The sequence below is a fragment of the Pan troglodytes genome, chromosome 9, assembly GCF_028858775.2.
Source record: "Pan troglodytes isolate AG18354 chromosome 9, NHGRI_mPanTro3-v2.0_pri, whole genome shotgun sequence".
NCBI lineage: Eukaryota > Metazoa > Chordata > Mammalia > Primates > Hominidae > Pan > Pan troglodytes.
In genome coordinates, this window is record NC_072407.2 from 84802630 (window position 1) to 85006159 (window position 203530).

Genomic DNA, 203530 nt, shown 5'->3' on the forward strand with positions numbered 1-203530 from the left:
TTCCCCTCTGTGTCCATGTGTTTCCATCATTTAGCTTCTACTTACAAGTGAGAGCATGTGGTGGTTCATTTCCTGTTCCTGCATTAGTTTGCTAAGGATAATGGCCTCCAGCTTCGTCCATGTCACTGCAAAGGACATGATCTCATTCTTTTTTATGGCTTCATAGTATTCCATGATGTATATGTACCACATTTTCCTTATCCAGTCTATTATTGATGGGCATTTAGGTTGATGCCATGTCTTTGCTATTGTGGGTAGTGCTGCAATGAACATACACGTACATGTGTCTTAATAATAGAACAATTTATATTTTGGGGGTATGTACCTAGTAATGGGATTGTTGGGTCGAATGGTATTTCTGTCTTTAGGACTTTGAGGAATTGCCCCACTGTCTTCCACAATGGTTGAACTAATTTACGCTGCCACCAACAATGTATAAGTGATCCTTTTTTTCCACAACCTCACCAGCATCTGTTATTTTTTTTACTTTTTCATAATGGCCATTCTGACTCGTGTGAGATAGTATCTCATTGTGGTTTTGATTTGCATTTCTCTAATGATCAGTGATGTTGAGCTTTTTTTCATATGATTTTTGGTCACGTGTATGTCTTCTTTTGAAAAGTGTCTGTTCATGTCCTTTGCCTGTGTTTTAATATAGGTGATAAATATTAGACCTTTGTCAGATGCATAGTTTGCAAAAAATTTCCCCCATTCTGTAGGTTGTCTGTTTAATAGTTTATTTTGCTGTGCAGAAGCTCTTTAGTTTAATTAGATCCCATCTGTCAATTTTGCTTTTTTGGCAATTGCTTTTGGTGTCTTCATCATGAAAGCTTTGCCTGTGCCTGTATCCTGAATTGTATTGCCTACGTTGTCATCCAGAGTTTTTATAGGTTTGGGTTTTACATTTAAGTATTTAATCCATCTGGAGTTAATTTTGTATATGGTGTAAGGAAGGTAGACCAGCCACATTTTAAGTGCTCAAAAACCACATGTCACTACCATATTGGAGAGTACAGGTATATCTTCAAAACCTAGTAATTCTGGCACATCGAATTTTTAAATTCTTTTTTTTTTATGAATAGGAAGTAGAAAACTTTAAACTTCTATATAAGGACATGAGATGAGAATTAGCTATAATTAAAATAATTTTATGATAAAACTGGTTTTAACTACAATAATAAATGAAACATACTGAATTGGAAAGCAATCATGAAAAATTCATCCATGGATTTGATCCACTGTAGCTTGAAAATTTTGGCAGCCTCAGCACACATTCCAATTGCATTTAAAGCAATCAGCATCACATACCTATATAATGTAATGTCTACTTCATTAGCCGTTCAGAGGAGCTTTTCTTTTCTCTAATTGATACAACCCTAGGTATTAGTTTTTAGAATGGTTAAAAAGAATTTCTTACATTTAAATGTATTTTTTAAAGACTTGTTTGGCATTGGTATTTTTTACCAACCTCTCACTTTGCTTTGTTTCCAGACTCCTCTCAAAGGCAATATACTTTTTAAATAATCAGATAAAAGGTATAATCATTAGAGAAAAATTGTCAGTATTCCCACCGCCTCACTCTATGACAAAGATTCAGGACAAATTTGAATGCTGAGAGAAGTTGCTTGCAAAGGGGCCAGCTTCCAAAAGAATGCATGCACTGAATAAAAACTATAGCAATATTTACAGACAAAAAGAACAAAGTTAGTGTTGTTTGTCCATTATTGTCATTGAAAGAAAAACAGTAGCTTCTCATGTGATTATTGTATATGCAAGGGGTGCTACACAACTTCTAAGGTCAGCATTGCAAGCAGTGAGCCATGTAGTTGTTTTCTAAGTGGAAGTCAATAACTTAGAAGAAATAAACCAAATCCTTCATCCTTCATCTATGATAGGAATTAATGCTAAGCAAAACTATTAATTAGTTTAAGAAAAGATAAAGTGTTGTTTCATGGTTTATCTCAAATTACAAAGTGTTTTCTGGACTGTGGGTCATTACATAGTTGTTTGTTCTTATTTGTGAAAAGTGTTAGGGTAAGGTCAGGATATCACTTTTCTTTTCTCATCTGCCTGAATTCAGCATACGTTAACAGAATCTGTAAAGTACCAGAAGAGCAGTTGGACACACAGGCACATTCTTAAGCAGATGTATTTTAGGACTCCAAAATTTAAAATATGAAGCTAAGGATCTGAAAAATCATTTCCCTTAAAATTATCCATGATTACAAATACTTATTCTTGTTTCTAAGAGTTTTCTAGTTTTGACTCTTATATTTGGAGTTGTTCTCCAGTTGAGTTAATTTTTGTATATGGTGTGAGTTCAGGGCTCAACTTCATTCTTTTGCCTGTGGATATCCAGTTATCCCACACCATTTATTTTTCTTTTTCAATTGAATTGTCTTGGCACTTTTTACAAATACCAATTGACCATAAGCATAATGGTTTATTTCTGGACTTTCAATTCTATTCTATTAATCTGTATGTCTATCTTTAGATACGACACCAAAAGCACAAGAGATAGAAAAAAATAGAATGAGCTTCATTAAAATTTAAAACATGTTACTGCAAAGAATAGTATCAATAAAGTAGAAAGACAACCCACGAATGGGAAAAAAAAATTTGAAAAATCACATATCTGAAAAGATATTTGTATCCAGAATATATACTAACTCTTACAATTCAAAATAAAAAGGCAACACAGTTTTAAAATGGGCAAGTGATTTGAATAGGCAGTTCTCCAAAGAATATATACAAATGGCCAATAAGCATAGGAAAAGATATTCAACTTCATTGGTACAAATAAAACAGCAATGAGTTGTGACTTTATATTCTCTGGGATAGCTAAAATAAAAAAGAAAGACAATAACAAGTGTCAGTAAGAATGTGGAGAATTGAAACACTCACACATTTCTGGTGAGAATACAAAATGGTGCAGCCACTTCAGAAAACAGTTTGGCAGTTTCTAAAAATATTGAACATGAAAGTATTAGAGGAGCAAGATTACGGACTAGAAGTCTCCACCAATCATCCTCCCCATAAGGACACTAATTTAACAGCTATCTATACAAAACAAGCACCTTCATAAGAACCAAAAATCAGGTGGGCACTCACAGTACCTGGTTTCAACTTCATATCACTGAAAGAGGCACTGAAGAGTCAGAAAAAAAAAAAAAAAAAAAAAACAGTCTTGAATCATCAATACCAACCCCTCACCCATCACCCAGCAGCAGTGGTATGATGTGGAACACATCTCTGGGCACTAGGGGGAGGGAGAGAGCAGCAATTCTGAGACATTGAACTCAGAGCTGCCCTATTATAACAGAAAATAAAACAAGAACAAATTCAGCTGATGCCCACCCACAGAGGGAGCAATAAACCAGCCCTAGCCAGAGGGAAATCTTGGCTCTTGGATGGCATTTCTGGACCTGCCCTGGGCCAGAAGGGAGCCCACTGACCTGAAGAGTGAGTCCTAGGCCAGGCAGCGTTCACCACAAGCTGACTGAAGCACCCTCAGGTCTTAAGAGAACATCAGTGGTAGTCTGGCCGTACTCCCCATGCACCTGTGATGGTAGTGGCTACAGGTGAGGCTCCTCTGCCTTTGGGAAGAAAAGGGAAGAGTGGGAAGGACTGTGTCTTGTAGTTTGAGTGCCAGCTCAACTGCAATACAATAAAACACCAGGTAGACTTCTAAGGCTTTTGACTCTAATCACTTCCAGACTGCACTTCTCTCTCTCACTCCCAGACATCACCTCTGGACCCACCTGGAGCCTCGCAGAGCTCACCACCCTGAAGGGAAGAACACAGGCCTGGCTGGCTTTGCCACCTGTTGATTGTAGAGCCCCAGGGCCTTGAGCAAACATAGGCCATAGCTAGGGAATGATTACAGCAGGCCTTGGGAAAGACCCAGTATTGTGCTGGCTTTAGGTCTAATCCAGCACAGTCCCATTAGTGGTGACCACAGAGGTGCTTGAGTCACTCCACTCCCATTTCCATGTGGCTCAAAATAGACAGAGAGACAGACTCTGTTTGTTTGGGGAAAGTAATAGAAGAGAACAAGAGTCTCTGTCTGGTAATCCAGAGAATTCTGGATCTTATCCAAGAGCATCAAGGCAGTACTTCTGCAAGTCTGCAAGAACCACAGTGTTACTGGACTTGTGGTGCCCCCTAAAGCAGTCACAGGTTGGATCACAACAACCAAATCCTTTTGAATATCTGGAAAACCTTACCAAGAAGGATGGGTACAAACAAGCCCAGACCGAGAAAACTACAATAAATACTTGACTCTTCAATGTCCAGCACAGATGAACATCTAAAGATATCAATAACTGATAAACAGAAAAACATGACCTCTCCATGTGAACTAAATAAGGCAGCAGGGATCAATCCTGGAGAAACAGAGATATGTGACCCTTCAGACAGAGAATTCAAAATCTGTTTTGAGTGAACTCAAAAGAAATTCAAGAAAACACAGAGAAGGAATTCAGAATTCAATCAGGCAAATTTAACAGAGACTGAAGTAATTAAAAAGAATCAAGCAGATATTCTGGAGCTGAAAAATGCAATTGACATATTGAAGAATGTATGAGAGCCTTTTAATAGCAGAACTGATCAAGCAGAAGAATTAGTGAGCTTGAAGACAGGCTATTTGAAAATACACAGTCAGAGAAGACAAAAAGAAAAAGAATAAAAACCAATGAAGCACACCTACGGGATCTAGAAAATAGTCTCAAAAGGGCAAATCTAAGAGTTATTGGCCTTAAAGAGGAGATAGAAAAAGAGTTAGTGGTAGAAAGTTATTTAAAGGGATAATAACAGAGAACTTCCCAAACCTTGAGAAAGATATTAACATCCAAATACAGGAAGGTTATAGAACACCAAGCAGATTTAACCCAAAGAAGACTACCGCAAGGCATTTAATAATCAAACTCCCAAAGGTCAAAGATAAAGAAAGAATCCTAAAAGAAGCAAGAGAAAGGAAACAAATAACATACAATAGAGTGCCAAAACATGTGGCAGCAGACTTTCAGTGGAAACTCTACAGACCAGGAGAGAGTGGCATGACATATTTAAAGTGCTGAAGGATGAAAACTTTTACCCTACAATAGTATATCCGGTGAAAATATTCTCCAAACATGAAGGGAAAATAAAGATTTTCCCAGACAAACAAAAGCTGAGGGATTTCATTAACACTAGGCCTGTCCTACAAAAAATGCTAATAAGAGTACCTCAATCAGAAAGAAAATGACATTAATGAAAAATAAGAAATCATCTGAAGATACAAAACTCACTGGTAATAGTAAGTACACAGAAACACAGAATATTATCACACTGTAGTTGTGGTGTGTAAACTAATCTTAAATAGAAGTACTAAATGATGAACCAATCAAAAATAATACAACAACTTTCAAGACATAGACAGTACAATAAGATGTAGATAGAAACAACAAATATTTAAAAAGTAGGGCAACAAAATTAAGACACAGAATTTTTATTAGCTTCCTTTTTGCTTGTTTGTTTATGAAAATAGTATTAAGTTGTTATCAGCTTACAATAATGGGTTATGAGATAGTATTTGCAAGCCTCATGGTAATCTCAAACCAAAAAACATACAACAAATACACAAAAAATAAAAAGCGAGCAATTAAATCATATCACCAGAGAAAACTGTCTTCACTAAAAGGAAAACAGGATGGAAAGAAAGAAGGAAGAGAAGGCCACAAAACAACCAGAAAACAAATAACAAAATGACAAAAGTACATTTTTACTTATCAATAATAACATTGAATGGAATTGACTAAACTTTTCAGTCAAAAGACATAGAGAACCTGAATGGATTAAAAACAAACAAGACCCAATAATCTGTTGCCTACAAAATAGACACTTCACATATAAAGAAATACACAGACTGAAAACAAAAGGATGGAAAAGTATATTCCATGCCAATAGAAACCAAAAAAGAGCAGAAGTAGCTATACTTATATCAAACAAAATAAATTTCAAGACAAAAACTATAATAAGAGACAAAGGAGGTCACTATATAATGATAAAGGGGTCTGAATTGCTAAGAAGGATATAACAATTTTATATATATGCATCCAACACTGAAGCACCCATATATATAAAACAAATATTATTAGAGCTCAAGAGAGAGATAGACTCCAATATAATAATAGCTGGAGACTCTAACACCCCACTTTCAGTATTGGAAAGGTCTTCCAGACAGAAAATCAACAAAGAAACATTGGACTTAATCTGCACTATATACCAAGTGGACCTAATAGATATTTACACAACATTTCATCCAACAGCTGCAGAATATCTTTTCCTGGGCACAAAGATTATCCTCAAGGATAGACCATATGTTAGGTCATAAAACAAGTCTTAAAACATTCAAACAATTGAAATAATATTAAGCATTTTCTCTGACCATGATGGAATAAAGCTATAATAACAAGAGGAATTTTGGAAACTATAAAAATACATGGAAATTAAACCATATGCTCCTGAATGACCAGTGAGCCAATGAAGTAATAAAAAAGGAAGTGGAAAATTTTCTTGAAACAAATGATAGTGGAAACACAACAGACCAAAACCTGTGGGATACAGCAAAAGCAGTACTGAAAGGGATATTTACAGCTATAAGTGCCCACATCAAAAAAGAAGAAAAACTGCAAATAAACAACCTAACAATACATCTTAAATAACTAGAAAAGCAAGAGCAAACCAAACACAAAATTAGTAGAAGAAAAGAAATAATAAAGATCCGAGAAGAAATAAGTGAAATTGAAATGAAGAAAACAATACAAAAAAATCAATCAAACAAAAATGGTTTTCTTGAAAAGTTAAGCAAAATTGACAAAGCATTGGCCAGACTAAGAAGAGGGAAGGTCAAAATAAATAAAATCAGAGATGAAAAAGGAGACATTATAACTGATACTGAAGAAATTCAAAGGATCATTAGTGGTTACTATGACTAATTCTATGTCGTTACATTGGGAAATCTAGAAAAAATGGGCATATCCTAGACATATACAACACACCAAGATTAAACCATGAAGAAATCCAAAACCTGAACAGATCAATAACAAGTAATGACGTCAAAGCTATAATAAGAAGTCTCCCAGTAAAGAAAAGCCCAGGACCCAATGGTTTTACTGCTGAATTCTACCAAACATTTAAAGAAGAACTAACACCAATCCTACTCAAACTCTTCTGAAAAATAGAGGAGGAGGGACTACTTCCAAACTCATTCTGCAAGGCCAATATGACTTTGTTATTAAAGCCAAACAAAAACACATTAAAAGGCCAAGTGCAGTGGCTCACACCTGTAATTCCAGCATTTGGGGAGGCTGAAGTGGGTGGATCACCTGAGATCAGGAGTTCAAGACCAGGCTGACCAACATGGCAAAATCCAGTCTCTACTAAAAATACACAAATTAGCTGTCATGGTGGTGCGTGCCTGTAGTCCTGGCTACTCAGGAAGCTGAGGCAACAGAATTACTTGAACCTGGGAGATGGAGGTTGCAGTGAGCCAAGATTGTGCCACCACACTCCAGCCTGGGCAACAGAGCAAGACTCCCTCTCAAAAAATACGTAAAAAATAAAAAACACGTTAAAAAAGGAAAACTAGAGGCCAATATCTCTGATGACTTTTTGTTTGTTTGTTTGTTTGTTTTGTTTTTTGTTTTTTGTTTTGAAACTGGGTCTTCCTCTGTCACCCAGGCTGGAGTGCAGTGGCGTGATGATCTCGGCTCACTACAGCCTCGACCTCCCAGGCTCAAGCAATTCTCCCAGGAGCCTCCCAAATAGCTGGGACTACAGGCACATGCGGCCAAAATGTGATTTCTCACCTGATCTCCCTAGTCCCCACTCTGACTGGTGTTCCATAATGGCATTCTTGTTCCTCATGGGGAAACATAGACTGATGGTTGCAAATCCCATGTCTGCCAGGGCCAACACATTAGCCATCACCATCATAGATGATTGGCCTCCACCTTCCAAGTCTTAAGTAAATGCATCTTATTGTCAGAACTTAAATCATACCTAGAACCCTATGGCAAGAAAGTTCAGTAAATGTATAGTTTCTAGCCTCTGTAGTACAGGGAGTGAAGATGGTGCCTTGTACTCAGTTGGGAAAGACTGGAGTAAGAATGAACTTCAGGAAAATGTTCCCTTTTGGCCATGTTAATTTTAAATTTTAAATTTTAATTAAATTTTAAATTTTAATTTTAATTAAATTTTAAATTTTAATTTTAATTAAATTTTAAATTTTAATTTTAATTAAATTTTAAATTTTAATTTTAATTAAATTTTAAATTTTAATTTTAATTTTAAAATACCGAATTTAAGGATGATGTGTTGCACAACTCTAGGGGATTCAATGGAGTGTCATCTGCATTTATATATATATTTATATAGAGAGAGACTTATATATAGATATAGATAAAGATATATCTTATATATATCTATATATAGATTATATATAGATACATAAATATATATATATATTTAAATTTTTGTACAGACAGAGTCTCACTATGTTGCCTAGGCTTGTCTTGAACTCCTGGCCTCAAGCAATCCTCCTGCTTTGGCATCCCTAAGTTATATATATTTTTTCATGTTGAGATGTATATTGATTCTGAGACATATATATGTATATATGTGTGTAAGTGTATATGTGTGTGTGTGCACATAAAATTATATGTGATGGACCTGCCTCTTAGAATCAAAGTGAAGATTGTTGGGTTCATGAGTTTAGAGCTCAGAGAAGAGGTCAGGGCCAGAGATAAAACCCAGGACATCAATACGTAAAAGTTATGTAAAGAAAGCCATGATACTAAATGAGATCATATAGGGAAGAAAGAGTCTAATAGCACCTCAACATTTAGAATTCAGAATGAAGAGAAAGAGCCAGCAAAAGAAGCTGGTCATGAGTAGCCAATGAGGTAGGAGAAAATGAGAAGAATGTAGTGTCATGGAGACAAAACTGTTGCATTCTGTTGAGAGATCAAGAAAGATGCTCACTGAGATCAACCATTCGGTTTTTGACACAGGACAGCAATTGTTACTGGTAAACAAGAGTGGTTTCATTATGATCGTGAAGAATTAGGATAGACTAGAAGATGAGAAAGTGGAGTGAGTATAGCCAACACTTTCAGGAAATTTTATAGTAAAGAGGAGAGAAGAAATGATAGAGTAATTGTTGACTGGTGGCTAAAGATAGGTAGAATTTGTCACATTCAAAACGTAACCTTTCATTGATAAAACAAAGACACTTAAACAGGAATAGATATTGAATTTTATTAATAACGATTTTTAATAGACTTTATTTTTTAGAGTTGTTTTAGGCTTACAGAAAAATTGTACAGAAACTGAGATTTCCCATGAAAACCCTCCCCCATGCACACATGGTTTCTCTTATGATTAATATCTTGCATTTGTGCTATTTGTTACAACTGATAAGCCAATATTGATTCATTATTATTAACTAAGGTTTATAGTTTACCATAGGGTTCATTTTTTGGGTTGTACAGTTTTATTAATTTTGACAAATGCTTAATGCCATGTATCCACCGTTCCAGTGTCACACAAAATAGTTTCACTGACCTAAAAATGCCCTGTATTACAATTATTTGTCCCTTTTCTCCAAACCTCTACCAACTGAGGCAGGAGAATAGGGTCTGGAGGCAGGGAACCTAAGGCCGATTCATGCTGATTGGACATCAGAGGCTACTTCCTTTTCAACCCCTCCTTTTTCTGGGTGGCAGATGAAAAATGACAATATCTCTAAATGGTCCCTTCCCATAACCAATCAGACTGGTCATGGGCCTACTCTTCACTCTGATTGGTCCCCTCCTACAACCAATCAGACTGGTGACGGGCCACTACTGCGTTTGCATAGAGTGAACCAATGGGAAACCTCTAGATGGTGTTTAAATCCCAGAAAAATCTGTAACCGACACTCTTGAGCCACTTGCTTGAGCCCACCGCCACCCTGAGGAGTGTACTTTCTTTTAGAATAAATCTCTGCTTTTGCTGCCTTGCTTTGTTTGCGCATTTTGTCCAATTCTTTGTTCAAAATGCCAAGAACCTGAACAACTACCTTCAACCGGTAACACAACCATTGATCCTTTTACTGTCTCTATAATTTTGTCTTTGCCAGAATGTCAAATAGTTGGAATCATATAGTAAGTAGGTTTTCAGATTGGTTTCTCTCACTTAGCAATATACATATAAGTTTCCTCCATGTCTTTTTACAGTTTTATAGTTCATTTCTTTTATCACTGAATAATATTCCATTCTACACAATATGTTTATCCATTCACCCATTGAAGGATATCTTAGTTGCTTCCAATTTTTGACAATCAAGAATAAAACTGCTATAAGCATTCATGTGCAAATTTCTGTGTGGATAAATTTTCAACTCATCTGGGTAAATACCAAGAAGTGAAATTGCTGAATCATATGGTAAGCCTATGTTTAACTTTGTTAGAAACTGATAGACTATCTTCCAAAATAGCTCTACTATTTTGCATTTCCACCAGCAATGAATGAGGATTCCTGTTGTTACATATTTTCACCACTTCTTGTTGTCAGTGTTTTGGATTTTAGCCATTCTAATAGGTGTGTATTGGTGTCTTAATTTGCAATTACGTAATAACATATGATGTTGGGCATTTGTTCATATGCTTATTTGCAAACTGTATATTCTCTTTGGAGGTGCTTCAGTTCAGATCTTTTGCTCACTTTGTAATTGGGTTGTTTTAACACAATTGGGTTGGTTGTTTATTGTTAAGTTTTAAGGGTGTTTTGTATATTTTGGGTGTAAGTCCTTTATCAGATATGTGTTCTGCAAATATCTTCTCCCAGTCTGTGGCTTTTCTTTAAATTTTCTTAATATTATCTTCCACAGAGAAGTCTTTAATTTTAATGAAGTCTAAATTATCAACTTTTTCTTTCATGGATCATACTTTTGGTACTATATCTAAAAAGTCATCATCAAACCCAAGGTCACCTAGATTTTCTCCCATGTTGTCTTCTGGAAGTTGTATAGTTTTTTGTGTCATGTTTAGGTCTATGATTCATTTTGAGTTCATTTTTGTGAAAGGTATAAAATCTGTGTCTAAGTTTTGTTTTGTTTACTTTGGTTTTTGGCATGGTGATGTCCAGTTGTTCCAGCACTATTTATTGAAAAGCCTTTTCTCCATTGAATTGCCTTTGCTCCTTTGTCAAAGTCCAGTTGAACTATATTTGCATGGGTCTATTTCTGGGCTCTCCATTATGTCCCACTGATCTATTTGTCTATTAGTTTGTCAATGTTTTCATCACTATGGCTCAATAGTAAGTCTTGAAGCCATAGAGTGCCAATCCTCTGACTTTATTTTTTTTTCCATATTGTGTTGGATATTCTGGTTCTTTTTCCTTTCTATATAAACTTCAGAATCTGTTTACCAATATCCATGAAATAAATTACTGTGATTTTGATTGGGATTATGTTAAATCTATATGGGAAGAACTGACATTTTAATAATATTTTCTTGCTGTCCATGAACATGGAATACCTTTTCATTTTTGTTTTCTTTGATTTTTTAACAGTTGTATAGTTTTCCTCATATAAGTATTATACATATTTTGTTAAGTTTATAACTATGTCATTTTTAGTGATAATATAAAAGAAGTCGTGTTTTTAATTTAAAATGTTAATTGCTCATTGCCATTAGATAGAAAAGCAATTGAGTTTTTTATACTAATCTTTTTTCCTGCAAACTCACTATAATCACTTAGTGGTTCCAGGATTTTTTGTTGGTTCTTTAGAATTTTCCAAATAGATAATTATATCATCCACAAGCATAGTTATACTTCTTCCTTTTCAATCCATATCCCTTTTAAATCCTTTTCTTATTTTATTGCATTAGCTAGGACTTCCAATGTGAAGTTGAATAGGAATGGTGAGGGAGATATCCTTATTTTGTTCTCAGACTTGAAGTTTCTGTCTATTCCTAGTTTTCTGAGAATGTATATAATGAATGGGTGTTGGATTTTGTCAAATGCTTTCTCTACATTTGAAAAATTCTGTAATTTTTCTTCTCTAGTCTGTTGATGTGAAAAATTACATTAATTGATTTTTTAAATGTTGAATCAGTTTTGAATACCTGGAATAAATTCCAGTTAACCATGGTATATAATTCATTTCAAATTACTTTTTAACTTTTATCAAGATGATTTATATGTGATGATTTTATTATTATATTTACTAATATTGCATTTTCCTAGTATTTCTGCAATTGAACTACATGTTTTATGATGTATTCGCTTTTTAATATGTTCATAAATTAAACCTGTATTATTTCATTGAGGATGTTTCTACCTAGTGGTGGTAGTGTGGAAGCATTAGATGCTTCATACTGGAAAAGAGCAATGGCTTTCAAATCACATTATCCTGGATCTGAATCCTAACTCCACAACTTAGTGATGGTCTGTGCTTGGACTAGTTATTTAATTTCCCTAGGACCTTAATACTGTCCATATAAGACTGTAGGATTAAATAAATTAGTACAACCTCTATGGAAAACAATATGGAGATTTCTAAAAGAACTAAAAATAGAACTACCATTTGATCTGGCAATACTACTACTGGGTATCTACCCAAGGGAAAATAAATCATTATATTAAAAAGATGCCTGCATAGGTATGTTTATCTTAGTACTATTCACAATCGCAAAGATATGGAATCAACCCAAGTATCCATCAGTGGATGATTGGATTTTTAAAATGTGGTGTATATATATATATGCAATGGAATACTACTCAAGCATAAGAAGAACAAAATCATGTCTTTTGCAGCAACATGGATGGAACTGGAAGCAATTATCTTAAGTGAAATAACTCAGAAACAGAAAATGAAACACTGCATGTTCTTAGTTATAAGTGGGAGTGAAATAATTCATATACATAGGCATAGACACTGGAGTTATAAGCAGGAGTGAAATAATTCATACACGTGGAATAATGGACACTGGAGACTGAGAAGAGTGGGAGGGGGGTGAGGGATGAGAAATTACTTGAGGAGTGTGCACTATTCAGGTAATGGCTATACTAAGAGCCCAGATTTCACCACTATGCAATATATCCATGTAACAAAACTGCACTTGTATCCCCAAAATCTATATACGTTTTAAAAAAAAAATTGTCTCATGGCATATGTAAGCACTCAATTAATTCGAGTTATTAATGTTAATATTTTAGGTGAGATTATATAAATACTTTTTTTGCACTCCTTTGCCAAATTTTATCAGTTTTTAGCAGATAAGAATTTCAATGTATAAACAACAACAGAGACCCTCCTCCTCTACCCTCTCCACACTCCTCTCATACTCCTTTCGAAAAAAAATTGCCCATAAAATTTTCTGGATGAGAGAATTTTCTGGATGGGAGCACTTTCTGGAGGCAAATTTCTTACATTTAATAGACAAAAAACAAGCTAACATCTGCCTTTTGATCTACATCAAAAACAAACTACCCCATGTCATGGATTTCACATGTGCTAGAAGCAGTTAGTGTAAAATCCATTGATCCAGGAAGTCTGGTGCCTGAATGATACCATCTCTTCATTAATTATTAAGAAATATGAGAGAAGGAAGATTACAAAGAAACAAGAAGCAAAAATAGGCCAGGCACAGTGGCTCACGCATGTAATCCCAGCACTTTGGGAGGCCGAGGCAGGCAGATCATGAGGTCAGGAGTTCGAGACCAGCATGGCCAACATGGTGAAACCCCATCTCTACTAAAAATACAAAAACTTAGCCGGGTGTGGTGGTGGGCACCTGTAATTCCAGCTACTTGGGAGGCTGAGGCAGGAGAATTGCTTGAACCCAGGAGGCGAAGTTTGCAGTGAGCCGAGATCTCGCCACTGCACTCCAGCCTGGGTGACAGAGCAAGACACCGTCTCAAAAAAAAAAAAAAAAAAAAGAAGTAAAAATAAATCCAACGAGCACTTAATACATGCCTCTTTCCTTGTTAGGCCTTTTATATATCATTTGCATGTTTGTATATGAGAAGGAAAATAGCAAGGTAAGTCTGTCGTTCCCATTTTATGGATGAGAAAACAGGATTATTGAGGTCATACCACCAGTAGATGGTGGAGCAAATATTTAAATCTAGTTGATTGATGCCTAAACCTATCCTTTCTACTGCATCTCCACTACTTTATAGCGAATTAATGACAAATATGTGAATCTTCCTCCCAAACTTCATTGTTGCAAAGTAAGATTTCTAATGGGTCTAGTTCTTTGATAAGCTGTAAGCTGAGAGAAGACCTGTAAAAACTAATATATATTCATTAACATCAGAATAAATTTCACTGCAGAATACAGGCCTCCTAAACATTTCTCTTGAAAAACCTGCATCCCAGATGAAGATCTTCTACCTTATGAGGGAACCTTTATTAAAGCCATTTTGGGAAGGGGATGGTTGGGCTGAACATTTGGGTCTTTAAGGCCTTTTTAAAAAAAGGCTCACTTATATGTAGATTTGGGATTTTTTTCCAAATCCCCTATATGTGGATAGCCCCCCAAGTAAGAGACTGAGCCTTATTAATGGGAAAGGAATATCACCCGCTTCTATTTTCATGCAAATTGTCCCAGCAGAATAAAAAAGGGGGACAGTGAAAGTGATGACACTGATCTAATTATCTGCAGGCCAATATCACCAACTTCCTGAAAGGAGCCCACAGAATGGCCTAACACAGACACACAAAACGCAGCCAGGAAACAATCGGGACCTTAGCAACAAGGCAAAAACTGGCTCCTCTCTGCATAAAGAGCTGTTTTATGAGCATTTCTTGTTACTTTCAATTAAGCCCCACCACCCCCTACCTTAAGAAGGTCCATTTTTAATCGATGCCCCTGTTGCCCTACAATCACTGACGTGTACCATTCCACCAGCTCTGCCTTCAAAACCAGCATCCACTCACACAGTTTCAAGCCCTGGTTCTGTGAGAGACATAGAACATAAGAATACGACTTCAGTGGTTATAAAGCCTCAGCATCCTGACAGTGTGCTACTTCACAAACTCTCTCATATGATCCTCAGAACCACAGAGTGAAGCAAGTGTCAAAATCCTCACACTTAAGATGGGGAAAATGAAATCCAGGGAGATTAAGTCACCTGAAGAAACCTTCAGAGCCAGCAACTGTGGGTAAAGGTGACTGAAGTCCAAAACTCTTCATACCGCACCACACAGCAGCTATGTTGTTAATACATCGGCAAAAGGATTAAAATGAGAGCTGTCCCCTTAAAAGCAACTTTTAATTTAGTTCAGCAATGTCCTGGTTTACTTTAGTTCTTTGAACCCAGCCTGCTTGATCTGGGTCCTAAGGCCCTCCCAGCTTTGCTGAGGAGTCTCTGCCCCATCCCAATTCTCTCACCACCACCTCCCAACCTGATGCTAGCTCTAATCCTACTTCAAATCCTGTCCCTGCCTTACCCCCATTCCCTATTGTCTAAGTATCATCACTGCCAAGAACCCTTGCTGCTGTATCATGAGTGGTTCTGGTTCCCAGGTAAAAATTCTGGCCACCTGATACCAGTCTGGATTAAATCAAATTCTTGGCTATCCCCCTCAGAGGTCAGAGGTCAGGTCTCCCCTACAGAGAGCTTCATTCCTCCAACCTGAGCCCTCCCTGAGTCCAGCTCCAGTCACTTCTCCAGGGCCTGACTTTAAAGTTTCATACCCCGTGGCAGAGGTAGAGTAGAGTAGGGAATGATCCTGCCTGACTCCAAGGGAATGACTTGGAGTCGGGCAGAGACTTCGGTTTGCATCCCATTATATGAGCTGGGTAAGTTATGTCAGCTGTGTAAACTTTTTCAGTCTGCATTAGAAATAGAATACTATTCCCCTTATGAGAAACCTGGCACACTATCTTTCTGCAATAAAGGGTAGGTGTTTTCATTACTTGTCAGCTATTCCCTAAGGTTTGTCCAAGGCCATTACTTTTTTACTTGTATTTAATCAAAATTCCCCCTACTATTATTTGAATATAACTTTATATTCAAATTAAATGATAATAAGTTGCTTACTACCTATGAATAGCTAATACTATTTAAGGAGTGAATAAATGACTAAATAAATCAATGAATAATCACAGCAATGAGTCAAACCATTTGATATACCTGGAGTAAATGAATCAATTCCATTTAACAAATACATATAAATAGCTATTACATCCCAGGCACCCTGCGAGGTCCTAGGTAAATAGTAGTGAATAAGATAGACAGGATGTTTACCTTCATGAAGCCTACCATTCAGCAATTACTCTCTCCTTCCTATGGATTTTGATATGCGATCTATTACAACACTGAGCAAACTGTATTGGAACTATTTGCTTTGGAAGTTGCCTTCTCTTCCATGAAGAGCACCTGGCCTGTGAGCACCATGAAGGCAAAGACTGGGTCTTGATCACCTCTGGGTTCCAGCTCTTGGCCCAGTGCCTGCTAATAATTCTATGTATAGCCCAATCTCTCAATCCTAATAGAGATTTTACTATTTTCTCTGGGCTTTCCTTAAGTGTTCACATTCCTGTTTATCTCCTCCTAACAAGAATTCAGGCAGGAAACTTCCTAGAATTTGCCCATCAAGATCTAGCAAGGGGCCAGGCATGGTGGCTCATGCCTGTAATACCAACATTTTGTGGGGCAGAGGCAAAAGGATCACTTGAGACCGGGAGTTCAAGACCAGCCTGGGCAACATCGCTAGACTCTGTGTCTGCAAATAATAAAATGCTAGCCAGGTGTAGTGGTGCAAGCCTGTAGTCCCATCTACTCAGGAGGCTGAGGCAGGAGGACATGAGACACTAGGCTGATCAAGAAAAGGCAGCTAGTTACGTTTCAGACACCGGAACACACAGGATGTGCCAGGGCTTCCTCACCTTCCTTCTTGTGTCACAGTTGGAGGGAAAAACATATGGTAAGCACCAACAATTATTTGTGCCTACTTATACAGTAAATGGAGAGCAGGAAGCCTGAATCCACCCACCTCACCCTCTTCCCCAACCCTTTCTGTTGTAGCTAAAGATGGTGAACATCTGACAGCAGGCAGTTGTCACCTTTACACAGAGGAAACCTTAGGAGTAAATGGTGCCCAGTAGGTCATTTCATAAAGCAGATGAGAGCAGAGCTCTTCTGGTGGAAGTGAAGGTGTGAGGTCCAGAATGCCACCTGCTCAGCCCCCTACTTGTCCCTTGCACTTGGTAGGGGTGGGGGTGCAAGCAGATGGGGAGAACTGGGAAAAGGATGAGGAGGTTATGGTTCATAAAGAGAAGCCACGATGCTGCAGAGCGCTGGGGATTTTATATTCTTTAGGGTTTTATTATGCCAAAACAATGGTGGGATAACACAGTTAGGAATGAATAATAACTGGCTTCCAGGATCCTCACTAACCATGGTGATTATCTCTCAGCCAAAGTCTACAGGCAGCAGACTGATAAGAGACACATCAGTTCTTCTGTTTACAATTCATTTAGAGCTTTTTGTTTTTTCATTTATGTGGAAGCCAGTTTATTCAGGCCTCCAAGATAGGTCTCTAGTCACCAGGGAAACAATTGTCCTTTATCCCTTAACTACCTCTTGACTCCTCAAAACCAGAGAGGAAAAGATACCTAACCAGATGGTGAGACAGGTCTGAGTTCACGCAAGACCTTCTTTCAAAGGCTGTGGAGGCAGGAGCCTGTGTAACCGCATCAGCCTGTAGCCAGGCATCCTCCGGAGGCCCCTCTCCCACCACACCCCAGCTCTGGGCAGCTGCTTCCCAGCTGCAGTGCTTGCCAACCCTCAGACTGGAGGGAGGGAAATGAAACCATAGCCATTTATCACCTGTCAAAAATTCAGACTCCACTTGTCCTGAACAGCACAGCCAGACACACTAAGACAAGCACCAGTCAGAGGACAAGAAGGGGAATGTGAGGGAGAGCCAAGGGGCCTGTAGCCCACTTGCAGAGAATAAGATAGTAACATAACAGAACATTTTGCCAGTATCTTCCTGTCCTTGACCTAAATAGGGCAGCAGAGTCTGTGGATGTGCGTTTCTCTAGGAGTAAAAGGATCTGGCTGAGGGTTTCTGTTCCACTCCTTCACTGTGCCTTTCAGAAACTTACCTGGGCCTCCTAAGAGCTGGCTTCTTCTTCTGTGGAGAGAGAGTAATAGGAACATCTGCTTCAAGATTTTCATAAAGGTCGACTAAGAAATGTGACAAGGTTTGTGAACTATAAAGTACTAAACATAAGTGAGTATTAAGAGCATCTAAGGGCTCTCTAGAGTCTGGTTTTGAGTGTATTTATCAAATTATCATCTGCCTGCTTTCTGTTTTGTCCTATGTATGACCTAGGACAAAGCAAAGGAATCAGTGACTGCCAATTGTCATGTTGCCTGGGACAATAGCCTAATTAGATCACCGAAGAAGACTGCAAGGTGGAGAGGAAATCACATAGGCCTGAAGGCAGATAAGCAATTACCAGCTACCGGGCCTTGGGCACATTACTTTATGTTTTTGTTTGTGCACTCTTATCGGTGATATCAGGCCAATGGCACATACCTTCTGAGTTGGGGTGATCGGTAAGCTGTCTAAACTTCCCAGTTGGTAGGTGGAGGTAAGCATGATCATGCTTGTCCAGGTCACTAAGACAAAATATCTTGAAATTAGTACTCCTGTAACGAGGGTGCAATTTAACAAACTACTATTTCATATTTTCTTTAATTGCTCCAATTATCCTCAAAACTTACAGGAGAGAGAAGACAAATTTTTCAATTCATGGTATCTCTTTCTTTTCATGTTTAACAGTCTCTTTTGTGTATGTTGGTGTCTTTGGGGTCAATGCTCTTTTGACTTTCTCTCCCTTCCTCTGATCCACCTAGAAATGGCATTTGGGTCAGTGAGGAGGAGCTTACCTGGACTTGCCACAGTTGAAGAGCAGGGTCCTCACATTTCTCCAGAAAGTTCCTTATGTTGTACTCTCATTTGGCCTCTAGACTGGCACACGATGAGGTGTTGCTGATTCCATCATATCTTTTATGGTTATCATACTGTATCTACTGCTTTCGAAATTCTTCGTACTAGTCATTTGGCTGGGTTGCAAAACTCCCATGTGATATTTATTTCCTTCTTTTTTTTTTTTTTTTTTTTGAGACAGCATCTTGCTCTGTCTCCCAGACTGGAGTGCAGTGGCGCAGTCTCAGCTCACTGCAGCCTCTGCCTCCTGGGTTCAAGTGGTACTCCTGCCTCAGCCACCCGAGTAGCTGGGATTATAGACATGTGCCACCATGCCTGGCTAATGTTTGTATTTTTAGTAGAGACAGGGTTTTGCCATGTTGGCCAGGCTGGTCTTGAACTCCTAGCCTCAAGTGATCCACTTGCCTCTGCCTCCCAAAGTGCTGGGGTTACAGGTGTGTGCCACTGCACCTGGCCTCTATGTGATCTTTTCTTTATCTCAAGCCCAGCTCGGCTAGTCCATTAATCTCCTTGGCACATCTGAGCCCCATCACCAAACCAAGCAGAAACTTTGGAATTCCCTGTGCGTCCTGCACAGACCAGGGCAATCAGCAGTACTATCTTACACTATCTATCTAGGCCACTTCTCAGCCACTGCTGCACTGTACAGCTTCTGCCTCAGCTTAGGCTCAGTGCTAACCAGAATGCACAACTTCTTCTAGAGGCTTGCTGCGTCCCTAAGCCCTGGACCCAGGTCAGTATTTCTAATGCCTTCAGTTGTCTTATGCCTCTCTGAAGACTTCCACGGTGCACACACATAAACACATACACACATACACATCCCTCACACAAACACATACACACACACACCTCAAAGTTATACCCTAAAAAGAGGGGGAAATGAGGACGCTGGTGTTCATCTGTCTTACGCTACCATGCTCTCTCTTCTCCTTCTAAGATTAACAATGCCAGAAGAGGTGGGATTTCTTTAGTTATTTCTCATGAGTCAGAGCCTTTTCCTATGTACCCTGAGAATTCCTTGTATTATGGTTTATAGTAATTTTTAAAATTATACGTTACTAATGTGTCAGAAAATCAATTTAGCGGGCCAAGACCAGATTTTTAGAAATAAAATCTAGAACACAATAAAAAGTGTCAATCAGAGGGCATCTGAAATTTTTATTACAATTTTACATGAATGTGTGTATGTGTGTCTGTGTGTGTGTGTGTGTGTGTGTGTGTGTGTTGAGTGATAACAAAAAATATATTTGTTACCATAGATTATAATCAAAAAGTCCAGGCCAGTGCAGTGACTCATGCCTGTAATCCCACCACTTTGGGAAGCCAAGGCAGGAGGATTGCTTGAGCCCAGGAGTTCCAGACCAGCCAGGACAACATAGTGAGACTTGTCTCCACAAAAAATAAAAAATTAGCTGTGCATGGTAGTACATGCCTGTAGTCCCAACTACTCAGGAGGCTGAGGTAGGAGGATCTCCTGAGCCCAGGAGGTCAAGCCTGCAGTGAACTGTGATTGCATCGCTGCACTCCAGCCTGGGTGACAGAGCTAGATCCTGTCTCAAAACAAAACAAAACAAAACAGAACAAAACAAAAACTAAAAATCACTAGCTACATTTAAATGAACATGTTGAAAAATTCAAAAATAAATAAATAGAAATTCAAGCAATGCTTTTGGTATGTAAAGATAGCTTAAGACTTAAAAAATCAATCTTGGCCAGGCAGAATGGTGCATCCCTGTCACTACTTGGTAGGCTGAGGCAGGAAGACTGCTAGAATACAGGACTTTGAGACCAGCATTGGCAACAGAGCAATAACACCATCTCAAAAAAATTTAAAAAAAAAAGGAAAAAAAATCAATCTTTTCTGTCAAAAATGTCTAATCTCAAAACAGTTGTTTTACTAGAAATTCATGGAAGAATTCAGGGGTGAAGCTGAATTCTGAGTAATGGACATTTTGCTGTGGTGGTATCTACTCTTGCAGTGACAGATGATGACATTGAGTCATTGAGTGAAGAGCTACAAAGCAGCAAGATTTATAATATATTAAAAATAATCTGAATAGTCCAAAAAGTATGATGCCCAGCACACTTTTAGAAAGGTGTATAGTATACACCACTAGCAGACCTGGCCCAAACAGCACACTAAGATTCAATGACCTCTTACTCCCAGCGCTTTGCCAGACATCCCAGAATCAAGGATATCCTGACTGACTTACATCCTGCCACGAATGATCTATTAGTAATCCTGTGATTATCTTCAACCAAACTGAGTTATTCACAATTTTAAAGGCCAAATTTAGGAGTGAGCCTGCCAGGCTACTTTCCAACATCCTGGTTCATAAGGGGAGCCAAAGCAGGTCTGGAATAAATGTCAACAGATGGTTTTAAACAAGTAACTGCAGCCCAGTTTCACCAGAAACATCCACCAATCGAGTCAGGAGAAAGCCTCAGAGCACCTTGTGCCATATAAGTAAGAAGAGTGCCTCAGAGTTTGGGTTGATCCAGAAAAGACCACCACTCTTTTGAGTTCTGTGCTCCTGACAGGACCCTCACTCTCCCTTCTCCCTGTCCCTCCAGCACTCACAGCCTACACCCCTCCTGCCTGGAGACCATCAGGGTTAATCTCATATGCCCTTTACATCTGCTTAAGTCAGACACCGAAAAGAGTGTGGAGCTTCCTTGTCCTCTGGGCTCTTATCCCCATTTGGCTTGCTATATCCACTTTCCTGATGCCATCTACCTGGGGAGATGTCTGAGGAAACCCTTCCACTATATCCCCCTGGAAATCAGAGCCAGTCATCAGCAAATCCCATACATCTTCAATCTTGTACTCTCCCTTGGCCTTCTTGGTCTAACAGAAATCTGACTCTCCCAGGAGGACATTGCTTCTCCAGAAACCCTCTCAAGTGGTTGCTGTTTTATCTCCACACTCCTTGTACCACACAGATCCCTGGTGGGGATAAAAGTTTTCCTTGCCCATCTTGATGCCTGTTGACCACTTCACCCCTCTGCCCTAATACTCTGCTTTTAATCACATCACCAGGGTATACAATCCCCTATTCCCACTTCATTGCTGTCATCTACTGACCTCTAAGTCATGCTCCTTCATTTCTTGAAGATTATATCTCACTTTTGCTCTCATTTAGTTTAAATCAATAATTTCACTGAGACATAATTTAAATAATCATGCAGCTCTTCCTCCCTGTATCCTGGCTTATGTATTCATTGACCTCATCTCCTCCATTGTCTCACACCCTCGTCTAGCCATCATTCCCATGGTCATGTCCTGCACCTTATTATTCGCAATACTTGCAAATTTTACCTAATTTGAGTTTCAAGCAACCCACTCTCTGATCTTCCCCCTTCTTTTAGTGTCCCAATTCCAGGACGTTTTTGACCCCACAGAGACCTCCAATCTACAGATACCACTCCTTTTCACCACCCCCCGCCCAGCTATCAGTACCTGTGGAGGCTTCACTCCCCTCCCCTCCATATCTAGCTTAGAGCGTATTCTCATCTTCATAATTTCTCTCTTCAACTATATTTTCCCTTTCTTGCTTTATTATACTCTTCTTGAAAAGCTCCAACCTCAGTGAGATTCACCTCTTCACTCCCAGCCTACACCTAAGCAGCTGAACCTGGCTGAAGATCAACACACAACCATGCTGACCAGTCTGACTTTAAGTCCATTACTTTAAGCTCAAGCAGGCCCTTGTAACTGCTCAGGAATCATCTTCCAGATCCATTCACTCTTCCACTTTCTTCACTGAGGAAATAGAAACAGTCACATAGAACTTTCAGAAGTTGCATCACTACATTTGACCTAATGCATTTTTCTGTGCCCACATTCGCCTCCTTCCTTCTCGTTACTGTGAATGGATTATCTTTACTCCTACTTCAGGCCAACTTGTCCACTTGTATATGAGATGCCGTCCCCACTCCCTTAGTTAAAAAGGCATCATTCCAGAAAATCTCTTCTCCTTTTCAGTAATTCCAAAGCAGTTGCACCATTTTATTAATATATTCTCACCAGTCATCTATGAAAGTTTTGATTTTCCCCCACCTTTGCTAGCATATGCTATTTTCCACTTTTTGTCATTTTTTTATCATAGCCATCTTATGTGTTTGAAGTAGTATCATGTGATTTTGATTTGCATTTTCCTAATGGCTAATGATACTGAATATCTTTTCATGCATTTGTTAACCATTTGTGTATATATGTTTTTTCTAGAAAAATCTATTTTAGTTTTTTGTCCATTTTTTTTTTAAGGTTTTTATGCTTTGCAAATACTTTCTAGCACCAGACATGTAGGAGAAATTTACCCACAACCTTACTACCCCCAGTAATGTAGCAAGTGTTTTTTGTGTTTCCAAGTTTATCTACACACATAATTTTTTAATTCTTTTTTTTAATTGTGATAAACTACACATAACATAAAATATGCCTAGTACATAGTGGCTGCCAGGTAAATGTATATTTAATGAATGAATAAATGCACAAGTAATGAAATAAAAGTCCCACACCTTAGGCTGACTAGTCCCAGATGCCAACCCCATCTCCAGAACAGTTTCCTGTACTTTTCTGAGAGAAGACTAGAGCTGTTAACTTCTTTCAGCAGTGCTGAGTTGGCAGAGAGAAATTGCTAGCCTTGTTTCCTGGGCTCAGCTGGCTGGGCTCCAAGCTCCATGGCTGGCCCTGGGTTCTGGGGAAAAAGAGAAGGGCAGCTATAGATCACTGCTTGTGTGAAGTAAGCAACACTTGCTTCCGCAAAGAAAATGTCTTCTTTATTCACCTTCACCTCAGCCAGAAGAGCTCCGGATCAGCCAGCTTTGTCCCCAGACCCTTTCTCCTCCATCTCAGGAAGCCGAGAGTCAGAGCCCATTCCCTCAGTTCTGGTGTGTGGTCTGAGTCTCAATTCTGTCTAGCAGACGGCATGGAGGACCCAGGTCAGCAAGGTCATCAGAATGCTAAGAGGAAATCTGATTGATGAGCAAGTGTCAGCAGGAATGAATGGGAACCTTAATTAATGACTTCTGCCCTGTTTCAAAGAAAGGTTCTCTTATACCCAGTTCTCTCTTTTCTCTGAAAAAAAAAATTGGGGTGGGTGAGGAACTGAGGAAAAAAAGGAGGAAAAAACACCCCTATAATCCAAAGTTTTCTAAATGACATAAAGGAGACTTCAAAGACAGGCATGGTAGGTTTTTTATGTGCAAGACTGGTTCAGTGATTCTCTCCTCTCTTTGTTTCCAGGGACAGCTAGGCTCCATTCCAAAGCTAAAAAATAAAAGGCCACTTTGTTCTGAGGGGAGCTAGCTTTTACAAGATATTTCCTCCTCACCAATGGGGCAAATTAACTGCCTCAGTCCTGGGTACTCTGGGAGCATCTCTCCAGAGCCAGCTCAGCAGTCCAGCTTCCCACTCCTGCCAGAAGATACATATATGCAAAATCCATATAGTCCACTCCACACAGTTAGAAAACTGACTTGATAAAAGTCAGTGGGAGAAGTGTGATAATAGAGGACTCTTCCAGGTTCGTGTGCAACAAAGAGGAGGCAATATCAGCAAAAATAGGCTACAGAGGATTCCTAGAATAGATGGTGTCTGCACTGAGGTTTACCTTCATAATATTAGTTGTAACTCAGCATTGAACATCTGCCACATGCCTGATCCCGAGGCTGGCTGATGCAGAATATAAAGAGGTAAACGTTCGACTCACAACTCAGCAAGTCACTTCAAATCTGTGCTGTCTGAATCCTCACCTCTAAAGTGGAGATCATAATACCTATTTCCAGATGTTGCTGAAGAAGCGATGAAATGAGATTCCTTAGGTTAAATTCTTATGCAGTACCTGGGACATAGAAGACAATCAATAAATAATAGTTTAGAAAGGCAGAGGGGGGGTCAGTATCCCTGCCCAGTGAAAACAACAAACATAAAAAACACATAATCGCATTGTGATGTTACAAAGCCTACAAGAGGTGTGCACAAAGTATAGGGGAAAAAAAGGATTCAACTGTGAACCTGCCTGGTCTTGGGCTTTTTTTTTTGTTATTGGAAGATTTTTAATTTTCCAATCAAGATTTGATTCTTCCAATTAATATTGTTAAATAGGTCAAAATTTTTAAAGGCTGAAAGGGGAAGAATGGAGATACTCAAAATAGGAAGGTTTCTCTCCTTTGTATTCTGTCAAAAAGGAAGAAGAGAAATCGGGAAAAATAGTTTGGAGGAGATCATCCATAAGCTTGGGATGTTTTTCCATTTGTTTTTGTCACATATGACTTCTTTCATCAGTGTTTTGTAGTTCTCCTTGTACAGATCTTTCAACTCCTTGGTTAAATGTATTCCTACATATTTTTCATAGCTATTGTAAATGGGATTACATTCTTGATTTGGTTCTCAGCTTTATCATCATTGATGTATAGAAATGCTACTAATTTCTGTAGTTTGATTTTTGTATCCTCAAACTTCAGCGAAGTTACTTATAAAATCTAGGAATCTTTTGGAGGAGTCTTTAAGATTTTATAGGTGTAAGAGTATATCATCATGTAACCGTGATAATTTGACACCCTCTTTTCCAATTTGGATGCTTTTCATTTCTTTCTCTTGCCTGATGGCTCTAGCTAGGATTTCTAGTACTATGTTGAATACAAGTGGTGAAAGTAGGCATCTTTGTCTTCTTCCAGTTCTTAGGGGGAATGCTTTCAAGTTTTCTCTGTTCAGTAGGATGTTGCTTGTGGGTTTGTCATATATGGCCTTTATTATTTTGACGTATATTTCTTCTATGCTTAGTTTGGTAATCGTTTTTATCATGAAAGGATGCTGGTTTTTTTAATGCTTTTTCTGCATCTATCAGTGTGATCATATGGTTTTTGTTTTTAATTCTGTTTATGTGGTGAATCACATTTATTGATTTATGTATGTTGAACCAACCTTGCATCCCTGGAATAAAACCCACTTGACCATAGTGTATTATCTTTTTGATCTGCTGTTGGATAAAATGTGCTAGTGTTTTGCTGAGGATTTTGACATCTATGTTCATCAGGGATATTGGTCTCTAGTTTTCTTTTTTGATATGTCCTTGCCTGGCTTTGGTATCAGGATGATGCTAGCTTCATATAATAAGTTAGGGAGGATTCCCTCCTCCTTGATGTTTTTGGAACAGTTTTAGTAGGATTAGTATCAGTTCTTCCTTGTACATCTGGTATAACTGGCCTGTGTAGTCATTTGTTTGGGCCAAATAGGAAAAAAAAAAAAAAAGGATTCAACTGTGAACCTGTCTGGTCTTGGGCCTTTTTTGTTGTTTTTGGAAGATTTTTTATTACCGATTCATTTACGCTACTTATTATTGGTGGGTTCAGGTTTTCTGTTTCTTCCTGGTTCAATCTTGGGAGGTTTCTGTTTCCAGGAAGGTATCCATTTCCTCTAGATTTTCTAGTTTGCACACATAGAGATGCTCAGAGTAGTCTCTCATGATCTTTTCTATTTCTATTGTACCAATTATAATGACATCTTTGTCATTTCTGATTGTGCTTATTTGAATCTTCCCTTTTTTAATAAGTTAACCTAGTAGTGGTCTATCACTTTTGTTTAACTTTTGTTCTGTTTTTTTGTTTGTGTGTTTGTTTGCTTGCTTTTTAAAGACAGGGTCTTTCTCTGTCACCCAGGCTGGAGTTCAGTGACACAATCATGGCTCACTGCAGCCTTAACCTCCCAGACACAAGTGATCTTCCCACCTCAGCCCCCCAAGAAGCGAGAGTCCAGGGGTGTGCCACCATATCCAACTTTTTATTTTTTAAAAATTTTTTGTAGAGACAGGGTCTCAGTATGTTGCCCAGACTGATATCAAGCTCCTGGGCTCAAGTGGATCTCCTGCCTCATCATCCCAAAGTGCTGGGATTACAGGTGTTAGCCCCCACACTCAGCCTTTCAAAAAACCAAGTTTTCATTTTATTGATCCTTTGTATCATTTTTTGGTCTCAGTTACATTTAGTTCTGCTCTCATCTTTGTTATTTCTTTTCTTCTACTAAATGTGTGTGCGGTTTGTTCTTGTTTTTCTATTTCCTTGAGGTGCAATATTAAGTTGTTAATTTAAGATCTTTCTACCTTTTTGAGGTAGGCATTTAATGCTATAAACTTTGCTCTTAGCACTACTTTTGCTGTATCCCCGAGGTTTTGATAGGTTGTGTCTCTATTTTAATTTGTTTCAAAAAATATTTTTATTTCTGCCTTAATTTCATCATTGACCCAACAATCAATCAGGAGCTGATTATTTAATTTCCATGTATTTTTATAGTTTTCACTGTTCCTCTTTGTGTTGATTTCTAGTTTTATTCTACTGTGACCTGAGAAACTACTTGATATAATTCCAATTTCTTAAAATTTGTTGAAACTAGCCTTGTGGCCTAGCATATGTTCAGTCTTTGAGAATGTTCCATGTGCAGATGAGAAGAATGTATATTCTGTGTTTGTAGGGTAGAATGTTCTACAAATGTCTGTTAAAACCGTACAGTCTAGAATCCAGTTTAAGTCCAGAGTTTCTGTATTGATTTTCTGTCTCAATGATCTGTCTAGTTCTGTCAGAGGGATATTGAATCCTCCAGTATTATTGTACTGGTGTCTATATCTTTTCTTATACCTAGTAGTATTTGTTTCTTAGATCTAGTGGTATCTGGGTACTCTGGTGTTGGGTGCATATATACTTAGAATTGTTATATATTCTTGTTGGATTGATCTTTTTGTCTTTATATAATGACCTCCTTTGTCTTTTTTATGGTTGTTGATTTAAAGTCTGTTTTATGGTTGTTGATTTAAAGTCCGTTTAATCTTATATAATTATAGCTACTTCTGCTCATTTTTTGTTTCTGCTTGCATGGAATATCTTTTTCTACCCCTTTAGTTTGAGTCTGTAAATGTCTTTACCAGTTAGGTTGGTTTCTTGTATGCAGAATATGGTTGGATTTTGCTTTTTTAAATCCATTTCCCTAGCATATATCTTTTAAGTGGAGAATTTTGTCCATTTACATTTGGGTTAGTATTGATATGTAAGGTTTTGTTCCTGTTATAGTGTTCATTGTTACTCTGTTGGTTTGCAGTCTTCATTGTGTAACTGCTTTATAAGACCTAGGAGTTTTATATTTTCCTGTGCTTTTATGATGACAAGTATCACCTTTTCATTTCTATGTTTAGAACTCCCTTGAGCATTTCTTGAAGGGTTGGTCTGGTGGTGAGAAATTCCCTTAGTGTTTGTCTGGGAAAGACTTTTTATTTTTCCTTCATTTATGAATCTTAGTTTAGCAAGATAAAAAATTTCTTGGCTGGCATTTCTTTTCTTTACAAAGACTGAAAATAGGATTCCAGTCTCTTATAGCTGAGAAGTCCACTGTTAGTCTGATGGGATTTCCCTTATAGGTGATTAGATGCTTCTGTCTTTCCTCTTTTAGGGTTTTTTCCTTCATGTTAACTTTAATAGTCTGATGAGTATGTGCTTTTGTGAGGTTCTTCTTGCAATGTATCTTCAAGAGATTTGAGCTTCTTGTATTTGGCTCTATATATCTCTAGCAAGACCAGAGAAGTGTTCCTGAATTATTCCCTCCAATAGGCCTTTCCATACTTGTAATTTTTCCCCTTCTCCTTCTGAAATATCTATAACTTGCAGGTTTGAGCCATATGCATAGTCTCATATTTCTTGAAGGCTCTGTTCATATTTTAAAATTTGTTTTTCTTTATATTTGTCTGACTGGGTTGATTTGAAAGACCTGTCTTCCAGCTCTGAAATCCTTTCTTCTGCTTGGCCAAGCCTATTGTTGCAGCTTTCAACAGTATTTCACACAGGAAAATATAAAACTCCTAGGTTAGCCCCTGTAATCCAGAACTTCTGTTTGGTTTTCTTAATAATATCTGTCTCTTCTTTCATATTCTGAATTGTTTTTCTGATTTTGTGTGTGCGTGTGTGTGTGTGTGTGTCTCTGTGTGTGTGTGTTTTCAACTTTCTCTTCACTGGATGTTTACAAAATCAATATTTTGAATTCTTTATCTGGCATCTCAAAAATTTTATTTTGATTAAGATCCATTGCTAAAGAGTTAGTGTGGTCCTTTGCGGGGGGTTATAACACTATCTTTAAATACTTTCAGAACTGTTCTTCTGGTTCCTTCTCATCTGGGTAAGCTATCTCTTCTGCTTATTTTTGAATTTACTTTCATTGGGATGAGATATTTTTCTCTCTCTCAAGGATTTGACTACAATTTTTATGGTATTGAGTCCTTTGGCTTTGGTTCTGGGTGCTTCCAGTGGCAAAGACTTTGTGTAGTTTCCTTAGTTATAGATAGCTTTTGTACAGTAGCTTTCTTAAATGCTGGCTGTACTAGCAATGTACTGGGCAGATGAGCAGGCTCTCTGCCTCCTGCATGGCTCGTGTAGCAGAGGCCTCAGGAAGCTAATCTAGTTCCCCGCTGCTGTGTGCTTATGTCAGCAAATTATATTTTGGCTTGTGCAGTTCATCCTCAGTCTGTGGGTGATGCTTATGGGTAACAGCCAGGTGCAGCTGAGGTAAATGGGTATATGCTTGATCTTTGTTTGCCATAAGATGCTCCCTGTTGCCTGACCATCCTGTGGAATAGACCATCCTGTGGAATGCACAGTGGTCTATGCCCCCTGCCCAGTTCCAGGAGAGACCAAGCTTGGCCCGCCAAATTGGGCAGGCCCACCTATTCATCCCCCAGTGGCAGGTGTAAGCACTGGCTCCAAAGTAAAGTTCAGAAGGCAGCCACCAAGCACCTAGAGTTGTGCCTGAGTATGGAGTGGAGAAACTTCTGATTCCCCAAGTGTTCCACCCAGGAAAGGAGGGGTGGCCTAAACACCTAAACAGCGGGTGTGCTGATTGCCTGGAGATAAATCCAGGCATGGAGTAGAGGGGGTGTCACTGCACAAAGATCTCTGTACCTGAAGGAAGAGGTAGCTCAGGTTCCTAATCCAGGTAAGTGAGTATACCAAATTATGCCCCAGCATGGAGCAGAAAGGGCTCCACTGCACCAAGGGACCTCTGAACAGAAAGGAATATTTGACCCACTTGACCCAGGAGGCCAACAGGGGAAGAATGGAGCTACTCAGAATGAGAGGATTTCTCCCTTTGTATTCTGCAAGAAAGGAAGAAGAGAAATTGGAAACATTAATTTAGAGGAGATCATACTTGTTGCCATTTCTCCTAGCCAGTGAATTCAGAGGTCCTGAGCCATTTGGATGTGTCTTTGAGCCCCTTGGGGAGTGTTGATTTACTCATCAGTTCGCAGCAATTGCAGGAGAGAGGGAACATTTTAAATCACACCAAAGAGATTCAAACAGCAAAATCTGGAGTATGGGAAACTATAGGGGAAAAAATGTCAACATTTCTTCAACAAATAATTTGTGAAGGGTAGAAGTATATTTATTAAATTATACTTGCAAGACTTTGCAACCAAATCAATAAAAAGAAATCACTTGAATCATAGTTTAGTTTTAAAAATAAACTAATTTTTTAGCCAGGCGCGGTGGCTCATGTCTGTAATCCCAGCACTTTGGGAGGCCAAGGTGGGTGGATCACCTGAGGTCAGGAGTTCGAGACCAGCCTGACCAACATAGTGAAACCCCATCTCTACTAAAAAATACAATAAAATTAGCTGGGTACGGTGGCACATGCCTGTAATCCCAGCTACTTGGGAGGCTGAGGCAGGAGAATTGCTTGAATCAGGAGGCAGAGGTTGCAGTGAGCCGAGATCACACCATTGCACTACAGCCTGGGCAACAAGAGTGAAACTCCATCTCAAAAAAATAACATAAAATAATTTTTTAAATTTATGAGACAACTGGGAAAATGTGGAAAATCATTCTATATTTGATGATATTGAGGAATTATGGTTACTTGCTTAGATATAATAGGAGTGTTGTGGTTGCATTGTTTTTTAAACACTCCTTATCTCTTAGAGATATATACTGAAATAGTAATGATGAAAAGTATGATATCAGAAATTTTCTTACTAGTAATTCAGTTTGAGTTAAGGAAAGTGGGTGAGGAGAATATATCTAACAATATTGGCCATGATAATTATCAAAGCAGAGTGATGGGTTCTTGGGGGCTCATCATACTATTATATTTTTACATATGTTTGAAACTTATAAAAATTAACCTTAACCCCCACCTCACAGCACATAAATGAATAATTAAATCTGTGTCACAGACCTAAATGTGAAAGCTAAAACTATAAAGATCCTAGAAGAAAACGTAGAGAGTATTTTCATGACCTTGGAGTAGGCAAAAGTGTTTTAGTTAAGACACAAAAGTCACTTTCTTTCTCACACAAAAAATAACAAATCGAACTTCATAAAAACTAAAAACATATGCTTTTCAAAAAAAATAAAAATAAAACCAAAATGAGATGCCATTACACACCCACCAGAATGGCCAAATTTTAAAAAAAGATTGGCCACAAAAAGTAATCAAGGAGATAGAGTAATTTGAACCTTCATGCATTGTGAGTGGAACTCTACAATTTTAAGCCAATTTTAGAAATTGGTCTAACAATTATCATAAACATAAACATATATCTACCAAGCAATTCCACTCTTAGGTATACGCTTAAAATAAACATGTACAAATATTCACAAAAAGTTTTGTAATGTAATACTCATAAGAGCTTTATTTATAATAGCTGAAACTTTAAATAACCCAGATGTCCAGCTACAGAAGAATAGACAAAGAAGAAATTGTTTTTGTTGTGCAGTAGTGCTAGCGACTTCAAGGTTCGGTCCTCGGACCGGGCAGCCACCACTGGTGCTGAGCTGCTCGGAAGCCCCTGTCTGCAAGCTTGTTGAAGCTTGAACCCATTGTCACCCCTCTGACTCACCAGCAAACAAAAACAAACAAACAAAAAATGGTTGAAGTAGATCGCCCAGGAAAGCTCTTCATTTGTGGGCTTAATTCGGAAACAAGTGAGAAAAGTCTTGAAGTAGTATTTGGCAAATATGGACGAATAGTGGAAGTACTCTTGATGAAACGAACAGATAAAGAGGATTTGCTTTTGTCACCTTTGGTAGCCCAGGAGACGATAAGGATGCAGCCAGAGACAGGTATGGAAAGTCACTAGATGGAAAAGGTATCAAGGTGGAACAAACCACCAAACCATCATTTGAAAGTGGTAGACGTGGACCCCTACACCTCCAAGAACTAGAGGCCCTCCAAGAGGTCTTAGAGGTGGAAGAGGAGGAAGTGGAGGAACCAGGAGACCTCCCTCACGGGGAGGACACATGGATGATGTTGGATAGTCCATGAATTTTAACATGAGTTCTTCCAGGGGATTACTCCCAGTAAAAAGAGGACCCCCATTAAGAAGTGGGGGTCCTCCTCCTAAGAGATCTGCACTTTCAGGACCAATTTGCAGCAGTAGTGGAATGGGAGGAAGAGCTCCTGTATCACGTGGAAGAGATAGTTAAGGAGGTCCACCTCGAAGGGAACTGCTGCCCTCTCACAGAGATATTTATTTGTCCCTAAGAGATGATGTGTATTCTACTAAAGACAGCTGTTCCAGCAAAGATTACCCAAGTTCTCGTGATACAAGAGATTATACACCACCACCACAAGATTATACTTACTGTGACTATGGTCATTCCAGTTCATGTGATGACTATCCATCAAGAGGCTATGGCAAGAGAGAGGGATATGGTCGTGATCGTGACTATTCAGATCATCCAAATGGAAGTTCCTACAGAGATTCATATGAGAGTTATGGTAACTCAAGTAGTGCTGGACCTACACGAGGGCCCCTGCCAGCTTACGGTGGAAGCAGTCGCTATGATGATTACAGCAGCTCACGTGATGGATATGGTGGAAGTCAGACAGTTACTCAGCAGCTGAAGTGATCTCTACTCAAGTGGTCGTGATCGGGTTGGCAGACAAGAAAGAGGGCTTCCTCCTTCTAGGGAAAGGGGGTACCCTCCTCCAAGTGATTCCTACAGCAGTTCAAGCCACAGAGCACCAAGGTGGTGGCCATGGAGGAAGCCAGTCTGATAGAGGGGGAGGCAGAAGCAGATACTAGAAACAAACAAAACTTTGGAACAAAATCCCAGTTCAAAGAAACAAACAAAAAGTAGAAACTATTCTGTCATAACTACCCAAGGACTACTAAAAGGAAAAATTGTGTTACCTTTTTTAAATTCCCTGTTAAGTTTCCTTCCATAATTTTTATGTTCTTGTGAGGAAAAAAGTAAAACATTGTTTAATTTTATTTGACTTTATGACATTGCTTTTCAACAAGCAAATGTTAAATGTGTTAAGACTTGTTGTACTAGTGTTGTAACTTTCCAAGTAAAAGTGTCCCTAAAGGCCACTTCTTATCGGATTTTTCCCAGTAAACGAGGCAAGCAATTCTTAAGATCTCCACAAAACATCTAGCCATCTAAAATATGGAGAGATGAATCGTTCTGCCCATACAAACAAGCTAGCTATTAGATGGTGGTTGGGGTATGCTGCTTATAATATATGATATATATTTCCAACTGAAATCTCAATGTTCTCAATATAAAAAACCTGAAATCAGGTGCCTATTACGGAAAGTGCTGTTCACCCAGTAAACCCAAAAAAGCAAATGGATAATGCTGGCCATTTTACCTTTCTGACATTTCCTTGGGTATCTGCAAGAACCTCCCCTTTTGCCTCCCCCAAATAAGATCTTTTAAGTGTGTGTTAAACAGCTACGGAATACTAAAAAAAAGTTTGGCAAACCAAAAAGGAAGAAGAAGAGGAAGAGGAAGCAGAAGCAGAAGCAGAAGAAGAAGGAGGAGGAGGAGGAGAAGGAGGAGGAGGAGGAGGAGGAGAAGGAGGAGAAGGAGGAGGAGGAGGAGGAAATTGTTTTGTGTTTATACAATGAATTATACCTACTCAATAATATGAACTACTAACAAGTGAAAACAAGAATGGATCTCAAAACTGTTGTTGAGCAAAATAAACTAGAAACAAAAGTGCATTTTGTATAATTCCATTTATGTGAAGTTCAATAACAGGCAAAACAGATCTATAGTAATAGAAATCAATATAGTGGTTACGTCTGGAAAGGGGTGGCATCACCCAGAAAGAGACATAAGGAAACTTTCTGGAGTCATGAAAATGTTCTAATCTTTTTCTGGATGATGGTCACGTAAGTTTTTATCTATGTAAAAAAATGTACTGATCTATTCCCTTCAGATTGTGCGTTTTACTGACTGTAATGCGTAACTCCATAAAGCAATATTGTAAGAACATAAGAGACAAAAACAGAGACATAAATTACTGACAGCATGATAGACTATGTACTTTAAGAAATATCTAGATGCTGAATAAACTACAACAATTACACATTTAAATGCAAGTCATGGCAGAAAGGAGAACGTAAAAATACAGAGAGAATTGAATAACTGTGTGTAAGTAGCAGGAATGTACAAGAAGGAGGCTAGAAGCTAGGAGGTTAGGGGGAAAGTTGAAGAGAAATGATGCCAGAAAGCATGACGGTGAGCTGGAAAATACTTCTAGCCAGAAATCCATAGAGCAAGAAATGGTCCGTTGATATTTACATCAATGAAAGCTGTCAGTTGTTACACGCACATGCTGTAACCCCTTTTGTTACACAAACCTTTATGAAAGTATGCCAGACATAACTTTTCTTAATGATGCTTTGAGGGAAATTAAAGGGAAAACTAAATATGTAGCACACCTAGGATGATATAGGCAAGAAGGAAGGAAAGCAACCATAAGGTCTGTGTGATAGTAGGGAAAGAAGAAAACAACCATCCATCTTATACCATCTGAGGACACAGCCAAAAGGCACCATTTATTAATGAAAAGGCTGGGTCCTGACCAGTCACTGGATTTTTCAGTCACTAGTACTGTGTGAAATAAATTTTTGTTGTTTATTAGCTACTCAGTCTATGCATTTTGTTACAGCAGCCCAAAGACAGGAGGCTTCCACCCAAGTAGAGTGAGAAGTAATACATGCTAAGAAAGGTTGGTGTCATTGATGGAAGACTGGTTACATGTGGGGAGATTGATCAAATAAGTAAATATATTAAGTATATTGAGAGCTGGTTCCTCATTGTTAGAAAAGAGAATTATAATTATGAAAAGGAATAAAACTAGCAGGAACCCTGTGATACTGGACTGAAATTGGAAGCATCATGGTTTTCAATATATAGTGATAGATGTAGAAATAAATATATATGTATAATTATGGAAAGATATATATCATTCCTAACTCTATCCCCTGAGAGGGTCTGAGATCAGCAACACTTCACTAGCTATGAGTACAATTTGTACCAATGTGTGGTTTCTAAAATACCACTCTCTAGTGAAAGAAACCAGGGCTCCTTGGAGAAATGGCTGATTTCAGGGCTGGGGTGGAGAAATTACAAGATAAGCCTAGAATATCTTGTGCTAAAAGACACAGGAGGACTCAGAGAACGATGGGACCACGTCAAAAGGACAGAGAATTCAGCTTAAAGGGGTTCCTACTGACCAAATCAAAGAAAATTTGAGCAGCAAAATAAAAATAGTAACAAAGTATAATCCACTGAATAAAATAAATAAATGAATAAATGAGAAGTTCAAAGGGAAACACATTATTTACATATTTTCAAAGTCCCTACCCATAAAATACTTATTTATTACAAAGTTAAAAATGAGTAAATTTAACTGGACAATCCTGGCAGAGATAATCAAATGATTAAAGTAAACATCATCGGTAGCAGGACAAATTGAAATCATGCATCATTTAATAAGATGCTGTGAAAACACAGCATCATTCCTGCTAGATATGCATAACCTGAATCTAACCATGAGGAAACTTGATGCAGACCCAAACAGAAAGATATTCTACAAAATAACTGGCCAGTAATTATCAAGAGTTTCAAGGTCATGAAAATTAAGGAAAGTCTGAGAAACTGGTCCACATTGAAGAAGTGATAACAACTAAATTCGAGGCTTGATTCTGAATTATAACTTCTGGCTATAAAGCATATTATTGGAGCAACTGGGGTAACTAATGGGATCTGAGGATTGGATGGTAATAATATGCCAATATTAATTTCCTGATTTTGATGATATATTGTTGTTATGGAGAATTGTCAGAATTGGCACTAAAGTATTTGGAGGCAACGGGACATTATGTCAGCAGCTTACTCTCAAGTGTTTAAGTTTAAAAAATCTGCATATGTAACTTTTTTGGAAGTTTGCAGGTGTTTCAAACTTTTTTAATGAAGCTTTACAGTGAGCCGTAATGGCACCACTGCACTCCAGCCTGGGCTACAGAGTGAGACCTTGTCTCAAAACAAATGGTAATCATGAGGGATTATTATTTAAAAAGAAAAGAAAAGAGATATTTTAAAGATAATAATGTTAAGAGTTCAATTAAAACACAAGCCATAGAGACACAATGTTTGGCAGTCTTTCTCAGTAATGGTCTCTTGAGAAAATTAAATTCTATAAAAAATATCATGAATGACTTCTTAAAAAATTCTCATAACAATGGTATATAGCTAATACCATTTCTAGATGCAATGGTGAGATGTTAATCCATTACACACACAATGGTGTAAAGTAATGGTAACTTTACACCATTGGGTATATTTTACACAATGGATACTTCACACCATTGGATACTTTTACACAATGGATGCTTTACACCATTGGGGCATAATTCCTTTGTGGTATTCAGAATAGAAAGCTTAGGAAAGAGAAAAGGGTTAAGAAGAAAACATGGGTTCCTGGCTTGGAAACTGAAGCTGGGAGTTCTATTTACTGAAATTAGAAACACACATGTTCCCCCTCTTTTTGGTGTAGAAAGTTCTTCCACATCTAATGTACTGGTTCTTGTCCTTTCTGCCCAATCTACCTGAATGGCCCACCACCAAACTAGCTCCTCATGTCCTAAAACAAAGTTCTTATTTTTCATTCTTCTATACCGCATCTCTACCCTCAGTTGATTGGACTTTACCCTGGAGATGACAGGAAGCCAGTGTTTTGTAACCATCTCTTCAAGGTCGGGGTCTATATAGATGGACTTGTGCAATCTCACACCATAACACAGTGCCTGCCACAGAACAGGTGCTCTGTATTGAGTAAATAATTTGGAATGCATTATTTATGATAACTAAACCACTGGGGTTTTTTTAAGCAAGCAAATGACAAGATTTGTATTTACAGGGATTACTCAGGCTACAATGTACAGAATCTTCTAGAGTAGGATTTCTCAACCTCAGCACTATTGATATTTGGACTTGATAATTCTTTGTTGTGGAGGGTTGCTCTGTGCATTGTAGGATTTTTAGCAGCATCCCTGGCCTCTTCCACCAAATGCCAGCAATGTCCCACTGCCCCTAGTTGTGACAATGAAAATAGTCTCCAGTCATTGCAATGTCACCTATGAAGCAAAATTGCTCCTGGTTGAGAACTACTGTCCTAGAGGGAAAAGATGAAAGATCAGTCAGATAGAGGTCGTTTACTGGATAATGTTATAGGGGAAAGAGGGCAGTGCACTTACATTGATTGAAAATGTCTACTATGCACTGGGCACTTTACATATGTTTTCGTATTTTAAAGTGGGGTATGAGACAAGAGAACCCCACCTCCATCCCCACTGGCCCCTGAAATCCCTTCGGGGTAACCTAAGGTCAATCTCCTAAATTATTAAACCCTAAAACAAACACCATAACCTTCCCTGGCCCCATTTGAGTGCAGTGAAGTCTAATTCCCACGCCATGTCAAAGAGGAGGGTTTGACATTACTCCATGGGTATTAAGTTATTCTGGGTAGGCTTCAAAATCACTTTCCAGTCAGCTCCAAGGGGGAAACAGGCAGAGGTTCTTTGACACAAGCTGGTCAAACTCCATGACTTGGGTGACTTCTTCCTCTGCCCAAGCTCTCGGCCATCCTTGGAGAGCCTCTCCCTGGGGCCCATGCAGTGGCTGAGCCGAGAGCTGAATGCTGGCGCTGGGTCAGTTTTCCTGGTGAGGTCCAACTCAGAGGGACCAGGCAGGTGCCTCTGCATTCGCTCAGCAGTCTAACAACTCGGTCTGCTCCTCTGCTCCCACCAACGCCCGCTGGTTGCTGCTGGTATTAATAACATGAGCAGCAGGAGGCTTCGCACCAGGATCAGGGCTGTCTGGATAATTAGCCAGTGGCCTAGGACCAGTGAGTAAATTACTCTGTGACCTGAGAATCCAGCTGGCTACCACCATCACTCAGGCCTGCTCACTTTATTGCTCTCCCCTCCTGCTGCACTCTGTCTAGTTTACATTCAGAGCATTGATTTCATGCCTTTTTGTTTTCCATCTTAGGGTGAGAAGTAGTCACTTTGGGGAGACTGGTTCTCAGGTCAGTGGGATGGCTGTAGTGACATGGGAAAGAGGAATATTGGAGTTTTTGTTTTGTGCAATCATTTAGTGAGTCCCAGCATGTCAGCACCTGCTCTCTGTGGCATTCCCAAATGCATTTCAATCTTTTTTATCAGAGTTGTGATGTTCTCTAATAAACTGCATATATATATTTGCATATTGGAGAAGGAAAGGGTAGAGAAAAAACTCTCATGTCACTCCCAACTTACACACTCCATGCCAAGATTATCAAATGGGAAAGTGCATTCAAGTTAATTTTCCCAAATGCTGTGGTCTTCTTGGAGCATTTGCACAAACTATTTCCTTTGCCTAGAGCACTATTTGTTCTCCCTTTTACCCCACTTTCACTCACCTTTCAAGTCTTTCTTTAGACATTACTCTCCCCAGGAAGCTTTTCCTAACCCATTTGGTTGCTCACTCCTCTGGGCTCCCAAAGCATCCTATTCCATATTACATGACTAATCCCAGTTTGTTGCAATTACCTGTTTTCTTGTCTGTTACGTCTTTCAGATCATGAGCTTGGTGAGAACAAGAACCAGGCCACATCTGTACCAGGCCCCCATTTAAGTAGCCAATGAAAATTAATAAACTGACATAGAAAGATATCAATAAATTCTACTTTCCAGGCAGACCTGATTCCCAGCTTTAACCCAGCCAAGGCACCCACTTAGACACCCAGCAGCGTTCTCCACAGAGTTGTCACAAGCATTCTCAATGGGAAGCCTACAGCTTCAGCAGAACTTCCTTCTCATTTCATGGAATTACCAACTGCATCTCTCCCTCTTTTCAACTCACCAATTTCTATAAATGCATCTGAAGATAATTCTGTAATTCTCATTTAATGTTTACTTTCACTCCATAATTCATCTAAAAAACGCAAATATTCTGGTTTGGCTGGTTAAACTCCTTTGAAACCTTGTCTGAGACATTTACATGCCTTCAGTTTTGATTTCCTCTTGCATAGAATGAATTTGATCTTTTAAGTGCCTTCCATCCTTAAAGTTTTCTGATTCTAAAATTTGAAGTATATTTTGTAACCCTGTACCATTACAACAGTTCCCACTTTGCTGCAAAATCTTTTTGACAAACAGGATATATAAACAAAATAATTAATTAAAATAGAAATACTTTTTTTTTCACAAAGGGGCCATAAAGGAGATCATAGTCGGGCCCCTGCTTATTCCTCTAACCTGTCCCCACTCCACTGCTAACTACAAACTGCTTCCAGTTCCTCTCTGCACAAATGCTTTCCTGGCCAAAATGCTTTTACTTGTGCCATTCCCTCTGCTCAGAATGCCCTTTCTCCTCTGTGTACCTAGCAAACTTCCAATTCTGTGTTGAAACCCACCTGTGGCCACATCTTTTAGGATGTCTCTTTTAACTTGGGATAGAGCACCAAGCAATGGGGAAGAGTTTGGACTGGGAAGTCAAGCAGACCCAGGACTCTAATTTGGCCCACCAAGTGCCAGCTGTGATACTATGGGAACGTGACTTACTTGATCTGACTGAGCCTCAGCCTCCTCATCTGTGAATGGGATGATAGCAGTTCCTACCTCCTGGGGCTGTTGGGATTGAATGAGGTAACTCAAGCAAAGCATTTGGCTCACCTCCAAGCAAATAATATGCACAATATGAGTCTTAGCTATTATTATTAATTTTCCCAAGTTAGAATTAATCATTTCTAATACACATTTTTTTAGCTGCACCTTACATTTCTGCCTCCCTATAACCTTGTGACCTTCTTAGAAGTCAGAGACTGACTTACTCCTATCTGTATCTCCAGAACTGTGCATAACGCCCAGCACGTAAGTAGTCAATTACACATCTAGAAGAGTATTCTTCAAAGAACAAGATTTAGAACTTTAAAATAAAAATAAAAAGTGTGCAACATGTTATGTGATAATATTCTAGATTGGCTGGGGCACTTTTGTATTCATGTTCCCATTTTTATTTTGATTCTCACATGAATTAATATGTCAAGTATTATTATTTCTAGTTCACAAATGAGAGAGCAGAGGACCAGAAGAATTTGGTTTTGGGCCAAAGTTACAGAGGAGGTTGCAGAACTCAAACCTGTATCACTTTTATCCCCTCTTATGTTTCTCTTGCCCCCAAAGAGGAATAGCTAAACCACTCTTTTTTTTTTTTTTTTTTTTTTTTTTTGAGATGGAGTTTCACTCTTGTTGCCCAGGCTGGAGTGCAATGGCACAATCTCGGCTCACTGCAACCTCCACCTCCCAGGTTCAAGCAATTCTCCTGCCTCAGCCTCCCAAGTAGCTGGGATTATAGGCATGCACCACCATGCCCAGCTAATTTTGTAATTTTTAGTAGAAACAGGGTTTCACCATGTTGATCAGGCTGGTCACTCTTAAAACTCAGGTGTAAGATTTTAAACATCGATAAGTGATCTGACACCCAGCACCTAATGAAAGCAGGTGCCCGGAAGGGGGACCCTTCTCTGAGATGCCATGCCCAATGGTGACCACAGTCCTCGCTTCTCAGGATGCCCTGGAGATAGCATGCCATGTGCTGTACATTTAGCCCTCAGCATTCAGAGGGGACATTGCTTTCTGTCAGTGCTTCAGACTCCTTCAGCTTTTCCTGTGCTTTTGTGCAGCTGAGAAGGTGAAGCATACGGGTATCAAAAGCTGCAAACAGTCCCTACCTCTGCGGGCAGGCCTTTACTAGGAGAAAGAACGGACCAATGGCTTCCCAGAGCATTGTTCAGCCACATTAGAGAAAGGATTAAGCAGATACATTCAGCTATTCTAACAGATTTTCTTTAAGCCTTGAATACGCCTCTCACACTCACTCAGATAATCACATTAGTTTTGTCATTAAAAGATCCCTTTTATAGAAAGTACCTAAACCGCTTAAACCACCCAGAGAGGTTGCATACATTATCAAACACCAAGACAAACAAAAGGGATTTTCTGTCCCACATCTCAGTTTTCCTTTTTCCCCCCAAAATTTGGGAAATTAAGGTAGAAATGATTTTGCCAAATGGTCAGTGGCTGCACAGCAACCCTCACTCCTTCCTTCCCTGGATAGTCCCTCTGCAATCAGAACTGGGAAGACTGGAAAACAACTTCAGCATTGAGGCTGGCAGAAAACAGTTTAGAATGAGATGAAGACAGCAAGGGCAAGGAGTGGGTAGAAAGGAGTTTCTTGCCTCTCTGCCACAGGAAATTGCATTTGGAACTGAAAAAGAGTAGAAAAGCACAGGACTTGGAATCAGGCAACTACCACTTACTAGATCTGTGGTCATGGTTGGGGAGAGAAAGGAGTCACTTCATTTATCTTGCCTCATGGTCCTCATTTATAAAATTGAGACAATATGTATTTCTCCTCTCACTCAGGGTGTTTGTGGGACTAAAATGAGAAAAGGTAAGCAGAAGAGTTCTGAGGTCTATAAAGTATGATTCAAGCATTAAAGGGGAGATTTTATTTGTTTCTTTTTTAAATAGGCCTCATGATAGAAGCTACGTGTTTTGAGGTTTGTTTTGCTTTGATTTTTCACAGTAATGTGTGGTGCCTAACTACTGGCATATAATGAGTGCTTAGCAACTTTTTCTCAATGAATAGTGCTTTTACTGTCTTTCCCTCAAGTCCCCAACCATACTGCAAACTCTCATCCCTCAAATCGCAGTTTGAATGTTGCTTCTCCTTTAAAGCCTTCCTCAGAACTTTAGGAGGAGTTCATCACATCTGCATTCACACTCCCACAGCATCCTGAATGCAACACAGATTCTTAGCCCAATGTGTGTAATCATCTGACATTGTGACTGTCTTTCCCCATGAGCCTTGAGCTCCTTGAGAACACTGAGCTTTACCTTTAAACAGTTAAACTCCTTAACACTATACCTTCACAAAGTTGCCGTTGAATAAATGTTTGAGTGAATGAATTATAAGTAAACAAACAATCCAAAGAATTGGGGTTATTTGGCCTAGAAAAGAGGAAGTATCTCAAGAATCAGTCCCCAAAATTAAGTTTATTAAATTTGCAGATTAATGTCTACACTAGACATTGTGCTATTGTGCTGTTTAGAGGATAAAGTGTAAGGCTATTGAGTTAACAATCAGTTTTTCATTTCGTATGCAGGGTAAAACTTGAGGAAAGGGTCTCAAATTATGATGGGAAAAATTTAGGTTCGACTTAGTTAACATCGACACTATTGTCACTTGGGGCCAGTTAATTCTTTGTTACGGGGGAGCCGTCCTGTGCATTGTAAGATGTTCAGCATCATCCCTGGTCTGTATCAGGGATGTCGCTGGCACGCCCCCACCCCAGCTGTGACAACTAGAACCATCTCCAGCATTACCAGCTGTCCTCTAGGAGGCAAAATTGCTACAAATTGAGAACCACCGTTTTAGATCTAAAGAACAAACTCAGGTGAGGTTTCTGTGGCATCAGAAAAGGAGACGGAAGAGATGGTATATCTGAATGTAAGCTCCTTGAAGATAAAGCAGATGGGTGTTTTACTGATTTATATTTTACCTTCCATTTTGAAGGGAGGTAGATTGACCAAATGAACTGACATCATATGGTAACATATGAAATGTCTTCTGTTAACCGTAAAGGAGACTTCTGAAATAGGAATAATCTGATAGTTCTTTGATGATGAGAGGCCATTTATCAAATCATCTGGCTTCTTCCACTTCTGTAAATTTATTCAAGGACACTTACTGTACATTATCAGTGTCATGGCACTTCCTATTTTTTTTTTATTATACTTTAAGTTCTAGGGTACATGTGCACAACATGCAGTTCGTTACATATGTATACATGTGCGTGTCATGGCACTTTCTATATCTCCTTAGCACACAGCTTCATTTAGAGTTTAGTATCTTGGAGTTATTGATTGACAGTTTTTTTTTTAACCTTTCTTTCTTTAGCTATGCACCTCTACATTTTAGAAGTTACAAAACAAAGAAAAACAGTTAACACCACTCCGCCAAATGAATAGAGGAAATTTAGTAAAGATGTCAACCTCTCTGTATTGGAAGAAGCTCCTGGTTGCTTGTCTTGACCCTGCCTCCCATCGCTGAGGAGTCTAGTTCACCTCTAAGCCAAGTAGGATGAGAGTATATTTGGTGTCTGAGCTCATTTTTGAATCTACTTCATTTGTGTTACCACACATTATTCCTTCCCCCTGTTCAACTATCTACTAAGACATTTAAACTGGCCAAGAAACATCTATCTAGCAAAATTTTGGCTGAGAGTGTTCCTCCAAATAGTATAGTCTATTTCTAAATTAAACCAGATTAGCAAAAATGTGTATACCTGTAATATAGTTCCTTTGTTCACTGTAAAATCATTGTTATACTCTGGTGTTATGACTTTCGTTTATACTGAAAGATTGTACAAGTATGAATACAATGAAATCTATAAATATGTGAAGAGAGATTAGAGCTCTCACTCATACTTTTCCCATTTCTGAGGTTCTTCCAGTAAGTTCTCGCATGGGCTTCTCCAGATTAATTGGTCTGTTTTTAATCTGCTGCACAGAGTAAACTGTTTAACTGCTTTTATTTTTGTTTTCTGCTAGAAAGCTTAGAGCCAGATTTTCTTAGCCCTCATCTTCAGAAAATATGTAGACTTCTATGGCAGTATTTCCCAACAGGTGTTCAGCAGAGCACTAGTTTCTCAAATGTTGCATTTAAAGAGTTTCAGATCAAATAAATTTGAGAAATGTCACATTCTTGTTAATTCACAATGAATGAAATGTTACATGAAAAAGGGTTCTGGATCAAATAAGTTTTGGGAAAAAAAACCTTAGTTTTGGAAAGTTTTTTTATTGTTTCACAATGTTTATAGCGTATTAAAGGTTTGAGAGATTTGGTAATAAAGTTAATCTGTTTAAACTTGTTTCAACCATTGCCCATGCTCAAATACTTTTGCTCATGGTATCCCTTTTTTATGTAACACCTGCTAACATCTGGCCTTAACAGCATTCTGCAGAATCCAGTTGATAAATCCCACCTTATGGTTTCCATTCCTAGATCCATTTTACATCTCTAACCCTTGTAAATCTCTTATGTCCCACTTGTGCTGTGTTCAATGTGTATCTGGGTTTTTTTTGTTTTTTTGTGTGTGTGTGTGTTTTTTGAGATGGAGTCTTGCTCTGTCACCCAGGCTGGAGTGCAGTGGCGCGATCTAGGCTCACTGCAACCTCTGCCTCCCAGGTTCAAGCAATTCTCCTGCCTCAGCCTCCTGAGTAGCTGGGACTACAGGCGCGTGCCACCATGCCTGGTTAATTTTTTGTATTTTTAGTAGAGATGAGGCTTCACCATGTTAGCCAGAATGGTCTCGATCTCCTGACCTCGTGATCCTCCGGCCTCAGCCTCCCAAAGTGCTGGGATTACAGGCATGAGCCACCATGCTCAGCCTCAGTGTGTATCTTTAGATCATCTGAAATCCTTTCAGAACAAAGTGTGACAAAAATACATGAATAACTAATAAACATGTTGAGCTGTATGACTTTGCATTGGGATTCACTCAGGATGGTGGCAGAAATATTAAAGGGAAATATTAGGGAAAGTTATAGGGAATAGTCACGAACCTTTTTGGAAGGCCGAAAGGTTACATAGCTTCTAATAGTTGAACAGGCTGAAGGCAGCCAGTTCTTACCTTACAGCATTAGGTCATAGGGTAAATAGTAGGGACAATAGAGGCTTCCCCATTTAAGTCTGTTTACCTTACCTCCATTAACTAACCTTTGAACCAGATGGCCCTCTCCAAGGCGGTGTGGAGGTCTACCAGGAATATTGCCCCCTAATGGTATTTATTTTAAACCGCAGTACCTGAGCTTTAATCATTCGTGGAACTACTCTGTTAACCATGTTAATTATCCACAAGTGTGTGGACTCAAAGCTTCTGTTGTTAATTGTATACTAAATAAATGCCTGAAGTGCAAGCTGCTCAGGGCCGGCCACAGTAACAAACCTCTCTTGGTGTGTAGGCAGTCGGGCACTCAGCAGGACTGGCAAAACAGAATATCTGTGTGTCAGTGTACGTTTTATTCATCTGTCATTTAGGCCAGGGTCTGCAGGCAGAACCCCACAGCTAATGCCCTCTCATGAGAAGCAATACCTCAAACTTAGGCAAGTAACTTTGAGTTCCTTGTTAAAGATGTTAGCCACATTAAACAAACACAAAGAGATAAATGATCCCAAGATTGCTTTCCAGGTCTGCTGTTGGAAGATTATATCTTTCCATTCCCATTACTAAAGATAGCAAAGTTTATTGGCACCAACCCCCCACCCCACCACATCCCTTTTTTTTTTTTTTTTTTTTTTTTTAAGACAGGGTCTCTCTCTGTTGCCCAGGCTGGAGTGCAGTGGCATGATCATGGCCCACAGCAGCCTTGACCTCCCAGGTTCAAGTGATCCTCCCACTTCAGCCTCTTGGGTAGCTGGGACTACAGGCATGCACCACCATGCTCAACTAATCTTTTTAAAGAAATTTTTTGCAAGGCAATACATGATATGGCCCAGGCTGGTTTGGAACTCCTGGGCTCAAGTGATCCTCCTGCCTTGGCCTTCCAAAGTGCTGGGGTTATAGGTGTACGCTACCACACCCAGCCCCAACCCATTCTTTGACTCCTTGAATGGCTGTGTTCAATGTTCTGTTCCCACCTAACATCAAGGCAAAATTACATTCAACTACCTTGACAGAGAATTCCAGCCTGATAGAGTGGAAGAGGGAGCCCGGCACATGCAGTTCAAGTGAAGGTAAATCAGAAAGTCCAAGTTTCAGAGGTACTGAGTACTGGAGATCCCCTTTCCAAAATCCAGGGAAGCCAAGGGCACAAGGTTACATGGGCACATCAGAGCTCTGAAAGGTACATGGCTATAGAAAGAGATCAATAGAAATCTTGATCTTTCTGCCCTAAAATGTATTCATTAAATATAAATGTATGGAGGGCCTACTGAGTCCTGCCTGCCAGGACCTGTGCTAGACGCTGATCATTAGAAGGAATAAGATATAGTCCTTGTCTTCAGAGAGCTTGGTTTTCCTAAAAACAGGTTGAGAACACTAAGCAAAATATTATAACTTAGGATATGTATACCAACTTAGAGGTGGTCAGGTACTGTTTACAGTGCTAGAAAAGAAGACAGACAATCCCCACCTTGGTGGAGTTTACATTCTAGCAGACACACTAAGTGTAAGCCTGGTTCTGTGAGAGCACAGACAAGGAATTACTTCCTTTAGGAAAGCTGGGAGAAGACTTCAGAGGGAAGGTAGTCAAATTGTTCCAGGCTTTAAATGATGCACAGCAGTTTACCAGTAAAAAAAATATTGGAGGTTGGTGCTGAGAAAGGAATTTTAGACAGAAGAGCAGTATTTCAGAATTATGAGAAGTTTGGTATACCTGAAGTGCAGGGTTATTAGGAAAGTGAAGGGTGGCAGTAAAAATGGGAAATGAGTCCAGACAGGTAATTTAAGGAAAGGCTGTAGTGGGGCTCAAGTGGTGTCTTGGATCAGTCGAGTCCTATGCAGAGGAATTAGGATGTTTCAGTATTTCTTTAAAAAGTATCAGGTTAAGGACAGTACACTATGAGCTCCTGAAGTATGTTTCTCAAACATTAGCTCCTTGAGCTCATGCTCTGATTGCCATCTACTCACCATGACTCTCCAACACACACTAAGTCAAATTCCATTGACTTTCCTTACTAAATCTTTCTCCAATTTTTCCATTCTCCTCATCTCCATCTCTACCACTCTAGTCAAACCTACCTTCTTCTCTTAACTTGACAACTGTGACTGGGGTCTCCTACCTTACTTGCTTGTCCCCTACAATGCCTACTCTACTCTATAGCCAGAGTAGTCCTTTTAAATGAAAATCTGTTCGTGTCACTCCCCCGATTAAAGCCAATCAAAGGTTTTTCATCCGTATAATTCTACTTGAATGAGCATTCCCCCTGCCCATGTCTCCATATTCATCTTATGTCACATTCTCTGTGGTTGTTTGCCTTCCCATTGCAGGGGCCTTCTTTCAGTTCCTTGAATATGCTACACTCAGGGCTTTTGCACGTGTCATTTACTCCACTCCTCTTCCTAGTATAGTTCCCATTCATCGTTTAGATCACAGCTAAAATGTAACATCTCAAAAAGGCACTGCTATTCCCCCAGACTACCTTACATTGTCTAAATGCTAAACATTTAACATTTAGTGTTATGAAGAGTTGGGGCCATTAGATTAGAACATTTAGCAATTAATCTCTATTTTCCTGTTAGATTGCAATTAATGTCCTAATAACCTCAACTCTTCGTAACATTTATAATTGTACCAATTCATTGTATAACTTGACATTTCGTGTCTTTCTCCCAGCAGAACACAAACCTTATTAAATTAGGTGCTGTGTTTGCTTTTTCGCCATTGCATTTTTCAGGTTTTAGACCAATGCCTTATGCCTAGGAGATGCTCTGTGAAGAATAGAAAAAGCTGGCCAGGTGCGGTGGCTCACGCCTGTAATTCCAACACTTTGGGAGGCCGAGGCGGGCGGATCACGAGGTCAGGAAATCGAGATCATCCCTGCTAACACGGTGAAACCCCGTCTCTACTAAAAAAAAAAAACAAAAAACAAAAAATTAGCCGGGTGTGGTGGTGGGCACCTGTAGTCCCAGCTACTCCGGGGGCTGAGGCAGGAGAATGGCGTGAACCTGGGAGGCGGAGCTTGCAGTGAGCCGAGATCGCGCCACTGCACTCCAGCCTGGGCAACAGAGCGAGAATCCGTCTCCAAAAAAAAAAGTTGTATTCTCAATCACCATTTCAGAGAGTCACATACTATTTACAGATAAACAAAGCAACTATTTAACTTCATTTGTCCCATTATTTTCCACACTTGCTCAACTATAGGTTTAAGTCTTTCTACTACACAAGTTATTGGCATTTTGTTGGATACCTGTGCTCCAAGAAACACTGTGTGATAGATGTCGTGTGATTGAGTTGCCTGAACTGCTTCCCCAATCCTAAGAAGTACACCTTTGTAACCATGTTTTCATGGCCCTGTTCTTTCCTAACCACCTGAGAGTTGTGCATTTGTGAGGTATTGCTCCCTCAGAGGGTCGAGGACACCATTCTAAGAAGTCATTATGGGCCTTGTGCGAGTAGAGAAAAGTAAGCTGGTCTGTAGAGGGAGAATAAAGCAGTCACGGGAAGAGATGCATTAGGCAGGGCTCCCACACTCAAATGAGTCAGGCAGGATGACAGAAGTAAGATAACTGAATTCAAATTCAAATTCCAGATTCTTTCAACTAGGGGCTCTCAAAAGTGTGATGCTCCAGCATCACCTGGGAACTTGTTAGAAATGCACCTTCCCAAGATCCACCCCAAGACATGTTAGAAACTCTGGGATGGGGCTCAGCAATCGGCATTTTTACAAGCCCTTTTGGGTAATTCTGATGCACGCTTTAGACTGCCTATCGAACTGTAGACATCTGACGAACAAATCCAAACCACAGTCTGACAATGGGTCACCTCTGTTGAAAGTGAAACAGAACACAGCAGTACTGATTTTTAACGACTTTCCAGACCCTAGTTCTAGTTCCCCATGATTCCTGGTAACCCAAGTCCTGGAGCTGATCTGGCAGTTTCAAAACACTTCTTTTCCTTAAGCTGGTTTTGTGGGCTTTTGTTGCTTGAATCCAAACAAAAATAAAACTGTACCAGTAAAATGAAGCAAACAAAATCTGCCAAAAAGGAGCCCAAGTTCTGCCCCAGTTTTGCCAAAAAGGAGCTGTGAGGCCTTAGATAAGTTCCTTCTCTCTAAGCTACAATTCTATCCCTTACAAAATGATGCAGTTGAACTGGATATCTCAGGGGCCTTCGCCCTCTACTATGCTGGCTTAGACACTGGCTCCTCTGGATAACCTCTTGGCGCTACAGATTCCTTATGAAGGTTCTCCTAAGTTTCTTTAGTTCTACCCATTGACTCCAGGCAGTTAAAGTAAAAAAACAGAAAATAAAAAGCACCCAATTCTTTCTAAGCTCTTGGGAGCTGAAAAAAATAAAAATAGAAAGCACTCAAGTCTCCATGTCTCTCTTTCCCTGTCAGTAAAAAGTGCAGTTTTATTAGAGGGATGCTTTAAATCATAAGGCTTATCTGACACTCCAATTCTTTTTCATGTTAAAATTAAGCCTTAGCATATTATAATTATACTCACTTCAATTAAGGCTGCTATCTATATTCCTAAAATGCATACAGTAATAGGATACAATTATGCTTGCCAAAAAATTCTATTTTTTTGCAGTTTGTTTCTTCAGAATAATGTAACTCATCCAAATAATCAACATCAAATAAAATGGCAAAGTATTTTAAAGATTCTACACAAGGGAAAAACCCTAAAATCGTAAAATAAATTGTAAGAATATCCTCTATTAAGCCCATAAACCCTGCATTATATAATTTCTTAGTTGACAAAGAATAAAAACTAGTATTGTTTTGGCCCTTAAATTCCCACCCAAATTGATTGTTCTCTGATGCTGAAACAAAATAGTTACCAAATGCTTTGATAAGCAACTCATTACAATGAGAACTGAAGGCTCCCAAAATAAGACAAAGATTTTCCTGTATCTCCCAGATGCCAGGGAAAGTAAAGGAAATATTTCAGCTTTCCATCCCAAGAATGAACTCTATATATGCCCTTAAAAAAAAAATGCCATAAAAATGATCAAGCTCAAGGTACAGTTTTTTAAAAGCAGAAAATGTTCCCAAGGCAGGGTGAAGAAAAAAAAAATTATTGAGAGAAAATGAAAAGAAACAAGGAGGAAGAAATCTTTCAACAGAGTAGAAACTGTTAGTCTCTCTCTGTCTCTCTGTGTCCCTGAAAGGTTTTGATCCAACCCTATTTGTTATCCTAGAAAAGCTCTCTGAAGAAAGGTCTCAGTGTAAGAACTGCTTGAAAGAAGCCAACCCCTTGGAAATAGGAACGGCTTGGCCATTTATTAATGTCAAATATGCTGCCTGCATGAATTAGTCAGCTTGTCTTTTGGAAGTCATACAGAAAAGTTCTTGTGCACCTGCCTGTTAGTGTCTAACACTTCTGGTTTTAATGACAGCAGTAACAACTATCAGAAAATAAAATTTTAAAAATTTAAAAGCTGAATATTACTATATTCTACTTTTGGAATAGCTGATTCATCAATTTTTAAAGGCTTCTTACTGAAATATAATTAGTGACTACAGCATAAAGCTTGCTCAGATTTAAAAAGACAAAACAGAGTCATTTTCCTAAACTGGCAGAATTCAACCAAATTAAAACTGACCTTAGAAACAAAGAGAAATGGAGCAGAAAAAGGCCAGATTTCTTACTGGCAGTACCACAGTGGCCAACATCCCAGAACTAAGAAAAGCTGCCAAGTGGAAGAGAAAAAATTAAAGGACTTTCCAAAAACAGCTAAGCCCAGTGCACACAGCATTCCCATCAGCCGGAGTCGAAGTGAGCTTCAGAAGCAACACACAGGTATAAGGTCCAGCTGTATTATTTATTTACAGCACAGTTCAAAGTCATTAAATCCAGTACAAAAGAAATGGCTCTCACTTCCTGGATTGGCACCAGACATCCTACCAGCTGCAATTACATCATTTTTTATCTATCTTCTGCTTTTACTTTGTGTAGGGTAGGGATGGGGACTTACAAATGGGCCAAAGACACTTCAACCTCAAAACCAAAGAGAAATCTCTGCTTGCAGAGATACAAAGAAAGTAACTCTCCCTCTTATGAAAAGCAATCAGGAACTCTACTCCAGTTATGAGGGCCACTGATGGTGTGGGAGAGCTATCAAGAAGATTCTTCCTAGACGTGGTGCAAAGACAGTGAGAACCCAGGAAATCACATTCATGGGACACTTGCTCTTACCGTCATCACCCTCTATTCTATCTCAACCTTGGCCCCATCAAATCTAATGATAAACAAAAGAAGGTAATTACATGTAGAAAATCAAAGTGAATGGGAATGTGGTGGTGTGAACATAAAAGAAGAAATTGAAAACAATCAAAAGTTTCTCAGTGCTGCTTTCCCGCACTGTCATAGAAATCTCTAATCCAATTCTTCATATGTCTAACTTCCAAGGAGCGGGCTAACAGCACAGACGTAGGATCTAAGGCATTCTTGGTGCGGAGATCTAAGTGGTGGGCCCCCTCTGAGATGGTGACTGCAACCAGAGTGTCTGTGATATCCTTAGTTACTCCACCTCCTGACCAGGGGTCTAGTTCACCATTGCTGCAAGTGAAAAAAAGAAGAAAAAATAAAGTTGTTAGTTTTTCATGTTAACACTCAGATAAGCTAGAAGAAACCTATTATATGTTTAACACCTAAAATTATAAACTTGTAACCTGGGGGATTTGATCTAATTTATCATATGGAGAGATACTTCATACTGGAGTTTTGCAATATTCATGCAACCAGGTGCAAAAAAAGAACCAGAGATAATTGAAGGAGGTGTTCCCACAAATCAACCTAGACTGTACTGGGATATGAAATTTAGAAACCTGAATTTCAATCCTGATTTCATTATTCAAAAGTTATATAATGCAAGTTACCTGACTCAGTTTCCTCATCTGTAAAATGGAGATAACATGCCAGGCGCAGTGGCTCATGCCTGTAATCTTTGCTCTTTGGGAGGCCAAGATGGTGAATCGCTTAAGCCCAGGAGTTCAAAACAAGCCTGGGCAACATGGTGAAACTCCGTCTTCTCGAGGGAGGGAAGAAGGGAGAAAGGGAGAAAGAAGAAAGGGAAGAAAGAAGAAAGGGAGGGAGGGAGGGAGGAAAGGAGAAGGCTGCATTTTTTATCCAATACAGTACAGTACTTTGGGAAACAGGATGGTAGATCTAAAAAATGTCACCAGGATCTGGAATCCGAAAATTTGGGCATTACACGAAAATCTTCATTTTACATTAGCTTTAAAGTTAAGGAAATGCTACTAGGTTTTTAGTCTCAGCTGGTTCACACAACACAATTCAGAATAATGTAAAGAGAATCAGTCACTGAAACTGAGTATCTAGTTTCACTGAGTAAAAAATCCAATACAACCACAGACAGCATCCCTAATAATATTTCTGAACAGTTTTGTTGAGATATAATTCATCTACCACAGAATTCGTCCATCTAAAACACATAATTCAATGGTGTTTAGTATACTCAGAGTTGTGCAACCAGCACCACAATCCATTTTAGAACATTTTCATCACCCCAAATAGAAACCCATACTCATTAGCAGTCACTCCCCATCTTCCTGCCTTGCTCTCAGCCTCAGGAAACCATGAATCTATTTTCTGAATCTATAGATTTGCCTATTCTGGACATTTCATGCAAATGGAATTAAATAGTAGGCGGTCTTTTGTAACTGGTCTCTTTCACTCAGCGTAATGTTTTCAAGTTTCACCCATGTTGTGGCATGAATAAGTACATGTTCCTTTTTATTGCCAAATAATATTTCATTTATGGATACATCATATTTTAGTTATCTCTTCATCATTTGATGCACGTTTGTATTGTTTCCAATTTTTGGCTAATGAGTATTGCTCCTTTGAACATTCACATACAAGTTTTTGTGTGGATGCATGATTTCACTTCTCTTAGGCATATACTTAGGAATTTCTAGGATATACAGTAACAACCTATTGATTAGCTACCAGACTACTTTCCAAAGGGACTACACCATTTTATATTCCCAGTAGCAACATTTGAGGGTTCCACTTTCTCTACATCTTCAACACTTATTATTATCTGTCTATTTTAGACATCCTAGGCTAGTAAGTATTAAATGGTATTTCACTGTGGTTTTAATTTGCATTTCCCAAGAGACTGATGGTATTTAAACATCTTATGTGCTGATTGGCCATTTTTATATCTTCTTTGGGAAAATGCCTAGTCATATCTTTGTTCATTTTTTAACTAGGGTTATATATCTTTTTATTTTTGAGTGAGAGCTCACACTCTCTTAACTTGTGTGTTGTAGAGTAACAAAGGCATGAGCTTTGGGATCAGACACACTTTGGTTCCAATTTCAGGTCTGCCTCTCATCTGCCTAATCTCATGGAAACAGATTCCTTAGCGAAAAAACTGGCACTGAAATACCTGGATCTAAATACTCAGCCCATTGCAAGCATTAGATCATTTTCCCCTTGCATGGCACTCTTGGCATATCTTTACCCACATACCACTTGAAATTACTTATAGAACATTTTTATGTGTGTCCTAATATTTGTTTAATGCAAACTCCATTTTGCTGGTATTGTTTACAAAGCCTTATCTATTCTAGATACAAGTCCCTTATCAAATATATGACTTACAAATATTTTCTCCCATCCTGTGGACTATCTTCTAACTTTCTTGATAGTATCATTTGCAGCACAAGTTTTTCATTTTCATGAAGTCGATTTATCTATTTTTTCTCATTGTTTATGTTTTTGGTATGGTATCCAAGAAACTGGTGTCTAACCCACGGTCATGAAGATTTATTCCTATGTTTTCCTCTATGAGATTTATCATTTTAGCTCTTATACTTAAGCCTTTGATCTATTCTGAGTTCATTTTTTTGTTATAGTATGAAATAGGGAGCCAACCTCATTCTTCTGCATGCGGATCTCCAGTTTTCCCAGCATCATTTGTTGAAAAAACTATTCTTTTCTCAATGAATTGTCTTGCTACTTTTGTTAAAAATCAATATGCCATACATATAAGGTTTGACTTCTGGACACTCGATTCTCTTCCACTTGTCTATATGTCTATCCTTAGGCCAGTATCACACTGTATTGACTGTAGCTTTGTAATAAGTTTGAAATCAGGAAGTGTGAGTTCTTCAAGTTCGTTCTTCCTTTTCAAGATTGTTTTGGCTATTCTGGGTCCCATATATTCCTATATGAATTTCAGGATCAGTTTGTCAATTTCTATTTTTTTAAAAAAAAGTCCAGCTGGAAATTTGACAGAGATCACATTGAATCTGTGGATCAACTTGAGGAGTATAGTCATCTTAATAGTATTAATTCTTTTAATACATAAACATGAGATGTCTTTCCATTTAAAGGAAGCAATTTTTAATGTCTTTGTTTCCAATGTATATATCTTGCACTTCTTTTGTTAAATTTATTCCAAAGCATTTTATTCTTGATGCTATTTAAATCAAATTTTTCCCTAGTATAACATATTATGCATAGATTGCATTCGTGTTTACAAAGCCTTTCACATTTGTTCATTGTAACAACCCTATAAAGTAGGTTTAATTACAATTCTTTTATAAAAGAGAAAACTAATGCCCAAAGAGGTTAAAAGGCTTGCCAAAATCATTTGATTTGGCAAATCTGAGATTCAAACACAGTTCTAAAAACCCTAGTCCAATGCTTAATTTTACACTATGTTGCATTTCAGTGGAACCATGACTGCTTTTGGAAGTCGACAGCTTACACTCTCTTGTGTGCTGCAAAGTAAGAAAAGCTTAGCTTTGGGATCAGACACACTTTGGTTCCAGTCCCAGGTCTGCCTCTCATCTACCTAATCTCATTGAAACAGATTCCTTAGGAAAAAAACTCACTGAAATACCTGGATCTGAGTATTCCACCCATGGCATGTATTAGATCACTTTCCCCTTGAATGGTACCTCTCTGCATATCTATACCCACCACTTGAAATCACTTCTAGAACATTTTATGTGTGTCCTGATATTTGTTTAATGCAAACTCCATTTTGCTGGTATTGGTTACAAAGCCTGAAATAAAAAGTCTTCAAGCCCACATTATCAAATACATGAAAATAATTCCCATAATTTGCAAAATCATCAAAAAATTTCTCAGCTATAAGTACAACCTATATACAGATGACTACCAAATAATGTATCTAGCCAGGATTGTTCCCCTAAACTTCAGAACCAAAGTTCAATGGTGTACTTGACATTTTTACATGGAAGTCAAATTAGACACTTGGCAGTTCCTGATGCTCCCCAAATGCCAACCAGCTCCTCCTGCCATCTTCTCCAATCTCTGTCAATGGGAAGTCTATCCTTTTCATTGTTCAGGCCAAAAAGTTTGATGTCACTCTTTAATCTTTTTGGTTTCACTCTTTAATTTTCTCATTGTTTAACACACAGTCTGTCAACAAATCCTGTCATCTATATCTTCAAATATATCCATAATCTGACCATTTTGTATTACCTCCACTGCACAACCCTGATCCAAGTCACCATTATCTCTAGCCTGAGTTACCATAATAGCCTTTTAACTGATCTTCCTGCCTCTACTCTTGTCTCCCTACAATTTAATATCAATAGAGCAGGCAACTTGATCCTGTTAAAACCTGAACCAGATAATGTCATTCCTTTTCTCAAAATGCTCCAAGTTTTCCCATCTCATTCACAGTAAAAACCTAAGTCCTCACTAGAACCAACAAGTTTCTACATGATTCAGGCCCTCTGCTCCCTCCCTGATTTCACCTTCTATTACTCTCTCACTTACTAACTCCACTCCAGCCACACTGACCTTACTCCACGTGAAGAAGAACATGCTGGGGACACTTCTCTTTCAAGGCCTTTGCCTTTGGTTAATCCTCTTACCCACCAACCTCATGGCTAGCTCCTTTACTTCCTCTATATCATTTTTTAAAAGTCACCCCTTGATGAAGTCTTCCCTGGTCACTCTAATAAAAAGTTTCAACTGTTTTCCCTCCCTATGACATTTTACAGTCCCCTTCCCCGGTTTACTTTTTTCTCCTTGTCACTCACACCCTTCTAACATATTTATAAGTTCTATCTTGTTTCATTTCCTATCTCTCAAACTAGAACTCCATGAGAGCCGAGATTTTTGTCCATATTGTTTATTTCTACATCTCCAAGTTCCTAGAAGCAGACCTGGCTTAGAAAAGGAGGCCCAAAAAATTTACTGAATGAACTTAAAAAGTGTCTAGTTGTCTGTGGCCTCATACTGGATGCCCATCATAGACATCTATAAATACACGTATGCAAGTTCATAAACATGTTGTAAATCACTTTGGTACTTTTTACGTGGGAAAGAAAAGTTGATATAAATGATTAATAGAAATATAAAGAGACTAACCTTCAGCTGTGTGTTAATAGTGGAAAGAACAATGAATTAATTCAGTAGATCTACGTTGTACATTTTTACTAGCTGCATGACTTTGGGTAAGTTACTGACCCCTGTGAACCTCAATTCTCACTGGATTATAGAAAAAAAATGTTTTTTAAGAAAGATAATACCCTTCTCTCAGAGAACTACTGTGAGGCCCAAGTCAAATAATATATGTGAAAATAAATAAACTATAAATACTACACAAATGAGTGATGTCATTATAGTTATTACCATACTCTGTAAGCATAATAAGTATTACCACCACCAAGAGGTAAATGAATCATGAAAATGTAAATGTACAAATTATATGAGAAAAAAACATTTAGGTACATTAAGTATATGTGTGTTTGTAATACAATCTAAAATTGCCTGCCCTGGCCAGGCACGGTGGCTCACATCTATAATCCCAGCACTTTGGGAGGCCGAGGTGGATGGATCACTTGAGGTAAGGAGTTCGAGACCAGCCTGCCCAATATGGTGAAACCCTGCCTCTACTAAAAATACAACAATTAGCCGGGCCTGGTGGGGCATGCATGTAGTCCCAGCTACTTGGGAGGCTAAGGCAGGAGAATGGCTTGAACCCAGGAAGTAGAGGTTGCAGTGAGCCCAGATCATGCCACTGCAATCCAGCCTGGGTGACAGAGCAAGACTCAATCTCAAAAAAAAAAAAAAAAAACTACACTCCAGAAGTGTACTTTTTTGGTTTTATTAAAAACAAAAAGGAACACTCACGTAAAATAGAAGCCTTAGTTTTCAACTACCAGGTAAACTTTTAAAGTAAACTACATAAGGAGTTGGATTCTCTTAAATTAACAAATCGCCTTTATCATTATTCCAAATTGACAAGCCCAACCCAGATAGGAAACTCTCCATTATTTGCAAAACAAAGAAGCTATCCCAACAGCCACATAATAAGCAAACTGCATTTGATTTAAAAGGTCATCTGAAATAGCCTAGTGGCTTAGCAACAGTGTTTGGAGTTGCTGAGAGACCTAAGATGCACATGGACTTGAATTTCTTGGTCCTAGACATGTGAAAGCTAAACCAGTCATTGGAAAATCTACAAAAAAAAAAAAAAAAAAAAAAATCCTGGCTTTCATGAGAGGATCTAGATGCCTGGGTAAAATTCCCCCAACAGGGAGCTTCACTTAGTCACTGGCAACAATTAATTTGCCTGAGAAATTATGTTAAACTAACCAGCTCCTCAGGGACTCCCTTTTGGATTTATACTAAAATAACTGAGAATGACTATTGGTAAAATAATGCCTACAAGTTGGGAAAGACAATAAAACTCCCCCCAAAAAACAATTGTGGAATAAAAAAAGAATTGCTGTAATGAGACTATTAACAGGTAAACAAATGTTTACTGAGTGCCTATTATATATCAGGCACTGATTGGGCATGGGACTCCACAGTCAACAAAACAGACAAAATCTCTGTTGCTTACTTCCACAATAATTTGTTCCTTGAAATAACCCTGTTAGGTACACATTATTATTCCTAACTAATATGAATTGGCAATTTGCCCAAGGCCATGCAGCTAATTCAGGGAAGAAGAAAAATGGCATCAAGGTCTACCTGACTTCAAAGCCTTAACAGAAAAATCTCCAGTCCAACAGTTAAAGATTAAACTTCCCAACCGGAAAAGCAATCACACTTGGATTCATGTGAGGCAGCCTAAGGAGAGGCCTGGAAACAAAGATTAAGATACCTTCCACAGGGCTCCTTGGACACTTTCTTTTTTTTAAATTATACTTTAAGTTCTGAGATACATGTGCAGAATGTGCAAGTTTGTTACATAGGTATACACGTGCCATGGTGGTTTGCTGCACGCATCAACCCGTCATCTACATTAGGTATTTCTCCTAATGCTATCCCTCCCCAACCCTCACCCCCCGACAGGCCCCAGTGTGTTATGTTCCCCTCCCTGAGTCCATGTGTTCTCATTGTTCAACTCACACTTATGAGTGAGAACATATGGTGTTTGATTTTCTGTTCCTGTGTTAGTTTGCTGAGAATGATGGTTTCCAGCTTCATCCATGGTCATGCAAAGGACATGAACTCATCCTTTTTACGGCTACATAGTATTCCATGGTGTATATGTGTCACATTTTCTTTATCTAGTCAATCATTGATGGGTATTTGGGTTAGTTCCAAGTCTCTGCTATTGTGAATAGTGCTGAAATAAACATACGTGTGCATGTGTCTTTTTAGAATGATTTTTAATCCTTTGAATATATACCCAGGAATGGGATTGCTGGGTCAAATGGCTCTAGATCCTGGAGGAATTGCCACAGTCTTCCACAGTAGTTGAACTAATTTACACTCCCACCAACAGTATAAAAATCTTCCTATTTCCCCACACCCTCTCCAGTATCTGTTGTTTCCTGACTTTTTAATAATCGCCATTCTAACTGGCGTGAAATGGTGTCTCATTGTGGTTTTGAGTTGCATTTCTCTAATGATCAGTGATGATGAGCTTTTTTTCATATGTCTGTTGGCCGCATAAATATCTTCTTTTGAGAAGTGTCCGTTCATATCCTTTGCCCACTTTCTGATGGGGTTATTTTTTTTTTCTTGTACATTTGTTTAAGTTCCTTGTAGATTGTAGATATTAGCCCTTTGTTAGATGGACAGATTGCAAAAATTTTCTCCTATTCTGTAGGTTGCCTGTTCACTCTGATGATAATTTATTTTGCTGTGCAGAAGTCTTTAGTTTAATTAGATCCCATTTGTCAATTTTGGCTTTTGTTGCCATTGCTTTTGGTGTTTTAGTCATGAAGTCTTTGCCCATGTTTATGCTTGGACACCTTCTTACTCAGCAACCAGAAATGTTTCACAGCTAGTGGTCATGAAGTACACAGAACAGACACACCTATGGCTGTTCTTTTACTTTGGGAGTGCTCTTTCTTCAGAAAAGAAGGAGAATTTTGAATTTTTTAATTACTTAATTTTTGCATTGTATTTCTCATACCTACCAAAGTATAGAAAAAGATTTCTTTGTAGAAGTAGACTTGCCACTGCTAAAAGATAAACCAGCATCTTTACACAGTCTTGCCTTTAAACTTTCACATGCTTCTGAAGCCTTCCTGAGCTGTGTATTTCATTCATCATCCTTATCAACAACAGGCACATTTATTGAGCATTCATTATGCGCCAGTCACTGTAGCAGATGCTAAAGATACAGAGATGATTAAGATGAAGTCCCTGCCAGTGATAAATTCACAATCTCATGGGGCAGATAGAAACGCAAACAGATAACTACCACATGGAGTGATAAGCGGTATTTACAGGTGCTACTAGAAGTAAGGGGAAAGTGGAAACCTATCCTCCCTCATGGAATATTTCTTGGAGAAGGTATGAATCTTAAGGAAAAAGGAAAAAGAGGATGAGAAAGGACATTCAGGGACCATTTCATGCCAGTTAGAATGGCGATTATTAAAAAGTCAGGAAACAACAGATACTGGAGAGGGTGTGGGGAAATAGGAACATTTTTACACTGTTGGTGGGAGTGTAAATTAGTTCAATCATTGTGGAAGACAGTGTGGCAATTCCTCCAGGATCTAGAGCCATTTGACTCAGCAATCCCATTCCTGGGTATATACTCCCTTTATGTTCTGTGGCTAGAACATAAAGGGCAAGGTGAAGAGTGTACTTTCATTTATTCATTCAACAAATATTTTTTGAGCATAGATATTTGCCAGATCTGGGCCAAGTACTTTGATGTGCTAACTCTTTTAATGCATCACAACAACTTTATGGGGTGAGTGGTATTATTATTCTCACTTCACAAAGGATAAAACTGAGAATCAAAAAAGCTTAAGTAATTTTACTCAAGACAGCTCATTCTACCTTTGTATAGCTCTTCTTGAAAGTCCTTTCTTACACTGAGCTAAAAGTTTCTTACATGGAGCTCTAATTCCTACCCACTTACTTTTCTCACAAAATATGCCCCCTTCTCCAATGATGATGATAATAGTGATGATGATGATGATCATCATCATCGCTTTGACAATCTGAGAAAGATAACATAAAAAAGCAAATGGATAACTAATATACTTGTAAAAGGACTGGAGGAAAGGAGCTTCTTGCCCTTCCACCTCCGGCCATGTAAGGGTGCTGCCTTAAGGTGCCATCTTGAAAGCAGAGACTGGGCCGTCACCAGACACCAAACCTGCCAGCATCCTCATCTTGGGCTTCCCAGCCTCCGTAACTGTGAGCGATACATTTGTGCTGTTTATATATTACCCAGTCTCAGGTGTTTTGCTATAGCAGTGCTAGTGGACTAAGACAAACCCAAAGGCTTATATTTAGGTCTTTTTCAACCCTCTCAGTTCTTTCAAGTTTTCCTATTTCAAATACCATAAATTTGGCACAATTTCCTTAAACATCCTAAGCAGACTTATTTGCTTAACTGTCACTTTATGAGACTGAGCTGAAGAGTATAGTTTTGAAGAATCCTGTTGAGAACAAGGAATACAACGTAAGGAAATTAAACAAAAAGCAGTTTTACGTTTTCCATTAAAGTGTCTTGCCTTTTATTTGGGGACAGGTATCCTGCTGGGTGGAATACTATGCAGACATAAAAAGGAATGAGATCATGTCCTTTGTAGGGACATGGATGGAGCTGGAAGCCATTATCCTCAGCAAACTAATGCAGGAACAGAAAACCAAACACTGCATGTTCTCATTTATAAGTGGGAGCTGAACAATGAGAACACATGGATACAGGGAGGGGAACAACACACACTGGGGTCTGTCAGTGGGTGGAGTGGGGGGAAAGAGAGCATTAAGAAAAACAGCTAAGGCCAGGCACAGTGGCTCATGCCTGTAATCCCAGCACTTTGGGAGGCCGAGGCAGGCAGATCGCCTGAGGTCAGGAGTTTGGGACCAGCCTGGCCAGCGTGGTGAAACCCCATCTCTACTAAAAATACAAAAATTAGCCAGGTGAGCTGTAGTCCCAGCTACTTGGGAAGCTGAGGCAAGAGAATGGCTTGAATCCAGGAGGCGGAGGTTGCAGTGAGCCAAGATCATGCCATTGCACTCCAGCCTGGGCGACAAGAGCAAAACTCTATCTCAAAAGAAAAAGAAAAATAGCTAATGCGTGCTGGATTTAACATCTAGGTGATGGGTTGATAGGTGCAGCAAACCACCATGGTGCACGTTTACCTATGTAACAAACCCGCACATCCTACACATGTACCCCAGAATTTAAAAATTAAAATTAAAAATTAAAAAAGAAAATAGAATGAGTCTAATAAGTCTAATAAGAGTCTAATATGAGGCCTTTTTTTGCAAAGTGGGCAGTGCCACTAGCCTAAACTCAGAGTCAACTTCCAGGCAAACAGCTCTCCTCATCCCTAAAAGCTTTTGGCTATGTACCAAAGGCCAAATTTGACTTATTTAAAAGAATTTGTAGAGCACAGTGGTCGGAGAGGTACTGGCAGGAGCAGCAATGCTGCCAGGGGCCTGGGGCTGGGCTGTCCGAGTTCCCATGTGCTGAGCCCACTTGAGCCACAGCCACGTCCGGGGATGAGACAGTTTTTGATCCTACTATGAGCAAGAAGAAAAAGAAGAATCCCTTTATGTTAGATGAGGAAGGGGATACACAAACAGAGAAAAACCAGCCCAAGAAGTGGAACCAGAACCAGCTGAGGACAATGATGTAGAAGCCAATGAAGACGACGGTAGGAAAAAAGACATTTCTGATGTTCTAGATGACTTGAACTTCTTTAATCAGAAGAAAAAGGAGAAAAAAAAGACATTTGATACTGATAAAGCTGAAGAAGTTGTAAAGGATCTTAAGATTGAAAGTGATGTTCAAGAACCAGATGAACCAGAGGAGGCCCTTGACATTATGCTTGGCAATAAAAAGAAGAATGTCAAGTTCCCAGATGAGGATGGAATACTAAAGACACAGCTCTAGCCGGGCATGGTGGCTCATGCCTGTAATCCCAGCATTTTGGGAGGCCGAGTCAGGTGGATCACAAGGTCAGGAAATCGAGACCATCCTGGCTAACATGGTTGAAACCCCATCTCTACTAAAAATACAAAAAATTAGCTGGGCGTGGTGGTGGGAGCCTGTAGTCCCAGCTACTTGGGAGGCTGAGGCAGGAGAATGGTGTGAACCCAGGAGGCGGAGGTTGCAGTGAGCAGAGATTGTGCCACTGCACTCCAGCCTGGGTGACAGGGTGAGACTCCATCTCAAAAAAAAAAAAAAAAAAAAAAGACACAGCTCTAGAAGATGAAGACAGCAAAAAAGACGATGCTGTCTCATTCAGCAATCAGATAGGCCCTGAGAGGTAGGTCAGAAAGAGACTGCACATATGAGGAGCTACTGGATCATGTGTTCAACATTATAAGGGGAAAGAATCCAGACACAGTTGCTTGAAAGAAAAGGAAATTCACCATGAAACCTCTACAGGTCGTCCAAGTAGGAACCAAGAAAACTCCTTTCATCAACTTTATGGATATCTGTAAACTATTACATCAACATCCCAAATGTCTCCTTGCATTTTTTTCATTTTTTTTTTGTTTTGTTTTTATGGTTTTTGGGGGGTTTTTGTTTGTTTGCTTTTTGAGACAAGATCTGGCTCTATTGCCCAGGCTAGAGTGTAGTGGTGCAATCTCAGCTCACTATAACCTCCACCTCCTGGGCTCAAGCCGTCCTGCCACCTCAGCCTCCTGAGTAGCTGAGACTGCAGGCACATGCCACCATGCCAACTAATTTTTGTATATTTTGTAGAGATGGGGTTTCACCATGTTTCCCAGAATGGTCTCAAACTCCTAGGCTCAAGCAAGCCATTTGCCCTGGCCTCCCAAAGTGCTGGGATTACAGGAGTGAGCCACTGCATCCAGCCTCCTTGCATTTTTGTTGGCTGAATTGGGTACAAGTGGTTCTACAGATGGTAATAACCAACTTGTAATCAAAGGAAAATTCCCATAGAAACAGAAAATGTCTTGAGGAGATATATCAAGGAATATGTCATTTAAATTATGGGGCTCCACCCTTATGAACAGAGTAGTGCCTCATAAAAGGGCTGGAGGAAACTAGCCCTTGATACATCAAGGAATTGTCAAGGTGATGTCACACATGCCAATCACCAGACACAATCCTGCAGAAGGGCATCCGACTCTATTTCTTACAGTGTGAAAGTTGTCCTTCTCAATGTTCTGTTGCCAGTATCAACACCAGGCTGTCACGGGCAAATAAGCACAGCTCCATGCCAAAGCTAACCAATTTGCTAATCACTAATTTTGCAAATTGTGTTGTGGAGATTTGGCTGGATAAGTTTGCCATCAGAGTGGATCTACCATTGTATTAAAAATGAGATTAAAAAGCTGCCAAGTTCTTTGGTGAGTAGTTGGTTGGTCTGAAATCCTTGCAAGATGGCGATGCTCAAGCTGGTGATATATCCATTGCCTACTTTAACAACTGTCAGAGAAATGCGACATGGGGTAAGGAGGTGCCTTTTAAAAATCATTCATAGACTTCTGTAAAATGCAAGATAAAGTTTTAACAGATTTTTTTTTCAAAAAATAAAAACTAAAACAAATAAAGAACTTCTAAAAGAATGACATTTACAATTTTAAAAATAGCTCTGGTTAACAGGTATGTAGTGGTATCTCCTATTTCTATACAGACTTGGGGAAATTCTTGATTAACTCGTTGCTATTTTAATAGCTGACAACCTAATGTTCAACTCAAAACACGGAAATTTTGAAGTCCCAGTCAGATACACATAGAGTCTGCTCAATTAACTCTAATGTGAACCAGTGGCAACTGTGTGACTTCTTAAGGAACAGTGTAATGTAGAAAAACAAACATGGGATTTGTAGTCAGGCCATGATAGAAAGCTGGCTTTATCACTTAGTAACTAAAACAAAGCTGGATGAGCTTTGGCAAGTGATTGAACACAGTGACCTTCAGTTTCCTTCACAGTAAAAAAGGGGCTATAAAAACTACTTCACAGGGTTGTTGTGAGGATTTAACCAGGTAATTTATTTAAAGTGCCTCATTTAGTACTTGGAACAGAATGAAGTGGGCACTTCAAAAGTGATGAATACTGAAAATTTTTTATTACCATCAACAACAACATAACAATAATAAGACAAATTAAGAACAACAGATGATGCTTTATTTTGTGCTGGAGAGTTTTTTTAATATTTAAAAAATTTTGTTGCTGTTGATTTTTAAGACTTTCATAAAGCACATTGGTAATAGAGCAAAAAATCCTATCTCTTCTCAGCATCCTATCTTTCAAGGCATAGGAAAACACGACAGGTAGCACTGTTGTATTCTATGTTGTTATATTGTCCAGCATTACCCTGGTTCTGTTTTTTCAGATATTCTACAAATGTTCCACCAACTGAAGTTTATCTTTGGACAGCAAAAACTCACCTGAAAACAATGTTTGTGTGTGAACTAATGTTTTTGCCTCCATACATAGTAGTGATCCAGGAGGGCCTTGGTCTCACACCCCACTGTTGAAAACAGTCATCAGAAAGTTCCTTTAAGTTCCATGAGTGAGGTTCAAACATGTCATCGACACCATTAGTACAAAAGGGCATGACTACTTCTGTGCAGGCCTAAGAAGCAAACCAAGAGAGAATCCAACTAGAAAAATGAGGCAAAAAGAGGTTAAATAAATTACACAAAGTCATAATGCTGGTAAGTAGTGAAGGCAGGGTTTGAACTCAGGCAAGGCAGCTTCGACGCCCTGTTCTTTACTTCTGCGCCATATAATCTCTCATTAGTCTTAAAAAGACTTGGCCAAGAAGTCACGGAAGTCAGGATTATATCCCTTCATAGCAAACTGCTTGATTTCACATTTATTATCACATTTAACCCTCAAAACAACTCTGCAAGGAAAGTTTATTATTATTAGTCTCATTGTGCAGATGAAGGACAAATTAGACTCCCTTTCTTTTATATGTCTATAAAATGCTTCCTTTGTAGGACTTATCAAGATCTATTGAAATACTGATTACTTACTTTTTTACTACACTAGATTTGATCATGTACTATTTATCTTTGTATCTTTGAAACCTAGAGGAGTGCCTGACACATATAAGAACTCAATATATATTTGGTGATTATTAAATGAACAAATGAATGAACAAGAAAACTTGTCCATAGTATCACAGCATAAGGTAACAGAGCCCAAAACTGGATTCAGGGTAGGTGACAAAATCTTGTGTAGCCTGATTTTTTTTTACAGCACAACTGTATCAGTGAAAAGTAAGTTCCACTTGGGGAAATTATACATATTTACCTGATAGCTCCAACCCAGTGTTCCCAGACTGCTAGTTGCTGTCTCTGAAATATTCAGGCATTTCACCTGGCCCGAATAATTGTAATATACATTCAGAGCTTGGAAAATATTCTGCAGCAGCAGTGAATCAGATACATTGGGATTTTTCAAATACTGGCACACTACCTGTCATTTTAGAAAGATAAATGGGGAAAGAGTCAGAATATGAATATAAAATGACAGTTTAATAACACAAAGAAGAAATATGATTTTGATCTGATCATAAAATATTCTTAAGCTACTAACCGCAGTGTTTAATTTCTCTCTTGGGTTTAATCCCCTCCATAAATGAATAAACCTCTTCAATTACTCCTTAGGCTATAGAAATAAACCGAAGCCATTTGCATGGTAGGCAAAGTCCTCTCCATCTACCATCTTAGCTTCCTCTTTGCTGCCTTTGCTCCAGCCTAGGAAAACCATTCCCCACCACACCAGGCTCCTTCCCCTTTGCCCTTTCTCACCCTGAAACACTGTTTTCCAACTCCTCTCCCACTCCACTAATGCCTTTGAACACCAACTCCTCTTTTACAACACTCAACTCAAATATTACCTCCTCTTCAAGGCCATCCTTGCCTATGTTTCCAAGTTGGGAAGAATTAAACCTCTCCCTTCTTGGTGCCTCCATTATACCCTGTACCTATTTTTATCACAGCCCCTGTAATGCTCTACTTCACTCACTTGATTTCAGAATGTCTCCCTCAGTACTTAGTAAGGTATCTGGTAAGTAAATGTTTGCTGAATGAATTACTATACTTTTATAAAAATGCAAAATTTATAAAATCTCATATGGAAAAACTATACCAAGTTCCAGCATCTGTCGTGTGATAAAAAGCATATGCTGCAACTCCCCAGCTCCCAAATATTCCTATCACTATCCTATAAAAAATGCCTGGAATCCTAGCTATAAAAATCAGACAATATTCAGGGTTAGGAGTAAAGGTGAGGACTGACTAAACAGAACCAGTGCAAACTTTCTTGGGTACAGAAATATTCTATATCTTAATAGGGTTACATGAAAAATGATATAATTTGTGTATTTCATGGTATCTAGATTTCACCCCTCCACCACCAGAAGAAGAACCATACACAAATATTGAACTCTTGTTAATGATAATAAAGCTGAAGTATTTAAGAGGAAGATGTCTGCAATTTACTTTAAAATTCATTTTAAAATAGGATAAATTAAAAGATAGATGAAGTGATGGATAGGTGAATACATATGTGACAAATCAAATATAATAAAATATTATTTATTGAATTTAGATGTTAGGTTCATGAGTGTTCATTGTCCAATTATTTTAACTTTTCCATATGTTTCAAATTTTTCATAATAAAATGTTGGAGAAAAATAACAGGCAATGGAATCATAGCTGAATAATACTAACAACAACAACAGCTAGTAATTATTAAGCCCTGGGTTTCCAACCAATACACCATGTAATATTCAAAGAACCCAATCAGATAGATGATTGTCCATTATTTTACATGAAAAAAAACCCTGATTCTTAGGTTAAGTCGTCTTCAAGGTCACTCAGTTGGTAAATAATAGGGCCTAGATTTGTTCCCAGCTGTCTCTGGTTATGAAATATACATCTTATCCATTATGACACACAGCTTAGGAAGTGTCCACCTGTAAAACTACAAATAGTCCCAGTGGCAAGGCAAACCCAGTAAGCTTGAATCTCTATTGACTCTGACATGAATTCAGTAATCTGGTCCTTTCCCATTTCATACGGAAAAGATTATATATATAATAGACTAGACCTGACAAAAAAAAGACTAGTCCAGAGAAGAAGCCAGGAAAGGAGCCCAGTCACCCCACCTCAGGGAGAGAGATTCTGGGCAGCAGGAATAACAAGGCCTGGGCTGGGGACATGTTCCCAGTCAGGAAAGGAGGGTACTGAGAAAGGATGCAACCAAACCCAGCCCCTCATCACAGTTCTGCCTGGCACCAGCTGCCAGCGGGAAAAAAAAAAAAAAAAAAAGGAAAACTGTAAAAGAGAAAATGAATTTTCAGGAAAATTCAATGCCTCTCCCCAAATATATTCTACACCACAATATTTCCATGGAATGTTTATTGGTACTTTGCGGAAAAATGTTTCCTAGCCAGATAGTTTTGAGAAACTGTATATTAGCAAATGTGAACAGTTTTCCTGACTGGTTGTTATTATTATATAATCTCAGATGATTTCTCAGAACCTTTAACATGCTCAAATGTAATATGACTTTCCAAAGGAAGATGGAGTGTGCATCATTGCCAAAAGTTTTCAGAACTGCTGAATGTGAGAAAAGTCAGAAATTAAGATGTTCAAATAATTGGATATATCTTTCAAAAGTAACTGTGAGATCATAAGAATAAGGAATACCAGGATTTAGGATGTACATGAAGAGAGAATTGAGCTAAACCGAGAGCTAATTAAAAGTCAAAATAGTGTTTATTTTGGAAACTCTCGATTTTTCATGGTAAGTCAAAAAAATACCTAACATTTGCATGGCACTTTTCTCAGAAAACATTCCTAGGAAATATGTCAATAAAAAATAACTCAAGACAATATGGAAATCAAGAAACAATCATGAGATATATTAAACCATCTATTGCCAACAGTTGATCAGCATTCTTTCCTGAACCTGGACACCAATTCAGCTCTTTCAAAATGCAGCACACAACTACAAAGTAGACACACGGAATGCAGAGAAGCGCCTTATGTTCAAGCACAGCATGGTAGATGGGGAAGGGCGACAATGCAAGCTGGGCAGGGGGAGAGGAGGTAGTGATGTGCAGCAACAAGTGGCCCAAAACTCTGGAAAAGAACAGTAGCAAGTGAGTGTGACTCACATGCTGGCATCAGAGCCCCTCTTAGAGCTTAGAACACTGGGCCTCTGTCAGGCAAAGAAAAGGAGTCCCTGTGAATAGCCATCTCCACAAATAGCAGTTACTGTCACTTCTTAAAAGACACAAGCATGGCTGGAGACCGGCACTGGCTGACAATACTTGGGTTTCAGCAGCCCCAGTTACACAGAGAGAACATCATGGTCAGAGACTTGGCCTCTGTATGATGGAATTCCAAGTCCAGATTAAGGGCACTCCCCAGGCACTGTGCTCTGTGAGGTCAGATCACCCTTGGAGTACTGGATCCTGCTTTGTACACAACTTACGAAGGGCACCGACCAACATTAGAAAATCTAGAAGAGAGCAATCGGGATGGGGAGCTGAAAAACAGCTGAAGCAACCCTAAAATTGGGTCATTCCCCACCTTTCATCATTACAAATAAGGCTACAATAAATACCCTTGGGGCTAAATCTTTCCTATATTCTTAATTGTTTTCTTGAGATAAATTCTTAAATTACTGGCTCAAAAGAGATCAACATGTTTAAGGCCCTTGGTACATCCTGTTAAACTGCCTTATAGAAAGGAAGTGCTGATTTTTAATTCTACTACTATGCTAGATAGAAAGCCTGAAAAATGTCACTTAAAATTTTTTTGCAAAATATTTGCAAATTTACTATGGAAATTTTATTTTAGGTAATTCTAAATTTCCTTTCTAACTCAAAGATTTTGTGAGTCCAAGCATCATCCTCTACCATTAAAAAACAGAATCTCTAATATCTCTTTGCACTTCCTTAACAATTTTGGTAGCAGAGTGAATGAAGTTTCAAAAAAATACTGAAGTCATATTAGCCAGACCTCGGCACTATTCCCATGCTTATTTAAAGACTAGAGTAACTCAATGCCAGGCACAGTGGTTCATGCCTGTAATCCCAGCACTTTGGGAGGCCCGGGCAGTAGGACCACTTGAGGCCAGGAGTGCAAGACCAGCCTGGGCAATATATCAAGACCTCATCTTTACAAAACATTAAAACTTAACCAGGTGTGATGGCACGTGCCTATAGTCTCAGCTACTCAGGAAGCTGAGGTGGGAGGATTGATTGCTTCAGTCAGGAGTTCTAGGCTCCAGTGCTATGATCACACCACTGCACTCTAGCTTGGGTGACAGAGTGAGACTCCATCTCTTAAAAAAAAAAAAAAAGATGAGTAGTTTAAAAGGAGATATTCACATACTTTTATCAAATAACTGTAGGATGCATAAAATATATAAATATTAAATTGAACCATATGAAATTCTCACATTTATAAGTCAAAAACAGTCAAATATCAACAATTTTGTCTTAACCTCATATAATACTTTAGCTTAACCCTGACAATGTGCAGATATTACTGACGTGATAAAAGCAAGCACTTGGCCTGTTGATTGTTTACATAGAGGCTGTGATATAATCAGACAACAAGGAAAGAGTCTTGGCCAACCATCTCTGTCCAAAATACTCAACACCCAGGTATCCCTGAACTTACTTTCTATTTATTTTGTGAGCCCTAGCAAACGGCTTCTTCTAAACAATTTCTACATAAGGCGTGTCATTCCTACACATGCTGTAAATGCGCTGAAATGTGAATAGCTGGGACTGAGGTTGCTAGTACAACTACTGAATATTCTTTGATGGCAGGGCAGGTTCTTTCCTCACAATAACCAAGAGAGCACCATATAATGATCATTCCCATTTCACAGAAGAGAAAACAAGCTCAGAGGTCTGGCTACAGATACACAATTTAAAAACCATGAATGCAAGAAGCGTATGATTGGGTTTTCATGCTCACGTGTGAAATGGACCACCTTCAAACCTGGTTATGCTATCAGCACATTACCCGTCTGATGTGGGGAAAAAAAAAAAAAAGCACTATGAATATAGGTCTCAACCCAGACGTCAACCACAAAGTCCTGGTATAATCATCTGGTTTCCCAATATTACATAATAATAATAGCTATTATTATTTATAACTAGCATCAATTTAGTGCTTTTACTTTATACCAGATGCTATGAAATACTCATAACAACCCTAATAAGCATTACAATTGTTATTATACACATTTTGCAAATGAGGAAACTACAGCACAGAGAGGTTAAGAAACTTGCCCAAAACCACACAGCAAGGAAGTGGCAGAACTGGGATTCAAATACAGACTCTAGTAATCCCAGTTACTCAGGAGGCTTAAGCAGGAGGATCCCTTGAGCCCAGGAGTTCAAGGCTGCAGTGAGCTATAATCATGCCATTGCACTCCAGCCTGGGTGACAGAATGAGACCTTCTCTCTTAAAAAAATAAAAGAAAGAAAGAAAGAAAGAGGCTGGGCATGGTGGCTCATGCCTGTAATCCCAGCACTTTGGGAGGCCGAGGCGGGTGGATCACCTGAGATCAGGAGTTCAAAACCAGGTTAAGAAACTTGCCCAAAACCACACAGCAAGGAAGTGGCAGAACTGGGATTCGAATATAGACTCTAGTAATCCCAGTTACTCAGGAGGCTTAAGCGGGAGGATCCCTTGAGCCCAGGAGTTCGAGGCTGCAGTGAGCTATAATCATGCCATTGCACTCCAGCCTGGGTGACTGAATGAGACCTTCTCTCTTAAAAAAATAAATAAAAGAAGGAAAGAAAGAGGCCGGGCACAGTGGCTCACGCCTGTAATCCCAGCACTTTGGGAGGCTGAGGCGGGTGGATCACCTGAGATCAGGAGTTCGAAACCAGCCTGGCCAACATGGTGAAACCCCATCTCTACTAAAAATACAAAAATTAGGCACAGTGGTGGGCGCCTGTGATCCCAGCTACTTGGGAGGCAAAGGCAGGAGAATCGCTTGAACCCAGGAGGCAGAGGTTGCAGTGAGCCGAGATCATGCCATTGCACTCCAGCCTGGGAGACAGAGCAAGGCTCCGTCTCAAAAAAAAAAAAAAGAAAGAAAGAAAAGAAAAGAAAAAAACACAAATGCAGACTCTCTGGAGCTTCCAACCAATGTAACCATATTGCATGTATTCAACTAAAAGCTAAAAGAAAAATAACAACACAAACAATGCTTAAATACACCTGCTGTCTCATGCTTAATTTTTTAAAACAATTTTTCTAATTCTTAGATCATCTTTATATTTTTCTAGGTTTATTTGTTTTGGCAAAAACTTAGAATGAATTTTGTGGCAATATGAAATCATAAAACGTTAAAAGTATGTAATAGTAAAAAAAAAAACAACTGTAAAATAGTAGAGTGATACGGCATTTCCTAGAATAAAGATGAACATTCAGGAAACAGAAAGAGCATTAGAAAGTCCATTTTACTCATTCCAGTTTTAAAGTGTATAGAAATAGTTGAGAAAATAGAACATTCATGCAACCTTACTACCAAACTAATCAGATCTGCAACCAAGTATTTCAGTTCTGCCCTTTAATCCCACATGCACCAGACAAAGTAAAGATAATGATTTGTTTAAAAGTTTTAAGTGCTCCTACCTATGAGAGTACACATTTAAATAAGAGAAGGAAAAGGGGGTCAAAGAAAATTTTTTAACAGAGGAAGGAAAGAAGATATGTTGGGGGAAAAAAAAAGACCAATCTCCTCTCAGAGCATGGTCCATCCACATTAGAGAAAGGATTAAGCAGATACATTCAGCTTTTCTAACAGATTTTCTTTCTCTAAGGCTTCAATACCCCTCTCACACTCACTCAGATAATCACATTAGTTTTGTCATTAAAAGCTCCCTTTTCATAGAATGCACCTAAACCGCTTAAACCACCCAGAGAGGTCGCATACATTACCAAACACCAAGACAAACGGAAGAGATTTTTCCATCTTATGTCATTATTTCACTACATCTATCTACATGCACAGAAGCCTATGCTGAAATATTTGAGAAGTTATCAGCTGAAATGTGATTCCAAAATTAACAAATTACAGCATCCTTTAAAGTTGCTCTTTAAGCTGGGAAGAAACCTAGTAGTTTTCATGCTGACAGAACAGTCAAATGACAGAGGGGTTTTCTGTTTCCCTTTTCTCTTCTTCCTTGTGTTCTACCAGCCAAGTCCATGATTATTTCTGCATGAATGTTGCAGCTTCTGTTAACAGTAAACAAAAGCAAATGGAGTCTGAGTGTGCAAAGCCCAAAGACAAATTAAAAGGAACGATACTTGAATTGACACGGAAAATGGCATTTAGTCGCTGCCCATGGATCCTTCAGAACTGTACAAGGTCCCAGACAGAATTGGAAATCACCTGTTTTTTTCATAACCTAACTGTTACATATTATCTCACCATCCTAAGCCTGAGTTACAGACTCAGAAAAGGACGCCTGTTTGTCAGCCCTTTAAAAAGGAGGAAGTGTATCAGAGGGAGGAGGAGTTCTGGTTAAATGGAACTATCCAAGTGAAAGAGCAGTCCCCAACTGGGTAGTGTTCCAGGGATTAGTGGGTTGGGAGAACACAGAGGGGGGTCAAAAAAGGAGAAATAGAATGAACAGTGAAAGAAAGTGATCTGAAGCTACAAGTTTGGGAGGGAGACGTAGTGGAAAAATTCTGACAATCAGATGGGTAACTAACTATAGGATGAAATTGGAAACAGAGGCAATGCAATTTCTCAAGCAAGGGGCAAGAGATAAGATTACTTCTGGTGGGGTGCAGGCTGGAAACAGAATCATAAATACAAGCAATCAAGAATTCCTTGATCTGTCAAAAGAAAGGATAATGTCAGTAAGAAATAACTGAAGAGAATGACAAGAATTAATCCTGGATAAAAGAAGTAAAGGGTGACTGTGAGGGAAAGACCTAAAGATATCTTACCTTAAAAATAAACTTTTATAATGCATATATATAAAGCATAAAAGGATTGCAGTAAATCAAAAATAGATGACAAAATATTTGAGGTATACTCTGCTGGTTTTGAGTAATTATTTAGAAGAACAAAGGATAAAATATTTATTCACATGTAAGACTGAACAGCAAAATATCCCAAAATGAACATTAAAGAGGTAGGGAGAAAACCAGTTAGACTGCTCACTACTCCAAATTGTGGTACACCAACTAACATTAAACAGCTATATTTCTCCAGCCGTTTTCTAGATAAGTGGTTAGCAAAGTACAAACCCCAGGCCAAATCCAGCCCACTGCCTATTTTTACAAATAAGTTATTATTGGAGACAGCCATCCTCATTTGTTTATGTATTACCTATGGCTACTTTCATGCTACAACTGCAGAGTTGAGTAATTGTGACAGAAACCATATGGCTCGCAAAGCCTAAAAGTATAGCCCTTTGAATGGAGAAAGTTTCTCAACCTCTGTTCTAAATAATGAGAGAATTCCCCATATGTTTTTATCATCTGACAACTCATTCATTCTTCAAGTGAGAATAAAGATAGAAATGTAATTCTCACCTTGTACACAGATAGATATAGAGTTAAATCTGATAGATGTCACCCTGTGAGCAATGGTCCCCTCAACCCTCAGTCAAGTTTCCTCCTAACCCAGTGCAATGCAGTAGATGATCAGAGGCTCTGAACAGTGAAGACCCAAGTTCAAATCCTACTTCTACCACCTCTTAGTTGAGCTTTAATTTCTTCTCCATAAATCTTGGATTATACCTCTTTTTCTACACAGTACTTTGAAAAGAATTTAGTGAGACAGCAAACATGAAAGCGCTTTGTAAATAGTAAAGTAATATGGACAGATAAAGCATTATTAGCACATAGATGTTTATGGAGATGAACTAGTTTAGATTTAGTTTTTCCCTATCATTTTGATCCAGGTTTTCTTTTCTTTACTTTTCTTTTTTTGAGGCAGGATCTAGCTCTGTTGCCCAGGCTGGAGTACAGTGGCATGATCACAGCTCACTGCAGCCCCAAGCAATCATCCCACCTCAGCCTCCCAAGCAGCTGGAACTACAGGCAGGCACCCCTATGCCCTGCTAATTTTTTTGATTTTTTGTAGAGATGAGGTCTCACTATGTTGCCCAGGTGGGTCTCAAACTTCTAGCCTCAAGCAATCCTCCCACCTCGGCCTCCCAAAGTGCAGGGATTACAGGGATGAGCGACCATGCCAGGCCTATTGATTTAGGTTTTCTAACATAAAACATGATCTGCTCTTTTCAACAACTTTGTATTGTTGAAATTCATTCTAATTCAATATATACTTACCTCTGGCCTGCTATATGCAATACACTCACTGGTCATTCTACTTTTTAAATGAAGAAAAATAATAGCAAATGAACTTAAGTTACAAATTTTTAAGCAAGGTATACACGTAATAATTCAAAGGGGTGGTTAAATTAAAGGTGCATTTGAAACCCGGCTCTATATCGCCAATTCTATTTTCACTTCCAACACTCATTCTAGCTGAAGAGTTGGTTATATTCTCTAAATTTAACCATCAAGTTGGCCAGCCTTTGTTTTTAAAACTAAAAGGAAAGCTCTTTACAAAGAAATGCTTAAAATGAACATACACAATAAATAATTTTGACATGAAAAGAACCTTAAAATTTATACTGTAATGTGTCCTTATACTTTCCAAAGTGTTTCACATCCAACATTTTATTAGGTTCTCAGCACAATCCTATTTGGTATGTAAGTACTGTTATTCCCTTCTACAGAGGAAGACAGGGGATGGGGAAAGAAAAGCACCTTGCCTAAGATCAATCACACAGTTGGTAAGTGAAGCAGCAGTTCTGGACCAAAACCTCACTTTCAGAATCTAATTTGATGTTCTTTCCACTCTACTGTGCTGCATGGGGTCACTCTTCACACTGAGGGTAGCACCTACAGTGCTTTCGCAGCTGACTAGATCATGGTGCTATGATAATGACTGCCATTTATTAAGCATCAACCATGTATTACATAGATGGAAGTTACACATATATCACAAAGATTAAATACATTATACATGCAAAGTACACAGCCCAGGATTTGGCACATAGTAATTATTCCATTAACAGCAACTTTAGGTATTATTTCTAATTCATACAACTCTATAATCAATGAATTCTATCTCCATTTTTCAAATGAGGAAACTGAGGCTCAGAAAAGCTAGGTAACATGTCCAAGCCCACATAATCAGAAAGTAGCAGAACCCAGGATTCCAACTCAAGTTTGACAAACTCCAGAGCCCCTTTGTCACTGGGACTTTCTCTGAGGCAGAAAGTCAGAGTATGCACATTAAAAAAAAAGAGAAGTGTGTTATTAAAAAATGATGACAGGACATTTTCCTATTACCTTGATAGGCCAAGCAGGCAAAGGCTGTAAAAAGTTAGAGGCATAAGGATAGTCCACCATTGCCAGATTCACCCAGGTTTCAGAGATCCAGTCTTTCAAATGTTGGATGTCCTGAGAAGTTAATGGGCTGCATAAGTGAAGGGCTCCAGTAAGCCACTGCAAACCACTGCCTGGGAATAGAATCACATTGTTGGAATCTAAAAAGTACTGGTCAACAGATGGCTTTACAGATCATTTATTCTTCACATAGTATTTTAGAAAACTCAATCTTTTATACCCCTTCTCCCAGGATATTTTCAGAGCAACTGGAGAATCCCATGACAGACAAGTTGCCTATCCTCATAGAGTTTACCAGAATTAGTATTCAGAATTATTCTCCCTTTTTAATATACTATTAAAATGAATAAATAGGAACACTATAGAACAACAAGAATACATAAACTACAACTTAGTAAAACAAATGGATGTATCTATCAAACAGTGCTAAGCAAAAGACAGTAGACACAAAAAAGACATGCTATGTAATTCCAATTACTAAAACAGTTAAGAACAAGTAAAAATTAATCTATGGTTCTAGAAGTGAGGATGTTTTTGCTGGGTAGGTATGGAGGTAGTGACTGAAAAGGCACGAGGAGATTTCTGAGATGCTGACAATGCCCTTTACTGATTTAAATGCTAATTATACTGTGTCCTTGCTTTGTGAAAATTCATCAAGGTATGCATTTTGATTTGATTTTGATTTGTATAATTTTCTGTATGTACATTATGCTTTAACAAAATGTTTACTTAAAAAGTGACAACTACTGAATTTAACAAATGAAAGGTTAAAAAAACACACAATTCCATTCTCTTAATTAAAGCTTACCAGTATTTGAGAGTCGATTAATGGCCTCCCAGGACCTGCGGATGCTCTCTGAACAATGTGGACCGCTTTTCCTAAAATCTGTAGTTACGATCTTCATAAATACACCACAAGGTACTAAATCCTCAAACTGCCAGATAGGGGCAGAAGCTGCAAGAGCTCTAAATGGCAAGAAAATCAAAGAAAGAAAAAAGAAAAGAAAATATATATATATATATTATATATATGTCATCTAAATCAAGTTTTAAAGTTGAAACATAATAAAAATATTGAGAAAAATAACACAGCTGTTAATGAGACAGAAGCCAGAAACCTCAGGGTAATGGAATGGAACATGTTTTACCCAAAATGAATCTCTAAGTTTCCCTTGATAATCATTAAGAAACGTTCATGTCCAGTACAAATGCACTTACCCAACTACCATATGAGGATATTTCATCCTAAACCAGGCGGCAAGCATGCCACCATAGGAGCCTCCTATGGCAATGACAGGTTGATTTTCAGCTCCTGGGATTGTTCTTTTCAAGTGTTTGATTAACTCTGCAAAATCAGCCAGAGCTTGTTCTGATGTCAGGAAATTCAAGTGTCTGGAATCCTAAAGAAATATAACAAAGAACACGGGTATAAATGTGCACATAACAGCAGCTTAGGAATAGCATAGATCCAGAAGAGAGCCAGTGTCAGATAAGCTTTTCTCTAAATAGAATTTCTAGGCAATTGAGCTAAAATGCCTAGTCAAAGCAATAGCTGTGTGGATTCAAACTCATGAAAATGATTTTAAGTTTGTGGAAGAACATAATGTATTTTGTATGCAAGTAGGTTGTAGAAACAATAGAAACAAATTGTAGGTAAAATTTAATAGCAAATGTGATCGAATATAAACTAAGCTTAATAGATAACCATTATAACATTTGTTTTAAATCTTGGCACATTTAAAATGTCTGCCACACAGGCAAATATAAACTAAATCTAGTGGACAATTGAGGTAAGAATCACCAGTAAAAATAAAACTCACCCTTCTTCATCAGAAAGATTATATATGACCTCGGCCATATCAACAACTGAAACAAAGTAGCCTGCCTATTTTAAACAATTATAAAATTGGAAAGAAAAAAAACTATTTTCAGGTATTGGAAAACAGGCAACATGAGACATTGATCTTTGAGAAAAGGAAAACTCATAATGTTAAGTTTCATAAACATCCTGCTCTCTACATGAAGACAATTTCCCTACTGCAGAAGGTGAAGCCCAGTGTCCTGCTGAGCTGAGAAGGCTAAGAAGGTCTTTTAAAATATGTCTGCAAATTCTTGACACTCATTCCTTTAAAAGGTGAAGCTTAATTCCACTCCCTTTGAACTTGGATGGGATTTAATGACTTGGTTCTAATGAATAGAATGGGGCAGAAATAATGATATGTGACTACCAAGGTTAGGTCATTAAAAAAACACTGCAGCTTCCACCTTGCTCTCCCGCACTGCCAACTTTGAGGGAAATTAGCTGCCTTGTAATGAACTCAAGTAGACCCTTAACTGCAGCCTCTTGTCAACATCCAGCACCAGTTTTATCTCGTATGTGAGTAATCCTCCATATGAGAGGCTCTCCAGCCCCAGTCAAGACTTCAGATGACTGCAGCACCAGCTGACATCCTAACCTCATGAGACCCCCTGAAACAGAACCACCTAGCTAAACCACTCCTAATTCTTCACCCATGGAAACTATAAAGTAATAGATGTTTATTGCTGTTTTAAGCCATAAGGTTTGAAGTACATCTTTACTAGACAACGAATACAGCTACATACCTCTATTAGGCTACCCTGTTTGACTTTTATGCTTTGGTCTCACCATCCTGATTTCTTCCATCATCTGGCATATTACTGAATCACATAGATCCCATCTTTCCTATCTCCTATGCATGCCACCTACTCCTTTAGCTTTCCCCCCTCTTCCAAAATGTATGCCTTCTTACCTCCTCTCTCCCTGTCTGTCACTATCCTTTACTTCCAGTTTTTATGGCACTCTGTACAGTTGAGTGCATTTTTTTTCTAATCCTTGCATAATATCTATAATATCCCTCATGCTACTGACATATTCTGTGAGCACACAAAGGGAAAGAAGTATATCAAAAAGAGCCCCTGGCTCCATTTTGCTAACACAGTATCATTTATAGAAACCTAGGAGAGGAAGTTATGTTCTATCTACAACAAGCTAACTGCTTCACAATGGTTTCAGGACTTGTCAAGTCCCTTAATCAGATATTTACGCAAAATACCAAGCTAAAGAATAGAATTTCCCATACAGCTCAACAAATATCAGCAAATCATCCCACTTTCTATTTATAACACAACATTTTTACTTATTTTTACTCATGTATTTATTTATAATATGAGATAGTAAAATATCCTTTTTAAAAATAAAAACTCCTTTCAAAACAGGCAGCCTAGTAAAGGACTGGCCCCAAGTCCTTCTAGCTGAGAGTTCCCAAAAGCATATGTATACACTGGTGGTATTAGGAAGCACACAAACATTTTTAATGGAACATTTATTGCTTCATTTTAGTGTAATTTGTAAAGAATAACCAGTACACAGAGCCCTTGGTTAAGATAATGCTAAGTTTAAAAAGTGAGCTGATTAAAGAAAAATAGTAAGTAAATAATAGTACATGTGGCAAATTAATATAGCCAAAGTCACAAGTGTAGTAGTACATGAATGACTCAGTTGAAGAAAAAGTGTCCTGGTTTATTAGGTAGAGTCTGTGACAAAGGCCAAAGCTCCTGTGAGAACAGGAAAGGCTGAAAGGGAATCCAAGGGGCCAGTTGGCCTTAATGCATCATACAGCTTATTTGTCCTTATTTTATTGATTTTATTTTATTAAAAACATCTTATCAGATGAATTTGTTATGCTCATTATATTTTTTCCAGTGGCAGGCTCAATAATTTAAGTGTACGATTTATAAAGCGGAATTGTTTACTGATATTTTTGAAATAAAAAGCTCCCTGTACTGTCTCTGCAGCCACAGAGTAAAATTTAACTTTCTGAGGCACACAGAGTTAAAAACTGATTAACATTAAGAATTATAATAAAATGGCTAAAAAAACTCAGTCTGTTCAAATTGTATCTAAAAAGAAACTATTAAATATAAACTATTGAGCTTTTAGGCATTTCAAATTTAAGTTATCTCACAGTGGGGCATGTAATTTAGAAACTATTCTAAATTGAAAAGAAAAAGCTTGTAACTTTTAAGTAAAAAGTATCTTTACCTTGAATGAGTTGTCACCAAAGGGGAGAGACTCTCCATAGTATCGATGTTCAGCAAACACCAACATAGCTTTCAGTTCCTCAGCCACATCCCACATGAACCCCTAAGAAGAGTTTACAAAATCACAGGATAAAATCAGGATGTGAAAAAAAGTCACTGAACCTTTTGGCAAACCATATGGAATAGATGTTAAGCCAGACCAAAAAGAGCACTCTACAAAGTTGCACAATTTATGTTTGTTCCACAAATAAATGACATAATTGATGTCTTATTGTTGCACATCAATCTCACACTTTATGAGTGAAACAATTAAAAATAATTCCAGGTTGCTCATCCATTAGTCATCCCTGTCTTTTTATCCTGACACTCTAGCCCTAGCATCAACATTATGTCTAAAATGGTCTTCATGTTCAAAGAGCCAGTACAAATCCTACTGAAATTATTTTTAAATAAGGACGAGGGCCTCTTCCCTAACTCATTCTATGAAGCTAGCATCATTATGATACAAAACCTGGCAGGGACACAATGAAACAAGAAAACTTCAGGCCAATATCCCTGACGAAAATAGATGCAAAAACCCTTAACAAAGCTAGCAAACCAAAATCCACCAGCATCAAGAAGTTAATTTACCAGAATCATATAGGCTTTATTCCTGGATGCAAGGATGGTTCAACATACACAAATCAATAAACAGAATTCACCACATAAACAGAACCAAAAAATAAAACCACATGATCATCTCAATAGATGCAGAAAACGTCTTTGACAAAATTCAACATCCCTTCATGGTAAAAATTCTCAATAAAGTAGGTATTGAAGGAACATACCGCAACATAATAAAAGCCATCTATGACAAACCCATAGCCAACATCATACTGCATGGGCAAAAGCTGTAAGCATTCCCCTTGAGAACTAAGACAAGGCAAGCATGCTCTGTCTCAGCACTCTTATTCAACACAGCACTGGAAGTTATAGCCAGTGCAATCAGGCAAGAGAAAGAAATAAAAGGCATCCAAACAGGAAGAGAGGATGTCAAACTATCTCTTTTCACAAATGATATGATGCTATACCTAGAAACCCCACAGCCTCCACCAAAAGACTTCTAGAAGTGACAAAACAACTTCAGTAAAGTTTCATTATCAAATTTAATGTATAAAAATCAGTAGCATGTCTATACACCAATAACAATCAAGCTAACAGCCAGATCAAAAACACAATCCCATTTACAATAGCCACAAAAAGAATGAAATATCCAGGAATACAGGTAACCAAGGAAGTGAATCATCTCTACAATGAGAATTACAAACCACTGCTGAAAGGCATCAGAAACAACACATGGAAAGACATTCCATGTTCATACATAGGAAGAATCAATATTGTTAAAATGGCCATACTCCCCAAAGCAATTTACAGATTCAATACTATTGCTATCAAATTACCAACATCATTTTTCACAGTTAGGAAAAAAAACTCTTTTCAAATCCATATAAAACAACAACAAAAAAACAAACAAACAAACAAACAAAAAAGACTTGAATCACCAAAGCAATCCTAAGCAAGAAAAACAAAGCCAGAGGCATCACACTACCTGACTTCAAACTATACTGCAAGGCCACAATAACCAAAACATCAGGTACTGGTACAAAAATAGGCATGCAGACCAATGTAACAGGATAGAGAATCCAAAAATAAAGCCACACGCTTGCAACAACCTGATCTTAAATAAAGTCAACAATAACAAGCAATGGGAAAAGGACTCCGTATTCAATAAATGGTGCTGGGATAACTGGCTAGCCATATGCAGAAGATTGAAACTGGACCCCTTCCTTTCACCATATACAAAAATCAACTCAAAATGGATAAAAGACTTAAATGTAAAACTGAAAACTATAAAAAGCCCAAAAACCCCAGAAGAAAACCGAGGAAATACCATTCTGGACATCAGCCTTGGCAAAGAATTTATGACTAAGTCCCAAAAAGCAATTGCAACAAAAACAAAAGCTGACAAGTGGGACCTAATTAAACTAAAGAGCTTCTGCACAGCAAAAGAAACTATCAACAGAGTAAACAGACCACCTACAGAATGAGAGAAAATATTTGCAAACTATGCATCTGACAAAGGTCTAATATCTAGAATCTATAAGGAACTTAAATTTACAAGAAAAGGGCCAGGCATGTTGGCTCACGCCTGTAATCCCAGCACTTTGGGAGGCTGAGGTGGGCGGATCACAAGGTCAGGAGATCGAGACCATCCTGGCTAACACGGTGAAACCCCGTCTCTACTAAAAATGCAAAAAACTTAGCCGGGCGTGGTGGCGGGCACCTGTAGTCCCAGCTACTCGGGAGACTGAGGCAGTAGAATGGCGTGAACCCGGGAGGCGGAGCTTGCAGCGAGCCCAGATCACGCCACTGCACTCGAGCCTGGGCAACAGAGCGAGACTCTGTTCAAAAAATAATAACAATAAAATAAATAAGTAAATAAATTTACAAGAAAAAACAAACAACCCCATTAAAAAGTGGGCAAAAGACATGAACAGATACTTTTCAAAAGAAGACATACACAAGGCCAACAAACATGAACAAATGCTCAACATCATTATCATCAGAGAAATGCAAATGAAAACCACAATGAGATACCATCTCATACCAGTTAGGATGACTATTATTAAAAAACAGTCAAAAAATAACAGATGTTGGTGAGGTTGTGGAGAAAGGGGAATGCTTATAAACTGTTAGTAGGATATAAATTAGTTCAGCCACTACGGAAAGCAGTTTGGAGATTTCCCAAAGAACTTGAAATAGAACTACTATTCAACCCACCAATCCTCACTACTGGGTATATACCTAAAGAAAAATAGGCCAGGTGTGGCGGCTCATGCCTGTAATCCCAGCACTTTGGGAGGCCAAGACAGGTTGATTACTTGAGTCCAGGAGTTTGAGACCAGCCTGGGCAACATAGTGAAACCCTTTTCTCTACAAAAAATAAAATTAAAAACTAAATAAAAATTTAAAATAAAAATAAACCATTCTACTAAAAAGACACATGCACTCATATGTTCATCTTAGCACTGTTTGCAATTATCAAAGACACAGAATCAACCTAGATACCCTTCAACAGTGGACTGGATAAAGACAATGTGGTCTATATACACCATAGAATACTACATAGCCATTAAAAAGAACAAAATAATATCCTTTGCAGTAACATGGATGTAGCTGGAGGCCATTATCCTAAGTGACCTAATAGAGCAACAGGAAACCAAACACTGCATGTTCTCACTTATAAGCAGGAGCTAAACACTGAATACACATGGACACAAAGAGGGGAACAATAGACACTGCATGACTACTAGACGGGCTAATAGTGCAGGGAGTGTGGGTGTGGGGCATGAGTTCAACAACTACGTATCAGGTACTATGCTTACTACCTAGGTGATGGGATCATTCATACACCAAATCTCAGCAACACACAATTTACCCAAGTTAACAAACCTGCACATGTACCCCCGAACCTAAAATAAAAGTCAAGAAAAAAAACACAATGGAGAGAAAACAAATTAAATAAAAATAAAAGGTAATTTCAACTTTAAAAAAAATGGGCCAGGCGCAGTCGCTCACGCCTGTAATCCCAACACTTTGGGAGGCCGAGGCGGGCGGATCACGAGGTCAGGAGATCGAGATCACGGTGAAACCCTGTCTCTATTAAAAATACAAAAAATTAGCCGGGCGTGGTACCGGGCGCCTGTAGTCCCAGCTACTCGGGAGGCTCAGGCAGGAAAATGGCGTGAACCTGGGAGGCGGAGCTTGCAGTGAGCCGAGATAGCGCCACTGCACTCCAGCCTGGGCGACACAGCGAGCCTCCGTCTCAAAAAAAAAAAAAAAAAAAAAAAAAAAAAGTCTTCAAATTGCACTGTTTGCCAAATCTTCTAGGAAAGAGCTAAAGATATCTAAAGAAGCTGTCTACTCATACGCATTGACAACATAAAAGAGAAAACAAAACAAACAAGCATACTAAACTCCCTAGGGGTTTTCAATTAATCTTCTTTATTGGAAAATAAATAGTAGCTCACAATGGCTAATAATAACTGAGTGTTTATAATGTGTCAGGCACTGTTCTAAGCATTTCATATGAATTAATTCACTTAATTATCACAGCAATCTATGAAATAGGCACTTTGATTACCCCCATTTTATAGACAAGAACATTGAGGCACAAGAGTTTAAATAACTTTCAACATTCACACAGCTAGTAAGCGGCATTGCCAAGATTCAAACAGGTGTCTGGCTCCAGAGCACCATCATCAAGAGCTGTTAGATCTCCTTGCTAGAACCATCTATATCTGGTCATTAGCCAATCACTTCATTTTTTCACTTACTCAGTTGTGGCCTCAGAATCTTTTCTCAACAAAGCATTCTAGGTAGTCAACATCAATCGATTAGATTTAGATTTAGCACAGATTAAAACTATTTGTCATTCCTAGTGCACATTGTTGCTTTTTAGTGAGTTCCTGCTCCCTAACAAAGACTAAGAACCTCAAGTGTTTTTGTTTTGATCGATAAATGAACAATTAGAAGAGTTATATGCATGTAAGGATAGAGAATTTAGCCAGATATTTGTGATGGTTTCAATAACCCCCACTTTCTCTCTTAAGGATCTACTCATTCCCTGCCATTTATCTACAGATCTTGCAAACACCCAGCTCAAGCATGCCCACCTCTGCCTGCCCCACCTTGGCAGTGCTGATCACTCCCCCTTCTCAACACCACTGTGCTAAGTATAGGTCCCTGGTACTGTGCCACAAAATTTGCTTACATGTATGTCACACACACCAGACCGTGAGTATCTTAAGAGTAAAGATCATCCATTACAACGTCCAGAGCTCTGTGCAGTTGATTTCAGGCTTTGAGAGGAGGCAATTTCATTGAACTAGTTCACAAAGTAATAAGTGATGTATTTCAGGAGTATTCTTATTTTTCAAAAGAGGTCCGTGTAATATATCAACATCTTTTAACATAATGTGCTTGCAAGTCTCTTAATCTTCTTTAAGTCTTTACACAACTCTATGAACCATTATTACTGTATCCATTTAACAGATGAGAAAGCTGAGGCACAGAACAAGAAACTTACCTAAAGTCACACAGCAAAGTGGCAAAATCAGCATTCAAACCTTGTCTATCTGACTGAAGCCTTCACTCTCGACCACTGTGTGATGCTGCCTCTCAATAAATTAATGTCCAGCAGTGAATGTGCATTGGAACATTTTGGTATGTAAAGGAAGGTCTCTGGGGCTGGGGATGGGCCAGGATCTGCTCTTCTATGATCTGCCTCTAGTCAGTTCTTCAGAACTGTTCCTACACTGAATATCTCTTCCTTTCCACCACTTTCGAGAACAGAGATACCCCAGCAAACCTTAAGTTCTGCCACAGTGCCTGTCAGAGTAGTGCCTAGTGGAGGCAGGAACAGCTACCTGCCTATAATACAAGAGAATGGAAACTGGAAAAATCACTGGACAGGATAAGTTACCCTGTGGCCTTCACATAAAATGAAAGTCACACCAAAAGGAGAAAAGACACAAGGCAGCCTCTGCTGTTTCACAGAATAACAGAACGGGAACCTAATGGAAAGGAGGTCCTGATTTCTCTTGTCACTGACCTAAAAGAAAAAGGCATCCTAGGATCTCATTTCTCTGGGAAGTATTTTATTTCAACTAAATTACTTAGATTCTTAACATTCCTAAGGAAATAATCAGAAATGAGAAATGCAATAACAATGTAATTGGGTTCATATCTTTACTTTAAATTCATATACCAGTTAAACAAACATTTACTGAGACCTCCTGACTACCAGGCATTGTGCCAGACATTGGCATTAGGGATAGTACATAATTCATTCCCCACTTTAAGGTAGTTCACAACTAGCTTTTTGGTAGAAAGTTGACATTTTCTAGTCACAGCACTGACACATTGAAAAGGAGCATTTCTTCCTTTCACATATCTTTCCAAATTAAGTTTTGTTAATGGATTTCGGCATTATAAAAGGTGATAGAAAATATAGTCAGGGAAGCAAGCTAACAGGCTATATACTACTTTTAACCCTCACAAATAAAAGAAAATGGTAGAACAGGAAAGCTAAACTAAAATGTATCTACAACTTTACCTTTTCCCATTCCTATTTGTATATTTTTTTCTCATTTGCATTGGCTTTGTTTAGGTTTTATTCATTCATTCATTTAACAGATGTTTATCACCTTCTATATGTCCTGGACACTGACAATATAACACTAAACATACAAAAATTCCTGCCCTTGTTATTACCTTCTAGAGACCATAATCAAAATAAACTATACACAGTAACATTCTTATCCGTTTCCCTTATATGCTTGTTCACTCTAGAAACAAGCTGAGATTTTAAAAACAAAACAAAGCAAAACAAAAACAAAAAACTTGCAAAATTCAATTCTCTGGGATGTTCAGGCAGTCCATGAAAAATACAATACAATAAAATAATTCAATTCTCCAAAAATTGTACATTATTCTTTTCATTTGTAATTCTTTAAAGCTGAATATGCAGACTTATTGGATATCTGTATTTAATTCTTTTATGAACTTCCTATTCATGTGCTTTTGCTATTTTTCTATTATTAGTGTGTTAATTTTTTTGTTATTTTTTTACAGAACTTTACAATTAAGAACAGTAATGTTTGGTCACACATATTGCAAAACATTTCTTCCAGGTTATCATAATAAAAGTCAAATTGAGCACTGGAATTTCATGAATCTGCACATACCGTGTTATTACAAAACCAGATAATGTCCCCTTCATTACCAGTGTAGAAAAGTATTGATCCACCATTTTTCTTCCAGTATTTATCAGCTACTAGGTACCGCTGATTAAAAGTTTTCACAGTATTAAATCCAAAATGATCAACCTGTGATCAAAACAAAACAAACAAAACATATTTCAAAGGAAAGTAATAAAATGAGATCAACATAAAGGTAATTAATTCTTCCATTAAAATCAATCTCTACTACAAAAATAATCACAAGAAATTTTAAACTTCACTGTTTTATTATTAACAGTAATATCGATATTATTATTTTGAAATCATTTCCTTATATTATAAAATAAAATAATATTTGCTATTGGTGGTCAAGATTTTCAATGTAAAAGAAAAAATACAATTATAAAATCAAATAGCTACTTAAAAACATAATGTTAAAATTGAATTGTAAATACAATGTGAACGCTTTTTAAATTTTTAATAAATTTTTAATTGGCAAATAAAATTTTACGTATGGTGTATATAACACGATGTTCTGAAATATGTATACGCTGTAGAATGGCTAAATTGAGCTAATTAACATAAGCATTACCTCACATATTTACCATTTTTTGTGATAAGACCACTTAAAATCTACTCCCTTAGCAATTTTTAAGTATATAATACATCCCATTATTTTTCAAAATACAGTTTTCCATTACTATCTGAATTTTCATTCTACAAACTTTCAATATTAAAAATTCATGAACTAAATAGACTACTGAAAAGGTCCATAAACCTTGTCACCCCAGCACACCATAGATATTCTAAGTTACAAGAATTTCATGTCTATATCATTCCCACCAAAAGAAATTAGGGCTTATTAGTGAAGTGGCTGATTGACATTTGGGACAAGGAAGCTGCAAGATAAGCTTATGCATTTTGCTGCGCAAGGAAGCAAGAAAGTGCTCACAATTAATGGAGAGTTATATTTAAAGAAGATAGGAACCAACCACAAGGAACTATCACTGGCAATCATTTTAATAAATTGAATGTAAAACAAAAACAAATTAAACATAAAAAGAATAATGACTGTAGTTAATTGAAACATTCAATTCATGAAACTCCATTAGTCCACAAAAATATTTCTAAAAAGGAAAGAAAGGAAAAGTTCATTTGCCACCATTTAAGTTGTTTATTAAATCAACTCCTTACTCTGAAATTGGGAATTAAAAAGTAAAAAATTCAACATTTAACCTGCCTGTCCAACAGAACTGTGTTTGATGGCTGCGAATAGTCCCAGTTAATAAAGAAGAGCTGTGTTTAGTCAAATGTCAGCTAATGTAGAAGGAATGACAGAATTAGAATATGACAGTTCTGTAAAGTTACTGATTCAGGCAAGAATTATCAATTGGTGTTAAAAGCATTAGGAAAATGAATAATATGAAAATGAACATTCATATAGTATCAAAGTAATACGATAGAGAATACTCTCTTGTCACAAGGGGAAAACATAACTACAATGGAAGGATCAGGCTGCCATCACTTTAATCTAGTAATCAATTTTGTTAGTATCATCAATGGTAGAGCACGCAGGGATTATGTATCTCCTCATGTGGCACAACATGAAGCACATATCACCTATGATGTATTCCTACCGAAAATGTTTCATTTTATCTTAATCCAGCCTTTAGATCTAATTTCCAGGTTCCAGGAAATATAAAGGTAAAAGAGCAAGTTGAAGATATTTCAAAGGGACAACAGATACTGAAGGTAGAACATTTTACAAGACAATTGACAAGGCAATATCATGAGAAAGGACTATTTTAGATTAAATGAATTTTAAGGAACATAATAACCAGACATAATACATGACCCTGGATTGGATCCTAGTTTGAACAAACAAGATATACACAATGATGTTGGGACAAATGTGTAATTTTAATATGGACTAGTTATTAAATGATACAGGTTGAGCATCCCTAATCCAAAAATCCAAAATCCAAATGCTCCAAATCTGAAACTTTTGAGCACCAACATGATACTCAAGGGAAAGGCTCATTAGAGTATTTCAAATTTTGGATTTTCAGATTAGGTATATTCAGTCAGTAACCATAATATGACTATTACAAAATCAAAAAAAAAATCCAAAATCTGAAATGCTTCTGGTCCTAAGCATTTCAGAAAAGGAATACTCAATTTGACCTAAAGACTTGTTCATTTTGTCAAAAGTGTTCATATTGTTTTGGCTACATAAGAAAATGATTTCTTAAACTGAATTTTAAATATATTTTTGAGATTTTTTTTACCCTTTGAGATTTTTTAACTTACTATTTAAAATGTAATTTTCAAATACTATAACATGGTAAGATTCATGTACAACAATCTGAATTTACAGATTTACCCTGCAGTACAGAGTCTCACTGAGCCTTTAGCATCATGGGGGCTAAATTCCTCAGTGCTTTGGAAAGACAGAAATGAGAATGCAGCACCCAGTCTGGATCAGACATAGGCTGTTCCGGTGCTGCTCCAGTCTCCCAGGAACAGTGCTTAGTTCTGACCTAAACCAGACCCTGTAAGACTTGCCTAGGTCATTCTAAAACAGATGGGACTTCCTGCACCCAGCTCTATCTACACACACAGTTCCCATTCATACCACAGGTCCCAAAACACAAGTGTCTCAAAACTTTACCTAACTGCAAACTTCCTGGTATCTATGATCATCACCATATGTAGTCCTAAAATATGATATTCTAATCTAAAGACTGTCTACTTTTCAGGAAAATAAGCAGTTTCTATGGACGATGTATGTAATAATGATGTCCATGTGCTATAAACCCTTCCATTATACATGTTAATTTACTCAATCATTCACTCAACAAGAATCTATTGAACTCCTATTCTGGGCCAAGTACTAAGCTAAGCAATGGGATAAAGAGTTGGCTGAGCTGCAATCCCTGAATTTAACTTAAGCTAATTCAACTATATCCACTCAGCCTAAAAACAAAAGGGCAAGAAAGGCAGACAGACAGTGAAAGGAAGACGGATAAGTGATTCCACCTGCTTCCATTCAATTAGTACAGTGGTTCTCCATGTGAGGTCCCCAGACCAGCAGTATCAGCTTCACCTGGGAACTTGTTGAAAATGCAATCCCCTTGGCTGAATCCCAGACCTACAGAATCAGAAACCATGAGGGTAAAACCCAGTAAACTGTGCTTTAACAAGCCGTACAGGTGATTCTGTAAAGTTTTGAAAACCACTGAGTTAGAATAAGCACCAAAATACACATTAATTTGTTATTCCTTCTCTTGTTCTAGGTTTCAGAATACCTGAAATACTGTAAGTATCTCATCATGCTGAATGAGACTCTGGTGTCTAAAGATTTGAATTACCACTGAACATACCCCCAAATATAAGCTAACTGTATCATTTGAAACTCAACATGAGAAACCACCACAGGAACACCTTTCGAAGCTCAGCAGGTTTCAACAAGGGAGGAAAGACTGACTGTGTTGGACTTAAAGAAAGGAAGCTCATGGCTCTCTAACAAGATGCCTTCCCATGAGATTCTTGAAGATAATTTTGCCCTAATGATTTTCACCTCACCCACTGACTACAGAACTGAGTCTTCATGTAAACTGAGATATTGCCGTAGCCTTTAAAAGCATCCCACAAAGAAAAACATTAATAATCCAGTCTAAAATTTTCAAATTTGAAAACATGGGTATGTGTTTGTATATGTCATGCTAAATATAACTGATATAAAGTTATTGCCAGACAAACACTTCCATCTAGAATCACAAGGGCCACAAGAACTTCAGAACCAGAGAAAGCCAAATTCCCTTGTGTGGCCATGCCCAAGGTACTCCTGCTCCTAGCAATCAGCCTTGATTGTTAAGATTGGGGAAAAGAGAGAGGAACCCTGGCAAGAAAGCAGACTTCGGAGTTAAAAGACCTGAACTTGAATCTCTTCTAACTGTGAAGCCTCGGGCAAATTACTTAACCTCTCTGAACCTTAGTATCTTCCTGTATAAAATAAGGATAACCACATACAATTCAAAGGATTTCTGTGAGGATAGGGAAAAATGCACCTAATGTACCAGGCATAGTTCCAGATATATACGTGCTTAAAAGATGTTAGTTCTCCTCTCTATCCCATTTGCACACCAATCCTAAGCACGGAGTACTTAGATGGGAGACAGATTAAGTTCTTCACAGAATTACAGGACCTTAGAATGTCAAAATCTCCTATTTTCTGAGTGCTTCACCTAGGTGCTAAACAACTGGAAATATGTAGTGAAATGTTCTTTGCACAACATGAATTTACACAATTTCCTTGGCTCCTTCCTATCATCAAGGATATCAACTTCTGGCTAGATAACTAGATAGTTTTCAACACCTAAAGGCCAGGCACACTAGGGGCAGCATGCCCTCTGCTGTTGAGAAGTGGGACCCACGTGCCACTCCCTGTTCTGGGCTCCTGAATAAAGATTTTATGAATTACAACACGAAAAGCTCACAAGGGCCTTAGAAACCATTCCGTCTGTGTTGCTCAACTGAAGAAATTAGGCTCAAAGAGGTCACATGACTTAGCCATGGTCACAAGGCAGAGGCAGAGCTAGAACTTTATTTTTGCAGTTTGGTTTATTGAACCAATTAAAATAAATAATAGCATGGTAAAGACAACACAGTATGACCTCGGAAAGGAAACAAACCTCTCTAGTCATGCACAGCAGTTCTTTCTAGCACGTGGTCCTAGAAACTTCATTTTTTCTTTTTTATAATTTTTTTTATGGTCCAAGAAATTTCAAAACATGCTTCCCCACTTTACCATGTGGAGGAGAAAGAGATCTGTGAGAATGGGTAGGCAAGAAGAAAAGAGACCATCCTTTAAATGATGTTTATTGTATGAAAGTAATTATTTGGACTTTAAAACCACTCAAGAATAAAGTTCGCATCCAGAAAAATCAGTAGCAACATTACATCTGTTAGTTTTGATGGCAACTTGGGGACAGCAGGGGTGGGAGAGGTGGGGATGGGAGGGAATAACACAGAGCACCTACCACGTGTCTGCCACAGTGCTGTTGCTTTACACAGATCCCTTCACCATCTCGGCAGTTACCCTCTGGGGCCACTTTCATCACCCAGTTTTAAAATAAGAAGGCTGATGCTCAGAGAGGTCAGATAGCTTGCCCAAGGTAATGTAACTAATAATTAGGAATCAAATGTAATTCTTTTCATGTGCTTTTAACCCCTACCCAATCCCGCCTCCAAGAAAACCCAGATCTTTATACTCCTTGCATTATAACACGCTCATGCAGATAAAGCTGACTATAAACTTCAACCCTCGGTAGGCGACACTTGGAGTGAGTATCTTTCTTCTAAATTTGCAAAATGAAGGACAAATCTCCCAGCCATTTACTAACAGTTACACTGCAGAATATGTGGAATGTTGGTCTTTTCACTGACCTGACAATAATTGTTACTACACTACTATTGCTAACTCCATTAGGCCACTGATAAAACCAAAATCACATTGGCTCCTTCTTGGCAGCCTTCGGTTTTAGAAAATTCAGTATGCAGTCGGATTTATTCAGGCACCCAGACATCTAATAACAGTTAACTAAAATTTTACTAAAGATACAAAAAGTATACCCAGAGATATACATGACCAAAAAAATTAACTTACGCCTCCAATAAATCAAAGCACCTTAAAGGAGTTTTTCATGTGCTCTGGTTTCCAACTCTAATGCAGAGATCTAAAATAAAATAAGACCCTCTTTCTCCCATTTGATGTGTGTGTCTTATATTAATTTGGGGATTGTGGGGTTACATTCCATTAGAGTTCTTAAATGGAGACTGACAGCTTTCTGGGCAAGCTTGATATGCCCTGAAAGGATGGACACCTTTATGTGAGAAGAACACGGGTTCCCAAAGAAGGACTAAAACGTGGAAGGAAGGTGGAGTTTAGACAAGCCCTAGATCTACAGTTGGAGAAGGATGGATGTCTAGGAGTGGATTCCTACTAAGTTGTCCCTCACACATGGGCACCCTAGAGCTAGGACAAGATCAGAGAGCAAGCCACATCTTATGAGTCAGATCTCTGGCTCTTGGATGACTCCTGGTTTATTTCTTCTTTATTATGTCAAGGCCTTTCAAAAACCCTGCTTAAATGTTCTACCTTTACTCATCCATACAATGAAGATACCAGAAAGTATTGGAGATTAAATTTGACTTAAAGAATTAAAGGGGAAACGGTATCCCCCAGTGAGTGTGGTGGTAGCAAAGGAAATGTTTACAAGTCCCTCCAAGACGAAGGTGAGTCCAAGAAGGTACTGTCCTCCCTTCCCACGAAGATGCTCTCGTCATTGCCAACCTTAGAGGGTCGAGCTTCCATCTTAACAAAAAGGGTGGAAGTCCTCTCAGAGATATGCTTCAAAGGCAATCATCTTCGTATGTAATAAGACACTGCTCCTCTTTACACATACTTCTATAAGTGTTAACCAGGAGACAGAACTGCATTCCCTAACTCCTATGCTTTTTTTTTCCTAACACGCCCCTAATCTTAAAAATGAGACTCTTAGAAATAAATTTATTTAAAGAGAAAATGGTAAATGAGAAAGGGAAGCAAATAAGTGATAATGGGAGAGTCCATCATGGGGAAAATTTAGTGCCCCAGCCTCCTATACTCAGATGGTTTGAAAGGCAAGAACACAATAGCTACCACAGTGCCCTTGTACATGGCAGATACTTTATAGATAATTGTTTTTAATTTTTTTTTTTTTTTGAGCTGGAGTCTTGCTCTGTCACCCAGGCTGGAGTGCAGGGGTGTGATCTCGGCTCACTGCAACCTCCACCTCCCGAGTTCAAGCAACTCTCCTGCCTCAGCCTCCCAAGTGGCTGGGATTACAGGTGCCCACCACCACACCCGGATAATTTTTGTATTTTTAGTAGAGACAGGGTTTCACCATGTTGGCCAGGCTGGTCTCAAACTCCTGACCTCAAGTGATCCACCTGCCTCGGCCTCCCAAAGTGCTGGGATTACAGGCATGAGCCACCGCGCCCGGCCATAGATAATTGTTCAACTGATGCAGTTTAAATCTTCTAAGTAAGTGGTTCTTGTGTTTCTGATTATGAGGTTCCCTTCTTAATGTTAAAACTATCACAGATGTGTTATATATTAGTAGCCAGTGCTTAAGAAAATATGAGAAGCTATTATAAATTCAATAATGGTATAAATAAATATCACAACAGCATCTATCCATGTGGAAAAAAAAATTGTGCTTAGTAACCAAATGGGGAGAGAAAACACCCTCTCGAAAAATTCTGCAGTGCTTAATAACCTTTCTTTCCTCAAACCAAGAACTCTTGGGCCCAGAGGGGGAATTGCTAAGTTATCAAAATGCTGTGAAACCAAAACACTCTTTGCTTTACTGCTAAAACAGAGGTGAAAATATCCTGCTGTTGAGAATACCTAAAATGCTCCAGTAAATCAAGAAATAACATGTTTTGACAAATAACAGTTAAGTGTTTCATTAGAGGAGATTCTATCTGTTGGTCAAACAGCTCTGCGAAAGCACCACATAATCAATGCCTTCCCATGGCTTCAGGAAGCTTTGTACTAAAAGAATTACCCGGCCACAGCTCAAGCTCCCAAATTAGAGATAAAGTGCTGCTGTAATCAAGCACTGCATATAAATTTTAGGAAATGATACACCACCAGAGGGCGCCCTTATATAAGTAGTAAAGTCGGAAAGACCATTACTTTTGTTTGTTTGTTTGTTCTCTAAGAGACGGGGTCTCCCCTCTGTAGCCCAGGCAAAGTAGAGTAGCCAGATCATAGCTCACTGCAGCCTCGAACTCCTGGGCTCAGGAGATCCTCCTTCCTAAGCTCGAGAGTAGCTGTAACTAAAGGTGCACACCACCACACCCGGTTTGTTAAGTTTTAAATTAAGTTTCATAAAATCTTAGGACAGAAAGGGAACTTAGATCTCAAGTCCAAACTCTTGGATAAAAAACAGACACAGAGGCCAATAATTTTAAATCTTTCTTTTCTAAATAAATATATTATATGTTCACATGATTGAAACAGCAATCATCCCCATTCTTTTTAAAGTCAGGATTCAAAATCTGTGCTGTCAGAAACCAGGATATTGGTTACCAGTGCAGGGGAAAACTGACTGTAAAAGAGAATGAGGGGATTCTGGAGTTAGGATAATGCATTGTTCTGTATGTATAATAAGATAATTCAAAAGCAGATTGATAAACATTTAAAATCTCATTGAAGATATATATTATTTTACAAGATACATGTTTATATTTCTATTTCACTATACAGGCATATGTAAATTACATTGCACTAAATCACATTAATATTAAATTTTTCTTTCATTTAAAAATACTTATTGAGTGCTCACTAAAAGGCAGGTATTAAGAAAAAAACTAAGATACAATTCCATTTCTCAAGTTCTGGAGAATCTAACAGAAATGATTAATGTGCTAGTAAACAACCAAGCAGTGGTGTGGTTAAGTTCTGTATACAAAGCACTGTGGGAGCTCAGAAGCTAAAGCCACCACCCTGCCTGAGGAAATTACAGAGGGCTGCACCAAGGAGGTAATATCTGAGCTGAAACACAGAGAAGAATTTTTTTTTTCAGGTACAAAAGAGCATTTCAAGCAAAGGAAGAAAAACATGTGCAAGGCTATGATGAGCTATACAGAATGAGCATAAATTCAGGAACTGTTGTTTTATGGCAAGAGGTTTATGAGGGGAAGACATGGGAGATGAGATTAGACTCACTGGGCTGCCACAGTGGCTCACACCTTTAATCCCAGCGCTTTGGGAGGCTGAGGCGGGAGGATCAAATTGAGGCCAGGAGTTTGAGACCAGCCTGGCCAACATGGCAAAACCTCTTCTCCACAAAAATACAAAAAATTAGCCAGGCATGGTGATACACGCCTATAATCTCAGCTACTTGGGAGGCTGAGGCCCGAGAAGCACTTGAACCTGGGAGGCAGAGGTTGCGGTAAGCCAAGATCACACCACTGCATTCCCACCTGGGTGACAGAGCAAGATTCTGTCTCAAAAAATAAATAAATAAGGAAAAAGAAAAACCTAGGCCAGGTGCACTGGCTCACACCTGTAATTCCAACACTTCAGGAGGCCAAGGTGGTAGGATCACTTGAGCCCAGGAGTTCAAGACCAGCCTGGGCAACATAGCAAGACCCTGTCTCTATAAAAAATAAAAATATTAGCTGGGTGTGGTGGTACATGCCTATAGTCCTAGCTACTCAGGACGCTGAGATCAGAGGATCTCTTGAGCCCAGAAGTTCAAGGTTACAGTGAACTATGATCATGCCACTGCACTCCAGCCTGGGCGACAGAGCGAGACTCCATCTCAAAAAAAAAAAAAAAGAAGAAGAAGAAAAGAAGAAAAGAAAGAAGGAAGAAAGGAAGGAAGGAAAGAAAGAAAGCGGTATAGAGAGACAGAAGAAAGGGAAGGAAGGGAAGGGAAAGGAGGAAGGAAAGAAGGAAGAGAGGGAGAAAGGGAGGAAAGAAACCTAGCTGAAATCCAAGATTGTTTCTCTAAACCAACAGTGAATGAAAAACATCCACTGGAAATAGACTCAAATAGGCAGGGACTTTTTTCTGTTTTGTCCACTTCTGAGTACACAGTGACTGGAATAAGGCCTGGCATGTAGTAGAAGACCAATGAATGTATAGAGAGTAAATGAATGCATGCATGCATCATGGCTGTGCAGTTGGTATAAAAACAAAAATGAGAATGGAAAGCAAAGTTCCCAAGAAGGTCAAGTTTGTGCAGGTTCATTTATTGGGTGGGTCTGTTCCCAGCTTTGGAAGAGTTGCACAACACTGTAGTTGGATGTGCCTTTTGCCCAGTGACAAATCACATGCCTAATGGAGAACCCAAGCCTTAAATCTAAGAGCACCACATAACATCTGGACTGCTGAGGAAGCAGGAAATGCATGCCTTCTGCTGGGTGAAGAAACAGTTCTATATAACTACAAATAATACGGACAGAAGGCCAACATTGCAGGGAGTGCAGGAGAAGGACTAATCAGCATTTTACCAAAGCATATTACCTAAAATATAATTGATCTTGGTGACAAGGTTATAAGTCAAAGTTTTTAAGACTGGAAAGGACTTTAAAGTCATGGCTGTCAGCCAGGACACAATAACTTTACCTGAGAAACAGCTTTCTGTAAAATGTACCACATAGCAGCTCGTTCAGCAGCATACTAGTGTTTGGTGAATCCACATGTGCTGCAAAATGTTGATTTGATCAATGTGTAAAATATGTGTTTCCAACAACAGAGTTTTAAGAAGGAAGAAACAGGGAAGAGGTATAATACCCTAGGACAAAAAGTAATTGGAGGGAATAGTTGAGACTCTAGGTAAGTGAGGGATATGTGATGCTGCGAGATCCTGGGAAGGAAGGAGGGAATGGGGTCAATAGCACCAACAGAAGGATCTGACTTGGGAACCCCTTCTCCACTGGGAAACAGATGGATGCAAGAGTTATCTTTCTAATTACCGAGGGAGGAAACTAAAAGGATTCTAGTTAAAATGCCTCTCATATAACACCTTAGTTTTTAGTCAATGAAGTAAAGGGACAAAGTAATCTATTAAAAGAGATAGTAAAAGAGAGCCCAGGATGGCAATGATTTAAAGACAGAGGTAAAAGTTCAGCATGGAAGAAAAAACTGATGCCTAGGCCTCCATAAAGCTCCTGAGGTTGGAGACTGAATTGGTATGCACAATAATCTGCCGCTTAGCAGATATTTACAACCCAGGAGCAGGAGCAGAGAAGTTCAATGGTTGGATAAAACTAGGATGAGAATGTCATAAAGGGGTTGTGAGAGGACAGGGGGCAAGAGAATTAAGGTCATTCCTACCTTCATGCAGCCTCAATATACCCAGAGCTATGAGGTCCTGTCCACCACAGACAAATGCTGCCATAATCTGTTTGCTGATTTGCAAGGTAATCTAAACTATGCTGTATTTATTCTATTTTAAGGAGTAAATAATCTTGCCAGAACTCATATATATGATATATAAGCATTTCAATAATAATCTCATAAAAATAATGTAAGGCTGCATATCATCAAGGCCTTGAAAGTTTATATTCTTTTGCTTTGTTAAACATAAGATGATGTGTTACTGATTTTCTTCCTTCATAGTCTATTGTTCTAAATGTTTCTCTTTTTTTTTTTTTTTTTTTTTTGAAACAGAATCTGACTCTGTCGCCCAGGCTGGAGTGCAGTGGCATGATCTTGGCTCGTGCAAACTTCGTCTCCTGGGTTCAAGCAATTCTCCTGCCTCAGCCTCTGAGTAGCTGCGACTATGGGCGTGCCCCACCATTCCCTGCTACTTTTTGTATTTTTAGTAGAGACGGGGTTTTGCCATGTTGCTCAGGCTGGTCTCGAACTCCTGAACTCAAGTGATCCACCCGCCTTGCCCTCCCAAAGTGCTGGGATTATAGGCATAAGCCATCGCAACTGGCCTGTTCTGAATGTTTCTTCTATACATGCAAAATATTCTCCTGATACCACTGTTATAACTACATCACATCTTCTGAGAGATAGAGGCTGGTATCTGGTGGTATAATGTAAAAGGACAAAGACCCCTCAACCTCCAAAAAAGGCAAAAACCACGTTTCTCACGAACAGGAGTTCAGACCTGTGATCTATGTAACTCACAATCCAATCTTGCATACTACCACACCTCCTGCAAAGAACTGTGATGACCTCATAAATCTTCTGTTCTCCAACTGAGCCACCCCAGTTCTTACTATTTCCCATATAACACTATATTCTAAAGTCCTCCTAACCCTGCTCACACTGGATTAATTAACATTCCCTCTTACAGATGGTGTGCCCAGAGCTGAGTACAATATGTAACATGGTCTAATAAAGTGCCTTGCTCATCACTGGCCAGGAATAAATAACCGATGAGTATGCTTATGGACCTTATCCATGGTTTTGCTTTCTGCAGTTTCAGTTACCCATGGTCAACCATGGTCAGAAAATAGGTGAGTACAGTACAACAAGATATTTTGAGAGAGAGAAAGAGACTACACGTTCACATAATGTGTCATAGTTGTTTATTATTCATTATTGTTGTTAATCTCTTATTGTGCCTAATTTATAAATAAAACTTTATCACAGGTATGTATGTATAGGAAAAAACATACTATATATAGGGTTCAGTACTAACCGACATCTCTGGCATCTACTGGGGGTCTTGAAACGTATCCCCCACGAAGAAGGGAGGACTACTGTATAGCTCCAATAACACAGCCTACTTTAAATTGAAAGTCATGTAGGTATACTGGGTTGAATAGCATCCCCCCAAAATTTATGTCCTTCCTAGAACCTCAGAATGTGACTTTATTTAGAAATACGATCATTGCAGATGTCATTAGTTAAGATGAGGACATGCTGGAGAGGGGTGGGCCCTTAATCCAATATGACTGGTGTTCTTATAAGAAAAGAAGAGACAAAGAGGCACAGAGAGAAGAATGCCATGTTAAGACACAGATGCACAAAAGCAAAATGGCCATGTGACAATGGAAGCAGAGACTGGAGTCAAGCAGCTTCCAGCAAAAGAACACGAAGGATTGCCAACAGCCAGCAGAAGCTTAGCGAGGGACACAGACCAGACTCTTCCCCGGAGCCCGGACCAGCCTCTCCCTAGGAGTCCCCAAGAAGTAACCAATCCTGCTGACACCCTGACTTTGGACTTCTGGCCTCGGGAAGTGAGAGGATAAACTTCTATTGTTTTAAGCCTCCTAGTTTGTGATACTCTGCAGCCCTAAGAAACTAATACAGAAGGCCTCTCTATGGAGGTGGCAATGGAACCGAAGCCTGAAGGAGCCAGACAAAGAAAGAACTCTAGAAAGAAGAAACAGAAAATACAAAGAGCCAGAGGCCAGAAAGAGCTTAATGTAGAAAGAGAGATAAGATCAGTGGTGAACAAGAGAGAGAATGGTACTGGATGAGGCTTAGCGCTAAGTGGACTATGATAGGGAGTCTGAACTTAATTTAAAGGCAATAGGAAGCCTTCAAGAGTTTTAAAACTTATTCTGATCTGTTTTTTTAAAAAAAAAAAAAAAAGTGAGAAGAATAAGTAGAAGGCTATTGAAAGGTTCACATGGCACATGATTATGAGAACAAGCCAGGCTTCAAGCCAAGGTATGTCTCTCTTAAATTGCTACATATTTAACATATATGACAATGTTTAATCTCCAAAGTCATAATATACCCCAGAAAGATCTCAATGAAGAAGGACTCAATATATGACATCAGCAGTATTCGTTTAACAACAATCAACAAAAGGAAGTCTTTTGAACAGTTGTAGTCACCACTATAGCCCATTTATAACAGATTCTGCAGTGGCCCTGACTGTGGGCATTTTAAACACGAAATGCCCCACTAAATTGGCAAAAGAGTTCCAAGGCCATCAGGCTCCCCCCAGCATTTAATAGAAGTCAATAAAGCATATTCTATTGCTACCCTTTTCTCCAAAACCTATTAAAGAAATTGATAGAAGGTAATAAACTAATTGTTCTCAAATGTTTAGGTCCCGTTCCACCCTGGTGAGATAAAAGACATCAGCAGCCACAATCTTCACTGGTTACCTCTGATGAATTAATAAACTACATGTTTAAAAAAGAAAAAGTACATATAAACATAGTATTACAACATAATGCTAAAATACAACTCTTCTTCTTCCATGGAGAATCTTCTGTGAATGATACCATGAGAACCACTGAAACAGAAAACCTACAACCTCTTTTCAGAGACTGCTTTAAAATAAATTTTTTTATCACATTGAAAAATACATGATGTTAAAGCACTCTGGAAAATTAAACTTTACAAAATCCCCACATGAATAGCATCCACCAAAGGAAGCAGCTGAGGAAAGTAATGTCTAAGTTTTTTCCTCCCTGGAAACTCCAACATCAAATTTGCAGTCCTGATTTCACTATAAAATGTCCTCCAGGGACTTTTTATCATTATCTTAAAGATACACTCTACAGACTACTCATTGTTTTGCACATTCATCCGGTCTAAATGATAATGGCGCTGTAAAAAAGATAAAGGAAGGGAAAAGGATATCCTCAGCAGAAACCAAAAAGCTCAGAACAATAACAACAAGTTCAAATGTAACCAAGTGGCTTCCTTTGATTACTTTCAGGTGGTTTTGCCACCACAACACCAGATAATCAACAACTTCCCAGAGTTAGTGGGATGTGTAAGTATTTCTTGAGTGCCTACCATGGGATAAGTACTAGAGTATAACAACAGTGAACAAGCTAGATATGGTCACTGCCCACACAGGGCTTATAGTCTGGTGACAGACAACAGGAAACAAAAAACAAACAAGCAAATACACAAATAAGAACTTAGAACTAATTGTACAAGTTTTACCTGGGTGCGGTGGCTCACACCCATGATCCCAGGACTTTGGGAGGCCAAGGCTGGCAGATCACTTGAGCCAAGGAGTTCGAGACCAGCCTGGGCAACATGGCAAAACCCCGTCTCTTCAAAAAATACAAAAATTAGCATGGCATAATGGCATGCACCTGTAGTACCAGCCACTCAGGAGGATGAAGTGGGAGGATCACCTGAGCCCAGGAGTTCAAGGCTGCAATGAACTGTGATCACACCACTGGACTCCAGCCTGGGCAACAAAGGGAGACCCTGTCTCAAAAAAAAAAAAAAAAAAAAAAAAAAAAAGGAAACTAGTTGTACAGGTTTTATTCTGATAGAGAATAAAAGAGGCAGATCGACTTCTAATAGGGTGGTCAGAAAAGAAGTCCTGGAGCAGGCAATAGTTAAGCCTTTAATCCACACAGCCGTCTACCCTGTGAAATGTCCTGGGGGTTCTATTCAACGCCACTCCCTTCATGAAGCATTCCTGCCTTCTTTGTGCTTTCATGGTATTTTAGCTATATTATAATCTTTTCAAATGTATCCTTGCACAGTAGTTATTTATACATACATGTCTTATAACCACCATACTGTTATAAACTGTAAAACTGTAAAAAAAAAAACCTGTATAAAAAAAGTTAGAATCTGTTGAACACACCATGTGTGTTATTTCTTCCTGCCCCTGTGAATAGTGTAAGGGCTGAACTAGGACTACATGTAAATAATCTCAATTGTTCTTCAGAGGAACCCCATGGAGTAGAGAGGCTGTGTTTTCCCCACCATGCCTTACTGCCTCTCCCTTTCTGGCTAATCTCTGTATCCACAAAGTGCAAAACACAATGTGCACAGGCCTTACTACATCAATGACTCCTGAGTTGAACTGGAAGAACTGAGAAGTATGATGTGACATCTGAAGACCAAGTGACCTCACCCGAACTTAGACTACACCAGTTAACTCTGCTTTAGGCCTGTGGGGCTACCAGCAAGACTGTTTTCTTTCTATCAGAGGTGTGTTAGCCTCAGGAAATGTGAACAGATCCTACAATTACTCAGTTAAAATCCAACTCAACCTTGAAAGGTAGAAAAGCTGTAAACACATAGGTGACTATAATTAATACTGAGCCTCCTCAGCAAAGACAAGGCTCTTTCATCGTTCCACCATTTCCTGAGTACTTACTCTGTGTGCCTGGCTATACTGGATACAAGGATAAAAAGCCTTATTTTTTGCTCTGAAAGAGGCCACAGTCTACCAGAGGAGACAAGCAAGCAAAGAAATTATTTCTATATAAGGAATGCACATTATGAATGTGGGTGAGAACAGGGTGATTGTTATTGCAGCAAAGAGGAGGCACAACCCAACTAACCAGTGGTACACAAGGCCGTAGCAAAGGCAAACTCAAGAGAAGCTGATAATGTCTGTCCTGGCACCCTGCTCACCTCTTTTCCAGCCTCGTCTTCTACCACATGGCCCTCTCCCACTTCATATTCCAGAAATGCTCTGGACATACGCTTTCTGAAGTCTCCAGCCTTCTCTACATGGATTTCCTCCTGCCTGGAATGCATTCCTCTCTCGCATCATTACAAAAAAAAATTACTACCTCATCCTCAAAATGTTCATTCAAGTGCTGTCCCCTCTACAAAGTTTTCTAGGACAACCCCAGGCCCAAAGGAGAATGCTCCTTCTCTGATCCTATGACAGCTTCCAGAACAGTCACCACCACACTGTGCTGTCACTGTTTTGAAGGTTGGCTCAGCACAGTGAAAAGAGCCCAGCTCTATAGCCTGAAAGTCCCACGTTGAAATGCTGATTGTGCCACTTTCTAGCTAGGTGTACCTCAGTTACTTCATCTATAAAAGGGAAAACTAATAACTTCCTTACAAGGTTGCAAGGATTCAAAGTGGTGTGTGTACAAGTCCCTGACCACAGCAAAGGCTCAAAAAGTACTCCCAATGACTGATAACCATCAATAACTTTATACTGTGGTATTAAACAAAACACACAAAAGTATGTGTGTTTTATTAAACAAAACACACAACCATATGTGTATTTTTGCATTTGGCACGTGATATAGTTTTGCTGTGTCCCCACCCAAATCTCAACTTGAATTGTATCCCCCAGAACTCCCACGTGTTGTGGGAGAGACCGGGGGGAGGTTATTGAATCATGGGAGTCAGTCTTTCCTGTGCAAGTCTCGTGATAGTGAATAAGTCTTACAAGATCTGATAGGTTTATCAGGGGTTTCCGCTTTTGCTTCTTCATTTTCTCTTGCCGCCACCATGTAAGAAGCGCCTTTCCCCTCCTGCCATGATTCTGAGGCCTCCCCAGCCCTGTGGAACTGTAAGTCAAATTAAACCTCATTTTCTTCCCAGTCCCGGGTATGTCTTTGTCAGCTGCATGAAAACGAACTAATACAGTAAATTGGTACCAGTAGAGTGGGGCATTGCTGAAAGGATACCCGAAAATGTGGAAGCAAATTTGGAACTGGGTAACAGGCAGAGGTTGGAACAGTTTGGAGGGCTGAGAATAAGATAGGAAAATGTGGGAAAGTTTGGAACCTCCTAGAGACTTGTTGAATGGCTTTGACAAAAATGCTGATGGTGATATGAACAACAAGGTCCAGGCTGAGGTGGTCTCAGATGGAGATGAGGAACTTGTTGGGAACTGAAACAAAGGTGACTCTTGTTATGTTTTAGTAAAGAGACTGGTGGCATTTTGCCCCACCCTAGAGATTTGTGGAGCTTTGAACTTGAAAGAGATGATTTAGGGTATCTGGCAGAAGAAATTTCTAAGCAGCAAAGCATTCAAAATGTGACTTGGGTGCTGTTAAAAGCATTCCATTTTAAAAGGGAAACAGCATAAAAGTTCAGAAAATTTGTAGCCTGACGATGCAGTAGAAAAGAAAAACCTATTTTCTGAGGAGAAATTCAAGCCAGCTGCAGAAATTGCATAAGTAGCAAGGAGCCTAATGTTAATCCCCAAGACCATGGGGAAAATGTCTCCAGGCCATGTCAGAGACCACACGGCAGCCCCTCCCATCACAGGCCTGGAGCCCCAGGAGGAAAAAGTGGTTTCGTGGGCTGAGCCCAGGGTCCCCATGCTGTGTGCAGCCTAGGGACTGGGTGCCCTGTGTCCTAGCCACTCCATCCATGGCTTAAAGGGGCCAACATAGAGCTTAGGCTGTGACTTCAGAGGGTGGGAGCCCTAAGCCTTACCAGCTTCCACATGGTGTTGAGCCTGCAGGTGCACAGAAGTCAAGAATTGAGGTTTGGGATCCTCTGCCTAGATTTCAGAAGATGCATGGAAATGCCTGGATGCCCAGGCAAAAGTTTGCTGCAGGGGTGGAGCCCTTATGGAGAACCTCTGCTAGGACAGGGTAGAAGGGAATGTGGAGTCAGAGCCCCCACACAGAGTCTCTACTGGGGCAATGCCTAGTGGAGCTGTGAGAAGAGGGCCACCATCCTCCAGATCCCAGAATGGTAGACCCACTGACAGCTTGTACCGTGAGCCTGGAAAAGCCACAGACACTCAATGCCAGCCAGTGAAAGCAACTGAGAGGGAGGCTGTACCCTGCAAAGCCACAGGGGTGGAGCTGCCCAAGACCATGGGAACCCACCTCTTGCATCAGTGTGACCTGGATGTGAGACCTGGAGTCAAAGGAGATCATTCTGGAGCTTTAAAATTTGACTGCCCACTGGATTTCAGACTTGCATGGGGCCTGTAACCCCTTTGTTTTGGCCAATCTCTCCCATTTGGAATGGCTGTATTTACCCAATACCTGTACCCACATTGTATCTAGGAAGTAACTAACTTGCTTTTGATTTTCTAGGCTCATAAGCAGAAGGGTCTTGCCTTGTCTCAGGTGAGACTTTGGACTGTGGACTTTTGGGTTAATGCTGAAATGAGTTAAGACTTTGGGGGATTGCTAGGAAGGCATGATTGGTTTTGAAATGTGAGGACATGAAATTTGGTGGGGCCAGGAGTGGTATGATATGGTTTGGCTGTGTCCCCACCCAAATCTCAACTTGAATTGTATCTCCCAGAATTCCCACATGTTGTGGGAGGGACAAATGGGGAGGTAATTGAATCATGGGGGTCGTTCCCATGCTATTCTCATGAGAGTGAATAAGTCTCATGAGATCTGATGGGTTTATCAGGGTTTCCACTTTTGCTTCTTCCCCATTGTCATTATGATGTTAGCTGGTTATTTTGCTCATTAGTTGATGCAGTTTCTTCCTAGCACTGAGGGTCTTTATAATTCAGCATGTTTTTGCAGTGGCTAGTACCGATTGTTCCTTTCCAAGTTTAGTGCTTCCTTCAGGAACTCTTGTAGGGCAGGCCTGGTGGTGACAAAATCTCTCAGCATTTGCTTGTCTATAAAGGATTTTATTTCTCCTTCACTTATGAAGTTTAGTTTGGCTGGATATGAAATTCTGGGTTGAAAATTCTTTTCTTTAAGAAGGTTGAGTGTTGGCCCCCACTCTTGTAGAGTTTCTGCCAAGAGATCCGCTGTTAGTCTGATGGGCCTCCCTTTGTGGGTTACCCAACCTTTCTCTCCGGCTGCCCTTAATATTTTTTCCTTCATTTCAACTTTGGTGAATCTGACAATTATGTGTCTTGGAGTTGCTCTTCTCGAGGAGTATCTTTGTGGTATTCTCTGTATTTCCTGAATTTGAATGTTGGCCTGCCTTGCTAGGTTTGGGAAGTTCTCCTGGATAATATCCTGAAGAGTGTTTTCCAACTTGGTTCCATTCTCCCAGTCACTTTCAGGTACACCAATCAGACATAGATTTGGTCTTTTCACATAGTCCCATATTTCTTGAAGGCTTTGTTTGTTTCTTTTTACTCTTTTTTCTCTAAACTTCTCTTCTCACTTCATTTCATTCATTTGATCTTCCATCACTGATACCCTTTCTTCCACTTGATTGAATCAGCTGCTGAAGCTTGTGCATGCATCACGTAGTTCTCGTGCCATGGTTTTCAGCTCCATCACGTCATTTAAGGTCTTCTCTATGCTGTTTATTCTAGTTAGCCATTCGTCTAATCTTTTTTCCAGGTTGTTAGCTTCTTTGCGATGGGTTCAAACATCCTCCTTTAGCTCAGAGAAGTTTGTTATTGCCAATCATCTGAAGCCTTCTTCTCTCAACTCATCAAAATCATTCTCCATCCAACTTTGTTCTGTTGCTGGTGAGGAGCTGCATTCCTTTGGAGGAGAAGAGGCACTCTGATTTTTAGAATTTTCAGCTTTTCTGCTCTGGTTTCTCCCCATCTTTGTGGTTTTATCTACCTTTGGTCTTTGATGATGGTGACGTACAGATGGGGTTTTGGTGTGGATGTCCTTTCTGTTTGTTAGTTTTCCTTCTAACAGTCGGGATCCTCAGCTGCAGGTCTGCTGGAGTTTGCTGGAGGTCCCTTCCAGACCCTGTTTGCCTGGTATCACCAGCGGAGGCTGCAAAACAGCAAATATTGCAGAATGGCAAATGTTGCTGCCTGATCCTTCCTCTGGAAGCTTTGTCTCAGAGGGGCACCCAGTTGTATGAGATGTCAGTCGACCCTTACTGGGAAGTGTCTCCCAGTTAGGCTACTCAGGGGTCAGGGACCCACTTAAGGAGGCAGTCTGTCCATTCTCAGATCTCAAACTCCATGCTGGGAGAACCACTACTCTCTTCAAAGCTGTCAGACAGGGAACAATTAAGTCTGCAGAAGTTTCTGCTGCCTTTTGTTCAGCTATGCCCTGCCCCCAGAGGTGGAGTCTACAGAGGCAGGCAGGCAGGCCTCCTTGAGCTGCAGTGGGCTCCACCCAGCTCGAGCTTCCCGGCCACTTTGTTTACCTACTCAAAGCTCAGCAATGGCAGACGCCTCTCCCCCAGCCTCTTTGCCACCTTGCAGTTGGATCTCAGACTGCTGTGCTAGCAGTGAGCGAGGCTCTGTGGGTGTGGGACCCTCTGAGCCAGGCACAGGATATAATCTCCTGGTGTGCCATTTGCTAAGACCATTGGAAAAGCGCAGTATTAGGGTGGGAGTGTCCCAATTTTCCAGGTACCGTCTGTCATGGCTTTCCTTGGCTAGGAAAGGGAATTCCCTGACCCCTTGCACTTCCCAGGTGAGGCAGTGGCCTGCCCTGCTCCATGGGCTGCAACCACTGTCTGACAAGCTCCAGTGAGATGAACCCAGTACCTCAGTTGGAAATGCAGAAATCACCCATCTTCTGCATCATTCATGCTGGGAGCTGTAGACTGGAGCTGTTCCTATTCGGCCATCTTGGAACCTCCTCACTTTGCTCATTTTAGTGTTTAGAAACACAGTCCAAATCAGAAAAGCTCAACAAGCCCTGCTATTATGCAAGAGCAAAAATATTGAGAAGGAAAACAAAATGGTGAATAAATAAAAGCCTAACGAAAACTAGAGAGGAGGAAATGTGTGTTTTTCCCATCTGCCCTTATGGAGGAAAAAAAAAAAAAAAAACCCTCTGCAAGGAATGACTTAATTTTCAAGGGAAAACCTATAAACTGCTAAGCCACTGCCAAGTGCCTGCTCCCACAAACAGAATCATCTTCCTACAATAGGAAGTCATTTTCACTGTGCAATTTTCCCTCCTCTAGACTTGCATGCTTTATGCCTCTCTTGCAACACTTTATACTCATAGTAAAGGCTTTTGCTTCCAGGTCTTACCTTTCCATTATGAGAGAAACATTCTTCTTTTTAAGGCCTTTGTGGTCTAGATCAGGGTTATATAAAATGGAGGTTGTGATCCATTTGTAGGTTAGGAATTCATTTAGTGGGTCATAGTGTTTTTCTTTAACAAAATTTCATGCTATTCAGCAACCAAGTTACAGAATTTGAAATTATTTCTATGAAGAAATCTTAAAAATCTAAGTGACCTGAACCATTATGCCCCGGTGAGTGTATTAATTCTCACTTAATGGCCGTGTGTGCTCTCTACTTGAGGGACAACCACCCGTTCAATGTCATCTGAAGATGTAATTACAGTTCAGGCAGCCTCACAAAGTAGAGCACAGGTAACATCCAAATGCTACAGACAGTAAGGACTAGGGCACCTGGGGGTAGGACAGCCCCCGCTGGGCTGAGTCAGCGGGGAATGTTTCTCTGAAGATGTGGGGTTTAAGCAGGGCCCTATAAAGCCTGGATTGGACAAAAGGAGAGGAGAAAAAAAACATGGTGCCAGCTGGCCTGGGCTGAAGCTAAAAGAACAGAGGGACTGAAGGGGGTATTATAATAAGTTAGCCTGGAATTATATGGTACAAACTGGTAACCCTGGGAAAGCAAAGAAGGGGCAGAAACGAGGATGGAATCTTGGAAAGGTCTTGGTGATTGACTGGATTTTGGTTTGGATGTGAAGGTGAGAGAATCAGAAAATTCCAAAGTTTTCTATCCCATGTGAACAGGAGAGTGCAACTGACCCTTGAACAACAGGGTGATTAGGGGCACCGACCCACCCTCCACAACCCACAAACGGTCAAAAATCTGCCTATAACTTTTGACTCCCCAAAACTTAATAGAACATACTATTGACCAGAAGCCTTACTGATAACATAAAGTCAATTAACACATATTTTGTATATGTATTATATTCTGTACTCCTACAGTAAAATAAGCTAGGTAAAAATGTTATTAAGTAAATCTTAAGGAAGAGAAAATATATTTATTATTCATTAAGTGAAAGTAGATCATCACAAAGGTCTTTATCCTCATCTTCACTTTGAGAAGGCTGAACAGGAGGAGGAGAAAGAGGAGGGGTTGGTCTTGCTGTCTCAGGGGTGGCAGAGGCAGAAGAAGTGGAGGAGGTGAAAGGGGAGACAGAAGAGATGTATTGAAAAAAAATGTTTATAAGTGGACACGTGCAGTTCAAACCCATGTTGTTCCAGGGTCAACTGCAGTACTATTAACAGTAATGTGAAAAATTCAGAGAAGTTTTAAAAAGAAGTGTTATGTAATAACATTAACATTTGCTGTAGAAGTTAAACCTGTTTTAGACACCTGAGTTGCACTGAGATATCCATATTAGGGACACTAAGCAGTACAGACAGAATCCCATTCTGTAGGCACTCACTACCTGGGAGGACCAAAGCTGATATTGAACCAGTTCTTAAAATACTGAAATATTTCCATATGAGTTGGAGAAAAACTACCTGTGCAACACACACACACACACACACACTGCCACAGACCCTTTTTTAGATCTCCAGACCTAAAGAACCATGATACTTCAAAAGGCCTCAACTCCATGACTAGCTTCTGTTCCTACTGGCCAGTGTCTATGCCATATTGGTAGTACAATACTGGCAGACTGTTGACAAAACCAAGTACTAATGGTAGAAGAATAACTTCAGCTTGAGCCAGTTATTTGTCTGAAGAGCTGATGAAGGCACACACTGAGATACACTGATGGGTGGAGTCCTAGCACTCAGGCTGCTCACAGTCCAACAGGATACCAACATATAAGTAAATAAAGCAATGCGATCCAGAGTAGCAGCATCGAAGTAGCTATAAAGTGCAATAAGAGGCACAAAGAATATAGTAGTCAGTTACCCAGCCCATGGGAGGGAGGCAAAGCAGTTCCTAACAAGAGGTGATACAAGACCTGAGCAGTGAAAGATGAACAGGAGTTTGCTAGGGAGAGAAAGGAGGAAGACAAACCATTCCAAGCTGACAGACAGCAGCACTATGTAAGCCACAACCCAATATACTGTGTACAAAATAATGAAATGACAAATGTGTAATGTCTGGCACAGAGTGTCAATAATAAATAACAATAAATAATAAATATTAGAGTTTTTCTGGCAGATTTATTTCTCTGATTATGTTTTTAAAGGTTGATCCTAAAATATATTTGCATTGTCTAAGCCTACACTAGCTAAGCAAGGGATGGGCATTCAAGATATCCTGAGAGGCAGGGGTCAGTCAGTTTGGAATTTAAAAATAAAGCACGTAAAAATAAATTCACAACATCAATTAGTGTTGACTGCACTTGTTAGATGTGTGTAAGCAAAGATGAGACTTGGTGCTGCTGCAGGCCTCTCAGATGCACAGATGAGTGTGACCCAAGGTTGCTTAATGAAATCACAGAAGGGTGGTTGGTAAGTGTAAATTCCCATCTCTTTTAAAGGGTTGTTGTTTTTTTAGAAATTAGACTACATAAAAAGGCAAACCACAGCCTGTTTTAGTCTGCACTGGTCACTGTCATCTAGAGCCAATTGTTCAAGAGGAAGGAAACACTCAACGCCAAGGAGAAGAGAGTCATCACCGCTACTTTCCAAAATTGTTGTATGAGCTGCTCCCTCAAAGGAAGAGGCCATCAGTGCTCAGGAAGAGGCAGAGATTTCCGACAGTTTTAAAGGACAGTGTCTGCAGTGTGACCCACAGTTCAAGCTGCATAAAAATATAAATTCACTGACAAATGATAACAAGTACTTCCTTACTTTCCTATCTGCTGAATCACAGCCATTGTTTGGGTTGTAGTTCCTGGTTTAAATTAGATTATTCAATCACAATGATGCTGGCCAAACATGCTGGTCATATGCCATCAGGAAAACTTATCAAAAATATCATTTGTGCTGGGCACAGTGGCTCAGGCCTGTAATCCCAGAACTTTGGGAGGCTGAGTAGGAGGATCACTTGAGCCCAGGAATTCGAGACCAACCTGGGCAACCTGTAGAAACCCCATCTCTACAAAAAAATACAAAAATTAGCCAGGCATAATGGTCATACCTGTAGTCAAGCTACTCAGGAAGCTGAGATGGGAGAATTGATTGAGCCCGGGATGTCGAGGCTGCAGTGAGCCATGATCACACCACTGCACTCCCACCTGGGAGTGAGACCCTGTCTCAACAACTACAAAAAATCCAGTTGTGTCAAGTCTTAAACATATAAACACACATACTTTTGTACTAATAAAATTTAATCTGTACCAAGGCACCTTTTAAAACCCTTTTTTCCCTCCTTCTGAAGACCACAAATGTTCTGATGTAGTGGAAAAAGAAGGGAATTTGCAGACAGACCTGACTTTCAGTGCCATCTTGGCCATTTATTAGCTACTTAACCAAGTTCATGGCTTTCAGCTTGTTTTCTCAAATGCAGAATGAAAAAAATAACACCTACCAGAGGAGTCTTGTAATGATTTAGTTGGATAATACATATGTGCAACTGCCCAGCAGCAAGGGCCTGCAGGAAGTAAGGGCTTGATTTATTACTAATATATTTTGCAAGGTATTACTAGCACACACCTCCCAGCTCAAACAATATATGTCATCAGTGCTCAATATTGTCATGTGAAAGAAAAAATATGATATAAAACTTCAGCAATTTGTTCTGAGTGGTCACTTAAGAAACCATGACTTGCAAAGTAAAATTACTTTTTTAATGGCAGCTATCTTGGAACAGATAACAGAAACAGGGTAGTGTCTTGGTGACAGTAAGAACCTCTTATACACCAAATATGATGTGGCCTGGTATATGACATGTTTTTCTTTTTCCTTTCTGTTCAGTTATAGTCACCAATGCTGTGACATGTGTAATATATATTTAATATACATTCCTCATTGTATAAATAACTGAGCTATGAGGAATGGTACATATTGCAGAAATATAACATGAGTGCTTTGGATATTTTATTTTTTAAATAACCTGTGACATCACTTTCATTGTTCCACATGCTGAAGATTATAAACCCACATCTCAAGGGACTATTTATTTCCCCTTAGATGGCAGAATAATACAACTACAATCATGGTCCAAACAGCCAGGCTTCTCATAAATGTGGTTAAGGAGACTAGCTTAAATTTTCAGTCTAATATCCTTTTAAATTATACACTTTATTAAATAGAAGAACGTATTTTTATTCTAAACAACATGTTAAAAATAAGACCAGTCTCCAGGCTTTTAAAGAAAACAAAATACTTAGGTACAGTTAATCAGATTTGACTCCCTAGTCTAAGAGCTGGTAGACTTTCAAAAGCAGAATGCAAGAGAGGGACATGCAAGGACCTTTCACTCTTCCAAGAGTGAAAGATGAATACATGGCAGTGACCAGTCCATGCAGCATGGATTAGAGACTTTTACACAAACTCTATAACTTATTCCAAGCTAAATTTTATACTCAAGCTGTTGGGAAAGCTTAAAATGGATAATTTGCTCATGGACTGAGCACCAAGCTTCAGGAGAGAAAGTTCTATAGTAGTGACTTAACTCCTGCCTCACCAAAGATGTATCTTCCTTTATTCCCTTGGATAGGACCTTTTTGTGATAGTCAATGGAGGTCTCTTAACATCCTTCACTCAATGAATATATAGAGCTATCCAAAATAACTCATAGAGTTATTTTAGAAGTTTTCATAGTCCCCTTCTGATGCTAACATAGTTCCCATTAATTTAAATCTCTTCTTTCTGTAACACAAAGTCAAAGTCAGAAGAAAGTTCTGTATAATTGAAATCTCCATTATATTTTTGCTGTCCAAAATTACCCAACCTGGTGTTAGGAGCATTAAAATTCTGCTTATTCTTCAACTTTATTACTGTCTAATATGGGTTAATATCTCTAAATCAGCCATGAAATTCCTGAATTTTTTTAATTCTTAAATTTTTTGACAGGGTCTCATTCTGTCGCCCATGCTGGAGTACAGTGGTGCAATCATAGCTCTCTGCAGCCTTGACCTCCTAGGCTCAAGTGATCCTCCTGCCTCAGCCTCCCAAGTAGCTGAGACCACAGGTGCACACCACCACGCCTGGCTAATTTTTGTATTTTTTTAAAGACAGGGTCTTGCTTTCTTGCTCATGCTAGTCTCAAACTCCTGGTCTCAAGTGATCCTCCTACCTCAGCCTCTCAAAGTGCTGGAATTACAGGTGTGAACCAACATGCTTGGTTGAACTACATGAATTAAATATAAGCCACAAATTGTAAAACCTTCTGTCTATTTCTGAAATATGAAGCAACATGGTACAAGGGCTGTGATGTTGACAGAGCCAGGTTTAAATCCTGGCTCTATCACTTATCAGCTGTGCAATCATGCATAAAGCACTTCAGCCTCTGAGCCCTTTTTCCTTTATAAAATTGTAGTAACTCCCTACAGCGTAAAAGATAAATATGCATTTATTCAGTGCCATCACAAGATGAATACAAAACAACCATACTCTGATCAACTGTGTTCTGTCCCACACCATCTCAACACCAAGCTATGCTCTTAAAGTCAATGAAAGCTACAGAGAAGGAATATCCACACCATGTGTACGTAAATGGAAATAATGACAATACTGACCTCACAGTGTTGGAAGCCCACCTCCAAGGTCATCATCTTTGACCCTCCCATCTCAGTCTTACTGACCTCTTTTCAGTTCCTCCAACACAGCCTGGTCTTTCCTACCTTAGGATCTTGTACATGATATACCTTCTACCTTGACAGAAATCTTTATCACCTCCCTTCTTCTAGTTCACTCCTAATCATCTTTCTGGTCTCTCCTTTAACATCATTGCCATCTATAGGATTCCCTAATACTCCAGACTTAGGACCCCATTATAGACATCTCATACTTCCTTAAAGCATACATCACACCTATAATTACTTGTGACTATCTTCTTTCTCACTAAACTGTAAGCTGCACGAGGCCTATGTTTGCTCTCCATTTATCCCCAGCTATTAACTCGGAGTATGGCACAAAGGAAGAGTTCAACAAATATTTTTAAATGAATGTATGACTGTGCTGTTTTACTGTGTAACTGTTAGATATTATATCAACTATCATAGAGTAATACTTCATTGTTATCTGTTGGAGCTCAGAAAACAATACCCCAAAGTATTGATACTATGTCAACTATCATAGAGGGATACTTGCTGTTATCAAAGTATTGTTCCTTGGGAGTACTTTGAACTGAAGAACACTGGAAGAGTCTCAGAAGCAAAGTCTCTTTCCCTCTTCTGTCTTTCTCTCTCCTGCTCCTCTTTCTCCCCCAAGGCAGGTCATAGAAACTAGGACCCTTCTTCTCGAAAGCCAGCCATGAAGCCTAAAAATATTAAATCTAACCTTCCCCTTCCTTTCTGTATAGGAGCTGGCTACAAAGAAATTATCTGACCTACCTTGTCCCATAGCTGAGCTTAAGATCTTCATTCCAAAAGGGGTCTGACACTACATCCAGGAGGAAGGAATGCCACACAGAGACCAAGAAGAATCAGAACAGATAGACCTTGCTGAGTTTCCCCATTCAGACTATTACCACTAGGATCTTTCCCTTTTTGTTCCATCACTTTTCTACAGGACTGTCCATTCTTCATCAAACGTAAGCCTAAAAATGAAGAGTTTCCCCTGAGTTTTTTGGGTCTTCATTTCTGAAGACTCCCATATCACATAAAACTGTGCTTAAATATACTTGTTATGCTTTTCTCTTGTTAAACTGTATTTTATTATAGGAGCATTGACCATGACCCTTATGATGGGTGAGAAAAAGTATCGCACCTTTCTGCCCATACATACTGTACAACCAAATTGCAGGGCTGCTCAGAGAAAGCTTCTAAGGAAATCTGCCTTTAACAAATCTGTTTTCTCCTAACCCGTGTGGTCAATCTGCACCATATGAGCAGCAGGAAAGACAGCATCATGGGCTTGACAGAGACACAGCTGCTGCTTCTCTCCAGCCGCAGCACCACAGGGCAACCTGAACTAACATGTATGCCATAGAAAGTAAGGATTTACAAATATACACAGTTAACTGGCTTCCACTTGCAAATGAAAAACCGAAATCATAAAAAGCTTACTTTAACACTGTAATAATAAATACAGGTGGTACACAATTACCACAGAAGTAGCCTGTAAGGAGACATTCCTCTTGTTGTGTTCATTCTCCATCCCAGCCCTCGCCCATACACAAAACAAAGAAAAAACAAGAAATGCAGCATTCCCTCCCTTAATCCTTTCTCTGTAGATATGTTGGGAGAAGGAAAAGCACAAACTTCTAGCCACAGCTTCCAGACCCCAAAATAAGAAAATTAAAACAGGTAGGTCTGCCTTTATCTGACATTCTATCGTGCTCTCCAAAGGATGTGAGACAGCTAGGATCCAAGTTTCCTTAACCTTCCCCTCCTCCATATACACACACCTTCCTTACCTCAGTGTGTAGAAAAATGGGAGAGAAGGAGGGAGAAAGATACAGATTCATCAGATTTGTGAAAACAATACTCTAGGAAAAACAATGTCACAAGTGCTATGGAGGAGTATGGATGTTTACAAGACAGGATTCCTGCTTTAAATGTAGAATAAGAGAGGAGTATAAAAGATTATATATAATACAAGGCTAGAATAAGACATGTGCCATAAACGTACAAAAAAAGATTTGACCAATCACACACTGTCCAGGAGATTTAAAAATGGGCTGGGTGCAGTGGCTCCCACCTGTAATCCCAACACTTTGTGAGGTACAGGTGGAAAGATCACTTGAGGCCAGAAGTTCAAGACCAGCCTGGGCAACATAGCAAGACTCCATTTCTTTTTTTAAAAAAAAATAGCCAGGCATGGTGGCACATGCCTTTAGTCTCAGCTACTCAAGAGCCTGAGGCAGGAGGTTCACCTGAGCCCAGGAGTTTGAGGCCACGTCTGCAGTGAGCTATGATCACAGCACTGCACTCCAGCCTGGGTGACAGAGCAAGACTCTGTCTCAAAAAAAAACCAACAAAATAAAAAAGAGGAAGAAGAAAAAGGAGAAGGAGGAGGGAGGGAGGAAGGAGGGGGAGGAAGAGAAAGAAAGAAGAGGAAGAGGAAGCGAGAAGGAGAAGGATGACAGCTCCTGGAGGAGGCAGACGCAGAAGCAGCAGCAGAAGACGCAGCAGCAGGAGCAGCAGAAGCAGAAGAAAAAAAACAGCTCCTGGAGGAGGCAGTGTTAGAGGCAGGGGTTAAAAAATGGAATGGGATTGATAAAAGAGGTAAGGCCCATGGGAGAGAGAGATTCCAGGCAAAGGGAACAATGTGGATTAACGCATAGACAGGAAAGGAATGGGCATATGTGGTGAATAGATAAGCAAAATGGAAAGGCAGTTAGGGCCATAGATTGAAAGGCCTTAAATGCTACAGGATTTTGTTCTTAATAAAGCAAACAATAAAGAGTTGCAGTTTCTGAAAAGAACAGTGATTCAACTGGAGGAGAGGTGATTTATGTGACAACCCATGGGAGCTGTACCGGAGGGGGAAACTGCAGGAAGCTAGGAAGACCAACTGGTTTACTCTTCTAGTAGTCAGGGGAGGCGGTAATAGGGGCTGCAAAAAGGGGCTGTAATCACTCCCTTGCATGCAATTCTCACTACCCAGGCCTCTCTCACCTTTTTGTTCTCACTTGGCAAAAGTGCAATTCACCAACTCCACAGCCATACCCAAGAAACTGAATGTAGCTAGAGAAACATACAGCCACATCAAACGGCCTTACTAACTTACGTAACAGTTACATCAAATGGCCTTACAAAGTTAGAAAAGCTGCCCTGCAATCAAACCATATGCCCCTAGTGCATTTACTTTCCTTCTCTGCTAGAGGAGCATTTCTGTTCTCTCCCTTTCTCACTCTCGGCTGATGACCTTCCATCTTATTTTGCTGGGAAAAGAGAAGCGTTCTGAAAAACAGCACACAAGCTCTCACTACCATACCACCTTCTTACCTTCATCTGTGCCTATATGATGTGCCTAACCCAGTTTGACTATGGTCAAACTGTTCATGCTCTTGTTTTTTCATTAGATCCCATTTCCTCTTGCCTAAGATATCCCACTACCAATTCTATTTCTTTCTTGTTCCGTCACTTTCTCACTCTCTCGGCTCATTTCCCTTAGCATACATTCGATTATTTCTCCCATCTTAAAAATGGGAACCCTCTTCCCCTCCATCTACCACACCATATTTCTGCTCCCCTTCACAGCAAAATTCCCCAAAAGATTACCACACTCGTGGTCTCAATTCAGCTTCTCCCATTCTCTCTTGCATCCACTCCAGTGAGGCTTTCGCCTCCACTCACCCTCTGAGGAAATTGCTGTCAAGGTCACCATAACCTCCACATTGCTAAATCAAGTGGCCAATTCCCAGTCATTTATTTAGGCACTACTGGTTACCTTCTTATGGAAATGCTTTTTTCATTAAGTAATCAGGGTATCACACCCTCCTGGTTTTCCTCCTCCAACTGTTCCTTCTCAGTCTCCTTAACTGGTTCCCCATTTCCCTGACTCCTAAATATGCAGTGTTGAGAAGATCATCTTTAAAAGAAAAGATCATCTTCACTAACTCCTTTGTTGCTCTCTTCCAATCTCATGGTTTTACATACCATCTGTATACTAACAGCTTCAAATTTGTATTACTTGCCCCACCTTTCTTCTAAATTCTTGACACAATACCATTTCTGAAACCAAGTTCCTCTTCTCCTTCCTTCCCCAAACCTACTCCTTCTGCAGCTTTCCCCTTCTTGATAAATGACAACTCCTACCTTCTAACTGCTCAGGCCAAAAACCTTGGAGTCATCTTCAATTCTTTATCTCACAACCTACATCTAATTCATCAACTATACCTCTCAGCTACACCTTCAAAAATATCCAGAATCTGAGCACTTCTCAGCCTCCACCACTACCACACTAATCCAAGCCACCATCGTCTCTAATCTGAAATTTTGCAACAACCTGGTCTTTCTGTTTTCCCCCTTTCCCCTACATAGTCTATTCTCAACACAATAGCCAAAGTGTTTCTTAAGATTTATTAATCAGAGTCATTCTTCTGCCCCTAAAGCTCCAAAGGCTTCTCATCTCATTCTGATTTACGGCCAAATTCCTTACAATGGCCCAGATGTCCCCGCATTATCTGGCTCCCTGAACCTCCTTTCTGTCCTCCTCTAGTACTCTCTCCCTGGGGCATGTCCCTCCAGACATACCATCCTCCCTACAGTTCCTCCCACTGAGCACACACCTACCTCAGGGTTTTTGCACTTGACCTTCCCTGCCTAGACATTCCCTGTGCCTAGAATGTTTTTCCCCATGCCTAGAATGCTCTTTCCCCAGTGCCTCGAATATAGTAGGCACCTAATAAAAAATTAGGTAAATGAATTTAGACAGACATTGAACATTCGTTTTCTATTTTGCTTTTTTCATTTATTATTAATGCATAAACATTTTATCACATTGTCAGAATACTTTAAGACCATAATTTTTCGGGCTAACAATATTCCATTTTATAGACATACCACAAGTTATTTACAATTTGGGACTGAAAAACCAGGATATTTACAAATGGGATATTTTGGATGTTTCTTCCTTTGATATTTCTGAACTTCACTTCACTTTTAGAAGTGAATCTACTAGTGAGAATATGTACCTCACAGGATTGTTGTAAAGCTGAATATGAACTAATAAGTGGACACAGAGACATCAGTTTTGTTACTACTGCTTAGATTACAGAGACATCATGATGTCAATGAAAGATCATAGATCTTGAAAGAAACAGATAAAAAACATGACTCACAATATTGTCCTTTAATAGCTTAAGACACTTAACCTCTATGAGTTTCCATTAAACCATCTATTTCAAAAAGCGATTATATTAATAATAATTAAAAAGAGATGTAAAAGAGTTTAGCATAATATTGAGCTCAGAGTAGATAATCAATAAATGTTCATTCACTCACTTCTCATAAACAATACCTAGGGTTTTTAAAATTGTGAACCAGAAAGAAAAAAATATTTTTATAAATTATCCCATTACATACATATTGTTAAATAGATAATAAAAATTTTCAATACAGAATTATTCTTTTTAATTAACAATTACTCAACACTTACCAAAGCACACTTAAGATTACAAAAATCTATATATCAATTTTGTTTCTTTTATTATAATAAAGCTAGGAAAAACAATTATTTTTAATTACTGAATGATGGTATCAATAAATAAGTTCCTTTTTATCATGTGCTTTAATGTACACACACAACAGGTCAGTAAACTATTATAATGATGACAAGTTAAGCAAGAAAACATTTTAAAAATTCGCCTCACTTCAGGGCTATTTCTTGAAGCAATCTGTGTGTTGGAGTCAGATGAATGCCAAGACATTACAAAATTTTCAGTGTTTTCCATGTTGTTTCGATATAAGTTTGAGTATATGCAATTGGAATGGTCAACAAGTACAATTTGAACTCCTTCAGGATATAGTCATCTATGCCTGGCCAGGACCTAGCCCAGTGCCTGACATACAAAAGACACCAGATCAGCACTGAGTAGGTAGGTAGGTGGGTGGGTAAGTGACTGATTGAGTATGGTAGTCATTAGTGCTGTCTGTCTAGGCACTACAAAGCCAATACTTTTTGTCTCCCTACCCTGTGATTGGGTACAGTCATTTAACCAGTTCTAGCCAAGGAATTGTGAGAAGAAGTGACATAAGTAATTTCCATTTTGGAGCATTCATATGAGATCTTCCATGTTCTTTTTCCACTGCTAAGTGTTCATGAAAGCATATGCTAAAAAGGAAACCCCGATCAGCCACTTAGTCTCTGAGTGAAAGCAGGAGCACAGCCCCCTGCTCATTCAATTGGAAGTTTATGACAGTAAGGGTCATACATTTTGTTAGGTTAAGTGACCGAAATTCATAAATTTTACTATAGCAGCAAAACCTAACTTATCCTGAATAATACAAGCAAGGTAATGGCATTCATTTCAGCACTAGAAATTAATCAGAGTTTAATTTCAGAAAAAAAAAATGGTACAGATAAGTAGTATAGCTCAGTATAATAATTTAACCTGTCTATATGATAGTTCTCTTGCTCGCCGAGTTTGATGGCTCCTGCCTGTAATCCTAGCACTTTGGGAGACCAAGGTAAGAGGATTGCTTGAGGACAAGAGTTCAAGACCAGCCTGGGCAACATAACGAGATCCCATCTCTACAAAAAGATTAAAAAATTAGCCAGGCATTGTGGTGTACACCTGTAGTCCCAGCTACCCGGGATGCTGAGGTGGGAGGATCACTTGAGCCCATAGGTTCAAGGCTCTAGTGAGCTATGATCACATGGCTTCACTCCAGCCTGAGTGACAGAGCAAGATCCTGTCTAAAAACAAACAAACAAAAAGGATAGTTCTCTTGCCTACAAAATGGAATAATAGCATCTACCTCATAGAACAGTAATAGGGATTAATTAAGTGAATGTCTATTAAGTACTTAGGATAATATTTACGGTATTTGAAGCTTTCAATAAATGGTAGTAAATTACTATCATTAATAATGCATTAGACACATTTACACTACATATGTAATTTTACTTTCATCTCTTACTCCTTATTCATTTTAATTTATGGTCAATTTTTTCAATTCATAATATCTTTATTAAGAAGTACCATATCCTGTCAGAACCATATAAAAAAATAAAAAGAAGTACCATCCAAGGCACTAGGAATGAAGACAAGTAAGATCTACCATCAAGGTATTCTCCTTACCTATGATTCTCCTTTCTTCTCCAATAGACCCACAACCAAGCAAACTTTAAAATCATAAACACAATGTTTTATTATAATATAAATCAACTATGCAATATTATAAATATTGTACCAATTGAAGAGGTGATTACTTTTTAATTTAAAAACTCTTTATATGTTATGGGTCTGTGTCTTATTCAAAGTCAAGATAGTAAAGTTGTTTAGGTCCAATTCATCAAAGGCAATTAATGTTATGGCAAAAAACAAAACTTGTACCCACATTCCCACTGTTCCTAACGCAGTGCCCTATAAACAGGAGGCACTCAGTGAACAGAATTATAGGTAAATCAGAGGTCAGCAGATCCAATCCATTTATCTTACAAATTAGTAAAATGAGATCTAGAGGGTTAGGCAACTTGCCCAAAAGTATGATGTGATTTAGTGGCAAGGCTGATCCTAGAACCCAAACTTTGAAAATGTTTTAAAAGTCTAAATTCTCTAAAGCACAAAGTTCCTGCAGTATGCTGACAGAGGAATATAAACAAGTCAGTGAAAAACCTAAAGTTAATTTTTATTGAAATTAGATTTTAGCATTAGCTAGTAAGAAATTTAAAACTCAGCTATCAGAAAGACAGTGTTAGATTTACTATTGTTATCAAGAGAAGAAGGTACTTCCAAAAACCTAAAAGGGTAAATTCATTACCATATTTCCCCCCAACACTTTATCAACACTTAAAATAGCATAGAAAGAAAAATAGAAATAGTTTCATATGCTTCTTTTTATGTACAGAATCTTGTGTGAAAAGAATGATTTTAAGCAAGAAAAAAGGTTAATTCCTAGGCCACAAGTCTATTAAAGTATTGATTATTTTAATCCTATTGATTTTTAAAAAGTGAAGGGGTTAATTAAAGCCATGCACATTAGGAAACTGCAAGATAAAAATAATGTTTATCATTTATTGTTTACTAACTGTTATGCACTGTGCTAAATATGCACTTTACACATACCACCTCTTTTTACAACAAACTTATGGGATAGGTAATATAATTATCTCCATTTTGCTGATTATGAAAATAGGGGCTGCCTCTGAGTAACTTACTCAGGTAGTGGCAGAAACAGAACTTGCTCTCAAACCTGTTTGCCTCTAAATGGTATGCTTTAGGTTTTGTTGTAGTTGTTTTTTATTTTTTGTAGAGACAGGGTCTCACTATGTTGCCCAACCTGGTCTCTAGCTCCTGCCCTCAAGTGATCCTCCTAGCCTCTCAAAATGCTAGGATTACAGGTGTGAGCCACCACACCCAGCACTAAAAGCTGTGCTTTTAACCACCCTCCTGTTCAAGCTCTATCAAGTTTCTGACCCTCTATAATTTAGATCAAGGTCAATCCATCATATCTAAGGGGAAGGCTACATGATCTCTAAGGCCCCTTCTAAAAATGATTCTGTGTCACCAAACACATAAATCAGTTCTGAATTCACACAATATTTCTGACAGGACACTCCAGGCCTAAGGGAAAGTCCATCAATAGATGAACAGATAAGAAGAGGAGAAAGGGGAAGAAAAATTTAAAGGAGGAGGAGAAAGATCTTTATCAACATGCCCTACAAGGTGCCTAACATAGCTAGACATAACATTTTACTAGACATCAGGGCCACTGTGACAAAGGTGGGAAAGGGGAACCTAGAACAGGAATTGAAAGTGGAACTATAAAGGATGTACATAAATTTAAATAGCTTAGCCCACTGATGTGATCCCCTCACAGCAAATGAGGAAGGAGCTGCAGAAGTCAGTGACCATGAGCTCAATGCTGGGCCAACACACAGACTTGTAACAGAAACAATGATCAGCAGTTAAATAGGAATAGCTGGGTACTAAGTTTTCAGAAGAGGCATTACCACTATTGTCATGCATTTGGATGAGAGTGTATTTTCAGGACAGAGTTGTGAAGGAACTAGCACTTGTTCCATCAAGTTGTTTAAATTCCTACCATGTTTTATGCACCATCCATGTGGCTTTCATTTGTTACGACACTGAACTCTGACAACAACCTTGGTGGATGTGATGATTAATTTTATATGCCAACTTTATAGGCCATGGTGCCCGGCTATTTAGTCAAATATCATTCTAGATGTTTTTGTGAAGGTATTTTTTGGATGAGATTAACATTTATATCAGCGGACTTTAAATCAGTGGACTTTACCCTCCATAATTTGGGTGGGCCTTATCTAATCAGTTTAAGGCCTTAATAGAACAAAGTTTGACTTCCCCTCACTTTGGGAGGCCAAGGCGGGTGGATCACTTGAGGTCAGGAATTCAAGACCAGCCTGGCCAACATGGTAAAACCCTGTCTGTATTTTAAAAACTGCAAAAATTAGCCAGGCATGGTGGCGGGCACCTGTAATCCTAGCTACTCGGGAGGCTAAGGCAGGGGAATCACTTGAACCCAGGAGGCAGACGTTGCAGTGAGCCGAGATCTCACCACTGCACCCCAGCCTGGGCAACAGAGCGAGACTCCAACTCAAAAAAAAAAAGACTGACTTCCCCTAAGCAAGAAGAAATTCTGCCAGCAGAATGCCTGTGCATCCAAACTGCAACTCTTCCCTGGGTTTCCAGCCTCCAACCTACCCTGAAGATTTTGGACTTACTAAGCTTCCACAATTACATGAGCCAATTCCTTAATAAAAATCTCTCTTGTAGAGAGAGAAACACACAGACACACACCCTAATACAATAGATATTGCTCCCAATTTTACCACTGAGAAAAATGATGGCCTGACAGGACCCATTCTCCCTCTTCACTACATCACACACTAAAATGTGTGATTCGGGACTCGCATTCTAGCCTGAGGGGCTCAGGTGGGAGGTACAAGGTAATAAGCATGCAACATTGTAACCACAAGCCACATATTCCAGAGAGCCCTTTATGACACTGATACCACACATACTACACATGTACCCAGAGCCTTGATGTGCCCAAGTGATGTACTATCCTCTCTCTGGTCTTCTAATTCAGTTATTTCAGGTAAAAGAAATCAAATAGTCCTATCTAACTCAATATTTGAAGACCTTGAAAAAGGAGGAAAAAATAATTAGTAAAGAATTAAAGTAAAAGATAAAAAGAAAAAGAAAAAATGATTTGTGACAATTAAATGATGGTAGCCTTTGCTTTGTTTAGGTTCTTTTTGAATAATCATGCATTCACTCTTTCAACAACTATTTATTTTGTGCTTTATACTTTTTTATAGGCTCTTCTAGGTATTGTAGAGTACTAACGAGCTGGAGGGACACATACAATATAGTAAATGTGCAGGATGAAAAAAGACCAACTAAATTTCCTTAAAGAAGTCAAAGATTCGCAGAAGAGGTGAGGCATTTCTGCTGGAATAGAATTATGAGTTTAAATAGTGGAGAAGAGGGATGGTATTCCAGACAGAATTTCTGACACAGTAAAAGTCACTTGAGTCTGTTAGGTTGCTAAAAGTGGGAGCTGGGATGGGGAATTATGGCAGAATATAAAGTTGGAACGACCAGCTAGGGTTACATAGTAAGGAACAATGGATTCCCATGCCAAGGTGTTTGGCCTTTATCCTGCAATCAGAGTTATGAAGAATTTCTAAGCAGGGGAGGGATAAGACCATGGGCTAAGCCTTTTTAGAGACCACTCCATAAAACCACATCCTTTATATACATAGAAGGACAGCTGGGTCCAGCTTGGTCACTGGGGCAGATATAACCACAGGTAAATCATTATAAAGTTTAATAAAAATTAAACCTTGAATAAAAAACTAAGCCTTACAGTTTTAATAAGTTTATTACTAGAAGGCATCAAAGTATTTCATGTGCTCTAACTTAAAAAATTAAAGTTGAGTTCACACATAGTCCTAACTAAAAATCAATGGTTCAGAAATTGGCAACTAGTATAATTATGCAATAAATACATATGTAAAAGTTTTCCTCAGAAAATGAAATAAAACTCAATTGGAATTGACAGAAGAAAAATTATTATTATGGTAATAAATACATACGTGGAATCTGTATCCTAAAATATAAATTAAATATAAGCCAGTGGACAAAATGTGGCTGAGTAAAGCTGGACTTTGCATATCATCAAAAATGGAAAAAGAAACAGTGTTGAATTATATTTCTAAGGAGTGTAGTGGCCAAGAAAAGAATCTACAATCAAGGAACATAAATTAGGAACTAAGGTACTAACAACTCATTTGTTCCCTTCCACCCTTTCATTCTTTCACTCTCTTCTTTTCTGCTGATAGTTCTCTTTTTCATCAATCCCAATGGGATTTTAGAGATCTTCCATTCCAATAGTCCTCCCCCCCGTTTTACTTTAGCAGTTGAGTTCTGCAAATAGTTGTATATAAAATCCCAGCATATAAAACAGGTAAAAGCTGAAAGAGATCCAAGAGAGGGTACTAGAGCACCTAATTTGGCCTCCACTTCAGCCTTCATCCACTTTCCCTCTGAAACAGCTCCCCAAAGAGCCCTTAATTTTCCTCAGTAAAGTGTAAAACACATTGGTCCTTGTCCCAACCCTCCTAATTTACAAATGAGGGAATTATGCCCTACAGAATTAATTTAAGGGAGTTGCCTGAGAAAAAAGATTATTTCCTAGTACCCCTGCTAAAATTAAAATGTTTTCTCTTCCTCATAAACTTGAACTCAAATGTCTGGGTTAAAAATTGTTTCTTGGCTGGGGACACAGTGGCACACGCCTGCAATCCCAGCCCTTTGGGAGGCCAAGACAGGGGCATCGCTTGAGCCCAGGAGTTCAAGACCAGCCTAGGCAAGATGACAAAATCCCATCTCTATTTTTAAAAATAAAAAAATTTTTAAATTATTTCTAAGTTATTCTGGAAGTCTATGACATCCCTCTACCACAAATTCCCATTCCAAATTCACATAAGGGCTGGGCTCGGTGGCTCACGCCTGTAATCCCAACACTTTGGGAGGCTGATGCAGAAGGATTATTAAGCCCACAAGTTCAAGACTAGCCTGGGCAACATAGTGAGCCTTGTCTCTACACAATTAACAACAACAAAATTTCACATAGGTCTATAACCACATATTATATGAGTGCCTACTTGAAGCCAGATACTCTGCTAAGAGTACGTTATCTGCTCTCATTCAACCATCACCACAAACCCCAAGAGATCAAGGAACTAGGCTCACAGAAGTACTGTAACCTGCCCAAGGTCACAGAGCTAGCAGGGTGGAATCCGGTTCTATCTGACTCCTAAAGCCAAGCTTCAGACCCTTGCACTCTTTCTAATCCCAACCTTTTCCAAATCTTTTCCTATTTTTACACAGGCTTTCAGAAATGCTGAACTGTAAGGATTACTTGTCATTTCACAGAGGATGTACTTTTCCATCAAGACCTGTGGGGGAATGCCTCATGCTGCAGCCAAGCACAAAGGCATCAAGCCCAAAAACCTCTAATTTCACGTTACAGACCATAGAAAGGCGAATCCCCACCCCCACCACAAACTCCTACAACTCCTTTTACAAGCATAGGCTACATACATTCAGTCTTATGGGGAATAGGGACTGTCAACAATTCTTAATAATAGGGCTACAAAATCAGCTCTGAGCTGACCCCTTATGAGAGGCTGGCTTTTAGGATGGATAATTATCCAATATTTTCTAATAGGTAAAGATATTAAAATTTGTATTTAGGGCTGCCTTGGGGCAAAGGATGACTATCACCGCAGACTAGGTACCAGAGCTGGCATTTAATAATTTGAATTTGAGGGAAGGTCAAGGGAGTTCGGATTGGGGCACCCTCTGGGAGCAGAGGGAGTTGAAGTGACTGTCGTGTCCAATTACAGAAAAGCCTGAATCAAGAGTATGCAGCCAAAACTACTACCAAATTATTGGTAATGGGAGGAGAAAATTTAAACAGAACTGGGATTTGGGACCACCTTCTGGAAGATGTTAGCCAAAAACCGAACAGATCCTAGGCATCAAGGGGTGTGAATTTCGAGGTAGGCTCCGTTGCCCGGGCTCTGAGGGTCAGGGTTCCCGGCGGTTGGGCCTGGGACGGCGAAGCCCCCGCGCCCCCTTACCTTCTGTTGGAAGTAGAGAACCGAATAGTTCTTGGCTACAGCCGGGAGGGATGTGGGGTTGGTTGGCAAGTGTAGGCTGCCGAGGGCCCTTAAGGCCGGCCGGAGGGCTATGGTGGCCCAGGGCGCCAGAAAAGACAGAAGCAGGAGCAGGAGGGCTCGGCGGCCCATGGCTCAGGCTGGAGACTGCAGTGCGGGTGGGAGGGCGAAAAGGAGGCCAGCAGAAGCGCACAGGCTAAGCCCTGCCCAGCCTGCAGCTCCGCCCGCCGCAAAACAGCTCCTCCCAGGGGAAACCCAAAGCCAGCCAGCTCCTCAGAGACGCCGCCCAAGCCAGGTCACCACAGCCACTCCGCCCCCATCCCCGAGGACACCGCCTCCACTCCACTTTCCTCTCGTGCCATCTGCTCCTTAGCACTCACCTTCATTGCAGTCACACCCCAAGTCTGCCCTTATCATGCTAGGGCCTTTTCCTACCTCATCGCTGTAGCCCATGCTTTATCTATAGCGCCCCCGAAGCCCACCTGTCCTTCAGGTCACCCAATATCCCTACCATTATTATCACCACCAAACCCTGCCCTGGCCGCCCCAATTCCATTGCGACACCTCCTGCCTTCCGCAAATCCTACATAATGGCAATAACAGCTACCATGACAATTTATTGAAGGTTCACTACAGGCCAGTGTATCACGAGGCAGGAAGGCACACGCATCATCTCCTCTAACTAAATCGTCACAGCAATCTTGTGCGTCGTATATGATTGTTATTCCCATCTACAGATGTGGAAACTGAGGCTCAGAGAGGTGCGGGAACTTGCACTAGATCACTCAGCAGTGAGCGGAGCACGTCGTCGCAGACCGCTGGGTCCAGGTCCAAAGACTGTGCTCCTTGCACCCACCTCCATCATGGAGCCTAACCACTCCCTATGATACTCCGTTCTTGGGTCACCCCAAAACTGTGTTGCTCGCACAACCCATCCATTACACAGGTCGCCCCGGGTCCACATCGCCCCTAAATCCCGCCAGGTCCCGGTCCCTTCTTTCAAATAACGCCCCCTTTCTTCTCCGGCACCCGAAAACCCACTCCGCGCTCCACCCCCCTCCTGCCTCCTGCCACCGCCCCCTTCCTCCCTCCGCCCGTGGGTAGTGCTAGCCCCTAGGACAGCGCCGGGTCTGGCTTCCAAAGCTCCCTCAACCCTCTTCACCCAGCTTCCATTCCCTCTTTCAGTCACCCCGCCAGACCCCAGGGCGCTGCGGCTCACTCCACACTTCCCCGGGATCCCTACGCCCAGGAGGCTCAGCGAAGCTCCAAATCCAATTTTACGGACTGTACTACTGATCCACCTGTCGGGGAGAAAGACTCTACCCGCAGTTTGACGAAAATGGTCGTTCCCAGATGCTTGTAGGATTTCCTCGCTAAGCTCCACCCTCTGCGGCGCCTTCTTCTGATTGCCTCTGAGTAATCAGAGCCAAAGCGTTACTTCCGGCGGAAAAGGACGCGGGAGATTCGATTGGAAGGCTGCCGGCGTGCTACTGAGTTCGGCCGGTCCGAGTCACTGTGCGTCGCCTGGGCCCGTTCCTGGTCTTCTCCCCCAGGTGAGCTGGGTAAAGGGGTTCTCGGGAAGCCCAAGAGCCGGAGACTCCTAAGGAGGCTCTTAACTTCATTATGAATGAGACCCACCCAGAGCCCGGCGCTTGTTTTTTCACAAGTGGTTCTCTGTAAACGGGCAGCCATGAGGGTAACAGAATATAAACGTCAGTTATTTTATTTTAGACTCAGTGCTTTTGCAATCACCTAACGAACGTTTATTGAACACTTACAGTGCCATCGAGCTAGACTCGGAGTGAGCTTTTAGAATCGGAAATAGGAAAAGGCGCGACTCTTGTTTCTGTAATGTGCAAATACGTATTCAGCGGGCCACTGTGCAGAGTAGTACGTGCTGAAAGGGGATCTTCCAAAATGCTGTGATGGCTTAGAAGGAACATACTTTAACTGAGCCATGTGCTTAAACCAGAGCTTGAAAGTTTTCTTCCTTTTCACATCCTGCCAGTCCCTACCAGCCTCTTGAATATCTCATCTGTTCACTTCTCTCCGTTTTTTACTGACGTTATTTTGGTTCGACCCTATGACTGCTACATAGCTGTGATAGTAACCCCCCCTCCCCCCCCCGCCCCAGCTGGTTCTCCTGCTTTCAATCTTGCTACCTTCCAGTCCAGTCTCCGCATTGCTGGGCTGATAAAGTTCATATTTGACCGAGGCACTCCCCATTGAAAACCTTTCAGTCGCTCCTATTTGCCCTCAGGTTTAAGCCCAAAGTCTTTAACATGACTTGCAGACTCTTTCCTATCTGACTTTTGCCTGGCTCTTCAGCCCTAGTGGTTTTCCACCGCTCCAGCCATATAGAATGTCTTTTGTGTTCCTGAAGTGCACTATCCTTCTCACCCCAAACCGTCTTCTGACCCTGTCCCTGACCTGGCTAATTCTTAGTCAGTTTGCAAAGCCTTTTAAATCAGAAACCCTTTCCTGACCCCACAGGACTGGATCACAGAGCACCAAGTAATTATTTGTTTATTCTGCAGATAGTTAAATGCTTCTTTCGTCTGTGCCAAGAACTGCTAGGTACTGAGATCCAATGATGAACAAGGTAGATTCCTGTTCTAATGGAACTTACCTTTTATGGATGGAATTAAGGAGAATTTACAAGGAAACTATGTGAATTAGACTGGTCTAAGAAGACCTTTCCAAGGAGTTGATACTGATGCCTAAAAGATGAGCGTGATCCAACCATGCAAAAGAGGGAAAGAAAAACATTCTAAACAGAGTGAACAGGTTGTGCAAACGTCCTGAGGCAGGAAAGAGCTTGACATGTTAATGTTCAAGAATCTAAGGAAAGACCAGTATTGCTGGAATATATTTAGAAAGGACAGTTGTATGAGATGAGTCTGGAAAGATGGGCAGAGACCAGATCATGGTTAGGAGGTTAATCCAGCACCATAAACAGGAGATAATGGTGATTTGGATTAAGATGATGGCAGAATATATGAGGGAAAAGTGAATGATGGTTTCTAGGTATGGAAGTAGATTCAAGTACCTTCTGATGAGTGTGATGTGGGATATGAAGGAAAGGGAGGAATGACAAATGACTCCTAGGTATCTAGTCTGAGTTACTGGTTAGTGAGTAGTACCATTTACTGAGATGTTACCTTCTCCATCCCTGTAATAAATGTCTCATAAATGATATCAATGGAAAAACTGTATTGTACTAAGATTTTCCTGGTTCATGTTTTTAAAGCATTTTTCATCAGTATTTCTCCTTTCACTGAAGATTTTGTCTCTTTGTTTTTTTGCTTACTTAATTTTCACTCTCCTGCCTGCCTCTCTTACTTTTCTAGAATTTTCGTGTCAATGTTACTAAATTATTTTTTAGGGACTTATTATGACTGCCTTTAGAAAAATTAAACAAGTATGTGCCCTTGGAGGAGACCATTAGACAGTGTTAAGAAAACAATTCAAAACAGCCACCCTTCCCATAGCTGAGGCCTCTTGGCCTGTAAAATATGAAACAGAAAATTGGAGAATTACAAGGTGACAAAGATTTTCATGCAAGGCAAGAATGGTTTGGAGAGGAACGAAGAAAGGGAGAAAAGTTAGTCATACTTTCTTTTCTTTATGCCATTAGAAGTGGAACTAGTTTTTTAAAGGAGTAATTTCATCCTTTGGGCACAGTCTTGAAGCAAATACACATAGTTTCTTTCAAGTGTGAAGCTTGAGCAAAGAGAGTAATGGACTAGAAAGACTGGTAAGCTACTCATCAGAAGGCATGAGTTCCAGACCTGATTAACTTCTCTGAGTGGATCAGATAATGTTGCAAAAGCACTTTGCAAACTGTAAAGCAGTCAAATGAACTCAAACTGGATTATGAACTTTAAGATAGGATTCACATCTTATACTTTTATGTTCTCTTCAGCCCCATCCCCAGATGCCAGTTTACACTAAATACTTAATTGAACTTTTTCTCTAGGATCTAACATAGAATAAGAATTAGTTTAGATTTTCTAATCTAACCCAGTTTTTCTAGATCTTCTAGTCTAGCCCGAAGAAGAAAAAAAGATGTGTTGGTATGTGCATGTATGGGCACGGTTTTTCATAAATGATTTAAGTTGCCTTCTGAGAACTTGATTATGAGGTAGTTAAGCTGAAAGATCACCAAATAATGGATTAGAGCAAAGAATTGCAAAATCATCCAAATGAGACTAAGATGCTGTCGGGCCTTGGGGATTTAACTATAACCATGTTTATCACAAGTGTTACACACCATGAGATAGTCTCAATGACTAGGCTACTGGTTTTCAAGTGTGGGCAATTTGGCCATTACCTGGGAACTTAAAATGCAGATTCTCAGGCCCTTATCCCAGACTTACTGAATCAAACTTTGGAGTTGGAGCCCAGCAATCTGTTTTATCAAGCCTTCTGGGTGATTTTGATGTATGATAAAGTTTGAGAAATACTTGTCTAGTATGAAAATGGGATGCAGAGGTTGTAATCAATGAGTTTATATATCTGGTACCACTGACAAAACCATCTCTAGAATGAAAAATGCATCAGGCATTAGCTTGATTCCATTAAATAGTTGATTCACCAAACAGCTCTTCTTCAAGCAACTTTCTGTTTATAATTTTAGTATAATATGTAGTTATACCAAATATACAAATATGGGCTTCTGATATGTCCCTTCCCTGTGATGGTAATTTTTCATGGTAAATTAGTAGAACATCTTTGGATTACAGTTCAGCTCCCCATATGGCTTGTCTAAAAGGAGAGAAAGCAAGTATTCCAGAATATCCCGTGGTAAATTAGATATGTACTATAGTGTGTCCACATGGACCCCACATATTTTAATAAGCATAAGTCTATTGGAGCCTTCATTCCTGGACATTGACCTAGGTAATCCCTGGTATGTGCCCTTTGAAAAATCAAAGGCCAACTGAGGCCTTAATTAGTTTTGCTCCAACACTTACACTTTTGTCCCTCTTTCTACCCTCCTTATTTCTACTTTTATGTGTGAGAGATTTAAAGAAAGCAAGATTTTCTTTGTATATTATTGCTAATGTCCCTATCCAGCATTTTTATTGTATTTACTGATTTTTTTCTAATTATAAAAGCAATACACTTAGATTGTATTTATTGATTTTTTCTAATTATAAAAGCAATACACTTAGAAAATATCTTAAATAAAGAAAATAAAAATCGCCCTTAACACTACCACCCTGAGAAAATACTTTTTAAAAATAAGATTATATACTTTCCTAACTATCCTCTTCTTTTTCCCCATTCCTCCCATCAAAAACTAAATTAGTCCCCCTATTATATTTTCTCATGGCACTATGCATTTCCAAAATAGAATTTGCCAGAATTGCAGTTAAATTTTTTGTGTGATTATTTTAATGTCTGTCTCTTACACTACACTGTAAGTCTAGTGACTAGGTAGGGACCTTGTCTGTTTGTCCATCAATCACACTATCCCCACCTAGCATTTAGCAGCTGCACAACTAATAACTGATGAATAAATAAATATGTTCGCATATTAAATTGGGATATGGTTTGCTGTGATGGAGCTGAAAGAAATGTAATACTATATCATCATCCTTCCCAACAAATGTGAAAAGAAAGATAAACTGCAAAAGATACCACATATGAAATTGTTCCCAAGTGTATCATCATATCTTCCTAATTTTAGTATTTACTTATTCCTGATGTTTCATTCAATTATTCATCAGACATGCATCCACTATACTGCAAGTCAAGCAGTAGAGAGAGACAGAGAAATAAAACAAAGTATAAAAACACCCCCAGAGCCTAGGTAAATAAATAAATAAATACAAAAATAAACTAGGTGGCAAGTATGAAGGAAATATTATGAAAACACCAAAGGAAATTAATTAACAGTAACTGTCTGAAACGATCTTATTCTATTATTGTCCAACAGACAATAAATGGGAAGCCTTTTTGCCATTTTCTGGGGTTCACCAGGTGAAATACAAATAGTAAAACTACTAATGATCCCTTTCATTACAGTTCTCAAATTTGCTGTTTTTATAGATTTTTAGACTTACTTATTTGATCCACTAGAGGGCAATAAACCCTTAAATAAAGACAATGTAACCAACCTTCCTTTAAAAGTATAGTAATAAGTGCTGGCACAATTAATTTAGAAATGAACCCAAAATTTCCTGCTTATTTAAGTTTTTCACTTATTAGTGAGTTGTCTGCCCAATTAGCAATTTTTTTTAGGACAAACAGTATCTTATTTTCACTTAGCCCAGTGTACGAGTCATGTTACAAGTTTATTACATTTCCTAAAGTTTGAATAACAATTGTGTAAAGAACATGATTTGATGAATGCCCATATTGTTGTGGTACAATATAAAATTCTGTTTTAGAGCCCTAAAGAAAATAGTCTCTGCTCACAATATGAACAGAAGTAAAAAAATTAGAAGTGAGGATAAGATGTAAGTAATGATTAAAATAAGTATGAAATAAGGTACTATATATGAAACTAGGCTGTGTACTTCGTATACAAATAGAAGATAATTTTATGATTTGGTAAAATTGTGTTTTATATTTAACGCTATGTGACAAAATTGTGGCTTGGGAAGAGGAAATGCAAATCATGAAGATTAATATCTGAAGTTCAGATTGACAATTTCTGAGCTTGGCACTGAAGATATAAACAGATAGTCCTTCTACGATCTTACTCTGAGTCCAGGAAAAACAAGCCATATTGAACAGATAAATTTAATATAATGTGGCATGTGATGAATTAAAGAGTAATTTAACTTCTGGGAAAACGTCCTAGAAAAGAAGACTTCTAAGAAGGATCTTAAAGAAGAATAAGCATTACCAAGAGAATGAAAGAGCATTTTAGAGAGAAGAATGGAAAAAAGCAAAGGCATAGAAATGTGAAACATATTGTGGGGGTGGGGAAGCAAGGAACACAACTCAGATTGTTTCCCTTGGCATAAATTACTAGCACATAAAGAGCAAAAAGAAAGTTAAGAGAATAGGCATCAGGGAGAATAAAACCAAATAGACAATACACTACAATAGACAAAACAAATGGTAGGACTACAGAGGTACAATAGTATATGGTGTAGAAAAAAAGAAACGCCATTGTCTTTGTTAATAAAGAAAGACTTTTTAGGGGAACTTCAAATGAAATAGGAAGAAAATTCTGGTATCGTATGGCGTATGCCTACTCTGTTGTAAAAATGTTCTTGAATTGCAAAATTCTGCTTATAGTTCTTCATTCATGCAATAAATTTTGTTTTGAGACTAGTCTTTGTTGCCCAGGCTGGAGTGCAGTGGCGCAATACCGCGCACTGCAGCCTCAATCTCCCAGACTCAAGTGACCCTCCCACCTCAGCCTCCTGAGTAGCTGGAACTACAAGCATGCACCACTATGCCCAGCTAATATTTTTTATTATTTGTAGAGATGAGTTCTTGCTGTGTTGCCCTTGCTGGTCTCAAACTGGTGGGCTCAAGCAATCCTCCCACCTTGGCCTCCCAAAGTGCTGGGATTATAGGCCTGATCCACCACACCTGGCCCCATTCAATAAATATTTATTGTGAACTTACTTTGTACTGAGCACTGTTCTAAGCACTGGGGTTACAGTAGAGAACAGGGTGGACTAGGTCCCCGTCTTTATGAAACTTAGGCTAGTGATGGGTAGATGAACAAAAATAAGTAAGCAAAGACATACATAGGATGACTATCCAGCAGGGTTAGTACCATGAAGGATAAAACAGGTGATGCCATAGAAACTAAGAGGAAGGAGGATTCTACTTGAGCTAAAGGGGGGCTCTCTGAAGGGATAACATTAGAGTTACAGATTGAAGGACGATAAAGAACCGACTATTCCAAGACCTAAGGGAAGAATATCCTAGCCAAAGAGAACAGTAAGCACAAAAGCCTGAGAAGGGAAATCGTTTGGTGTGCTTGAGGAGCAGAAAGAAGGCCAGCATGGCTTGAAATACAGTGATTGAGGAGGAGAGTGGTACAAAGTGAGGTCAGGGATTGGCAAGATCTACATGACCCAGGGCTGCACAGACCATTGTGAGATATTGAGGCTTCATTCTAAATAGCAGGATTTTAAGCAGGTAAGAGACAGCATGTTCAGGATGAGCTTTATGCTCTTTTAGCTCCCCTAACTCACAGGTAGATGTACCTCCATACTAAACCCTACACTAAATTGGATTTTAGAATGTGGAGGACAATGCCTTTGTTGACATAACATCATTTGTTATGTTAACTAAAAGTTATAGGAGGCCTTTGTTTTGGACTAAGCTCCTGCACTAGGCCCCAGTGGACCAGACTAAAAATCAAAATAGAGTCATTTATACTTAAAGTTCCACCTCACCAAATCAAAACTACATTGTTATCTGACCTTCCTAGAACTCAGAAGAGAGAAATAACAAATTTCCCACATGTGCCAGTTTCAATTGTCATAACAACGAACTTCGCTCTGCCTTTGATGCTTACAACAAAAAGTAGCCTTATGTTAACCAGTTATTCCTGTATTTTTCTGTTCCTCTGTTCACACTTTAGGAGGAAAGTAACTTTGAAATGACCAAGCTGCTTTTTGTTCTTTGTTTCTACTTTCTTCAGCCCTTCTCTTTCTGTAAAACTGAACTTCTCTGCTCAGCCCCTTAGGTCACTTACTCTATTTTATGGAATAAAGTATTTCCCGATTCTAGAATTGTTACAGGAAAGAGGTCCCAATTCAGACCCCTAGAGAGGCTTCTTCGATCTCGCACAAGAAAGAATTCAGGGCAAGTCCATAAACTGAGAGCAAGTTTATTAGGAAAGTAAAGGAATAAAAGACATAGAACAGCCCCGAGGGCTGCTGGCTGCCCATTTTTATGGTTATTTCTTGATGATGTGCTAAACAAGGGGTGGATTATTTGTGCCTCCCCCTTTTAGACCATATAGGGTAACTTCCTAACATTGCCATGGCGTTTGTAAACTGTCATGGCGCTGGTGGCAGTGTAGCAGTGAGGACAACCAGAGGTCACTCTCATCACCATCTTAGTTTTGGTGGGTTTTAGCAGGCTTCTTTACTGCAACCTGTTTTATCAGCGAGGTCTTTATAACCTGTATTTTGTGCCGACCTCATATCTTATCCTATGACTTAGAATGCCTTAACCGTCTGGGAATTCAGCCCAGTATGTCTCAGCTTTATTTTACCCAGCCTCTAGACAAGATGGAGTTGCTTTTTTGTTCAAACACATCTGACAGAATCATAAATAAAGCCAATTAAGATCTTTCATAAAATTGTTGTAATTTTGTCTTTTGACAGTTGCAATGGCAAGGAATTTGAGGTTTTAGCACTTATAATGGCAATTTTCTTTGACCCTTCTTTCTGCCTTTCCTTTGTATCCTGTATTACCTACCCTACCATGTCCTTTGAGATTGCCATGTAGCCTAAGGTGACAACCAAATCTAGCAATACATAATCGGCTTTGGCAGAACCTTACTAATGTATATATAAGAGTCCCAACAAGGATAGCAAAAAATTAGGATTAGCATTCTCTTTTCTGTGCTCCCTTCAATAATACAGATTAGTGATTTATGTAAATTATTTATCTTTCATCTGTAAGTTTCCATCTTATTACCTTGAGTGGCAAGATTTTATTTTTATAGAAATGTTATTTTGATTGACTATCAGAATTAGTATCACTTTAACATCTCCCTTCCATAGTCACCACATTTCTATGTTTGTCATCATCTTTACAGAGTACTATACCGAAAATATTTTATTATTTTAAAACCAGTGACCTCCACTTTGTCACAGTTTGCTGATGCCAGTGTCAAAAACAGCATCACCCATTTCAGAATTGAAAGTTTTTGCCATGTGTTTAAAAATGAAAGTTTCTTAATACAGCTTTATCTCAAACAGTTACAAAGACCTTTGTTGTAAGGCATGTTTTTTATGTTATATGTTTTATGTTATGCTAATCCATTTAAAAAATTAGTAAACAAACCAACCTTTTTTTTTTTTTTTTTTTTGAGACAGAGCCTCACTCTGTGGCCCAGGCTGGAGTGCAGTGGCATGATCTCGGCTCACTGCAACCTCCGCCTCCCAGGTTCAAGCAATTCTGCCTCAGCATCCTGAGTAGCTGGGATTACAGGTGCACACCAGGCTAATTTTTTATATTTTTGATAGAGATGGGGTTTCACCATTTTGGTGAGACTGATCTCAAACTCTTGACCTCAGGTGATGTGCCTACCTCGGCCTCCCAAAGTGCTGGGATTATAGGCGTAAGCTACCACACCCTGCCACAGATCAAGCTTTTAATTTTTTCTCTCTCTCTCTTTTTTTTTTTTTTTTTTTTTTTTTGAGAACAAGTCTCACTCTTTCACCCAGGCTGGAGTGCAGTGCCATGAATACAGCTCACTGCAGTCTTTACCTCCTGGGCTCAAGTGATCCTCCCACCTCAGCCTCCCAAGTAGCTGGGACCACAAGCTCATACTACCACGCCTGACTAATTTTTTTTTGTTTTTTGGGGAGATGAGGTCTCACCGTGTTGCCCAGGCTGAATTTTTAAAAAGAAAGTATAAAGAGGAGAACATTGCTACAGGCATACCTTGGAGATATTGTGGGTTGTGTTTCTGACCACTGCAATAAAGCAAATATTGCAGTAAAGCAAGTCACACAAATTTTTTGGTTTCCCAGTGCATATATTAATAAAATGTTTACACTATACTGTAGTCTAAGTATGCAATAGCATTATGTCTAAAACATACATCTTAATTAAAAAACACTTTATTATTAAAAAATGTTAATGATCATCTGAGCCTTCAATGAGTCATAATTTTTTGTGCTGGAGGGTCTTGCCTCAGTGTTGATGGTTGCTGACTGCTTGGGGTGGTGGTTGCTGAAGGTTGGGGTTGCAGTGGCAATTTCTTAAAATAAGACAACATTGAAGTTTGCTGCATTGATTATTCCTTTCACAAAAGATTTTTCTGTACCATGTAATGCTGTTTGATAGCGTTTTACTCACAGTAGAACTTCTTTCAGAATTGGAGTCAATCTTCTCAAACCCTGCCACTGCTTATCAACTAAGCTTATGGAATATTCTAAATTCTTTGTTGTAATTTCAACAATGTTCACAGCATCCTCACCAGGAGTAGATTCCGTATCAAGAAACTACTCTCTTTGTTTATCCATAAAAAGCAACTCGTCATAAGTTCATGCCTTATCATGAGATTGCAGCAATTGAGTCACATCTTCAGGCTCCACTTTTTAATTCTAGATCTCTTGCTATTCCACCACATCTGCAGTCACTTCCTCCACTGAAGGCTTGAACCCCTCAAAGTCATCCATGAGGACTGGAATCAGCTTCTTCCAAACTCCAATTAGTGTGGATATTTTGACTTCCTCCCATAAATCATGAATGTTCTTATTAGCTTCTAGCATGGTGAAACCTTTCCAGAAGATTTTCAACTTACTTTGCCCAGATCCATCAGAATAAGCATTATCTATGGCAGCTATGGCCTTAGGAAATGTGTTTCTGAAATAATAAGACTTGAAAGTCAAAGTGACTCATTGATCCATGGGTAGAGAATGGATGTGTTAACAGGTATGAAAACAGTATCAATCTCCTTGTGCATCTCATCAGAACTCTTGGGTGACCAGGTGCGTTGTCAATGAGCATTAATATTTTGAAAGGAATCTTTTTTTCTGAGCAGTAGGTCTCAACAGTGGGCTTAAAATATTCAGTAAATCATGCTATAAACAGATGTGCTGTCATCCAGGCATTCTTCTTCCATTTCTAGAGCACAAGCAGAGTAGATTCAGCATAATCCTTAAGGGCCGCAGGATTTTTGGAATGGCAAATGAGCACTGGTGTCAGTATCAAGACACCAGCTGCATTCGCCCCTAACAAGAGAGTTAGCCTGTTCTTTGAAGCCTTGAAGCCAGGCGCTGACTTCTCTAGCTATGAAAGTCCTAGATGTCATTTTCCTCCCATATAAGTCTGTTGTGTCTACATTTAAAATCTGTTGTTTAGTGTAGCCACCATCATCAACTAGTTAAGGTCTACTTAAGTAGATCTTTTGGATAACTTTCTGCAGCTTCTACATCAGCGCTTGCTGCTTTACCTTGCAGCAAGTTATGTTTTATGTTTTAGAGGTGGCTTCTTTTCCTAAACTTCAAGAACCAGCCTCTGCTAGCTTCAAGCATTTTTTTCTGCAGCTTCCTCAACTCTCAGCCTTCATAGAATTGAAGAGCATTAGGGTATTACTCTGGATTAGGCTTCGATTTAAGGGAATGTTGTGGCTCGTTTGATCTTCTATCCAGACCACTAAAATTTTCTCCATATCAACAAAAAGGCTGTTTTACATTCTTACTTATGTGTTCACTGGAGTAGCACTTTTAATTTCCTTCAATAACATTTCCTTTACATTCACAACTTGGCTATTTAGCACAAGAAACCTAACTTTTGGTCTGTCTCGGCTATCAACATGCTTTCCTCACTAACCTTAATTTTTGTTTCTGTCTTTTATTTTAAAGTGAGAGACATGTGACTCTTCCTTTCACCTGAGCACTTAGAGGTCATTGTAGGGTTAATAACTGGCCTAATTTTAATATTGTTGTGTCTCAGAATAGGGAGACCCAACAAGAGGGAGAGAGATGGTGGGGCAGTCAGACACACATTTATAGATTAAATTCATCTTATATAGGTACAGTTTGTGGCACCCCAAAACAATTATAATAGTAACATCAAACATCACTGATCACAAGTCACCATCAGATATAATAAAAATGAAAACTTTTGAAATATTGTGAGAATTACCCAAATGTGAGATGGAAGGTGAGCACATGCCGCTGAAAAAGTGGACTTGCTTGAGACAGGGTTGCTATAAACCTTCAATTTGTAAAAAAAATGTAATATCTGTGAAGCATAATAAAGTGAAGCATAATAAAATGAGGTGTGTCTGTATTTTATTATTTGACTTCTCTGATTTTGTTTATTTGGAGATAGGGTCTTGCTCTGTCACCCAGGCTGGAGTGCCATGGCATCATCATAGCTCACTATGGCCTTGATCCTCCTGCCTTAGCCTCCCAAGCAGCTGGTATTACAGGTACGTGCCACCACACTCAGCTAATTCTCTTATATTTTTTGTAGAGACAGTGTCTCCCTATGTTTCCCAGGCTGGTCTTGAACTCCTGGGCTCAAGCAATCCCCCCACCTCAGTCTCTGAAAGTGCTGAGATTACAGACATAAGCCACCACACTTAGCCTTCCTGATGTGTTTTATACAAGGATATTAAAACACTTTGAGCTGTCATTTGACATGTAACATTTTGCTTTTTCTGTTTACAAAATCTGAAGTCTTTTTTTTCTCTTCAAGATGTATCAAATGAGCACACTGAAATCTAATAAAGTGATATTTCAGCTAAAAAAGAACAATTTCCACCAATTTAGGTTCTTTAAAAGATTCATGTAAGTTCATGTACACATTGAATATACCTTATCTGAAATGTTTGGGTCCAGAAGTCTTGTGAATTTTGGATTTTTGAATATTTGCACATAATTAATGAGATGCAGGAATGGGACCCAAGTCTAAACATAAAATTTGTTTATGTTTTATATACATCTTATACACATAGCCTGAAGGTAATTTTATACAATACTTTTTTTTTTCTTTTTTAGATGGAGTTTTGCTCTTGTTGCCCAGGCTGAAGTGCCATGGTGCAATCTCGGCTCACTGCAACCTCTGCCTCCTGGGTTCAAGCAATTCTCCTGCCGCAGCCTCCTGAGTAGCTGGGATTACAGGCACCCCCCACCATGCTTGGCTACTTTTTGTATTTAGTAGAGATGGGGTTTCACCATGTTGGCCAGGCTGGTCTCGAACTCCCGACCTCAGGTGATCCACCTGCCTCGGCCTCCCAAAGTGCTGGGATTATAGGCATGAGCCACCGCGCCCGGCCACAATACTTTTAATAATTTAGTGCATGAAACAAAGTTTGTGTTAAGTACTTACGTGTGGAATTTTGATTTGTGCCATCATGGTGGCACTCAAAACATTTCAGATTTTGGGTTTTGGACTTTCAGATTCAAGATGCTCAACCTGTAGTTTCCTTTTTATTGATGGCAGACACAAGTTGTGTATCTTCTTGTAAAGGTGTGAAGAAGCTAAATGACATCTTTCCTGAATTACTGGGATAGAGCATTTATTAAGAAACAGGATACAAGAATTTTCTTAAACTACTCTGTTTTAAATGTGATTTTCTTCCTATTAATATTTTAAGGAGAAAAAGAATTAATTTTCCAATACATTGATACCACCTTCACTTTGAAAGTGAAACAAATGACATCTATTAGCTTTGCAGTAGACGTTAAGTGGTTTTCCTAAGAAAAGAATATGCACTGCAATGAAAGATTTGCCAGTCATCCCAATGGCTATTTTGTTTTGCAGACCACAGTGTGAACACATGAATAGAAGACGAAAATTTCTTCTAGCCTCAGTACTTGCTCTCCAGAATTCAAGTTTTATATATCCATCATGTCAGAAGTGCTTCTCTAGGATAATCCTGGTCTCCAAAAGGTAAAAGTAAAGTCTGTAAGTGTGAGAGAGGAAATACAAATGCACACTGTAGATTTCCTGTGGCTCAAGGGCAAGGACCAGATTTACCAAACAAGGACATTAGATTCTCTCAGGGGTTGGTTCTTCTGTAAATCCCAGAACAGATTTCACTGCTAATCCTCTATTACTAGAGAAAAGTTTTAAGTTACTGTCAAGTCCTTTGCTAAATACTTGCCTCACTGAAGAAAAATAACTTCTCAGAGAGTAAGTTCCAATACTGGGTACAAAACTTAGCCCATTTCTGGGATATCCCTGGGAATAATATAGGAGACTTGTGTTTATTGTTTGTTTATTTTTGCATGATCAGTAGAATAGTTTTTAATATAAATAAATAAATTCCTTGAGACCAGGGACTATGTTATAGTAATTTCTATCCTTTAGCAACTAGAAAGATGTTTGGCGTATAATTCTTTATCATGGTGCTCAGGTGCAAGCCAACTATACCTGAGAGCCTAAGGTCTTCCTCTGATCTTTATAGAGTAGAAACGAGAGGTTAGGTTTGAAGTTTCTCCAGAACACTGTCTCTCTGCATCGAAGAGAGGACAAGAATACCTAGTAAGTAACTAGAACTATGTAAGAAAGAGTAGTGTGCCAGCAATATTCTTAACTAGTCTTTTTGTCTAGTTAGCATTGAATGGGGAGGCAGAAAAGGATTGGCAGTTCTAACTCATATCTAGACTCTAAGTAATCCTTAAAGTAGTTATCACACTGTTCCTTTATTAAGCCACTCTCTCAAGTACTCATTTGTTAGCTCTAAGAGAAAGACCCTGTTTGTGTTATTCATCATTAAATCCTTGGCATCCATCCTAGGGCTTAGTTCATAGAAAGTGTTCAACAAATGTTGGTTAAATGAATGAATAAGTGATAGCATGATAGTGTTTAGACTGTCTTAGGTTCACCCCTTTTCAGGTTCTTGCCTGTCATCTGAAACAACTAAAACCCATGGGCTATTTGCCTTTCATCAAAATCTGTACTTAGAAGCAGTGTGGTATACAGTCCTTACTTAATGTTGTTGGATTCTTAGACACCGCAACTTTACACAAAATGATGTATAATGAAACAAATTTTTTTCTCATCAACGTTATAATGATGTTGTTTGAGAATCTGCTATAAGTAGTTTTGCTTGAAGTCACAGTATCCAAGAACCTATCACTAACATTAAATGAGGACTTACTGTAATGGAACAATTTCAAGCTTCAGAGAACATAACAGAGTTTCATGCAGGCTCTGGCTCTCATTAACTATGTGACCTAGGGCAAGATAGTTAACTTCTGTGAGTCTAATTACTCATTTGTAAGGTGGGATCATGGTACCCACAATATGGGATCATTGTAAAGTTAGAGAAAATGCACAGAAATGTTCTAGTAGAATACATAACATATATTAGAATTTCCAAAGTGGTAGCTATTATTATTATAATCTATTATAAGTATACTTTACCTTATTGCAGTATGTTATCATGATTAAAAGCATAATTCTCTGGAGCTGACTGCCTGGATTCAAATTGCAACCCTGCCATTATAGCTGTGTGGCCTTGGGCAAGTCACTTTAATTATCTGAGCCTCAAAATGGGGAAAGTAGTATCTGCCTAATAAGGTTCTTGTAAGGATCAAATAGGTTAATATACATAACATGCCTAGAACATTGTCTGATACATTATCAGTAATATATAGATATAAAATATTTTTAAAACTCTTTCTTTCCAGTCATTTATTTTAAAGATAATCTGCAACAAAAATTTAGGTTGAACAATAATGCCATTGTTACTTATTTAGACGGGTAATACCAGTAGATAACATTAGTGAGTGTTTGCTATACAGTAGGCACTGTGCTAGGAACTTTGTGGGCATTATATCTTTTAATACAATAGCCCTATGAAGTGAATGCTATTGTTAATGCCAACCTTTAAAGGAGACAACTGAAGCTTGGGAAAGTTAAGTAACTTACCGCAAATCATCACACAGCCAGCTAGTTAGGGGCAGAAACATATTCAAGCCTAAACAATCTGAATTCTGTCTACCTTCATAGTCACCATATTACTTCCAAATTAGCAGCGAAGTTTGTATTCAGAATGACATCTTCCCCTCTCTTTCTTAGAACTTAAAATGCCCTGGGAAAGGACTTGTGACTGGACCCTTTTGGAATATAAAACCCATGGCACATAGTCCTTGCCTGTGGAAACATAGTCCATGGAAATATAACCTGTTTTCTGCATATACTACATTGACACAAAAATTTTTTTAAACTATTTCCATAATTTCTGGTGCTTACCTTTTTTTTCCCATAGGTTATTGGGGTACAAGTGGTATTTGGCTACATGAGTAAGTTCTTCAGTGGTGCTTTGTGAGATTTTGCTGCACCCATCACCCGAGCAGTATACACTGCACCCTATTTGTAGTCTTTTATCTCTCACCCCCTCCCACCCTTCCCCCCAAGTCCCCAAAGTCCATTGTATCATTCTTATGCTTTTGCGTCCTCATAGCTTAGCTCTCACATATCACTGAGAACATATGGTGTTTGGTTTTCCATTCCTGAGTTACTTCACTTAGAATAACAGTCTCCAGTCTCATCCAGGTCACTGCAAATGCCATTAATTCATTCCTTTTTATGGCTGAGTAGTAGTTCATCGTGTATATATACCACAGTTTCTTTATCCACTCATTGATTGATGGACATTTGGGTTGGCTCCACGATTTTGCAATTGTGAACTGGGCTGCTATAAACATGAGTGTGCAAGTATCTTTTGCATATAATGACTTATTTTCCTCTGAGTAGATACCCAGCAGTGGGATTGCTGGATCAAATGGTAGTTCTACTTTTAGTTCTTTAAGGAATCTCCACACTGTTTTCCATAGTGGCTGTACTAGTTCACATTTCTACCAGCAATGTAGAAGTGTTCTCTGATTGCTGCATCCACACCAACATCTACTGGTTTTTGATTTTTTGATTATGGCCGTTCTTGCAGGAAGAAGGTGGTATCGCATTGTGATTTTGATTTGTATTTCCCTGGTCATTAGTGATGTTGAGCATTTTTTCATGTGTTTTCTTGGCCATTTGAGAATTGTCTATTCATGTCCTTAGCCTACTGTTTGATGGGATTGCTTGTTTTTTTCTTACTGATTTGTTTGAGTTCATTGTAGATTCTGGATGTTAGTCCTTTGTCAGATGTATAGATTGTGAAGATTTTCTTCCACTCTGTGGGTTGTCTGTTCACTCTGCTGACTGTTCTTTGGCCATGCAAAAGCTCTTTAGTTTAATTAAGTCCCAGCTATTTGTTTTTATTGCATTTGCTTTGGGGTACGCCAATGTCTAGAAGGGTTTTTCCAATGTTATCTTCTAGAATTTTTATAGTTTCAGGTCTTAGATTTAAGTCCTTAATCCATCTTGAGTTGCTTTTATATAAGATTCATTCTCCTACATGTGGCTAGCCAATGATCCCAGCACCATTTGTTGAAAAGGGTGTCCTTTCCCCACTATTGTTCACTTTGTCAAAGATCAGTTGGCTGTAAGTATTTGAGTTTATTTCTGGGTTCTCTATTCTGTTCCATTGGCCTATATGCCTATTTTTATACCAGTACCATGGTGTTTTGGTGACGATGGCCTTATAGTATAGTTTGAAATCAGGTAATGCGATGCCTCCAGGTTTGTTCTTTTTGCTTAGTCTTGCTTTGGCTGTGCAGGCCATGTTTTGGTTCCATATGCATTTTAAAATTGTTTTTTCTAATTCTGTGAAGAATGATGGTGGTAGGGATTGCACTGAATTTGTAGATTGCTTTTGGCAGCATGGTCATTTTCACAATATTGATTCTACCTATCCACGAGCATGGGATGTGTTTCCATTCATTGTGTTGTCTATGATTTCTTTCAGCAATGTTTTGTAGTTTTTCTTGTAGAGGTCTTTTGCCTCCTTGGTTAGGTATCTTCCTAAATTTGTTTTTTTGTGTGTGTTTTTTTTGTTGTTGTTTTTGTGTTTTTGTAGCTGTTGTAAAAGGAGTTAAATTCTTGATTTGACTCTCCACTTGGTTGCTGTTAGTGTATAGAAGAGCTACTGATTTGTGTACATTAATCTTGTATCCAGAAACTTGGCTGAATTCTTTTATCAGTTCTAGCAGCTTTCTGGAGGAGTCTTTAGGGTTTTCGAGGTAAACAATCATATTGTCAGCAAACAGTGACAGTTTGACTTCCTCTTTACTGATTTAGATGCCCTTTCTTTCTTTCTCTTGTCTGATTGCATTGTCTAGGACTTCCAGTAGTGTGTTGAAGAAGAACGGTGAGAGTGGGCATCCTTGTCTTGTTCCAATTCTCAGAGGGAATGCTTTCAACTTTTCTCCATTCATTGTTATGTTGGCTGTGGGTTTGTCATAGATGGCTTTTATTACATTGAGGTATGTCCCTTGTATGCCACTTTTGCTGAGAGTTTTAATCATAAATGGATGCTGGATTTTGTTGAATGTTTTTTCTGCCTCCATTGAGATGATCATGTGATTTTTGGTTTTAAAATTCTGTTTATATGGTATATCACATTTATTGACTTATGTATGTTAAACTGTCCCTACATCCCTGGTATGAAACCCACTTAATCATGGTGGATTATCTTTTTGATATGTTGTTGGATTCAGTTAGCTAGTATTTTGTTAAGGATTTTAGCATCTATGTTCATCAAGGATATCGGGCAGTAGTTTTCTTTTTTGCTTATGTCCTTTCCTGATTTGGGTATTAGGGTGATGTCGCCTTCATAGAATGAATTAGGGAGGGTTCCCTCTTTATCTCATAGAATAGCATCAAAAGGATTGGTACCAATTCTTCTTTGAATGTCTGGTAGAATTCTGCTGTGAATCCATCTGGTCCCAGACTTTTTTTCGTTGGTTTTTTTTGAGACGGAGTCTCACTCTGTCGCCCAGGCTGGAGTGCAGTGGCGCAATCTCAGCGCACTGCAAGCTCTACCTCTCTTCACGCCATTCTGCCTCAGCCTCCTGAGTAGCTGGGACTACTGGTGCCCACCACCATGCCCAACTAATCTTTTGTATTTTTAGTAGACAGGGTTTCACGGTGTTAGCCAGGATGGTCTCGATCTCCTGACCTCGTGATCCGCCCACCTCAGCCTCCCAAAGCGCTGGGATTACAGGCGTGAGGCACCACGCCCGGCCTTTTGTTGGTAATTTTTTAATTCCCATTTCAATCTTGCTGCTTATTATTGGTCTGTTCAGGGTATCTAATTCTTCCTGATTTAAGCTAGGAGGGTTGTATTTTTCCAGGAATTTATCCATCTCTTCTAGGTTTTCTAGCTTGTGTAAAGGTGTTTGTAGTAGTCTTGAATGATCTTTTGTGTCTCAGTGGTGTCAGTTGTAATATGTCCCGTTTTGTTTCTTAATGAGGTTATTTGGATTTTCTCTCTTCTTGGTTAATCTTGCTAACGGTCTATCAATTTTATTTATCTTTTCAAAGAGCCAGCTTTTGGTTTCATGTATCTTTTGTATTTGTTTTTGTTTCAATTACATTTAGTTCTGCTTTGATCTTGGTTATTTCCTTTCTTCTGCTGGGTTTCAGTTTGGTTTGTTCTTGTTTCTCTAGTTCCTTGAGGTGTGACCTTAGAATGTCAGTTTGTGTTCTTTCAGTCTTTTTGATGTAGGCATTTAGGACTATGACCTTTCCTTTTAGCACTGCCTTTGCTGCATCCCAGAGGTTTTGATAGGTTGTGTCATTATTGCCATTCAGTTTGAAGAATTTTTAAATTTCCATCTTGATTTCATTTTTGATCCAAGGATCATTCAGGAGCATGGAATTATTTAATTTCCATGTATTGGCATGGTTTTGAAGGTTCCTTTTGGAGTTGATTTCCAGTTTTTTCCACTGTGGCCTGAGAGAGTGCTTGATATGATTTCAATTTTCTTAAATTTATTAAGGCTTGTTTTCTGGCTTATCACATGGTCTATCTTGGAGAAAGTTCCATGTGCTGTTGAATAGAATGTGTAGTCTGCGGTTGTTGGATGAAATGCTCTGTATAGTATCTGTTAAGTTCATTTGTTCCAAGGCATAGTTTAAATCCATTTTTTCTTTGTTGACTTTCTGTCTTGATGACCTGTCTAGTGCTGTCAGTGTAGTATTAAAGTCCTCCACTATTATTGTGTTGCTGTCTATCTCATTTCTTAGGTCTATTAGTAATTGTTTTATAAATTTGGGAGCTCCAGTGTTAGGTGCATAAATGTTTAGGATTGTGATATTTCTCTGTTGGACAAGGCCTTTTATCATTATATAATGTCCTTTGTCTCTTTTAACTGCTTTTGCTTTAAAGTTTGTTTTTGTCTAATTTAAAAATAGCTACCCCTGCTTGCTCTTGGTGTCCATTTGCACAAACTGCCTTTTTCCACTCCTTTACTTGATGTTTATGTGAGTCCTTATGTGTTAGGTGAGTCTCCTGAAGGCAGCAGATGGTTGGTGAGTTCTTATCCATTCTGCTATTCTGTATCTTTTAAGTGGAACATTTATGCCATTTACATTCGATGTTAGTATTGAGATTTGAGGTACCATCGCATTCATTGTGGTATTTGTTGCCTGTGTACCTTGTTTTTTTTGTTTTTGCTTTTTAAATTGTTTTTGTTTTATAAGTCCTTCATGATTTATGCTTTTAAGAGATTCTGTTTTTGATGTGTTTCCAGGATTTGTTTCAAGATTTAGAGCTCCTTTTCACAGTTTTTTTCTTTCTTTTTTTTTTTTTTTGAGACGGAGTTTCGCTTTTTCGCCCAGGCTGGAGTGAAGTGGTGCAATCTCGTCTCACTGCACCCTCCGCCCCCCCAGGTTCAAGCAATTCTCCTGCCTCAGCCTCCCGAGTAGCTGGGATTACAGGCACCCACCACCACGTCCAGCTAATTTTTGTATTTTTAGTAGAGACAGGGTTTCACCATGTTGGCCAGGCTAGTCTCAAACTCCTGACCTCAGGTGATCCACCCGCCTCAGCCTCCCAAAGGGCTAGGATTACAGGCGTGAGCCACTGCGCCCGACCTAGCAGTTCTTGTAATGGTGGTTTGGTAGTAGCAGATTCTCTCAGCATTTGTTTGTCTGAGAAAGACTGTATCTTTCCTTCATATATGATGTTTAGTTTCACTGGGTACAAAATTCTTGGCTGATAATTGCTTTGTATGAGGAGGCTTAAGATAGGGCCCTAATCCCTTCTAGCTTGTAGGGTTTCTGCAAAGAAATCTGCTGTTAATCTGATAGGTTTTCCTTTATAGATTACCTAGTGCTTCTGTCTCACAACTCTTAAGATTCTTTCCTTTGTCTTAACTTTAGATAACCTGATGACAATGTGCCTAGGTGATGATCTTTTTGTGATGAATTTCCCAGATGCTCTTTATGCTTCTTGTATTTAGATGCCTAGGTCTCTAGCAAGGCCGGGGAAGGTTTCCTCAATTATTCACCCAAATATGTTTTCCAAACTTTTAGATTTCTCTTATTCCTCAGGAACACCGATTATTCTTAGGTTTGGCTGTTTAACATAATCCCAGACTTTTTGGATGCTTGGTTCATAATTTCTTATTCTTTTTTCTTTGTGTTTGTTGGATTGGGTTAATTTGAAGACCTTGTCTTCAAGCTGTGAATTTCTTTCTTCTATTTGTTCAATTCTATTGCTGAGACTTTCCAGAGCATTTTGCATTTCTGTAAGTGTGTCCAGTGTTTCCTGAAGTTTTGATTGTTTTTCTTTATGCTATTTCCTTGAATGTTTCTCCATTCACTTCTCGTATTGTTTTTTGGATTTCCTTGCGTTAGGCTTCGCTTTTCTCTGGTGCCTCGCTGAATTCTTTTTCAGGTAAATCAGGGATTTCTTGTTGGTTTGGATCCATTGCTGGTGAGCTAGTGTGATTTTTTTTGGAGGTGTTAAAGAGCCTTGTTTTGTCATATTACCAGAGTTGGTTTTCTGGTTCCTTCTTATTTGGGTAGGCTCTGTCAGAGAGGCAAGGTCTAGGGCTGAAGGCTGTTGTTCAGATTCTTTTGTCCCACAGGATGTTCCCTTGATGTGATACTCTCCCCCCTTTTCCTATGGATGTAGCTTCCTATGAGCCGAGCTGCAGTGATTGTTATCTCTCTTCTGGGTCTAGCCATCCAGCCAGTCTGTCTGGCTCCGGGGTGGTATTCAGGGTTTGTCTGCACAGAGTCCTGTGATGTGAATCGTTTATGGGTGTCTCGGCCCTGAATACCACACAGTATTTGGGGTGTCTCCCAGGTCCTGCAGGAGCAGTCCACTTCCTTCAGAGGGTCTGTGGGTCCTCTTGGGATTCCTGGTTGGTTCTTGCAGTTGTTCTGGAGCTAAAATTCATAGTGCGAGCCCCAACATGCTGCTTTGTCCATCCGAGTTGGAGCTGCAATCTAATCCTGCCTCCCATCCGCCATGATGATCTAAATCCTGGTGCTTATCTTTTCTACTGTTGTTTTTGCTTTCCCTTTTTCTTACTTGGAATCAGTTGTAAGCCAACATAGGAAACAGAAATTCCTCATGTTCATTTCCCCATTGCTATAGCACTGCAAGCTTATGACAGAGGAGTTCCATGCTCTTGCCTTTGCAGAAGATCTTAGAGATGCTGAAGAACAGAGAGATGTCCCTAAATATTTTCTTTGAACCTGAAATTTTTAGTGACTATAATCATAATAAGTATTTTGTGCTTTATGGAATTAACTTTCTTAACCTCCAAGATCAGATCAGTAGATTGAATGTAGTTTTCAATCTATAGGTATTCTGCAGAGCCTTGGGGCTCCATGGAAGTGCTTATGGAGGGAGATGGGATTAGAGTAGTAATAGTACCTAGTGCTGAGTAGTAGGTAAGACTCCAGGGCCCCCACGTTAGTTTCAGCAAGATCTCTATTCTCATCCTTATATTAGTGTTCCAAGTTAAATTTCATTTGAACGGAGGTTTCATTATGTAAATATACAAACATAGACATACATCTATAAAAAAAAATGTGTACAAAGTTAGTTCGGTCCTTCATATGAAGCAGTAACTACACATACACACACAATAGTGTATGTCTGTACTCTCCCCAGATTATAAGCTGGAGAAGGGATTTATTTATCCAGACAAGATATCTACATAGAAATTGCCCTTCTGGGTGACTAATGGGACCCATAATTCCTTTTAGCCTAGAAATCCATCTCTAACACTAATAACTTTCTTTTCCTATCTTAAAATAGGACTCATCGCTCAGAGGCTACCTATCCTCTCCCCCATTCCCAACTACCCAAAAAGTTTATATCATTTACTTAAGCAAGTCAAATTTAATTTCACACATATAGGTCATAGTTTTCTTATTTTGTGGGGGAAGTGATATGTGGAAGCATTAAGAGATATGTTTTTTAAAATATGTCTCATTACTTTGTGCGTATTTAATCTGGGTCTATAAACTTGGAAAGGGATGTTATATAATCATATAGTCAGGATATTCTGAAGCTGGAATCTGTGGATACATTATAGGTATGTATGACTCCTCCAGTCCCTAAGATATGTAGAATATTGTGTTCATATCTGTTTTTTGTGGGGAGAGAGTGAGTCCATTGCTTTCATCAGATTTTTTAAGGTTTTCAAGACTAAGAAAACATTAAGGATTACTTATCTCACCAGTTCTTCTACATCTGGGCTAAATATAAGTACACTAGAAAAATAAACAAATGAGGCTGGGCATAGTAGCTCATGCCTGCAATCCCAGCATTTGGGAGGCCAAGATGGGAGGATTGCTTGAGTCCAGGATTTTGAGACCAGCCTGGGCAACATGGTGAAACCTATCCTCTACCAAAAATAAACAAAATTAGGCAGGCATCGTGGCATGTGCCTGTAGTCCCAGCTGCTCAGGAGTCTGAGGTGGGAGGATCACTTGAGCCCCTCGCGGTCAAGGCTTCAGTGAGCCAAGATCATACCGTTGCACTCCAGCCTGGGCAACAAAGCAAGACCTTGTCTCAAAAAAATAAATGAATAAAAATAAAAAAAAAAATAAATGAAACTTGGTGTTTGTTTAAGTGGGATCAAACAAAAAAGATAGCAAATTACAGCTATTATTTCAGATAGATCCTTTCAGAGGCTCCTTGAACTCAAATCTATTTTCATAATTCTAAGGCATTATTTGCCTTTTCACTTTCAGTCTCTCATGAGTGCATAATGGAGTTTCCCAGAGGCTACATAACACGTACTATCACAACAGATTGAGCAGAGAAGCAGATATGAGAATCCAGCTGTCTTTTTATGAAACCAGACATTAAAGAGATTTGCAAAATGTAAAACAATGCTGGTCTCTTCTTACTAATTTTTAAAATTTGAAAAACATAACTATTTTTCATAAAAGTATGTTTTTTGTGTCAACCATGTAAAGGGTCTGTTTTTAATGAATTAATATTTTTTTGATTTCTCAGTTTTAATTTCTCACTTTCATTTAATTTCTCGTTTTATGAGAAATATAGATAGAAGCCAGGTGTGATGGCTCACGCCTGTAATCCCAACACTCTGGGAGGCCGAGACAAGAGAATCACTTAAGCCTAAGAGTTCAAGCCTAGTCTGGGCAACACAGTGAGACCCCCATCTCTACAAAAAAATTTAAAATTAGCCACATATGGTGGCATGTGCCTGTGGTCCCCGCTACTCAGAAGGCTGAGGCAGGAGGATTTCTTGAGCCCAGGAGTTTGAAGTTACAGTAAGCTATGATAGCACCACTGTCCTCCAGCCTGGGCAGCAGAGTGAGACCCTGTCTGAAAACAAACCAAAAAAGAAATATAGACAGATATAAGATGAACAAGTTCTATGGATCTAATGTACAGCTTGAGTGGTAATGGATGATGTGTTAAATAATTCGACTATGGTAGCCAGGTGCAGTGGCTCACACCTGTAATCCCAGCACTTTGGGAGGCCGAGGTGGGCGGATCATGAGGTCAGGAGATCGAGACCATCCTGGCTAACACAGTGAAACCCTGCCTCTACTAAAAATACAAAAAATTAGCTGGGTGTGGTGGCGGGCACCTGTAGTCCCAGCTAATCGGGAGGCTGAGGCAGGAGAATTGCCTGAACCCAAGAGGTGGAGGTTGCAGTGAGCCAAGATTGCACCACTGCACTCCAGCCTGGCCAATAGTGAGACACTGTCTCAAAAAAAAAAAAAAATTTGACTATGGTAATCATTATACAGTGTAGACGTATTTCAAATCACCATGTTGTATACCTTGAATATATTCAATCTTTGGCAAGTAAATTTTTTTTTTTTTTTTTTTTTGAGACAGGGTCTGGCTCTGTCACCTCCAGACTGGAGTTCAATGGCACAATCTCAGCTCACCACAACCTCTGCCGCCTGAGCTCAAGCAATCCTCCCATCTCAGCTTCCTAAGTAGCTGGGACTACAGGCGCATGCCACCACGTTCGTTAATTTTTGTATTTTGTAGAGACACAGTTTTGCCATGTTTCCCAGGCTGGACTCGAACTCCTGAGCTTGAGTGGTCTGCCCGCCACAGCCTCCCAAAGTGCTGGGATTACAGGTGTGAGCCATCATGCCTGGCCCAAGTAAATATTTTTGAATTAAAAAAATAGATACTATTCACATAAACAAAACTCTTTGATATTCTCAATAATTTTTTAAGAGTATTAAAGGAGTGTGAAACCAAAAAGTTTGAAAACTGCTATTCTGTAACAAATGACATTTTAGAAATATGGGTGCCTCTAGAAGTTAAATCGGGACGGTGATGTGAATATGTTGTCTATATCCTTGTTTCTCAAAGTATGGCCTAAGGTACATCTGCATCAGTATTACCTGGGAGCTTATTAAAAATGCAGGATCTTGGGCCTCATCCCAGACTTCCTGAATCAGAATCTTCATTTTAACAAGATCTCTGGATGATTTGTATACATATTAATGTTTGAGAAGCTCTAATCTGTATTACACCACACTAACATTTATTTTAATCCAGCATCGTTCCTAAAAGGATTAAAGAAAACTATATAAATAAATATCTTCATTATACATATGTACTTTATAAAAATATATATAGTTTAATATGTAAATGCATGAACACTAATAGACATAGTTTTTTGAGGCTATTATTGATACTGTCATTGCAAGCAGTTCTTTATTTTAACCATTTGGTCCCACTGTTATCATATCATAATATCAGAACTTCATGATATGAGTTCGCAGTCTTGGGTTTGGGTCATATATTTATCAACTTTGTCATCTCAGATAAAAATTCAAACTAATTTCCCCATTTGTAAATTTTACCTATAAAAATGAAATAATGTATGTTGAAAACATTTGTAAACTGAATGCTAATGCATATTAGTCTAAGTTCTGCTAGGAATTTTACATTAAACCTGTATGCATTATTATTGCATAGCCTTTAAAGAAATTCCAATATATATTTTAAACAGTTCATTTCCCTAGAGTTTGGTACTAATGGAGTTTTATCCCCTAGTGAGTCAATTACCTTTAATTCATTCTATGGCTAACCTACAGCACAAACTCTAGCAGATTTGTATAGGATTATATGAATGGGTTGGTATAGATCTATCCTCAGTATGGCAGAAGAATAACAGCACAGATCTAATAAAGGTGAGTCACTTTGAGAGCTACAGATTTTAGACTCCCCCTAGTGGCTATCTGGCAGCAATCAAATTTATACAACCATCTTTCACCTTGCTTTCTGTTTGCCTTTTGCCACTCTTTTTTAAGATCTTTAGCAATCTGAAGAAAAAACAAAATTCTAATATTAGCCATTACCATAAAATGTTTTTAGGTGCTTGTTGTATTTCAAAAAATTTTTTAGACTATTCTGTCTGTTAAATAAAGTTAACCTAACTGAGGGGTGGACATTAAGAACATGAAAGATAGAAATCAGAGTTATAATACATTGCAAACTAGAAGAGAAGTTAACAGTACAAGTGACAGTAATTATCACAATACTTGATATAATTATGAGGGAGAAGCAGACTAACACTAATTTCACAGTATTTGCACTAGACCCTTTATTTGTCTATTTTAATCCTTCTTCAGCCCTGGACTTCATAGATGAGGAACTCAAGAATTTAGTAACTGTCAGACAATGAGTACATGGCAATAGAGTTACACTGCCATGTAGATGTGTACTTTTTGACTAGAAAGCCTTTAGCCACCATTACATACTGTCTTTAAAAAACAAGTTAAATTGCATGGTTTTCATATCCAGTTTTAAATCTGATAAGTTATTAACATAGTCTAATGAATTAAAGAAAGTAATTTTCATTACGGTGAGAAAAATGCAATTAAGTGCTTTGTGTATAAATAGGTATTAAATATTTTGAGATTATTTTTTGTCCTCTTTTTTTTTTTTTTTTTTTTTGAGATGGAATGTCACTCTGCCCCCCAGGCTGTAGCGCAGTGGTGCGATCTTGGCTGACTGCAAGATCCACCTCCCGGGTTCACATCATTCTGCTGCCTCAGCCTCCCAAGTAGCTGGGATTACAGGTGCCCACCACCACACCCATCTAATTTTTATGTATTTTTAGTAGAGACGGGGTTTTACCGTGTTAGCCAGGATGGTCTCAATCTCCTGACCTGGTGACCCACCCGCCTTGGCCTCCCAAAGTGCTGGGATTACAGGTGTGAGCCACCGCGCCCGGCCTTTTCGTCCTCTCTTTCATGCACAGTTCTCCTTTAGTTTTCCATCAATTTGGTATGTATTTCTATCAACTTGGGGCTGTTTAATTTAAATCAGTAACACTAACTATTCTGACTAGAGAAATTTAAAATAAGTTGATCTGAAAGAGTTTAAGAAGAATTTGAGTTGTGTAGCAGCATTTATACACAAAATGTTATTTTAAATTTTTACTGTTCTGGATTTTTCATCATATGAAAAACATTTAATGAACATCTCCACACTTTTTTCCACCACTTTTCTAGGTCTGATTGTCCAAAATGTGGCTCTACTGGTGAATCTGGAAATGCCAATTACAGATACAAACTTTCCTTAAAAGTTGCAGAATCAAACAAATTGTTTGTTATTACTGTATTTGGAAGTTGCTTAGATACATTTTTTGGTCTTACTGCCACTGGTTTGCACAGGTAAGAATACTTAAAACATCCTTTTTCCTGACTGCCCTTAGAATTTGAAGATACAAGTTTATAAGGCAATATGCATTTTTGTAGAAAGATAATCATTCAACCCAAGATTGTCAATTCCTTTAAAAGACAAGCAAGTAAGAAAGATGTTTATTTCCTGAATACATACTATGATGATATTAAAACAGTCTCCTTTTATTTAGGGTAATTAATCTGTAATTAGAATATTAAGTTATAAATCTCTAATCCAAGTTACAGAAATAGAGGCTAAGAAAGTAACATCATTTCAAATTGAAGAATTATCCAAATTGAGGTTAGCATTGAAACAGTTAGGTTCCCCTGAGGCAGGAGAATCTATTTGAGGGAATATTTGCATTTCAGAAATTGAAATTTTATTTTTTATCTGTATTGCAATTTAATTTGCATAGTTTGACCTTTTACGACATTGTCCTGAGAATATAAGAATAAGCAATTAAAGCTTTTCTTGGCCGGGCGGGGTAGCTCACACCTGTAATCCCAGCACTTTGGGAGGCCAAGGCGGGCGGATCACAAGGTCAGGAGATGGAGACCATCCTGGCTAACATGGTGAAACCCCATCTCTACTAAAAATACAAAAAATTAGCCGGGTATGGTGGTGGGCGCCTGTAGTCCCAGCTACCCCGGGAGGCTGAGGCAGGAGGATGGCATGAACCCGGGAGGCAGAGCTTGTAGTGAGCCAAGATTGCACCACTGCACTCCAGCCTGGGAGACAGAGCGAGACTCTGTCTCAAAAAAAAAAAAAAAAAAAAGCTTTTCTTCCCCCTCAGTCTTCTGCCCTCCTCCCCTAATCACATGCAAGAAATCTATGTCCACGTTTTTGTGCTTGAGACAATAAAGGGACCACAACCAGGCTTATCAGAGAAAAGGGAAGACTTTTTCCTGCTTTCAAGTGAAGAGCTAGAGATGCCACCACTATTCCCACTGCCACTTTTATTTTTCCTTATAATCATTGCCGGGCCTGATGGTTAGGCAGGTAACTACTTTGCTCACACTTGATCAATTGGTTTTGTTGATTTTTCTGTGCTATGAGAAACTAGAGAGAACAAACTGCCTGGCTCTTAAAGTCACTTTTTTTCCTCTATAAAAGATTCATGCTGCATTTTCAAATTAATTGTGTCTCTGACTTTATGGCAAGTTAAAATTTCAAAGTTCATTGCTTCACATTTTTTACTTTTTTTCCAATCAAGGTACATTCAGGATCCTAATAAAATTCCAGAAACACTGGACAATGATACAACTCAGAATCTATTAACTAAAGCAGTTGAAACTTGCTTTGTTGGACAAAGCTTTATTTTTGGAGTGACGGTAATTGAGACTAGCTTTCTTTTTAATAATCTGTTAACATTTCCATTGTAATGAATTATGTGAATTTTCTAAATAGTTGTTAGGAGTTCTGTACATGTGAAGGCCTGTAGAAACACTTTAAACTATGTAAAAATAGCCTATAGGTGGTCTGTTAAAACACCATGTGTGACAACTTCCTCTTTCAAAAGTCAGGGGAGCCTACTTCAAATGCTTTCAGAGCTTAAAAATATAAATTTATTATATATTTAGAAATGTTAGATATTTGTTTTTGGTATTTAGTATTTATTTTGCCCTCCGGATTTTGTTCAAATTCTATAGTAAAACTTCCACCAATTCTCTAGCTTTTTAATTCTGTCTTCTATAAAAAGAGAATAATGGAACACTGAAGGCAAAGTATCTGAGTATTGATAAGAATACTAAAACTAGATTAAGAAAGATGGTCTTAAATATCAAAGTGACTGTAGAAGAAGTTAAAAAAAAAAAGAAGAAGTTACTCCTTTGACTTTGAAGGAGTAATAGTTTTCTGTCTCATCTATGCTAAAGGGAACAAAGAGACATTTTTTTCCACACTGGAATCAGGGTTTTAAAAGAGGACTCCACAACAGAAGAGTGAGAAAAATCCAAAGGGAAGGTAGAATCAACGGCTACAGAGCTTTACTTTGTTAAAATCGTAGACAGTCCTTTTCTCTCCTCCCCTTTTTCCCCTCCCCTCCCCTCCTCTCTTTCCTTAGCTAATGAGAACTATGATAGTTGCCATTTATTGAGCCACTGCTATTTTCTAAGCACTGTGCAGTTTTCCATTTTATTACTAAACAGTAATCCTGCATTTTTATTTTTATTTTATAAAGGAGAAGACTCAGGTTAAATAAATTGTCCAAAGTCTCAACACTATTAATAAATGCGGGAACTAGGATTTCTTCAAATCAGTTTAAACAAGCTCTTTACTCTAAGGTTTATATTCTCTTACATATGCTACTTTGCCTATAAAACTAACAGAATCAAAATTGGAATTGGGGGATGGAGGTAATAGTTGTATCTGTTTTAACCTTTTAAATCTGTTTATTTTATTTTATTTTTGAGACAGAATCTCACTCTGTCACCCAGGCTGGACTGCAGTACCAAGATCATGGCTCACTGCAGCCTTGACCTCCCTAGGCTCTGGTGATCCTCCCACCCCAGCCTCCTGAATAGCTGAGACTACAGGCACATGCCACCATGCCCAGCTAATTTTTGTGGGGGTATTTTTTTTAGAGGAGAGGTTTTACCATGTTGCCCAGTCTGGTCTCAAACTCTTGAGGCTCAAGTGATCTGCCTGCCTCGGCCTCTCAAAGTGCTGGGATTACAGGCATGAGCCACTGTGCCTGGCTAAATTTCTGTTTCATGTTTAAGTAAATGGAAGACAATTTTATTCTTACTTAAATTTCTTTGCTTCTTTCACAGAATTTTGAAAACCAACCTGGACAAGGTTCAGATGCCAGTAACTTCTTACAGCAATGCTCTGACCACAAAAGAAAAGCCAAAGCACTAGTGGCTTGCCAGATTGTTCTACCAGACCCAGGTATTGCAGGCTTTACTGTCATTGACTACTTCCATCAACTTTTGCAGACTTTTAATTTCAGGAAACTTCAGTGTGACTCTCAGGCACCTAACAATCACTTACTTGCTTTAGATCACTCAAATAGTGATCTCAGCAGCATATATACTTCTGACAGCACTTCTGATTTTTTCAAGTCCTGCAGCAAGGATACTTTTTCAAAATTCTGGCAGCCATCACTTGAATTCACTTGCATTGTTTCACAACTAACAGATAATGATGATTTTTCAGCTTCAGAGCAAAGTAAGGCCTTTGGTACTCTTCAGCAGAACAGAAAGTCCATCTGCATTGCAGAGGCCACTGGTTCCAGTAGCTGCCATGATCCCATTCAGGATTCATGGAGCCTTGTTTCATATATGGATAAAAAGAGTACAGCAGAAAAGTTGGGTAAAGAACTTGGCTTACAAGCTAAGGAGCTGAGTGCAGTTCACAGCAGTCATCATGAAATTGGAGTTAATGACTCTAATTTATTCTCTTTGGAAATGCGAGAGCCCCTTGAGTCAAGTAATACAAAATCCTTCCACAGTGCAGTGGAAATTAAAAATAGGTCCCAGCATGAGCTACCATGTTTTCAGCATCATGGTATAGATACCCCCACTAGCCTTCAAAAGAGATCTGCATGTTGTCCACCTTCGTTACTCAGACTTGAAGGGACAGCCAGCAGTTCCCAGGATGGTGACCCTCAAATTTGGGATGATCTGCCATTCTCTGAAAGCCTGAACAAGTTTCTGGCAGTTCTTGAAAGTGAGATTGCTGTAACCCAGGCAGATGTCAGTAGTAGGAAACATCATGTAGATAATGACATTGATAAATTTCATGCAGACCACAGCAGGTTATCTGTGACTCCCCAGAGAACTACTGGAGCCCTGCATACACCACCTATAGCTTTAAGATCATCACAAGTAATAGTCAAAGCAAACTGTAGCAAAGATGACTTCCTTTTCAACTGTAAAGGAAATCTAAGTCCTAGTGTTGAAAAGGAGTCACAACCAGATAACAAAGTAGAGGCTGTCTCTGTAAATCATAATGGAAGAGATATGTCAGAATATTTTTTACTGAATACTTACCTGTCAGCTCTGTCTTCATCTTCAAAAGATTTAGAAACAATAGTTACTCTTAAGAAGACTATCAGAATCTCACCACACAGGGAGAGTGACCATTCTAGTCTAAATAACAAATATTTGAATGGATGTGGAGAAATATCAGTTTCAGAAATGAATGAAAAGTTGACAACTCTGTGTTATAGGAAGTATAATGATGTCTCTGATCTTTGCAAATTAGAAAATAAACAATATTGTAGGTGGTCCAAGAACCAAGATGACAGTTTTACAATTTGCAGGAAACTTACATATCCTTTAGAAACTCTTTGCAATAGTCCAAATAGAAGTACAAATACATTGAAAGAAATGCCTTGGGGACATATCAATAACAACATAACACAGAGCTATTCTATTGGTTATGAAGGTAGCTATGATGCCTCTGCTGATCTCTTTGATGATATTGCTAAAGAAATGGACATTGCACCTGAGATTACCAAAAAATCACAGGATATTTTGTTACAATGGGGAACATCTTTGGCAGAAAGTCACCCTTCAGAGTCTGATTTTTCACTGAGATCACTTTCTGAAGACTTCATCCAGCCTTCACAAAAATTCTCCTTGCAAAGCCTATCTGACTCTAGGCGTTCAAGAACATGCTCTCCAACACCTCATTTTCAATCAGATTCAGAATATAATTTTGAAAATAGTCAAGACTTTGTTCCGTGTTCACAGTCAACTCCAATTTCAGGGTTCCACCAAACAGGAATTCATGGGATAAACAGAGCTTTCAAAAAACCTGTATTTTATTCAGATCTTGATGGTAACTATGAAAAAATAAGGATTTTCCCTGAAAATGACAAACAGCAAGCCAGCCCAAGCTGTCCAAAAAATATAAAAACACCTAGCCAGAAAATCAGAAGCCCTATTGTATCTGGTATTTCACAACCAGACGTTTTCAATCACTACCCTTTTGCTGAGTGCCATGAAACTGATAGTGATGAATGGGTCCCTCCTACCACACAAAAAATATTTCCTTCAGATATGCTTGGATTCCAAGGCATAGGTCTAGGGAAATGCCTTGCTGCCCATCATTTCCCTGATCAACAAGAGTTACCAAGAAAGAAACTGAAACATATTAGACAAGGAACCAATAAAGTTTTAATTAAGAAGAAATCAAAGAATATGCTTGCAGCAGCTGTTATGAAAAAGAAAACTCATAAATATAAATGTAAAAGTTCAGGCTGGATTTCCAAATGTCCAGACATTCAAGTCTTAGCAGGACCTCAGCTGCACCCTATTCTTGGACCTGATTCTTGTTCAGAAGTCAAATGTTGCCTTCCATTTTCAGAAAAAGGCCCACCTTCAGTGTGTGAAACTCGAAGTGCTTGGTCACCTGAATTGTTTTCATAAAAAGTTACCTGAACCCAATTCCTGAACTTTTAAATCTGTTTGGAAATGTTTGCCTTCAGGGGTACGGAAAGCATTCTTTACATTTTGAACACTTGGAGAGAAGCAAATTGAAAAGAGGACTCTGCTGGGTGCTACTGTGCCTTTTAAAATATAAAGCCATTGTTTTCCCCAGGGTTTTATCTAGAATGCTATGATTAGGTAATTGAGCACTTTATCTTATACTGTTTATTGTACTTTAATAATATTGTTAAGATTGTTTTTGAAAGTATTAATGTTTGTTAAAATCACATATACATCCAGAAATAAAGCCTTTGCAAACCAAAACTTAGTCTTTTTTAATTGTTCAGCTCAGACCAGAAAATGCCAGCTATATTATAGGCCAATGAGTGTGCTGAGTTTGGGATAGAAAGCTACAAGATCACTGATCTTAAAATATGTTAGTCTGCTGGATAAGACAGATAAACAGGTAATTTCAATACAGTGCAGAAGATGCAATGATATGGGTTTGTAATGGGCATGACAAACATTTACGTTGCTATGGGAGCATGGAAGAAAAGCAGCTAACTCATCAGTGAGCTGAGGGTAAGAAGAAACGTTTTAAGAAAAAAAGCTATTTAGAAGTTGTATGTGAAACTGTTGCTATTTTATTTAATACGTATACACTGAATGCCTACTCTACATGCCAAGGGCCGTGCTTAGTGCTGGAAACTGAAGATAAAAATCAAGCTCCTTCCCTCAAACTCATGAGCTATTGGAATAATCAGGTAATTAGAATCTGGTAGGTTCTATGATAGGAGGTAAGCTTGGGGTGCTAATAGGAACAAAAATGAAAAGCAATTTTCAGACACTCAAGTCTTAGCAGCAGCTCTGCTGCACCCTGTGAAATCTTTCACATATCCCTGGCCAGCTTCCTTTGCCATTCCCCACAGCAACCATTCCAAAACAACACTTTCTTCATGCCACAAAGCAACTGCTACTCTCCTTGCCTCCTACTTCATGGACAATATTGAGATCACTTGATATTTTCTCAACTTCTCACACCCATACCTACCCACATGTCTATCTGTACTCACCCACAGCTGCTTTCCTCTAGTCTCAGAAAATACCATCTAAGTGCTAGTCTTTCCATTTAGACTATTGATCTATTACACCCATCTTTGAGGTCTTATACCAAATATTCCCCCTATATTTTCACCTTCTTGCCCTACTGTGTCTCTCCCTCTCCACAATTTTTTATTTTGAAAATTTGCAAACAGAAAAGTTGAAAGCGGCCGGACGCAGTGGCTCATGCCTGTAATCCCAACACTTTGGGAGGCCGAGGTGGGCAAATGACCTAAGGTCAGTAGTTCGAGATCAGCCTGGCCAACACGGTGAAACCCTGTCTCTACTAAAAATACAAAAATTAGCCAGGCATGGTGATGCATGCCTGTAATCCCAGCTACTCAGGAGGCTGAGACACGAGAATCACTTGAACCTGGGAGGCAGAGGTTGCAGTGAGTCAAGATCTTGCCACTGCACTCCAGCCTGGGCAACAGAATGAGGCTCTGTCTCAAAAAAAAAAAAAAAAAAAAAAAAAAAAGTTGAAAGAATAGCACAATGATACGGAATGATACGGTATCTGTACATACCATTTAGATTCAATCATTTTAAACATTTTGCCTTTGTGTGTGTGTGTTTGGTTTCTATGTGTCTACATAGATACAGTTTTGCTTTGCTAAACCATTTAAAGGTAAGCTGCAGACAGGACATTTCACCCCTAAATTCTTCAGTGCAAATTTTCTTAAAGGCTTCTCTCTACATAGCCACAGTATCATTATCACACCAAGGAAAGATAACAGTAATCCCCAATATCTAATATTCAGCCCATAATCAAATTTTTCTACTTGTCCCCAAATTATAATTGTTATTTAACTAGAATTTCATCAAGGTTCATCCATTGTGTTTGCTTGTCTCTTTTTCTAGAACCTCACCTCTTATTTCACATAATAGTAACTTTATGGAAAAAAAACCTCAAACCACTGTTCTGTAGAATGTCCCACATTCTCGACTGGTATGTTTGCTTCCTTATACTATCAGTACATTGTTTCTCTACCCCACCCCAGTCCCCACATTTCCTGAAAATTAGGCCTAAAGACTAGATGTGATTCAGGTTTTGGCAGGGATATTCCATGGCTCATGTTGTGTACTTTATGTTGTAACACATGAGGAGACACAATATCAAGTTGTTCCACTATTAGTAATGCTAAGTTAGATTGCTTGGTTAAAATGTTGCCCACTGGATCTCGATGTTAAATATACTTTATTTTTCCTTTTTAAGAGTAAAGAGTCAGTGGTGGTAAATTAGTTTGCTTTTCCTTCTATCACTACAGACTCAAGAATTTTTATTTTTCCTATGGAAAGAAAAACAAGCCAAGTCTGGTAGCTTATGCCTGTAATCCCAGCACTTTGGGAGGCCGAGGCAGGAGGCTTGCTTGAGTCTAGGAATTCAAGAACAGCCTGGGCAACATGGCAAAACCTCATCTCTACAAAAAATTAGCCAGGTGTGGTGGCACACGCCTGTAGTCCCAGCTACTTGGGAGGCTAAGGTACACCCAAGAGGTGCAGCTTGCAGTGAACTGAGATTGCGCCACTGCATTCCAGCCTGGGCGACCCTGTCTCAAAAAAACTGGTGCATATTTATTGTCCAATCATTTCATACAAAGATTCTTAATTCTTTCTAGACTGTTTCCTAGTCTTCGGGACTAGGAAATAGTCTGTTCTTTTTGTCAGATGTACTATTCCTGGCTAATTTCATACCTCCCTCTGTGATAAAAGAGTAACAATGCTGTTAGTATTTACAATGTCATGACTTCAGAAACTGTTTTTGTTGAGCTATATAGATCTTGCCTCAGCAGTTACCTAATGTCATTTGTTTAATGCTAGTTCCTCTATGATGCAGCATCCGTTGTGCTACTGTGAATACTGGTTTCCAATGATCTCTCAAAGGTTGTTACTGTACTTTGCTGGTGATTACCGAAAAGCAAGTCCTACCCAGAGTGTGCAGGAAAATAAATAATAATCCATTTTTTGGTCCTATTTACCATTTGTACTAAATATTGCTTCCCAACATGCAGTCTTTTGAACATTTTAGGCTGCAATTACTGCACTCCTAGACTGTGATCTCTTTCAATGTTGGCTGCACCCTGGAAGGATAGGCAAGAGCCTATCCTTGCTCTGTGGTTGGAGCAACAAGAGCGGTTCCATTTGTGCAAAGAATATCTATTCCTCCATCAGCATGGCTTAATGCCTAATCTGGAAATCACAGTGTCACTATCAACTGGAAATGAGAGGACATTGATTGGAAGTGCCCACTGGCATTGTGGACCAACAGTCTTAAAAGGCCTCAGAGGAGATACGCATAGCCTGCAGAAGGGGGAAGGGTGACCTTCCTGGTGTCAGTGGCTGGAGGCAGACAGGGTAAATAACAGCTGCCACTACCCTCACAGACCAGGGAGAGCCAATGCACAGGCCTACACACAGAACTCAATCCCAAGGACCAGTGGTGACCTTTGGTAGCCACAATCCTGAACTTGTGAGAGTCACCTAAATGAATGAGAGTCACCTAAAAATATGTCAGCACCATTCTGGCAGCCCAATCTTGTACTATCTTATGAAAGCACTATTGCCTCAGCCAATGGGAATGACCCAGGTTTGATTTCATAGGCGCAAGTCCCAAGCTCCTCAGGACATTTGGTACCCTCCAAACATGATGTAGAGGGTTGGAGAATACCTCAAATGGGATAAATGGCACTGTCACAAGCACAAAAGTGAGACTTAGAAAATTTCAAGGGAGGCACTTCTGGCAACTAGCTCCCACGTGGGACCAGGTCCAGGCTCAGGGTGGACTTCTACCAGGCGCTAGAGGAGAATTTAGAAGGAAACTTGAGGAAGGCATTCCAAAGCCTTAGTCTCCCTGAAGCGTAGAGGGCTGTGACAGGATCCCCTCTCACCCAGGCCTCAGAGGTACTTTCTTATCATCCCTCCTTATTGTCCTTTTGTGCCTCCTTATTTGCCTGTTTTAAAAAGATAGTGCCTTTTTTTGTTTTGTTTTTTGTTTTTTGTTTTGGCAGGATCTCACTCTGTTACCCAGGCTGGAGTACAGTGGCACAGTCCTGGCTTACTGCAACCTCCACCTCCCAGGCTCAAGCAATCCTCCCACCTCAGCCTCTTGAGTAGCTGGGACTATAAGTATGCACCACCATGCCCAGCTAATTTTTTTTATTATTATTTGTAGAGACAGAGTCTCGCTGTGTTGCCCAGGCTGGTCTCGAACTCCTGAGCTCAAGTGATCTGCCTGCCTCGGCCACCCAAAATGCTGAAATTACAGGCATGAGCCACCTTTCCTGGCCAATTTTTAAAATATTTTGTTGAAGACAGAGTCTCCCTGTGTTGTCCAGGCTGCTCTCGAACTACTGGGCTCAAGTAATCCTCCCACCTCAACCTCCCAACATGCCGGGATTACAGGGTTGAGCTGCCATGCCCAGCCCAATGATGGTGCCTCTTATAGAGTATCTGAATGGATAGAGAAACAAGGGCTAACTACAGGAAACCCACTTCACCTATAAAGACATATGTAGATTAAAAGTGAATGGGTGGAAAAAGATATTCCATGCAACTGAAAGCCAAAAAAAGAACAAGAGTAGCTATACTTAGATAAAATAGAAGACAAATCAAGGAACGTTAAAAGAGACCAAAAAAAATCACTACATAATGATGAATAGGTCAATTCAGCAAGAGGATATAACCTTTAAAAATATCTATGCACCCAACATCAGAACTTTCAAGTATATAAAGCAAACATTAATAGAGCTAAAGGAAAGATAAACTGTAATGCAATAATAGTAAGGGGCTGGGCACAGTGGCTTATGCCTACAATCTCAGTGCTTTGGGGGGCTGAAGTAGAGGATCACCTGAAGCCAGGAGTTCATGACCAGCCTGGTCAACCCCATCTCCAAAAAAGAAGACCCCATCTCCACAAAAAATTGTAAAAGTTAGCTGGCCATGGTGGTGTGCACCTGTAGCCCCAGCTTCTTGGGAGGCTTAGGCAGGAGGATCACTTGAGCCCAGGAGTTCATGGTTACAATGAGCTACCACTGGAGTTCACGGTTACTGTGAGCTACCACACCACTGCACTCCAGCCTAGGCAACGGAGTGAGACACTGTCTCTAAAAATAATAGTAGAGGACTTTAATACCCCATTCTCAGGAATGAACAGATCATCTAGATGGAAAACACCTAATAAGGCCTATCTGACACATACTGAACATTTCACCCAGGTGCTGCAGAATACACATACTTTTCAACATCACATAAAACACTCTCAAGAATAGACCATGTCTTAAGCCACCAAACAAGTCTGAACAAATTCAAAAAAAGGTAAAAACCATATTAAGTATCTTTTCTCACCACAATGGAATAAAACAAGAAATCAATATCAAGAGGAACCTCAGAAACTTTACAAAATTAATTTCCATGGAAATTAAACATTCTCCTGAACAACCGACAGGTCAACAAAGAAATTGAGAAAGAAATTTTAGGCCAGGCACGGTGGCTCATGCCTGTAATCCCAGCACTTTGGGAGACCAAGGTGGGAAGATCACGAGGTCAGGAGTTCAAGACCAGCCTGGCCAACATGGTCAAACCTTGTCTCTATTGAAAATACAAAAATTAGCCAGGTGTGGTGGCACATGCCTATAATCCCAGCTACTCAGGAGGCTGAGGCAGGAGAATTGCTTGAACCCGGGAGGCAGAGGTTGCAGCGAGCTGAGATCACACCATTGCACTCCAGCCTGGGCAATAGAGTGAGACTCCGTCTCAAAAAAAAAGAAACTTAAAATGATGGTGGGTATACAAATGAAAGTGGGTATACAATATATGAAAATCTATGGGACATAGCAAAAGCAGTACTAAGAAGTTTATAGCAATAAACACCTGTATGAAAAAAAGTCAAAAGACTCAAATAAATGACTTAATGATGTACCTAAAGGAACTAGGAAAGCAAGAACAAACCTAAAATTAGTAGAAGGAAAGAAATAATAAAGATCAGAGCAGAAATAAATGAAATTGAGACTTAAAGCCCAAAAGATCAATGAAAAAAAATGGTTTTTTGAAAAGAAACAAAACCAACAAACCTTTAGCTAGACTAATTGTATTAGTCCATTCTCACACTACTATAAAGAAATATGTGAGCCTGGGTAATCTGTAAGAAAAGAGGCTTAATTGGCCCACCGTTCTCAGACTTTACAGGAAGCATGACAGCATCTGCTTCTGGGGAGGCCTCAGGGAGCTTTTGCTTAAGGCAGAAGGCAAACATGGTGGGAGCAGGAGCAAGAGTAGGGGGCAGGAGTGCTACACACTTTTAAACAACCAGATCTCATGATAACTCACCATCACGAGAACAGCACCAAGCAGATGGTGGTAAACCACTCATGAAAGATCCACCCCCATGATCCAATCACCTCCCACCAGTCCCTACCTCCAATACTGGAGATTACAATTCAACATGAGATTGGGTGGGGACACAGATCCATACCATATCACTAACAACAAAAAAGAGAGAGAAAGAAGAACCAGACAAATAATATTAGAAACAGAAGACAACAGAGACCACAGAAATACAGAGAATCAGACTATTATGAACAACTACACACCAACAAACTGGAAAACCAAGAAGAAATGGGTAAATTCCTGGACATATACAACCTACCAAGACTGAATCATGAAAAATATAGAAAACCTCAACAAACCAATAAAAAGTAATGAGGTCAAAGCTGTAATAAAAAGTCTACCATCAAAGAAATGCCCAGAACCAAGAGCTTCATTGCTGAATTCTACCAAGCATTTTAAAAAGAACAACTACAAATTCTACTCAAACTCTTCAAAAAATAAAAATTGAAGAAGAGGGAATACTTCCAAATTCATTCTACAAGGCCAGTGTTATGCTGATACCAAACCAGATAAGGACACAAAGATAAAACTCCAGGCCAATATCACTGATGAACATAGATGCAAAAATCCTCAACAAAATACTAGCAAACCTGATTTAAGAACACATTTAAAAGATCATTCACCATGATCAAGTAGAATTTATCACAGGGATTCAAGGATGGCTCAATATACCCAAATCAATAAACATGACACATCACATTAATAGAACCAAGAACAAAAACTGTGATTATTTCAATAGATGCCAAAAAGCATTTGATAAAATTCATGTCCTTTATATAAAAAAATCCTCATCAAACTGAGTATAGAAGGAACATACCTCAAAATAAAGGCCACATATGACAAACCCACAGCTAACATTGTACTAAAAGGGGAAAAATTAAAGGCCTTTCCTCTAAAGTCTGTAACAAGAAGAGGATGCCCATTTTCACCATTTCCACTCAACATAGTACTGGAAGTCCTGACCACAACACTAAGGCAAGAGAAAGAAATAAAACCTAAAGACTTAAAAAAAAAAAAAAAAAACTACTAGAACTGATAAACATTCAGTAAAGTTGCAAGATACAAAATCAACATATAAAAATCAATAGGATTTATATATGCCACGAGCAAACAATCTGAAATAGGAATCAAGAAAGCAATCTCTTTTACAATAGCTACAAAGAATAGAAAATACCTAGGAATCAATTTAAACAAAGAAGCTAACAATCCATGCAAGGAAAACTATAAAACATTGATGAAAAAAATTGAAGAGACCACAAAAAAAGGAAAGCTATTCCATGCTCATGGGTTGGAAGAATTAATGTTGTTAAACTGACAGTACCACCCAATGCAATTTACAGATTCAATACAATCCCTATCAAAATACCAATGACATTCTTCAAAGAAATAGAAAAAAAATCCTAAAGTTTATATGGAACCATGGAAGACCCCAAATAGCCAAAGCAATCCTGAACAACAACAACAAAAAAACCTTTCAGCTCATCACACTTCCTGACTTCAAAATTTACTGCAAAGCTATAGTAGCCAAATCAGCATGGTACTCTTATGGGATCCTTGGGGTGTTGCTTCACCAACCAGAAATCTCTGTGGCCAGTGGTGCCTTTGCCAGAGTTTTTCTCAGGCCCACTGGGCCCATTCAGCTTGGCAGACTGCACTTGATTCATGCTACCAGCTTGGATCCCATGCCTGTCAAGGGTGAAAGGAGCAGCAGGGGGTGTGTAAGTGAGCGAGTGAGCATGAGGTCCAGCCACTGCGCACAGCCAGGCATACTAACTGCAGCAGGATGGGCAGCTCCAGGAACCAGCACAAGCACCAGCTCTCTGCAAGGCTGTGGCTGGACCAGTCATCCCACAAGCTACTTCCACAGCTGACACTGGGGAATGTGGTGGGGCCCAGAAGCTTGGAGATGCCAGGAACTGCAGAGCCCCAAAGAGGATGTCACAGCCCTGGCTTAAGGAGATACTAGGTCTGGGATCCCCAAAGGGCTGCAGCTTTTCTTTCTTTTTTGTCCCCGCAATATGGTGAGCAAGGGGCATGTATCAGCCCTGTTTATGTTAGAGCTCTTTCATCCCCGCCATTTGGTGGGTCCTGAGTTCTTGTCCTGCGCCCAGGAAGAATAAGGTACACAGACAAGTGGAGGGTGGGCAAGGTGAATAGGAGCTTTACTGAGTGATAGAACAGCCCAGAGGAGACTCACAGTAGATAACTTCTCTCCACAGCCATGGTGTCCTGATGAGTGTTCAGCTCTCAGCAGAGAGGAAACCCTGTAATGGGTAGTTCCTCTCTGCAGTTGGTTGCCCCAACATCTGCTCAGCTCTCAGCAGAGAGGAGATCCTGGAGTGGTAGCTATATTAGTCTGTTCTCACACTGCTGATAAAGACATACCCAAGACTGGGTAATTTATACAGAAAAAGAGATTTAATGGAATCACAGTTCCACATGGCTGGGGAGGCCTCACAATCATGGTGGAAGGCCAAAGGAATGTCTTACATGGCAGCAGCAAGAGAGAATGAGAGCCAAGTGAAAGGGGTTTTCCCTTATAAAACCATGAGAGAATAGTATGGGGGAAACTGCCCCCATTATTTAATTATCTCCCACCAAGTCCCTCCCACAATATGTGGGAATTCTGGGAGATACAATTCAAGATGAGATTTGGGTGGGGACACACCCAAACCATATCATTCCACACCTGGCCCCTCCCAAATCTCATGTTATCACATTTCAAAACCAATCATACCTTCCCAACAGTCCCCCAGTCTTAACTCATTTCAGCATTAATCTAAAAGTCCATAGTCCAAAGTCTCATCTGAGACAAGGCAAGTCCCTTCCACCTATGAGCCTAAAAATCCCAAAGCATGTTACTTCCTAGATACAATGAGGGTACAGGCATTGGGTAAATACAGCCATTCCAAATGGGAGAAATTGGCAAAGACAAAGGGCTACAGGCCCCATGCAAGTCCAAAATTCAGTGGGGCAGTCAAATCTGAAAGCTCTAAAATGATCTCCTTTGACTCCATGTCTCATATTCAGGTCATGCTGATTCAAGAGGTGGGTTTCATGGTCTTGAGCAGCTCCACCCCTGTGGCTTTACAGGGTACAGCAGCCCTCCTGGCTGCTTTCACAGGCTTGTGTTGAGTGTCTGTGGCTTTTCCAGGCACACAGTGCAAGCTGTTGGTGGATCTACCATTCTGGGGTCTGGAGGATGGTAGCCCTCTTCTCACAGTTCCACTAGGCAGTGCCCCAGTGAAGACTCTGTGTGGGGGCTTCAACCCCACATTTCCCTTTTGTACTGCCCTCGCAGAGGTTCCCCATTAGGGCTCCACCCTGCAGCACACCCCTGGCCTGGACATCCAAGCATTTCCATACATCCTCTGAAATCTAAGTGGAAGTTCTCAAACCATGATTATGACTTCTGTGCACCCACAGGTTCAACACCACATGGAAGCTGCCAAGGCTTGGGGTTTGCACTGTCTGAAGCCATGGCCCAAGCTGTACCTTCATCCCTTTTAGTCATGGCCAGAGTAGCTGGAACACAGGGCACTAAATTCCTAGGCTGCACACAGCAGGGGTACCCTGGGTCCTGTCCACAAAACCATTTTTTTTTCCTCCTAGGCCTCCGAGCCTGTGATGGGAGGGGCTGCCGTGAAGACCTCTGACATGCCTTAGAGACATTTTTCCCATTGTCTTGGGGAGTAACATTTGGCTCCTTGTTACTTACGCAAATTTCTGGAGCCAGCTTGACTTTATCCTCGGAAAATGGGTTTTTCTTTTCTGTTGCATGGTCAGGCTGCAAATTTTCTGAACTTTTATGCTTTGTTTCTCTTTTAAAACTGAATGCTTTTAACAGCACCCAAATCACCTCTTGAGTGCTTTGCTGCTTAGAAATTTATTCTTCCAGATACCCTAAATCATCTCTCTCAAGTTCAAAGTTCCAGAAATCTCTAGGGCCGGGGCAAAATCCTGCCAGTCTCTTTGCTAAAACACAGCAAGAGTCACCTCTACTCCAATTGCCAACAAGTTCCTCATCTCCATCTGAGACCACCTCAGCCTGGATTTTATTGTCTATATCATTATCAGCATTTTGGGCAAAGCCATTCAACAAGTCTCTAGGAGGTTCCAAACTTTCCCACATTTTCCTGTCTTCTACTGAGCCTTCCAAACTGTTCCAACCTCTGCCTGTTACCCAGTTCCAAAGTCGCTTCCACATTTTGGGGTATCTTTACAGCAGAGCCCCACTCCCAGTACCAACTTACTGTATTCATCTGTTCTCACATTACTGATAAAAGACATACCCAAGACTGGGTAATTTATAAAGAAAAATAGGTTTAATGGACTCACAGTTCCATGTGGCTGGGGAGGCCTCACAATCATGGTGGAAGGTGAAAGACACCTCTTACATGGTGGTGGCAAGACAGAATGAGAGCCAAGTGAAAGGGGTTTCCCCTTATAAAACCATCAGATCTCATCAGACTTATTCACTACCATGAAAACAGTATGGGGGAAACCACCCCCATGATTCAATTATCTCCCACTGGGTCCCTCCCACAATATATGGGAATTATGAGAGCTACAATTCAAGATGAGATTTGGGTGGGGGCACAGCCAAACCGTATCAGTAGCTCCTTTCTATAGCTGGTTGTCCTGACGTCTCTTCAGCTCTCAGCAGAGAGGAGACCCTGGGGTGAGGAGCTCATCTCTGCGACTAGTCATCCTGTCATCTCCCTGAGCCTGGCTGAGTATGGGGTTTTTATGGACTTCAGAGAGGAGAAAGTGCATGCTGAATGGTCCATAGGCAGCCATGGGAGGACCTGGAAAAAGCACTATAAGTTCCCACTTTGGTATGTGGGACTGGCAGCCCAACCCCCAGGCTTCAGGCCTTCCCCAGCTTGAAAGTGAGGCTTCACTGGGGACCTGCCCCTTTCTGCCCCAGATCCTGTCTGCCTTCTGCCACTGTTCATGGCACCCAGGCTGTTCATGCCAGGGGGGACCCTGCAAGTCAGTACTGAGCTGCCCTCACCTCCCCCTCAGCCTCCCTCCCATGCTCTGGCCCAAAGTCCACAGGTGGCCAAAGTGGCAGGGAGCTAGCATGTCAGCACGGCCCCAAGCATGCACATACCCAGGTGGGTTATGACAGCCCTTGGGCTCAGCCTTAACTTTGTTCCAAGATTTGAGCAGGCACCAGGAGCAGGGAGAGGCCAGGCAGCAGGAGCAGGCATTTCTGAGTTTGCAGGAGCAGGGGGACTTTCCTGGGCCCCCAAGAGCACAGGGATGTCCAGGTCCACAGCTGCAGTTTGGGTGGCTGCAGCTGCACCTGGGAGGGCAGGGTTCCTGCCTGCTCCCAGCCCCCAAAAGCACAGGGATGCCTGGGTCCATAGCTACGGCTGGGCAACTGCAGCTGCACCCTGGGAGCACAAAGCTCCTGCCCTGTCAGCTCACAAGGGAGTGAGGCTTCTGCCTGTTCCCAGCTCCTGCAGCTCCATGGAGCATGCAGTCCCAGCCGTGCCTTCCCAACTGCAGCCAGTGTTATGGCAGTGGCCATTCTAGACAGGCCACCACTGCCATCAGTACTGACATAAAAACAGACACGTAGACTGATAGAACAGAATAGAGAACCCAGATATAAATCTATGCATTTACAGTAGCTCATTTTCCACAAAGACACCAAGAACATACAATTGGAAAAGGGCAGTCTCATCAATATATGGTGCTGGGAAAACTGGATAACAGATGCAGAAGAATGAAACTAGACACCTAATTTCTCACCATACCACCAAAAAAAATGGATTAAAGACGTAAACTTAAGACCACAAACTATGAAAATACTAGAAGAAAACACTGGAGAAATGCTCCAGAAAATTGGTCTTGGCAAAGATTTTGGGGGTAAGACCTCAAAATCACAGGCAACCAAAGCAAAAATAGATAAATGGGATTACATCAAGCTGAAAAGCTTCCATAGAGAAAAACAAAAAACAATTAACAAAGTGAAGAGAGAATCCACAGAATAGGAAAAAAATTTTGCAAACTACCCATCTGACAAGGGATTAATAATCAGATTATATAAGGAGCTCAAACATCTCAGCAAAAAAAAAAAAAAAAAGGCAAAAGATCTGAGTAGACTGCTCAAAAGAAGACCTATAAATGGCTAACAGGTATATGAAAACATGCTCAACATCACTAATCTTAGAGAAATGCAAATTAAAACTATAAGGAGATAGCTCACCCCAGTTAAAATGGCTTTTATCTAAAAGACAGGCAATAACAGATGCCAGCAAGGATCTGGAGAAAGGGGAACCCTCATACACTGTTGGTGGGAGGTGCCTCAAAAAACTGAAAATACAACTACCATATGATCCAGCAATTCCACTACTTGGTATATAGCCAAAAAAAAAAGAAATCAATATGTCCAAAAGACATCTGCACTCCCATGTTTATTGCAGCACTATTCACAATAGCCAAAATATGGAATCAACCTAAGGGCCCAGCAGTGGATGAATGGATAAAGAAAATGTGGTACATATACATAATGGACTACTCTCAGCTATAAAAAAAGAATGAAATGATGTCATTTGCAGCAACATGGATGGAACTGAAGGCCATTATGTTCAGTAAAATAACCCAAGCACAGAAAGGCAAATATCTCATCCATATGTAATAGCTTAAAAAGTGGATCTCATGAAAATGGAGAATAGATTGGTGGTTACCAGAGGCTGAGAGGGGAAAGGGGGAAGGAGGATGAACAGAAGTTGGTTAATGGGTGCAAATATACAGCTTGATAGAAGAGATAAGACCTAGTGTTAGATCAGCAGAGTGACTATAGTTTATAGTAATCCATTGTATATTTCAAAACAGCTAGAAGAGAATTGAAATTGTTCTAGCATAAAGAAAAGACAAATATTTAAAGTGATGGATATCCCAATTATATTGATTTGATCTTTACAAAATATATGAATGTATTAAATTGCCACATGTTGCCCAAAAAAAGTACATCTATTATGCATCAATTTTAAAGAAGTAAAAGATTTTAATGTTCTAGAATTGGCCTTTTTCTACATGTACTCGCTGGTTGAATTCATCTGCTTATCTACAGTTACCACTTATAGGCTGTTTAATCCAAAGTCTATCTTCTGTCTAAATTTCTTCCTGAGACCAAACTTGTATGTTAATGTTTATTTTCATTCAGTTCAAAATGTTTTATAATTTTCATGTGGTTTCTTTGATGCATGAATTATTTTAAAATGTGTTTCTTAATTTCTAAACAGAAAGGGTTTTTTTCTAGTTATGTCTTTGGGAATGCTTTGTACCTAAATTACATTGTGGTCAGAGTATTTTTTGTGCATATGTTATATATATTAATTATACTGTTTGAATCATCTATATCTGTACTGATTTTTCCCTTTGTTCTATCAATTACTTAAAGAGAGCTGTTAAAATCTCCGTCTCTAGGCAACAATTGTTCTGCAAACACACACACACACACATCAAATAAACTCTCCCTCTATGATTGTCAATGTGTTTATTTCTCCTTTAAGTTCTGTCCATTTTAATTTATTTTGAGGTCATGTTATTAGGCACAAATTCAATCTTACGTCTTCCTGATTTCATCATAAAAGTTCCTTTACATCACTACTAATGCTTTTTGTCCTAAAATCTAATTATTATGACTATACTATTAGCTTTATTTTAGTTAGTGTTTGTGAGAGGTCCCACTACTCTTTTTTCAATCTTTCTATATCTTTATGTCTTCGATGTTTATTTTGTAAACCTATAGTTGGGCTTTGTTTTATTGTCCAGTTTGACAATCTTTGTCCTCTAACTGGAACATTTAGTCCATTAATAATGTAATAATTAAAATATATTTGTGTTTATGTTTATTATCTTATTTCATATTTTCTATTTGTCCTGCCTGTTCAATGTTTCTTCTCCTTCTTTTCTTTTTCTGTTACTTTTATTATTTGTTGTTGGTTTTTCTCCTAGGTTTGAAAGTCAAATGCTATTTCTTTTGTTTTTACCTTAGGAATTACAACATGCAAACTTAGCTTATCAAAGTATAAAGCTAATCAGTACTTACAGTCTTTTCCCAAAGACCTTATTTTATTCCATTTACTCTTCTCTTGAATTATGTTTGTCATGTAATTCTACATTTTTTAACTCCAAAGAATACCAATTTCTACCATTTTTCTTTTTCTTTCTTTCAGATTTACTCACATATTTACTATTTTCTTTACTCTTTGATGTATCTTTCATCTCAGACCTTATATCATTTTCCTTTGGCCTGAAATATATCTTTTAGAATTTCTTTTGTTGAAGTTCTCTTAGTGACAAACTCAATTTTTTATACTGATTACTGAGTTATATTAGGAGCTTATTTAAGATAGTATCTTTTTTTTTTGCTATATATATATATATATTTTTTTTTTTTTTTTACTTTAAGTTCTAGGGTACATGTGCACAACGTGCAGGTTTGTTACATATGTATACATGTGCCATGTTGTGCAAACTCAATTTTTGTTTCTTTGCTTGCTTATTCATTTGTCTGAAAATGTTTTTATTTGGGCTTCAATCTTAAAAGATATTTTATCTGGATGCAGAAGTCTAGGTTGGGAGTTATTTTCTTTCCAACCACAATGCCAATCCCCTGTCCTCTGACTCTCATTGCTGTTAGGAAGCCAGCTTTCTATCTAACTGCCTTTTGCTTTTGAAAGTGAGCTGAATTTTTTTTAGTGTTACTTAGTTCTACTAATCATGTGTTGTGATATGGATTTCTTTTTATTCATCTTTCTTGAAATTCATTGTTTATTGAATTTGTAGATTAGCGCCTTTCATCAATTCTGAAAAATTCTCAGCCATAATCTTGTAAAATATTGCATCTACCCCATTCTCTCTTTTCTCTCATTCTAGAATTACAAGTAAATATTATATGTTTTCACTCTATCTTCCATGTCTCTTTAGCATTTCCTTGATATTTTTCATCTTTATATCTGTTTATGCTTCATTCTATGTGATTTCTTTTCATCTCTTCATGTATGTCTAATTTACTTTTCTACCTATCCATTGAGTTTTTGTTTTAAATATTTTCTTGTATTTTTTATTTTATATATAAAATTACATATCTTAGGTCAGGTGCGTTGGTTTATCCTGTAATCTCAGCACTTTGGGAGGCTGAGGCAGGTGGATTGCTTGAGCCCAGGAGCTTCAGACCAGCCTGGGCAACATGGTGAAACCCAGTCTCTACAAAAAATACAAAAATTAGCTGGGCATGGTGACGCATGCCTGTGATCCCAACTACATGAGAGGCTGAGGTGGGAGGATGGCTTGAGCCCAGTAGGTGGAAGTTGCAGTGAGTTAAGATTGTGCCACTGTCCTCCAGCCTAGGCGACAGAGCAAAACTCTTTTTCAAAAGAAATTATATATATTTAATTTCTATATATTTGATTGTTCATTGTGTACATTTAAAAATTATATATTTCTAAAAGTTGGATATATTCTTTTTCAAATCTGCTCTGTCTTAAAGTTTTCTATTTCCTGCAGACATTTTCAAGTTTATCTGTTACTGCTTTAAGCAAAGTAAACATAGCTGTTTTATACTTGTGTATGATAATTCTAGTAACTAAAGTCTTGATAGGTTTCTTTTTTCTTTTTTTAATTTTTATACTTTAAGTTCTAAGGTACATGTGCACAATGTGCAGGTTTGTAACATAGATATACATGAGCCATGTTGGTTTGCTGCACCCATCAACTCGTCATTTACATTAGGTATTTCTCCTAATGCTATTCCTCCCCCAGACCCCCACCCCCAACAGGCCTTGGTGTGTGATGTTCCACTCTGTGTGTCCATGTGTTCTCATTGTTGAACTCCCACTTATGAGTGAGAACATGTGGTGTTTGGTTTTCTGTTTTTGTGGTATTTTGCTGAGAATGATGGTTTCCAGCTTCATCCATGTCCCTACAAAGGACATGACCTCATCCTTTTTTATGGCTGCATAATATTCCATGGTGTATATGTGCCACATTTTCTTTATCCAGTCTATTATTGATGGACATTTGAGTTGGTTCCAAGTCTTTGCTATTGTGAATAGTGCCACAATAAACATACATGTGCATGTGTCTTTATAGTAGAATGATTTATAATCCTTTGGGTATATACCCAGTAATAGGATTGCTGGGTCAAATGGTATTTCTAGTTCTAGATCCTTGAGGAATCACCACACTGACTTCCACAGTGGTTGAACTAATGTACACTCCCACCAACAGTGTAAAAGCATTCCTATTTCTCCACATCCTCTCCAGCATCTGTTGTTTCCTGACTTTTTAGTGATCACCATTCTAACTGGCGTAAGATGGTATCTCACTGTGGTTTTGATTTGCATTTCTCTGATGACCAGTGATGATGACTATTTTTTCATATGTCTGTTGGCTGAATAAATGTCTTCTTTTGAGAAGTGTCTATTCATATCCTTCACGCACTTTTTGATGGGGTTGTTTTTTTCTTGTAAATTTAAGTTCCTTGTAGATTCTGGATATTAGCCCTTTGTCAGATGGATAGATTGCACAAATTTTCTCCCATTCTGTAGGTTGCCTGTTCACTCTGATGATAATTTCTTTTGCTGTGCAGAAGCTCTTTAGTTTAGTTAGATCCCATTTGTCAATTTTGGCTTTTGTTGCCATTGCTTTTGGTGTTTTAGTCATGAAGTGTTTCCCCATGCCTATGTCCTGAATGGTATTGCCTAGGTTTTCTTCTAGGCTTTTTATGGTTTTAGGTCTAACGTTTAAGTCTTTAACCCATCTTGAGTTAATTTTTGTATAAGGTGTAAGGAAGGGATCCAGTTTCAACTTTCTACATATGGCTAGCCAGTTTTCCCAGCACCATTTATTAAATAGGGAATCCTTTCCCCATTTCTTGTTTTTGTCAGCTTTGTCAAAGACCAGATGGTTGTAGAGGTGTGGTGTTATTTCTGAGGCCTCTGTTCTGTTCCATTGGTCTATATCTCTGTTTTTGGTACCAGTACCATGCTGCTTTGGTTACTGTAGCCTTGTAGTCTAGTTTGAAATCAGGTAGTGTGATGCCTCCAGCTTTGTTCTTCTTGCTTAGGATTGTCTTGGCTATGCAGGCTCTTTTTTGGTTCCATATGAAATTTAAAGTAGTTTTTTCCAATTCTGTGAAGAAAGTCAGTGGTATTTAAAGGGAATAGCATTGAATCTATAAATTACCTTGGGCAGCATGGCCATTTTTACGATATTGATGCTTCCTAACCATGAGCATGGAATGTTCTTCCAGTTGTTTGTGTCCTCTTTTATTTCACTGAGCAGTGGTCTGTAGTTCTCCTTGAAGAGGTCCTTCACATGCCTTGTCAGTTGGATTCCTAGGTATTTTATTCTCTTTGAAGCAATTGTGATGGGAGTTCATTCATGATTTGGCTCTGCGTTTGTTATTGGTGTATAGGAATGCTTGTGATTTTTGCACATTGATTTTGTATCCTGAGACTTTGCTGAAGCTACTTATCAGCTTAAGAAGATTTTGGGCTGAGACGATGGGGTTTTCTAAATATACAATCATGTCATTTGCAAACAGAGACAATTTGACTTCCTCTTTTCCTAATTGGATATGCTTATTTCTTTCTCCTGCCTGATTGTCCTGGCCAGAGCTTCCAACACTATGTTGAATAGGAGTGGTGAGAGAGGGCATCCCTGTCTTGTGCTGGTTTTCAAAGGGAATACTTCCAGTGTTTGCACATTCAGTATGATATTGGCTGTGGGTTTGTCATAAATAGCTCTTATTATTATGAGATATGTTCCATCAATACCTAGTTTATTGAGAGTTTTTTGCATGAAAGGCTGTTGAATTTTGTCAAAGGTCTTTTCTGCATCTATTGAGATAATCATGTGGTTTTGTCATTGGTTCTGTTTATGTGATGCATTATGTTTATTAATTTGCGTATGTTGAACCAGCCTTGCATCCCAGGGATGAAGACAACTTGATTGTAGTGGATAAGCTTTTTGATGTGCTGCTGGATTCAGTTCACCAGTATTTTACTCAGGATTTTCTAATCCATGTTCGTTCATGGATATTGGCCTAAAATTCTCTTTTTTTGTTGTGTCTCTGCCAGGCTTTGATATCAGGATGATGCTGGCCTCATAAAATGAGTTAGGGAGGATTCCCTTTTTTTCTATTGATTGGAATAGTTTCAGAAGGAATGGTACCAGCTCCTCTTTGTACCTCTGGTGGGATTCAGCTGTGAATTCGTCTGGTCCTGGACTTTTTTTGACTGGTAAGCTATTAATTACTGCCTCAATTTCAGAACCTGCTATTGGTCTATTCAGAGATTCAACTTCTTCCTGGTTTAGTCTTGGGAGGATGTATGTGTCCAGGAATGTATCCATTTCTTCTAGATTTTCTAGTTTATTTGCATAGAGGTGTTTATAGTATTCCCTGATGGTAGCTGTATTTCTGTGGGATCAGTGGTGAGATCCCCTTTATCATTTTTTATTGCATCTATTTGATTCTTCTCTCTTTTCTTCTTTATTAGTTTTGCTAACGGTCTGTTTTGTTGACTTTTTCAAAAAACCAGCGCCTGGATTCACTGATTTTTTTGAAGGGTTTTTTGTTTCTCTGTCTCCTTCAGTTCTGCTCTGATCTTAGTTATTTCTTGTCTTCTGCTAGCTTTTGAATTTGTTTGCTGTTGCTTCTCTAGTTCTTTTAATTGTGATGTTGGGGTGTCGATTTTAGATCTTTCCTGCTTTCTCTTGTGGCCATTTAGTTCTATAAATTTCCCTCTACACACTGCTTTAAATGCGTCCCAGAGATTCTGGTACGTTGTGTCTTTGTTCTCATTGGTTTCAAAGAACATCTTTATTTCTGCCTTCATTTCATTATTTACCCAGTAGTCATTCAGGAGCAGGTTGTTCAGTTTCCATGTAGTTGTGCAATTTTGAGTGAGTTTCTCAATCTTGAGTTCTAGTTTGATTGCACTGTGGTCTGAGAGACAGTTTGTTGTGATTTCTGTTCTTTTATATTTGCTGAGGAGTGTTTTATTTCCAATTATGTGGTCAATTTTAGAATAAGTGTGATGTGCTGAGAAGAATGGATATTCTTTTGATATGGGGTGGAGAGTTCTGTAGATGTCTATTATGTCTGCTTGGTCCAGAGCTGAGTTCAAGTCCTAGATATCTTTGTTAAGTTTCTGTCTTATTGATCTGTCTAATATTGACAGTGGAGTGTTAAAGTCTGCCATTATTATTCTTGTGTGGGAGTCAAAGTCTCTTTGTATGTCTCTAAGAACTTGCTTTATGAATCTAGGTGCTCATGTATTGGGTGCATATATATTTAGGAGTTAGCTCTTCTTGTTGAACTGATCCCTATACCATTATGTAATGGCCTTCTTTCTCTCTTTTGATCTTTGTTGGTTTAAAGTCTGTTTTATAAGAGACCAGGATTTCAACCCCTGCTTTTTTTTGCTTTCCATTTGCTTGGTAGATCTTCCTCCATCCCTTTATTTTGAGTCTATGTGTATTTTGCATGTGAGATGGGTCTCCTAAATGCAGCACACCAATGGGTCTTGACTCTTTATCCAATTTGCCAGTCTGTGTCCTTTAATTGGGGCATTTAGCCCATTTACATTTAAGGTTAATATTGTAATGTGTGAATTTGATCCTGTCATTCTGATTCTAGATGATTATTTTGCCCATTAGTTGATGCAGTTTCTTCATAGTGTCGATGGTCTTTACAATTTGGTATGTTTTTGCAGTGGCTGGTACTGGTTTTTCCTTTTCATATTTAGTGCTTCCTTCAGGAGCTCTTGTAAGGTAGGCCTGGTGGTGACAAAATCTCTCAGCATTTGTCTGTCTGTAAAGGATTTTATTTCTCTTTCACTTATAAAGTTTAGTTTGGCTGGATATGAAATTCTGGGTTAGAAATTCTTTTCTTTAAGAATGTTGAATATTGGCCCCCACTCTCTTCTGGCTTGTAGGGTTTCTGCTGAGAGATCCACTGTTAGTCTGATGGGCTTCCCTTTGTGGGTTACCCAACCTTTCTCTCTGGCTTCCCTTAACAATTTTTTCCTTCATTTCAACCTTGGTGAATCTGATGATTATGTGTCTTGGGGTTGCTCTTCTTGAGGAGTATCTTTGCGGTGTTCTCTGTATTTCCTGAATTTGAACGTTGGCCTGCCTTGCTAGGTTTGGGAAGTTCTCCTGGATAATATCCTGAAAAGTGTTTTCCAACTTGGTTCCATTCTCCCTGTTACTTTCAGATATAACAATCAAACGTAGATTTGGTCTTTTCATATAGTCCCATATTTCTTAGAGGCTTTGTTCATCTCTTTTCACCCTTTTTTCTCTAATCTTATCTTCTTGCTTTATTTCATCGAATTGATCTTCATTCTCTGATATCCTTTCTTCCACTTGATTGATTCGGCTATTGATACTTTCATATGCTTCACAAAGTTCTCGTGCTGTGTTTTTCAGCTCCATCAGGTCATTTATGTTCTTCTCTAAACTGGTTATTCTAGTTAGCAATTTTTCTAACCTTTTTTCAAGGTTCTTAGCTTCCTTGCATTGAGTTAGAACATGCTCCTTCAGCTTGGAGGAGTTTGTTATTACCCACCTTCTGAAGCCTACTTCTGTCAATTATTCAAACTCATTCTCCGTCCAGTTTTTTTCTGGATGGTTTTGTTCTCTTTGCTGGCAAGGAGTTGTGATCCTTTGGAGGAGAAGAGGCACTCTGATTTTTGTAATTTTCAGCCTTTTTATGCTGTTTTTTCCCCATCTTCATTGATTTATCTAACTTTGGTCTTTGATGTTGGTGACCTTTGGATGGGTTCTCTGAGTGGACATCCTTTTTTTTGATGTTGATACTATTCCTTTCTGTTTGTTAGTTCTCCTTCTAACAGTCAGGCCCCTCTGCTGCAGGTCTGCTGGAGTTTGCCAGAGGTCCACTCCAGACCCTGTTTGTCTGGGTATTACCAGTGGAGGCTGCAGAACAACAAAGATCGCTGCCTGTTCCTTCCTCTGGAAGCTTTGTCCCAGAGAGACACCCACCAGATGCCAGCAAGAGCTCTCCCATATGAGGTGTCTGTCAGTCCCTACTGGGAGGTGTCTCCCAATCAGGATACACAGAGCTCAAGGACCCACTTGAGGAGGCAGTCTGTCCCTTTTCAAAGCTTGAACGCTGTGCTGGGAGATCTGCTGCTCTCTTTAGAGCTGCCAGGCAGGGACGTTTAAGTCTGCTGAAGCTGTGCCCACAGCCATCCTTTCCCCCAGGTGCTCTTTCCCAGAGAGATGGGGGTTTTATCTATAAGTCCCTGAGAGGGTCTGCTGCCTTTTTTTCAGAGACACCCTGCCCAGAGAGGAGGAATCTAGAGAGGCAGTCTGGCCCCAGCAGCCTTGCTGAGCTGTGGTGGGCTCCGCCCAGTTTGAACTTCCTGGAGGCTTTGTTTACACTGTGAGGGTAAAACCACCTACTCAAGCCTCAGCAATGGTGGGCGCCCCTCCCCCAACCAAGCTCAAGCATCTCTGGGCGACCTCAGACTGCTGCGCTAGCAGCGAGAATTTCAAGCCAGTGGATCTTAGCTTGCTGGGCTCCATGGGCATGCGACCTGCCAAGCCAGACTACTTGGATCCCTGGCTTCAGCCCCCTTTCCAGGGAAGTGAATGGTTCCATCTCACTGGTGTTCCAGGTGCCACTGGTGTATGAAAAAAAGAAACTCCTGCAGCTAGTTTAGTGTCTGCCCAAACAGCTGTCCAGTTTTGTGTTTGAAATCTAGGGCCCTGGTGGCGTAGGCACCTGAGGGAATCTCTGATCTGCTGGTTGTGAAGACCATGGGAAAAGTGCAGTATCTGGGCCAGAGTGCACCGTTCCTCCTGGTACAGTCTCTCACGGCTTCCCTTGACTGGGGGAGAGAAATCCCCTGACCCCTTTTGCTTCCCGGGTGAGGCAATTCCCCACGCTGCTTCAGCTCACCCTCCATGGGCTACACCCACTGTCCAACCAGTCCCAATGAGATGAACATGGTACCTCAGTTGGAAATGCAGAAATCACCCACCTTCTGTGTTGATCTCCCTGGGAGCTGCAGACCAGAGCTGTTCCTATTTGGCCATCTTGCCAGCCACCCCACTTTCTGCTAATCTTTAGAGTCAATAACCATTCATTGTTGAGCACATACTTATGTGGTAGGCCCTGTGCCAGGTTCTTTCATTTATTAAAAATATTCAGCAAATTGCAGTTCCAGATTGTACCTGGCACTGTACTAGGTTGAAGATAATTATGCCCTCAAGAATCTCATATGCTATTAGGTGGTATCACATACATTACATCATTTAACTCACATAAAATCCCATGAAGTAGATATTGTATCTCCATGGCCTCTACTTTCTTATCTGCAAAAAAAGAAACAATATCTCTTAAGGCTACTATGAGAATTAAATAAGATAATGACTGTGAACATGATACTTGCTCTCAAGTTCAGTGCTCCTCCCACAGTACCACACCTGCCAGTACTAGCATTTTCTGTTTGCTTCCTTCTGCCCCTTCATTATTCATATACCATTTTGAATTTCCACCTGCTTTATAGTTGTAATATCTTTACTCAATTTCAATTCCTCACTTTCACCATGATCTTTCCCCTTTCTCCCTCTGTTAAAATTTAAGCTTTCTGTTGTCTCTTCTCTAGCCACCCAAGATGCTAAAACAAAATAAGACCAAGGGGAAGAAGATGGCTGGGGCCCCTGATGTCATGAAGAAGCAGGAAGCCAAGAAAGTGGTGAATCTCCCCTGTTTGAGAAAAGGCCTAAGAATTTTAGCACTGGACAGGACATCCACCCCAAAGGGATCTCACTCACTTTGTCAAATGGCCTCACTATATTAGGTTGCAGCAGCAAAGAACTATCCTCTGTAGGTCACTGGAAGTGCCTCTTGTGATTAACCAGTTTAACCAGGCCTTGGACCTCCAAACGGCTACTCAGCTTCTTAAGCTGGCCCACGAGTACAGACCAGTGACAAAGCAAGAGAAGCAGCAGGAACTGTTGGCCCATGCTGACGGGAATGCTGCCAGCAATGGAGACATCCCCACTAAGAGATCACCTGTCCTTCAAGCAGGGGTTAATACTGTCACCAACTCAATGGCGAACAAGAAGTCTCAGCTGGTGCTGACTGCACATGATATGGATCCCATCAAGCTGGTTGTCTTCCTGCCAGCCCTGTGTTGTAAAATGGGGGTCCCTTACTGCATTATCAAAGAGAAGGCAAGGCCGGGAAGTTTAGTCCACAGGAGGACCTGCATCATTGTCACCTTCACACAGGTTAAATGGAAAAACAAAGGAGCTTTAGCTAAACTTTGGGAGCTTCAGGATCAATTACAATGACAGATATAATGAGATCCACCATCAATGGGGAGGCAACATCCTGGGTCCAAAATCTGTGGCTTACAATGCCAAGCCAGAAAAGACAAAGGCTAAAAAACATGCCACTAAGCTTAGTTAAATGCACACTGTTGCGTTTTCTGTACAGAAAGATAATAAAAAATTCTCCTTCAGCCAAAAAGAATTCAAGCTTTCTTTTCTGACCTCTTATGCCCTACATCCCCACCCAATTGAAAGTATTTTTTTGAAAGAATGCCTTACTACTGATACAGTGTCAATTGGTGCTATGATTTGAATGTGTTTCCTCCAAAATTCAGGTGTTGCCAATGTGATAGTATTAAGAGGTGGGATCTGTAGGAGGTGATTAGGCCATGGGGTTCCTCCCTCATCAATAGAATTAAGGCACATATAAAAGAGGCTTCACGTAGCATTTAGCTAGCTTTCCAACTTGTCCTTTCATCATGTGAGGATGCAGCAAAAAGGCCCTCACCAGAAACCAGATGTGAGCACCTTGATCTTGGACTTACCAGCCTCCAGAATTATGAGAAATAAATTTTATTTTATTTATCATAGATATAAATTACCTAGCCTCAGATTTTTTTTGTTACAGCAGCCCAAAATGGATTAAGACAATGAGAATGTAATTGGTATTAATTATGTGGAAAATAAATTGGCATTATTTATGAAAATTTTAAATTGATGTGCTCTTTTAAAAGCAGCAATCCCACTTCCAGGAATTTATCTCACAAATACACTCATATATGAGAAAGTATAAAAGAAAAATATTCCATAAAGCATTGTTTGCAATAGCAAAATAGTAAAACAAATATCTGTCAGGATACACAAATAATTTAGTATGCATAGAATATTACTGGAAGAATATAAAAAATGATTTAAAAATTAGAGATAGTGTATATAGTATTTTTATAAATATATAAGTATATTTCATAAGTTTATAATATTTTAAAAACTAGTCACCTTCAAAGCCAAATGTGGTGGAATGCACCCGTAATCCCAGCTACCTGGGAGGCTGAGGCAAGAGGATCACTTGAGCTCAGAAGTTTGGAGGCTTGGGCACATAGCAAGACCCTGTCTCCAAAAAAAAGAAAAAAAAAAACTGAGCCCAGGAGTTCAAGACTGGCCTGGACAAGATGGCAAGACCCCATCTCTACAAAAAATGAAAATGAAAATGTTAGCCAGGCACAACTGCACAAGTCTTTAATCTCAGCTACTTGAGAGGCTGAGGCAGGAGGATCCCTTGAGCCCAAGAGTTCGATATGGCAGTGAGCTATGATCATGCCACTGCACTTCTGCCTGGGTGACAAAATAAGACCTCATCTCTTAAAAAAACAAGGCAAAACAAAAACCTGACATTTAATATTTTTCACAGTTTTGAACAATTAAAAAAACACTAATCACCTTCAGATAATGATAGAGAACCAATTTATTATGTTGATAACTGGTAAAAAGGGAAAAAAATTAAAAATTTATCTTGCTTTTCTCTCATGAATTGTACCATTGGATAACCAAATAGGTGAAGGGAAGTTCTCTTTATAAAAATATTTTAATTAACGCATTTATTAAATGGTAGAAATGGAATATTACCATTTTGTAACCCCCAACAAATAATGGATGCACTCAATGAGCGCGTCAATGGTTGCTAACATTCCAAAGAGAGACAAGAAAATATCTGCTTTCTGATGGAAGAAGATACCACTTCCTATAATCTTCCCAAAGGGATTAAACATGAGTATACTCCCTCTGCATCCAGCTGTCAATATGAAAAATATACAACTGACAGAACATGCAGACCTCCACCATAAATATAAAATCAGCAAAATCCAGACTGTGAGAAACTGCAGGTCAAACAGTTCACATTCTTCCACAGATTACTGTAAGGGAAAGAAAGAGATATATACTAAAATTATTTAAAATGTATATTAGTTGTTTTTTTTTTTTTGAATGGGCAAGATTAAACTTAAGTGCCTTGAGATACACATTTGGGTGCATCACTTCCTCGATGACTATGAAGTGAAAATAGCGGTTACTTTGAGGTGGAAAGAAGAGATTCTGGGGTGGCTGGCAAAGTTCTGTTTCCTGACACAAATGCAAGGGTGTTTATAATAGTTCCATTACATAATACACTTTTTCTGTATTCATGTTTTAGTTCATATTAAAGATGTTTAAAGATCAATTTTTTGAAAAAAAGGAATATGTGCATTATACAGAGGGAAGTAAAAGACTCTAATATGTGGAGCCTCTCCCTCTGAGCCATCTCTTAGATATTTTACATACTTGCTCATTTATTCTTTATAAGTAACCTATGAGGATTGAGGAAAATACTTTTGTAAACTTTGTAAACTGAGTTTACAGAGGTTGAGTAACTTCCTCAAGGCTAAGACCATGTCACTAATAAGTGGCAGAACCAGAGCTCTAATTTTTCCAGTACTCTGCACTGCCACTCATGAGGCTAAAGGAGAATGCTGCATGAACCCTCATCTCTCAAGCTAGACATTTCTCGGTGAAACACCTTCCTTCCTGTTGATCAATGTCTGCCACTACTTGAATAACTTAAGGTCAAGCATAGGTTAGGTATCCTGCAGTGGTTTTCTCTGATCTATCACTTGCTTTTCAGCCTAATTTGTGATGTGATTAGAGAAAGTTGCCTCCAAGGGAGAAACATAAATTCACCTGTAAAAAAAAAATCACACCTTTCCTCTAATAGATCCCTTTATGTGCCAAGCCGAAGTGCATGACCACTTGGCCCTTCCGTACAGCCCCTTCACAGTCTGAAGCATTTTCTGCTAACTAGAGGCACCAGCTGTGCCAAGACAAGCTGTTTGTCCACCCCTTGCCTGCCTTGAGTGGGAAATGATAACATGACATTGTAAAACACAGGGCTGCCCAGCAGCCTTTCATTTGGTGAAAGTAACTGCAAGGGCTCAGAGCTGGGTTAATGGATACAACAGTGCCTGTAATCAGATCCAGGTGCTGTATATACTTGTTATTGATTACGACTTCAATAATTGCAAAATCAACCAACCAAAAGAATCCTGAAAAAAATGTTATGCAAGATGTCTAAACAGAGGCCCCAAAACCAGCAGTTGCTGGAGAAGTATTTATCACCTTTTTCAAGATCCAAGCTTAGGGTATTGTATGTTTGGCAAAATAGCTATATTTCAGCAGGGCTTAAAGAGATTACTTGTCTCAGGGCTTTCAGTTTGGCCGGTAACAGATGAAGGCAGATTGATTGAAAGCATCTGAACAAATATAAACTTGAACAAGCTGAATGGACGTGATTAAGTTAATTAGGGTCGATAAATGCCATTGACAATACCTTACAACTCTTCCTTTATCTTGGAGTATTTCTTTCTTATATAACACAGGGAAGTGGATATGGTGACTCTAATATTAAACCTGTAACTGAGTAGCCATTCAGCCTAATTAACTAGACACCATCTCTCAATGGCCTGCTAGATAATTAACGTTTTATTTTATACATGTAATATTACTCATCATTTACTGTATGCCTATTATGTACCAGACACTATGGCATTTACCCTGTATTTTTTGTTTTTTTTATTTATTTAACTTTTAAGTTCAGGGTACTTGTGCAGGTTCTTTACATAGGTAAACTTGTGTCATGGGGGGTTTTTGTACAGATTATTTTGTCACCCAGGTATTAAGCATAGTACCCATTAGTTATTTTTCCTGATCCTCTCCCTCCTCCCACCTTCCACCCTCCAATAGGCCCCAGTGTGTGTTGTTCCCCTCCGTGTGTCCATGTATTCTTATCACTTAGCTCCCACTTATAAGTGGGAACATGCCATATTTGGTTTTCTGTTCCTGCATTAGTTTGTTAAGGATAATGGCCTCCAGCTCCATCCATGTTCCTGCAAAGGACATGACACAATCTCATTCCTTTTTAAGACAGGGTCTGGCTCTGTCACCCAGGAAGGAGTGTAGTGGTGCAATCTCGGCTCACTGCAACCTCTGTCTCCTGGATTCAAGACATCCTCCCACCTCAGCCTCCCAAATAGCTGAAACTACAGGCACATACCACCATGCCCAGCTAGTTGAGCTCATTCTTTTTTATGGCTGCATAGTATTCCTTGGTATACATATACCACATTTTCTTTATGCAGTCTATCATTGATGGGCATTTAGGTTGATTCCATGTCTTTGGTATTGTGAATAGTGTTGCAATGAACATATGCCTGTGTCTTCATAATAGAATGATTTATATTCCTTTGGGTGTATACCCACTAATGGGATTGCTGAGTTGAATAGTATTTCTGTCTTTAGATACTTGAGGACTTGCCACACTATTTTCCACAATCATTGAACTAATTTACACTCCCAACAGTGTATAAGTGTTCCTTTTTCTCTGCACCCTCACCAGCATCTGTTATTTTTTGACTTTTTAATTGCCATTCTGACTGGTGTAAGATGGTATCTCATTGTGGTTTTGATTTACATTTCTCTAATGATCAGTGGTGATGAGCTTTTTTTCATATGATCGTTGGCCACATGTATGTCTTCTTTTGGAACATGTCTGGTCATGTCCTTTGCCCACTTTTTCATGGGGTTGTCTTTTTCTTGTGAATTTGCTTAAGTTCCTCATAGATGCTGAATATTAGGACTTTGTCAGATACATAGTTTGCAAAAATTTTCTCCCATTCAGTAGGTTGTCTGTGCACTGTTGATAGTTTCCTTTGCTGTGCAGAAGCTCTTTAGTTTAATTAGATCCCATTTGTCAATTTTGCTTTTGTTGCAATTGTTTTTGGTGTTTTCACCATGAGATCTTTGCTCATTCCTATGTTCAGAAAGGTATTGCTTACATTGTCTTCCAGGGTTTTTATAGTTTTCGGTTTTACATTTAATTCTTTAATCCATCTTGAGTTAATTTTTGTACATGGTATAAGGAAGGGGTCCAGTTTCAGTCATCTGCATATAGCTGGCCAGTTATCCAGCACCACTTATTCAATAGGGAATCCTTTCCCCAGTGCTTGTTTTTGTTAGCTTTGTCAAAGATCAGATATTTGTAGGTGAGCAGCCTTACTTCTGGGTTTTCTATTCTGTTTCATTGGTTTATGTGTCTGTTTTTTTGTACCAGCACCATGCTGTTTTGATTACTGTAGCCCTATAGTTTAGTTTGAAGTCAGTTATTAATAGCATGATGCTTCCAGCTTTGTTCTTTTTGCTTAGTATTGCCTTGGCTATTCAAGCTCTCTCTTTTTTTTTTTTTTTTTCTTGAGACAGAGTCTCACTCTGTCACCCAGACTGGAATGCAGTGGCATGATCTTAGCTCACTACAACCTCCGCCTCCTGGGTTCAAGTGATTCTCCTGCCTCCAAGTGATTCTCCTGCCTCAGCCTCCCAAGTAGCTGGAATTACAGGTGCACACCACCATGCCCGGCTATTTTGTATTTTTAGTAGAGATGGGGTTTCACAATGTTGGCCAGGCTGGTCTCAAACTCCTGACCTCAAGAGATCCACCCACCTTGGCCTCCTAAAGTACTGGGATTACAGGCATGAGCCACTGCACCTGGCCTTTTTTTTTTTTTTTTTTCCAGCTTTGTCACCAGGCTGGCGTGCAATGGCATGATCTCAGCTCTCTGCAACCTCTGCCTCCTGGGTTCAAGTGATTCTCCTGCCTCAGCCTCCCAAGTAGCTGGGATTACAGGCATCAGAGTTTTTTAAAATTCCATATGAATTTTAAAATAGTTTTTCCTAGTTCGTGAAGAATGTTAGTGGTAGTTTAATAGGAATAGCCTTGAGTCTATAAATTGCTTTGGGTAGTATGGCCATTTTAACAATATCGATTCTTCCTATCCATGAACATGGAATGTTTTTCCATTTGTTTGTGCCATCTCTGATTTCTTTGAGCAGTGTTTTGTAGTTCTCCTTGTAGAGATCTTTCACCTCCCTGTTTAGCTGTATTCCTAGGTATTTATTTTATTTTATTTTTGTGGCAGTTGTGAATGGGATTGCATTCCTGATTTGGATCTCGGCTTGACTGTTTTTGGTATGTAAGAATGTAAGTGATTTTTGCACCGTCATTTTGTATCCTGAGACTTTGTTGAAGTTAAGGAGCTTTTGGGTGGAGACTATGGGGTTTTCTAGATTAGAATCATGTCATCTGCAAACAGGGATAGTTTGACTTCCTCTCTTCCTATTTGGATGCCCTTTCTTTCTTTCTCTTGCCTGATTGCCGTGGCCAGGACTTCCAATACTGTGTTGAATAAGAGTGGTGAGAGAGGGCATCCTTGTCTTGTGCCAGTTTTCAAGGGGAATGCTTCCAGTTTTTGCCCATTCAGTATGATATTGGCTGTGGGTTTTTCATAGATGGCATGTATTATTTTGAGGAATGTTCCTTGGATACCTAGTTTATTGAGATAATCATGCGGCTTTTGTCTTCTGTTTATGTGATGAATCATATTTATTGATTTGTGTATGTTAAACTAAACTTACATCCAGGGATAAAGCCTACTGGATCGTTGTGGATAAGCTTTTTGGTGTGCTGCTGGATTCAATTTACCAGTATTTTGTTGAGGATTTTTGCATCGATGTTCATCAAGGATGTTGGCCTGAAGCTTTCCTTTTTGTTGTTGTGTCTCTGCCAGGTTTTGGTGTCAGGATGATGCTGGCCTTGTAGAATGAGTTAAAGAGGAGTCCCTTCTCCTCAATTTTTGGAGTAGTTTCAGCAGGAATGGTACTAGCTCTTTGTATATCTGGTAGATTTCAGCTGTGAATCCATCTGGTCCTGGGGTTTTTTTGTTGGTAGGCTATTTACTACTGAATCAATTTCAGAGCTCATTATTGGTCTGTTCAGGAATTCAATTTCTTCCTGGTTCAGTCTTGGGAGGGTGTATGTATTCAGGAGTTTATTCATTTCTTCTAGATTTTCTAGTTTATGTACATAAAGGTGTTCATAATATTCTCTGATGATTGTTTGTATTTCTGTGGGGTCAGTGGTAATATGCCCCTTGTTATTTCCAATTGTGTTTAGTTGAATCTTCTCTCTTTTATTCTTTATTAGTCTAGTTAGTGGTATATATATATTTTTTTTTCAAAAAAAAATCTACTGGATTCATTGATCTTTTGAATGTTTTTTTATGTCTCAATCCCCTTCAATTCAGCTCTGATTTTGGTTATTTCTTTTCTTCTGCTAGCTTTGTTCTTGGTTCTCTAATTCTTTTAGTTGTGATGTTAGGTTGTTAACTTAAGATCTTTCTAAGTTTTTGATGTGGGCATTTAATGCTATAAATTTCCCTTTTAACACTGCGTGTCCCAGTGTCCCAGGGATTCTGGTATGTTGTATCTTTGTTCTCATTAGCTTCAAAGAACTTCCTGATTTCTGCCTTAATTTTGTTATTTACCCAAAAGTCATTCAGGAGCAGGTTATTCAATTTCCATGTAATTGGATGGTTTTGAGTAAATTTCTTAGTCTTGGTTTCTAATTTGATTGTGCTGTGGTCTGAGAGATTGTTTGTTATGATTTCAATTCTTTTGCATTTGCCAACTCAAGTGTCCATGGTGGTTGAGGGGTCTCCTGCCAGGGTTCCAGAGGCCTGTGGTTGCTCCTCGTCAGTTCAACTCACCCATTCCTCTGGAGCCATTGTGGGCCAGGAACAAGTTCCAGTGCACAGCAGACCATGCAGGGTTCCCAGCTTTCTCCTCCTTCAGCTCAGCTTCTGGGTCTTCCCTCTGTTCACTCTTGGTGCCTTCCCTCTGAAGATCTATTAGGAGCATGCCAGTCATCTCAGTCCCTCGGTGGGAGCTGTTCCACTTAGCTGTGTCTAGTCAGCCTTCTTGCCCACCCCTAAAGATGATTTTGCACGTACAAATATTGACACTCAGTGGCTGGGCAGAAGTTCTCTCATTTTAAATATCAATTTGAATGAGTAGCCGAAGTTTAAGAATTTACTTCAGAACTGTTCCCTGGTCCTGCTTGCCTCTGTGCAGCACAGCTGGACCATACCCTACAGGTTTCCCACTTCCACTGCAAACACCTGGGAATGCCCTGTATCATTTCATTTAATCCTCTGAACACTGCATGGTCAGTGGTATTAGCTCAATCTTACACAAGAAAAAACTGAGGTTGGCCAGGCGCGGTGGCTCACGCCTGTAATCCCAGCACTTTGGGAGGCCGAGGCGGGCGGATCACAAGGTCAGGAGATTGAGACCATCTTGGCTAACACGGTGAAACCCCGTCTCTACTAAAAATACAAAAAATTAGCCGGGCGCAGTGGCAGGCGCCTGTAGTCCCAGCTACTCGGGAGGCTGAGGCAGGAGAATGGTGTGAACCTGGGAGGCGGAGCTTGCAGTGAGCCGAGATTGTGCCACTGCAGTCCGGCCTGGGCTAAAGAGCGAGACTCTGTCTCAAAAAAAAAAAAAAGAAAAGAAAAAACTGAGGCACAGAGGCAAAATAACTTGTTCAAGGTCACAATCAATATATGGTAGAATTAGAATTCAGTTTTTTGTCTATAAAACCATGTTCTTCCCACAAATGTTAAGGCAAAAATTGTTAACTGCCTACTCAAATAGTCATTCTCTGCTTCCTTCTCTGTAACAAAACACCTATTTTACTCAGGGTAGCATTATTCCCTATTGAAAGAATATATTTTCCATGCTCCCTTGCAGGCCAAGTCCTGGCCAGAGAGATAAAAATGGAAATGTTGCGTGGACAATATTATGAAACCACAATACTAGTCCCAGGCTACCAACCTCTAGACTTTCACATGATGACAAAAAACAAGCAAACAGACAAAAATCTTATTTTGTTGTCTCAGATTTCAAAAATTACGTATAGCCAAATAATCCTAACCAGCATGCCACATATGTCAGTATTTTACCACATTTTGTTCTTGAGATAGGATCTTGCTCTGTTGCCCAGGCTGAAGTACAGTAGCACAATCATAGCTTACTACAGGTACAAACTTCTGGGCTCAAGTGATCCTCCTACCTCAGCCTCCCAAGTAGCTGGGACTACAGGCACATGCTGCCACGCCTGGTTAATTAAAAAGTTGTGGGGGTTTTTTTGCAGAGATGGGGCCCCACTATGTAGCCCAGTCTGGTCTTCTGGTCTTGAACTCTTGGTCTTAAGTGACCCTACCGCCTCAGCCTCCCAAAGTACTGGGATTATAGGCTCAAGCCACAATGCCCAGCCCTCACCATGTGTTTTTGTTGTCGTTGTTGTTTTTGAGACAGTCTCACTTATTGCCCAGGATGGAGTGCAGTAGTGCAATCACAGGCTCACTGCAGCCTCGACTTCCTGGGTTCAAGTGATCCTCCCACCACAGCCTCTTGAGTAGCTGGGGCAACAGGCACACACCACCATGCCAGGCTTTTTTTTTTTTTTTTTTTTTTTTTTTTTTTTAGAAATGGAGTTCCACCACGTTATGCAGACTGGTTTTGAACTCCTGGGCTCAAGCCATCTGCCTGCCTCGTCCTCCCAAAATGCTGAGATTACAGGCATGTGCCACTGTGCCCAACCACCACATGGTTGGGTGTTTGTTTTTGTGTTTGCGTTGCACAATTTTCTAAAGCCAAATAATTCTGCTCATAATGGCCCATCGATTAGTAAAACAGCTGTCAGTGTCCAAATTATTAGCATTATCTTACAAAAAAAAAATAAACCCAGACCTGGCACAGTGGCTCAGGTCTGTAATTCCAGCACTTTGGGAGACTGAGGTAGCAGAATTGCTTGAGCATAAGAGTTCAGGGCTGCAGTGAGCTGTGACTGTGCCACTGCACTCCAGCCTGGGCAACAGAGAGACATCCTGTCTCTAAAAAAAATAAATAAATAGACTTATAGGTTCTATCTTTTTTAAAAAAATACAGAATCCATGCTTGAGGATATCAAAGATATATTTAAAACTTTTCAGATACAATAACGATATTATGGTTGTTTTTAAAACTCTTGTCCTTTAATGATACTGGAATATTTCTGGATGAAGTTGTATGATGAGCCAGGTGCAGGCGCTCATATTTGTAATCTCAGCACTTTTGGAGGCCAAGGTGGGAGGACTGCTTGAGGCCAGGAGTTCAAGACCAGCCTGGGCAATAAAGCAAGACCCCCATCTCTAAAAAAAAGTTATTAAATTAAATTGAAATTTAAAAATTAAGAAAAAAATTGTATGATGTATGGGCCTTGCTTCAAAATAATACAGAATGGAGAAAATGGGGGGAATATAGATAAAATAAAATTGACCATGAGTTGATAATTATTGCAATTATTGACCGTGAGTTGATAATTGTTGCAATTATTGACCATGAATTGATAATTATGTGTACATAAAGTATCATTACACTATTTTGCTTTTATGTATGTTGACATTTTCTACAATATAATACAAAGTTAAATAAGATATAGCCAGAATCAAGAGCACTTCCCACAATCTCCAAACTTACTCCTATGGTACAAGTCACCTTTTCTCACCTGCAGTGTACCAGTAGTCTCCCTAGATGGTTTCATTTCTTCTGCCTTTGCCCCTTTATAATCTATTCTACAGGGCAGCAGAGTGACCATGTTAAAATATAAATCCAAATTGCTCCTCTACTCAAAACCCTCCAAGGGCTGCCATTTTACTCTAGGTGAAAACCAAAGTCCTTGCTTGCAATGGCCTCCAAGGTGCTGTGATCTATGCCGGTATCCCCCTCAAATCTCATCTATCCTTGCCCCATTCATTGATTTTGTTTCACCCATACCAGAATCCCTGATGCTCCTAGAGAACCAGGAATTCTTTTGCCTTAATGTCTGTGCACATTCTGTTCCCTCTGCCTAGAACACGTTTCATCAAGATTTGTATACTGTTCCCTCCCTCACTTCTTTCAGGTCTATTTTCAAATGACACATTATCAATGAAGCCTTCCCTTGACCACCATACATAAATTAGCAACACTCCACCATCATGACCTTTCCCTGGTTTGTTTTTTCTTTCTCACCCTCACTCAGGCTGGAGTGCCATGGCACAATCACTGCTCATTGCAGCCTTGACCTCCTCCTCAAGCGATCCTTCCACCTCAGCCTCCTGAGTAGCTGGGACTACAGGCGTGCACCAGCATGCCAGCTAATTTTTTGTATTTTGTAGAGAAGGGATTTCACCATATTGACCAGGCTGGTCTTGAACTCCTGGGACCAAGCAATCTGCCCACCTTGTCCTCCAAAAGTGCTGGGATTACAGGTGTGAGCCACCATGCCTGGTCTTATTTTCTTCATAGTAATTATCACCACTTGATGTACTATACATTTCTTTATTTTCTACCCCTCCCATGCTATGATGCAAATTCCACAAAAGTACCTTTTTTTTATTTTGTTCACTGCTATAGTTCCAGTCACTAGAATACTACCTGGCGCATAATAATAGGTAACTGACAAATAAATGAAGACAAGCATTGAGATCCTCATTTAACAAATGAGAAAACCGAGGTGGAAACAGGTTAAGTAACTTGTCCAAAATAATATAGGTACTTTGGCCTAAAGCCTTTGTACTCTTCATTCCCTTTGCCCAGAATATTTCCATGTTCAAAGCAGTGTCTTAATCTTTGCCTTGCCTCAAAATCTGTACGCATTGTACTTCAGGAGCTGAAAGTACTTCACAGGGTTACAATGAAGATTAAATATAAATATGAGCATCAGTAAACTTTGTAGAATGTCAGGCCTCATACAGTTTTTAATTCTTGTGGGTTTATCTCTAAGATCAAAGTCAGAAACACTGTTTCTCCAAGCTTATTTTGATCTAGATGTGAAAATGTAACCATTCTATGGCCCGAATAAATTCCAGGCATGAAAATACAGATAAGATGTCTTATATTATTAACATGTGGTTTCTTGCAAGTAATGGAAATAAGATATTTCAGTTCCTGAAATGTACTACAGGTCTTGAACTATTCAGATGTGAGCACCTGGCCGAAAGTACACCCATGTGATTATGGTTTAACTGTAGCTCGAGGTTTCATCTCTCAGTTGCAGATGCGTTTTGAGGTATATAGATAACATATATCAATTACAGTCTGCCAGGTAGCAGACATGGAATAACTGAGTCAATTAGTAATAGTGATCCTCAATGTTTTTCAAAATACTGATTTCCAGTTTGCCAAAGAATTGTGTATCTGTAGTATTACACTGCCCATGTGAGAAGCACAATGATCTAAACATTTTGATATTTTAGGAATAAACTGTATTTATGCTTTTTTTCAGTGATCTGTAATGATTTTTATATGAATGAGCATTTTAAAATTATATGCAAGTTTGCAATTTGTCCCATTTAACTAGTGGAAAAACCAATGTGCAAGGCAAACTAACTTGTCCAAATTCCCTTAGTGGTTAAAACAAAGCAGAATGAAAAAACTTAAAGTGGCATTTGCCTGCCAGTCTTTGCTGCTATGACTTACAAGATCATATTGAGAGGTGACAGCATGCTGGCAGCCCGCGCAGCGTCGCTCGCTCTCGGTGCCTCCTCGGCCTCGGCGTCCATTCTGGCCGTGCTTGAGGAGCCCTTCAGCCCGCCGCTGCACCATGGGAGCCCTTCTCTGGGCTGGCCGAGGCCGGAGCCGGCTCCCTGGGCTTGCGGGGAGGTGTGGAGGGAGAGGCACAGGCGGGAACCGGGGCTGCACGCGGCGCTTGCGTGCCAGCTAGAGTTCCGGGTGGGCGTGGACTTGGCGGGCCCCGCACTGGGAGCGGCCTGCCGGCCCTGCCGGCCCGTGCAGTAAGGGGCTTAGCACCCGGGCCAGCAGCTGCGGAGGGTGCGCCGGGACCCCCAGCAGTGCTGGCCCACCGACGCTGCGCTCGATTCTTCGCCGGGCCTTAGCTGCCTCCCCGCGGGGTAGGGCTCGGGAGCGGCAGCCCGCCATGCCTGAGTCTCCCCCTCACCGCCGTGGGCTCCTGCGCGGCCTGAGCCTCCCTTACCAGCGCCGCCCCATGCTCCAAGGCGCCCGGTCCCATCGACCGCCCAAGGGCTGAGGAGTCCGGGCGGGCGCACGGCGCGGGACTGTAAGGCAGCTCCACCTGCGCCCCGGTGGCAGATCCACTGGGTGAAGCCAGCTGGGCTCCTGAGTCTAGTGGGGACCTGAGTCTAGAACCTTTATGCCTAGCTGGGGGATTGTAAACACACCAATCAGCACCGTGTGTCTAGCTCAGGGTTTGTGGATGCACCAATCAGCACTCTGTATCTAGCTAATCTGGTGGGGACTTGGAGAACCTTTATGTCTAGCTAAGGGATTGTAAATGCACCAATCAGCACTGTGTCTAGCTCAAGGTTTGTAAATGCACCAATCAGTGCTCTGTGTCTAGCTGATCTGGTGGGGCTTGGAGAACCTTTAAGTCTAGATAAGGGATTGTGAATATACCAATTGGCACTCTGTATCTAGCTAATCTAGTGGGGATCTGGAGAACTTTTGTGTCCAGCTCAGGGATTGTAAACACACCAATCAGCACCCTGTCAAAATGGACCAATCAGCTCTCTGTAAAACAGACCAATCGGGTCTCTATAAAATGGACCAATCAGCAGGATGTGGGTGGGGCCAGATAAGAATAAAAGCAGGCTGCCGGAGCCAGCAGCGGCAAGCTGCTGAGGTTACCTTCCACACTGTGGAAGTTTTGTTCTTTGGCTCTTTGCAATAAATCTTGCTGCTGCTCGCTTTTTTGGTCCAGACTGCTTTTATGAGCTGTAACACTCACCTCAAAGGTCTGAAGCTTTACTCCTGAGCCAGCTAGACCACGAACCCACCAGAAGGAACAAACTCCGGACACGGCGCCTTTAAGAACTGTATCACTCACCGCAAGCGTCCGTGGTTTCATTCTTGAAGTCAGTAAGACCAAGAACCCACCAGTTCGGGACACAATATGAGAATGATATAAAATTGCAAGTATCTGGCTGTTTTTGACTTATAAGAATGCCAATTCCATGTGGTTCAAACTAATGTTAATAATGGCACACGTCAAAACCATGACACGTGTGAATTTAGAAAAGAAATTTCTGCAAACACGTTCTTTTAGTGAAGGTGCTAAAATAGCAAAATTAAGAGCCTCCTACCAACTGCAGATAAGCTGACATAGGACAATAACAAAATTATAGCAGATGATTTTCAAAGCCCAATACTTTATAAATACCAAATAATAGTGGCAGAAAGGGTTACAGTTTGCCTATGTTCAATTAACTAAAGAACACTATGCCAGAGAGCCCAAGGTCAAAGGTTTGACCCCTTTGTCATCCTGTTAACTCTATCATGTTTCATGACCTACTGTACTCTTAGTCCAGGACATTCATCTCTGAAATGCACGCCCAAGGCAGAGGGTGAGAGGTAAGGATTGGAGTGGAAATGAATTTCAAGAAAAAGTACAAATCTATGACTTCTGCAGTGGAGATGGGAGCATCTAGAAGGCAGACTCTTGTGCCTGCCCTATGGTACATGTTCAATAAATGGTGAATAAATGGATGGGTGAAGGAATGAATGTCCTGCTAGTGATGAGTAGTCTCATTACTAATTGTGTAGAAAATCTCTAGTAATATCATGTAATGTGTTTTAGCTGGAAGGGACCTTGAAGCTATCTAATCTAGTGTCCACATTTTGGTAGTTGGGAAAAATAAAGTTTAAAATGAAGTGACTAACCTAAAGTCACACTGACTGGGACTAGAATTTATGGCTTTTCAATGTCAGAACTGGGACTAGAATTTGTGGTTCCTAGTTCTCAGTATAATACTCCTTCCAATATATATGATAGGATAAAGGATCTTTCTCACCAATAGAAATAATTAGCATGTAATTTTCACATCCTGAAATAGCAGAGTAGTCTCGTTTAGTGTTTATAATCGGAGGAGGCCTTAAAGATTATCTAATCTAGCCCCTTGTTTTATAAAGTAGAAAACCATAGTGCAAAATGTTAAATGACTTGTCCAAAGTTAGCCAGTTAGAAAATCAACATTTAACTCAGGTCTCCAGATCCCCCAGATCCAGGGCACATTTTGCACCGTGCTGAAAGACATTAGTACACTTAAAGTTTGTTTGCTTTTTACATATTTTGATGGCATATGATTCTCCAAATGTGGGCAACAGGAAATGTTTATTTATATACAAGTACATGGGAAAGCAATTTCCATTTAGTTTTTTAAAAAAATTGTTACAAATAAAAAGTTTTTAATACATTCATCCTTTGCACACAAAATACATTCTTTTTCTTTTACTCTCAATATGAATTATTTCTTAATAATAGAAAACATAGGCTACAATGAATGGACAGTCATATGGTTTGGTGATCTGACAAACTTTTTTCAAGAAGCAAAGTCCAATTTTAAAAGACAGACAATATATAAAATAACTTACATATTTAAAATGCTACTTCATTGAATCCTAAAAGATTGAATGAGTACTCTTATCCAGCATGATTTGTAGTTGTCCTTTAAACAATGCAGAGGACAAGAAATCCTCTATGTGATGGCAACTCAATTTCTACAAGACTGAAACAGTCTTCATGAAATTGATTGATTATCACATCTAAATGACAGGCTTATAGAAAAATTCTTATGGATGTATTGGGGAGTTAGTCTTTATTCAGGGGTCTCCTAATTGATCAATTAAACTAAGATCGTAAGTTGCACTCTCCAAACAGGATTGCAAGAGGTTCTACTTAAATAAACATAAATGATTTGATTTGATTTGTCAGACTAATTGTTTTTAAGAGAGATGTGAAAACATACACCCATACAAAAAACTTTTACATAAATGTTCACAGCAGCATTATTATAATCAAAAGGTGGAAAAAAACCCAAATGTCCATCAAATGATAAATGGACAAATAAAGTGTGGCATATACATGCAATGGAATATTATTTAAACATGAAAACAATGTACTGATTTATGCTACAACATGGATGAGCTTTGAAAACATTATGCTTACTTAGGGAAGCCAGACACAAAAGGCCACATATTGTTTGACTATATGAAATGTCCAGGATAGACAAATTCATAGAGACAGAAAGTAGATTAGTGGTTGCCGGATGCTGGGGGAAGGAGGAGGAGGAGTGATTGCAAATGGTATGGGGTTTCTTTTGGAGGTGATGAAAGTGTTCTGAAGTTAGGGAGTGGTGATGTTGCACAACTTAGTGAATATGATTAAAAACATTGAAGTTTACACCTTAATAGGGTAAACCGTATGGTGCATGAATGATATCTTAATTTTAAAAAGAGATGCAACTTCATTTAAGAATATTTTGTTCAAGTTTGTATTCCCTCCCCACTTCCCTTTTTTAATGTTGATTGAATTTTTCATACAATCACCTTTCTACAGAAGGTTTTCAGCTAATTGGACTCGGGTCATCAGTGGGTTATATTTCTAACGGCTTTTTGTTAAGTAAAAAGATCAATATATGAACACATAAAATATGATGTAGTATACTGTTAATATTTGCATATTAACATTTAAAATCAAGTACTATTCTTATATTGAAGTTGGTTAGATTTTATATACCGCTGTATACAAATAATACTGATATCCTGTGCTTAAAACCAATAGCCAAATATCAAGAATCGAGTTCATAAAACTCAGTGATTAACCTGTTTATTAGTTAAAACTATGTATGTATTAATATTAAAGATCCATGTTTCAACGGAGTGATAGGAAAGGTGGGGGAGATCAAGGATTCTCTAAGTCTTCATAAAGCAGCTTCTCTAAATATTTTAACTAGCTGCTGAGATCTCCAGAATTATATATTTTGCATTTTATTTCATCTCTATACTAAAAGTCATGCATTAAAAGTGTGTACAAGATATATGGGGCACACTTTTCCCTTCAGATTATCAAAAACCTCTTTTTACTCCTGTATTATCTGAAATTTTGAGCAGAGTTTGTTGTTTTTTCTTTTTCTTTTTTTTTTTTTTTGCTGAAAACAGAAATTTTGCTCACGAGTTAGTTCAAATACATTTATGTAGCTCCCTTATATACTATCAAAGGAGCTCCAACCATCTGGTATGTCTGGAAGACACTTCAGTGAGTAGAAATTAGAAGCCAGCATTTGAAATTTTCTACCACAGGGACATGAAAGCCTAAACCGGCCTTAAAGGGATAAGAGGATTTTACATTTTAAAAAAATAAATCAATTAACATTCATTGTCAAATAACCTACAAGAAAGTTCCACTAGCATTCTGCAATTGTATAGAATAAGAGAATATTTGTTGCTAATGATTACATTCCAGAAAGCAATATGTTTAGCAGCTGTTTTTCAAAAGACTTGTCAAGTTTTACTATTGTTATTTAATCCAGGCATAAATGTGTAACCTTAAACAAAAACTGTGCATTATTCAACCAGCTAGTGACAAATTATCTTAACAAAGTAGATTATCTTTTGCTTTTCTGTACATGAATTTTTTCTTTATTAGGCATTTTGTATTCCAATTTTTGTTTTAGAATTTAGTGCACACGTAGAAAGGGGAAGAAACGCTTTTGGATGTTGGTAATTATGTACATCAAATAATGTCATATATGAAATTAAAAGCAGATCACAAAACTGAGATTCATGACTCCATTTTTACCAAGGGGAGGAAACAAGAGCCATACAGCCAGAATAATTCTTCAGAAGCACACTTTGTTATCAATTATGTAACTAAAGAATCAAAGTATGTATATATAACTGAAGAGTTAATCAACAGTAAGACCGTGATCTACATCTGATACCAATAAGAAGCTAAGAGTAATAAATACCTATCCTGACATTCACTAAGTAAATAATGATTATCATTTTAATAATCATTATTTTTTCTGACTGTTATTTTTTTAAATAGGCAAAAGAGCAATAATAAATGGCAAATGTGGCTCCTTAAAAAGAAGATAGGGATCAATCCAGTTTTCTTCCCATGAAGAATAGGAACAAGAAGAAAGAGGTTTAAATTGCTCTGTGAGGTATTTCAGTTCTAAGATTAAGCTTCCTGATAATGAGTTTACAACCCTGGAATTGCCTATTGGGAGAGAGAGAGAGACCACCTTGCCTGAAGTTTGTAAAGAAATGGAGGGTGACAGTAGTAATGCCCAAAGGCAAAAGGATGGATCAGACAAATGAATTCCTTTTAAGGCACCCTTTCAGAAATGGAGTTCTTTTCTTTGAAGCCAGGAAAGTTTCTTTGTTTTGTCTCTTAAGGATCTACACTTGGCATCAGACCATTCAAAGTCTGCTCTTAATTAAGGTGAAAAAGAACTAATATTTGATGCTAACTGTTTACCAAGCACTGTACTTTCAACTTATCTCATGTAATTTTCACAATAATCCTGACAGGTCTATCTCATAGATGAGAAGATTGATGCTCAAATATTGTGCTTCGTCTAAAGTCTCAGCTAATTTGTGGCATACTAGAACTCCTCACACCTAAACTAGTGTTTCCCCTTCTATATAACTCCCCACATCACTCTCTGAAGTGTCAAAGTCAGCAACCACCACCGATTCCGTCAGGAACTAGAACACAGCATCTCCAAAAATTCTGCTTTAAATCAATGGAAAAGTAAAATTTTGGCTCATACCTCAAGAAGTCAAAGAAGTGGTGACTAGCCTTTGTGCTCTGACCTCTTGTCCAAAGGAGTCCAAGAAAGTCTCAATCAAACTCAAATAGATTTGTCACCATACAGATTTAAGACCAATGACTTAAAAAAACAAAACAAAAACAAAAACAAAAAAAAAGACCAATGAAGAGCCGTCTATCAGCCTTGCAAGGGTGAAAGTTATTTTGCAGGTGGAATAATTTGGGCCATAGGCTTCAATAGCAAAAATTGCTTACAGTTACCTCTAATTTTCAAGTCAAAAATACTTGTTTTTATTGCCTTCCACATAAAGCAATTTGACCTCAGTTCTTTTAAACTCATGTATTCTCAAGAGAATCAAACCAACTAAGGAAATGTCATTGATACTTTTCTAAAATAGATCTTGT

General features: G+C 39.3%; 2 protein-coding genes, 1 long non-coding RNA gene, 1 other non-coding gene and 2 pseudogenes across 12 annotated transcripts; 5 read left to right on the forward strand and 1 right to left on the reverse strand.

Moving 5' to 3' along the window:
* Window positions 1–8988: 8988 nt before the first annotated feature.
* Window positions 8989–44248, forward strand: LOC107967179 (uncharacterized). Its single transcript, XR_001707470.4, has 3 exons — window positions 8989–9135; window positions 18142–18248; window positions 43283–44248. It is a non-coding gene; the product is annotated as an uncharacterized LOC107967179 (long non-coding RNA).
* LOC466725 (RNA-binding motif protein, X chromosome-like) lies at window positions 31903–33231 on the forward strand (annotated as a pseudogene).
* A 6610-nt stretch (window positions 44249–50858) lies between the features above and the next one.
* PRCP (prolylcarboxypeptidase) lies at window positions 50859–128150 on the reverse strand. Of its 8 annotated transcripts, none has more exons than XR_010147296.1 (10): window positions 126697–126864; window positions 86766–86906; window positions 79979–80080; window positions 77134–77315; window positions 76724–76881; window positions 75859–76028; window positions 65747–65911; window positions 64873–65060; window positions 51935–52083; window positions 50859–51614 (listed from the first exon to the last, which is right to left on the reverse strand). XR_010147296.1 is itself a non-coding variant. In XM_063783314.1 (10 exons), exons 4-10 carry the CDS (start codon window positions 80072–80074, stop codon window positions 51398–51400), a joined length of 1176 nt encoding a protein of 391 aa, XP_063639384.1. In that variant the 5' UTR covers window positions 80075–80080; window positions 86766–86906; window positions 89799–89910; window positions 127952–128073; the 3' UTR covers window positions 50859–51397. The 8 variants fall into 8 exon arrangements, 7 of the variants coding, with proteins under 7 accessions (XP_063639384.1, XP_009422102.1, XP_063639383.1 ...); XM_063783314.1 differs by lacking the exons at window positions 51935–52083; window positions 126697–126864 and adding exons at window positions 89799–89910; window positions 127952–128073; XM_009423827.5 differs by lacking the exons at window positions 51935–52083; window positions 126697–126864 and adding an exon at window positions 128056–128150.
* On the forward strand, window positions 70398–70498 carry LOC112204935 (small nucleolar RNA U13). Its single transcript, XR_002938675.1, has one exon. It is a non-coding gene; the product is annotated as a small nucleolar RNA U13 (small nucleolar RNA).
* Window positions 126702–161100, forward strand: DDIAS (DNA damage induced apoptosis suppressor). 2 transcript variants are annotated; one of them, XM_054661577.2, is made up of 6 exons: window positions 126702–127027; window positions 127918–128285; window positions 141172–141300; window positions 155230–155391; window positions 156615–156732; window positions 158173–161100. In XM_054661577.2, exons 3-6 carry the CDS (start codon window positions 141188–141190, stop codon window positions 160774–160776), a joined length of 2997 nt encoding a protein of 998 aa, XP_054517552.1. In that variant the 5' UTR covers window positions 126702–127027; window positions 127918–128285; window positions 141172–141187; the 3' UTR covers window positions 160777–161100. The 2 variants fall into 2 exon arrangements, with proteins under 2 accessions (XP_054517552.1, XP_009422099.1); XM_009423824.3 differs by lacking the exon at window positions 126702–127027 and adding an exon at window positions 139735–139834 and having other exon boundaries at window positions 128130–128285.
* Window positions 158205–184811, forward strand: LOC101059032 (large ribosomal subunit protein eL8-like; annotated as a pseudogene).
* Window positions 184812–203530: the final 18719 nt, after the last annotated feature.

What these genes read in the sequence shown, in the direction of transcription:
- PRCP (XM_001175153.6), bottom strand. Translation starts at nt 126,864, where the DNA reads ATGGGCCGCCGAGCCCTCCTGCTCCTGCTTCTGTCTTTTCTGGCGCCC. An exon ending in TTCTCTACTTCCAACAGAAG is followed by an intron (nt 86,907 to 126,696) that starts GTAAGGGGGCGC and finishes TTTTGATCACAG; the next exon opens with GTTGATCATTTTGGATTTAA. An exon ending in CACACAAACATTGTTTTCAG is followed by an intron (nt 51,615 to 64,872) that starts GTGAGTTTTTGC and finishes TTTCACTTGCAG; the next exon opens with CAATGGTGAACTAGACCCCT.
- DDIAS (XM_054661577.2), top strand. Translation starts at nt 141,188, where the DNA reads ATGAATAGAAGACGAAAATTTCTTCTAGCCTCAGTACTTGCTCTCCAG. An exon ending in ATAATCCTGGTCTCCAAAAG is followed by an intron (nt 141,301 to 155,229) that starts GTAAAAGTAAAG and finishes CCACTTTTCTAG; the next exon opens with GTCTGATTGTCCAAAATGTG. An exon ending in GCTTTATTTTTGGAGTGACG is followed by an intron (nt 156,733 to 158,172) that starts GTAATTGAGACT and finishes CTTCTTTCACAG; the next exon opens with AATTTTGAAAACCAACCTGG.